The following is a 233,400-nucleotide window of genomic DNA, read 5'->3' as shown; positions in this document are numbered from 1 at the left end:
AGAGTGAACTGATCCCCACAAGAAGCTTCAGTGGGAGCCAGCAGAGATGACCAGTGTTCCCTGCCTGGTTTGCCCCAGTTGTAGGGCTGCCCCACTCCCCAGGTAGGCAGTGCAGCCTGCTGAACTGCTTCAGTGTCCAGCTGCTTGTCTGAACTGTCTGTCTGACAGGCAGGCTGCCCACACCCCTACGTGCCCTTGACAGACCCAACTCAGCTGTGTGAGAAATGCAACTCTGTAATTCAGTACCTCTGTGTAATTCAGGATTGAAAATACACTGAAAAGCATGCCTGGAGCACGAGGTGTATGACTGAGAATCCAAGAGATGTCACAGGTGTCAAACGAATGGAAAGGTCAATGATAGCTGCCTGCTGCCAGGATGCAGAGAGAGGAAGACCAGGCACTTCGGCAGCATTTGGCTGAGCCATCATCACAATTGTTGTATCCAAACTCAGGGGTGCAGGGAATAATTTACCATATGGAAGGAGATTTTACTTGGAATGGAATCAGATTTTCTGATGATAGAATTGCCTTCTGAAAACAAGGTCACTGACTCCTTGCTTGTCATGGGGGTATGGACACAGCGCTGGGGAAAGTATCTGACCAAGGCACATACACAATGTGATACAAGACACAATCCAGTCACTAAGGTAAAATTCAGTGGATTTCACTATAAAGATCCTACCATCAAATTCCTTTATTTTTGTCAAAAAACACCCCAAAGAAGCTGATTCCTCACTTCAAGGTCAGATATACATTTAGGCCATTAGTGAATTTTTCTCTCCCTCGGCAGTTTGCAATGTGTTGCAACATTCATTCCCGCACAACATTACTGCTATAAACCCTTTTACTCACTTGTTTTCTACTGCCTCGGGATTTGACAACTTGCCAATTTAACACACTGCCTTCCAGGCTGCAAACAATATCTCTACTCCATTCACCTGGAGGACCCGTCTTTCTCTAGATTTGATCTTTGCATAAACTTATACTTCCTACTTAATTACTTCTCATATTTAATATTTTAACCCATATGTAAAAAGGCAGAGATACTGCTGAATAGACTCATTCAATTCTAAATGACTTGCCCAGGATCTATTCTTGTCCTAAGTATACTTTCTATGTCACATTTCAATCAGGGACAAAGCCTGATTTAATGTCATAGCTTTCTCTTTATCCTCAGCTTAATCTTCACAAATTAGCAGGTTTTCCATTCAATTTCTTGGGTTTTTTTTAATTTTTAAACAGTCTCTGTAAACTATGCTCTATGATAACTCAATATTGCAGGCATTTCAGAAGCGTTTATGGGGTGCAATAACTTGTCAGACCCTTAGAGCAATATAGACCATTTCAGACAAAATAGAGCTTCCAGATTCCTTACTTGAATTTTTTTCCCCACAAATGATTCTGAAACTTGATGCAGTTAACATTAAGAAACAGACTTTTAAAAAATGAAAGTAAAAATAAAAATTTAGGCCCTCAACTATGCAAATTACCTACGTGCTAGTTTAGTAACACTTGGCTCAGCTCACATCTCAACGAGCTGAGACAAAATTTATGGCATTGCTCATTAAAAAGCCAGAGAGCTAATGCAAATTTAAAGATTGAATGCCCTGTGCTCATTTTAGCCTAAGAACTGCTTTTATGAGGCACACAGTCTCTCCTTTAGCAATTCACCAGCAGGGCTAGTCATACACAGAACATTATTCACTAATGGCTTCTGTATTCAGATTATTTTATACCCCAAGCGGTTTCAAAACATTATCATTCTTACAGTTCAGAAAATAAAAGAAAGCATATGTGGGAGTCGAAAAGAGGAATCAGACTTTGAACAAAAGCAAACACCTCCCACAACAAAGCCATCCCCTGTTATTTCCACTGTCTTTATCTCTTCTGTTTCTGAGAAAGGACCAAGATATCTAAAAGAGAGACCCAAACAGCTGAACAAAAAAACCCCTGCTTCAGCATGCATGGTTTCATGCATGTGTTTTCAGTATCCAGTTGTGTCTAGAGAAAAGCAGTTTCAAAGACTGAACAGGCACACACACCCACAGGTACTAAAAACAGCTGTCTGCCAAATTTGAAGCAAATAAGCCCAATACTCAGTAGATTTGTGCTGTGTGTTGAACAATAACCGTGCTGCCATAAAACTTTCTACCTTCCACCTTAACTCCACAGCGCTTCCTCCAAGAAGACTAACCTTACCACAGGCACTAAGAATTCCCACAGATGAACCCACTTACAGTTACAAGAGTTCCAATTTACTACAGCAGCTGCAGCAAATTGATTTCTGAGCTGAGAGTGGCCTATTGGAGAATTTCCAAAAAGAGCACAATCAGCACAGAGGAAACCCCAGAGAGAATCAAGCCCTCTTCAGGAAGGCTGGTTCCTATACTGGGTTGTCTGTGAAGCTCAATACATGGATAGAAAAAATAATGCACACCAACTCAGGATCTGTGTGTTTTCAGAAAATGACATAGCAAGTCATGCTGCTATGAATTAACCTCTTCTCTCTCAGCCTAAAAATTGCCTGCCAACTGGTTACAATAATGCATTGAAAATATAATTGTGTGCAGGATTTTTGTTGCTGGGTTGCCTTGATAGAATGTAATATATCAGAGGAGAGAGTGTCCAGCATTTTTTCCACAACCAGATGATTACAATAGGTGTGGTGTGGAAAAAGAATCATTAACAATATGTAATTTGTAACTGGATATTCTGTCTCTCAGATTTAGTGCCTCATGATCAGCATTTAGCCATATCAGGATCATTGCAAAAAGTTTCCAGTTCCAAAGATTAACCAATTAGCCAATTAACCAAGATTATCTTCCATTATTAGAAAATCCTGCCAAGCAATTCTGTTAGGAAGAGGGTTGCCTGTCAGGATGCACTACCACCACTGACCAGACTGGCTGCTCCCAAGGAAAGCTCACTTAGAAAAAGCTGCAAAAGGAAGAAATCAAGAGGGATAGAGGGATCTGGTCAAAAGCTGCTTACCTAAAGAACACGTTCATTCAAACTCCACCTCAGCTCAAACTTGAACTACAGATCTCAACAGAAATCTGCATGAATGTGTTTTCGTTTGGAGAGGAGAGGAGGGGACAATGCTCCCACAAATCCCAAATCTAGCAAGTTAAATTTTTTACAGATTGGGATTCATGGACTTAAAGATACGTATTACATGAAGAATTTTACTTTTCTTTACCATTGTTCTGTTGTCCTCCTTTCAGACAATGGACTATAAGTGGGCACAGGTCTATTAAACTTGACTTATAACTCTGAGTCTGCGGTGCCATCAGGTTGCTGAGAAATAAATTGAGCCATGGCACATGTCATGTTCCTACCTATGAATCCAGGTACCTGAAGAAGGGTGTAGCGGTATCTTCAGTCCAAACCAATAGCATGGGAAATAAGAGTTGGAACAGAGAAAGCCTTTCAACATAAGCAGGATCTTGCCAACACAAGAGTCTTTCCTGCATCCAGCAATGCATTCCCCCAGAATACAAATAACCAGGTTCACAAATAAACAGGTTATGGACATGCAGGTAAGGCCCCAGGAGAACTGTCAAAACACAAAAATTTGTATGCTTCTTCATCTACGAAGTAAAGTTAATTAAGGCAATAAACTAAAAAACTAAAAAGAAAAACTAAAAATAAAAAAGTAGATAATTCTGAAGGCACTTTTCTAAAAGGAAGCCGTATAGGAAGAAGTGTTGTTAAATCAAAAAGTATAGTCCACTTAAAATACTAGGTGTTAAAAACTTTTAAAATTTATCTCATGCAATGAAGTGATGATACACTATCTTACACCTGTCACTTGTTACAGCAGGTAACTGCTACTCTAATTTTTGAAATCTAGATGCATCTTCTAACCACTAAAACTACATGAGAAAACAGTTGACAGAGGCATTGCATTTGTTGTGCTGGATGGCTGTCTGATGGCTGGCTAGATCCCTCATAAATTTTTATTTCATAGTGAATTACTCATAGTGGAGCATAATCACATAGAATAGATCCTTGGCGTGTAATCAGCAGTCTGATCTACTTCAAAATATCTCTGAACTAATCAGTGGGACTTGGGTAGGGAAGTTTGTGGCAGACCTTCCTGATCTTTCAGGGATGGATAGCAGAGAGTCACAGCGTCCACACAGGTTCTGCTATTATGGTTATTAATTCACCATTCACACACCGAAATATTAAAAATTAAAGGAGTAACTTCTGCCTTATCCTGAGATATTTGTAGTATATTGCAATTTACAACTCACATTGCTTCTTTCTTTTTCAAATCCTGATGTGACCAGCTAATTCTACTCATAGCAAACTCAAAAATGTCTCTTTCAATCCCCTTTTTTTGTTATAGATCTTGAGTTCTGTAATAGGTGCATTGGAAGAAAAAAAATTAGGCTGGAAGATGAAAACATTACCCTGCTAAAACAACAAGCCCTGTGAGATCCTTTTCATGGACCAGGTCTGTGCTTTACTGAAGGGGAGTGGTAGCTGTAATTTTCCCAAATTGTGCCTGTTGAACTGCCAGAACCAATCAGGACTCTGTTTTCAGCAACTTTACAGGCCAAAACCAAATAAAGTGAGAACATAGTTGCATATTTATTGATGCTTTTGGGATGAGACTAATGAAGCAAAGGAAGAGAAAGGCTGAGAATTTCCTCAACAGAATCCTCCAATACATTTGGAATAGCAATTTGGGAGAGCAGTTGTACTGAAAGCCAGTAAAAAAGTTCAATCGATTACATAGTTTTAAAAGCTAATCCTTTTTTACTGGAGAAAAGGTAGTTTCTCTAAAATCACTTGTGAAATATAGCAATTGCCAGGGCAATTATAAGTGGGCATAATCTGCAGAACTCTTGCTTGCTTACAGGTTGCTGCTGTCCAGTTTATAAGAGCAAATTCCTGCAGTTATTGCATGTTACTGCAAGTGTCAGTTTCCCCAGTAAAAGGTAGTATTCAACTGCAGTTATACCATTGTTGTACATCTTTTTAGAAGTGCTGGTATGATACTGATGTATCAGCTTGGTGTGGTATGTTAAGTTTCACTGACTACATAGGAGTTTTTATTGCTATTTGAGCTGATTACTATTGGAATAAAAATTTTAAAATTATGCCAAGATTTGTTAATGTTCTAATGCAAACTTGACTTCTTTCTTATCTTTAAACAACTTTTTAAAGTCTTATTGAAGTTTTCTGCAGGGCTGCAGGATAGGGACCTGGGGGTCCTTGTTGAGGCCAAGCTGGACACAAGCCAGCAACGCCCTGGCACCCAGGAGGGCCGATCCTGTTCTGGGGTTCAACAGGCACAGCATCACCAGTCAAGCAAGGGAGGGGATTGTCCCCTCTGCCCTGAGCTGGGGCTGCCTCACCTCCAGTGCTGGGGGCAGTTTTGAGTGCCACAATAAAAAAAAGACATTAAGCTATTAGAGAGAATCTATAGGAGGACTGTAAGGACGGTGAAGGATCTGGAGGGAAAGACTTATGAGGAGTGACTGAGGTGTCACTTGGTCTGTTCAGCCTGGAGGAGCCTGTGGGGAGACCTCACTGAGGTCTTCAACATTCTCACAGAGTCAAAGAGGAACAGGCACCAATCTCTTCATTTTTGTGACCGGTGACAGGACTTGAAGAAACAGAATGAAGCAGATTGAGGGGAGGTTTAGTTTGGATATCAGCAAAAGGTTCTTCACCCAGAGGGTGTCTGGGTGCTGGAACAGGCTCCCCAGGGAACTGGTCACAGCACCAGGCCTGGCAGAGCTCATAAAGCTTTTGGACAATGCTCTCAGGCAGATGGTAAAATTCTTGGGATGTCCTGTGCAGAGCCAGGAGTGGGACAAAATGATCCTGATGGGCAAATTCAGCATATTCTATTATTCTGTGAAAATATGAAATTTTATGTGTGAGTGTGCTCTCAGTGTAGGAAGAGACCAATGAATGTAGGTCCCAAAGATTACCTTCTGGAAACTTACCTAGTGGAGTTGTTTCATTCATGGAATCATATAATGATTAAGGCTGGAAAACACCTCTAAGATAATCACTGCCAACTCTTAAACCAGCACCACTGTAATGGACACTAAACCGTGCCCAATACAAACCATGTTCATACTTTTCTGGAACACTCCCATAGGTGGCAACTCCATCACTTCCCTGGGCAACCTGCTCCAGTGCATGACAACCATTTCAGTGAAGAATTTTTGATAACATCCGTTCCAAACCTTTCCTGGCACAACTTGAGGCCATTTCCTCTTGCTCTGTCACTTGGTCCCTGGGAAAAGGGGCTGACACCCACATGTCTACAACCTCTTTTCAGTAGTTGTAGAGAGCAACAAGGTCCCCCTGAGCCTCCTTTTCTTATCGTTTTTTTAAGCACTTTTGGAATACACTAAATATTCTGTTCTCCAACAACCAATACTGATGCTAGCTTATTATCAATGTTGTGTGATGACTTGTCTTCTTCCATCTCTGTCATTAATGAATTAAAACTACCCCAAACTACCCAAACCAGCAAAAGCAAAAAATCTGACATGACAAAAGAAACAGCACAGAGTAATGTCTATCAATCAGAAAAATTTAATTGCTTTTCCACAAGATACGTAAAGTAATACTGCACCAAATGGTTAAAGAAGAGGTGTCTAATTTATTGTTTTTAGAGTTAGCACATGGTATAAAGGATCCCGAGGCTCCCCCCTGAAGAAAAGTCTTTGTCTCTCAGTCTGAGCTGGTTGGCTCTCCTCGAAGTGTTCTGTTTATTTTCCCACTACCAAGAGTCCGGTTTACACAGACAGTGGGCTCAACCCACGCGAGTGCTGTCCGAGGGGAGCGGCAGCAAGCCCCATCCTTCACGGGCGGGCAGGGAAGAGGCTCCTCTTCCCTGCCGGCTCTCCGCCCGCTGCGCATCTTCCCGGGAGCGCGCTGGGGCCGCTCCGCCGCGAGGGGTCACCAAAGGAGCCCGCATCCCGAGCAGCGGCTCCTGGGCAGCGCCCAGCGCCCAACAGCCCTTCCCCACGCCCAACAGAACCGTGACATTATTTAAAAAAAAAATAATAAATTCTTTAAAAAAAAAAATAAAAAATTAAAAAATTTAGTCCGAACAGGCATCTTCGCGCCTGGCACGTTTTTTCTCTTTACTGGCTCTCCGCTAGGTGACAGCAGTGAAATCGGACTGAAACAGCCCGGAGTGAACTTGGGGCGAAAACGGCTTCATCCTTTCAGCTAAGCCCTCGCGGAGTAACGCAGTTGAGAAACTCGCATTATTGGCTGTTTTCCTGGAAATTACAGAGCTCTTTGCTTTTAGGCTTCCAGCCTGCAGGCCTCAATAATTTACAAGAGTACGTCTCTGCATTATATGCAATGCACTTAAAGCAAATGTATTCGGGCTGGAAAAAAGTAAAGTATTGTTGTTTTAATGTGAGTAGTTACTTCATAATGTCAGCTATTAGTCTTGTAAAATACTCCCAATCTCTTGCTTTTGCAAACGGAATGGGCCTGACCTTTCAGACAAGAACCCCTCCCCCCCCCCCCCCCCCCCCGCCCCGGCCCCGTCTGCACTGAAATTGCAGCAAGGCAGGAGACTGGGTTCCCTTGTATATTTGCAGCAACGTCCAATTTGTAACAGGGATACTAATTTTATGCAAGTGCATTTAAATGCTGCTACTCTTTTGCACACCAGATTAAAGCTCTAAGCTTTTCTAGCTTGAATTTTTTTTGGGTTGATTCTTCAAACTAGTTACAGTACAAGCCTAGAGTAGGGTCCAAGAAGTTACAGCACACACAGTAATCAACTATGGACCAGATGAGAAGGAAGGAATGAGATACACTTGTCTGAAGATGAATTCACCTCGATATTAGTTAAAGCACTGTGTACCTGCTGTAAGTAGGGCACATTCTAGAATTCAGAGGGGACAGTATAAGTCTTCTGCCTTAGTTCTATTCCTGACTAATCCAAAGCACCTTTCTGTGGGACAAGAAGCAGACCAGGTATAACCTCAACTTTCCAGCTTCTGTGCATCTGTGAGATTCTCTTTCAAATGGGAAATCCTTATATCAGTAGTATTCATAGGTCATTAAATACCAAATACAGAGGTATAAAGGGCTTGTAGCACCCAGAGTAACTTTTCAGAAAGGAAATAATTACTTGAAGTTCTTGTCTCCCTGTTCATTCACTTTTTATTTTGTCATTTTACCTCATGTTTTGATTCTTCTGAATTATTCTGAGGTGTATTAACTTAACTCTCTGTGTGCTCTAAATATTTCATTTTGTTCCTTTAATTTACAAAGACATTTTTTCACAGCCTGGTTATATAACTTCAATATTTTTAAGTTGCATTAATTCCAGTCTATACTCTAGTAATCCACAGATTTTGTTAAAAAAAAATATTGTAACCCGTCTTTTGGGATGTCATGTTGATGACATATGTTGAAAGAAGATGACCTAGTGATGAAAGAACTTTGTCACAGGTCTCAGGGATTTATTTTTTTTTTATAGAAATTCAGTGACCTATTTTCTGTTTTTCTTCTTTTAAAAAGTAAGTAAGAAAATATTTATGCATTTAGGCTGGATTTTACTACATGCTGCATCATTGCAGCAATGCATTCAGTCAATGCAAGGAATGTGTTAGTTTTTGTTTTATAATTCTTTGTGACACCTTGAATGATGCTTTTTAATGCTTTACTATATTCTAAAAATAGCTATCATAAAAAAGACAAAGAGGATGGTAGATATTTATTAGAAAAAATAGTCAGCTGGTTCTCTATACACACTATATATAACATACCATACATACTGACTTAAATTACTAGTCCAAAGAAGGCACTAAAAAAGATACAGTACAGTTTTCTTTTTAAATTATACATGTGGGACATGCAGGTGTGCTCAGAATATTTCCCTCTTTTCATGGTCAATTTCTTGTGCTGTAAAGGAACATTTTAAAGAAGTAATGTCAAATAAATTGTGTTTGTGATAAAAAAAAAATGGAATTCAAATAAAACCAGAGAAGGGAACAGTTAAGTAAAAATATTTATTGAAAAAATTTTCTTCATCATTTGGCTATATTAAGTAAGTAAAACACTAAGTGTGATTACAGTAATTAGGATGCAAATGGCTAGTACCATGAGCAGAATGATTCGGCAATATTTTGAATGCTTTTTTTCTTTCTCCTTTTTTAACAAGGTATCATACCCAGGAGTATAAATATCCCCCAGCCAGAACTGTAGATCATTAGGATTTTCCTAGAAGAAAAATCAGAAAATGAAATCAGTTCCTCTCTTTTACACACAAAGTCATTAGAACATACCCAGAAGTATTTTGGCTATCATCAGATACTGATTAATGAATTTAAGACATCACAACACATATGCAAGACACTTTCACTTGAATGTAGGTTGTGCTACTTTCCAGATGCTGCAAATGTTCCACTGGGGAAAATTAAAACCACACTTTTCATCCAGGAACCAAAAGTAGGACACCAGCCATTGAAATGTGTTTGAAAACCCAGAACAAACCATGTTGCCTTCTCAAGATGAGATGTCATTGTATAAACACAGCTCTGACTCCCTTTTCAAAAAATGAAACAGTGGGAAAAAAACAAAAACAAAAACAAAAACAAAAGTAATCCTAAAAGTGATTTGTGCCAACCCAGAAGGGGGCAGGATCCTGTATAGTGTGGATGAGGCTAAGAAAAATATATGTTATTTGATAACAGAATTTTGCTATCAAAAGTTATTGAAGTGACTATATAGTATTTAGGTGCCACATTTGTAGTTCTTCCCTATGCAAACAGGGAAGCTGAGTTATAAAGTATTGTGGTTTAAGAATTTCTGTAATCAGAGAAAATGCTAGAAACCAGTCTATTTAAAATTAAAATTCTGGGAGTCTCACCAGATATCTAGATTTCTTTCCTGATCAAATTCATGTTAATGTCATGTCTGCACCAGAAAATACATCCATATTTACTTCTGTAATCCCACATGAAGACCTAAGAGGGCTGCACGGTGCTTTATGCATACACCACACAGCTCGCAGCAATGTACCTGCTCAAACACAGCACGACAGCTGATTACCTTTATGTGGCTGGCCAAGTTAGAGTGCAGTGACTGTCTGTCATAGTCTTGCACAGTCCAGGAAGGGGTCTTTTTCTTCTCCTCCCAGTCATCATCCACATGGCTATCACTATACAATGGGTTGCTCTTGATTGTGGATTTCAGGGTGATGGGAGTAATGTGTTTCCCCAGGGATTTATCTATTATTTCTTGACTATCCCTGTTCAAGTCTAAGCCTGGCAGCTCAGTGACAGTTGTCTTTTCTCTCTGTAAGACACAAGTTAGATCAGAACATGGCTTTCATTTGCATTACCTACAGTATAGGCCCCCTTCCTGAATTATCACTTGTAATGCAACAGAGTAATTTTAAAACTACACATGCAACCATTTTTCTCCTTCTGGCAAACTTCCACAGTGAGGGAGCCTGACTGCTCACCCTGGGTAGATTTCTTCCTTCTGGGGAAAGCAGGTGGGTACAATCTGAACATTAAGTTCTTTTGCAAATGTGAACTGACGTTATAATGCCTGCTGGAAGAAAGCCTCTGCTTCAGTGAAACAGTGCTATGGAGAACTGCAGTAGAACATTACAGTTCTGGTGAAAGCATGGATGTGTGACGCAAAAGCAAAGATGTAAGGACAGCAGAAAGATCACAGGGTCAAAGGTGTTGCAAATGACGACTTCAACTGGAAATGCATCTCTGATAGCACAGGTGTGACTCACAGCTCTGTTCACACTCTTGAATGCTAGAACCATGCCAGGATGTCGAAGAGGCTCCTCATTCAACTGAGGGCACTGTCAGAATTCACAGGTAATATCTGAGCAGTCTCCCAATAACAAAAGCTGTTAAATAGAACATGTGAGTGTCAGGGGAGGAGGGGAGGAGCAGCCCTGCTGGGATCATATTTTTTGAGAAATCATAAGCTGCTCCTTAAAACAGCAGTAAGAGCCTCTCTAGGGGTCTGTAAAGTCCTAGTTACAATACTTTTTAATCTGTATTTGCATGGAGGAATACAATCAGACTCTCTAGTCCAAGATACTCAATATTTGTGACAACCTTCTGTCCCCAAGAATTTCCATTAACCTATTGCTGATCTGTGGTACCACAGTGTGTCAGCTACCTGAGAGACCTGCTTTTTGCAGAGCCTTTGTCTTACACTAACACCTCTCCCATCTTTCTGGATTTTAGAACCAACACGGAGCCAATTCATCCCTCCTCATACTTTTGTATTTAGGATCTTTATGTTGAGTCAAGGGGAGCCTTGGCCTGATTCAGTGGTCCTGTGTTAGGTATGCTGGGAGGGGGAAATCCCCACCCCTCTCCTGCTCTCAGAAATCAAAAAGATGTGGGCAGCACCTGCTGCAAGATGCACTTAAGGTAAAGGGCACATAATAAACAGCCAGTGAAGAATCTGGGTCCTGAGAAACTTAATTCCATATAAGGATGACTTTCCCTGAATTTTTCACTTTTACTGAGATGTCTAGATGTTAAGGTACCACAGGCTGAATAGACTTTAGCTGCAAAAGGGCTAGGGGAATGTCCTGCTTCTCCTTCCACCTTTCTGGTGGGAGTTCAGGTCATCTGACCTGCTGCACAGTGGCTTTGGAAACTTCTTGGACACTTAATCCAGTCAGTGAACGTCCCTAAGATGATAGCAAACTGTTGGTTTCTTCTGCTTGAGTAATTTTCTGTCCACTTTATGGGCTGGTGAATCCTCTTTCAGTGGAAGTCAGCTGTTGTGTGCTACCACCTGCTTCATAACTGCAGAATCTGTGCACCTGTATAGGCTTGTATACATTGTTCTGAGGCAGGCAGGTGTAGAAGGAAGCATATGGACAGATTTCCTTCACAAAGTAAAGGTGGAGAAAACAACAGACTTTGTCTAAGAAACTCTAGGAGGAGGCATCACGCTGGTATTCCTACCACTAAATCCTGCATAAGTGACTAAGCATGTTTCCCATCAATAATTGCCATTAGTAGGTGGGTGGTTTCCCATCCTTCTGTTAGTTCATAATTTCCACATGTTGTTCCTTAGCCTTCACATGTCCCCTGATAATATTACTCTCTGCATTGCAGTTACAGCTGGCACTGAAGCCCTCTGGGCTGTACTGGCCAGATTTCAGCTGAGCTGGTGTTTTTAACTGCATTTTCTTTCTGACTGCATTTTATTTTATTTACTTTATTTCTTATTTAAGATTTGTTATTGACCTTAATGACTCTTCCCTCAGGCTTGCTAAATAGTTGAACTTGGAGAACATTTTGTTGAAGAACGCGAACTGTCTCACCAGGGGATGATTGGTCTCCCTAGGCTAAAATGTTGTGAAAAGAATGTGACTTGACAGTAATTTTTAAAGCTGTTTTAGATAAAATTCTCCAAAACTTGGAATAGATGGCATGATGCAATTTTTTTTTTGTAAAAACAGTGCTTTGTGACAAAACTTTTTTCTCTACTGTCTGAAGTACCTTTCTTTTCATGGGTATGAGGAAAGTGTGGTGGCTTGGAGCAGAAGCAGAGAGGAAATAGATTGGGAGGGGAAACTGGGTTTTATCATGAGAACTGGACTGGAATTTGGGTAGGATATAGTTTGCAGAAATTTTAGAGCACAGACATTGAAGTGACAAACTTCAGAGAGTACACTTGAGTACAGCAGATGCCTGATTATAAAATTTTTGTGGTAGATATGTCCTACAGACTAGTTAGGGAAAAAGAAGGACAGAAGCTGGAATCACATGCAAACCCCAAAAGTTTTAGGCCTAAGAAATCATAAAAAGAAATAGGAACACTATTGCATTAAACATATGCATTTCTAGAAGGAGAGAAACATAAGATTAGGTAACAAAAAAAAATATTCTTGCTAGTATTAATTCTTGCAAAAGCAACTTTTTAACATTTTCTTCTAAGATTCAAAGGGCATCCAAATCTTTGTCACAGACTGACTCATGCAGCAAATGTTCAAAGGAAAAGTACTGTAAATTTAGATATCAATATCCATTACAAAATTCATACAATACACACTGAATATAAGAAGACAGTGTGAATGAGGGTGGAACAGAGCAAATCAAAGGCAATTTATGTTATTATTCACTGAATGGAAGGAGCAAACAGTGAATATTCAAGGAAGCAGTAGTTAAAGAACACTGAAAACTGTAGATGAAATACATTTGTGAAATACTTATTTAACAAGATTAAAAATGCTCAACTCTAAAAACACATAACTGTGTTTGATATACATATAGCTCATCAGCAAGAACACTGTTACACCTGGTTAAAAGCTCATTTTTCACTGAGAAAAGTATGTCCCTCTTTGACAGACCTAGAGAGCTGTCATGTACAAGCTCTCTTGTGAAAAGCCCAAAGATCAATAGACAGTTGATGTTAGTTCCATTACTGAGTCAACATGTGCCTACTCCATGTTTTCTTCCAGCTTATTTGCATAATGCAAATTATGCATACCTTACAATACATATAACTAAAATTATAATTTAGTCTTTATTACTAGGAAACATTTTTATCTCATTTTTATCCTGACTTCATCCTTCTGTTCCTGCTGCTATTGCACCTGACAGCACTGAAACAACCCAAGAGCCTAACCATTCTTTTCTCAGCCTGTGATACGAGGTATCACCCATCAAACCCAGGACATCAGCAGTTAAACCTAGACCTTGGTTTCAAGCACATCTACCTGAAAGAAGAGAAGAGATTAAGTTAAACAATTAAGGAAATTTATTTCCTGGAACTCAAGCTTTTCTTTCCTTTCCCCCCAGATAGAACCAGTTTCTCTGCTCCCATGGCCAGCCCTGGTTTCCACCTGATGTTGGCAGTGATGCTCAGGGAAAGTAAGAAATGCTGTTGATGGGCAACTACGTCTAGAAGTTTTAACCAAGGCAGTCCTGCAGAAGACTACAGCCATTAGATACAACAGGATTTATTTCATAACAGCCTTCTCAATCCTAATGATAGTGACTAACAGGGTGGTCATTTTATTTGGTAGTAGTTTGTTTAATACTATAACCCTCTGTTGTTCAAAAACCTTGTAACAGATGGTGGAGGACCCTCCCTGCACTTGTAAGGACATTTCTCTGATGTGTGGAACTATTTTGAAGGCAGACAAAAGGTCTGACAGACAAAAAAACTGCTAGGGTGTGAATCCCTGTGGTAGGTGTATCAACTGTATAGTTATTGCTAGACATTTGGAAAATAAGAAAGCTCTTTTTTTATGAAGAATATTAGCACTTGAGAGCTTTGTTCAACAAATCATGTCTCATAGGAGGTGCTATGGAAAAGCAATTGGGAAGGCAAGGATTAACCAAAGGTTAAGGAGATAGGAAAGACAGTAGGGCAGACAGCTCACATCAAGAATTCCTGAGAAGCCTGAGCAGGTCCAGATGAAGCTGCAAAGACTAACAGAGGGTTGGAGAACCTCTGCTATGAAGACAGTTTTGGTGAGCTGGGTTTGTTCAGCCTGGGGAAGAGAAGGCTACAGGGAGACCATGTAGCCTTCTAGAACATACAGATGTCTGACAAGAAAGCTGAAGAGAGGATTTTTGCAAAAAATATGACAAGGGAAATGGCTTTAAACTGAAAGAGGGCAGGTTTAGATTAGCTATAAGGACGACATTCATCCCTGCGAGGATAGTGAGATGCTTGAACAGGTTGCCCAGAGAAGTTGTGGATGCCTCATCCCTGACAGTGTTCAAAGCCAGGCTGACTGGGGCTTTGAAGACACCTTTTCAAGTGGAAGACATCTCTGCCTATGGCTGGGGAGCTGGAACCACCTGTAAGGTCCCTTCCAAATCAAATCTCTCTGTGATTCTAGGCATGAAAATTCTCTTAAGAAAGGAAATGAAGAGGATCTGGATTACTTGTGAGAGACATTAAGGCAGCCTCAGGTACTGTAAAACTGAAAAGCCACCTGACATGGACAGGAAAGAGATCAGTAGATGCCAAAGTGATGGGAATATTTAGAGCAAAGTGAATATTCATACGGACAATTTTAATTGTGCACCATTGAGACTACTTGTTATAATGAATTCTTTAGTTAAAAAAGTGTTTTATCTGTCACTGGTAATGCAGTTCTGCAGGGCTGTGAGTGCATTATATAAGAACTTTTGTACAACCTCAAACCAAAGCTCCTGCCAACCTTGCAGCTGGGTCTTATTGTGGCCAGTTGCAGATGTCTAGGGAAGAATAAGGGAGAGAGTGGAAATACGTCATGCGCATATGAGCCAGGGGACAAAGAAGTGACTCTGGCACCTAACTTACAGTCTTTAAAAAATCTCTTGTCCTGATATACTGAGAAACAAGGAAAGACAGGACACAGGTGTTAATTCATATCTAAGGCTGAAAAAACACCATGCCAAGAAGTAGCATGCTGCTAAGACTGAATGCTCTCTGCTGTCTTCCAAAAATAGGGAGGGAAAAGGGAAAATAAACAAGACAGAGAAGTCTGAGAATTGCAGAAAACTACCAGGTTGACTACAGGGGAGACACGCATGAGAAGCAGATATAGAGGATTAATCATCTGGTATATGCTGGGCATTAAAACATATTGTGGGGCAGAGAGTCCAGTGGGACTGGAGATTGTCAGGATGAGCAGAATGCAGTCAGCAGTGATCCATTTGCAAGAGAAAGTCTGGGCTTTTTATGCTGCTTTTCACAAGGAAGGGCCAAAATTCCTGGACTGCTTTATGGTTTGTTTCAGTCAAAGTAGACGATGAAAGTACATGCTAAGCAGAGAAGCTGTTTAGTTTGCCTGATATCAAAGAGTAAAGTGAAGAGAAAGACCAGCAGCTTTTTGTCATTACATGAAGCTGCTTTTTATAATGGAAACAAATTTTAAAACTTATAGGTGGAGAAAACGCATAAGCACTTCAGTGCATTTGAATTTAAGTGATATCATGATAAGGGTCTGGGAGAGACCACAAACATACCAATGAGAAGTCACTTTGCATAGGGAGCCCTGAGTAGCATTAGTTTCTTAAAAAAATATTAACTTCTAAAGAGGGAATTTAGGCTACTCTCAAGGTTTAATGACTTTAGGAATCTTTAGATCATGCACACATGCTCTGGAATGGATTCTCTCTCCCCCTCCTGCCCCCCTTCCTCCATTTCTGAATTAACTAACCCTTAACCCCATTATCTCCCTCATATGAAAGTAAAATATGTTATTCCTACACCATTAGTTCTGCACTGTGCCATCGTGTTTCTTCTAATGTCTGGAACTCATCAGTACTTTTCACTTTATTTGATTGTCAGCAAAAGGGGAAAAAGAAGGCGAGCTCCTAAGGGAGAAAGAATGGGACAATGAATTTTATCTGGACAGCTTGAATTCACTAATGACTACACTTAAAAGTATAGATTGTGTCCTAGGCTTAACACTTATAAAATACACCACTTTGCAAACTCAATTTTTGGAGGCATGGTGAGTACAGACATTTCCTTTGAAACAGCCATCCCGGGGCTGGGACACAGAGTTCCAGGAAAACCTTCTCGCTGGTGGCAAAAAGCAGAGCACAAGTCAAAAAGCACAAGGCTCCCTACACATTTTTAATCCTCCCGCAGCTCTGCAGCCCTGGCTCGGTGACAGCGCGTCCTGATTGACAACAATGGGGAGAAGCATCCCCGCTGCGGAGGAGGCTCTGTGTGTGGCTGCCTCCCTCCTGCACAAAAAAGGGGAGGGGGTGAGGCCAGCATTGCACCATACCCTGCAGTTTGGGTTCCTTCAGGCTCCGTCCCTCGGTTAGGGCTGCTTGCATGGGACACTAGGGGCGAGCCCGTGCTCCCCGCCCCAGCTCCGCTTGGGGAGTCGCCAGCAAAGATTATACAACACGAAGAGAGTGGCTGGAGGCAGCGGAGCAGGCAGTCTGGGGTCGGGAAGAAGCTGGGGAAAGTATGGGGGGAGCATGGAAGCGGGTGTCACTGGGGGAGGACTTTTGCAGATGGAGGAGGGCTGGAATAGACTCTGGTAGGGAGCAAAGGGGTTTGGAGAGCTGATGGGGAGAAACGTCTGAAAGGGAGAAGTGCAACGGGAAGTAGCTGTGGGAGACTTTCAGCATCATTCTCCTCCCTTCCCCCAGGTTCAAGCTTTGGCTCTTACTCCTCATTCCCCGGGGGAATCAGACCCCCACCCTAAGGATCCTGAGAATGTAGGCCCTTCTCCATCACCCCCCTCACCCCAACCACTTACGTCTTCATCCCTTGACAAGAACCAGACCTTGGAGCTTTTGCTCATGCGAGGGGTGGGGAAAGGCGAGGGGCTCCCCGGGCAGCAGGGAAGGAGCACTGTGGAGCAGCAAGTGGGGCCCAGAGGGGTGTGAGCTGATGCAGCTGTACTGCTGCTGATCCAGACATGAACTTCTCCTCTGCCAGTTCCAGGGCCTCTGCTAGGCAGTGCATATTTACATTTTTACCAAGAAACTGCTGCTACCTCTATTTAATAACCTGGATTAATGCAGTCGGCATGTTTCACACTTTCAACAGTTGTATTTCTGTATAACAAGAAGGCCAAATTGAATGAGAAAAGAAAAAAAGGGAAAATAAAAAGGAAGTTATGGTGAGCTACGTAGATACATATGCTTGTAGCAAGAATCTCAAATGTCCCTCTAATGTGCCTTTTCACCAAATTTAAGGGATATTACTTCAATTTCAATTTTAATCTGGGGCTTACATCTTCAGAGAACACTTCCATGCACACCTTTAGTACAATTAAGAGGCATTTGACTTCAGTAGACTTTCTGGAAAATACAATGAAGATGTTACAGAGAGCAGTAGAAAGCCCAATACAATGAAATAAAGTCAGTGGACTCCCCTGAAGAGAGTAACTCTTCTCATGGAGCCTGATCCTTGCTGATGTCAGTGGGAAAATATACAGGAATAATAACAATGCTGATTAAGAGATGCAGGAAGCTGAGACTACATCTGATGTGTCACCGTCACGTAATTATTCTCCTGATCCTTAAAACAAGGTAGAAAAATCAGGAAAATGCTCTTTTAGACCTTACCTGTAAATAGATCCTGTTGTGCCACCGCTGCACTCCAGGTAAAGCTGCTTCTGGGAATTTTGCCCATTTGGCTGGCAGAAAGGCAGAGTTTTTCACTAAAGTTTTAACTTCCAGTTGCAGGAATTTATCGGGATGGTTGTTGTTTGGCAAAACGGAGAGGTCCATGTTTCTGTGCTGTAGTGTAATAATGAAAACAGCCCCAGCTCCTGCTTCCTGACTGTGCATGCTCTTTCTATTATTAATGACGTGAAGAAGGATACGACAGTTTCCTGAAACTGTATCTGACCCCTGTTTGGTATCAGGCTCACTTATATCATCTACCAATGATAAAAGATTGTTTAGAAGTGGCACAGCAGACAGGACAAGTTTTTGTAAGTGCCTGGCTTAAGTTTTCAGGTTCAAGGTCTATTTTGATAGATACATATGCACTCATTAAAACTAACTGAGTACCAGTGAGTAGATGTGTAAGACACTTAAATGCATACCAGCACTTCCTCAAGTTATCTGCCAAAATGTCAAGCCTACAATACTTCAAAGTAACATTTTTTTTCCCCCGAGAAAATTAGAAGCAGCTTCCAGTCAAAGCAAGTCCTCCTTTTCTGCAGCAGTACCAAGAGGCTCCATTGTGCTATGTGGGTTGGTACCATTTACCACAACAGCTATGATGCACTTTTCTAGGGTCAGGGATTTCTTTCACAGTAAATTCTTCTTGACCCTGGGAAATAGTAGATTGTTTCAAGTAATTGATAACAGAAGTTTTCAGGGAATTGATTCTGCTCCCATTCAAATGAGTGGAAAAATTCACTGTTACTGACTTGAATGGTATGGTCTCAGTTCCATCACTTTTATTATTTCATTTTGAGATTTGATATTTTCATCATTACTTTAGAGTCCTAAGTTGTTTTGACTTTCAGCTAATGAAATTCCCCTTTTCACTATGGACTCTATGTGTGACTAGCAAAAGTAGCCTCCTTATTCTTATTTTAACCTTTTCTTAAAATATATATGTTTTTCTAGGATATGTTTCATTTTCATGAAACTGCCACAGAGGATATGCTTTTGAAAGTTCTTTCCTTGAAGTCCAGGAAAAGCTTTTCTTGAATCAAATTTATGCTGAGAATTAGGGCATCAGAAAAAAATTAGCTCTGTACTTAGACCACAGAATCAAACCAATCTATTTACCACACAGAAAATAGCTGAAATATAGAAACTAAATAAAAATAGGAAAACATTTTTTAAATCCTAAAGTAAAAATGAACAGTTGGATATACATATAAATTAAACCCCTTATTTACTTAAAAGCTCATGATGTTCCTTGCATGTAATTATTAGAGGCTATTTTAGAGCATATTTGTTTAAAATTATTAACATGGCACCTTTCAAGTAGATGCTCAAATAAGTATCTGTGAACAGCCACAAAAGAGACAGTAGTGACTGTGTTTCTGAGTGGATGTGCATGCTTTTGGGGAATCTGGTGCAACATTTACAACTATGTCTCCCCAGTCTAATGAAGCCCTGAAACCCTAATACACCTTTCCAGTGTGCCCTAGGGATTACCATCAGGCTGCTGTTTTAGACTTAAAACCATGACACATAGTTCTCACTTTTTCCCTGTGCATTAATAACTAAGAGAGCAATAATTTGTGTTCTAAAATACATGGGTATATGCAACCATGACTTCTTAAATATAGACTTTCCAGCATCTCTTGAAACACACGGCTTTTCATTACTACTGTAGCATAAGATGTTGTGTGTGCCTGTATGAGTTTACATACCAAGACATCTACTCCATTAGACATAAGAACATAAAAGACATCTTACTAAGTCAGACCTCTCCCAGTCCCAGGATCTATCACTTTGTTTGAGAAGGGCAAGAACAAAATGCTGTTTAGGGAGACAGTGTATACCTGGATACTTTCTACAGTTCATTCTTTTACTCCCTCAGAAGCCACATAAATATTTTTTGTGCTGAAGTATCTCTTTCCCAGCCTTTTCATTATCTATTTATAAATTGTTTATAAAGTTAACTGCTTTTCAATTCTTCTGATAGTACCTCCTCCAGAAGTAAGCTTCAGAACCTCATGACCATCTGCCTAAATTGCTTACTTTTATGTCTTTTAAATTAATTTCCATATTAGCCATATCAAGGATGCCCTCTTTGAAGTAATGCAGGGTTTTAAGAAGAGCTCCCCATGCAGCTTATCCATCACCTTCAGGAGTTTTTATAGTTTTCCCAGTCTCTTTCCTCAATCTAATTATCAACCTTTTTAATCTCATCTTGTAAACCACCTAGTCTGTCACTCTGCTTATTTTTTTTTCCATTTTCAATGTGTTAAACTGTAATACCACTACACTGTTCATAAGAATACAACAACCATAAATGAATACAATGCTCATGTTGTGGTTACACCTATTCCAAAAATAGGAAAAATTATGTCTGCTCTTCTGACAACACCCATCAGTTTTTGGTGCTTTTTCCCCTGCTATTCTCATAGCAGCTAGTAATTCTCATAGGGTTAGAAACTTCACTTCTGTGACTGCCAGTTGCAAATTCAGTACCTCATAGGAATGGGTCAGGCTATTTGCATAGCTATAATACTTGACATTTACCTACATCAAAGTTTTTCAGTTAATGTCTTGTCTAATCAATCAGTTTTGTGTTTTTTGTCAACTGAGGCAGAAGTTAACCAGAAGAGCTTAATGTCACCTACATAGATGTAGAACTCAGTTTTCACTCTTCCTCATGCCATAGATGAAAATGCCAAAAAACTCAACCCCTTAGGGAACCATACTGCAGACTTCTCTCCATCCTGAAATATGAATATTTTTTTTCCAATCCTTTAATCACATTTCAAGCCATAAAGATTGTTCCTGTAGTCCTGTGTGAATGTAGCTTCTTGAATATCCTGTAATACTGAACTTCGTCAGAGATTTCTATGTCCAGCAGATCCTCTTTGCTCCGTTCACAACTGAAGCCACGCTCTCACCCAAGAGCACATGCTTATCCAGCTGCTTAGGAGTCTTTTCTCTCATTGGCTGTTATGGCAAGACTTCCTAATCTGTAGTGCAAGGGGTTGTCTTTTCCACATCAGGAGCTATACTGCAGTCTGCCAGTCCTCTTGCAACAACAGCTTGGGCACCATAAGTGGCTCTGATACCAATTTCCCAGTTGTGTTCTTCCAATATTCTCAGGTGACTGCAACCGTAGAGACTGGCTGCATCTAACATACTTACTTAGTCTTACTTTCCTGTATATTTTCTTCACCTTGATGCAACTTCTCTGACATCTCTGCTATAAGGAACCCTGCAACACATCATCTGGAAAAGCTAACACAAGTAATGCACTCAACTTGTCTTTCCTTGCTTTATCACTTCTGAATGTCCCTTTCATACTTGTGCTATCAGATGGTCTCACCATCTCCCCATTTGGCTTCCTGGTTTGAATATATTTCACATTCACTTTCTATTAATTTGCACATCTTTTTTACAGACATTTGTAAATTCTTTCTGAGTGCTTCTACATTTCTTTTTATAATTGATCTGTTGGGTTTTAGGGCCCCCATTGGTGTCATGATGCAGGCAAGCTTTCTATTTTTAGTGTATTTTTCAGATGGCTGCTTTTCTGTCACTGAAGATAATGAAAACTGAATGGAAAAAAACTGAAACAACCCAAAATGTAACCCACTTCCTCCAGAACAAAGCAGCAATTTCCCATCAGAATAAATGACAATGCAGTTAAAATTCAGGTATTTCTTTAAGAGAGTTATGAGAAGGGGTAACTGTTGTAACTTTAGGTAACTACTCTAGCTAGCCAGCACATATGTGGGAGGAGGAAGTAAACCTGCTGTGCCCCAGCCTAGCACAATCCCTGTGTACCACGTAAATCCCACTTAATCCAGCAAAATAGAGTCTAAGTGGTATGTAATTAGCAGAGAGGCCTACTCTAGCCCTTAGGAGCTAAGAGTGAATTTCACCTTTACATGCCAGCTGAATTTGCCTGATTTGACACTCATTTGTTGAAACATTACATATTCATCAGGCTGGAAGGAAACATATTAATGCAGAGGGATTGTTCTTGAAGAAGAAAGAACAAATTAAAAAAAAAAATTAAAAAAAAATCCCCAAACCAAACCAAACAAAAAAAAAGAACCAAAAAAAACCCCAAAACAACAAAAAAAACAAACCAAAAAAACCAAAAAAAAAAAAAAAAAAAAAGAAAGGAAACTCTGGACTGTCTATGCCTTCATAAGCCTATGACTGCCCTGAACACAGCTGGAAAGGGCTGCCTGCTGCACCCAGGTCTATGGAAAACTCTGCAGGGCTGGCACACGCCTGCCTTCCCCACAGTATGCTGCAGCTCAAGCCACAGCCTGGGCACATTTTCAGAACATTCCTATGATTTTCTGGCCAAAGGGCTATTTCAGTCTGTACTGCTCCTCTGAATGATGAGAGAATATACTGAAGTGGTAAAATTACCTTGCTTTCAAATTCAGAGGTATATCTGCTATTCAGACATAAAAGCATTTCAAAATGATTCACACACATTTAACTAGTAATTTCATACTACATATGCTAAATCAGAACTAGAACTAGTCTTATCAGCACTATAACACCCTCATATCACTCATAAAATTTAAAAAAAAAACTTTCCATCCTTGTCCCCTAATGAAAAGTACTTACTTTTTCTGATCTTCTTATAGAGATGATGGGAGGATGATTTCAGCAGCAGTCACTGATATGTTTTTGACAGATACAAGTAGAGTTAAAACACTCTTTTTAAATTTTGTGATTAAGATGACATTCTTGTTAGTGAAATATTTGAAATCAGCAGGGCATAAACATTTAGAACTGTGAGGATGATACCACTAGCTGATAAAAAGTTTTCCTCTGGCCCCTAGTCTGGAGACATCTTTTCTTTTGCTTGATTTTCAATTGTGATTCAAGTGAGTGCAGGAATATTACCAAGATCTGGTGCTAAGTATAAAGAAAATTCAAAACAATAATTGCTTCTTTTGCTTGCCAACTACAATAATTCTATTAGACTTTCAAATGTGCATCTGTGACATTAAGGAGTTATGCCCCAGAGCAACTGAATTTTCTGTGCATTGAAACTTTTTAATTATACAAAATATAACATTTCGTGATGTCAACATTATTTTCCTTTTTTTTACTTTTCAAAACTAGAAGGTATTTCTTTTTAAACCCTACACCAGCACCTCATTAAAGTTGCAGTTTTCAAATGCAGACCAGTAAGATGCCAAACCAAAGATTTTGATTCTACAGCTATTTGAAACACAGACGTTGATTTCAATTGGAGTTAAGACTCCATCTAAGTATTTTTCCTGGACAGAATCGTAGTCTGAGACTGGGGGACTCAGTTTATTGTCTGTGGATATCTGTGGTTATCCATCAGTGGACACTGTGTGGATACCTACGTCACATCTATACACTAGACTTTTTGCAGAACAGGAAAAGCAACAATCAGAAAAAGCCACATTCCCTTTTTTGCTTTGAGTAGAAAATATGCCTTTCTGGCATATTTCTCCAGCTGTCTTGCTTTCAGGTTTTGTTCTCCTACATGTTTTCAGAACATACTCAAAGGCTTGCATCACTAATGAGGGCAGAAGGCCTGCTGCTGTCCACTTGCCAAGCTGGGTGGTTACAGGACTCACCTGAGATAAATACCTGCCTCTTCACAGAATGTTTTTATTTGTTATTCTCAACTTTCCATATATGTCAAGGCTCACAGAGTGACATGTCTGTCTGCAGCTGCAGAGTGGTGCCTAAACAGAGAGGCAGAAGGCACTCTTATGGTAGCAGTACCTGCTGCAATGCAGGGCTTGATCGATTAATCTCCCAGGCACAGACGCACAAAAAAAGAAAAATTCAAATAACAAAATGAGATTTACTTTTTATTGAAAATGTAAAAATCATGTGACTCATGTACAATATTTTCTCATAAGGAAAATCTTAGCTGTTTCATAATGTTTCACAAAACTGTAAAACATTTAATTTTTATAAAGACTTTTTCATTAGACAAAGATAAAACTGAAGTAGTATTACAAAGCTATTTTCTAAATTATCAACAGAGAACTGAGAATGTTTAACAGATTAGTTAATAAAAGTGGCAGGAGAAAGGACTCTTTCATTTGTAAATCTGCAAAAGGACACACAAAGGTATAGAGGGGCATGGGTATTTTGTTTCAAAACTTTAAAAATTAAGTGACATGTTAAAAAACTACAGACGTAGATTCATAGGATGGTACAAGTTCTAGGACTGCATTTCTCTACACTACCTCAAACAGTGCAACAGTGATTCAGTGTAAATCTCTACAGTGTTTCATTGATTTAATACTTGTGTTCAAGTATGTGTCCATGAGAATGATCAAAATCTCTACTTAGCTATTTTAATTTTCTTGTTTATAATATGTTATAAGTTACAGTAGAATATCCCCTTCAGTATGTTTCTAAATCAAATGAACTAATTTCACAATACATTCTGTAATAACCTGTTTAATAATGTTAGCTTGTTCATAATGTTAGCTTGTTCACTTTGACATCTGTTGCAAAAAACCCAAGATCATTCTGACTCCAAATGCCAAAAATATAATAAAATTAAAAAGGACTTTATTTCCATATACAACAAAACTATTCAGCTAAATTAAAATAAATTCAAGGTAACATGACTTTTTTTTTGCAACAGATGACCTTACTGAAAATAAACATTTAAAATACTAGTTACTATTTTTTTTAAATTCTGATAAATGTATCCAAAAGTGTTCATATAAAAATTAATTATGAAAATGTCAGAAGATAAAACTTGTTGGCTGTCTAACCAAAACCATTAAGGATGTCTGGCAGGCAAAAATAAATTAATTTGATTAAATTATATGTCATCTGATAATATTTGGTCTGAAAAAAGCCTGTGTGGGTGTGGGTGTGTGTGTGTTCATAAATAAAAAGATTGCAAAGAGCTGAGAGCTAGCCAGCCTGACAGAGGTCAACTCTTTTGTTGCATTTTTTGCGCATAAAAGTCCCTGCACGTCTCACAGCATCGTTGATACCACCTCATGTCTTGACAGAGGTTCTTCTCTCTTATCACTCTGCAGTACACAGGCCACTGGTCTCCTAGGCACTTGAATGTTAAAGCAGCTGTGAAACAATAACAGCAAAATCAAATCTACATTACTGCCTTTATTAGTGAAGAATAATGAAGCAAGAGACAAGGACATATGAAGAGTATCTGGGGAAGGGAAAGGTTAGAGATGTAGATATTGAACAAAAGAAGGAATTCCCTCATCCTCCTGTTGTCAATGTATTCAACATCAAAAATTTTTCAGGCCAGCTTTATTTACAAATTGGATTAAGTTGCAATGAACTTAATTAGTTTAATGTTATGCAGCTGTATTCTCATGAGTGAGTGGAGATCATCTTTCTGCCTTGTTTCACTTATGAAAGCCTCTTTACACATCTTATCATAGAAGGACCACGGTACTAAAATTGGAACTTTTCACATTTAGTTATACATATCAAGTATAATTAAATACTTGTGTATGTAGTACTTAGTGCAGACATGGAATTGTCAAAAGCAGTGAAAAACAAGGCACAAGAACAAGACATTGTCCAAAACCCAGCACAAACTCTGAAAAAAAAAAAGTCAGTCTCAGATTTGAGTTAATCTCCTATGCTAACAGAAATTTGTAAAAGAGTCAGTGGCACAATTCCCATCAGCTTTCACTAGCCCTATCCCAAAATCAAAAGATTAAAAGGCCAAAATTGTCAATATATTGAAAAGAAGCATTTCATTATGTATTTTGGAGATGTTAACATTTCTACTGGATTTGATTCTTACTGTGACAACACTGATTTGTAGATTACTAATATCAGTGCTATATAATCCATGCTATGTGGACAACACAGCCCAATTTTTTTTTTTTTTTGCACTTCACATTGAGTCAAATTTTAATTGACACTGTGATTTTTGTGTGATTCTTTCTGATTCACTTGACTCTATGACGCAAAGCTGCTTATGTAACTTCCCTCACCAGAGAAAAATCATCAACAGTGGGGAGATGGCATCTTGCTTCCGAAAGACCAGCTGAACAAAGAAAGATAAAGTACAAAGCGAAGGAACCTTCAAACAGTGAAATAGCAAGGAGAGGACCACAAGCAGCAGAGCAAATTGAAACAACGACTACTACACAGAAATGTTCAAAGGTTAAAAACCTCAAAGAGAAATACCCTTCACTGTCTTAAAGGAATTGTTGCACGCAGTCTGAATTGCCAGTCTTGTTTTCCATGCAGGAGGAATCTACTGGGCAGGAAGGTATTTCTTAACAAGGGCTCTGGAAAATCAGCTGGACATGGTGTGCTGTCTTACAGTAAGCCTTTGAATATTCCCCTCATGCTCAAGATGCAGATGAATGATTAGGGGAATTAATGGTAATCATCTCCAACAATGAACTGGGAAACAAAAACTATCAGAATTAACTGTTCTGTAGTGACGTAATAACAGCATTTCTGTAAGAACAGAAGAGACCTGAATTCTGCCAGGTACAGCAAATCACTTCATTCAAAGTAATTTTCCTTCACACATCCTAATACATCAGTCATAGATGTAGATGTAAATGGAAAGATCTGTTTGTATTTAAAGAACAAAGAACAAATCAGGGCCTCCTTGATCTCACAAATAGCAAGAGAACAGAGTTTGCAGAATTTGTAAACAGAAATTAATGTCTTTTCTTACTTTAGAAAGGTTTGATAAAATTGACTGGGTGAATATATATGAAAACATATTTGTTTATAGTGTCTCTAATATAAATATATTTTCATATGGGATGTTTTGTTTCCTTAATACCATATAGTCTTATGATAATGTCCTTCCTTGGATAATAAAACCCTTCACCATTCTTAGTTACAGTCTCTGATGTACATACTCAAAACCTAATGCAGGAAGATCAGTCTCTGCCTAGAATTTAAATCTCCTGAATACCTCCTGAGTCCTAGACTTCTGTTTCTAAACTGGGATCATCATTAATGTATGGAGAGAAAGAACGGGAAAGATATTTGTCATTTTTGATTGCTTACCTAACCTGGGTGATGTTATTGTGTTAACATTGATTTTCTCATTGCAGGGATGGAGATGACAGGGTCTATAGGCTGCAGGTTTTTCTGAGGAAAAGCATTCATTGCCATGCCTTCCTGTAATCTTGTGCATGCACTGGATGACTCGAGATTGCATTCCTTTGCCACAGGTGACGGAGCACTGGAACACACAGAAGACACATTAATTGGAAAGGTATTTTTGCTGGTAATCATGAACACAAAATTGCCATGTGAAGTCAGTGGCTGCTTCTTCAGATGTCAGCATTTCAAGATTCCTGAATTTTATTCCATTAGCTAAATGAAAATCAATTTTAAAAGCACAAATTAATTAGCAGTATTGAAGGACTCACTCCAACATCCTATTGCTGTCCAAGTCCGTTTTGTTGAGCCTGTGATGAAACTCAAATACAGCAATATGCCTGAAGGAAGCAAAGGTTACTCTCTTGTATCAAATACTAATTTACTCTTATTAGAGGTTAAAGTGATGGAAAAAAAATATTCACAGGTACTAGCAGTTAATTAACAAAGCCGTTAATTAACCACAGCAAAAGAGCTCTTTCTGCTGAGCAGAGTGTATGCCTCCTGTTTCTGCATCACATCTTCATATTTTCACATGTCTCACAAATAAAACACATGCTGTGAGACATGATGCCTGGTCTTTAATTAATCTTACCATCTTGCCACAGAGAATGAGGTAAGAAAATAAAACAATTGAGCACTGTAACAAAGATAACATTCCCTTCCATCACAGTAACATATTACAGTGAAAACTTGGACAGTGCCGTACAGTTCCTCACAAAAGCTATTTCAAACAAAACACAGTTTTACCTTTTCTGGCATTTTGTGAACAAAATTTCATAGGACATGAATTACTTTTCTGTTCACTTGACACACATGCTATTGCTTTAACTACAAGTCTATAATAAATTGCATATTGGAATTTTCTCCTAGCCTCTAATAGTTTTGACTCAAGTACCCAGAAATTTCACCAAGTTTTATAGAAATGTTCCATACTTCAGTTCTAACTCTATACGTCAATTACTAATCAGTTTCTTGTAATGAATAATGTAAGAGCTCAGGATGCAAATTTTGCCACATAATCTTGAAAATGTTTTTCTAGATAATTTTTATTGCATAAACATTCAGAATATATTTCCTTGGGAGGCCTCAAGAAGCAGCTGAAAAAAAGAAAACCAAACTGTAATGAGAAAGACAAGGAGAAGGTGCTATAACAAAAAATGTTTCCCAGCCTTCCTGTCTCAAGATGGAGATGGAGAAGTACAGTTTTCTGCAAAGGCTGGATAAACTTTTGACTATAGGAAACACTAAAAAAGATTTTAACCTTTGGTTTGGTTATCTATGTGCATTTGAGTGACATTTTAAACACTTACCTGGAAGAAAGATTTACATGTGCTAAATGGGAAATTGAGGGCTTGCACCCCAGTATGTGCATCTAGAGAAGTCTCTTGACTCCTGTCTCTTGGATTCATAAGACTCAAAGAGAGGTACAAAACTAGGATATTCACTTGGATGTTTCCACAAGGGACTGAACTTGTAACCACATGAAGTCAAACACTGACATTTTACAAAGGCAGCAAGTGGACTTGATTTTACTCCTGTTCTCAGTGAGTCAATATAGAACTGTAACTTGCTGGGTTAATCAGACACAGCCTCCATGAGCCAGGGCATGTAAAGATACTAAATTACAACACACAGCTGTCTATTCAGTATCAACCACAGTTTAACCCAGGAACAAGTACATGGTTTACAGGAGGGAAATCAGTCAGTACTGAAGTATTTTCAAAGTATGCTACCAACTTTAAATCTGGTATGCTGCTGTAAAATTGCATGAAAAAAGCCCCTGAACAGAACTCCTTTTCTTGAATTCTCTGCCTTTTCTCTGTGCAGCTAAAAATAATCTGAGCTCCTACAACAGCCAACATTATGCACATAGTCAACATAAAATCACATATCATTTTTATACAAAAATACACAAATTTTATCCCCAATAGAAGATGGAACATAGATTTTAATTTTGCCAAATTCTGACCACTCCTTAAATTCCTCTCATCATAGTTTCAAAGATACTTATTTTTGGAATATTTTAATGAAATAAAAATTGAGACAATGGAATAGAAAAATTAAAAAAGGCAAAAAAAAAGAAGACAAAACTAAAACTACAGCACAAAGAGAAAGCAAATGTGAGAGTAAAGGGAAAATGAAGGTGATATGATGAACCTAATATGTTGAAGATGTCAGATAAGGAAAGATAATCTCTAAATGTTATCATGGTGATCTTAATTTAGAGTAATATTGCATGCAGTATTACATTTTTTTTCCTTCAAATATTTGCATGTTTATCAACTGAATTTAGAGTATATGTGAGCATGTGGTATTACTTTTGTCAGCTACAAAGAAGGAGGACATGAGCAGGTGGACCTGGTACACAGTATTTCCAAAAATAATTTATCTGCTCTTAGGTTAACCTAGAGTGAATAGGTGCAATCCAGACACCTGGAATACTGAATATTATTCTTGTTTGACCTGCTTATTGATATCACAACTTTAGAAACTGACATCAAGGGATGATAAAATGAAGTGTCTCAGTTCATATAGGAATTATGTGGCAAAGCAGGAAATAAAGTTTTGTGTTCTATGTTCTTTTATTTTCACAGAAATGTACTAAATTTTAACAGTGCATTTATTCTTATTTTCTAAAAAATGGGAACTTACTAAGTTTTGTAAGATGTTTGGGGAACACTAAGAAGAAGCAGGGTTACCTCATTGATTTGCAATTCAAAACTTTTAAACCCAACTTAGTATGCAAGTAAAGCAAGATTTTTCCAAATGCCTGGGGTTTTAAAATCAATGAGGGGTCTGATAGGCATGCTGTGCTCTTCTATGTCCACATAGCAGCAGCAGCAGTGGTGTCTGACTTCAAAATTAAGAATTCTACTGACTGGAAGCCAGAAAAAGAAAAATATTCTTACCATAAAAGCTCATATTAGTTATTAGCTATATTAGCTCATATTAAAAGTAATATGAAATAGTATGCAATAGTGAAAGTATTTAGCAGTGCACTTGCTAGCTACACAAACAGTGAGGCTTCTGTGTCCATGAAGTAGTCTTAAACATGAGTTTGTCCTGCAAACACATCAGCCAACTGCTGCTATAACTGAGAGCAGACACTGAATATTAGAGAATAAAAGTAATTTGTATTCGTCTTCTTTATCCTAAAAAGATACAGGCTTGTTCTGACTTCACTAGGAGACATCTGAACTTCTGCAGATCAGCTAGATGCAACTTCAGAGCCATAGCTCTGACCCTCATTTTGACACTCATTTTACTCTACATACATATGTACATTCAAGCTGAAGAAGAGCCTTCCAAAACTGCCCTCCAAACTTGCCTCACCTTTTGATTTCTCTCACTGAACATCTTCAATCTGAGGTAAATACCCTTTACTGGATGTGCAGCTGTCATGTTTTAGGTAGTGCTCGTTGCATGTAGTTGAAGATGTATAGGTTCTGCATATTTCTGGACTTTCCATGTTTAAAACCATAAAAAAGCTTTCAATTTCAAAGGAATAAAAAATACTTTCACTTTTATACACTAATCAGTGAATTTAATCAGAAATCAGATTTTTATCTGTCAAAACTGCTTGTATTTTTTGTGTTTATATGCATATATATAAGAATTACAGAAAATTCCCACTCCCAACCAATATGTAATATTTTCATTAATTCAGCAGGTTTCATGTTAATTTAAACCCACAGCTTTTATTATTAGTGAATGAAGAATACATTTCTATAGTTCTTCTTCCCACCCACTCTATGTCAGTCACTTGCAATACTTTATTTTTGTGGAGGTTAATTGTATTTTACTTCTCACTATTCAGATGACCTACACTTTAAGGCCATGTAGCTGATTAGCAAAAATTCCTGTAGGACAACTGTATTTCTAGGTTTAGACTAAATGTTCTAGTACACAGCCAGAGGGGGTTTTTTATGTGGCTGTTAATCTGTGCATCTTGGACACAGTCCTAAAGGTACTGTTAAACCATTCAAGCAGCAAGACATGTAAAACATTCCCATTAAAGATTACAAAAAGTTCCTGTGTAAAGATAGTTAACAGGTTTTTTTTTATTTTTTATTTTTTAAAAATCTTACCACCCTGTTTGAATTTTGTCCTACTTTTGAACTTCTTTTAGACATAATTTCAAGGACAGAAACATAGGCGTTAAATATAACAATCCTTACACTTGGCATGCACACCCACTACCCAAGATTCCTTTTTTCTGTTCCCCGCCAAAGATATATATTCTGGAGAGAATACGTATTCCCAAGGCCAACAGCTGAGGAAGTTGCTGTAATGTGTTAGCTGCTTCCAGCTGGCCTTCTTGAGAAGTAGAAATTCCTAAATTAAGGGAAAAATTGTCACTGGCAGACAGTAATGGTCAAAATCCATCTTTCTGCCAACACAACAGGCAATCACTGAAGAGACTGATACAATCCACAATAAAAAAGCCAATCTGTGACAGTATTGACAGAATTGACTTGGACAATTTATTTTTGAGAATAAGTGGCTCAATAAAAGGTTTTACAAGTCTAAGTAAGCATTCAAAGCAGAGGCTGATGTGCTCCTAAGGAAACTCAGTGATGAGTTTTACTGGAAATTATTAGCAGAGCATTCCTAATCATTTATGTATAGGTTCATCAGTTCCAGCTTTAAAGCAGTTTCAACCTTTTCATGAAGTGAGTGTCAAACAAGAATAGCAAGCAGACTATAGGAGCAGGATTCATATTTGCTAACATGCTTGCGAAATCTTTTTCTGTTTTATCTTCTTATGAAGTTTGCATTTGAAGGCAGGTAGTAGATAATGTCGTGCAATTTTTTTCAGCAAAGGCTTTTTAATGAGTTTGGCAAAGTTCTTAAAAATTACCTAAATCAAGCAAATAATCTGCAGTTTATTTAAGGTTTTTTTGGTTTTGGGGTTATTTTTCTATAAAAGCATTTCTAAACAGGGTAGCAAAAAGAGGGACTGATGGATACAAGCATAAGATGTAGTCTGAGTTCTCACATGCATCATTTCCAGGAAGGTCTTTCTGCCTCTCTCATTTCTGACACACCCAACACCTCAGTATGCCAAATTTAAAATTCAGAACTTGTGCTAAGTTTAGCTAAAAAAAATAAAAATCTGCTGTTGGTCTCTTCTAAGTTCAGCAAGTTTGAGTTGTGCCTATTTATTTTATTTCTTTTTTCCTTCTTCTGCCCCCTGCCCCTCCATTTTTTCTTTCTAGCTCTTCTTTCTAGGGTAAGAAGAGGTAAGATTCAAAAAGAGATGAGATTTAAAATTAAGATAGACAGAGCCCCAGTTCCCTTGACAAACTAGAGATAGGGTTTCCATGGAGGAAACCCTCATAACCTCATCTCAATAATTTGAACTTGTTTTGTTTTTTCCTTCCCTTCCCTTCCCTTCCCTTCCCTTCCCTTCCCTTCCCTTCCCTTCCCTTCCCTTCCCTTCCCTTCCCTTCCCTTCCCTTCCCTTCCCTTCCCTTCCCCTTCCCCTCCCTTCCCTTCCCTTCCCTTTCCCTTCCCTTCCCTTCCCTTCCCTCCCTTCCCTTCCCTTCCCTTCCCTTCCCTTCCCTTCCCTTCCCTTCCCGCACCTTCCCGCACCTTCCCTTCCCGCACCTTCCCGCACCTTCCCGCACCTTCCCTTCCCTTCCCTTCCCTTCCCTTCCCGCACCTTCCCTTCCCTTCCCGCCCCTTCCCTTCCCCCACCTTCCCTTCCCTTCCCTTCCCTTCCCTTTCCCTTCCCTTCCCTTCCCTTCCCTTCCCTTCCCTTCCCTTCCCTTCCCTTCCCTTCCCTTCCCTTCCCTTCCCTTCCCTTCCCGCACCTTCCCGCACCTTCCCGCACCTTCCCGCACCTTCCCTTCCCTTCCCTTCCCTTCCCGCACCTTCCCGCACCTTCCCGCACCTTCCCTTCCCTTCCCTTCCCTTCCCTTCCCTTCCCGCACCTTCCCTTCCCTTCCCTTCCCGCACCTTCCCTTCCCTTCCCTTCCCTTCCCTTCCCTTCCCTTCCCTTCCCTTCCCTTCCCTTCCCTTCCCTTCCCTTCCCTTCCCTTCCCGCACCTTCCCGCACCTTCCCGCACCTTCCCTTCCCTTCCCTTCCCGCACCTTCCCTTCCCTTCCCTTCCCGCACCTTCCCTTCCCTTCCCTTCCCTTCCCTTCCCTTCCCTTCCCTTCCCTTCCCTTCCCTTCCCTTCCCTTCCCTTCCCTTCCCTTCCCTTCCCTTCCCTTCCCTTCCCTTCCCTTCCCTTCCCTTCCCTTCCCTTCCCTTCCCTTCCCTTCCCTTCCCTTCCCTTCCCTTTCCCTTCCCTTCCCTTCCCTTCCCTTCCCTTCCCTTCCCTTCCCTTCCCTTCCCTTCCCTTCCCTCCCCTCCCCTCCCCGCACCTCCCCTCCCCGCACCTCCCCTCCCCTCCCCGCACCTTCCCGCACCTTCCCGCACCTCCCCTCCCCTCCCCTCCCCTCCCCTTCCCCTTCCCCTTCCCCTTCCCCTTCCCCTTCCCCTTCCCCTTCCCATTCCCATTCCCATTCCCATTCCCATTCCCATTCCCATTCCCATTCCTTTTTTTCCTGAATCCTTTTTAAGGGCCCATGCACAACCATTTGGGTGTTTGGCAGAGGAGGCAAAACTGCCTTTGGTATCAAGACAAGAAGCAACTGAAAGTTTATCAGCTGATTACAAAAGAAAAGTTTTTTTTTCTAGGTGACTATATATGCATCTATTCTTCAGAATATCATTGGCTAGCTACTCTGGACCAATAGTGGGGTTAGATAGGCTTGAATCTGAATGGGATCTCTCGACTCAGCTTGGAAGTGGAAAACTCCGTCTTCATGTGAAACCCAGGTTCCATTACCCAATTTTTTTCTTGGATGAATTAATGAAACAAAATCATCCACTTCACAGTTTTAAAACTGAGATTATTCCAATTACACTTGTTTACTCTGTTACAGTCAAGCTAGAGTCCAAATCCATAAAAAACCTGAGGCTCTATTATAGCCTCCCATTTTCCCCGATATCATGGAAGGTATCAGCATTTTTCTCTCATCATTAATGACTTATATCAAAGCATGGACAAAAAAAAAAAAAAATCCTGTAATACCATAACAGATCTAGAAATCCAAGTTTCTCTATGTGCTCCAGATGTATGTACACATCATTTTAAATTTTGTATTTATACTTTCTATAGATCTATATTTAATACAGAAACACATTCAAGTTTTAACGAAATTAAAGTATACCTCCACCTGCAATAGTTATTTATTCTTATTTAGTACTTTAGACATGCTGCTAAATAGTATCTGACATCATAACACTGGTGGATTTTACGAATTTTATCTGTGTTTGTGCACCTCTGCCTAGGCACTGCTGCAGGGATCCCCTGTTATTGAGGAAACAGAAATAAATTTTAGCCATGGATTTGTGGTTGCCAGATGACTGCCTGTGCTGACTCACTTATGGACTTATTATTGCCACTGGTGCTTAGCAATGAACAAGAAATTATTACATTTCCAACTTTCATATCTGAAATATCATTGCATGGTGTTTTGGCAGGAGATGACCATCCATCCATTCATTGCAACTATCACACATCCAAACAAGAATCTGGAAACAGATTTCATTACATAATTACCTTTATCTTCCTGACTAATTTAGTTGAGTATGCTATTCTGAACTGATGAAAACGAATTCTTAAAACTAATTTGAAATATATAGCCCTTGAGTGACAATGCTAGCCTGATGCTCAGTAGAAAACTTTGCACGGAAAAGCATAGCTCAACAGTACAAAGAAGTAATTAAAGGATTGTGGTATTTCTAATGAAAATGCGGGTCACAGAACCCACTAAGGACACAAAGGAAATTTCAAAGGAGGGAAAATGAAACCTCCAAGAAAATGCTTTCTTTTAAAAAATTGTATTTTATCTATTTACTTTGCAGAAATCAAAGAAACATATGTCAAAAGGCTATTCTGCACAACATAGAATTAAGCACCAGCCTTTAAATATCATCACACTACGTAGCACTTTCAAGTTTTTCCAGTAGGTTGAATAAATGGAAGAGTCTTTTTCTGATAATGACTTTACTTCCAGTCAGTGTATCTACCAGATTTTAAATAATGAACATCTGAAGTAGCAGGTGACTTAATTAAATGGCTATGAAAGATAATAACACCCAAAACATAAAAAATCTGAGCTTACAAGGAAACTGAACTCATAGGACTTTAATTTAGCTGAAATAAAGTAATAAAACCATAGAATCAGTTAAGCTGGAAAAGACCTCTAAGACCACTGAGGCAAACCATTACCTCAGCACTTCCAAGTCCATACTAAACCACGTCCCTAAGTAATGCAATTACATTGTATGTCTTTAATTATCTCTAGGGATGGCAACTCCATTATTTGCCTGGGCAGTCTGTTCTAATGCTTGATAACCCTTTTGCTGAGGAACTTTTCCCTAATATTCAATCTAAGCCTCTGCTGGCTCAACTTAAGGCCATTTTCCTCCCATTCCATCACTTGTTACCTGGGAGAGGAGACCGATTCCCACCTCCCTACAAACCCCTTTGAGGGAGTTGTAGAGAGAAAGAGAAGGTCTACCCTCTGTCTCCTTTTCTCCAGGCCAAACAGCCCCAGCTTCCTCAGTCACCCTTCACAGGATTTGTACTCCAGGCCAATCACCTCTGTTCTCCTTCTCTAGACATGCTCCAACACTTAAATATCTTTCTTACAGTAAGAGGTTCAAAACTGAACAGCCTCACCAGTGCCAAGTACGGGGGGACAATCCCTGCCCTGGTCCTGCTGGCCACACTATTGCTGCCATAGACCAGGATGCCATTGGCCTTCTTGGCCACCTGGGCACAGATGTTCTGTTGCTGTTGACCAGGACCTTTGCCAGTCAGCTTTCCAAACAGTCTGCCCCCAGCCTGTAGCACTGCCTGAGGCAGCTGTGATACAAGTACATGATCCACCATTTGGCCTTGTGGAACCTCTTACCACTGGCCTCAGCCCACGAATTCAGCATGGCCTGATCTATCTTCACAGCTTTTCTACCTTCATTCTACATTCTCATGCAAGTTGTCTGTGAACTTACTAAGGGTGCACTTGATCCCCCTGTCCAGATTGCCAATAAAGATGTCAAACATGACTGGCCCTCCACTAAGACCTAGGGAACACCTCTTAGTGGCCAATTGCGAACTGGATGTAACTCCATTCACCACTCTTCTCTGGGTCTAGCCATACAGATAGTTCTTAACTCAGCAAAGACAGCATCTGTCCAAGCCATGGGCTGTCAGCTTTTCCAGGAGAATGCTGTGGGAAACAGTGTCAAATGCTTTCATAAGGACCAGGTAAACAACAACCACAGTCTTTTCATCATCCAGTAGGAGAATAACACTGTATTAGAAGGAGATCAGGTTTGTCAAGAACTGCTTTTAATAAACCCATATGCTGACTGGGCCTGATCATGCAGGTTCAGCACGTGCTACATGATGTCACTCAGGATGAACAACTCTTGACCTTCCTGACAGCACTGACCTTCCTGACCAGCACTGAGGTCAAGCTAACAGGCTGTAGTTCCCTGGATCCTCCTTCCAGCTTCCTCAATATCCTCATGTGGATCCCATCCACTCTCACAGAGTTGTCTGTATCTAAATGATGGAGTAGGTCACTGACCATTTTTCATTTCCATTATGAGGGTTTGGCTCTATTTCCTGTCCCTGTCTTTCAGCTCAGAGGGCTGGGCACCTTCAGAACAACTGGTCTTAATATTAAAGACTGATGTAAAGAACATAAAAAGCACCTCATCTTTTTCTTCACCCTTTGTCACTATGTTTCCCTTTGCATCCAATAAAGGACTGATATTCTCCTCAGCCCTCCTTTTTTGTTGGCCATGTATTTATAGACACATTTTCTGTTGTTTTATGGCAGTACGAAGATTAAATTCTAGCTGGGCCTTGGCCCTTCTAATTTTCTTCCTGCATAACCTCACAACATCCTTGTGTTGCTCCTAAATTGCCTGCCCCTTTTTCCAAAGGTCCTAAATTCTTTTTTTCCCCCCAAATTGCAGCCAAAGCTCTCCATTCAAACAAGACAGTCAGCTCATCTTTCAGCACAAGGGGACAGGCAACTCTTGCCTTTAAGATTTCTTTCTTGAAGAATGTCTATCCTTCCTGGACTCCTTTGCCATTCAGGACAGCCTCTCAAGGGACTCAGTCTATCAGTCTTCTGAAGAGGCCAAAGTCTGCCCTCTGGAAGTACAAGGCGGCAGTTCTGTTGCCCCCTCTCGTAACTGCTTTGAAAACTGAAAGCTCTACCATTTCATGGTTGCTGTGCTCAAGATAGTGCCTGAAACAATTATTTCAAAATAATTTTACAAGATTCAGTTATTTCTTACATTTTTAAAGTATTTTTATTGTGTCCCTAGTTATAAACTGTCAGAAAACAGGAAAAAAAATGACAATCCCATAGATTAAAACAAAATAATGAAGACCAAACAATAAATATTTTTGAGACAAAATAAGAATTTCATAGAAGTTTATCACAAGAATGAATGCCTAAGGAAGTATTTTCTTTAGCTGCATGAAATACAGGATAATAGAAACATGAAAGAAAAAAAATTCCAACAAAAATCAGCTCCATCCCACAAGAAAAATGGATTATATAAATTTTAACAGAATCCAAGTGAATCAGCTCTAAGAGTTATGTGTTGGCAGATGGCAGAGTCAGAGACACTGAGGAAAAATTTGGAAAGCAAGAGATGACCATAGAGATGGAGATACACCGGGTGAAAGAATGTCTAATGCACAAAGTCTCACCACCAGACCACTTATCTACTTGCTGAAAATACATGTCAGCCTTCCAGAACATTCACTCTTCAAAGATCCCAGCATCCTCAACAAAAATTTCTGGGAAAGCACACAGCAGATACAGGATGTTACTTCTCTTCAGCAATTCCCAAGAATGCCTTCCTTCACTTATTATCTATGTTATATGCATATGTGTGCATATGCAAATCCCCTGCAGTAATGCATGGCCTAGCACTCTAGAACTCACAAGCAGAAAAGTTTGGAAATTTGTATCTGCTTGGATATAGACTGCACTTGAATGGCTTGGAAGATATTAGCAGTGGCAAAGGAGGTGATTAAAAGCTGCTAATGCTACTCTCTGTAACTTCTTCATTTATAGCTGCATGACATAGCTTTTCTCCTTCGTCTGGCCTTCTGAGGGATCACTAGACCCAGCCAATCATATTTCTTAATTTCAAAGACTGCCAACAGCTAGTACAAGAAATAGCAGCCCCACTGCTTTGCTTACAGCAAATGTTTCAGTCTGTAGTTAGAACCACAGAATATTTGGTGGGAAGGAGCATGCAGAAAATTTACAGAGCTGCCTAAAGGTTCAAAGTCAATGACTGTATACATTGTGCAGCAAGACTGTGGTTGTACAGACACATTTAAGCATGGGCTGCAATTGCCTCCACAAAATTCTGCTATCTTCCAGGTATCCTCTTCTAGCTATGAGGGTTGGTTTTCTGCACATGCACCCTTCCTTCTGCACTATACCATCTCTTGTACTCCATGTTAAAGTCATTTTGGGCACAAACTTGTCCACTTCTTGATGGAAATGTAAAAGATAATGTATAAAGGTAGTAACTTCTGCTGAAGACCTACTCCTAGGACATACAAGGAAAAATAGAGTAGGCATTATGAGGTGGATTTAAATTTTTTTCCTTCTTTCTTTTCCTTTTCATTATTTATTTGATTATATAGTTCTCCCATTACCATGTCACTTGCCAAGTAAGACAGCAAGCATCTTTCAGCAGGAGCTGTTTGTTTCTTTTGTTCTTGTTTATTCGTGCTTTGTTTTTCTCCAAGGTTAGGAAGGTTCAGTTGTGATGGGAACTATTGAGATATACTACAACTTACTTATTTTCTAATACAACCACACTTGCAGATAATGCAACTTGAGAGGCAACACAGCGCTCATAATTACCTTTTCATTCCAGCTTGGTATTCCCCCAAACCTACTTACCCTAAAGATGCTTGAAGTAGAAAATCCTCCAAGATATCTTAGTAGATCTAAGTGTGATACAGATACTAGAATTTCCCATTTATGTGTGATTTTCTGTGTGTGCAAAATAGGTGATATCTACTTTTAAAATCCTTTAGTGGTTTCTTCTGTTATGAAGGGTGATCTCATTCTGTTTCTCTAGAAGCTAACATGACACTAGATTTATTCCAGCTGAAATTCTACAGTATATTGATCTAAAAAAAACCTTTATATGAAACAAAAGATGTTAATATTGTTAATATTACAGGACTGGTTAGTAATGTATAAAATCTCCCAATGTCATTTCATTACATTGATATCTTCCATATTATTTGCTCATGCTTTATTTCTGAAACAAAGACATACCTCATTTGCTGCAAATTAACTATATTTAAGTCAGTATGAAAGTTATTGACTTGGATTACAGTATTATTTTAACTTCTATTATTTCACATCACATAATTTCTTTGTCCATAACTCTACTAATAGTGTTATATTTTGACTCATGGCCAGCAGTATTCCATTCCAAGAATCTAAAAGAACTTAATAATTTTGGATGGGGATGCAAGGAAAAAAAACAAGGATAATTCCCTTGTCAGTAAAATCATAACATTAAAATCATCCTTTTTTTATTTTAAATCGGAGGAGATCAGTTGAGTTTGTTTGCTGTGGAAATTTAGAGGCTGTTTAAATATTTAAGCACACAATTTAAAGGTTGAACGTCTCATGCTCTTGAATAGTTAGTAAAAAAAGTTTGTGGGCATTCATCTTCTCTACCTTTACACATGTTCTTTGACTGGGGCAGAAGGCAAGCAATCCTTATCACTGACATCTGCTTTCTGTACCCCTCTTTGCAATTCTCTCCCCCTAACAGATGGAGACTTGATTTCCTCCATCTACACACACACACACACAAAAAAAAAAAAACCCAAACTTTCTAGGGAGCACTGCATGTACTGTCTGAAAAAAGTAATTTCAAATAGACCACAAATTCTGTGATTCATTGCTGTAAAAACTAAGCAGTTGCCTCAGATGCCCTTTCAGACTCAGTGGAAAAATAAGTAGGAGATTAACCTTCGCTTCAGTTTTTGCTTCTGCTTCTTCAGGCTATAGACAAAGTGAACTGCATCCCAACCATTGGGACCACTACCCCAGATGTCATATTTGACTCCTCAGAACCTCTGGTCTGACACACAGATACCATTTAGAAATTCTGCTGGTGTTCCAACTTTAGCTTCTAGAGAATACATCCTTTTTCCAATCTTCTTTACAATTTATGCCACATTATCTTATCTGGTCTCTTATACACATATACTGTATATCTCTTCATCTGAAAAATTGCTGCTCCTGAATTCTAGCTTGTTGTCTGGACTTTTGATCCTATTTTAACTTGCTGAATGATATAATATACTATTAAAGTTTTTGATTACCATTTTCACTACCAACTTTCCAAATTATTCTCTGTTCCAAAATTCATCCTGCTTCTCATGTTTCATTTATTCTGACAATGGTCCGAAGAGCCTGATAGTATCAGAAAAAATATACACAGTTTCCTACATCAAGTAAAGTACCTTAGATATGCCCTTTGAGCACCCTGTGCTGCTGAAATGTGTTTTTTGGAGAATGACTTCTACAGTGATGTGTTCTTTAGTAAGCTGTGCAGACGTGTAAACATGCAGTTCACATGCATTTCGTTTCACCTCTTCTCTGCCTATTTGTTTATACTTAGCTGATGAATGCCTCTGAGCATGATCCTGTCCTTGTATGGCTTTGAAATGGGTAGCCAGTGGGCAGCTTAGCAAGGGACGCTGTTGCTAACAACACCTCACCCTAACTGGTGCTAGAATAGCTATGATCTGTAAGCATTCCTCATTTGAAGGTAACACACACATTGTCAGGTAGGATATTCAATGGGTGGCATTTTCTGGGAAAATACAATGTCATTGGTCGTGTTGCTAGGTACTGGCTCTAGAAGCTCAGTTCGAGCTTTAATTCTTTCCTTTCTCATATTCCTCACAAAGGTGGGCACAGAGCCTGAGTGATCGCTGAAGAACAGCAATGTTTAGCATATTGACCCACTATACTGACTTAAACACCATTACAGAGTTAAATGTTGCAGACAGGCCAGTTTGTACAGACTTCTTTTAGATTAAGTTTGAGTTTTAGGACTACTGTGTTTATTGATCTACTGGAGCTTGGAATTTTGGTCATATTTTCTCTGATCTTGGTATTGTTAAAACATAAAGCTCAAAAACGATTTGATCTTTATACCAATAAAATGAATTAACTCCATTACAGCACTCTATAATTATTAATCATGTTATCTTTTCAGTAATAGTGCAATTTAAGCTTGATTTAAAATTATGTCTTAGGAGTTCAAGGGAAACAACAAAGCAAGTAAAGATACTAGGCCTTTTGTTTCAATGTGTAAGAACCATCATTTAAATTTTTCAAGTGAAGTCTTGGCATTAGCTAGAGAGAACTTGGCTCTGCTCAAAGGAACAGACTTCTGTCAAGGACAAGAACAATCCTAAAGAGTAAAAACAATGAACACAGAAGGCTGCACTGCACCTCTGGGTTCAAAACAGACAGAGCAAAGATTAACATTTATCTGAGCTTTTAATTTGTTCTCACCATTGCAGACATATTAACATGTATACCATGACTTCATGTTGCTATGTACTCCTTCAGTGAAACAAAAGAATAACAAAGAAAATAAATGGGCAATCAAATTGAACTCATGTCTGTAGAGAAATCAAGGTATCTATTTTTTAGTATAAATATTGGAAAAACTTTGCTGCACAAGTCACAGTCAGACTGCATGTTAAGCGTTCAAAAGATTTTGCCAATTCCATAATTCCCCATGTCCTAATTTTGAAGTTCAAAGTACACTTTAGTTAGTGTACTTACTTTAGTGAGTGTTACAGCTTTGACACTAGGAGGAGAGAGGAAAATATGAAATTGTCAATACATTTTAAACAGGAAGATGTAAGTTTTTGCACACTCATCTGTGACATGGCTGTTTGTGAGGAGTACTGAGAGGATAAAGTTCTTCTCTCCAGAGGGCACTGGGAACACTGTATAACTGTCTCAGCATAGCCACATAGCCTCAGCAAACCCAATTTGAATGACTGCTTCAATTAACAAAGCAGATGGTCATTTCTCCATGGCATACTTTCTACTGGTGCTAGTGCTAAATGAGGCCAGTTTTAACTGCACTTATGTAGTAGGGAAATGGAAATATTAAACGTTATTGCCAAACATATCTTCTTGTAAAAGTAATACTGCTACTGAAAGTTAGTTGCTTCTGTTGTTTAAAAATAATGGTTATACTATGTGCTTTTGAAGTAGCTAGTTACTCACAGAGTACTTGCAGCTAATTCTTGGAAGGGTGGCTAGTCATACACTGCTGGCTTTAGTCCTTGTTTCCAGCTCCTACATCACATGAAAGACAACTAAAAATACATTAAATACTTCTCCATACAAGCAAGTGAAAATGCTGCAATAATGTTAGGTGCTGAAAGTAGAAGTGTTATGCGCAAAGTTACGAAGAGAAGCAAAGGAAATAAAAAAGATTAAAATCTTTCTACGGAAGTGTGGTCTGTGATACAGCAAGAAAAAACCTTGACAAGGTTCAATTCCAGCATGTTTTGGATATTCCAAAACTGTATCAGATATTCAAGGTCTATCACAGATTTAACCAATGTTGTTTGTTACTGTTTAGCCTAAACTTATCCACCTCTCAAAACTCATATGCCAAAGAAAGAACGTAATGCCAATTATGTTGAGTTTTCATAATAATAAAAAAAAAATAATAGAATAACAATAATAGATGCTTCCCATATGCTAAATGGTCTATGTGGAAGTTAATAGGCTAAAGGTGCTACTTTGAAAGGCCGGAGGGTGTACTTTACTGGAAGCACAAATAAAATGTGCAAACACAAATTAAGGATATATGTAAATGGTAAGGTTGGAGCTGGCTACAGTTTCTGAGGTTGCCTTCCTGCCTAACAACACAGTAAGTTTGTACAGATTTGCATTATATTGAAGATTTAACTCATACTTCATATTCCTTGTTTTTATTTATACTGTAGGCTCACTGTGACTACCAGCTTAGGGTTGTTTTTCTCTGTTTATAGCCTTATTGCTCCCTCAGCTGGGACATCTGTACACTTTTGATAAGAGTGATTCTTATTAAGAACTCAACTTGCAAAATGTATAATGCTGGGAGGCACTAGAATCAAGGATTACTCACCTTAGACCAGTCTCCCATTCTCCAGACGTAGCATTTGGAATAGTCCTCACAGTCCTCTGCCTCTTTAGGTCTTGTGGACAAAACACATTTCTTGCGTGGATTGGTGCACCTCACAGTCCGATGCCGTACTCCCTTGCCACACTTTACAGAGCACTGTTGAAGAAATTGTTTTTCAGATTTCTACAAAATTCACCTACCCCATTTCATCCCCTTCTATATGACTTCTGCCAAGCCAGCATAAATATTTCACAGCTCCAGTGATCTCCTAACTTCCAACCTTCAATTGCATCAACACTAGATTTATTAAAAGCAAAACTAAACAAAAATTCTTTATGGGATAGAATGAAAATTTATTAATTTTTAGCTAAAATTAGATAAAAACTTGCTTAAGGAAAAATAGGCTTTTAAGTAAGAAAGTAGCTGAAAAGTTATGATTAAATGAATGCAAAATGTTATACTAAAGATATTAGGCAGTCTTTCTTCTTTGAATGAAAGGAAATACAATGAAAGAAAATCAAAATAACGTTCATAGGAGTAAGATATGAATCAGCTTCAGAAAAGCTCTGTTAGTGTCCAACAGCCTTTTTGGGAGGAGTAAAAAAATTTAGAATGGAAAAGTAGGTATTCCAAAACCATGCAAGAATCCAGACTGAACCTGAAAATTCAAAGTCACTATATAGACAGAATGTGAAAGCTCTTTTCAAGTTGCTCAGAAGGCCCTAATCTATGGTTTTTTTCCACCATTCCCACTTACACAGCCAAAAATGATGCCATTTCCTTCTCAAAACATTATCACTGCTTTTGATCATCCCACTACTTGCAGTTCAAAACTCTCCTCTGCCAAGCTGATTATAACCGCAGGAAGCACTAATGGCTAGCTTCCTACATAATGGTGATAGTCGGAATGGCCACGGGAAATATCTCGCTCTCCAAAACATATTTATCACTTCCAACAAAAACATGCTCTCTCATTTCTCATCTCTGAAGTAAAACAAACTGACTGAACAATCTGTATATTTCTTTTTCTCACCTCTGTAAATGGATGCCTTTCTTCTCACAACCAGCCCTCGCATCATAAAACCATGTATCACATCAGAAACTGCTGGTATTTGCATCTCCTTATCTCCATCTTGGCATCTGCTTTTCATCTTTGAAAACATTCCCTATTTGTTAGCTCTTTCTTGCTTGGGGATCAAGGTGTTCTGCTGGGTAGAGCAATTCAAAGAAGGGACTGCACCCACATTCTGAAACTGCTATTTGTATTTTGATCATGGAGGGATCTCTAGCACAGCTTCTAGTATGGAAGGCAATCAGAATTGCCTTTACTCTTTCACTTAAGGGAGGAGTTCCAAATAACCCTTTCATCTTGTCCAGACGGCAATGAGATCAATGCTCTTCTTTCTCCAGTCAGTTAGTTTTAGAAGAAATTAAAGATGAAGAAAGCCAAATGGACAAGCACATTTAAAGATCTTAAATCAGTAAAGCTTTTTGAACAAAAATTATATTTTACAGCAATCCTTCAGGATGAAACCTATGTGAAATGGTGTTACTTACAAGCCCATTTGCCTCTTGCTGCTGCTTTTGGAAAAAGAGCAGAGAAGAAAGAGGAAGGGAAGAAAACATCTTTCTTTGCCAGAGGTTCCCCTCAAAGCCTCTCTGAAGCAGGATAGCATCACCAATCTGCTGCTCAACATCCCTTGGTACAAAAGTACATCCCAGATGTTCCCACTCTGAACCCAAGGTCTTGTAGCTGATAATTGTTATCAGCTTAATTCTATTTGCCCCTGGTTACCCATTACTACAGACAAGACATAGTTGATTATACGTGCCTGAGAACTGGCCAGAAGAGACTGTTGCACAACATCAACTAGGTAAAATGCAGTAGTTCTACACAGATGGTTTTCCTAGACCCCAAAGCCCGAACCTTTGCCAAAACATTGCATGAGGACCATGAAAATCATTACGCTGAGCTGTGCTACTTGATGCTGAAAAAAACCTTATTTCCAAAAAATACTAAGGTACAAATAACAACTATGGAGTATTTGTATAAATAAATGCAATACCTCAGACCAGACGCCTGCCTCCCACACCGTCATGCAGTCCTGGCCTTCACAGCGCTGTGCAGAAGCAGGCTTTGGCCCCAGGCAATCCCTCTCCCTAGCTCTGATCAGGGTCCCATTTCTGAGCTGCTGTGTACAGGCTACTTGTCTGTTCTGGGTTCCTTTTCCACATGTCCTTGAACATGGCGTCCATTCTGTCATCATCCATCTGCAAAGAAACACAGGCAGTGTAGTAATATGAAATCAGGAAGGGAAAAATACCATCACAACTTATTCTCTTGCTCACCGGTGTATACACCCAAGACACACTTGCATATTTTCAGTCTTATTTTACTGTCATTTTGCTAACGGAGTATTTATTAATCTAACATATATTACATTACATATGGTATTAATGTAGCTATAAATTCCTTCCCCAGTCCACTACCCCTATGTTTTCAAAGTACTTTCCTCTAATTATAATCCCAAATTTCCAAAATATATGTACATTTTTAAAGAAGACAGATCCCTGATCAGCCTGCCCATTGTTCTCTGTATGCCTGTCTGTGTCAAGTATATGCCAAGCATGTAAAGTCCAGCATTCCTTCAAAATACTCTGTTGCAATAAAAAATCACTCAATTGTGAAAGAGTCATTGCCCTGGAAAAAGCATAAAAGCCTACAATTCTTCATGTTCTTCAGAGTAAGGCCTAACAGGGTGCATGATTTAAATCACAACATCAAGGAAGGCTGATGCAGTTTGGCAGAGCCCACATACCTGGACAGCAATTGTTCTAGAACATTATTTTCCTCAGATGTTGTGTAGATCCACATTACGGCCATGTGCCCTTAAAAATCAAACAGTTCTGCCCCTGATGCAGTACACAAGTGTTTTCAAGGAGACTTAGTTTGCTAGGAGAGTTTTTAGGAAACTGAGATTTAATGAATTTGTGTCAGCCTTCTATCATGCATTTGTAGCAAGAAAATAAAACATTCAGCTATGGGGTTTTTTGTTATCTGTCCAGACACATAATTTACAAATCATGACCTGTCAAGATAATGAAATAGACTTTAAGGTATTTCTTCATATGCCAATAGCAAATAAGTACTTATGCAAGTGTATGCTTTAGTAACATTTCTGTTGAAAGCTAATATTTTATAATGGTAACTTAGTTTATCAAAATTGGATCATTAAATCTTTCTATATTTCTCAGTACAGCATCTCTGAATTGTCATCAATTAGCAAAGTTTTAAAATTTTCCCTTAATAAGCTGGAAAAAATACAGAATGTTGTGGTATGTTATGGTAGATAATGCCTCAAAAAAACATCAGATTATTCCATTTATATCTATAAAATGAACAGTGATGTTAATAAAATAAAATAAAGGTCTACTCAAATATGCATATAATTAAGTATAAATAATCCCTCCAAAGGATAATGGCCTAGTTTGGGGAAAACCAAATGTCAGTGGTTTTGTCTTAAAATGTATCTTATTTTGCATTTTATCAATTTCAGTACTTTACCCTTTCCACAAAAGCTATGTTTTCTAGTTCACTTTACATACTTCTTTCAGCAGTATTTGCATTTCATTTATTTTGCATTATTTTGTTTAAAAATGCCATCTACCTGTCCTCCAGATGACTGCAGCAGACTGATCCCAGTGCTTACTCCTGGGGATTCTAGCCAGTTCTTGCTAGCTGCTCTCCCCTTCCTTGAAAGGTGTGGACTTGCTCTAACTTGCTTTAAACAAGTACAGGGAATTATTGAGGACCTCCTCAAGTCATAATTCTTAGCTGCCAAGTGGCATCACTCTGAAATGTGCCAGCCTGGTCAGCCAGTGCAAGGAGCAGGCTCAGCTGCAGAGACACCAATAGGTGGTGAGTGGGCTTTGCTTGGCACAGGCTGCTCATGGAGCTGCCTCCTGCCTCTTGCAGTGTTCAGTCATCAGAGTCTAGCTCAGCCTATTTACTGATAAGGACTTTCCTCTCATAGGGGAGAGGAAAGAGAGGAGCAAGGGACAGACTCACTATACTTCAAGCTGCATAAACATAGAATGAGTGATTAACAGGGGTTTATTTAATTATTTACTATTTAGGGTGCCCAGAGTTTATTGAGAATTTGAGAGATGTAAAGCCTTATTTGGAAAAAAGACATTAAAACATACCATGAATTAAGACTATGAGACTAAATCCCACATATGTCTTTATATAAACATCATTTACATTTCAGTTTTGTAGCATAGATCAGTCTGTGAAAATACTTCCTGAGGAAAGGAATTAAATGCTTTATTGAATAAGAATTGATTTAGTCCTGGTGCTTAAGGACTCTCTTTCATTAAAATTCAAGTGAAACAATTTCCAACTTTTCTATTTTCCCTACATTTTACATTATAACATTTTGGATTAATGTATTAACTGCCTATTCATTGACAGAAGCAGTCCACTGTAGGGTTTTTACATCTAGATATTACTGTTTAATTAATCAAATCACTATTACCTTGTCTGGCATGGCTGTTCGTTGCACTTGCGGATCTGTGGTTCAGGTTTTGTTAAATATTTGCACTTCTTGTTGTCCACAAGACTGATATTCTTGTTCATAATCTTTGTGCAAGAGACTGTTGTCTTTCTTTCACCTAGTAAAAAAAGAAGCGTGTTTGTGAGGAAACCAAAAATATGCAAATTGTTAAGGACACAGATACAGCTATCTCATATATAGGTTGGCTAAAAGAATTGAAAAACCAGTGTAAGATATTCAAAGCTAGCAGGGATCTTGAAAGAAATCCTACAGTTTGCAGGGAAGACTGTGAATTTTAACATAGCCTTTGTATACCACCTTCAAGAGTTTTTCTGCTTTACTCCTGCAACTAGTTAGAGACCAAACCCTTACTCTTACTGGAATAATTTTCTTTCCCAGCTACTAAAACCCCAGCACTGAACAAAACTTGCATAAAATTACAGAGAAGTATGGTTGTTTATTACTATATAAAATGAGGAAAGAAATGACAAATTGTTGCTGGCACTCTGACAAAGGGAATCGGCACATGCATCCTTCGGCAGGGAGCCTGCACCATTTCCATGAACTAAAGAGGCCAGATGACCTGATCTGCAGCGTCAGAATACCATTTAGGAAGCTGGGTACTGCTGCAGAGATCCAGTGCATGCTCTGTACAGAATCCTTGTCCTGATGGGTGGCCTGGAGCCTGCTGTCTCTTGAACATGGAAGCATTAGAAATTACCGACCACAAGCATTAACTTGCAATTAGAGTGGAGCCTAAATACTAGAAAACTAGCAATCCTTGAATTCAGAATTTGAGATAGAAGAAAACAGGCTCATAACCCTTTGTTCTTATAGTTACTTTTACTCTGCCTGGAATTTTACTGGCGAACAGGCTCTGTGCATAAGCAGGGCAGGCTTAAGAATGAACATTCACCAGAGGTCAAAAACGAGCCTGTGGACGGAGCAGTTAAGTTATAAATGAACGTTATGTGCATGCCCACTGCTGACTTTTTACACAGCGCTTGTGTGCATGAGAGCACATGCAACTAATCTATCATATCACAGTGTTTGAAATGTTTGACAATTCTCTCTGCACTTACATATACATCTATGTGGTCATATTCTCTCCCACAAAAAGAAAGCTTTTCTGCAACACAGGAGGTTGCAGACCAGTTACATATATATACATACACAAAACCACATGGCTTCATCAATAGTTTTATCCTGACACATGCTTTGGGCATTTAAGCAGAACTATTGATAATTGTTGCATTATTTTTTCAGATTAATCAAAATATTGATGTTAAATTTTAATCAAAATAGATACGGCAAAAGCTGCAGTATTTTAGTTTCATTATTGCTTGATATTTAAGCCAGAAAGTAAAAGAAAAGTGAAAATAGTTTTGTCTAAAGTAAGAAAAATCTTTCAGTACTATTTCAGGATATTTACTTTCTAGGGAACTTTGTAATAACTCGTCTAGTTTAGACAATAACATAAAATGAAGGCCAGTCACAACAGAAAAAAATTATAAACATTAGAGTAAAACATTTAAATATTTATTTAAGCATTAATGTAGAATAAATTACTGACATACTGCATTTTAAGATTTCTGTAGATAATAGAAATATTTAGAAATATCTGGGGCAATAACGACAGATTGTAGTAGCATTAAAATTATTCTAAAAATACATCAGGAAACTATAAAAACCGTGAATTCCCAAGTCAAGAGGGATGCACTACTAAGAATCAGAGGATGCTACTAGCACCATGAGCAAAATACCTTCTAGGGAAGACGCTTTCTTACCAAGCCACAAAAAGCATGTTTATGTAAATTACAGCAGTCTTTCATGACACCAGGATTGTTCACACAGTCAGAAGAGCTAGAACACTGTGTTCTTTATGCTGATGTTATGAGAAAGAAAAGCATTTCTTTCTCATAGCCTGGAGGCTTTTCTATTCAATCACAAGGTACATAGCAGTTTTCAGAACTGTTGATCAGAGCAACCATGACTGTCAAGGTCAGCATGAAAGACAGGTATTAAAAATCAATATGGTGTTCACAGGCTGACTAACTGCACAAGGTATGAAAAGATCACTGTACACTACAGTAATTAAAAAAACCAACCCTCTCTGAAGTGTTTTTTAAGTACAATTATAATTTTAAATAATATCTTAAAGAAAACAGCTTGGAAGTTTTTGTTATATCAATACTCTTCATATTCCAATATTTGTTTTCAGAATCATATTTTGTTCTTCCAAAATCACATTTTTTATGGTTAATAAACATAGGAAAAATATCACATCAGCATGCTAATATCTGCTGTTGTAATATTTGTTCCATATGTTTCTGGATCATCTTCAACTCATGTTACTAACTGTACTTATTTGATCTGAGACTGGGATTCAGCTTTTCTGTGGTTTGAAATGTCTCTTACAGATCATTTATCTTCAGTAGTTCCAAATACAGAGTGGAATGCATTTTCTATTCTTGTTCTAGTTCTTGCACTTCTATTTCTTCTTGGAAACTGTGTCCTGAATTTACTTGTTAGCCTAAATTTTGTTCCTTCATTACCATCTTTTACTACTTTTTATATTTAGTCTGAATATTTTCCTAGAGCTATCACAGTATTTTTAATGCAATCAGAAAGCATGAAACTGATGTATGTCTATGTTTTATGGAAACATACAAGAAACAATGAGGATATTAGTATTAAATATACAACCCTGACCATCAGAATCGTAATTACATATAAATGAAAAGTGTTAATACATGCATATAGGTGCACATTGTATACACACATTTGCACTGTGCAAATATATACATGCATTTAGTATGCACATATTCATTTTTTATATATGTGTGTGTGTTTGTACATTTTTCTTATATTTTACCTCCTCCACATACGGCATCACAGTCTTCCCAGGTGGAATGTGTCCACATGAAAAGGGGCTCTGGTACTTTAGAGCTCTGATTTTCAGGGAGAGGATCCAGCGGGATTGTGTATTCATAGTGTAAACCATAGCTCTGGTCATGGAAGAGCAGCACCTGCAAGATATAGAGGAAAACCTTCCTACATACATGGACACTACAGCAGACAAACTCCAAACTGCAAGTAGATTGTCTTGAAAAGGACAACAGAATGACTTGATGCTCTACTGCCTTTCAGCCCTCCTAATGGCTTTGCCAGAAGAGTATCAAAGTCAAGCCAATGGGAAAAGTATTTTTCTTAATTAAGAAAATTCCTTTAATTTAAAGGGTTTGAATTGTGAAGTACTTCCCCATCACCTCTCCCTCTTTCTTTACGGTGGCTATTAACTTTTCCTGTCCTACATTGAAATGCATCAAAACTCGACTTCTTCATGGAGAATTTGGTGATTCCAATTCTGAAATGGTGATGCTGTCCTATAGTCAGCCAGGATTAAAAACACCTGAAATTAATTTGAATCTCTCTCCTTACTTGGCACATCAGCTTTTTGTGACGTTGGCAGGAATGCTGAGACCTTCAATCCGGCCCAAACAACACAAAGATTGCTTTTGGATTTAAATGCATTTTTTCACAAGCAGGCTGACAGACTCACTCCTCTCTCCTCACTCCCTCCTTCCTACATTTGTAGATATATATGTAAACATAAAAGCAGGTGTATCTTACATCGATCTCATTCTCTTGAGGAGTCTGGAAAAAATATTTTTTACTATGCTATATCATAGGAATCAAGTAAAAAACCAAATTGTCATACCAGTAAATGTAAAGGTGATGTTGTGGGACCTTTGGCTGATATCTTCTCCCAGAGACCTCTCCGAACATAATGGACTGTGGTCCCAGCAATATTGAATGTTCCAGAATGCTCTATCTTCCAGTCACTATTGATTGACTGTTTTCCAGCATCCCTAAGAGCTGCAAAATACACGAAAAAAGCCCAATATAAAAGATGCCTGTGCCAGTAGTGATTTTTTTCCCCTCTCACTTCCTGTTTAGATAATTTAAAAAATGGTTGAAATTCACCTAACTCTGATTGCAAACATATTTATGGATCCTACTGTACATGAACATCAGTTGGTATGTACTTCAGAAACAACTTCCAGAGGGAATGCCTGGCAAAATCATGTGCATTTAACATTACTTGAAGTTAATAGCAGTGTTTTAATGCCTGAGAAGATTGTCAAGCTCTAGCATAATTCATAATTTGAACACTGAATTACTTTAAGGCAAAGGGAACTATTCTCTGTTTCCAGGTTGGCCATTTCTATAATCCATAAAAGGAAGGGAAACACAATTTTCACAAGACCCTTCAAGATTTGTGGAACTAGGCTAAAACTTAAAAAAAAAAATTCTAGTTCAGAATTCTTTCCTCTCTAATAACTACACTTGCCTTTTCTGCACCTTAGAATGTGGTAAGATTTTATACACTTTCACCATGTGACTGCATTCTTCTAACAAATAGGAAAAGCTTGTTCTTTTTGGCTGAATCATTTCTCATGCTGACTTAATTTATATCTAAAAATATGATCAAGCCAGGTAAGATATATTCCATACACTGAGAACAAAGGATTTGTATCTATAGTAAATTGAACAGATTCTTCTGTGAATGATTTGTAATTTAACTTTCTTTTAATTTATTTTATTTAGTTCCAATCAGTTTTGAATAATCATGTGAAGTAGATTTGAAGACACCTTCTGTACAAGAAGTTTTACACGTTTGACTTCATTGAAATTGCATGTTTGGCATCAGATTGTTGTAAGAGAACCTCTACATGTTCCAAAATTTCCCTTTTTAAAGTTGTAAGTTAATGTGAGTCACTCCTGTAATCATGTCCTCTCCTATTCATATTTATACCGTTATGTTTTGTTTCTATGGGAAACAATGGCAACAGGCCTATGGACTGGCAGGAATCCAATTGAATAAGACACCACTGATGTGTACCACTGCAGCACTGTGTAATAGATGTTAAGACCATAAAATCCATTAACACTGTATAACAGTCTTGTATTAAAAAGAACCAGTGATTCTACATGATTTAAAAACGTGTATTTTAAGTTTAAGCATTCAATTGTTAATGGTAATTAATTTCTATTTAGTGTTCAAACTGTTGGGGCTAATCCTCTTCTTGGTGGAAAAATTAAAAAAATACACTAGAACTTGCCAAGGTCCAGCCGGGTCACGCTGCTCAGATGGAGCAGCATCCTCTCCCCAGAGAGCAGCAGAAATCATTCTGTCTGGTCTTTAAAATGAACGTGTGTGCCACAGCATGCAGACATGTGCAGGAAACTGGAATCCCAGCTCAGAATACAGAAATATGCCGGATCCTGCATTTTCTGCTTTCAGATTCCTCATATGAGTCACTGGTCTTAGACAAAGTCAGAAAGTGTGTCCTCAAGCCTTAAATTTGGACTTGGACTCAGGCAGTGCAGCTTCTGTTCTTGACTCTGTCACACCCCATTTTGTAAGCCAGTTCACTGAGTTTTATTCTATACTGCACACATATTCCTATTCTTCTTAACTTTGGACAGAGGAGGTTGCTCTGTACAAAGTAACCCAAAATAGGAGAAACTTTGAGAATACAAGATATCCGCTCTCAGGTAGTTCAAGCAATACACCTACAACTGAAAAGACAACCAAAGAAAACTTGAACTGGGAAAGCTTACCACAACTGTAACCACAACCACAATTTCAGTGCTAAACCAAGGAAACTAATTAAAACTGTATCTCTGTAGAGCATAAATAAGCCATCATAACAATGGCATTTAAGTGATGGTGATGAGTGCAATGAATTTTTTAATTACTGTGTCAGGACTATACACCCTTCTAATTTTAATGAGGTGCAAGAGGCTACACAGCCAGAAAGATAAAGAAAATCACAATTCAGCTATTGTATCACCTATTTCTCAGTGGGGAATAACAGTGTTGTGGTTCTAGTCCTCCACTTGGTAAATCAGTACCTACTAATAATTTTTTTCATATGGAAATATCACTCTACTGTATTAACTCAGTGATTTTTTTTTCCTGCATTGTCCAAAATACAGTTATATTTCCATAAAAGTATCAAAGTAATGACATTTTGACTGATCCTTCCTTTTCTATAGAAAATATAAGATATCTGAAATTCAATTCTAAATGAAAGTACATTCACTGATATTTTTTGTCACGGAAATAATTGCTTCACTTTCATTCAGGTTATCAAGTGTCCCTTTAATCCATCTTAAGAACATTAAGACTTAATATTCAAATAATTTTTGAAAACAGCAGTGCTAAGGCTGACTGATTGCTAGTTTCCAGTGTTCTCTTTATTATCCTAGCCTCTTCAAAAATCGTGCAACCGTCCCTTTTCTTTGACCACCGGGGACTTCACTGGGCTGCCATGATTTTTCAAATATACTTGAGAGTATATATCTATATTTCATATCGATACAGGTATATAGATATGTAGATATATAAATATGTATCTTGAGAGTATATATATATAAAACACTACGTTAGCATGTTCCCTCAGGACATCTCATTAGGTCCCATATATTTTTGTACATTCACGTTGCTTGCGTTGTCTTAAACCTGATCTATGATGGGAGGAACTTCATTCCACTGTTCCCTGCCCTGATGTTGAGGGACTTGAAAGATGTGGAAAAACTGTTCACCACTTAAGTTGAGACAAAACCTGCAAAGCATTGCAGCCTTCTGCAGGATCATCATAACTTTTTCCTGTCTTATTTTTCAGTGTGTATTGTGGGTGTGCATATATTCTTTACTATTCCCTTTCTGACTAAAAACCTGTAGAAACCCTTATTAACCTCCCCATTCCTTGCCAAAAACCAGCACTACTTGTGGTTTTCCTGACCATATCCCATATCCCATATCATATAGGAACATATCCTGAACATATCTCATATCATATACGAGCAGCATCCCTATAATAATTCCCAGGACATATGTCCCTGGTTCCACTGCCTGTGCATACCTTACAATTAAGGATTTAGTGCAATTTCTTACACTTTAGTTTGACCAGGAGGTCCTTACTCACCCACGCTATTCTCCTGCTTTCTTTGCCTGATTTCTTATATGTTGGAATGATCAAGAGCTTTTGCAATCAAGGAAAAATTATTATCCTTAAGTGTTATTAAAAACTATTATCCTAAATCTTTAAAGAACTGTCAGCCCTTTTGCTCCTGTATACACAAGGGCAGTTTCCCATGTGGTACCATTTATCAATTCCTTAGACAACTGAAAGTTTGCTCTCATAAAGTCCTGGCTTTAGTCTTCACCTGGCCCATATTCCTAAAAATCCTGAATTTCAGCAGGGCATGATCATTGCAGTCTAGGCGGCCACTAAACTCTCTAAATAGTTCATCTGTGTTGGGAAGCAACCAACAAGGTCCAGGAGCACTATTATTCTGGTCTATAATTTCAATTAAGAAATTATCCTCAATACACTCCAAGAGTCTCCTGTTTACAGCTTGGTGCGCTGTTTTTCCAGTAGATATCAGGTTACTCAAATTCCCAAGTCAGATCAGAGACTGTAAGCATGATGATTCCTGTAGCTGAAGTAAGAGCACTTACTCCACTTGGTTAGGCAGCCTGTTGTAACACCCAACAAAGAAGTTTCCTTTGTTAGCCTGTCCCTTAATTTTCACCTATAGGCTCTCAACCATTTCCTATGGTCCTTTATACATGAAAGGAAAACATGTTAAGTCTCAGTGGACTCTGGTTTCTGCTTTGCTCTGGAGGGTGAGGGGGGAGATGGGACAAGGTTCTCAACTGGCTTCCCTTGAGATCTGAAATTACACTCTGCAAAGATTGCACAGATTTGGTTCTAGGTATTTTTAAACTATTAACATTGTCAGAAATGAGGGATTCAAAACTTCTCAGACACTGTCTGCTTTCCAACACACTCCTGTCCCAAAATGTGGCCCAACATGCTTTTTTTTTTAACTGGGAAGCATTTCATGAAAGAAATCACATGGAACACAACACACCTATAGGCTGGATGCCAATAAGTCTGTTGGCAATTGCAATGTCATGCTGTGCTACACTGCAGATCTGAATGGTCTGAAGTACTGATCACATATCTGAGAATAGTGACACAGCTAATCCACTTTAGTTCAGCTGAAAATGAACAGTTTCTCTCATTTCTAATCAGCACAAAAGAATTTCAGGTTTAGGACTGTAAGTAATTTCCATAGTTATATTCCACTAACCCATCACATTAATTAATTATAAAGCCCGGACCTGTCAAGGCCGTTTATTCAAGTATCCCATGAATGAGCTCTCTAATTTTAATGCCCAGGTCTTCTAAGAAAGATATTTTAATTTTCCTTTTTGTATTCTGTATTTAAAATGTTTTTTGAAAACTTGCAACACTTGCCAAATATGAATGAAAATTTAGTAACAGAGAAGGTATTATCTCATACCATAGGAATCTAGATAATGCTTGAAACAACTTTTAATAGCTGTTCTTACAATATTTTTTTAAGTAACGGATAGTATCAAAACTGGTTATCAACAGTGTTACCACTGCTAGTTCAGTCTTTAAAAATACATAACAAAGTTCTATCTAAAAATAGTAATTTTCAGTTCCAAAATTAGTAAGTGTATGCTTTAGGAAATACTCTTTACTTAAATAAATACTCCCCAATCACTATACTGCTACATGTAATTCCCACTCCTGAATACTGTACTGATAAAAGAAGGATCACAAACTCTTGTGCTATTTCCAATGTAGTTTCAGCAGGGAGGCATACCTAGTTTGGCTGTATCAGTCCTCCTGCTTCTCCACAGGTGAGGAGAGACAGACAGTTATCAATGGGTCAATTGGTTCAGTAAACACAGTTTCAAGTTTTACCTTGTCTTTTGTTCTGCGATGCCAGAGCTCCTGTTTCTGTGGTGTATGTTGATATACTTCACACGAAGAAGACAACTGTTCTGAATACTTGCTTCAACACCACAATTATCCAATGATGCTGCGAGTGTCGGCTGTAGTTCTACTAATCAATTTAGCAAACTCACTGCCATTTCCAGATAATAATGACTCTGTTTCCTGACTATCAAGTAAATCCAAAGAAGGGCACTATATTTTGACTCCTTTTGTATTTGACCTCTCCAATGACTACTTCCTTCAGTTAAAATTCCTTTCTGAGCAACAGCTACTAATGTGTGCTGGAATACGCTGTGTTTACACTTTATTTCCATTTGCACAATTATTAGCAGTACAGTGAGCTATATTATCTCCAAATTACTTTTCAGATTTTTAATCACAGTGAAGAATCTTATTCCTAAAATTAAAGACTTAAGCTCTCACCCCAAAACTTTCATTATGCTACGCCTATTCAAAAACTATTCCTTTGCAATTCAGATTCTGATGTTTTCAAAATAACCTATAAATGAAGAAAGTTTAAATAACCTGTGCTATTAAAAAAAGGGTGCAACAACACAGTTTTAATTTAAGATATGGCAATGGGCCTATTACTGGGTCCCCACAAAAGATTTATAAAAAAATAATAAAAAAAGAAAAGGTGTAGTACTCAATGAAATATATTGCACAGAAATACTGGCTGATCCTCCTTCAAACATAAACCAGTAAAATTAATTAAAATAAAATTAAGGTATTAAGGTAACAAGCAACTAGGAGCTAATCGGCAGCTTTCCCAAATGAGCATCATGACCGACATTATTTCATGGGCATAAAAACCATTTCATTCTTTTAGCCTTTTGTGGAGTAAAGGTTAAATCAGTTTGCTACTCATGAGGAAGGAATAAATTTCCCTAAACACAATGCCAGCATTTATTTATTTATTTTTGCCTTAGTCAAAAAATAGAAAATAGTAATGTCAATAAAAAGACAAACTTCAGTTATTGTTTTAACACTCTTATATTTCCATGTCTGTGGTTCATTGGGGAACAATTAAATATTCCAGATCTCTAAACCTCCTGGAAAGGTGCAGGCCTCAAGGCAAACCAGCAGTCACCCACTGACAACCTAAACTGTCATAATTAAGATTCACCATCTTCACCATTCTCTCAACTGAAGTACTGAGAATACTCAAACTTCTTAAAATGTAAATATTACTTATGAACATAACTCAGAACCAGGGCATTTTTCATATCATTGTCCTATTTCTCATACTACGTCTCTCTCAATTTAAATTTAAGCACTGCACAAAACAATAGCAATTGTGATATTTCATATATTTGCTTAAACTCTGTAACAATAATGGTAATAAAGTTTACTCTCCCACATAACTTCTTTAGACCTCATTAAAAGATAAACACTTTTTTTTTAATCAATGAAAGACAATTTCACTTAAATGGAAAAAAGAAAATAATTGCTGTGATTATCTATTGGAAGTTCTAAGTTTATCTATTGGAAGATTCAGACAACTCAAAATAGTGCAAAGAAATACTTTTCTGCTTTTTCAGTCTATTTTTAGCATTTCTGTTTGACTTTGTTAGTGAACAGTGTGTCTTCTTGTTGTCTGAGCACAAATGATTTTATGTTTGAACATAAAATTCTTTTCAGTAGTTTCAATGTGCTTTCCATATAAAAAATTGAAAATGTGCAAGTATGCATAGACATTTTTTTACATAATTTAAATGCAGTGTTTGAAATATTCTCTAAAAAAGATGAGACAAAGTCCAAAGGAAGAGTAATATTAAAAATTATTCTCTAATAATTTTTTCTGTTCCTTAGACAAGTTTTTCACAAATCTTTTGTTCTACTCAGAGCTTTGTTCAATGTCAAAATTTAGCTGGCACTCTTCAGTGCTGAGCAAAACAGGACATTAACACTAAAACATGTATAATATTTACCTAAGTAACTGTGAGCTGGTTTTTCTTCCACAACTTTGATTCTCCTTGCTCCTGCAGGTATCACCAAAGCTTCCACATAACCTAAACATGAGACCAGATGTCCAAAGTTAAACGTAAAAACAGAAAAGCATAGAAAAGTACATCTTGTATGTTTTCTCATTTCTTCTCCCTATTTTGCTTTATAAATGTAGCAAGTTATAACTTATTTAGCAATATTTTGAAGATTCTTGCAAAATTGAAGAAAAGCTATGGAACTATGCATTATATGTAATATATATACAATGCTACATAATTAAAAGAGTACACAGTAAAACACAGCAAGAACTAGTGAGGCTTGGAGATTGGAGCTGGAGCAGGTAATGTTATTTCTGGCTAAGTAATTTAGTGTCATCATGACCACCAGATGACTATAAAAGAATTCCAGCTTCACTCAGCATGAAAAGATAAATGGTATGGCACTAAAATCTAAGCATCCACCCACTGCTTGGTTTTTAGGTTTTTTTTAATGTATTTTTTGCTCCATCTCCTTCTTAGTTTAATATATTCAAACCCTGCTATAATAGGCTTTGGTTTTGCAATTTACTTATTCATTACTTGCTTCAAATTGAGATTGTCTCTTGATAGTGTGGGATTAAGAGAGGATGCTGAACAATTTGCTGTAAGCAAAACACGGTGAAAAGGCAATGCAGGTGGAAATCACTGTGCAGGCAGGAATGTCATTAATTCATAAACACATATTTTTGTTTATGCAGGTAAACTTCACACATGGAAAAAAACCACACATTTTATTATGTGTAGCTATGTGATATTCTACAACAAAAGACTTAGTATTTACAACACTTTTTCAATAATCCTCAAACGTGAAAATTAAAGCAGCATTTTTCATTTCTGTAAGAGTTAATCACACTTTCTAAATATTGCTTACAGCTTCCTGAGAAGGAAAATAACTTACACAGGTGTTTAGATGGCAATACCACAATGTTGAGGATTGACACAGTACCCTGAAAAAACTTGAAAGTGTGTGAATATTCACATTAGCAACAGAAGAGGGCTGACATAATGTGATTTTATAATCAAGAACCTTCCTTGCTGTTTTTTATATCTTGTGGTTCTCCAGAATCATCTGGGGTTTGGGATCTTTGCTTTGCCTTACATTCCACTCAAGAGGGCCAGACATAAACATTCCTAGACCATGCCTAACTTTCCCCTCTTGCCTTAAGTACTATACTTCAGTCTAAAATCCACTGAAGTCCTTTATTTTTCAAAGATTTGCTGTCTGCTTCTCATTGCAGTATTTTTGATGTGATTTACTTACCACCTCTAAATTCTGCATATTTTCTACTCATGAAACTGAAAGTATAATGGCCAACAAATGCGGACAGTTGGTCAAATGCTGCTTCAATGGGAAGACTTATATACATGGTGCAAGATGCAATTACTAGGATTTCAATTCTCTACTCTGTCAACATTATTGTGCTGGAACCAGTAAGTTATTCCCATTCACATGACAGATCACAGCAGCATTTGTATATTTCTTGTTCATTTTGCATTAGAAAATCTATTGGCTTGTTATGGTATGCTTTAATTAGTATAAAATAATGAATAATGAAGAGGTATTATACTTCTTCATGCATTTGGCTTTATGACTTTTCACTGCCTGTCTTAGTTTAGTAGACAAAAAAATCATAATTTGGATATTTATTTTGAGGAACGCTACATTAATCTAGACACTAGAAGAATTTACAACACTATATTCTAAAAATATAAGAAACCTGATTTCTCATATTCCTTAAAAATCAGTCTCTTCTATGAAACAGAGTGTATCTTAATGATAAAGATATTGATGATAAAGATATTTCCTTCATTTTGCAATTGAAATAATGTGCAGTAATTTTTCAACAAACTTTAAATTACTTATGTATTCTTATCCTCAATGTCTTAACATCTTTAAAAAGCTAGATCTGAAGTTCTTTTGAGGATCTGCATAATTTTAAGAAATATAACTTTTTTAATTTCCCACTTCTCCAAGTAATCAGAAAGCCACTGGTTTCCTTAGTATTTGAAATAAACAAAATAAACAGACATTACCTGCTCCTCTGGTATGGTTAAAATCACCTTTAATAACTTTGCATGACTTTCCATTACCATTGCATATACCGCAATGATCTTCACGAGCTAGAGATCCTAATATACCATCACAGCCAAATTTCTGTGGGAGAAGAAAATAAAGGCTTTTGAGACACAGGCCACATTTTTCATAAAGTTGCTGTTAGTATCAGGTACCTCACCCTTCTGCAAGATGCCTAGGCAGCATGACCCAGCCCTGCTGAGAATGAGGATTGCACTAGCTCATGGCAGAGATCTATCCCATAGAGAAGTCCCCTGTGACTTTACATAGTTTGCTGCATTCACTCTTCCTATGTAGCTGGCTAACTGTACCAGCTGCTGTCCCAGAGAACCACAACATTCCCATCTCCTGGTGGGATCTGTGGCACATCAGGTCCACTGTGCAACACACACCCCACAGGCTTTCCCACTAAGAGAATGCAATGTGCCTCTCCTGCTTTCTACTCTAAGTATGGATGGTCCTTTACTATGCCCACAATGGTAATGTGTTAATATCAGCCCAAGGACTTATTCTGAATAGGGCATAAACAGGTCTAAAATATGTAAATATAAATTATATCTGTGTTTTGCTGAGAAGCATTCAGTTTAAAACAAATGAAGTTTACTCAAGCATCTCCACATTGCTGTTAGACACATTTCTATGAATTAATATCAGGAGTAGCTTTACAACAGCAATAAGGTTACTATATGCTAGCCTGATATGAAATAAACATCTTTTAAAGCCTTAACATATATGTGTGCTTGGCACGTGCCTGTATATCCAGGTTCAAAACAAGTAATTCATACCTGGCATCTACCATCTGCACAGACATCTAGCCCATGCTGGCCACAGGAAGTCCCATCCATCACCTTTTCTGTTAGAAGAACAGGTTGATCCTTCCCAGAAGGTGAACAGAATAAAGCACACGGCTTTTCTGTAGCAGCAATGGATGGAAAAACACACATTATTGGAAAAAGAGAACTTTCAAAACATGGAATTATCATCAGCACTATTGCAAAAACTGATACTTGCTTATGTGTGGCATGTATCTACACTAGCATAAGAAGTTATCACACAGGGAAAACAAAAAATATTTTGATCCATTTCTTAGCTGTTTGTTAACTTTCAGGTTTTTTTCTTCCTACAGCATGCTGTTGCTATAAACTTGGCCTACACAGTACTCATGTCATGCTCATTGTTGCAATTAAGAGTATACACATTACAGCTGTTGGAATATTTTGGTAGTAATCTATACTTTCATCCTCCTGTATTTTTGGCAGATCATAAATATTGGTTAAAAAAGAAACTTAACACTTTCCATATTCCTAACTGTGCAGGTCAAGGAGAAAAAAATGAAGTAATTGGTACACCCTGGGAAGAAAAATATATGAATTTATAAAGTTCACATTAAAAAAAAAAAAACCACCACGAAACACTTTTCCACAAAAAGTGTTCCTAACATTTTTACAAAGTTTAAGCAATTTTCTACTAATTTGTAAAACATTCTGTAAATCATTTCTAATCATGAAAGAGCATAAAAATGTAGTAATATCCTATGTATCCATGTATTCCCAATGGCCAAATGTATAAAAAAAGAAGTCTGTTTCACCAGTGTGAAAGTAACAGCAAATAAAAGAAACTAAGTCTCTTCTCAGTGGTCAGCTAAATACAAAATGACAGGACGTTTTCATATCTTTGTTCGCAAATGTACTGACTCAGAACTTCTTCCTAAATCTGTTGCAGATTTTTAAAAGGATAAAAGTCAATCCTGAACCTGAAACTGATTTCACTTGGACACAATCTATGCCACTCTGACTTCATACTGACTTCTAGATTCCTGGAGTGCATTTTTATTAGTAAATTAAACAGTTCCAGGAAACATTCAGGGGCACTGGAATTCTACTGTCTATACAGCTGAACTGTAAAGCAGTCTATGTCACATTTTTTTGCATGTGCTAACTAGCACCAGCTCAGTCTAGACTGGAAATTGCCATCTGTAAAGGACTGTTTTCAAAAAAGTAGTTTTAGCATGCAAAGGAGTAGAAAAGTACAGACAGAGGAGTTTTGTGCCAGCTGACTTACACAACAGAGGTCTGGGCACATTTATATTATTGAAATTGACAGAGCCTCAGGGTATCACTAGAGGACCGGTAGAAACAGATGTGATGTCTTCTGGCAACATGTGAAGCTAGTCAGACACAAGCCATCTCCAGCTAAAAAGCTGCCTGAGTTTGTGCCCTCTGCATTCCAGTTATACTCTTTAAATAGTAACCTCAAAGTTCCCTGGGGGCTTTAAGTATGTATCAGCATTTTTTAAAGGAATACACAACTGATGACCTAAACATCATTTTAAAGACACTGAACTCAAAGAGGCAGCAACTAAACAACACCAGACAACTTCAGTAGAGAACAGATCTCATACAGCAACTGTTTTGGACATGGTGCAGAGTTAGTGTTCACTAAGAAAGCAAACAATTCAGGATTTGAGAATAATGTATACTGGGATAGTGGCATTCTCTGGCTGGTCCACTTTTATTTCTCCTGAGGGACACCTCAAGACAACAGGGTCACTCAGAAAAAAGTCAGATGAAAGCAACCATCTGTACTCATTAACATGGCACAGGAGAGCATCAAGTTTTTTTCATCTGAATTAAATCATATTATTCAAAGCCAGACTTAAACATTTAGATCCTTTAAGATATAAATCATGTCTTCCTGTGCTAAAATGAAATTTAGTAAAACAAAACAAAACAAAACCAATTTACTTGATAAGAACATGTGTAATAGTTGGAGAGAGTTCTCTTTACAATGAAATGAGCTAACACACAAGCCTAATGAAAATAGTTTTCCATGAAACAAGTTTTCACTTTAGTACCTTGAGAAAAGGCTTAGAAGAAAAGAAATCCACCTTCTTGACTTAGGCACATATTAGGCAGAATATGTGGATAGAAAAACAGTCTTCTATGCTTTCTAATGTTTTCTGATAAATTAATTCATGGGTAAAACCTATTCACATAATGAGCATCTTAAAATTTGGTAACATGCACTTACAGTATTCCTGTGTCATTCTAGGGTTTTCTTTATTATGGCTTGCTAGGATTTTGTGAAATTCTCAAGTTAATTGTTTTCATAACTGATGTGTTTTTGTTGTGCTTTTCCTTTGTTTGTTTTTAATTTAAGTAAATTAAAAGACAAAAATTTACAGAAAATTGAGTGGGGTGGAAATTACTGTTCACTTTTCTAGCAAGAAGGAATTTATTTTCTAGTCACTGATGTTTCACACCAACATTACTGTTGCAGATAATATAAGTCTGATCTTACTGTACTCTCACTTGAGCGTTTTCCTAATGATATGGTACGTAAGCAAGTTTGTTGCATGGAAGCATGCAGACAGTATGCCAGGACTTTGCATGCAAGTTATTAGGATTTATAGAAATTTTACTGAAGTTTACAGCATACATTATCTACACATTGTTGCCAAATCCGTGATATGTGAAATACTCACAATGTTGAGCTAGAAGTTATCTCCTCCCTCAAAAAACAAAGGCTCATAACATCTGCATTGTCTTTTTGGCTTTGTAGGTAAAAAATATAACTGATACATGTTTAATGATGGAGTATTACGCTAGAAAGCTGTATTTCTGAGTCACTGCATACTACAATTCTGATTATAAAAGTAAAAGCTGACTGGATTTTCATTCAAATGTAGTTAAATCCTATTAAGAAGGACAAATAGGACAAATTCATTAGGAATAAAGGAAAAAATATTCTAGAGCATACAAAAGTACCACTAGCTCTTGTCTATGAAATTAAAATAACTTACCAAAAATACTGGGCTTGAGGTTTGTTTGTTCGCTTTAGTTTTAACTATATCTTTCTTGATTAACAACATCAACAAGCTATAAGCCATATAAGCAGATTATAAGAACAAGGGAAATAGTTTATACTTACCATCATCAATGACAGCTTGCCATTGGTGCACATGCTTCTGATATGAAGATCTGGCACTGAAAGCTTGGCACTGCCAGTCCCTAAAGGCAGGCACACCAGCAGGACAAGAAGGATTTTCACATACCCTATACTGCATGGTGGGCCCATGACACTCTCCTTCAAGGCCTGAACTAGAAAAGATGGCACAAATACAACCCTTTACTGTTGGCAACATTTTGTCAAACTTATAGTTTGCTTTTGCTAGACACAAATTAACAATTGCAGGATTTTTGTTGATACTTAGATTCAGTCCAAGAAAAATTGAAGTCACAGAATGAAACATTCTTGCCTTCCCTTTGTACTGGTTACATTACATATAAGGAATGAGAATTGCTAAGCTGTAATTTATGCTTAGCCCCAAGAAAGCACTAGGACTAGTAGGAGTTCAGTCAGGAAAACCTCAGGTGTAGTTTTGATATGATGAGATGATTTTTCTCTATCTGGGCTGAACCAAAGGGGCTATTGAAAGGAAGTAACACCTGCAGATTTTATACCTCTCCTTTTTCTATACATGTGGTATTACAAGATTCAGAAAAATGCTTTGTTTCTTTTCAGTCACACCAGCTCTGCTTGCAGGTTCTCATGAACAAATGCAAAAGAAGAGAGAACTGCAGAAACTGTAGCCAGTTTGGAACCTTGCCTGGAAAGATGAATTAATGAGTGTGAAATTAAGACACCCATAAATTCTATCTAGAAATAAATAATTTCACCCACAGCTGAAAGTGGTGTTTAGATGGCATGAACTATGAAAGAATTCTGCATATCAAAATTCATGTTAAACCCCCATGCTTTTGTATAGCCATATCCAACTTTTCCTCAAAATACCTTATACAAATTTATCTGTTTTAAACCCCCTGTCTATTTTACCCCAAAGTCTGCTATACAGTCTTCCATAATTATTCATCTCCCCTTTCTATTATTATTTTTTAAAATCATTGACTCAACTCTTACACACCATGGTTTAGTTTTCTCTATACTTGCCTTTATTATTCTACTCTGTTCCCACTCATATGACTATATTTTCTTTTATTTTTCACTTGGTGTATAAACAGCCCACAAAAATCAAATTGGCACTGAGTAATCAAAAGGAAAACACCTTTTACCTGGTCACTGAGATACAGTGAAACAAACTTCATTCAAGTCAAAAGTAAAAATCCCTTTATCCCCAAAGGCAAAAGGTTTTAATTTTCACAAGATAGGGAATCTAAATTCTGTTTCCAGATAGTCTATTTAACTGTCTGAGAAACTGGTAGACAGATCTCTTCGTAAAACTTTCAGTTCCTTGGCTCTCCAGATGAGACACAAAAGTCAATATCCTCAAGTTAAAAAATCTAAAGACTAGAATTACGCACTGACAATCTGCATATCAGAAATTGTGAATTTAAGTTTCTGTTGCTTCTTCATGTGAATCTTAAGAAGGAAATTTTATTCTTCTATTAATTTTATCCAGGGTCTTGACAGAAGTAGAAAAGATGAAAAATAGTGTTACCATGCAGTAAAATACCTGAAATACCTATTCTTCTAAGTGTTTTTCAGTATTCATAAAGTATTAATTGCTCAGGTAAAGACCTGTATCTTCATGGTTTCCTGTACTTATACATATTTTGTTCAGAAATTATGATGAGTAGCAATGAAAATCTGAACTTGTTTTTACCCAGGACATTTGCGCTGTCGACTGCTGATTCCAGTGTTGCAAGTACGGCTACAAGTGCTCCATGCGCTCCACTCCCCCTCCATGTGCTCCGCGAAAGAGGTCCGATTGATACAATCTCCAGCCTTACACCACTAGATGAAAATTCAGCTCTTAGGTAAATAAATTAAGGCATATGCAAAACAATTCACTTCACCACTAGCACACAGGAAGCACAAGATAAACATTTGGTTCAATACACAGTTTTTATGTCAGTCAGGTATATTTTTGCCTAGTGCTCTCTGAAGCTTTTTCATCTGTCCTAGTAAATGCAACAGCCAGAGGCCTTTTTCTGTTTCAGTGGCCAAGGAGGAGGTTCAATTCTTGTCCAGAACCTCAAAAGTAAATTCCTTTCCAATGAAGGATACCTCCTAGAAATGGTATGCATACTATGCTGTCTCCCTTAATTTTAGACTGGGCACTGCCTAAGAAAGCATTTTAGGGTCTAGCCCAAACCTGGCTGGTTTGGATCCTACTGCAGGGATCATTGTCCAGCTTAACTGTACCGATGATCACAGGATAGTGTCCAGGGCTGTTCTCAGGACTTGCTTGCTTCAGAATGACAGTTCCCACCAGCAGGAACTTCATTGTCCCTCATTATCAGTGACAATTTCAATAGAAAGATATATTACAAGTAATAGAGAAAATTTTATTCACCATTTGTATTCAAAGATAAAATGGAAGCTTCAAACAACTGGTGTTGAGAAAGTCCAGAGAATTTCTGGCATTTATTAAAATAGTAATAACAAATTCAATGATCTTGCATGCATGTATCATTTCCCAGGAAAACTGCAATTTCTCATTCAAAAACTATCCGACCACTATTGTTATGCTCTATAAGCTATGTCCATATCTTGTTCAAGTCACCATAAACTCTGCAGAAATTAGTGCTTTATTGAATTATACTAACTTAATATCTGTCCCATGTATCAGGAAGCAGAGGTATTTTCTAGCCTTAACAATTTCATGATTCAATGATTCAGAATTACGAAGCAGACAATGATCACTTAATGCCATTAACATCAGTACCTTAACTAATTTCTTTTTACATTTTTAACTGTTGGTAAATCACTGTTATCAATGGATAACAGACTTCACAAACAGGTCTTGTATTTATAGCAGAACAAAAGGTGTCACTAATGCAGTCAGTAAAGACTTCTGTTCCTTTTAGAACACACTTCTGTAGCTTTCAGTGTCTGTGCTAAATCCTTATCTGGTAACCTTTTCACCTACAGTCTGAAACTAGTCCTTACTGATCAACTGATCTTCATTTTCTCTCTCAAAAAATCACATTACAATGAAAGCATAATTATTCCACCTTTAAAAAGCCTTCATGTAGGGTGGTTCTATCTTTATATTAGATTTACAACCAGAAACTATAAATTTTGTAATGCTCTTGGATGTTTCAAACCAGAAATTCTCATATACATTTAAAGTTATTGCTTCAGATAAAATACGGATTTTTCTATTGAGATAGCATCTGCCCTCTGTGCAGTCTAAGGGATGTTTATAAATCATTCGCTTAAACCTCAACCAAGTAGTACAAGCTACGCAAATGACATTTCCACCACTTCCTAAGATCCTAGGAGGAGCACAAGGCAACAATACTTCATCTCCACAATACCAATAAAAAACCCCAAAGCCAGTGATTTGTATAACCTAAACATCATCTTGGACAGATAATAAAGCAAACAAGAATAATTTTTTCTTAACCCCTGCAATGTTTTGGTGATGTCTGCTTAGTTTTTTACTGCTATACATAAATAAGTTATCTATGCAGCCTGACTCAATAAGCCATTTTAATTACAATTAGCAAGTCTGGGTAATTGTAAGAGGCTCTGCTTTTGTATTCCATAGCATGGGTAGGCCAGCCTCAATGTGAAAAATGTGATATCCAACAAAACACATGTCCCTCACTTTCCAGATATTGACTTCAGATAGTATCAACTACAAGCTTTATCAGAATTAAAATTTTGAAGCAATTGTAATTATTTTAGAGATATTAACAGAAATACAACCTGGTTTTCCTTTAGCATGTAAAATTACATTATCTGAACATTTTATGTTAATGGATTGATTTGATTTTAGGAGCATGATGACAGTCTTGGTGAATGTAATATGACTCAAAGAGAAAATCACTCCTGTGGGAAATGGCTGTCTGCACAACATCTTAATATCTTAAAAATTCCAAGACACACATTTGCTCTTTTTCTGTTTTCTGTTTGAGGTTATTTATATTAATTCACAAATATATACAAAGGTTACAAATCATTTTAACTGGAAAGCTCTTGAAGGACAATTTATGTAAGTCTGACTTGGGTGATCATTTAATTTGTCTGTGACGGCATGCTTTTAATGGGATTTGTCACTCTTTTACATATAGTGACACTATAGGCATTTCTTGATAAAACTTATCCTGAAAAATTTTAATATACAATTGGTACAATTCCTTCAAAGAGACTATTTCTAAATCTTAAATGATAGGTGAGAACTCTGTATCTTTGAAAGCTTAATTTTCTATTTACATTTGGAAGAGCAACAATTGCATTCTATTCATAAATATGATACAGAGTGAGAAAGAATTTAAAATAAAACAGTGTAAATATTAAAACATCTGTCTCTTTGGCTAACCTTTTAACTCATTGGTCTTAGGGAAACATTCTCTTTTTTGTATCTATATTATAAAATGTATTATATATAGATATAAATATAGCTATAGATATAGATATTATATATATGTTCATAATTTATTTTACTTATAATTGAGGTAAGCAGGAACTTTGAAGAAGTACAAGGACCTATTAAGTTTGTTTCCTTAAATGTTAGATGTTCAGTATAATTTATATTGCTTTTCCACCAGAGGCTTACCTTTCCAGTGTCACAGTCTGTTCCATCCATTGGTGGATCCAGTTTAGTTTTGCATTCCTTCTCACTTTCCACCTTACACCACAACCCAGTGCAAATGACATGCTGAAAACCAAGCAAAGAGTAAACACACAACCTATCTTGTGCAAAACTGCTTTCTGCATTCAGTCCACTAATGTCTAAATTCACCAGTTTGATGGTACTATGACAATGATACTTTTAAAGACACATAAAACATGCAAAAAACCCCAAGTGGGCAGAATCTGCTTAGATTTCTTCTAATAGTGCTTCTCTAGGACTTCCAGATCCCTCTTGTTTGTGCTACCCCAATGATTGCTGCTGTCATGCTCTTCAACGATTCATAATTGCTCTATAATTCATTTATTACTCTAGAAAAAAAATTCCAAAACCATCGAACCTGAACTTCACAAAGAAGACACAAAGTTACCTGACAAATGAAATATTTTTGCTGGAAAGAAGAGAAGAGAGATGACAGGGGTGCAAGGCAGTAAAGAATTCTAGAGATGGAAAGAAAAGGCGTCTGAAGTATCAGAAAAAAAGAGTTTTTACTTTACTCAAAAGAAAGCCCAGCCTTGCAGAATGCTGGCTCACATTTCCCATATTTCCCTGGCAGCTTTCCCTATTTTTCCCTAAAAAGTCCTCCTTCTCCCATGCTTTTCTGTCAGGACTGCATTCTCCTTGCTCTCTGCTCCCCTTAACAATAAACAATAAAGTAAAGGGAGGTCACGTGGTGGTGAATTGTGGCCTGAGTATTACTGCATATGCAGAGTGATACTCCACAAAGTATATTGACCAGAGAGGGGCAAGAAGGATCAGGAGAGGGGGAGGCGTTGCAAGCAGGATAAAAGATAAAGAACAGCTGGGTTTTTTAAACCAGGGCTGCCAGAAGACCTGCTTTTTCTGAGTGAAATGATTTGTTATACTGGTACACCAAGTAAGAGTCTCTGTGCCTTTTATACTATGCATGAAAAACGTGTCATAAATCTTATGCGACCTTGAAAAAAGACTAAAAGCAGACGAAACATAACTCAACAAAATATTGTGTCTGAACCAAGGAATAGGGCAGTTCCATTGTGAGTCTAACATGTAAAAATGTCTGTAACATCAGCTGTGAAAAGAAGAAATAGTCAAAGATTGCAGAAGGCTGAAGCATTGTACAGAAACAAGAGAGAGGATGGCAGCAGTCAGACTCCTGATTCATCCTTTTTTTTGCTGAAGCTGAGGTAACGACACAACAACCAAAAAACACCTACAAAAGTTCTTTCCTGCTCCCTGGATAATTTTAGCAATCATTTTTCAAGTAACAAACTCTAATTTCTGTTCCTGTTCATTGTTTTTAAACAATGTAGATGATGACAATAGTAGATGAGACAGAGTATGAGGTGTTCATGAAAAAGTGCTTCCATACCAAGTAGGAAATGAGAGACATACTGTTGGAGACATACTCCACAAAAATATGTTAATTTAATTATCTTAATTAATTATTTTTCATATATTTAAATCCTCATTTGTGAGTGAATACAATGGTGGAAAAGCCATCCAGACTTACCTAAGTTTTCAAAAGATACAGGCAGATTTTCTCTTGCATTATCAGATTTGTAAGTATATGATCCTTATTTTTCTTTTCCGTAAACATTTGGATTGTACACTTAATTTCACTTTATATGATTGCAGAATGGCTTAAAACAAACAGTTTTTTACAAATCTAGAAACAATTCTTCAAAATATAGAGAGGCATTAAGTCAGATTTTTGGGTATTTTGGGTACCTAATCACAGAGACGTACTTGAACCATGTATGATAACTAAAGAAAATCAAATCAAGGCCCTTTGTTTGCTAATGTGCATTTTATACATCTGCATGTTTCTACAAATGCTTGTATACCATCTCCCTACGAACCATGACCTAACCTCCCCAGCTAGAAACTACTTTAGGCTTTAAGTGAACTGTATTCTAAAAACACTTATTTAACCAACTACTAAAATAAGCACTCGATATTAGCAGACTTTAATATTCCCCAAACCCAGGAAAAAGGAGGTCTGGAATTACTAAAATTGATGATTGGTTTATTTATATGGGTTTTTTTCTGGGCTTTTAATTTCAGTCAAATCACAAATAGAATCTTCAGTTTAGACTATTTATGTTGGAGAGGTATGAGATATGAAGATTACTGTCAGCACCTAAGTTTTGACATTTAAGGATTTCTGTGTAAGGCCAGGGAAAGACCATAATACACATTATGGGTTTTTCATTAGCAGCCACCAGTGAAGCAGATCCAGACTGATTTGAAAGCAAACAGAAATCTAGAGGCCAGTGCCAATTTTACAATCACTCCAAAATCAGGGCACAAATTTCTACACCAGGATTTTACTCCTCTGAAGAGAAACTTTCTTCAGTCAAAATAAGGATAGCTGAGTCAACATTCACAAAGGTTATCTATGATAAGTATAGCTCAGCAGGCATCACAGCTTTCTAGATGAGACAAGGGAAGGAACAGACATTGGAGATTAATAATTTTTAATTGTAACATTAGACTATTCACAGTCTGTAAAGCATTTTTTGCATGTACACTGAAAAACAAAATATTGCCAAGCACACACAAAGGACTTTTTTTTTTTTTGAAAGAATGTGTTAGTCATGAGTTTTTAACAGCAAAAGCTTGTAAAACAAAACATGGAAGTCACAATGTATTACAGAGATCACTCCAGCTTTGGAGTTTGTGGGGGTTTTGTGTCTATTTCTGTCTATTTCATTAAAATAATGAGACAGGTCTGTGGGAATCAGAAGGATACATTTTCAATCATGTAAGTATATGGAAAGAAAGTTCACTTGAGAAGAATGACCCGAGACTAAAAGGCAATTTTAGAACAGTATTTGTGCAAAGTCAAGATGGTTTAAAACGTGGTGGTTGAGATGAGGACAGATATTTCACTAGGAATATAATATTTCCATTACTTTTGCTGTTTTGTGATATTTCCCTGAAATGCCTTAAAAATCACCATGAAATATAACCAGTCTCCCACTTTTTTGCAAAGATCACAGCTGTGTTATGACAAGGAACAGTTTTAGTGGAACTGACCAGATAACATTCACATCCTGGACTTTAATCTTAAAAACCAATATTTAATAGTTCAACAATTGCATTAAATTGTCAAGTTTTACAATCCTGTTTAATCATCAAGAACTACTTCTGGGTCATGATCTCACTATCTGTTATGTGAAACAATGTTAGGACCTAATTGATTCTTGCATGAGACATCATGGGCATAAAAGCAAACTTGGCTCTCTTACAAGGTAAGCATGGAGACACAGTATAAATCTTGAACCTGGAGATCCACTCATGCTTTTCTATGGTCTAAAAATTTTGCCTAGGATATGAAAAAAGTCTTTGAAATAAAGATGAAAAGGAAAAAAATAAAGTCACCATTTATGAAAGGGGAGTGGGAGAACCTCACTTTGGAAAATACAGGAGTAGGATGTCAGTGGTTCCTTCAGTTCTTTGCTTCATTCATTAAAAAATGAAGAGGAATTCTTGATAGCAAGGCAATATAATTTTTATCAGTAGTATTTTTCAGAGGTTGCTATGTAATGTGACTGTAAAAGTGCAGTCCTAAAGTACTCCTCAGTAATAAGAACTGTAGAAAATTACATCTCTAGAAATGCATTATTGATTGTACCACTGATATTTGTACAATTAAGACTATTTTTCATCATTACTCAATTGTTTTCTTAGTTAAATAGCTGTTATATATGAAACACAACTGCTTAACGTAGAAGACTGTATAGAACTCTGTTCATTAAATAATCTTCCAGTCTCAAAAGATGTAAGATTGTGACATAGTTCATAATTTATCTTTTACACAGTTTTACTGAAGTGCATGAGCTGTTCAGCAAGTAGAACGTGTCCAAAACGTCCTGGGCTATAAATTGTTGGATTTACTGACATTTAAATGAACCTTCGAGGAGTGTGTTTCTCTCATTTCCTGGCTTGTGGACAACAACTATAACCATAATAAACTTCCAGTTACTGGCAGAATAGGACAGACTATACAGAGATTAAAGGAAGCAGTCTGGATATCATGGAATATTCAGTGGTTACCTGTATTGTAATTGTAATTATTGTAATAAATTAATACCATAACTAATGAAATACTGCAATCACTTTAGAAAGATCTTCTCAATGTTGATTTCTCCAATGGCAGCCACAATAATTTGCACAATCAACACAGAGAAATTTGAGTCATCTTCACAGTAAGTGAAATGCAATTATTTGCAAAGTTAGATTCAACATATTTGTTACCTGTATTTAGTATATTTTTATTTCTGAAGAAGATGATAAAATTATCTACTGAGTATCAGTGCTGCACAGTTAGATGATGTTGGTGTTGCACAGTGCATGTGCTAGAAGTCATGAAAGATTTCTGGAAAGTTTGAATGGTTTGATTCTAACCAATTTCCAATGGTAACTTTTTTTTTCCCCCTTTCTTTTCATACATAGGAAAAAAACACATAAAAGAAGGACAACTTTCTTATCATCTGGACTTTGCTCTATCCATTGCTCTGAGTTTCCCCTTCACCATAGAAATGTTATTTCTGTTATTTAGAAATTCCATATCTAATTGGACTATCAGTAAACTTCCCTAACAGAAGAGATAAATTTAAGACCCACAGCAGGGAACAAAATAAGGAGATCTGAATGTAGTGCCTAAGCTTGCTGTAAGTAGCTCTTCACGTCTAGAAACTGAGGATCAAGTTTTTTGTTTTGTTTTGTTGTTTTGGTTTGTTTTTTTTTTTTTTTGTTTTTTGGTTTTTTTTGTTGGGAGGAAGTTAAGAGTGTAAATTTTGCTTCCAGATAGAACACGGAAGAAAACCAACAAGGTGACTTTACCAAGGTTGGGAAGGAAGCATTGGAAAAATCTTTGGAAAAACTTTTTCTTCCACCTCACTACTGTCACCGTGTTTTCTCAATTTTGTCCTCAGTGTCTTTTATTAATTTCTAATACATCCAAAGTTCTTAAAATTCACTACAATAATGTCTTGGTTCAATATTTCACTATACAATTTCCAGTTTAAGGTTACCAGTTTTGCAGAGGATTTTGGAAAAACTGCAGAAGGTTCTTCCCATTTCTCTCTTCTCAGAAACTGCTATTGGGCTCTCTTTTTCTAACTGCTAAAACCATAAGGTCATCAAGTAACACATTTTGCTTTATGACGAGAACTAAAATTAAATTGCAGTTTGTCAGGAAAAAAGAATAGTTGAAACAAACACAGGCCTTTTGCCTTGCATCATTGCTATATTCTTTCTTCACAGCATACCCACATTATACCTGGACTTAAATTACAATAGTATCTTAATACTAATATTTAATAATATTAAATGGTATATTAATCCTAATATTTAATATTACAGTAAAATTGTCAGAAATGTCTGTCAATTTTACTGTAAATATAAATATTTAATATAAATATAAAGCAATGATCCCATAGGTAGGAAAAACCAGACATATTTATTTAGCTGAAAATAAGTGATTTAAGTGAAATGTGTCCTCTTACATGCAGAATCTCAGAAGAGGGGAACAGAACTGAATATTCTAGAAATGGACAATCAGTTATATGCACCTAGATTGTAAGTGCACCTCTATACAAATAGTTGAACACTACCTCGGTAATATTCACTGAATTTTATTTCCTAATATTTCTAAAATAATAATGTAAACCAAAGAAACTTCAGAGTTAGGATTTTGAAAGAATATTCACTGCATCTATGAAAAAAGCAACATGCATAGGATGACTTAACTATCTGAATTTAAATATATGAATAAGAACAAAACACAAAAGTAATATGAAGGAGATTTTTTCAAACGAAAAGCATATAAAGGTATTATGCAACAGAAAATATTGATGTTTGTCTCTTCAATTAGTTTTGAGAATCTGTAATCGTTAAAGAAAGCCTATAAGAAATATTAAACACACTACCATTTTCTTGTTCAAAATAGGCTTCTAGAGAATGAAAACCAGAAATTTATGTCCTTCAATTGAAAGCAATGTACCAAAAAGCAAGAAACAGGCTGAAATTCATAAAAAAATCACTTGGAAGTAATAAAGAATATTAGTAGAATTGTGACATTGAGATTTACTGTTCATATCCAGAGTAAAAATGTTTTCAATAAGGCAACTAATACAAAATCCATTAAACTGTGGCTTTTTTTCCTTTTCTCTTCAACTATACCACTCTCAGCATGCCTTAGTCATACATGTACTGCAATGTTTCCTTTGAGAATTTTAACTAAAGACTAGTTTAACTGGAAGTCTCTGAAGAAACAGTACCATCTCCAAACTGAAAACAGGAAGAGAGCTGAAGAACTAATTGAGAAAGGTATTATATTTTCCTATTTAGTACTCCTAACTTTTTCAGGCTATCTTCCCACTGATTGTGATGAGATTTTATTTCACAGTTCCTCTAGTCCCAGCTCTATCAATCCATACTCCATGCTTTTTATATATCTGTATATTGTCTTCCCATTTTGTCTTGGTTAGTGTCCTAAGGGCAACCAATATGTTTAGTCTCTCCTCTTGATGTTAAAAAAGGTCGACTTCTCTCAGTAAAAATCATTCTTAAACTGCTTCCTCAATCAGATATCTACTAGTATTAGTTCATAAAATTATGAAGACATGTTCAATTTTGCTAACCTGTCTTTTTAAGCCTAATTAATATACAGTGACACAGCTTTGCACTGGCATGAAGCAAGGTCAACAAACTGAGGTACTGGAACTCTTTATGTCATGGCACTGTACAGCTCTGCCTGGGCTCAGGGGTGTCTCCTGGGAGATGCAGAGAGCCCAGTTAACACCACTATTACTCCTCACAGTGTGTGCAGGCACAGCATAATCTTCTGAAGGTCAGAAATGGACATTCAGTACCCAAATCATAATAAAATGGAATCTAAATAATAAATTGTAAACATTCTACTTGCTGTAACAAGGTGTCAAGATACTATAACAAGGATACAAGATACTATGACATATTCTGTTTATAAAGTACAAGGGATTTTCAGTGTTTCAGGATATGCAAAGACCTAAAGCAAGACTTACAAGATAAACCAATGACTATGTGCATATTAATTTTTGGAAAGCAAGTGTAAAATTCTTACTTCAAAATAAGATATTCTCTTTCTATCTCTCTATTTCCTTCTATATTCTCTTTCTAACAAATGCATGTATAAAAGCTACTCTCACACAAAAAATTAGGTGGTAGAAGCATTTTGTGAAGTACAGACACAGCCTTACCTGCATTTCTTGGCAAAATGAAGCAGTTGGTCCAAAAAGAATCTGACACTGCTCATCTGCAGTGTATGTCATTCCTGGGAGTTTAGAGGGAATAATCACAGAATTGAGGCTCTGAGGATTTGTCTGTACCAGACAGTTACTGGCCTTCGACCTGGTAATATGCAGAGATTCATATGCTGAGCAATCCGAGGGTCTGATTGCCATGCCAACTTGCATACAACATTCAAAAGATGTGGACAATTACAATTTTTTTATTCATCAGCACTGGGCTGCTGCTCATGTTTAAACTGATATGGCCTGCTTGTTATAAGCTAATATGTTCTGCTATTGTACAGTTGCAGAAAGACAATGTAATTGTCCAGTCTTTCAGAAAAGTGCTGGACAATATTTTAGCATAAAACTTACTTAATGGATTAAGGTTTTAATTAATTAAGGTGGCCAAACATTTCAGTACACAGCATATTAATATATAGTAAACATAGTGACATATATAAAATGTCTATATAAATATATAAAAGTATAATCATACACGTTAAGACATGAAAATATAAAAAATCCATGCAATTGCTGAAACCAGATTTTAATAAATCTAATATTAGATTATGGTGATTTATAATATTTTGATGGATTTTGCAAAACAAATCTCCCACATTTTTTATTATTTCAGTACATTAATTGCATCTATATCTAAATGACATACAGTAGGAGTTCTTTCCTTGAATTACATACCTGAGAAATCTTTCCAGGTCTTCCCTGCTGCACTGAGACCAGGAAACATCCCCAAGATTCTGTCCTTTAATCCATTCCCCAGACATGATATGGACACCATCCGCACAGGATGGGTGGTCATTGTCGTGGTTTATCCCCATGCTGAATTTTGAAGTTATTAAAAATATAACAAAGTAAAACAAAATAACAGGTTGTTTTCAGAATTTTTGTAAGTTAAAACTCTTGCAAAGGGCTGTAAATAGCTCATACATAATGCATGTAGGAAATTATGATTTTGATTATTTTTTCCATGGTATTTTCATAGCAGTGCATGAAAAAAAACGTGTAGAGGACAATTCTATAATTAAAGATGGAAGTGGAGCTGCATTTATTTAATGAGAAATACTGCATTCTAATCAGTCCAATACACATTTTGGACAACGTTTTGAATTTTCAGAACTGCACAATTACTGCAAGTTTAATGAATGCAATTTCTCTTGTAAATGGGCAACATACTCCTATTTTTTTAAGATTAGTGAATATTTTGGCAGTGATTCTATCTTCATTTTTTATGGAACAGATTGGTTGAAATTTTATAAAATAGTAAAATGAACACTACTTTAATATGTAATTATTGTCTCTAAAGAAAATAACACCTAAATGTGTTTTCAGTCTCTTTTTAAAAATAACACTGATAAATAAATACACTCAACTCTTTTTGGAGATCTACAAATGGGTATGAGACTACTCTTTACAGTATTGGATTTATAGTGCTGGAATTTTGCAGCATTACTCTGCCTGCAGAAAAGCAAAACTTCATATTTAGTAAAACTCTATGCCTTGTATTGGTTTTTTCACTTACAAACTGCAAAGACGGAGGAAGTTTGTCTACAAAAACTGGAGTACATCATGCTTCTTCTTATTTCACCACCACATAGTGGCAAATGGCAAAACAGGCCTATCTCCCAACACTTTTGTTCTCCACTCTATCCCAAAACCCATTCACAACTAGACCAAACTATACATAAATTTGCAACTAGCTTTACCTTGTGTTTACTAATGAAACTAATGGAAATATCATGTTGGGCTTTATCTTGCCTATGGAAGTGCTCCATCTCTTATGCTGATGTGTACACCCCACAGTCTGGAGCACTGAACAGTGGCTTCTACATAAATTGGACAATTTTTCTATCTATAACTGCAGCAAGCAAATGTGTGTGACTCTCATCTTAGCCTCTGTCTTTTCCTCACCTGCCTGAATGGCACAAAACAACCACACAGAAGTGCCTCTACACTTGCCTTACATTCTTCTTGCATGTCCCACATGAAGAATTTGAGATATCTCTATCTCCAGTTATTTACACCCACAGGAGCTGCAGAGGAAGACCTGGGAAACCTAATGGTATTTTACCTAGTAGACTACATTTAGAAAACATTTTGCTCATAGCTCTTTGAGTTATATGCTTCCTTAGTGTATCCCATGTATGCAGAGTGGAATTAACACATTGATATGTTATTTAATTTTTTTTTAAATGAAAATTTAAGATACAAAACCCCTGTAATTTCTAATTACAATTATTTCCCTTCACTCTGAAAAGCAATTCTTGAAGCCAGACTATATTCTGTAAAGTCAGCCAGAAAAATGTGTGCTGAGCTGAACCATGATCTTGACTGTTTCAAAAAATAATCACACTAGCCACCATTGCATATATATATATATATATATATTTATTAGTGTATCCCTCCTTTTTCCAATCTACTACCACAGAAGCATTTTGTGAAGTTTACTAGCAAAAGAATTCTGTGGAAATATTGTAGTTGAAAGACTGAAGTGCTTAAAACTGTTGTACTTAACTAACAGCTGTGTATATCTACATATCTATATAGCTACATTAAGCGCTAATAAAAATCTAATTCTAATAATCTTTCAATACTTTAGCTGCCCATACTTTTGTAACACTTCTCATATCCTGCTTTGACATTAACTGTAGTTCAAAATATCTGTACTAATCCAATGGAATTCATTCCTCAATTCTCTTCCACCTCCAAATTAAGTACCTATAAAAAAATCCAGGAAACAGTAAACACAAGTATTGAATCCTTTGCCTACCTGAATGAATAGGTATTCAAAAATGCCAGTTCAAAAGGCAAAGGATTCAAAAGGATGTATGTTAACATCAATTAATTAAATTACAAGACAATATCTGAGAAGTAAGCTAAAGAAGCAACAGAACCTCTCTTAAAGATTCTCAGCAATATTTTATTCAGTGAGTGCTTTTGATCTCTTCTGTAGAATGGTAATGGCTGCATATTTTTATCTGACCTAGTATCAATTACAAGACCACATAAAAGTCAATGTGCAGCAGAACTGACTTCTGATTTAATTCCTCACATCCCATTATGTGTGTGGTGAAAGAAAGAGGCTGAACAGTCATTGCTACCTTCTTATTCAATACAAGAGTAAATACTGTAAGCATATATGCCTAATTCTCCAATACCATTCAAAGAAATAACATTTTTCAGTGCTTGCAGTGGTGGTCATATTTTCTAGCCTCCCTTGCACATGAAAGACATAACTACATCCTTTCAGTGGTACAAAGGTACCATAGAAACTGTGTCTGTGCAAGGTGCTGTTCTGTCTCTTCCTATGGAATGACTGTATTATGATAGCACGCAGCACAGTGCCCCCTCTCCTCCCTCCCACAGCTGTGATCATTCAACTTCAGTCAAGAGTAAAGCAACACCATGTGCATCTGGGAGGAAGACAAAGGAGATGGGAATTATAGGATAATTTTGTAATAGCCTGAAAAAACACAATTAACAAAGACATCAGTGCTGTACTTTAACAAGTACAACTTCCTGTCTATATATAGAAATAAATTATATTTTTAAGAAGTGTTATTAATTCAGGGTTACATAAAAATGCTAGAATGCTCTACCTATTACGGTTAAAGCCTATATAGAACAGATAAAATGTGCAAGTAGTAAGAATTCTATAGAATGCCTTTCCTAAATAAAATATTAGCAACATTTAAATTCACACTACGCAATTAAACTATATTTTAATAATCTCAGTCTTAAAGTATTTTGACAAAAAGACTTGAGCCAATAAACTCCTCTAACAGTGTACACCAAGTTCATTGAAATAATTATTTTTATCTAGAAAACCCTCTAAGACTTGTTTAAAAGAATTTTTTTAATGTTTTTAGTGATACCATGCATAAAGTTGGAATCATTTTTGCTAAATCTTTAATATGCAAGTCGAAATAGTACAAAGAAACATAAGAAACACCATTAAATTCTCTGTATTTGAAGGTAATAACTCAGCCACTGAAAGCAGAAGAAAAATATTAGCTCAATATTTCAGTTAAAAAACATTTATTTAACAACTAACTACTGCTGCAATTATATGTATATAGCTGGAATCAAACAGACAACATCATCTCTCCTATCATCTTAGGGAATGGCTTATATTCTTGCATTCAAAATGCATTCCCAGTGTCAACATACTGAATACCAAGAACTAAAATTTAGCTTGACCTTCTTACTATAGTGGAATATTACAGAATCAAAGCTCTTTTAAGCCTTAAAGGATGATTCTCAGTCACTATTCTATATTTAAATGAGCTAAATAAGGTTATGCACACACCTTATTGAAATAATTAGGTCTTAATTGATTTTATATTTCTTCTCACCACAGGACATTGAAATTCTTTGATATGTGCTACTTTCATGAAAATATGCAATTGCTCAGTGACCCCACATACTTCCAGGTAAAAGCTTTTTATTATTTATTCATTATTTTGTTTGTGCTTTGCAAATAGTAGATGATGGTAGTCACCATCCTATCACACTTAAAATGTAAGTAGTGCATGAACAAGAATGATGTTATTAAACCAGAAACACGAAAAGAAGGGACAAAGATTAAACAGTATCAAAAACTTAATGAAGGAGCAATTCATTAGGTTAGTTCAGATAGATGTGGAAAATTACTTTAGGCTTATCTATAAACAAAAACCAAGAGAATAAAAAAATTAAACGAGAACAACTACCAATCAGATTGTCACAGTCACTAACAGTGAGACAGATTAGGAAATAAGAAACAGATTAAGAAAAGCACAAGAGCAAGTTCTGGGTCAAAGAACAAGCACTAGAATGCTCAGTATAATAAACAGATTGCCAAATACTAAAGGATCCATTTATTCCAAGTCATATCTAGAACAACGGAATGATGAGTGTGAATTGCAGATCAAGTATCATACTACTCATATGAGCTCAGGACAGACTGAAAATTACTAGAAAACTTTCCCCTTGTCAAGGAGAAAGTAAACCTCTGAATGCAGTTGCCAGTTTATATCTGTGATGTGTGATGGGATCAGGTTCCATTTGACTTGTTAAAAATTCATATTAATAAAAGTGATTACAACACAGTATTCGTAAATTCACTGCAACTATTGTCCTATATATTTTTCCATTTTGTCAAATAAATCACTAACATAATAAATTCTATTGCCTTAAAAATAAAATTACTTTAAAAAGTATTATTAATAACAAAGTATTATCTTCCTTATTATTTCCACTGGTTTTTTTCATCATTTTGTGCAATAGTAAGCTAGAATGATCAAAACTTTTTAAACTGTGGACCCAGAAATTACAAGGTTGAAAGGCTTATATGGTGTTTCATAGTACAATGACTTTCACAACAACTTGTCTTATCTAAAATTTTGCAGTATCATGAGGATGTATTTGATAAGTGAAAATAACACCCCTTTTGTGACTATCACAGAGAGACAGAAGCTATACTACTTTCTTAGTACTTTCATTGCACTTTTCCAGTAAAATGTTTTATCACACTGCTATCTTTATAGAGAAAAATACATAAAAAGACCAGACTAGTAGAAGGATTTTATAAGCTGTTACATGTTGGCTTTTTGTTTTCTTTTACAATCCCAGTTAGTGAAACATTAATTGTTGTATGATTTTTTATATGTCCTTTAAAATATAAGAGGGCTTCACAGATCATTGAATAAATGGGATAAGACAAAATTCAACTTGTAAATGAATTATTTAGCTGAAAGTAAAAGGCAATTGAGCAGCTACAGAAAAATTAAGAAGTTAAAACAAGATTTCTTTTGGAAAGAATTTATCTTCAAAGGAAAATCTACCGAACAAGGAAATCTCAATCTCCTTGTTAAAAATTAGATGATCAGAAAAAGGAAAAATAAATAACTTTATGCACTTATTATTTCCCTACTGTGAATCATTACTCATTGTCCACAATGAATTTAGATTACATTTTCAGTCTTAAAACAACTAGGTAAAAGTACAACATGCATATTAGTATAGGGATATTAGCATACACTGGACGCTGCTGTCCATCTGACTGCAGCTTTTGCTGAACATCTGCTTTCTTCTCTGTAACTCCAATACTTCTACCACCATGCTTCATGGTGCTGGATCTAGACAAACTACTGAGCCACGGTCCTTTGACTGAAGTATATAAATAATTTAAAGTTTTGCTGTGACAGATGTATTTAGCATCATAACATGAAAATATACATTGCCCCTTCCCGAAGGTTTTTTACAGAGATTAGATGATACAGGAAAAGTATTGGCTTGTGGTAAATATGTCACGCATGCCACATCCTTGACCTATCATAAACTCAGCAAAGAGCTACCAAAATATAGTTTGCATTAACAAAAAGCATTGACATTGTTATGATCTTTTGCCATTTTTTTTCAGATATTTTAAATGTATCAGACTCTCAGTTAAGCCTTTGCATCCTGTAGGGTGTTTTTCAGCTACTAACTTGTACACACAATTTCTGAACCTGAGAGAATTTCAAGCTCTCAGGAGCTGATTGTTCCCAAGGGAAAGTCTTTGAGAACTGTCTTTCTCAAGGACTATTTGTGTAAATGAAGTTTTACTTTCCCAAAACAAGACACAGATGTTCTGGGAGTATTTTCTCTCTTGTACCACCAATGGGATGAGAGAGGTGTTCCTTCTACCAATCAGGGTGACCTGACAGAACAACTTATAAAAAAGTTAACAAACCCCAAAATAAAACCTTCTTTGCCTCATGAAAAAACCTCTGTGGCTGTGCATAATTTCTTGGAATGCTTGCTATACTTAGTGTCCTCTAACAACACTGTTCAGTTTACAAATGTTATCTTAAGGAAAATCTAACATAAATCCATCCTGGAAAAGTATAGCCTGGCAGAAACACAACTCTTAATACCTTGCCAGAGAAAGAGTTGACAAATCTAAATTTCTTTTAAAAATTCATATCTTTTTAAGTTACTAAAATGCTGATGCAGTGCTTCTTCCCTGCCTCAGTGCTTCATTTCTTCCTGAGCTGTTTCTTCAGTTGTCCTCCTATCAGCAAAAGGTTGGTGATGCTTTATCTCTGCCTGGCATCGCAGTGATGTGTTGTGAAAGAAAAAGATCTTTCCGTGATTAGAACTGGATCAGAAGAACTATTTTTTTTATCCATGGTTTTTAACACTAGAAACATTTTGAGTGCAAGTAAACAGAAATGCGAAGTACGTAACAGACTTCATTATTTTCCATCATCTTTAATCTTAAATGTATTTTGTTGTACAATTTTCAGGCCACTGAAGTCTGGAATGATACACTCACGTGCCCAGTAAGATCCTATGCTGATTCAAGTCAGCGTAAGTATACGACTGTGGAACAAAGATGTCTACTTTGATATGGATGCAGGCAAGAAAGAGACTATAAATTTTTAAAGAACTTACCCACTAAAGCATGAAAAATGAATGTAAGATATCTCAAGGACTTGCATGGTTGAGCATCTAATATCTATACTTTGAACTTCATTAAAGCAGTAAAAAAAAAAATAAATAGAAAGACTACTCAGTGCACTGCCAGTTTAACTACAACAGTTTAGAACAGTTACCTTATGAATATTTTTCCTGACATATGAGGAACACAAAAAGACAGCAATGAAAATACTAGGGTGATTTTGTATAAAGCATGTTTGAAATAGAGAATATGTAATGCTGAAATGCAAGACAAAGCAAAAGCCTCCTACTAATTTTCATGAAATAAATAAGTATCAAGGAAAAAGAAAAGCATATTACTTTCTTTCTTAAGAACAAATATTAAAAAGCAGTTTCTTATTAAACAAATACTATGCTTTAGAGATAAATTTCCCTGTAAAGTTTCCATTTTGTTTTAAAAATAGGATAGGAAATGTCATATATAGTAAAACAATACAAAAATAATATAAAAATAAGATAACCACAGAATCATAGAATGGCTTGAGTTGGAAAAGACATTAAAGATCACCTAGTTCCAAACCCACTGCCATGGACAGGGAACCATCCACTAGACCACGCTGTGCTCAGAATTCCACCCAACCTGGTCTTGACCAGCTCAACATGGGGAGTACACAACCTCTCTGGATAACCTGTTCAGTGCTTCACTACACTAACAGTAAAAAATTTCTTCCTAATATCTAATCTAAACCTACTCTTGTTCAGTTTAAAGCTATTTCCCCTTGTCCTGTCACTACATGCCCTTGTAAAAGGCCCCTCCCCAGCTCTACTGCAGGTCTCCTTTAGGTACTGAAAGGTGTCATAGGCTCCCCCCAGAGCCTCCTCTTCTCCAGGCATATCTATGTTTTATGTAGCTATGCACAAAAAGCAGGGAATTATAATAATTTTTGTGTAAATCTGTAATGACACAAATACGTGTATGGGAAAGATGATTGCCTGTATCTGTTGTGCATGTATTTTTAAAATCACTACAAAGCTCAGTTTTTCAAAGAGCAGCTGTACTTTTCAAACTGTTTTACTCAAAGTTAGGCTCCCGTCTCTACATTTCAGTCCACTTTGATTTGAACAGAAGAACTCAGTAATGACAAAAACCAACCAAAACAGTCAAAGCTCAACATATCTGATAGTAACTACAGATAGATTAATATCCATATCCATGTATCTTGGACTGAGAAATGCAGCTTTAGACCATTAGTCAAAAAGGACAGAAAAAATTAAGAAAGAAACAACTGGAGGGAAATTACAAACTCTGCAGCTGGAATAAAGCCACAATGATAAGAATTTCCCCTGCACCTTCTACCCAATACCCTAATAGCCTATGGAGCTATATGGGAGAGAGAAGGAAGCAAGGTTATTTGGGGAAAGCTTACCAGCACAGCCTTCACTGACACTGTGGGACCCTTGATAACCTAAGTGGGGATGCTTGGAAGCAGAAGCTCCAGGAGAATGGGACCCCAGAGCAATATTATGGCCACTACTGGATAAAGCTTAATTATCAGTGGAATAATTATCCTAACATGTCATCCCAATACATGTCAATTTTTTGCTTTCTGATTTATTCTTAAAAAAAAACAAACAACAAAATAATCTTGATTTCCAGGATGTAAAATAAATATCATCAAATAATTATTCAAGAGCAGTATAATGTGCTGCAAGGCTAGAAGGTAACTAATGCACATAAGAAGAGAAAGCTCCTATGGAAGCAGGAAATTTCAGCAGTAGGATTTAAATGACTTGTTCATCCAAATTCTGTTTTCAGGAATGAAAAGTCTATTCTGTTAATACAGATACCACCAGTTACATTCCTAATATTGATACTTTTCAAAAGCAAGCTAGTCTTGTCATGAGTTAGTAGGGATTACAAACTCTGTCTTTGTGATCTGTCCCAGAAAAGGGGAAGGCATATGGAAGGGGAGGAACTCTCATTGTTCGTAAGAAATGATTCATAAGCTGCTGTCACTGACCAAATACACAAAGAGTTTTCTTCCTCTATTTTTTTCCAAATGAATCCCCCAGTCCCTCTCCTGGTGAAGGTAACATTTGAGAAGTTCCTGGTAACAAGTAAGAAACTCAAAATTCTAACTTAGTTTACTCCACAGATAAGTATTCAGGAAAGAGAAAAACAATGCACTAACCTGTTAAACCTCACTACCCTTCTTTCTTAAGATAGAAAAGTTACTAAAGTGTGAACAGAGGGTGGTTTATCTTATTCATTCAGTTATGAAGTAAGGTTTCATCCTTTGGTAAGGCAGTTGAACAATGAGGGAACAAAATAAATGCTAAATAAATACTTTGAACATCCAAGACCAAAAGTCACACATCAAAAGCTTTAATTTACTGATCCTCATAAAAATTAAACTTACTGTCCACAGTTTCATCAGAAGCATCATGCTTCTTAAATTTTCATTATATTAAGTGATTTTCAAGTTATAAGGAGCTATTCTACCAAATCTAATTCATATCTTTTCTTTCCATGTGCTAATCTTGTTCCTCCTTGAAAACAAGTTCAGTTGTATTATTCTACTTTAACCTTATAAAGATCCAAACAGCTCTTTTTTTCCCAGTTACTTTAATGATATTTCTTATTTCACATTACTAACCCATTTGCAAAAACTGGTAGACCCTTGCTTTTATAACTCTTATGCATTTTATTGTGTTCTGTGATCATACTTAGGACAGAAATATGAAAAATGTGGGGAGTAACTCACTCTCCATTAGCATTTCCTTATCTTCCATTTAAAGCTCTTATCAAGTTCCACAGGATTTCATAAAACTTCTTAATATATTCACGAAGAGTAAATGCTTTTTGCTTATAAACTACTAAATAGGTAATTTACAAATTCTACAGACTCCCTATTCAGCTCTACAAAATATGTGGTAGAATATCCTGAATTTTAGCAACATATTTCACAAAATGCTTGTCAGAAAAAAAATGCAGATGCATATAAAATTAATTCTGAAAAATTCCACCAGTCTCTCTTTTAAGTGTCTAAGACAACTTCTAAACTACATTTAGAGCAGTCAATAATTGTTAATTAATGTATTTTGAGATGCAAAAAATTTATTTCCATTCTTTATTTCTCCATCTTTTAAAAGAAATCATAACCCACAGAGAGCCATCATTTAAGTAAAATCACATGTAGCTTTTTAACCTCAGTATCAGCAATTCTCACCCTTCTCTCTGTTCTTCACACAGAGATAATGCACTAACTCTTGTTAGTTTTTACTTCGTAATGTGACCTCATTCTGCAATTACCTGCTTAGTAAATGTATTTTAATAAATAGGACATGTTTAAGAAAACCAAATGTATTAATGTGATTCAGTTTTTAATGACTGATTAAACAGTGCTCAAAAATCAACCATTGACATACATTAATTCTCAATGTCATTAAATATTACCTGCATTCAGATACACATGGCTAAAAGACATTTCATATTGCAAAGTAAGGTTTAGTCTGACATGGTATTTCATAGAGAATATTTCTCTTTTAATTGGGAAAACAAAAAAAAAACCCAACAACACAACACTAAATAAATATCCATGTATCAGAATGTATTCAGTATAAGGGTCTCTTCTCCCATGCAACATGGCCTCAAGCTGTGCCAGGGGAAGTTCAAGCTGGATATCAGGAAAAATTTCTTCAATGAAAGGAACATATCAGAATGTTATACTCATCAGTACAATGACAATTGGTAATGTCTTTGTTTCCATATGCTTTCAGAAAAAAAAAATCAACAGCATCTACACTGCATAAGTTTTGAATCTATTTGTACAGTAATTTAGGCAAGAATAATATTTGCTGTACAGAAGGGAAAAAAATGTTTTTTCTTTATCCTTCAAGAAGCAAAGTCTTTGAGAAAGCTTTTGGTTCTATGCTGCTGAACAAGACTCTTCACAAGAGCAACTAGAATGGTTACAGATATCACACACAAAAAAACCTAAGGTAGTAGTTAAATAACCTCAAGATTCAAAAAGATTTAGTGAATTTTTTTAGAAAAGATGATGTGTTGAAAGAACTATTTATGACTGATCTGATCTGACCATTTAATCTCTGCTTCTGAGGCAGGTAAGAATGAGCAAGACAAATCTATGTAAGAGATACTTAGACAGATTTGAGATACTCTCAGTTGCCTCTGCTCAAGTCCTTTCCAATAGGATCTACATTCAAATGTTTGTCTTCAAACATTTTTATATTGTCTCTTCACAAAGGTTCAACTACTTCTAAGGTCTTCTATGCAATTGCCAGGGCCTAGCTGGCAAACTGAGACATGCAGAAAAAACAAATGTCTCTAAAATGTCACCTTACGCTCCTTGGAGCAAGACCACTCCATTTCAGATTGTGGAAGCTAAGGACTCTGAATCCATCATGAAGCAGGGATCTTTGCCTCTATGCCTCTGCATCTTTTGCATTGGGGGATGGTTGTTTTTGTTTTTTGATTGTTTGGTTGTTTTGGATTGGTTTTGGATTTTTGTGGGGTTTTTGTTTGTTTTGGGGGTTTTTTTTGGAGTTTGGTTGGGTTTTTTTTTGGTTTTTTTTTGTTTGTTTGTTTGTGTGGGTTTTCTTTTTGACAGCTGCTCATATATCTCTGGCTACCTATTCCTTCATTTTTGTGGTAGTCCTATATACTATGTGGTTTGTTACAAGCCTTCATTAGTTTGGATTTCTTGAAGAAATGTCTGGTTCAATCAATCAATCTTTTTACATTGACACAATATTTGATTTATTCTTTATTTCCACTTTCAAAAAAAATCTATCACATTACCCACAGAGAATTATGAGAATGTCTCTCAGGACATCCAAATGCCATTACTACTGTGAGAATATGATGGTTAGGATACCATCATGATTTGTTTTTCCAAGTTTATCTGAGCTAATATGAAAGGATTTGAAACCTCGGAAATTTCATATGTAGCCTTGTAACTTCTTTTCCCCCAAGATTTATATATAAGCAATATAAGTTTCATATTCCTGTAGGAAGATCATGCAAATTCCTTTCTCTTCCAAAGTCCAACAGCAATGCAAAGCCATGAAGATATTCCAAGTTCACAAAAAAACGTAACACAGTTATAGAGCCTGACCTGTGCTGCAGTCTTGGAAGAACTGCTAGCAGCAACAGTGAGCTTCTCTGTCTACCTTGTTTCGTGTACTGCTTGGCATCTAGAATACCTTAGGAAGTCAAAAATAGGTTTGATAGTCTGCTGCAAGGCCAAAAACTTACCACTATAACCCAGCCACATAAACCTTTTAAGATCAGTATCCCACATTTGCAAATTTGCTATTGCACAACCAACACACCACCCATAACTTTGCAAGAATTTTATATATCGCCGTTTTTCAGGGAGCATAAGATGTTATATTTCTTGTTGATCGAGATGTCTCTTTTTTCAAATACAGTAATTTTGCAGCAGAGGCTTCTATTCTCTAAAAATACTTTTATTGTGTTGGGCATAAAGTAGTACTTATATCTGTTACTATCACATCTGTCTCAAACAATTTTGTAATTTACCAGTGAATTTATCTGCAGATCACATTCAGTGATTGTTTCTTTCCCCTTATACTTGGTTTACTGTCATAGGAATAAGTTTACAGAAAATAATTTATCCTCTATCCATTCCCTCTTCCAATACCAGAAAAAACTACAGCAAAAAATAGAAATAGAATGATATGTAGCTACAAAACAGGAATTCCTTCTTACATCTTTCCTTTATCACAACCGTCATGCAAGCAGGCTGGCTTATATTAACCTGGAGTTTTTTTCTGCAGTTACGAAATGGCAAAAAAAAAACAAAACAGAAAAGATCAATTTCATGCAGCAACTTATACTTGCGTCAATCTGTATATAATTGCTCTGTATTTGCTTATTTTGCATCCAGAAAAAAAAATCAATACAAGTCTTTTAATTTCCTGCTTTTTCTTGCAAATTACTTCATGTTTCAATACTATATGCTGGGATCTCCATTCTCAGAAAGCTCTGACCAAATTTAAATCAAGCCACTTTTACTTAAAAGTGCTTCTTCTAAGATAGCTAACCACACATTTAGCAAAACACCCCTCTCTGTTGTCACTCTGAAACTAACATTATAATACAAATACACAAATACCTGGCACAGACACTGCAGAAAAAAATGACACAGTAATACATACCTCTCTTTTATTTCAGTTAAAAATAAGACTTCTTTATTTCTTTTTCTTTATAAGTATTTTCTTTATAAGTGGTAAAGCCAAGAATGAAGTTCAACTCTTATTAACAGATTTTATTATTGCAAAATAAGAATTTTTCACTTTGGGTTAAAATATTTGACACTGAGTAAGTAAAAACATCCAGCCCTATTGTGAAGGACAGTTACCTTCATCTTCATTTCATTACCCTTTTCTTCTTCTAAGATGAAAACCAGTATTAATGTGGCAATGACCAATGACTATTCTATACTTTCATGGAATCTATCCTGAGAAAGCCAAATGAAATAAGGGCTCTTCCAACTTATGATCTCATTAAAATGTTTGTTGGCAACAAATATTAGAGTTGGATCTGTTACACAATACCACAGTCAGCAAAGAAAAAACATCTTGGGGCACCTGTTTTTCCCTAGACAATGGCAGTCTTTCCAGTTAATCCATTTATTTTGTAGCTATAAAGACTTCTTGTATTATTTCAAGTCATAAACATTTCCTTAAGCTACATACCATATATCAATACATGTTGTTACTATTATTATTATTGTTATTATTGTTATTATGAGAAACAGTATTTTCTGAATTTTTCATTTAATTTAAATCCCCACCTTATAAAAAGAAAGGAAAAACTGAAATACACAATCAGATTAGTCAAATCATAGTAGTATTACATGCAAATGAATACTAGGTTTTAATATCCACATACTTACTTGTGACCCATTTCATGAGCAATTGTAAAAGCCAGATTCAGACCATTGTCCTCTGCAATTATACATTTTCGTTTCTCACTGCACATTCCACTCAGGTATGCTATACCTAGGAAACACAACCGTCACATTCAATTATTTTTTGCTATTACTAATTTTATATATGATGGCATAATTAGACCCAAACAAGACAGAAACCTTGTTGTGGTCAGAGCCATCCAAGTATATAAACAGATATCTGACAAATGTTTACTTACTCAATTTGCAACCAGTGGTAGTATTACCTCACAGTAGTGATTACACGGACTACAATGCACAGGAAATGCATTCTTTAAAAGCATTGCTTGGTACCTTAATGAGATGTGATAGAACACATATATGACTGTCAGTACTGCTGTAAAGGAAAATAAATGTCTACAACAACAGGGCACAAGTTTCAACAGGTATTTCCTCTGACAGACTTAGAATAGAGTGCAAAGCACAGAGTAGTGCCCCTACATTTATCACTACTAAGTACTCATAAAGCATTCAGCATGTTAAAGGTTTTAAAAATGTTTAGAGGCGTCAGATGTCCTGGAATAGTTCATAGGAGACTGCAGCCTGTCAAACATATTTATTGTAGAGGCTATAATGCTTTTAATACATAATACCTTAGTTTTCAAAAAACCTGATGAAGCCTTAATGGTAGGGTTTTGAGTTCAAATTCAGCTTTTTAAAAGTAGAGTGTCTGTAACTGTAAAAACTTAAGGAATGTGAAGCTTAATTTGGGTAATGGTAAATTTTTCAGACCACAAACACATTTAGCAGGGACAACTGTCGTCGTTCGTCATTTGAAAATTTGGAGTAAGCAATCAAAACACCGTTTCAAGTCTTTGGCCTTCTTCCCAGGAACTTCCTTTCAATGGAATGGTGCCCTCCGGTTCAGCATGTTTCCTGGATATTTGCATGTAAAGGTCAAGTTTGAAATGTTTGACTGTATTTGAAATTTAGTCATAATTATCATTCCAAGTTAATAAGATAAGTCATTTTTCTTACAGTCCAAGTATCTGTCAGTCTGTGAGCAGAATGCTTCATCCACAAGTAGTAGTAACCCCATCACTATTCTGCCAACTTTTGAGTGTTTCCCTCAAAAGAACTGGCTGAATGCTTTTGGACACTGAACTCTTGACAAAAAATGTTGTCCAGAACTGAACAAAATAACAACAAATTAAATTTGAATAAGGCAGAGTATTTCAACTTTTACTATTTGTTTCCAAAACAGGGAATAGCCATCTGGGAAACAAAAGAAAAAGCAAAATCAGGTCTAGGCAAAATCCAAAGGTCTCTTTGAATGAGACCTAATGCTAAATGTAGGTATCACTTATATTTATGTGAATAAAAATCATAGAAGAAATGCTCTGTAATGTAACGTTTGATTTCAAAAATGTTATGCTACAATGGCTGAAATAAAATCAGGAACATTTCTAAAATCATTTTGTGCCTTGTAGTTCCACAATTATATGCATCTTCTTTTAAGATTTGAGAATGAAACTGAGAAAGATAGAAAGGTTTTCAATGCTGGAGCTTGAAGAAATACAGCTGGTAACAATACCAGAAGAAGCAAATATCAGGGTCCTGACTTCAGCTATCATCAGTGAACTTAATAATTGGTTCAACAAAACAGAAAAATCACTCTTGCCACAGATAAAACCCATTACTATATTTTGAAGTGCTGAGAGTGATAATTTGTTATAATGCAAAACATTCAGAAATGCTTTTCTTGCTGTGCTGCCTCTGGCTGTGATAGAGTTAATTGCCCTCACAGTAGCTGGTAAGAAACTATGTTTGGGGTATGTGTGTATGGTATTTAGGGAAAAAAAGTACAAAACACCCACAGAAGTGATTTCTCTGAGAGAGGCTGCTGGGAGTTTCTTCTCTGCTTGAGATCAGGCCAATAGCTGGCCAGTTCTGAGAACTGACAGCATTTGACACCACTGAAAAATAATATCACCTTTGTGAGCACCACCTTTTAAAAACCCAAACCCGTGAACTTTGTTCTTTTTCTTTCCAGCCTTGAAAGGTATCAGAGCTCTGGTGTGGCTGGCCATGCTCCCCCGCGGCCTGTAGGGGTGGATGGGCCAGCCGCTGGTAGCGGCTCCCTGGTGGGGGCTGTGCTGCAGCACTGCCTTCTCCTGGGAAACCCTCGGGGTCCCATCCCAGCAGGGTGGCCAAAGCCCTTCCCAGGGGGGCCCCCAGCCCTAGGCTGGGCCAGGCCACAGCTGCTGACCTCTCGCCAATATCGTCTGGCTCCCATGGCCTGCACAGACGGCTCCAGGCCAAGGACCATCTACTCTCTCCCAGTGGCTGCCAAGCTGAAATCCGAGACCATGAATACCTGCTGTGGCTCGGGCCAGATTTAACCCTTTCACTACACAGATGAGACCTGCAGACTTTAATCTTCTCTCTAAGGACACAAAAGGATGTGAATGATCAACACGTAAGGAAGCAACACGAAACATCCAGGTCAGTAAAAGAAATATGCCTCAGATAGAAGGAGAATGAGGAGATGCTCTAATAAGCCAAAATATTATTTTGGCAGGGCCATAGAGATGGACAATAATGCTCCGAAAAATAGCTCCTTTAATTCATGAAAAAAGTACTGGGGGAATGAAGTATTCAAGCTGTAGATCTTAGCAAAGGTATCCATTCATGAAGCCAAGCAGATGTTGGAATAGCGATGATCCCATGAGATGCTTGAACAGAGAGATGAGAGCTGATGATGACCCTTTGCCCCCAGGGAGAAAAGAAAACCTCTGTTCTCAGAGATGATCACAGAGACAGATGGAGAGAACCTTTGCCTTTGAATAATTTATCCTTAAGATAATACCCCATGAGTTCATGGCCCATGAACACACCTCTGAGTGGTGTAAAAATGGGAGGAAAACATGATGGCAGAGTTTGTGCCCGGGCTACTGCCATTCATAGAAATTAAAAACCACGAGAGAACTGTTTCTTTTGGAGAAGTATCCATACCATGACAAGAGAAAACTCCTCTCCCTACACAGACTGTTGAAAAAGCTATTTTATAGTTGGTACTGCTTTACCATCCCAGCTTTTGTTTCTACATTGTCAGTTGAGAAAGGAAAAAGTTTGGGTGGGGGGAGAAAAGGTTTCTGGAGGTTTTATTCTAGTTTCTTAGTCTTGTAGTCCTGTTAATAAAATTTCTTTATTTCTTTTAAGTTTTAAGCCTGTGTCGCCCCTCTCGTAATCCATATCTCGCCTCAAAAAATAAGTAAGTACCCTGGTGATTTTAGCTAGTCCTAAAAACCATCACAGTGTGAAACAGCGAGGGTAACATGGGGAGGTGCCACTTGTTGGTGAGCAGTGGTTGCACAGATTCAAGGCCTCTACTCCTCCTGGCACCACCTCACCATCAAGAAAGCTGGGGCTGGGCTTAACCCTGGCAGAGGAACAGCCAGTACAAATGACCACAGCTGAACAGGACACCCCGCACCCTGTAGCCTGTGCTCTCCCTAGCAAGAAGACTAGAGAGGATGCTGCCAGGTGGCTGATGCTCAGGAACTGGCCAGGCTTTGGTTGGTTGGTGGTGAACAATTGTTTTCAGCAGCATCATTTCTCTTACTTGGCTTTTATTTCTCTCTGTTTTTTTTCCTTTTCATTATTAATATTATTGCTATTTCTGGTTTTTTTTTATTTCAGTTAGGAAACTACTTTATCTGAATCCATTGCTTTTCTCACTCTAATCCTTGCAATTCTCTCCTCCCATTTCACTGTGTGAGGAGAGAGCAAGCAGCTGTGTGATGTTTAGTTGCCATCTGGAGCTCAGTCATGACACTGTTGATGGCTGTTCTCAGTTGGATAAAACTTACTTGCTGGGATCATCAGTTTCCAAATCTCTCTCTTCCTGACGATGCTCGGTACTTTAAACTCTATGATAATCTCTAATTTATGTATGATAATCTCAAGGGATGATCTGTATGATAATCTCAAGGGAAAAGGAGATCCCTAACCTTCTTCTGACCTATAAAATGGCAGGTTTTCCACACAACGTGAGCACTACTTGTTGCTGGTAAGAATTATGAATGTTTCAATTTTCATACCTGTTCTGCAAAAAAAGTGGTCAAGATTATTAGGAATTTTCAATAATACTCATATATTGATCATAAAATGCTCATATAATACTCAAGTAATGCTCATATAAATCCTCACATATCACCAAAACTGTTTTCATATTTGAAATTCTTTGAAGAAAATAGATTATGTTTGAACTTTTTAAGTTTGGCAGACAAAACATAAGATTTAAATTTCATTGAGATTAAATTAGGTTGCTGATTCTAGAAATGTGCAAAAGCATCAAAAGCAATTAATGCTTTATGACTTCTCCCCTATTAGACAAATTCAACCTCATATGTGCAAGCCACATTGAACAGCAACTGCTGGCTGTAAATCAGCCAACTACTAGCTGTGAACTAGTCTCATGTCTTTGATTATGAATTTCACATGTAGTGGAAAAGAAACTGACTTCAGTAACCAGCTGCTTTTGCTTAGTTGTCTGTGCGTTAGGTAGAGACAGAATTTCTTCTTTAAATATATTTATGTTCACTACAGCTTCCTGTGGTTTACTAACACAGCTGGAACTGCTCCAAGGTTAAATCGACATTAAGGAAAAAAAAAACCCAAAAAACCAACAAACAACAACAAAAAAAAACTACCAAGAAAAAAATAAGCCCAAAACAAAAAAAGTCAATGAACAATTGCTCACTTGTTTTGATTAACATACTCCCAGTGAACCCCATAGCCTCAACACACTGTTTCAAATTAAAACACTTAGTATCTAGTAAGTATTGACTAGAAATCAGTAACCTCATCTCACTGACAATGTAAGGAAGGATCTGATTATTTATCTATAAAAAGCTATGTTTTAAAACAAAACAAAACAAAGAAAAAAAAAAGAAAGCTTGATTGAATACATGTCAAATGTAATATATTCAAATTATTTCTCCCTGTGGATAACTTTTTTTCAAGTTAATTCAGAAGAAAATACATGCCACATCAACTAAAAGAGTAAAGCTGTAGGTTTGTGCCTGAGAAGAACCACATATGTGACTACTTATCATTTTCTTATCAAACATGTAAATATCCAAATTAAATAAATGCTGCTTCAAAAAAAGTGGAACTTTTCCCCAAGTCATAGCAGTAGTTTATTACTCCTGCTATTAGTAATTCCCATAGACACAGGTGTTTCATTCTACAAACTATGACAAAGTTCCTTGTTTGTTAATGAACATCTTCATCAAATCACCAAACTACTTATTCTTTCAAATTAGGTGCACATCTACACCCTTTCTGTTGAAAAGTGCTAGTTCGGCTGACAGAGATGTTACACTTAACACCTCACCAGCTAAAGCATCTGAACAAGTCTGCTAGCTTTACCTACTCATTCATGACCAGCTGCCTGTAACATAAATCCACTACCTATGTTAAAAAGGCTATTGTCAGCATTGTCCCCAGGAACAAAAACTCCACAGTAAAAAATCCCCCGAAGAGAATCACATTAAGAGACATGCATTCAAACTTATAAACACCGGTCTTCCTCACAGTGCCCATAAAATATGTAGGTAGGACTGTAATACTGCATTTCTAAAAGAAAATGTTTCTTTTATATTTACAATGAGAACTGTAAAAATAGAATTAATATTCTGGAAATCTAATCACCCAAATTACTTACTTATCCCACTTAAATTTCTTTTCCTCTGAACTTCCTTGGTTTCAAAACACAGCAAAGATTTTTGTCATGGTATTAGCTATGTGTTTATTCAGATCTTCTAATAGCATGATCTTCCTTCACATTATCAGTGGTGCACAAAGCTCACAAGCCACTACAACAGAAATATAATTTAAAGCCCAAGTACATCTAGCTTTTGATTCACAAATAAAAATTTTACAGTAAAAAGTACTTTTAAAAATATTTAAAATTAACTGGTAAAGCAATGGACTTCTCAGCATAAAAAACATTACTTAACTGCACTTGATTACTAATCTAACAAATGAATTCTTTAGCAGACCAGATGCTTTTCTTAAAAAGCAGGAGAAAAAAGTTTTCCACCAAGCTGACACTTCAAAGTCTAATTAGCACAAGTTGTTCTGAAGAGAGTCACAGATGACTTCCAGGAAAACCAAGTTCTGTCAGTTGTCTGTGAATCAGCAGCTCCTTAACCATGGCAGTAATCAAAACAAGACAGTTAACAATCAGAAATCTCAAATACAAAATGCAATGCCCAGGAATATTTGTTTTTTCTCGTTTAAAGTGAGAGATAAAACAGTGAGGACAAATATACCTATTTGTGTGTGTTGTATCTTCACAAACACACATCACTGCAAGACATTAGAGAAAATAACAGGGTACAACCAAATCATCTTCCGTTACATTATTCCCAAATGTAACTTACATTTTATTCATGTCTCTTGTTGTTTTATGATTTATGTACATCTTAGAAAAACCATGCTTTCAGGAGAACATAAAAAACTGCATTAATTTATATGTAGTAATAAGTATGTGATTTTATGTTTCAGAATAGACTACTAAGCTTACTCTTATGTCTTGAAATAAACTGCTGCACTTTAATCCTTAGAGCAGGAAAAAAGACTAAAAATGGAGAGTATGTATGCATGCCATAATTGCAAAAATGTATTTTGATTGTGTGTTTATACAGTTTTAGGTTCTTAGTTTTGTAATGTCTGAAGAGTCCACAGGCCTCTAAGACGCTATGATAAGGATGGGATGGCAAAAGTACTGTAAGATCCTAGTTTTCTTCTAAAATGCAGACCACATGGAAAACATTTCTTCCAAGATGGAATAAACGGAGGAGACAATAAGTAGATTTTCCCAGCTGCCCATTCCTGGCCTTTGCTGACAAGGGATGTAAGGGTGACCTGAGCTAAAGGCTGTCTGCATCAGTACTGTCAACTTTGTCAACAAAGTAGTTATTCTCTGAATTTGGGTATTCCTTCTTACCTGCATCTACCTGGGCCTATAACCTGTCATGGCAAATAACTCCAGAGTGTAGTTGCCTGCAACAGTACATATTTTGCTTCTTATGAAGATTGCAGAGGGGGTATTCTAACATAAATACAAAATTCTATTCAACTATTCAAAGTCATTTATGCCTTCCTACACCTCTGTCAGCAACTGCAATGATCAACTGAGAAGATCTAGTGAATTTATCACTAGATAACTCCAGCAGAGGCTGTTTACATGTATTTGAAATCTTATGTCCCACTGCATACCTTACCTATTCTTGTTCTGCTACAGTCTTTCAGACAGAAGTGGTTATAGTCAGAAGGACTATTGTACCATGGGTTAATAGCAGACCAACGTAATGACTTTTCTGTGGATTTCTGTTCTTTCCTAGTCGGTCTTAATGTTCAGTTTACTCAGCTGATCACGAGGACCAATGGTATCATGGGTACATTGAATAGCATTGCCAGCAGTCTGAGTGAAGCGATCCTGCCCATCTGCTCGGCTCTAGTGAGGCCATGTTTAAAGAGCCATGTGCAGTTCTGGGCCCCAGAGAAGACAAGGAGCTACTGCAGAGGGTTCAGTGGAGGACAAAGATGTGACTTGTGATCTGGAGCATCCCTCTTATGAGGAGAGACTGAAGGAGTTGGGCCTGTTTAGTCTGGAGAAGAGAAGACTGAGAGGGGATATCATTAGTGAATATAAATATCTCAAAGGCAGGTGCCAAGAGGACGGTGCCAGACTCTTTCCAAGGTGCCCAGTGACAGGATAAGGAGCAAAACATAAGAAATTCCACCTCAACGTGAGGAAAATCTTCTTTACATTGAGGATGAGTGGTAGTTTGACATTAATTGACATTAAGAGGAAGAAGTAAGACTACTCACAGAAGTGATTTCTTTGAGATAAGTTGCTGGGATCTTCCCCTGTGCCTGAGACAGGCCAATAGCTGTCTCATTCTGAGAACTGACAACATTTTGCACCATTGAAAAGCAGATCTGCCCCTGTGAATACCACCTTTTAAAAACCCAAGCCCAGGAACCTCTTTCTCTTTTGCTTCTGGCCTCAAACGGTATCGGAGCTCTGATGTGACTGGCCCCACTCCCCCATAGCCTGTGCATGCTGTGGTGGGGCACCAGGCTGAACCCCAGTGGCTCCCGGGCAGGGGATGGAGGCTGTGGGGCCCTGGCCCCAGGCTGGGCCAGGCCATGGCTGCTGACACTTGCTGACACCAAAAAAAAAACCACCCCATCTCCCCGCTGGTCTGCACCGATGGCTCCAGGCTGAGGACTGACTGCTCCTCCCAGTGGCTGCCAGGCTGAGGGAGGCACCACTGTGACTGCCACAGATTGGGCAAGATTTAAGCCTTTCACTACACAGGCGAGACCTGCAGACCTTGCTTCTCTCTTCAGGGCAAGAAAAGGACAGAGTGACATGTAAAAGACAACATGAAAACATCAAGGTCAGAAAAAGACGGAGCCAAGCCTGAGATAGAAGGAGAATGAGGAGATGCTGAACAGTATTCTTTCAGCAGGGCCATGGAGATGTAAAATGATATACTGAAATATGTCCTTTAATTCATGAAACAGTATTGGGGGAATGAAGTATTCAAGCTGTAGATCTTAGCAAAGGTATCCATTCATGAAGCCAAGCAGATGTTGGAATAGCGATGATCCCATGAGATGCTTGAACAGAGATGGGAGCTGATGAAGACCCTCTGCCCCCAGGGAGAGAAGAAGAAAACCTCTGTTCTCAGAGATAATCACAGAGACAGATGGAGAGAACTTTTGCCTTTGAATAACTCATCCTTAAGATAATACCCCATGAGTTCATGGCCCATGAACACACCTCTGAGTGGTGTGAAAATGGGAGAAAATGTCAAAATGGCAGAATTTTTTCCTGGACAGCTCCTATTCGTAGAAATTAAAAGCCATGAGAGAACTGTTTCTTTTGGAGAAGTCTCCATGGCACGACAAGAGAAAACTCCTCTCCCTACAAGGACTGATGAAAAGTCTATTGCATAGTTGGTCCTGCTTTACCATCCCAGGTTATGTCTCTACGTGGTCTGTTGGGAAAGGAAAAAGTTGGGGAGGAGAGGAAAGGTTTCTGGAGGTTTTATTCTGATATTTCTTATTCTTATTCGTAGTCCTGTTAATAAAGTTTCTTTATTCTTTTTAAGTTTTAAGCCTGCTTTGCCCATCTCCTAATCCATATCTCACAGTAAAGAATGAGTACCTGCACTGGTAATTTTAGCTAGCGCTAAAACCCTCCACATTATTTAGTGTGTTGGCTGGGAAACCCAAATTAGTGGATCTAAATCATTACAGGATGTCAGAGTACTGGAACAGGCTGCCCAGGAAGGTTGTGGAGTCTTCCTCTCTGGACATTCAAACCCACCTGGACACGTTTATTTTTCACCTACTCTAAGTGAACTTGCTTCTGAAGGGGGATTGGACTGGATGATCTGCAGAAGTCCCTTCCAACCCTAACAATTCTGGGATTTTTGGAGAACTGTCCCTTACCATTCTCCGACCTCTTCCTTCAGTGTCAGCAAAGTCCATAACTTCACACATATAGGCTAAAGACTATTAGTATTTTCCTTAATATGCATTATTTTGTTTATACTTCCATCTTCTCTTTCACTTCCTTTTCGGTACCTTGATATCTGAAAAATTCTTATTGTCAGTTTTATATTAAACTATCCAGAATGCTTCCAACCACATGAAAGCATATGCAGGCTACCACTATTTGAGAGTTTAGGAAGCAAGGCAGCTCTGAACTCAAGGATACTTTCTTCTAGTGTAAAAGTTGACAAATAATTCCCATGTCCTCTTTCTTAAATTTTAAGCCACATATAAAAAAATCTTTCAAATGTAAAGGAAAATATTTAACGCCATAACACACTATAACATGGTCACAAAGTACAGTCAGCATACTTTTAAAAACTTTTAATTGCTTCCTTTTTTTTTTAAGGCATCACCAAGTGGAAAACTTGTCCGTAAAAATATGCATGAATAGGAAAAGACACAGATGGAAAAGAAAACTGCATAGAGTTAAATGAAAAGCAGAAAGTAATAAATTTGAGAAAGCCACAACTTCCTTTTCTCCTCATTTAACCTTCTTTCTGCAATCTAGAAAGAGAAAAAAACATCCAACCTGAATAGCTTTATATAATTACTGTTGATGAGGTCTTTAATGATTCTATTCAGAAGAAAATATGAAAAATTGGGTATGAAGTTCTATGCAATGAAAATTTTCTTTGCTTCATATTTTCTCATGCTATTAATATGAAAGAAAAACCAAATGTAACCTTTCTAAGAAGTAACTCAATCTTCTAAGAAATTTAAATAGTTTACTTTAACTTCCTCAAGGCATAATTTTCATGATAAGCAACTTTTCTGAGGTTTGTTTTATGGTATAGAAAATTAATAAGAACCTTGAGCTAAATTTATAAAATAAACATTTGGACAGAAGTAGAAATGTCTATTTTTAGGACTTACACAATAAAGACTTTCAGTCCTTAAATTACCTGGGTATATTATAAGAGTGCCTTATGAAGGCTTCATGGAACTGTTCTATACAATCAAAAAAGATGTGACTTTGAAGACACCTCATTTATTTGGCAACAAAACCGAATGATGCTCACCTAGTAAAGGGAAAATATGGATGCTACCTGTGAAGCAGGGAGCACGGTGCCTGTGGAAATTGCAGGCCACATAACTTTCTCAGTCTTGCCTGGGAAAGTGGCCTGGGAATTCATAAGGAGGAATTAAAACAATCTTCAGAGATAGAAAACAGCCTTGCAGGTGCTATTTGTCTGTTCCTTGTTTTCTTGCAAGAGAAAGAGTCAAGGGGTGGTGAACCCCACTGACCAATGATGGTGATGTGTTAGTTTACTAACCAATAAGAGTTTTCTTTTTTGTACTTTTCAGGTATCAGTCTATAAAACAGACCTGAGGTAATAAAACGAGAGAAAATTCTCCAGTTCAACTCCACGAGAGAGTCTGTGTCGTTCTTTACGCCGTTCCCAATAGAGCAACATCTGGTGACCCCGACATGATGTGCACCTGGTGACCCCCGAGGTTCCGTGCAGCCGGCGGTCGACGAGCCAGCCGCTTCCCCCACAGAGGGGTAAGTAAGAATCTCCCGCGCTCTCCTGGAGGGAGCTGGTTTTTAGACCAACAGGATAGTAGAGCCCTGGCAGTGAGCGGGCTTGGAACAGCTTATCTTGGCGAAGCTAGAGCTTAAAGTCCCAGGTTAAGCCACTGTGTCCGCGTAATTTGCATTCATGGGCCGTCAAGATAGATGGTTCTCACAATGAAGAACCGCAATTCAACTAATGATCAGCTTGTCTTCTCTGTGTGGCAGAACATCTTGCCACACATGGGACTCGATAGTTCTGAAGATGCTATGCGCCCTTTGTTCCAGTGGGTGAAAGTGCAAAGTTTTACTGTGATGGTCGATAATGCCTTGGATCTGGAGATTTGGTTGTCAGTGGGAGACTGCTTATGGTCTGAGTTAGCTGTAGGAGATAGCAGCGTGTGCAACCTGGCAGCCACCTAGGGTGTGCTCTTTAAAGCGTTGGAATGGTGCCAGTCTGGGGACAGTGATGCCGAGATAGAAAATTCAGATGCCGGGGGTGCCTCTTTTGTACACCATGAGAGACAGGAGGATGGGACCGAGGACCTGTCACCCGAGGAGCTAGGAGCACAAGTTTCGTCAACAGAGAGGCTGTGGGGGAACAGAGACCGCCCATCCCCGCCTGCGCCCTCCGTGGCACCGGTGAAGGCGCTGCAAGCACCATCGCAAGGGGCCCTTCGCTGTTGATGGTGTTCTTCAGCCCCCCCGTGCCCTCTGCGTTCCTTTCTTCTGTGCCACAAGTGACAGCACAGATGCCCCCGCTGCGACCCGCCTGCGCATAGATGCAGGCATGGTTCCTCCCCTCCGTGCCCAGCCCAGTGAGGTGGGGCAGACAGGGCCACAAGAGAAACTGCTGCCCGGGCCGACTACTGCAATGCTATTGCCAGGGCAACCACCGCTGGAAACAACAGCTGAGCAAAAGTTTCAGCGAGCAGCAAGTACAACTTTACAACAGAATCAGCTTTACTCCAAACCTGCAAACTTCAAACCACCCAGCAACACAGCTGTAGAACCCTACAACAACAACAGCAACCTCAGCTTGATGAAGCAACCATCTCTACACCACAAATAGCTGCCCTGGTTACTTCACTAATTGCAAAGAGTCAAAAAGCTTTTGACCACAGCCATGTGAACTCTACAAGTCCCTCAATCATATTTGAGGTGAAAATCCAATGGTCAAAAAAAAAAAAGGGGGGGGGGTGGATTTTACTTAAACAATGAAAGATTTAAAGCATTGTGAATTGCATTGTTGACTGATCTGTAAAAAGTTCATAGATGTTACATGGTGGAATTGAGTAGAGATTCACTGGGTCTGGATCTGGGTGTTCTTGAGTTTTGTCACTTTGGTATTCTTTTAAACTTCCCTGTTGACAAGTTAGACTGTCAGTTTTGAGCAGACTAACGATGTTTTATGTGCTGTGTGTGTTAGTTTATATAAGTCAACCATCAAGTCCTTGCAAAGAAAACAATCCTTAGATATCAAAAACATAGGCCAGAAAATCATTCTAAATCAGTGTCCATTCAAAATTCTGTTGAAGATCTCTTGTGCTGTGCTTGTTCTCTTTCCTGCAAGGGCCCAGCAGGAGATTACAAACACTGCTTTTTTATTTTAAAACAAAAAGGGGGGAATTATGGATACTACCTGTAAAGCAGGGAGCACAGTGCCTGTGGAAATTGCAGGCCACATAGCTTTCTCAGTCTTGCCTGAGAAAGTGGCCTGGGAATTCATGAGGAAGAATTAAAACAATCCTCAGAGATAGAAAACAACCTTGCAGGTGCTGTTTGTCTGTTCCTTGTTTTCTTGCAAGAGAAAGTCGAGGGGTGGTGAACCCCACTGACCAATGATGGTGATGTGTTAGTTTACTAACCAATAAGAGTCTTCTTTTATGTACTTTTCATGTATGGGTCTATAAAAAAGACCTGAAGTAATAAACCAAGAGAAAATTCTCCAGTTCAACTCCACAAAAGGGACTGTGTCGTTCTTTACACCGTTCCCAATAAAGTGACAGGAAAGTTTGTTACTTAAAGAACTAGCAACAGGTTTCAAGCTTAGCATGAGAACAGCTCTTACCAAATACATGCATAAGTAAATTAATCTTGAGGATATGCTTTTCACTGATGCATTGGACAGACATGACAGATAGGCAGCTTCCTCTGAATGATTATCATATGCCACAGATCATGTGTTTGGGCCTACTTCCTACCATAAAACTGTTTATATACACCAACAAAAGCCTTTGTTACTCCACAAAATGGTGAAATGATGACAGTGAACACTGCAGTACACCATAGGAAGTAATTTTAACAATTCAAACTTGCTTTCTGTTTTATAACTTGTTCTACAATTACATTTTCTTTAAAGGTGGGCAATGTGACAATGTTTCTTGGCTGTCAGGCTTTCCCACACAGCACCTAAGGAAAGACTGCTATGAATGGATCATCATAATGTCTGGGAAATACATAAGCCAAAGCATACACTTTCCATTTCTTCTTTGCCCTTGAGACCACATGCATCACTACTCCAGACTGACAAGTGCTACAAGGTGTACATGGTATGAAGGCTGTATCTTATTCATTTGACTGTCTCTACACTTCTGCACACTCACATATATTCACTTTTCTTTTTCTTCTCTTTTGATCTTTATTTAGTCCATCTTCCATTTTTCTTTTCCAAACCTCTTAAATTATTATCTTAAATATACCTGTTTATTAAAAAAAAAACCCAAACCTTTTGATTTCTGATCAGTAGACCCCTAAAAGGGGAGTGGTGGGCAAGGGTGATGTACTTATGAAGCTGAGCAAAGATTGTATGGAATGACTGACCACAGCTGTTGCAAAGAAAACTGAACCCAAGAAAGGTCAGGAGTGCCAGTTTTAGATAAATGCCTTTATCAGTTCAATGGATTAACTGCTTATGGAAATATTTATCCCTGAGTTAATCAAGAGTGTGAACAGCTTCCTGAGTTAGCCAGCCCAGCAAGGGGTAAGTGCATTTGTAGGTCTGCCCAAAACAGAGAATAAAAACTGAATAACTGACAAAATGAACTTTGAACAGAGCAACGGGCTTGAGCAGGCTTTAACATGCATATTCCTTCCCAGCACCGGGGGATGCTCAGCATCATGACAATGACCATATGAGGACCAATAGTAAGAATGAAATTTGTACTGTGATCCCACAGTACACTGCAACAGGTACAGAATGGCTTACACTGATTTCAGTATACTGCCACATCATTCTGCTAAAATCAAAATCCTACATATCATCAAATGTCTTCAGGTAAGTACATTTTGTCCCCACCTGGAGTACCTGGTTATAGAATTCTCACCCTCATGCATTTTCATTGTTCCCCACAAAGGATATTTTTTCAAATATAGAAGAAAAAGTAATACTGTTCTATACAGCATCCACACAGAACTAGCCTTTTCTAAAACACATTCTCTTCCTTGTTGTTTTTAGTTTGAGTCAAGTTCCGTTCAGTTGCTAATCAGAAACTAATCTCATATCAGAGCATGTAGTAGCTCTTGAAACTATCAGGAAGCAAGTGGGACCACTGTGAACAAAACATGGGAATATGCAGGTGGCTATCTGCATCTAATATCTAATATCTAATAGCACCACACAAAAGCTTGTTAGGAGTTCTTGAAAGTCAAAATTCTCCATGAAGTTCTTAAATTAGAAGAATTAAAGAATTCTTCTTTTAAGACACAAATTATTCCTCAGATAATTTAAAAATATGATGTCCCATTGCAAAAACAGATAACAGGAAAAAAAAGTATTATGAGACCTGCATTTTTCCTTCTAGAACACTTTTTTAGAAATATAACACCTGATACATGGGAACAAATCTTCCATGCTTAAACAGCCTGATTAGTGTTGGATGATTTATATCTGGTATTTGTCCATTCAGAAGTCTGTAAGAAATAGAAGGCATAGATTTATTAGGACTAGTATTTTAAAAGAGTTAACTTTAACAAAAAGAGAGAACAAGTTCATATTCTAGCCCAGTATAATTGTGCAAAATGTTTTAGAAGCTTGTAAACTGAAGTTTCTCCTACAGTATGACTTTCAAAGGGAAAGTAGGAACAACAGCTTCTAGTGTGAGTTCAAAGGGAGGCACCTTTGCCAAAAAGGCAAGTGAAATTTTAGTTTGCCAAGAATACCAGAGTACAAGAAAACACAGTATAAATACCTGCTACCAAGAAGAAAGACAAACTACCATATTTGATGAAGATAACCCTTTCTAATAATTTCTTACAGCTTTGCTTTCAGGTGCTTTCTTGCTGCAGCCAGTCATTTAAATTACCTTTTTATTTTTTAATTTAATCACTATTTAAATATATTTTTATAAAAATAACGTACATAAAGGTTTGGTCAATTAAAAAATACATTAAATGTCTGGAAGACATTAAAACACCCCAACATTTTCTTTTAAAGTATTTTTTAAATAAGTCTTATAATTTGATGTCATGGGCCCTAGCATATGGCAGTAGGGAAGCACAGTGCACAGAAACAGCATGTTGATGAAAATGCTGACGTAAGTGTAGGTTTTAGACTTCCAGGGGGACTATTCAGGGGCTTTAAAACCCTAGTTTTCAAGATCAATTCTGAGGCAGTCTCTATTTTCCAAATGGAAATTTGACATCACTTCTGTGAAACGAAAGATTGCACTGGCCTTAAAACTTGAGTGCATATATAATTTCAAGATTTAACATCCTCTGTTATTTGTAAATAGAAAGAACAAAAAAGTAGAAAATATTTATTGCACTCCTATTTTAATGCAAATGCTGTATGTTTACAGCTCTCTCTTGTCTCTGATTCTGCCTCTGAAAAAATTTGACTCTCCCCATAAAAAATGTAGTCCTGGAACACAACATGGTACAATTAGCTTTCAGAACTGCTTCCACTGCTGCGCAGTGTGAGTTCACTTTAACATATTTTAGAATACTTCAAGCCTACAACTCTATACACTTGGATCAAAATATATTAGCATCACAGAGTAAAATATACACTGGAAATAATTAAGTATTATGTCACTCCATCCAACTAGTGAAAATATTCACCCAGGTGCTCATCTCTCTTCTTGCCTTCCTGACATCTGGGTTTCAGTTCTCACATTTACAAAATGTGCAGCTGCCAAAGCTGCCCCCATGTTCTGTATATCTACACACATTGCAATGCCTTTGAATTCACCTCCTGTCTCATTCCATCAAATCATTTTTTTCCTGAATATGTTTCCCAGGCTTGTGTAACATCAATTCCCCTTACCAATTTGATCTACTGATAATATATCACCAATGCTTTTCCTGGTCTTAAAAGATTTACAGCCTTGATACCCTATTAAGCTGATTCTCCTGTAGTTCAGGTAGCTTAGTTCAGGTGCCTTCTTCCTGGAAGATGGCTGGTACCATCCCCTGTGCAAAAAACCAGTATGAAATTGCTCACGTCATTTTCACACTACAATACATTATTCAGACCTATTTTGCTTCTTGCAACAAACTATGAAGAAAACAAGACTGTCTTGCTTTCTTTTGCAACTTATTTTATTATACCAATCTTGTGGAAATGACACACTGTTACAGAAACATAAAATTGTTCCTTGACACACAGGGCTTCAGCACAGTAAAACATTCCCTCATTTTCTGCAACCTGAGTGACTCCTGTAAAACATTTCTCATGTTTTTATGATACACTCAACAGTGATATGGAAGTGATTATTTTACTGTTGCAGAGATCACACTTAAAGAAAATATTCAGGATTTTTTTTTCTAATATTTAATGTGGTGCTCTCTCTTTTATGTGAGACAAGGGGGACCTAGTAGGATTGAAAGGGAATAGTAGTCTGGTTTTCCTTTGATTTTTAGCATAATGTACTACTCTATGGCCAATGCTTGTGAAGTTTGAACCATTTAAGATTTTTGTGTGAAACTGTACTTTGTTTCACTAAGAGAGAGATGCACTATAAGAAAGTGACTGATCTTGGGGCTACTTATAGCAGAAAGTACTAGCACATCTTACAATAAAGGTGAATTGAATAGCCAATTGTTCCTTTATACAGAAAACAAGGACCAGATATCGATGCATAGCTTAACTAGTATCTTTTGATAAATGAGAATAAGGGAAAAATTATCTTGAGAAGAGTGTTCCACCATGCCTCTTTTCAACTAAAATAATTTGATTTCAAATTACTACTGTTATCTGCAGATATGAATCCTGTATTTTGTCTACATTGGTATAACTAAGACTATTTTGTTCCATACTGTATTATCATCCATGATAAAAGTGTTTGTGCTGCCCCAGTAAGAGTCAGTGTTAACTGATCAATGGAGCAATCTGATGAGTTTCTTCAAGTCCATGTCTCAATGCTCTTGCAAACTTCACAAATTCCTGGAGTTTGTTGGTATGATGAGTTCAATGAAAGTAAGCTGAATAGACTGAGAGCATCAGGTCTTTCTTCTTCCGGGGTATCCATTATTTAAATGACCTTTGCAAAGTCTGCAAGATGCAAGGTAATTGAGAACTAGACTGCAGCATTAATCTCTGCTTGAGCAATCAGAGTAAAGGAAGACTCGATGGTTTATTCAGTGTAGGGGGTACTATCATCCTGAGAACATAAAAACTTCAGTATAGACTCAAAACAACCTACAAAATTTGGTTTTGTTGCCACTTGAATGTCACAAAAAGGAGCTATGAAACAGATTCAAACTGAAAGTCTTCCCAAAGATATTTAAACGAAGAGTGAGACTTGGGCCTATCCCTCTGTTCTATTCTGCTACCATTTGTGGAGCACTTTTCCTTGTGTTTTGACAAGTTAGATGCAGTTGAATACATCATCCGCAGTTCTCTCCATAAATATGGAGCTCTTTTTGTCTCCTCCTCAGTTAAAGGATTCATGTATCACTGACTTCCAATCCCACTCTTAAAAAAAAATGCTATCTAATTCCATTACACTGCTTTTCCACCTGCCATTATACAGTTACAGGACAAAGAAACCGATGCATTAATTTCAAGGAGCTGCCTGATCTCCGAAAATATTGTTCTGAAAACATTTCAACTAGAAAACACCAGGATTTTCTAGTGCACGACACTGTATAAAGTTGACTATTCATGCATAACTTTGCAAAATTTTCTTTTGAAGGGATAAAGATACTCCACACAAGCATATCTATGAAGACCTGAACACAAGACTAATTTTAGCATTCCATTTTAGCAAAATGGATGGCTAGGCAGAAAACAGGTATTTTACAGCCATATATCTTAATGCCTTTAATTTTAATGTGTGACAGCATATTTTACTTTTTTATTTTTAAAACTTAGTTGTATGGATGATACATTGAGTGAAGAACAACTCTTTATACAAACTAATCCAGAGCTTTATGGCATATAGAGAAACTTATTATTGATGCATGATTATTTACAGCTCCAACCTACATTTTATATCTTTCATATCGAAAAAAACATAAAAGATGAGTACTGAAGTTGTGAAATCTAGGAGACAATGAAAAGTATTTTTAAGTGCTCACAGCTGCTTGGATCTAATTCCATTTTTCAAAAATTTCAATGAACAGAGTGACACAAAACTTAATTCACTGTTTAATCCACTGAGAGGGTCATTAAATTGCTCCTGCTTTTTTTATATTTTGCAATCTGGTTAGCAAAAATAGTAAATTCTCTCCTAGAGAAACCATTTTACCTAATCTTAAGTAAGCCATGCCCACTTCTGTCTTCTGCTTTGTGTCTCACCGCCCTGCCCCATCCTTGGCATGAGCACCTCTAAGAAATCTGCCATGTGCACCATGGCAGTATTGCTTTGAGGCCTCACTGATTTTTCACTTCTGCATCTGGCATGCTTAAGTGAAGGATTCCCACGTGAGTTTACACTATTCACAAGACAAATACAAATTACTGTCATAATTAGTTTGTAATTTCCTTCTTTTTTCTTTAACACATAGTAAACATGCACTAATAGATGAGATTAATTTTTTTCCTTGCTTTGGAGTGCTTTTTTCTGATAGACATGGCAGTTTTGTCTATGGACAAAATTCTGAACTGAAGTTCCAGACTGAAACATAAATATTTTAAATATTCAGTGTAATGTTAAATTCTTATAGTACATGTCTCTATATTGCAAATTCCTTTGAAAAAGGATTTTAAATAGTTCCGATAAGTGGAAAATAAACACAGAAAACAAGAGATATAAATAAAAGATGTACCTAAAGATGAACCAGCATAACCTGAAGAAAAATGACAAAGTTTTACTGCATTTTCACAGAAAGAATATGAAATTATGAGGTCCTGTGATTTGTACTGAGGCATCTTACACCACCCCTTACTCAAGTCAAGAATCAAATTCAGAGCTTGATCTTGTAGCTGAATCCACTGGGGCTTAAACATATGTGAAGAACAAGGATCACATATTAACTAAATGAGAAAGAGCACAACTACATCTGAACTGGAATGCGCAACAGGAATTAGATACAGGTCTAATCCAATAGTTATTATTTCAATATAAGAAAAAATCACATCTAACCTCAGAGATATTTCAAGACAGACTCTATCTGAAAAAGTTTATTTCTTTAGCAACTGAGGAATGATTGAACCTTTAATACTATCTTAACAATAGTGCATATATTTTTTTATTTAGAACTACTACACAGATAAATAGCTATTGTACAAATAAATAGCATCAAAGGCAACCATGCACACCAACAAATACACAAAATTATCCCACACATCAAATGAGCAACATGTTTCAGCCTCAAAATTTCCTTGAACTAGAACATCCAGAGGTTAATGGAAATTCAATACAGAATGTCATAGATTTTCTCAGCTCTATCTAGCATTTACATAGATTTGATTATAAACATCTGAAACTATACGTAGACATGAAAATTAACCTTTCCATCCTCCTAAACACGCTCAAAGGCCCTACTGCTTCCTTAGACAGACTTTTTACACACACTTAGCAAGAAATCAGCAAGTGACTTCTGTAGTACTATCTGAAAAACAAAACAGAAAATACCTTTTATCCTTTACTTTCAGCTCTCTAGATACATTGGCTAAAGACTTCAAAGTAAAATAACATAAAATAAGAAAACAAAGGAGTTGCCTGCATCAAGTCCTTGATCAATTGTTTAATGAAGAGAAGACTTATTTTTTAAGTATGGTAAAGGTCACTAATTAAAACCTCAGTGATTATGAAATTGACATCAAGAGTCCATTCAGACAAATTCATTCTCTGTCACCCTACTACTGTCGAGATTAATTAAGCTTTAAACACTTTAAATAAAGCACTGGAAAATGAAACAATCTGATGTGTTGTAACCCAGCTATTTTCTGTCTGAGTTACAACATCGCTTGAAAACAAAGGTTTGCATATCTTCATGTGAAAACTTCTGTCTCTGGTCTCACTGGAGTCTTGTCATTTATTGTAACTCAGTAAAATAGCAGCCAAGGTATCTGCATCTTAAGAGTTTTGCTGGAAACATGAAGCTAAATAATTTTTAGAGCTGAATTTAATATGAGAAGAATAAAGTTGAGGTTTGTAATAGCAACGTCTGGATTTGATGACTGAATACACGTAGTCAGCATTCTGCGCTTCTGAGAAACTGCACCAAGCATGCATAATTCATTTGATGTTTTACGACATATGAGGAAAACTAAATTCTATTTTACTTATTTTGATTTGTTTTTTCATATTTATTGAATTTACAATTAATTAGGATCTGTTTTGCTGTACTTATATAACTCACTGACAAGACCAAATTTTATTCTGTAGGCTGTAGAAGTCAAAATATTCCAATTATTTTTAAAAAGCTTGTGTATTAAGGGTATTTGTATACTAGATACACTGGACTATCATATGGCTATCACTTCCCAGGCAACTTTTCCATTTCTACAGAAAAAAGTCAATGTTCATAAGTCACATGTGAATAATGGAGCTACTCAGGCATTTCCAGCTACACATTTGAGCTAGAGTGCTTTTCTTTTAGAAGAAACAAATGTCCAGGAATTAAAATTGAGTGAGATTTCTTCAGCTAGCTTTCTATAAAAGCACTTAAAAGATGGTCCTGTTCTCATTGTATGAGGTGTTTACTCTCTATGTAAGTCTGTGAATTATTACTATCATGATTTTGCTGTAAAAGAATGTTGTATGAATGCAAAATTGCATGTATTGTAAAGGTTATGTGAATAACTTAGATTAAGTTAGACATTGGAAATCTCCACAGGAAATCTTCTGCAGATTAACTAGTGAGCGCAATTGTGTGAATGTCAGAATATCCTTTACATAGGATAAATTTTTAGAGTGTCTCTTGTTCAGTGGGACAAATAATTCACAGAAAAGAATGCAGAGCTTAAAATGCTTTTGCTGTTTTTGAAAATTTTGTCTAGCATGTGTATGTCAGGGAACATTTAAGACCTAGGAAAATTAACAGACTGTAGTTATGCCTTTGCTGGGAGAAACTTGCTGTAATTGTTTCTCATCATCCAATCTGTCATTCAACTGCCCTCCTCCCACTCTGAATTCCCCATGGCACCAAGAGCAGTAACATTCACAACAAAACCAAGCAAATTAATTACACTAGTGATGAATATGTAAAAAAATGATGCATCTCTATGTATAGGTAAACTCATTCAACAGAATTTTAAAATGGTATATACTAAAAGCGTATTCAATTACTTGAAACGTAACACTTTTCACCAATATCAAACTAGACTGTGGGCAGTCCTGAACTGTTAAAAATCCTAGATGTTGCAAAAATGTTATGAGAGTCATTTAAGCATGCTTCCTGCACTTCTATCTGCAAGACTGACTGTACTTGGCTATGTACAGAGCAGAACCTATACACAGGTTCTATATTCCGTCCTATGTGGCAGTCATCCTGGCCCACACCCTAGTTTCAGCTTTACCTGTCTTTACCTGTTTACAAAAATGCATGTCAACTTTAGGACATACCATAAATGACAGGCTCTGGTATTTTTTGGGTTCCTGTTTGTCTTGACTGATGAGAAACCTTCCTATATCCCACAAGTTGCAACACCTGAATAACTCACAGTGCTTATTTGGAACTGCTGGAAGTGCATTTCTTTGATAATTTTGACTCAACAAAAGAGAAGAAAAAAAGCAGGACTTCTAAAGTTTACTTCTGCTATACTGCTGCCTGTGCTCAGTTCAACTTCTTTGCCTGCTTGTTCATTGGTAACTGGCCCTAAGCATCCAGCTTTAGTATTTCCATCATTTACCCTCACTGGTCATGGATAGTCTGCCCAATTCCCTATTTCTATCATATCTGTTAATGCATACAGCTGGTCTAAAACTTCGTCCCCAGAATATAAGGACAAACTCCAAGTTCTTTGTATTAGAGATTGATAGCTTTCATATTAGGAAAGAGAAGTAAGTAAATCTATATTTGATACTTTTCTAAGTTGGATGAAAAATATGTTCTTTAATTTCATTTTGGTTTGTGGTATTTATTGTGTAGATGTTTGTCTGATCCCTTATTGATTATGATTTGTATCCACACCATGGAGTTCCTTTGCGACATTACGAAGATCTGATGTCGCCTTAATTTTCTGCTGGTCTTTTTTGTATCTACAACACTAGGTGTTACCAAATTTACAAATTTTTAATATACTGTATTTATGTCCAAAACCAATCTGACAAGTTTTTAGAGGAACTCTATTTAGAGATTGCATTTCATTGGAAAATGCTCTTTAGCAAACAGTTCAGATAGAATCACATGTTCTTATAGCTGTTGTTTTAATTGAAAACGTTATCTAAAAATATGCAAACAAAAACAGAAGTCACTGTCTGAGTTTCAGCAGGTTAACAGGGCTCCAAACTGATGCAAACACAAGACAAGCATCATTTTAGAATCCTTCCATGCCTGTAACATTGCACTCTGAGAACTCTCTAGTATAGTGTTTCCACAGAAGACATTAGCTAGCAACAAGTCTAATCCAAAAGAAGTTGCCTCAGAGAGTCATAATCTTCATTGCCGTGTTTCTTGAAGTGGAAACGTAAACAAGAGGAAGGGAAATTAGAATGTGCATAAACTTGCTTCAAGAAATAGTTTTTCTGTGTTTACTCATAGGCCTACTTGTTGAGAAAATATCTGTTGATTTCAGTGAAAAAAAAAATATTTATTTCCATGTCTTAAAGGTTTGTGCAATATCCTAATAACAATTTTCCCTATGAATTGTCTCAGTTACTTCAATATGATAATACCAGAAAAGTCATACACAACAACAGTACAGCATGTGCAATCCCCAGTTTACATTTTGTGATGATTCTATTGCAATGGACTTCACCCTCTGAAAATCAACTATTTAATTACTTCTTAAATTTTTCTGAAATTCATTAGGATGTCTACACTCATAATTTTACCTGTCATCAGCCCAAGAAAAAGAACATTCCAAATCAACACAAATTGAAAAAGTAGCTTCCTCTAAGCTTAAAAAAGCTTGTTTGGAGGAAAAACATGCTATGATCTTAAAACAGTTATCTTCTGGGGGAAAAAAAAACCTGGGCAATTACACATCTAAAACAGTCTTCTCATTAGCTAAATTAAATTTAATTTGTATAAAAACACCTTCATATTTTTCCACCCCCAGAGAGATCCTCTGTTGTCCCTCACAACCATACTGAAAAATAAAGGTCTGAAACCTCTCTTTAAGCCATAGATGAACTGTGAGAATCAAGGGAGCAGCATCATATCACTTCTGTGCATGAAAAAAGGACAGAAGGCATACACGTGAGCAAAACAGGAGAGGGCAAAAATAATAAAGAATGCTGCAGCTAACCAACCAAGCAACCAATCAATCCACCAGAGGAAGCTCAAGAACACTCAGATCTGGCCGCTTTTCAGGCTAATTGCTTTGTGCTTCTGCACCCAGAATGAATTTCACAGCAGCTGCAACAACTGGCAATGCTGAAATCAGAATAGCTTTGCAGAAATCCATTGATCTAGGCTGACTGATACCACATGAGAGTCTTGCTTAACATTTTACAGAAACAAGGGATTAGATACGGAAGACATTTATCTGAGTTACTCTGGATTTAAGTTATGAAGTAAGAAAGCAGACCCTCAACTCCCTGCCTACAGCAGAGATTTCCAAACACTTCTAGCAATAGGGAAATACTTAATATTGAAAGGCATAAAAGAACTACATTCTACTTCCTAAATTTCAAGAAACTTTGGGGAAATCAAAGAAATCCCTGAAATAATTCTTCTCTTTCTGTTTACTTTGCAAAGTGATAAAATATGAAGTACTAATGAGTTTTGGAATCACAGAATGATTTGATGGGACCTTAAACATCATCTAGTTCCAAACCCTCCTGCCATGAGCTGGGACACCTTTCAGTAGATCAAGTTGTTCAGTGGCCCATCCAACCTCGCCTTGAACTCCCATAACTTCTCTGGGCAACCAGTTCCAGCACTTCACCACTCTCTGAGTAAAGAATTTCTTACCTATATCTAATCTACACAGTCCCTCTTTTGGTTTATCAGTTTAAAACCATTTCCCCTTGTCCTGCCTCTACCTGCCTGCATAAAAAACTTTTCCTTCTTTTTCAAAGTTCCCTCCAGGTACTGGAGGGCCACAATGAGGTTTCCCCAAAGCCTTCTCTTCTCTACAATGCTTGGTCTCCCAGATAGAGGGATCTTTTTTTCCTGACTAAGAAAGTAATATTTGACAATCAATGCAAATCATACTTTTTATCATTACAGAAAAAAAAAAAAACCTTGCATTTTTCCACCTTAAATGCTTTTCTGAAAGGATTTTTAGAAGATTATCACCACATACATTGTTCAAAATCATTAACGAAATATAATCCAGTATATATCCAGGGAAGTTTGCCATATGGTTTTAATTTTGAGCAAACTTTTTTTTTTTGGTCAATAGAGTTCTTGGTTAATTATATATTAAACCATCAAATCTTCATATAAATCACTGTTATTTTAAGAGACAATGAAAAAATACTTTTTGAAGACTGCACAAGTTCTGTATTTTTTGTAGAACAAGACTGGAAGTACAGAAAAGTGTGTTATTTGCCACCTAAATACATGAAAACTTTGTCTACATAACAGAATACTGGCACTTTCTCTCTTTGGCTTAAAAGGATACTCATGTCCAGTCTGAAAACTGTGAGTCTTGGCATGTAATGAGTAAACAATAAATCCAGTATTTGTCTGTGCATTCATCTCTGCAAAGAACTATTCCAACATCCAACATGACAACCCTTTCCAATAATGAGGTCTGTCCTGTACATGTTCCCTTTTTATAACTTTCATTTCTAAATGCCTAAAGTGCTACAAAGATCACCTTGACTGCCTCACATTCCTGTACAGTTATATTAATATTTCAGAGAGAATTGCTTTATTCCTTTTTTTATGGTAGAGAAGAGTCTGTATTGTGCATTCTTCTGGATTTTTGGAGAGGGGGGGAAGGTGAGGCAAGATCTGGACATTGGGGAATCATATAGTACATTAGCATTTCTCATTTACTGTCTTTGGCAAATTCTGCAATTTACAGCATGTGATACATCTCTGGAATGTACTGTCACTTTTTGCCTATAAACTTTTTGTATTAATATAGGAAGATCAAACTATCCTTCATTTCCTTTCACCGAACTTTTACTCATCAACTAATATAAAATTTTCCTTTTGGTTTTCCTAGGGGAAAAAGAATTCAGAGTAAAGATACCAAAATGAAACCACCTTCTACATGTACTATCAACAATTTGTCATTATATACCTGTTAGCCTCAAAATAATTGACAGAATATGTCTGTGACAGTAAGATAACTTAAAAATTCTCTTCAAGAGAAATGTGCAAAGTTTTTCAACACTCCTCTTTAGATGAGCTCCAGAATGATGGTGGACAAGACTCTCAAGAAATTATCTTCTAAACAGTGAGCATGGACCCACAGTACTATAAGTATTCATGGAAAAAATTATACACTACATTTACAGAAAGGCGCTATATTCATCTGGGAAAATAATGATTGAAATTCATAAAATAAATGATGAAACATCAATGACCTTTGTTTATGCTGCACAATTGTACCTATATGGAAAGAATTATACATACAAACTGCGGTTCAGTTCCTAAAGAAACCTCCAAACACAGAGAATGGGGAAGTCCACAGAAGTCAATCCACAATAAGCCAGGTCATTCAGCCAAGGTATCTACTTAATTTTGCTTATCAAAATATTAGGACTGCAAATCCTTTACTCCCTGTGCTCTTAACAATTAATAGACTGCCACATTTTCAAGTTTCATCCCAGCTTGTTTACCACAGAACTGCTCATTACTGATACTTGTGTCAGTTTAATCTTACTCAATTTAAAATTCTATGGACAAATTCAGAAATAAATAATTCTCCTACTACCTCCAAGCTTCAGCCAAAGAGAAAACATTGTTCAGAGAAAACTCTTGAATATATTCACTTCAATTCTGAAATTCAGGAAGCAGCCTATCCTAATTTAGACAAACTGGAAGTACTCCAAATTTAAGTTTGATGAAGACTTCTTGTCACATTGCTTCCTCTTTCCACTGGAAGGATTTTTTGCACTAGTAAGTCAAAAATAAATGCCTCCAAACAAGAAACACTCATACAAAATTCACCTAAGACCAATACACCAATTAGTGAAAGAACACCAGGAACTCATAATAATTTACTTCTGTGAAACACATAGCATTCTTATTTATAAGGCTTTTTTATTGATACCCATCCCACAATCACATATACACTTGGGATACAGCAGTACAAGAAAAAAGACTAGCAAGTGGTGAGGTAATATAGTTTACATAAGAATTCTCCTCAAAACTTTGCAACTGAAATGAAACGGGAAAAAAAGCTACTCTTTCTCCACCTAGGAGGGAGCACAAGTATGACAATAGTACATTATTGTCATTCTAATCTTACTGGAAAAAAATTATATTCTGAAAACTTGTATTCACATACAGAACTCTTTAAGACTTCTATTAGCAAACTGAAATTCTTGGTTAAGAACACGCCATGACATCCTTCAATTAAGGTCATGGCATGTTTTTACCCAGAATTACAATTACAATTAAACAAAACAACTGCTACTTTTTGCTACCTTTTCCACCAGACTGAACACTGTCTTCCAAAAAGTGTGTGAACTAAATAAATGTTTATAGAAAAACTCAGTACAGTCTGCATTTACTTTCAATGAAGATGTCAGAAGATGCCTTTCACACTAGCTCACATCCTGTATTCTTTTGAAGGAGTTCATAAACTTCTTACATAAATAGCTCATAAACACTGTACCATGCATTAGATTCTTATGGAAATTTCTTTTATATATCATAAACATATTCACACCAAAGATAAATCCATTGCATAAAAAATAATCAGAAACACATTTTCTTAGCTTCATATTCAAAATTAGAAAGAGTAAAACAATTTTTAGTCAGTGAGACTAAAAATAAAAAAGGTTTAAAGTTTGCTCTATGAAAGAGATGGAAATATTGTACTAAAACATAGTACTTTGCTAGAAGCATACACACATACATACCGATCTAACAGTATTATTAGCATTTAAGATGTATTTTGAATTTTAGCTAGGTACAGCTTTCCATCACTGATTTTGCTTTCATCTTTTAGTTTCTCATTTCTATTTACATAAAACTGATTTTATTACGTAGTTTATGCAGTGTCTTACGTTTATTTACTTACCAACAGTATCACATGGTTCATCCTTATGTACACAGAAATCCTTCCTAGAATTGGGGGTGAAAGAAAAAATGTTAAGCAAGTCAAGCTGTTAGACGTTAACAACTGTGTAACCTATTTAAAAACATTTTTTACGGCTCAATGAATAAATACAGAACACCATTATCTCAACAAAGAACAAGTGGAAGCAAAGGCTGGGATTGCACAGAGCACTTAAACTCCATCTTATTCTCAGAGCAGATTTAAGAATAGTCAGGTGACAAAACATGTACTGTATATTCAAATTGCATTGCACCTAATTTCTATGTTCTTCTGGGCTTTATGAGGTTTGTTTTTCCATTTTCTGTAATTATCTTGAAAAGTAAAAAGTCTAAAGCTAGTCTTCCTAACATGTAAAATGAAAATATTTCCAGTGCTTTACATGATTATTGATATAAATGCAGCATTTGTATCAGTAATACAGCCAGGCAGTTTTTATTCTAGCAAGTCAGTGGTTAAAATCACTAACAGGAATATTTCAAGAAGCATTTCTTCATCCCCTTAGAGTAGTGGAAGACTTATAAAAATTAACTACCCTATCTCCAACACGTACTTTAGTCCAGTCCAGTCATAGGTCTATAAATAAGACTTCTCGATTGCATAAAGGAGAATAAATTCAACATTTCAACTGTGTCTTAAACATCTGCTTGGGATTCATTTTGATTTCACATGTATTTTTGCTTGGGATTCATTTTGATTTCACATGTATTTTACTTCTCAGAGACACACAAGTTACTAAAAGAGCAAAGGGAAAACTGCTTTTTACTGGAGTATTTATAAGTAATGTTAATTTGTTATTTTAAGTTTAAAGGGCAGCTGAGGTATGCATGAATTGTGGGAGGAAACCAATAGGGAAAGAAACAACTACCTCAGGTACAGCAACCCCATAAACAAAGAATTCTGTTTTTCTGCTGTGCCACAAAGTAAGGGTCTCTGTTTTTAGGGAGAGACTATATGAGTCAGAGAAATTTAGTCCTTATATTGTGTCTATGAAGGCAGATATATAGATTGATATATAGACATATAGATATATAGACATATAGATGGATAATGATAAAGATATACATATAGAGAAACACCCATTTTCCAGGAACAAAATGCAAGAACTGTTTGGTGCCTGAAATGAAAGATACTGACACTTTTTTTTTTTTTTTTTGCAAAGTGTGAAAACTCCAAGAGACGTTTGTTTGTTTCCCACAGACTCTTTCTACATAGGGATTTAGACCCAAATGCAATTTCTAAAGGTTGACAAATTTCTAACAGTTGTTAAGGGACACACAGATAGATGCATGGGGTTATATAGCTTTTAATTAACCATTCACCACTGCCAGATGATTTCATAGAGTGGAAGAAGAATCGTAGTGCTATAAATTGACAAAGTTGTGAGTAAACTGATAAGGACAGTCTGGGAATACACTCAAAAGGGCCCTGGAAATTGAGAAAAAGGTGGTGAACAAGAAACTACAAACAGACACAGAGAAAAGTTATTTTATTTTTTCAAACCTGCAAGAAATTGCATTAATGCACTTGGTTGTAACACAATTCTTTGTTTTGTGCTATGTGACACAAGGGACTTATTGTCTTGTTAAGCAATATGACAGAATGATTAGAAATATGGGACTTGAAGTGAAGCAAGAGAACATGTGTAAAGACAGTCTAAGGACACTGATTTCTTTCCACACACACCCACTCAATCACCATAAAAATCAACTGATGCAATACTAAGTAAAAAAAAAAAGAAAAAAGGAAAAGAGAAAAGAAATAGATCATACCTTCAATTGTAAAAGAATACTACATTACATTTTAAAACTGTCAATATCCAAGAGGTTTCTGCTCATGTAATAGCTTTCCTCTCATATACTTACTGAGCTGTTTTTTGGGTTTTTTTTTATTTTCACTTCTTGGCTGGATCTGACTATGATTATGTTGTGCATTCAGGGTTTCATTATGGGACGTGGGGGAAATGGTACTGCTATGATTTGGCAAGAGGGAAATACAGTAAACCATTTTTAGTTCCCGACTTACATTGAAAGAATGTAATACCGCCTTTAATTTCCAGGAATATGAATGCATTACATACAATTGAGACTAGGCTCCTTAGTAAAGATTTACAGTTCTAGCTAAACCTACCAGTGACTCTCATAAAAATAAAGCACACTACTAAGTCCTCAGACAGATTATTTGCCTTCGTTCTTCTCATCCTTTCTCTCAGCAAAACAGAGTAAAGATATTAAAATCACTGTTACAGCACATAGAAGCTTTAGCGGCACCAGTTGGTAACTGAGTCTGTCAATGAAAGCAAGAAATGGTTAAAGCCCACCCACTCCAACCATTACCCAGCACATAATGTCCATTACTCTAAATGGTTACTTTGCATACACACAGAAGAGAAAGCATTTCCTTATTCAAGTGAAGGAAAGGAGGAGCTTTCACACTACTTACACCTGAATTCTGCACTTGAATGAATTGGCTAACCCCAGGAAAGGATTCTAAGCAAGGATAGGTAACCACTAATGAATTGTTTCATGAAATTATGTTTAGATAGTAGATTTTAGTTGACTGCATATATCATTATGAAAGACCTTCACAGCACACAAAGGCTACTTAATTTCTAAATACAAAATTATACAAAATACATTGTCTTTGTCAAAATAAATCCTGATGTGTAGGTGGGATGTACAACAGAAGACAAAAAGAACAGCAAAGGAAAGCTAAATTAAAATCCAGACTTAATTTTTTTTGTGAATAATTTTCAGCAATTTGTCGTTTTAGATAAATTTAATACTTGTTTTGGCAAGGCAAAATAATCAAAATATCTATTTTTTTACTCAGGCTGGTTTATCATTTCCTTCTTTATGCTAGATTGGAGAAAAGAAGAAAAAGGACAGATATTAGATTTCACCTGTCTACCAGATCTTCATTCTAGCTTCACTCTACTCCAATTTCTCTAACGTTTGCAATTTTGAATCATGTTACTTGAATAACAGCAGAAGTTAGACTGCTTGAAACTGCAGTCTAACTTCTGCTGCTACTGATTCCAGGGCTTACAACATTGCTGAGGCTTATTGCTCAAGTAGTAAGTTTCATCAAATCATAACATTTTTATAAGGAATAGTTGCAATTAATGGCACTTGTGGCAAGTGACATTATCATCAAATTGTAAATGCCTTCACTTGCATTGTGCAAAGTGAATAACTACAACGCTGAAGATGTTCTTTTCTCTTCACATAACAGGACATTCTGAAATAATTTTCACATAATAAACCAAGCACGTAAGTACTGATTAATAAATGCACTTTTAATGACAATAATTAAATTTAATATTATTTTGGTGCTAATGAACCACAAGAAAAATTACTTATTTACTATTTATTTGGGAATTTAAGTAAATGGACAATTATATAATAGTGTAAATTGTATTTCGGAAACTGTTTATTATTTTTATCTCAAATGCAACAGTATATACTGTATTTTAGGGAAAACAGGAAATAATATATTTAATTACTTCAAATGGTTAACACATCACTTAGGCTCTCTAAAGCTGAACTGAGATTTAAAAGGATGATATAAATAGTCCATATAAAGCTCACATTTCAGTCAGACTGAAAAACAACAGTTTGGAAGTATGGTGAATTAACTAATAGCTGAATTGAACACATTGTTAACATATCAAAACAGATACAGAGTAATTAGGAATTCAAGGAAGCCTTTTGAGTGGAGTCAAATAGAACCTAGACTCAGCATGAGGAATAAACAGTGATGCAGAAGAAGATATGAAGGCATTCCTGGTAAAGTTTAAAAATTAAATGAGTCCTGATAAATGTACATTGGAATCAAGACAGATCAAATTTTAAAGATAACTCATCTGAGTAAATTTTCTTCTAAAGCAGCCAAAAGTGGCCTCCCAACTTGATTACACAAAACAACAACAGAAAAAAATGAGCATTTGGAAACAGACAGTAGGAGAGAAACAGCATCCTTGGATAAAGATACAGGAAAATATAAAAATGATACTACTACCTCTGTTCACACAATACTGTGTTCAGTTTTTGTGCTTATGCTTGAAAAAATAATTTTGTAAAGTGGAAAAGGTCTGGAAAGAAGTGAGAGAACAATCACATAGAGTAACCTCTGTAAATTACTCTGAGACAGAGAAAAGTTGTGACTTGAGTACAGCCTACAAGTATTTTCATAGGGAAGTTTCCCAACAGATTTTAGCAGTGAAGGGTACAAAGAGATCCATGGTTGAAAGCTGAAGTAAGAAAAACTAGAAATAAATCTAACTGTCCATTCAGAAAGGAAACTAACTGTGCCAATAATCTACTGCTGAACAGTTAATCTTCCTTTCCTTCAAATTTTTGTCCAAGACTTGACTACCTTTCTTAATCACCAGGAAAATTAAAATGTAAAAATTACTGTCTAAATTTTATGTTTGGGTCTCACACTAGATACTCAAGAGATTTTAAATTCAGTTTATGTCCATGTATTCCTATGGAACAGATCTATACTAATGAAAGGAACATATGCAGCCTAATTATTAGAGCTTGAAAAAGTAAGCTGACAGCAACAGGTAAATTCATGCAAATTTTCCCCACACACATTATTACAAGCATTACCACTTCACACACTCAAATACCTTAAACTTAAAAATTAAAAAAAATAACAAAACAGCATATGATAACCTAAAGTTAGTGTGATTTTTTAAAATACACAAGGTAAAAATACAGGACTTCAATTTTACAGAAGATTCTGGCTTAAAAAAAACAAACAACAAAGTGTTGGGGTTCAAGCAAGGCTGGTACCCTGGCTGGAGCCAGCACGGCAGCTATTCTCAGCTGCTCGGTCTATATCCCACTGCATCAATGTGATGGATGGCGAAAATGGCGATTTATTGCAGGGAAACTTAACATTTTATAGCTTGGGGTCACTGTGTTACTCCCATCTACATATGTCACACCTGGGTGCTATTGGCTAATTACAAAAGGCCTAGCTATCCTAACAGAGGGGGGGTCTAGTAGCTTCCCGTTACATCCCGGTGTCTTCCACTCCGCTATGCCCTAAACTACAACAACAAAGGACAAAACTTTTCATTTAAATATGCTCTTTTCAGATTTCCCTGCTTTCTTCTGCATCTACAATCCTATTACTAAATAATTAACAGACAGTCCATGTGCAATTCTCATAAACTTCCTTGAAGCCTGCCGGTATTGTCAAATAAATCAAATTATAAAGAGAGTTGATAAATTGAGTATAAAACAATTAAGACAGTTGGCAGTATTATGAAGTTGAAGTATTATGAAGTTACAGTGATGAAGACAAAATGAAGAATAATCTCATTTCTCATTTGTGCACATGCATTTGTGAGAATTCACTTTTCCAAAGCTGAAATTCACTAGGAGTTTAAGGACAGCAATAGCAGCTTAATAATCCAATCTCTATCTCAATACATTTCAGCAATTTTGACTGCCAAACACTTCAGGCTTTTGTGGTGACCCTGTAATATTAGTTTCATTCATGCAGGGATCTTTCACAGCCTTCCTCCTCTGACTTTCTTGAGGATTTGTTTTTGGTTCAGAAAGGTAATAAAAAGCAAAGTCAGAAAAATAACTGTATTTCTTCTGTGCATTGGAAGGTAATAGCAACACTTGAAAAAATCTTGTCCAAGCTCTGGGGAGAGCTCTGGACGGTTGAAACTATTGGAAGTAAAACAGTATTTATGAAATCTAAGTGCTATTTGTGCCACTAGGTACACTTTTATAGAACAAGGCTCTTTCTTGCAGTGAAAATGCCTAACAGCACTGTATCAATTATGTGCAGCCTGGCGCAAGGAGATCTCAGACACTGAAGATCAATATGAATAAATGGCTGATGCACACCATCAACATGGAATACCTGATGAATATCAGGAGAATCAGAGGTCTACTTTCTGTCATAAGAACACGTGAAGGTATCAGTTCTGAGAAGAAGAATAAATAGCTTGGTCTTTTTCTGTATTACTCTTTTCGCACTTGTTCTACAAACCACTGTGGAACAACAGGTTGACTGATGCACTGAAAAGGCAGCAAAATGCACAATTTTTAACTGAAGGTAGATTCTGCCTCATACTTGTAACCACTCGTTTATACATTTCAAAGCTTTCATTACCTAATTTGCAATAGAGGCTATAAAAGAACTTAAGCACCATCACAAAAAAAGTGGAAATTCCACAGGCCTTCTCCTGCCTTATTTTCAGCTACCTCATTCAGGTCAAGCAAACTGTGCAGATAGAAACCAGTAATGTCATCTCAGGGGCTACCAAAATCAGGGCTTGCCTCTGCAAGCTCAGACCCTGTAACTTGAAAGGCAAGGAGGATTTTGTTGCAACATGCTGCAATTTTTTCTTCAGAGAAAAGTCGTAATACTGTCTATCTCTAAAGTAACTGTACTAATTTATATCTGTATACACAATAAAACAGGTAGTTTTATCAAGACAGTCCTTAAAACAATTTTTGTCTAATTATCACATTATCTTTATATCCAACCTCCCTAGTAATCTCTTCTAAATACATTACAAACTCTTTCTGCCTTTCTTCTACTTCATGGCACCATATTTTAAACAGGATATTTTTTCACCAAAATAAGCCAATTTAAAGGGAAACTAAACAAACTGACATAATGAAACAGGACCAAGTAAATTGAAATGAATTGGTAGCAGATATGCATCATTACAGCCTATCTGGGCAGCAGAGAAAGCCATGGGGAGAAGCTGGCTTTGCTTTCATCTTTACAGAAAATATGCAAAAATAAGTTTGGAAAAGTACCTTTTTCCTGAAAAGGCTATGATGGCCTTTTGGCTGCTGAATAAGAGTCTCCATAACATCCACATTACACTCTGTATTTTGGCATTAAAAATTAGCTCTGCAGAACACCCAATACTTCACGTCTAACTCTTTTTGTTACTACACAAAACTGGCATGTGAAAGCACAGGAAAGCTTTTACAAAGAACTCTTGCTGTTCTATTATCATGTGAGACAAAAGAGGAGATGTGGCAACTTTTAGGAGGGCTGCCACACAATGTGGTGGATACCCAAAACTTTACACATTTACTCGAAAAACACCAAGCAGTTGGTGTTCATCTGTACAAACAAAATAATTTCTCTAAATAAAGCAGACCTGCTGTCCAAAGCTCTTCGGAAACTGTGACAAAGGAGCTTGCTCCATGCTCACAAAACAGAATGAGACTCTGAATTAGGAAAATACATGTGTAGAGCCACACATGGTGTCAACTATACCATAAACCTGATGATGTGTAGAGGTAGCCTGAATAAGCAAAACATTTGCAGTAAGAAAATTGCTCTGGTATGATTAATTAGCAGCTAAAGCAGCTCTCAGATGGGAGGCAGTACAGTCTAGAGACTAATACCACTATTAAAAATGTCAGAAGAACAGATATTTAATTTCTGGCTCCAGTACGAACCTACTGTCTGATATCTAACCAATCACTTCCCTTCTCTCTACTTCAAATTCCTTAAAACTGATCAGAGATTTAAACAAAAAAATTTTATTTAAACTGACAGATAAAAAGCTCTAGACAACCCTGGAGCAAGTCCAAACAAGAGGCATGAAAACAATCTGAGGGCTGGAGCCCCTCTCCTACAAAAACGGGCTAAGACAGTTTGGGTTGGTCTGTCTGGAGAAGAGAGGAGCCCTTATTACAACTTTTAAGTACCTAAAGTGGGCCTACAAGAGGACTGGAGAGGAACATGTAACTGGAGAGGAACATTTTTACAGGGACATGTAGCGGCAGGACAAAGAGGAATGGAATTAAACTGAAATTGGCTTGGTTTATATTACATATAGGTAAAAAGTTCTTTACTGTACAGGTGTGAGACATTGGCCCAGGTTATCCAGAGAAGCTGTGAATTCCTGGAAATTCTAAAGGTCAGACTGGATGGGGCTTTGAACAATCTGCCCTAATACAAAATATCCCTGCCCATGTGGTAGGGGGTTTGGAACTAGATGATCTTTAAGGTCCATCCCAATCCAAACAATTCTATGATTCTGTGAAATCATAATATCATTATTACAAAGCAGGAAAGCATCTTAACAAATGATCAGACTTTTGCAAAGCTTTTTTACCACTTAGAATCACAGAATCCCAAAATTGTTAGGGTTAGAAGATCATCCAACTCCTTCTGTCCAATCCTCCTATCGAGGCAGAGCCACCTGGAGCAGGTGACACAGGAACGTGTCCTGGTGGGGTGTAAATGTCCAGAGAGGGAGATTCCATGACCTCCCTGTGCAGCCTGTTCCAGTGCTCTGAAAAAATCTCAATGTAAAGAAGTTATTCTTCATGTTAAGGTGGAATTTCTTGTATTTTGGCTTATGGCCATTGGCCCTTGTCTGGTTGTTGGGCACCACTGAAAAGAGTCTGGCATCATCCTCTTGGCACCTGCCTTTGAGGTATTTATATTTACTAATGAGATCCCTTCTCAGTCTTTGGACAAAACAGGCCCAGCTCCTTCAGTCTCTCCTCCTAGGAGAGATGGTCCAGATCCAAAATAATCTCTGTGGCCTCTGCTGGACCCTCTGCAGTAGCTGCTTGTCTTTCTTACACTGAGGAGCCCAGAACTGAACACAATAGCACCGATGGGGGGAAAATAGAGGGGCAGGATCACCTGCCTCAACCTGTTGGCCACATCCTTCCCAATGCACCCCAGTATCCCATGGTCCTCCTGGCCACAAGAATACACTATCAGCTCACGGTCAACTTGTCATCCACCAAGACTTCCAGAAATGCTGCATTAAATCGAAAGAGCTGTGTGGCAAAAAGCACTGACAGTTCAAGACATTTCCAGACCACTGGAAATGTCTTGACCTGTCAACTAATGTCTCACTTGCATTTGTTCAGAATGCCTCTGCCTCTCCCCATAAAGGCTCATTAAGCTGAAGATGAAGCAATGACAGGAAAAAGGTGTCATATGTTTAATTTATTTTATAGCATCTTGCTACTCATGAGATACACCTTACAAGCTAAAAATGCAGCCCTAGGTTCACTCTCCTGGCCTATAGAGTGCTTGAAGCATTTGATACTTGCTCAGACTGCTGCTGCTATTGTAGATACTACTGGCTACCTCAGCTGTATCAAATAAGAGAGCCCAGGGATAAGGTTTCTAGCAAACAAGCAGAATGCTCTTGCTCATTATCCTTGAACAGTCACAAGGAACACCTACATGCAAGGAAGTCTATTCCCCTTTAGCCACCCTGATTAACCCACTGCCATGTATGATACTCAGGCATCCTTTATGCCTTGGCCCAAGTTTACTCTTTATTACTGCTTGCTTCTCTTCTTCCCCATTCTTTCTTTCCAGACCTTCCCCTGCCACCCGGCCTAGCCCCACAGTGCATCCACCACGCTTAAAATCAGTTTTGGGTCTTAATCTACAAAGCTTACTTCTAGTCTGTCACTCTGAGTATGTTTCTTGATGAGCTAATGAAAAGTTGCTGAAGAGAACATTATTTCTTTTGTCTTCCATCAGACTTGAAAGGAGCTTGTGATAAGAACTACAGCTTAGCTAATGTATAAATGTGTACCAAAGAATAATCTGTCCCCTCAAAGCCCCAACCATCCATAAAACCAATATACACATCAAATATAGGAGGATGACACAGAGCAAGAAGTGTGAGCTGTTCTAAGAAAAGATAATGGGTTGAACAGCAAAAGTAGCAAAGAAGCTCTCGCCACAGACAGTCTGGACTTCTAAATTTCCTGCTTCAGGTAAGTGACTCGCTCTCCAAGGCAGGAAAATTTAGTGAAGCATTTCCCTGCTTCAAAAGATTGAAATACACTATATCGGAGTAATCAGAATGAAACTAATTTAAAGAAAAATGCATTATTTTTATTTTATATATGTTCCCAGTGAGAGTGCTCTGAATAAATGGCAAAAGACTGGATGTGTAAAGATTACACGATTTTAGGATACCGTATCACTGATCAGCATGGGACTGGCACAGCGCTATTCTGCTACAACCAATCACGGGAATATTCTTTGGAAGAGAGCTCTGAAGATTATCCAGCCCAAGCTCCATCTCAAAAGGGGAGCCAAGTCCAACCCTAGGCTGCCTGAATCATCATTCTCTCCTTTCCTCCGGATCATGCCTGTATGCTGGCTGAATACCAACACGCTTCCCCCCCATGCACCACTTACAGACAAAACCATAACAGTTACCTGCATGGAAGGAAAGAGGTGAACTGGAGGGCTGTTTCCTTCTCAGTGTGTGAAATGCCTGACACTTAAGAGTTACAAGGAACTGCAGATCTGGAATCATACCCTGGTGGCCACAGGGCACATACTGAAGATGTACATGATGTACCTTCAGCACACAGTGAATTGTACCGATTCTAGGCCAGTAAGAGGGAAGCATAACTCAGTAACATGACTAATGCTGATCTAGCTCTGAATGGCTTAAATATGCTTTTCATGTTTTGACTGAAAGTATTTACAGGTCTGGGGTGCTGCCTCTTTGAAGGCACATGGATGAAGGATTCCAGCCTTTGCTATATAGATAGGGCCTCAGCTATATAGCCAAAGAAGAAACAAGAGAGTAACCTGTTCATCATTCCAAATGTTTACCATTTGGGAAACACCGCTTTCTGCACCACCTTTTCCAACACTTTACTATCACCTTTTGAAATCCAGATGCCTCAAAATGCTCCCTTCTTCACTGCAAACTGAGTTCTTACTGTGTTGGCCATCTACTCTGACCCATGTTCACACTGGCCTTCTGCCTATTTTTTAATGCTCATCTTTCACTACTTTACCTTGTGATCAGTATGGCTGCATCAACTGAAGTCATGTCTTCTCCCCAGCTTGTCGACATTTCTAAGTGTATATCATTCTTCTTGCCAAATTCTTCATGTTGCCATTTACAAAAGCTTTCCAGCATTTTTTCACCATGATGTCCAATATACATATCTGCCTGGAAATAATAATGTTATTAAAATAAGAATTCTATAAATAGAATTTTTAACCTTTTTTACTGAGCTAGTAAAAATATTCTGCTTTTTATGGCATAATATGTTCATGGCAAAACAACTCAAACTTCAGGTGCAAAGACCATCTTCCTCACATGTTAAAGATACAAATGAAGACAGTACATTTAGAGCGTACATGCATATATTCACCAAAACTCTAGTCTTATTTATCTGCTGATTTCTCATTATCCATGGTGAGAAAAACTATAATGATGTTAAGATTCAGAATTTGAACATGAAATGAGGTTACTTCAACTGCTGAGAGGAGCTCGAGAAATAAATACTTACTGACTGGAAAATCATAATATTTTAGATTAGAACTGCTGGTAAGGGAATCCCATCTCCTTATGAACTAAGTGCTATATCACCTTTTGTTTGTCTAGGGATTAAACAACAAAGAACATCAGTTGTCCTTCTACAATCCAGCAGACTTAAAGGAGATTATTTTTCTGTTGAGATATCTGAATGCACAAAAAGCAGAGCAGAAGCAGATTTTGCTAAGATCTACCTGATTTCCACATGGAAACTTTAATTGACTTTTAATTGCAAGCACAGAAAAGTCTCAATACATGCAGCACATAAATTAGGAGAAGGTCAATCTTTATTGAGGTTGCTCATCAAAATATAAATAATATACAAAAGCTAACCAAGGGAATTTTTTGGTCAATAAAGTTCATGAGTATTGCAAGCTTTTGAAGAGGAAAAAGCTAAGTAGCATTACCCTCTATGGGCTAAGACAAATGTCATAAATACCTACTGGAGTCTCATGAAGAAGAACAAGTTTAGTCACCCGAAGATTTACTTGTAATCCTAGACTCTTGTGCTGGAAAAGATTAAAAACCTAAAAGACAAAAAAGAAAAATTACAAATAAAAATATGAACTTCTATTGCACCTATGCTAAAACTAAGAGAACCCCAAAGAACCTCAGTAGTTCTCATAATCAACTGTGACTGCTTTTATTTTCTATAATCTGAACAGAACATTAAGATAATGTACTGTGCTGGTCTTCTGAAGTGAAAACAAAGCTTAGGCGATATTCATTCTGGGAACATGAAAAAAGACCTTTTCCTCTCAATGGTCATGATTACTTTATAAGCTGTGTCCTGTTTCTCCAAAAATTTATACACACATTTAATACTCTTCACATGAAAATTTCTGTTCAGTTAAATCCATGATCTTGGACCAAGTGGTCTGAATAAACATCTAACTCTCTAATTATGCTCCTTCTTTAGAACAACCTTTCCCGTTGTTGTTCCTAATCTGTATATTACAAATGCTATTTTTCACTGCTTTAGGTGCTAAATGAGTGCACTACAGCTCCAGATAGAACTAGAGGGGAATGTAATTGTCCAAGTTCTTTCTTTTTTTTCCACCACCACTGATAATCCCTTTCCATAACAATATCATGTCTTCATAACAAGCACAGGTCACCAGAAACCATTCAATATCCCAACCTTTCCAACACTATGAGCTCCTAGCCAAAAAGTTATTTTGTTCTCTCACTTCCAGACTTCCCTGAGATGTATGATCAGACAGAACAAACTGCAGCACCGGGTTTTCTGCTACAAAACATATGGATTAAGTCTTGATAGTGTGCTGATGGCCCTGCTCTGACTGTGCCTTATAGGTGTGTTCAGTCAGAATCAACAGAATGAGCAATGAAGTCAGCCCACAGTGCATGCATTTTTGGCAAAACATCAAAATTACCTTAAAATTTCTTACCATGTTTAAGATGGTCAGAATAAATCTTCTGGCAGCATCTGTTCCATGATACGAAACCATAGCTGGATCTGCCACCACAACAGTTTCAATGTTGTATTCCTGAGGTAACTTGTAAGAGTATCGTTTTCCTCTTCCACTTTCTGACATTTTTTGAGTCTTGGATTTTCTTTTATCTGTAAACCAAAACAGTACTTGAGAAACTCATCCTTCAAACTACCCCTGCAGTACTTTTTAGGATATTTTACCCTTGGTTATGTTATAATTCTCATTATGTGGAAGGCTGTGGACTTTAATATACTATGCTTATTTGCCACTGCCAAAACTATGGGTCACACTGAAGGTCTCTACTATGTATAAGTATTAGCTTATACCTAGAAAACAGAAATTTTATCCATCTTTTCAAATAAAGTCAGAAAGATTATTTGCATCCTTTCAACTAACATTTATAAAAAGTGTCTTACTTTATAAAATGTGTCTTACTTTGGTTTGTGGGAGAAAACTCAACTCATGTTGGCTCTGAAGGAAAAATAGTCTCACTGATATTGCAGAATTTTTGTCTATCTTCATAAATCACAGAGAAAATATCTTGATGTAATTATATCTTGGCATAAAAAACAACAAATAGAGATTTGCCACAAAAATCATCTATTTGGTAAATGCATGCAACAATTCTGTGATTTGCAAAGAGGAAAGAATATTTCAGATGAATGTCAGAGAATGACATAGGTTTACTAGAAACAAAAAAGTGAATTTTTACTGACATGACTTCAAAATCAGTGCTCCTGTCATTACAAGCAGCTGAAGCAAAGTAACTAAACCAAACCTGGGAAACAGGCCTCCAAATCTACAGAAAGCTAGAAACTGAAAATATGTTTATGGTAAGGTTGAGGTTATTAATGTCATTAATTTTCAGTTTCCCCTCCAAAAACCCAACAAAATCCCCATTACTATTACGAGACATATGAAACCCCACCACCCAATTACACAGAAACAGTTCAAGCCAGAAGGTGATCTACATACAGCAGTTAGTAATGGCATTTTAAATAATCTAATTTAAAACAAAATGCAAAATTAAACTCCTTGTTGTAATAGCCATATTTTGTTAGGTCCTCTTGGGAGGATGTAAAACTTGTGGGACTGATTTCATTGAAACCAAGTGAAGTTTTTTCCAACATCCACAGTGGAATATCAGGCTCTCTGTTTACCAAAATAAGTGATGTTTGAGATGACAATTATGTTCTGGAAACAATCAAATAATCAGAAAATTTGAGGAAATGTTTTGCAATTAACCAATCTATTTTAATAGGAAAGTTCCTGCAGTGTATTTTATAACACATGACCACTCTCCAAAAAAATAAGTCACTCTTCAGAACAGTACTAAAAATGAACTGACAAAATCAATTAACTCAAAAATTAAATTTTAAATACAAAATACCAGTGGAAGAGGGGTCTGTGATTTAAATATATGTGTAATATAGATTTTATGTAAATATAATGTAGATACATATTTTTCAATGCAGCATGTATAAATTAAGCACACTTTAAAAATGTTGTCTTTCTCTGTATCATTCATAAAAGATTATATATATGTGAATGATTCAGTCCATCCCGATTTAGTCTTACTGATCCCTCTACAACAGGTGACAGTGTAAGACTTACTAACACATTTAGTAAAAGAAAAAAGTATGTATTCTCCAGAAATAAATCTTTGGTGTTTGATGACCTAGAAGTAGAAACAGCTTATAAATTCAGGCCATCTAAAATGAAAGCCTCTTATTTAATCCTTCAAACACGTGCTTAGCCTTACAGCCTCTGCTACACTCTAGCCTTACTCATGTTTTCTAACTGTGGATCTACAGCCTAGTTTATAAAACATTATGTGTGTTCTCATCTTGCTCTTTTGAGGATAAATTCTAATGAAACTTCACTTAGTATTTGTGCCAAAGAAAACCACATCCTATAAGCTATACAACTATGGCTTACCATACAAACATCTAATGCTGCAAGGGTAAGCTATAGGTGTAAGTTTAAAAAGTGAACTCATGTGGATTAAAAAACATCTCTTACAACCCATCTGGCAAATCTGCCTTCCTCATAGACACAGTGCACTTTCCAGCAACAGTTTATTCACTGTTCATGTCTTTCTAAAAGACAGCAGCTACTGATTGAAAACTTTAAATTTAATCTTAGCATGTAGAGAAAATTCTCTTAACACATCCCTCTATAGCTAGCAGTGCATCTCTATTCAGAACTGACAGTCCACAATGAAATACATCATTGTGCTAAACACTAAGAACACTGTCGTCCTACAAGCTGTTGTCCCTCTGTCTTTTGGGACTGTAGCGGATGACAAAACTACACAGCTCTGTAGACAAGCTGTCTGCCCATCATTTGCCTTAGATATTTCTCCCATTAACAAACCAATGGACAATCTGTTCTTGGCCAGCCAACCTTTCAATTTGCTGGCAGAAATCCCCATCACGAGATCTCATTTATCTGAAAATTGTAGCTCTTTCCTAAGAACTTTAAATGAATGGAATTAGTAATTTTGGTACTAGTGGTATTCAAATAACTGCCACAACTGCTGCCAGATAACAAGTGAAACAGGCTTTAGGCAAAAACTCTTGTTTTTTTAAATACTCATAAATAAGTAAAAATTATAAAGTACTGGTTGTTATTGAAGGCAAAGTATGTAAGAGATAACAAGTGTTGCAGAAAGCCCAGCTACATCAATAATGGATGTGCTAACAAGATAAAAGACAGATTAATCTCAAATCAAATCAAATTCATCTCAAAAATTTAATTACATTGCCAAAACAAAAAGTAAATTCTATAGGAGGGTTCTGTGCAATAAGGCTTCTGTTTGTGCAACCATGGAAAATAAGAAGATTCCATATCCATGTATTACTTAAACTCAATTGACTGAAAGGAAAGCTAGGAATACGGCATTACTTCAGCAAGAAGGCTAAAGATACTGCAGCAAGTACATTTGACAAAAAACAGGCAATTAAGAATAAACAAGCAGAAATATTAACAAACAGTAACCCCACCCTAAAAAAATTTAGAGAAATTAAAATCCAGCTACTATAATTACAGGTTGCATAAAGTATCTGAGCCAACATTAAGAAGAGGTTGTGACTGCAGGACTCCTGGGCACCTTCAAGTCCTCAGGCACAAAAGCATTTCCTGAGTATATGCACATGCAGCCAAGACTGCAGAGGAATCACCATCGCTCCCCAGGGGGTAACCTAGTCATACGGAAATTGCGGTATTCTGCCTGCATAGGGAATATTCAGCAGCTTAAGAAGTCTTGAGCTATACCTCCACTACAATTTGAATAGGGATTTAAGTACTTTCCTACAGAGTGACAACTATTTTCTGACCCAAGGAGTAGAAACAAACCTCAAGTAGCACCACTCTCCATCTTATACAATCTAATAGATCCATGACCGAGATTGTTTGCACATTTTATTGCCCGACTATCACATAGAAACAGGCTGTAGAGCAAGAATCAACACAGCTCTCCCAGCTGACTGCCCAGCCTATATTCCTTAAAGTAAAACTTCTGCTTTTGATTCAGTGAAACTTAGCAGGCTTTTTCCTGCAATATTACATCATTCTAAGAGGAAAAGCACACTTGTATCTCAGGACAGTATATTGTTTATTGACAGAACTAAGAAGTAGAAGAGGACTCTTCCAATGTCACAAATTCAGAGGGGATTCAAATTTCACATTTACTGTATCCTGGGTAAGAGATTTCTTTTTTCCCAACATGCCCCATGCCTTCCTTGACCATGAGTTCAATTCACTGCACAAACAACTTCAGTTTGGAACAAGTGCTTCAGAGCAGGTAGAAGAAAAAACCTTAGCTTTCCAAGGTGGCCCTTTGATCTAATTACAACTGCTTCTCTCACATTTTTTTCTGTAACACATTTCTGCACTGGTTTCTTCTAAAGGCTTCATGAGCCATGTGGTAAAGAAAGGTGTGGAGTGTAAGGTCTGTGTATGTGCAACGGGCTCACATACTTTAATAGACCATGCACATTCTCAACAAAAGGATACACATGCACACTGTCAACAACCAAGAAAGCATCTGCTTCTGTCAGTATGATTCTCTCCCTCGCCTAATTAATAAGAAAACCACCCCATTCACAAAAACAAGTTCTTTGTTCTCTCCAAACAAGTTTGGCTGCGTAGCAACTTTCAATCCAGTCCTCAATGGTAACAGACAACAAACAATACCTTCTTTGATTGCCTCTGCTAGCTCTCCATGGAAAGCTATTATTCCCAATAGTGATCCTTCAACACCTCCAGCACAAACTTCTGATTGAAGGAATGAAACTTCATTCCATTCATCACTGGCAATATACATTTGCTTGATAGGTAGCCAGCCTTTGAGATCAATCTGGATCAAAACCAGCAACAGAAATACCTGTCTCTATTCTGACACACAAGCACTGTAGAAGCAAAAGATATGGTTGTAAGATAGGACCATGTTGCTGAGAAGTTGCTGTGTTACCAAGGTTGTAGTTGCTTTATGTCACAAGGTTACATCTCTGCCAAATGCAGCTGAGACTATCTCAGTGCCCCACTTACTCATTTGCTTTATTTTTGTTTAATTGATCTACTTAGCTTATTATTTGACGTAGAATTCTCAAATACTTATGTAAAGGGTAATTTTTTATGCTTCTATTCACCTTTAAGGCTGTGCGATGTGTGTAAGCATGCATGTGTATAGCATGTGTCTGTAGCATGAATATTTTGGTGATATTAACCAAATTCATGTCACACCCACAAATTTCTCTCAGCACAGACAGAGCTTTTAAGCATATAACTTACTGCAGTCCCTCTTAGTAAAATGACCTGTAGCAGTGGAGTGAAGGACTGGTCTTGCTAGAACAATAGGATTGGTTAGAAAGTGCTGTTATTTTCACTCCCTGGCAATAATGTCGTGTCAGAAGATGCTACTCAGTTATGCACAGCTTGAACCATTTTGAAATTTTAAAGCTGGTGGATATAACGAAACTTTCTTCAAGCAGATATTTAATTGTCTGTTGACAGATTATTTGTAACAAATCAGAGCTTTGAGTGTAAGATTATTATAAAAGAATAAACTGACTTTTCCATTTTACAGCATAAGAGAAGGGGTATTTGATAATGAGCATCAGAGAAGAATAATATCCTTCATGGACAAGTTTGCATCTTTAATCATTTTCATATCCATCACGGTTTGCTACTTTGTCAGATACTCCTCCCCAGTTTTGCAGAGCATACATCATGCATACTTTTCATTTTTTCTTTCTCATTCCCATATACATGCATGCATGCATACTGTGACTCACCTTTCTCTAATAGGGAGGAAAAAACAGCTTTACTTAATGTGAAGAAGTTGTGAAAATTTAACTTTCAGAAAAGCAGTGTCAATGTAACACAATGCCTAGAAGAGTAATATAGAGCTAGCTGGAGGAAGTTACATGTAATTTATATCATCCCACTGCAAAAAGAGCCTTTATTTGCTAATTTATCTTAGATTTCAAACTCTGGATGGATGGCTAACTACAAAAATAATACTTCCAAAATGGAAAAAAAAACCCACCACAAAACCTGTCACATTTGTTCTGTAACTATATAAAGAGGACAGAGCAGCATAAATGTTCAGGAAGGATCAGACAGCCATGAAAATGTTTAGGCTGAAAATGATGTCCAGAAGGCAGCTCTCTGCTCAAGTCAGGCCAAGTGTCAAGAGTGTGATCAGCTCTCTTAGAGCCATTTGTAGACATGCTTTACAAATACCTGAGGATGTGGACTCGACAGCCTCTCTACGTAACCTCTTCCAGTGCTAAGCATTATTGTAGAGATTTTATTTTCCTCATGGAAACTGAAATTTCCTTGAACACAAGTTACAACTGTTATCTGTCACAGCATACCTCTAAGGAATGTCTGGTTTCATCTTCTCTCTGCAGACCCTTAGGCACCAGACAACTGCAGCTGCATCCTTCCTTTATCTTTCCTTACCTGCTTGAAATAACTTAGCTCCTTCAGCCTCATCCCAAATGTCATATAATCCAGCCTCCTAACCATTTCAGTGCACTTCTGCCATTTTCTTTGCATTTTGCCAGGATCTCACACATGAAAAACAAGCCTAAAAATATGCACTTGTTCTGGTTTATTTTCTAGGAGAAAAATAATTTCTCACAACAACAGGACCGTCCTCTGTCCTTTGAAGAATGACAGCTGACGATGAAGCAAAAAAAAACAAAACACCATCCTTCATAAAAGCCATTTTTCCTTTCTCCATTGAAAACTATGAAGTCATCATTGTGCGCCAAACTTCTGTTGAAACCCCTCTACTTCAACAACTTGTTCTACCTGCCATTGAGGAAGATGCATTAGGATTGTTTCATAAACATTTTCTAAGTATCACTCATAGAACAAGAACACTTATAAATATCACTTCAATTCAGACAAATTTGGAAATTCAAGACTAAAAAAGCCAGGAAGAACGCTTTAACTTTGTTTTAAAACAGAAAATTAAGTACAAGCATTGCACATAGTGAGTGATTAAGCAGCTCTGATGACTGAGAGAGACAATAAATAGATTTTAATTATTAACTTGGAAAAAAAAAATTTCCCAAAGATTTCTACTTCCAAATACAAATGCATATTAAGAAGCAGTGCTATTCCTAATGGACAATTCCTTCTCCCAACAAGTGAGACTGCAGCCTTAGCATCCCACCTCAGAGTCTACTGTAGGGTACTGCTACAGGAATAATCACTTATATTTCTGTCAAGGTTCATTTGTAACAACTATCTACTTTTCTAAAAAATCTATTTGCTACATTACAACTTTTCAGTGCAATTTTTATATTACCTGTAACAACACCACAGTAGGGATTCTGAGAAGGTGGCTTTTCAGAAATTCTCTCCTCTACGGACCTTTTTCGTCTGTACACTCTGTGTGCATGTCCTGTCACAGCCAAAGTGCGATTGAGTGGCTCAATAAATATGAAGTCGTCATTAATCTGTATAAACCCCATCTGCAAAGGAAAACAAAAGGAAAATGTAAGGTAAGAATTTATTACACTGAGCACAGTACTGCAGGAATAAAAAACAAACAACCCACAACACTCCATTTAAGAAAACACTTTGTTTTAGTAACTTTATGAGCAAAGTGAGTACCTTTGTATTTTACAAGTTTTCTACTTAAATGAACTAGAATAAATTTCATTTACTTCAGCTAAATCTGGGTGGGTGGGTGGCTACATGCCAGTAGTATATGCACAGTAAAAGATATGGAATGTTAAAAGTTTACTTTGGAAGACCCAGGGGGTCATTTATGTATGTACAGCATGTACAGAAAAGTCTATACACTGGTTTTAGTATTTATTATTGTCACATTTTTAGATAATGAAATAACAGGAACAATGTAAGGCATATGAATACATCCTGAACAAATGTGAAGATGGAAAAGAAATCTTGTGGCACTCTTTTTACTCTTTTTCTAATTAAAAGAACCTGAAACTATTCTAAAAAGGCAGAAATTCCTCCCTGCTTTCCAGCAGTTATACCAGAAAAATATTTGAATGCCATTTAGTTGGTTAACTCTTCCCCTGTCCCAGCATACTTATACACACAAACACACATGAAAAGTGCACATCAGATGCACATCTAGTATTACAAGAGTGTAGTCAAAACTAAAAAAAAAATACTATAAAACATACTTATATAAATACCACATAAAAAAAGCCCAGCTCAAACTGTTAAGCTGCCAATACACACAAGTTCCTATCAAGAGTAAAGCTGAAGACAGCAAGGTTTTGTGGGTTTTTTTCCCCCACATCAGCAAGACTGACAGTTAATTTCTTCATTCTATAAACTTAAAAAATCTATTATACTGTTTTGCTACAGAAACAAAAAAATGTGATAGATCTGGCTAAGAGAAGCAGAGAGCTCTTCTGTAAGCTTCTATGTAGCATCAATGGACAGAAATAGAAAATAATTTTGTTTCTTCTGGAATCATGTAGGTGCCAATATCACATTGGATATCCTGTCTGACAGATGAATAAACCATCCAAAAATATCCTGACCCAAGGAAGAAAACAAAATCAAAATCTTTGCATGGCACAAAAGACAATTGAATTTAAACATAATACTTTTAAAAGAAAAAAATTCCAATGATCTTTTGGCACAATCACATGAAATAAATATGAATACACATATTTAATTTTTCAATCAGTTACAATAGCTAAGGAATGCTGAACAGATATCAAAAGATCATCATTAAGATTGCACACAAACACGAAAGTATCTGGGGGTTTGGCTGTTTCTTTTCCTTTCTGCACTTACTTTTTAGGTTCAGTTCAGCAGGAGCTTTAAATGTCACACACTAGAAGATTATCTTCTTATATATTGCTAAGTACTTTCTGTATACCTACAAGGTACCACTTCTTGAAAAGTGTATCTTTAAAAATGCTACTTTTACATAACAATTAACTTGTCTTACATAAACAACAAATGGTGTGAAAGGAATTTTTATTTAAAAGCATAGTTCTCAAATACTAGCAAAATGTATTAATTAATTTTAATTTGATTTTTATGTCTAATGCTGAATTACACTCAGGCATAGATTATTTTCCTTTTAAAGAATTATTTAGCATATGAAAGATGTTGATAAATTGAATATAGAACAGGAATAGCAGCCATTAGGTGGTGCTGCAAGTATCCCCTGTCCACCAACAGGCCTTAGTCCCCCCATGAATAGACTCAACCATAGACCATTAGTCACATTTCCTCCATCTCCATTCTCCTTGTTGCAAAATGAAACCAGGGTCTTAAGATGATGCTCTTCAGACTGCCACCATTCACCAGACTTTCTGAAAAGTTACGCTAGGACAAACATTTAATGTTTTCTTTCAACTCCTAGCATAAACTGAAGTCTAATTAATTGGTAGAGAAATTCCAGATCTATTGCCTGTTTCCTGAGTCAGAAGTTAAAGAACTGAACAGTGATGTGAAGTTATATATATCCAGATGGGTAATTCTCAGACAAATCTGGATAACAAAATAATCTCTGCTGCCATTTTCACTGCTTGGGGGGGGGGGGCAGGGTCTCCTGCCCATTGTCTCTCCAATTTTTGGATAATTTCACAGGTAGAAAGTGGTAGATGAAACATTAGCTTTTTCAACCATGCCCTTGTATTTTCATAATCATTACAAATGGAGTTATGAAGATATGAAGATCCTTTAGTAAATACTGAAAGCAGAGAAATCAAAGCATGCATTAAAGCTTTTCAGTTTCTACAAATTTTCAGATATTGAATGTCAGGGCCAATTACAGCCTTTAGACAGCTCAAATGGCAAAACTTACGTTACAAAAATGCACAGCAAAAACAAAGATTAAAAAGATGGAAAAGCAAACATCTGCTTAATATCCATCTGGGATAGAACTGTGAGTTCTGGCTAACTGATGCATCTTTCACCAGTTTCATATGAAGAAATGCTACTGCTCACAACTACAATTGAAAAGCCTACCAGGATGCTGGACTTATCTCATGCAAAGGTAACATAGCATGCCATTCTTTCCTCAGCTTTTTCAGGTTTCTTACATTAAAAAAAATAAACAAACTTAAATGTAGCACACATATCTCAGTAGATTTCAAGCCCAGCCCAATCTCATTTGGCAAAAAAATCCTCAGATTTTGTAACTACTGATGAACTCACTTGCTCTGTATTTTATTTACTTTTATGCAGCAAAGAGAGACGTTAAGTATAAGGGCAAACTTCAGCAGATGGGCTGCAGAACTTACTTGCAGAAAACTAACTTTTTGCCAAATTTGGATAGTGGTAAATCAGACAAATGGAAACAACACCTTTTCCCAGCACCCTGAGTGGCACAAGGCAGGTGGGGCACAGAGGGTTTGGTCAGCATGTTACAGTTTCTCCCTGCTGCAGCCAACTCTCCACCATCTTCTGAAGCCAAAGCACACAGTGAGCAAAGACAGGCTATACTCTACTTCTTCCTGCTCCCAACATACCTCCCAAGGCAAGTATCAACAGTAAAAATGCATTCCCATAAGACGCTGATAATGTACATGTTACTTAGTACCCATCAGAGACAAAATATGGTCACATTTGCAGTATAAAAACCAAATCATCTTTACAAATCAATATTTACTTGTTTTGAAACATAATTTGGTAATAGGCTTAGTGCTATTTGTCAAATGTAACAAAACGGTGCATCAATTCTTGAGTAAACAGGAAAAAATCTTTAATTTGTATATCAGTATCCCCCTCTGAAGGTTTTTCTCCATGATTTTAACAATCCAGATTTAATTTAGTATCTTGATTCTAACAATTCTATCAGAATCTGATCTGAGCTGACATACAACAAAAAGTCTCCAGCTCTTACTAATGCAAATAATAAAGCAAGCGCAAATAATTTTTCACACTGTGTAAACAACAGTGTAAGAACTTTGTAAGCTGTTGTTATTCAAATGCATTACCACTTTCCATCTGTAAGAACCTTCATTGCTGAAGGCTGAAGAAACGTAAGTGACAGCAACTTCTGTCTTCGATTAACTGTGTTTCACAGCCATGCACATCATATACACCACGCTTCTCTAGGCGGTTTTCTCTACCTGTCTGCTCACTTCACTCTGCTGCATGGACTTAGGAGATATCACAGAGGGGAGAGTCAGTATTATGACTGTTGACTGGCTTTCAGCTGCTGACATAGTGATCAATCTTTTCTGAGATATTTTACATAGGGCTGTGCCTTACTGAAGTACATACACATGCACAATGCTATACCTTAAAGCCCCCATAAAGGAAAAAACATTTATATTGTTGTGCAGAGATCACTGGGTTCAAAGCATGCATTCAGGTACTACCTCCAAATCTGAGGTCTGTAGAAACAATTTTTGCATGGCTTTTAAATCCTTCCATACTCCTGTAATGCCAGTCTGGTTTAAGATACCTAGTGCTCTGGATTCTTAAGAAAATCATTCTCTATAGGAGGCTGCTCTCATGTTTAAGACAATGGCTACTTTTTTCAAAACAACCTGATGTTGCACAAGGATGCAGGAAAATATTTATGTAGTTACTCTGCAGTACTCGCTATGCTACCCATAATTAAAGAGGTATTCACAACACTAAGCCATAGGATGGACTTGATAATCTCAAAAGTCTTTTCCAACTAAACTGATTCTATGATACACACAAAATGTAACCACAAACAAAATATAGAAAATTTATCAATTTTAAATGCTCTAATTTTTTTAAGCATCTTTTTTAGTAAAAGCCAAATGTGCTTCCTAAATGCATGGTAGTGTCTTAAGGTCAGATAGCTGGTCACTGCTATCAGCAGTGAAACTCATGAGCCAGACAGGAGTCCCTCCAAATGCCAGAGCTCTCTGTGCAATGCTGGTCATCAGGTGCAAGTGACCACTTTTCTTGGCCAACTACTCTCTGTTCTTATTATAAGTTCCAGCCAGCTGTAGACTCTTGGAACTTACACTGTCACAAAGCTCTCTGGTTCAGCGTGTACCACTATTTTCAGAAAAGTCAGTGCAGTCTCAACTACTGTATGCTTGACCTTTGACCATCAGAAGACTTTAGTAGAACAGACAAACCAAATGAAAAATGCTGAAATTATGTGCTTGTGGTGGTTTTTAGCACTAGCTAAAAATCACCAAGGTACTTACTCATTTCCTGCTGTGAGATATGGATTAGGAAAAGGACAAAATAGGCTTAAAAGGAATAAAGAAAGTTTATTAACAGGTCTACAAGAAACCAGAATAAAACCTCCAGAAACCTTTTCTTCCCCTTCCCAACCACTCTTTTCCCAACTTTACACGTACAGAAAAAAACTGGGATGTTAATGTAGTACCAACTGTACAATAGTTTTTTCATAAGTCTGTGTAGGGAGAGGAGTTTTCTCTTGTCATTCCATGCAGAGCTCTCCACAACAGTTTTCTAGTGGCTTTTCATTTCTATGAATGGCAGCTGCCTGGGCACAAACTCTGCCATCATGCCTTCCTCCCATTTTTACACTACTCAGAGGTGTGTTCATGGGCCATGAACTCAAGGGGCACTGTTTTAAGGATGAGTTATTCAAGGGCAAAGGTTCTCTCCATCTGTCTCTGTGATCATCTCTGGAAACAGAGGTTTTCTTCTTCTCTCCCTGGGGGCAAAGGGTCATCATCAGCTTTCACTTCTCCCTCTCCATTCAAGCATCTCATGGGATCACAGCTACTGCAACATTTGCTTAGCTTCACCAATGGATGCCTTTGCTCAGATTTGCAGTTTGAGTACTCATTCCCCCCAATATTCTTTCATGAATTAAAGGAGTTATTTTCCAGAACATTATTGTCCATCTCTATGGCCCTACCAAAAGAATATTTCAGCTTATTAGAGCATCTCCTCATACTCCTTCCATCTGAGGCATGACTCTTTCTCTTACTGACTTTGATGTTTTATGCTGTCCTTTACATGTCAATCGCTCCCACTTTTGTCAATCCTCCCCTCTCTGGGGAGGGGATTTAGCCTGCAGGTCTCACCTGTGTAGTGAAAGGGTTAAATTTGGCCAAAGCCACAGCAGTTATTCATGGTATCGGATTTCAGCAGGCCGGGGGCAGGGTGGAGAGGTGTTGGCAAGTGTCAGTAGGTGGCCTGGCGCAGCCTAGGGCTGGGGGCCCCCCTGGGAAGGGCTTTGGTCCCCCCGCTGGGATGGGACCCGGAGGGTTTCCCAGGACGGGCCACAGCAGAGCCCGGCCCAGCCTGGGGGAGGCCCCGCAGTCTCCATCCCCTGCCCGGGAGCCGCTGAGATCCGAGCCCAGGCCGCACAGGCCACGGGGGAGCAGGGCCAGCCGCACCAGAGCTCTGATACCTTTCAAGGCCAGAAAGAAAGGGACAAGAAGTTCCCAGACTTGGATTTTTAAAAGGTGGTATTCACAAAGGTGATCTTACTATTCAGTGATGCAAAATGCTGTCAGTTCTCAGAACTGGCCAGCTGTTGGCCTGATCTCAAGTAGAGAGGAAACTCCCAGCAGCCTCTCTCAGAGAAATCACTTTCATGGGTGTTTTCCACTTTTCTTCCTAAATGCCAAACTACCACAGTGTTCCATCCCCCTTTCTCTTCCCTTGGCCAGGAATCTCTTGCCCACTTTCTGGTTGACTAATCTGTGGCTTAAAAGATCAAAAGCCTGAACTTAACACCTGTGACAAAGGAAAGCACACCCCAACACATGAAAAGACTGAAAGACCATGTATTCTATGAAAAAAATAAAAAACCATCAGAAAAGACCACTTGCTATCATCTGGACTTCTCCAACATTGATTCCATCACCCAGTACTAACACAGCCCATGCACATTATTCAGAATAAAGGACACTGTCTTGAGGGAAAGACCAGCTCAGAGAACAATTGGCTGATTCCTCTAGCAACTTACCTAGAACAATGAAAGCTCAGCTTTCTCTCAAAGTCATAAAAAGCCATTTACTCTTCTTATTCTAGCCAGAAAATCAAACATTTTAAAATATATTATACGTCTTTTATGAGCTGTAGCTTTGCTTATAAATTTCACTTGACTACTGAAACAAACTCAGCTAAACTCAAACCAAATTTTCTCTTAACATCATATGCAGCATGCATTATTTTATTATTTTCATTATACAACTTTAATTGTCACTGCTTAGGTCCCTTAATATAGGAAAAATAAAGACACAATGTAGATTATACAGTGCAAATTACCTCTGTATTTTAATGTCTTAGATCCATCCACTCATGAAGTCCAGCTCCCTATGCATTTGAGGTTTTCTAAAATAGAGATTTTCTTACACTTACTCTTATAACAGAAATCCTTTGTCACACAACATTTCTTTTCACATTTCCTTGCTGCTACTGTTAAATAAAATCGTTTCAATAGAACTGCTGCTCTATTATCTTACTATACTTATTTGAAATGTCATCTTTTAACATTTAGAAATCTTTTCAATATTACAACTTTATTGATTTATGGCCATTATTTTAGATCCATCTGATCCAGTGTCTTCACTGTTTTCCTCCTGGGCCAGCTCTCCAGGCCAGCTTTCCAAAGTCCCTTGATACTCCAGTTTTATAAAAGGTAATCATACTGTATTGCAGTTTCTACTGTATGATGACAAATACACCAGCCTTTGACTGTTGCTTGATGAAAGAGGCTTTACTATAACTCTGAGATTAGCTCAGCTCTTTAGAGCCAGGTGCTAAGAGCATCAAGGTTTGTGGGTTCAATCCCTGTATGGGCCACTCACTTAAGAGTTGGACTTGACCCTTGTGGGTCCTTTCCGACTTGGAATATTCTGATTATGTAATTATTCCTGTAACCACAAATTAATTCCTCTCTCTGAACATCAGCAAACAGAACTGCAAGCCACATTTCATTTCACATTTTCATTTCATTGTAAATTTGTGAAATTAAAATAAAGTTTCTATAACTTCACTTAACGTCCTTCACATTGATGGCTCATAATGATCCTGTGATCAGCAAATACACAATTTTTTTTTCCTCCTGTCACTGTTAGCTAATTCACTAGTCTATAAAGCAAATCTACAAATGTACAAAACTAGTAAGTCACAAAAAGAAGAAACTTACCTTTGGCCTGGCCACAGCCTTTTGTCTGTTTAATTTTTCTGTGCCTCCCAGTTCAGAATGTGCTACTACAGGAGGATCAAGTCTCCATGGATTGTTACTGATCTTACCTTTGGCTCATATAAAGCATCTGAACTAGTTTTTTCATGACTACATCTCACAGGGACTGGCCCTTCCAGCAACAGAGGGGTTTACCTTCCTTTGAAAATACTTCATCTAAAACACTGCCCTCTCTCCACATTAATATGAACAACAGACACACTGAAAACCAAGCAAAATTTACTGGAAGTCTTTCTCTCACTCAGCAAGTTATATTTGTGAGAGTTGAACTTCACAGCAATCATAGGAAGTTACACCAAAGGTACTTCTTCCAGTGAAAGTCTGACAGCATCACATGGAGACTGAACTCTTTAAAAAATGGGAAAGCACAGAACAGACAAAAATATAATAGGATGACTATAGGTAACACAATTCCTACAATTTGCTATTTCCAATTTATTATTTATGGTTATGGTTACAACTGACATTCAGTTTTTATAAAAATACCTTTTTGCATCTCAATTTTCTAGCTCTACCTGGTTTTATTTGTCTGTCTTTGGAGCTACTTACTTTTCCTAAGGCATAAAGCAAGTAACATGATAGGGTTATGAAAATTGTCTCACCTAAGTAATGTGCCCACAAGTTCATTACAATATCATGTATGTTTTCACAGGTTTTTCCTTAAAAAAAAAAAGGCAAATTTAAAGAAGTTTACTGAAATCAAATACATGTTGCTGTTTTCACAGATTTATTGATTCAATAGCACATTGTAAATGGAGTCCACTGTACACTTCTATTTTGGCAACAGTTATCCTGAATTATAGTTTAGCTGTAGTTTGTTTCGGTCAAATCAGTTGTGTAAAAACTGGAATGACCTCAATGTTTTAAAACACAGAATTCATCTCAAACCCTTTAGAATCTTGCAATGAGAAGGCACAGAATAGTTTAAGCATATATAAAAATTTTCAAAATCACTAAGGCACCATAACTCAAATTTCACAAAACTAAATGAAGATAAATAGACACTGATGTTAAGTGAAACCTGATAGTTCTTATGATGACTCATTCTGGAACAACTATAGAAACCTTATAAATAATTACTACCCTACACAGAGTGTCCCATGAACTGTATTTGTGTGTGCTGCTCTTTCTCACCGTAGATACATGATTAATCTTGTCCAGTTTGAGGTAACTGAAGTATCTTCAATAACACGTTATTGAAAACTACTTCCACAAGGCAATTCTAAGTTCTATTTTAAAATGCTTATAACAAAAAAGTAACAAATATGAGACACAAACTCCTGAAGCTAAAAGTACCATTTCTGTTGTATAGCCTTTTTTTCTAAAAAAACAGATGGCAACCAAACCAGCTGCATCTAGCTACAGATAACTTTATCACAAGGTGTCACAGGAAGACAATACTGTTACGCATGATATGTGCATATATGATATGCAACGGTAACCTCCAGAGAATTTAGAATTTTGGGACTTGAACAGGTATGACCAGACAAAGAATGTTATCTATGAGCCAGATAAAAGCACAGAGTACAGCAAAAGACAACAAGAACACCATTGTTGATTCCATAATGGACAAAAACAATTTGAACAAAAGCCAACAAAAATCCCATAATGAATTTAAACTCATTAAAGCAACAGAATGACAGAAACATGAGAAACGTGGGTCTCATGGAGATACCAATTCATGTGACCTCATTTTAGCACCATCAAAAAAAAAATAAATACATATATACATATATGTGTGTGTGTGTGTGTAATACATGTATAAGAATGTATGTATGAAAAGTTATCAGAAGAAACATCATGAAATTCATCTAGGATGAACCCCAAGCCAACCTCCAGCCCCTGGGATAGATCCACACGTAGCACTACCACAGACTTCACATTACATGGATAGATGGAAGGCGAGAAGATCTCCTAAAATGGTCCTGGTGGTCCTTGAGGGCAGTGGGTATACAACATAGAATCACAGAATCATACTTGTCTGTAATGTTTTACCAAGTTTTTTATCAGTTGTCCTGATCTCTAAACCCTAGTCCAAGTCCATTATTTACCTTTATTCTGTCCTTGCTTTAAGTTTTGAATTCTCATCCTTTTCTGTCATTGACTTGCAATATAAATATTGCCAAGATACTTATGTATTCTTAACTAGCATTCAATTTGGAGATTATATATATAAACTGAATACTTAAAATTTGAGACATTCACAACTAGTGGCTACATTTTTAAAAATTGATATAAATTACACTTTAAAGCCTACTTTTCAATTGCAACATCTACAAAACAACTGCAATTGCATGGTAACATGCAAAAATATTTGAAAGCAATTTGACAGAAGCACAAATACCCTAAATGCCTTTTTCCTGTTACCATGTTGCACAGCTGAAATTAGGGTGTAAATAAATACATTTTTTTACTAAGTTGCAGGTATCAAAATTCTAGATAAACAGCTATACATCTTTACATCTAGCAATCTTATCAAGGGTATAGGTTCTACAACCTTTCAAAGAGGAGGAAAAAGAAAGGGGAGATAGACTACAGAATATAGAGATGGTCTGGAAATTTGTGTTTGCAGTACATGAACTTCCACTTTCCTTCACCTAAACAGTTTCATGTTCACTCAAGAAAAGCATTCCACAATTATATCTTTAAAATCATAAATCCAAAATTATTAATACCTGAAGATTTGCACTTAGCAACTACAAACTAAGAAGTACAGACTTAGCACATGCATGTTCTTATTTCTTTTCTGTATGCAGCATTCTGGAAGTTTATCAGGTACAGAAAGCCTATGACTTCCAGCACAGGTAACTTAATTTATAAAATTTTAAAACCAAATTTGCATTTCAGATCCAACTGCTACAAGGTTATCATTGAAATGAAACTCAATATATGTCAATTAAAAACCTGTTTTCAAGACACATAGTATTAATGACACACTAAAAATACCCTTAATTTTTAAACTAACTTAAATTGAAAAACAATGTCATTCATTTCCCACAGGCAACTACGCAATGATTGACTAATATTATTAAGAAAGGAGACAGCTATTGGTAAATCCGACCTCCTCATCAGCACTGTAGCTATTTAATGTTCAGAATATCCACAATTGCACACAAGGCACACTCTGTAATCCTTAAGAAAAAAATACAATTCTTTCATCCTTAGATGCCTAAAACAATGCAGATTTTATGGCAACTATGACTATGTCACAAAAGACACCAATATGTAATGTGCCAATCCATCATGTTACATGTTTATGGTCTCTTTCTCATCATTTCTTCCTTCACTCAGTAGCTTCTATCCTTTACGTAAGAATGTTGAACTGATCTGTAACACTAACTAGAACTTGGAATTATTCCTCTCTCTCATGTACTTTTGGCTTCTATTACAGAAGAAACAGAAGCTCCACGGAAGGGCTAGAAAGCCTTAAAGGCTGACTGTTTAGGTCAGTAACGTAAGATGAATAATTAAAATCATAGAATGATTTGGGTTGGGAAGGACCTTAAAGATCATCTCATTCCAACCCTCCTGTCATGGGCAGCGACACCTTGCACTGTGCATACCCCTTGCATATGGGGCATCCACAGCTTCCCTGGGCCATCTGTTTCAGCACCTCACCACTTTATGAGTAAAGAATTTAGTCCTAATTTCTGATCTAAGCTTTTATTCAGTTTTTAAGGTATATCCCTTACCCTGTCACTCCAAGACCTTGCGAAAAATCCCACTCCAGCTTTTTTCTACGCCTACAGTCAGATGAGAAGAGACTTTCTCAATTATAGAATGTTAAAAGGGAAGACAAATGAGGGTGTTGTTCTGGCCACAATGATGACTCTCAGTCAGTTCTGGGAAATATATGCTTAATAAAGAATAGAGATAAGATACGGTACTCCATCCTAGCTGTCTAAACACTAAGATTTAGATCTGATTTCATACTGATTTAGATCAATGGCAGTGTTTTGATAGTAAATATAAAGTTTACATAATTAAGATTCTGAATTTATGCTATGTCGCAAAATCCATTGCCTATAGTCTTGTTACAAAATTATTTCTTTTTAAAGTAATAAAGAATGCATGGAGTTAGAGCCACTAAAGAGAAGACAACTAGAAGACAATGTCTGCATAAAAATAAAAAATTGTCCACCTAACTTATTCCACTTCCCTTGCATTAAAAAATCACTATAATAATTACAATTATATTAAAAGAACAGAGAAAATTTCCTTTACAGCTCTAAATGATCATCTACAGATAGAAGCTTTTTTTTTAAAAAAAAAAAATTCTTTCAGTGGTCTCACAGCATCTTGGTTTTCAGGTTTCATTTTTTTCATTTGTCCTTATGAGAGCTGCAGAATTAGTTTTTCATTTTTCTCAGTTCTCATTTTCATGTAGGCATATGTTCCAAGAAGCTGGAATTAATAAAAGGGCCATGTCTTCAGTTTGGTTCATTAAAAACACAATGATCAGAGCTGACTGTGTTTCCAGCACAGCTTCCACATGAATAAAAAAAAACTAACCACCATTACAAAAGGAAGCATTAACCAACTACCAAGGCTGCTAAACGTAAGCAAAAAACTAAAAAGTATCAAATGCTTGCATACTATGGACAAAGGTCTTCATTTTGCCCCCTGTACAATCCTGTATTAAATATACATTTTAGGCGGTTGCATGACTGCAACTCCATTGCTGGTGCATATAGCAACTGACAAATGAATAAAAATGCTTCCTGTCTCTTGCCTGAAATGTTCTGAAAAGCCTTACTTTATTTTCCTTCAAGAAATATGCTGGGGCAGTATGTTCAAGCAACCACAGATGACTAATATAGGCCAATAAAATAAACTACAATCAAAATGAAAAGCAAAGTACAATTATATTTGAGCAAGCCTGACACAGCCTTTACTTGCAGAATTCAAAGAACTGAAATAAAAATCCATTTATAAAACAGTCACCTAACCTGTAAATTTTGTCTATCATGTTGTCCTAACTAAGGCATGATGTTAACAACCATTTGCTTTTATTCATCAAGTACATGCTATATAAAATGGAACACAACCACTGACTTACTGTTAAAAAAAATAAAACTCACAAACCCAGCCATAACTCCTTTCCAGAATAAATACAAGAGCTTCTATATAGTGAGCCAGGATTTAAAAAACTTTATTCCATAAAACTTAAGCTAAAAATTCTTTACAATGAGCTGGTTTAGTGATATTTCAGATTACTTATTTCACAGCAATATTTGAGTAGTTATTAACACTGTCCAAGAAAGATTGTTTGTGGAGCTAAACATGACTAGTTATAGAAAAAGCAACACCTATGAAAACATATCACCTAAGGAAAAAATCCTTGCAATTAAAGACTCAGTGCTCATAAAGATGTTCCTTTAGAACATTTTGGTGTAATAGGAGTAACTTCAGCAATTCTTGTGGTAAGACTGAAAACCACTCTCTTGGAGTATGAATCAGAGAGCTGTACCTTTAGTTAGTGAAGCAGCTATTAAATCCATTTCTTTAGAGCAAGCCCGGATTTTATCCCATCAAAATATGAAATGGTATTTTATGGATGAGCACTAAGTATTCTACACCTAGTTGCATGCAGGAGGTTAAACAGGAAATAACAACTGTAATCTGCATTAGACAAAACACCTAGACTAGTACCAAGAAGACCAATACAAAGATCCAAGTTTAAATTGATTCATCCTTGCAAAAGACTTAAATAGTGCATACCAATGAGTTATCATCATTCAAACCCATGTGCTTTCATGGTAGCCACAGAAGGATATGGCACACTTCCAAAACACACCATGATTGTCCATAGAAAAATTTAATCTCTGCTAATCCTTACTGAAATATCTATCCACGACTCCATTATCTTGTTTTGTTTTTTTCTGACAGAGAGGCTGAACTGCTTCTATTATTCCTACTATTAAACATTATTTAATTCAAGGCAACACTCCATGAAACTCAGTTTCGCTCAAATCTGCAATTTGCCAAAATTACTAAATGTGGAAAGCAGTAATTCAAGAAAGGAAAATAAAATATATTTATAGGTATAGAACTACAGTTCAACAAATAAAGTTAGTCCTTCTATAAAATAAAGTTATGCTTAGGGTTTTTATATCTCTGTCTAGAATTGCATTAATCCAAACCAGACAGATTTAAGAGAAATAAGCAAGACTGCCACAACATTGTTTTAAAAAGTTGAAAATATATAAAAGTCATATTCTTCTATGACTCCTAACTGATTTTTTTTCTAAACTATGCAGTTTTTTGCTTTTAACTTCTAAACCTAAACCCTTTTTCCCTTTTCGAGGGGAAAAAATATCAATTTACCTTTTCATGCACAAAGAATCTAAAGCTCTGCTATCCTTAGGAAAGAAGGTACAGTAGCTGATTATTTTTCAAGAATTATTATTAAACTAAAAGAAGAAATATAAATTTGGATCACGGTTTTTTTTCCTTTTAAGTCAGACAGCTTGATTTTATGTGCTTAAGAACACAAATTATGATCAGAATGGAGCTTTGACATTAGCATCTTGAACAAAGTACCATCAGTCTGACTGGCCACTTTTAAACAAAGTCAGTTATATGAAATAAGCAAAGGATTTATTACCCAACATAAAGCAAAAAGGAAAGGAATTATTTCCTCCCATCATTTCCAATGCAAATGATTTCATATGGGAAGCAAAAAAAACCAAAAAAAACCTAAAGAGGCATCCAAGGAATGTGTTGTTATTATGCCTTCTTAGACAGGTTACTACAGAAAAAACAGGTAATCAGACAGAAAAAGGGAAACATGCTATAACTATGAGCCAGAAGCTGGAAAACTAAGCTTTTTATATGCCTAATTGCATCCATTTTACTCTATAAACCCTCTTCCACTTAAAACTCACTCACTACCCTCATGTGTTTCTAAAATATTTGAGGTGAGGTCCACTGATGTCACAAAGGAACAAAAAAGACTGGCAATCTCTTATTTAGACACAAAATTACCTACGCAATTTCCTGTCTCCTAACTTACAAGATTGTCAATTCTCAGAAAGTTTCAAAAGTTGTGCAAATTAGAAGAGTTTCACACAAAGCTTGCAACAGAAACATATACAGACAGCTTCATGTTTAAGAGTATTTTTCAAAAGAAAATTGAGTAAGAACATAAATATTAAGAGAATATGAGTCCCTTATGATGTCCCTTTTATCTCCTGTCTCTCACTTCCAGAGGAAAACCAAAGTACTTCATACATACCTTGAAGCACAGTTACATCTGAGTTTTCAAGGCTATAATCCAATTTCCAGGCTAATCAGACAAAAACAAATAAATCCAACCAACTAGCCAACCAACCAAAACCAACAAAAATCCAAACAAGCCAAAAAAAAAAAAAAAAAAAAAAGAAAAAAAAAAAAGAAAAAAAAAAGAGTACTCCAAATTGTAGGCACATCTGCTGAAGCACAGTTTAATGTTTTATATAAAAGATGGCATTACTGCAATGGCTGTAGCCATCACCTGGGCACTTCTACCACCCAGCATCCCCTGAATCCCAGAGGGACATAGAAGGACATTTACTTTGTACTGAAGCATAAAAAGTTGTCCCCAGATGAATTAAATCATAGGCAGAAATATCTGTCTTTTCCTTAACTTGCTGCTATCTAAATAAGCTTGCCCTGACTTGACCCAGTTAAACTTCTGACATCCAATGAGAACTTAAGGTAGCACAGCTGAGATCATAAAACAAGCATATGCAATTGTTGGAAGATAATCACACAGAAACTAAATCACTTCACAAGTCAGTTTTGGGCACATTTCTACATTTTTGGATGCAAAACTCATTCAGAAAATAATTCTGAGTGAAGTACTGGTAGACCCAAGAAAAACATTCAACAGCACAGGCTTCCAAAAAAATTTTATTTCTATTCACTTACGTGCAGATGTATGTATTATTAGCAGCTAATGTTAGGAGATTGATTTCTCATTCTAAATCAACTGTTCTAAAATTAACACTAGAAATATTTTTCATTCTTTTACTACCAAATAATACTTATTGCTTATTTATGATGGCATATGAGAAGCAATAAAAATAAACAAGAAGAACAGATTGTCCAGGCAATGACATGTTAACAACAAAAGTTTAACTGAATAATGCACTGCAGATGCACATCTGATCTTAAAACTAATATAGATGTTTTGGGCTGTTGGTTTATAAAAATTTGACCAACTACCGTCTGGATCTGCAATATAACACAGATGCTTATGCACATGCTCAGTGTACTTCACACTATTTCCACCACACTGTTGATTCTGCAAGGAGAAACCAACCAGCCCTCCTGCTGTATCCCAAAATCACCTGAGAGATCTGAATAAACCAAGGAAAGACACACATAACCCGCAGAAAAACTCTGCAAACACCTCATTCTGCCACAAATCCAAACTGCTTTGTCTCACTTCTTTCTACTGAGGTAGCTCTCCTCATCACATAGCAAAGAAGCATGTATGTTCACCATTTGAGTACTACTTCTAGATGACCATTGGTTTTCACAGATTCCCCTTGAATATGCCCACCTTCCATCAATCCCCCAGCTCGCACACCTAATGCTTTCTCTTGTTTTTTCCCCCACATCTCCCAGCTCCTCCTATTTTTATCTTATTTAGCATGGAGATCATGGATGCTAGTCATTTTTCCCCTGTCACAATCCATCATTAGCAACCAAAATAATCTCCACTCCTGCAAGAAAACATTTTACAAAGACAAAGAACAGTCCTTTTAACATAATATTACAAGGGTTGCAACATGGAGAACATTTGGTTCTTTTAAAAATCCTGGTTCATTTGCTAGTGAAGAAACAATTGGCAGATACATGCGGTATAGGAGCCAGGGATACATGTTCTGAAGAAAATGTTGGTTTCACTAATGTTAGCAGTAGTAGCTGGAAGACACTCAGTGCTCTGCCTTTTCTTTTGAAAGCTACTAAATGTTTTTTAAAGACCAAAATGCTACTAATTTACTAATTTAATTAATGGATTTACCCAGATTTTCTGATTTACCATCTCACTTCTCTATCTTGAAAAATATCCTTGATATTTCTATATGTTAATTACAATAGGCAAAGATCCCAAGTGATGCACAGCAATCTCTTTTTTTTTTAATAATAAAGCCACTCTAGAGATAGTGTATTTCTCATTTCTAATTATCACTCAGAAATATGTTTCAAAGGAAGTATTTCTACTGAAACCCAGCACTTTAGGAAGAAAGCAGGCGATTACAAGCAGGATTGGAATAACAAATCAAACTTGTCTCAGGATACAGCACCTGCATGAGTGTAGGATAGCTCTTAGAAGAAAGGAATCATTACCATATGGTCTGAGGCATGGTGTCCCGAAATCTCACATACTATGCAACAGCGTTTAATATTAAAGGAAACAGAGATCATTACAGTTCAAAGGTAGTCTTGGCCTAAGTCAAACCTGATTTTCTAAACCTTTCAGTTTTATATTAACAATACTGTTCCTATGTTTAGAAGACTTATCCTTCTTATGAATTAGGAAGACTTCTCAGATACACAAAACAAAAATCTAACCAGAAAACGTTTCATCCAGAAAGATAAAGAAGGATAGAAACAGACTGCAGCACCAGAACCCAGGAGGGAAAACAGAAACAAAGAGGGTTTATTCCTTTATCGTTAAGCAGATCTTTGTTGGTTTATGGCACTTAATGACAGTAATAAAACTTTTATAGGGATGTCATCTCCAGTACTCCTTTTCTTTATTAAAAGGAAAGAAAACAAAACAAACCCCACCCCACAACCTAGATTTAATAGTTCTGTTTGTAATTAACTCCCTGTTCAGCAAGTTTGTTACTAGCGTTACTAGTGTTTTGCTTGTACATATATGCTAGTTATTTCAGCTGGCCACAGTCACTTCTTCCATTTTAATTTTCTTGGGTTTCTCTACTGTGTGCTTCATTAGATTGCCAACATGATATTTTAATAAAGAGATTAAAATATAACAGAGAGAATACAAACACAGCAGCTAAGCTTTCGCTGGAGGCAAAAATGTGGCAGACGCGCCTCTGCCTAAGCATGCCACAGTAACTTCACGTAAACAGCTTGTTTTGTCCTGTTGGAAACCAGACTTCCTACAGGACTGGCTGCCCTCCTCTTTCTCACCTTCTGTTTTCATGTAAATGAAGGAGGAACAACCTAGGTGTGTTTCAATGCAGACTTGTTCATCAAGGAGCACTACCACATCTCAGTGATTCTTATGAGGAGATAGCACTAATTTTTTGTCCAATGCTTTATTTTCCCAGGGACATTTGTTTTTTGGTTGGGTTTTGGTTTTTTTTCTCCCAAGGAAAAAAGTCTCAAAACACTTTTATAACAGAGCAAAGCTGCTTTCAGTTCTAACATTTCCACCTCGCCCACCAGTTTATACTGATTACAAATTTTATATTGCCCATTTAAACATGTTTAAAACACAAATAAAGCACACTTTAAAGACAACATAGCAAATCTTGTTGAACCTGGGAATTCTCAGTATGGGATACTCATGGAGTACCCTCATTCTCACATTTATTTCTGTCCCTTTCCATAAAGTTTCCTTTCTCTAACAAACTCATAATGAAACAGTTGGCAGACTGCTTCTACGTATTCTCCCTTCATTTAAGGATCCCAGGAAGGAGGGTGAATAGGAAAGAGTGTGTACATAATTTTATCCTGGCAGCCTGTAAGGATAATCCTTATCAATTTTATAATCCTCCTGCAATATCAAGCTTTAGCATGTACGTATCATACAGACCATAAAGACTGTTAGCATTCTCTTTTCTTTACCTTTTTATAAAAAATTGTCGGTGATCTCTGTTTTCTAATGCTTACCACCAGCATAAAAGAAGCTGTAATTGTCTCAAATTTCTTTTGGAAACATCTGGTGTGTAAGTTACTCAATATGGATGTGTAACTACAAGGGTCACCGAGGTGGGGAGGAAGGGGCACTATATTTGGTTGACAAAAGGCTGGGTATTTAACCCGTTTCAGCTTGCATGTTGGAGCTGTATGATTCAGGATGTGTAGTGGGGTAGTTGCATTTGAGCCTGATAGAAGCAAGAAGTCCATTTAAGCCTCAGAGCCTTACAGCAGGAGCTTACATCCTGTAATAGTACAGCCTCCCAGGGTGATGTATGAAGCCCAAATGTATGAGTTGCTCTGACCACCTGTTCCCAGAAGCTGACAAAAGCAGGGATACTCACAAAAGCAAGATTTTAGCTTGCATGTTCACTGCACAGCAAAGAGACTCATTGCTCACACCACATGCAAATAGCCTATTTACCCTCAATCTATCGGAGCCTATGCCAGGAAATGAGTTCCAGCAGGTTAGTATTTTGGTTGCACACTGAAAGCTGTGCAACCAAAAGGAAGAAGTTCAGTACAGCTCTACAAAACTGTTTGAGTTGCCCAAAAATTCAAGTATACTTGCCATATCAGGCACTACTCTCATTGCAGGAATCACAAGGAAATGTAACTAAAAACTATATTCACTGGGATTTTCCCACATAAAAATGTTGGAACACTGCGGTGAAAAACCCCATGTAGGAAGGAAGATGTCAAAACACAGATTCTGCCTTTTCTTAGGCTGAATCCTACCCGCAAAAGTGATTGTGTGCAGAGTTTTAGGAAGATATAAACTTCTCAATGGATTTTACTACTATTGCTCATTCCAATTTTATTGTGCTTGCTCTGAGACAAGCTACCAAGTTAGGTCTTCAATGGAGGGGTACCAAATAATAATTCCAGTGTTCTAGACGTTCTAGTGTCCTGAATGTAAGGGACACGGGAAATTAGAATAACTTAAGAAACCTAAAATATTTTTAATTGATCATGTGTCATTCAATTACTAGTAGTTAATAATAATAATCTTCAAAACTAATCTTCACAAACTTTGTGTCAGAAGTAAAAAAAGCCTGCATTTCCTGTAGAGTTGCTTCAGGGTTTTTTTTAAATCTTACTGAAGTGTTATACAACACTTCCATGAGCCAGTAAAGGCACATACATTTTTCACATCCTTATTTACTAGTCTTATTGTAAAAGTAGGACATTACAATCAGAAATGCTCATTGAAATGTTGTTCTCCAACATTTCTGCATGGCACAAAACAACTCATCCATTCTTTTGCTGATGCTGGCAGCATTGCTTTGGATAGTGCTATTTAGGTGAAGTACTGGTCTATAAACAATTGATCAGACATTTAAATATCTGCTTGTTACTGGCAATGAGGCCTAATAAAAGCACCACAAGCTTCCACAGAGAGAGCTCTTCCCTGGACTGGAGATATGCTAAGACTTGCTCCAATTCAAGCCACTGTGAAAATGCACATTACTTATAAATGCAAATAATATTTTTTACACAGATTCATCAGAACTATAAATATGCTATTTCTAGATTCACTTCCTTAAGATCCAGTGAAAATCAGATGAATTTTAAAACTTCTCTCCAGAAAAGTAATGCAAATGTCAATGTTGTCTTCTTAGGTAGAGCTCCAGAGATGTTCTGTTAGACAACCTGCAAGAAGCTGAGATGAACAGCATAGCAGCAAGCAGCTGCATTACTGTCCATTCTCTCCATATACATTTGCTCCTGTTTGCACTTCCTGAAAGTCTAAACATACTCCATTGCTTTAGAAATAAAAAGCCATTCAGATACTTTGTCAGCCTAAACAGAAATAGCTGCTCCGTATTTACTGCAGACTGCTTCAGTCAAAAGAAGAAACATTGAGGCAATCCCTGCCTGTCAGTACACAGCCACAGAGTACTACCTAAGGAATTCATTACTAAGAAATAATTGTAGTAACACCTCTCTTTTTGAAATGAAATGAGTATGGGATAAAGCACATATTTGTTATGTTTACAGCACACTGTGGAAAAAGCAGTGAGACTACTTCAACTTTCATTCTAGCAGTAGATAAAGAACCAGCAGTCCTATTTCTTCATATTAAGTCCACAGTAAATTTCTCCTACAGCATTCTATAAAAAATTACCGTGTATATATATACATATATATATTACCAGCCACAAATAAAACTGTTCAATAACTTTTGACATGATTTCTTTCTTATTTCAAATATTATGTGGGAACACAAGCAAACAGAAGAAACAATCGTTTAAATAATTAATGGCCCAGCTCTGCAATTCATCACTTTCAGATGAACAATCTCACTGGCATCAGCAGGACTGTTTACATCCTGGTATTTGGCTAACCATGAACAAGAAGTAGGGAGTCAGCATACAGATGGGAGAATCCTTGGAAACCTCTCCTCATTCATCTTCCCAGAGCACCAATGCAGAATCCCAAAACGTACTCGGAGTAAATCCCACTGAGATCCAAAGAGATGTAAGCATCCACAAGTGTTTTCACCAAGGAGTTGGAGAGGACTGTCACCACTGATCATGTGAGCTATGAGATTGCACCAAGGTCACCACGATGAAGTTGCTAGATAGTCCATGCATATCTTCAATCTTTAGATACATTAGAATATAACCATTGAATTATATTTAATGTGTCAAGATTAAGTGGCTGAATGAAGACACTTCTGAATGCTTGCAGTCAGAATTTGGTTAATAATTTTCTAGCAGTACAGCTTTCATTTCTCACTTGTATTTTGGCATGATATGTTAGAAGCCCCTTTATTATTACCCCTCCATACTGGTTCTTGATAAGCACCTTGAGAAAAAACATACTACTGAAGCTCTCAAGACCTGTGAAATGATATGGGGAAGCTTTAGCATTGTCCTGTATGTTAGGTGTTTTACACAAATGCAACCAGTGAAATATTCAAAATCTAAATTTCAGCTTCAGAGGGATAAGATCCCTAACATCTTCAGCAATTGTTCTTTCAGTGTACAGAACTTGATAACTACACAGACTTTTTTTTTTTTCCCTATTTCCTGAATATCACTGGCACATGAGGTCTCTGTGTGCTTTGAGAAACTGAAACCGATACCAGCATCCTATGAGGATGATACAACAATTTCACTTAAGGCCTCTCTTTAATTTATTGAAGATGCAGTACCTTTTGACAAAACTAGTCCCACAGCAACAGCCATACCGCACTGCCAGGTATAACCTTTCCCTGTAGGTGATGGCCAAACTACTCTCCTTCACCCCTTCTCCTGTGTGGCATAATCACTGCTACCTGTCAGACTATACCTTATTTCCTTGGTCAGTAAAAAGACTCACTAAAAGGCTATTTCTGAAGAGCATGTAATGAATGGTATAATCTAATCTGCATGTTGGCCCACATTTGACTTTCCAAAGCGTATGCAGCTTACTAAACCTAACCCAGCGTCTGCAAAGCTTGGAAATGAGAGCATATCTAAGACATTTGTATTTTCTCTGAAATGTCTTTATATTTAAAATGAAAAAATAAACTCTAATTCCGGCAACTACCATAAAATATTTGTGGGGACAAGTTTCAATGTTAGTTTACATATTAAAAAAGAGAATGTAGTTTGAAATACGGCTTGGCTCTATTTGCAGGCTCAGGCCTAGATGAAACAGGATGGAATATCCAATGCATGTTAGGATTTTTTTTTTTTTCCAATACTCTTGGAAACTCAGCAACTTACGTAATATGAGCAATGACTGAATAAAGCATGAAAAATAGTTTAGGATTTGTTATGACAACTTTGACATAATAGCACTGTGCCATTTTTTTTAACTATGCCTAACACAGCAACACTCTCGGGAAGAACAGCTGCTTAACTATTTCACCACAAACAAGACAGTGCAGTTGAGGATCATGACAACATCAGTTGCCAATTTTATTAGAGATACACAGAATACTTTATGTGTCAGCTGCAGTTTTCTAGATGGGGAACATGATCTCAGCACATGCATGCTTAGATGGCCAAAGGCTTTGGAGTAAGGAGGTCTTCCTAGTAAAGTCTAACAGAATCAAAAATTGCTAATGGGGTTCTTATGAAACTGGGATCTATCCAATAACTGAATTTCAATTTATATCATAAATCAAAGGTGTTACAGACGTGTAATGATGTATGTGCATGGGAGTAGACATAATAAAAAGGTGATCATTATTTCCACCAATTTCTTTAAAAATATTTTCTAACCTAATTTTACCCAAACACAATGTAGAAGGAAGTAAAACCCTCAAATTAAGAAGGAGTGCAGAAGTCAAATGCTTTTCCTTAGCACAAAACTCTTCTACCCAATTGTGTTCAAACCACCATCAATTGACTTTCAATATCTTTCTCCACAATTCTACTACCATGCTTCGGAAAATATTACAAACTATCAATACTTAGATGCCAGCCACTTAGAGCTGTGTGAAACTTGGCATTTTCACTTTGCAGGAGTGCAGGCAAATATTTTATTTGGTGTCAATCCACCATTTTCAGTCTGTGCTGATTTTTAAATAAGTTTAAATAGGCAAATGAATAAGCAGTCAAAATTTCCACATTTTACCTGGTTTCACTTCATGGCCACACAAATAAAAAGGCTTATCTTCATGAACCAACAATGGAACAAGTTAGATGTTCAAATTCAGAAATACAAGAAAATATCTATCATGTGGTTATGGTGATTTACACCCAAATGTCAGGATCATGGAGGATGTTAACCCTCTCTAGCACCATTACTCTGTGTATTTTAATTCTGTAAAGTGCTGCAAGCATGTGCATTTATGATGCTATAGAAAGGCCCCAAATGAGAATAATAGTAGCAATAATTGGGGTTTTTATAGATCCTGCCAGCACTCTATACCATCACAGGTAAACTTTTTTTCTTTCTACACTTTCCATCCACCTGCAAGTACCTTAGGATTGCAGCTCCTTGGATCATCACTGCTCCTGTCAGTGTATCAAATTCTGCTCTTTATCTGGCAAAAATCATGAGTGATTTGCAACAGAAATAATAGCAGGGGGAGCTTGTTTTAAAAAACAGAAGCCTACCAAAGAAGTAGTAATAATTGAAAAGGTCTGACTGTATTAAGATTTCTGCTGAGAACATGCTCATTGCATTCATCTATGGAGGAGTTAAAAGGAAAGAAGCCCCAAATTCAAATAACAATAGGTACCACATGTGGAAAGCTGTGAGGTAGAGAAAAAAGGCCAAAGAGATGAAAGCAAAGAAATAATGAAAAGGAGAAATGAGACACTGGTAAAATACTGGTAGAAACAGAAAAGACAGAACAGTTTGAAAACTGAGATGTAGAAGGAAGATAATACAAATAATGGAAATAACTTTAGAATACAGGATGAGAATGAAGAACAAATGGATTACAGGTGGACTGAAGGAGAGATGATGAGACAGAGAAAAGAAAGGAGAGGGAGCATGGAGGTATCTAATTACAGAATTCATTGGAGGCAAGATAAAATTACAGATGGAGATGAGAAAAGTTTAAGAAAGGATGGTATGAGAAGACGGAAATCCACAGAGATGTATGTATCTGGAAATGGGATAAATAAAATCACTATTGTACAGGCTAAAGGCAGAATTAGGATTTGAGAAATTTTATGAGAAGAGTATGAATATGAAAATAGATAAAAAACAAGGTTATGTACAGAGGTAGGACACAAGCTGCTATGAAAGAAAGAAGACCTTAGGAAAGGAATGGGAATGAAAAGCAATAGGTGAAGCAGGGACTTGGATGGAGAGCTAGGTGCTAGCCCAGGTGCATGCAAGGTCATCTTACCAGTCCACCACAGGTACTGAAGGAGGCGAAGGAGCCCGGGTAGCGGAGGACAGCACCACTGTAGTAACAAGCTCTCTCAGGTTGCGACTGTGCGGCACTGGGTGGACTTTTGCCCTCACCCCCGAGCCGCTCTTCCACAGCAAAGCCAGGAGCCAGGAAGCGGCTGTCCCTCTTGAGCAACAGGTAGAGTTCCCGAGCAAAAGCTGGGATCCTCAACAGCACTTCATCTGCATCCTCCACTGGAGGTGGTGGTGGGGGGGATGGTGGTGTTGGCAACTGAGAGGCAGCACCAGACCCCTGGGGCAGGGGGGACCAGTGGTAAAACTCCTGAGACTCATACTCATCCTCAGTGTCCTCTTCCTCTGCTGCCTCCCCTACAGCCTGTGCCTGGCCATCCACCGAGGAGGAGACTGAGCGCACCTCTCGGGAACTGCCAGCCACTGGGCTAGGTGTGACTGGGGCACTGAAAGTGCTGCTTCGGTTCCCACTACTGGGGTCGACGCTGCAACCCCCACCACCACCACTGCCACCTGTCGGCTCCTGCTGGCCCGGGCTCCATAGGGCAGGGAAGACGATCTCCCATTCTTCAGTTTCTTCTGAAGCATGGAGACCTGCGGGAAATCCGGCAGATGCTTTAAATGAGTGGAGCACTGAGAGGCATCCAGTGCATGCCAAAAACCTACCCTTTACCCAACACAAGACGGTCCTTCTTAGTCCTAGACCAACAAGCATGCCACAAAAAAATACTGTGGGGTTCATCTGTCCCTTTCATCTTGTCCTTACACACAATAGGGAGGCCAGCTGCTAGATGAGTCTGTGCTTGTTGATGTGTCTGGAACACACCAAGGTCCTGCATAACACTAAGAAAAAGTACTCCAAGCTGGCAGAAGTTGTGCTCGTACCAGTAGCTGGAGATGTTCTTCCTTTTGATCACCAGCTCCAAGCAAGGGAAGTTGCAAAAACCCTTAATCATTTAGACAAAGTAACAACTTTTCATATTAAAAAAAAAAAAAAAAAAAAAAAAAAAAATTGCTGAAAAACCTAAAAAAATTTTAAAATTGCAACCTTCTCAGAATGCTGTGCTAGACCCATTATGCCTCCCAAAGTTCAGCCAAACATACACACACACCATGGCTGCACATACAAGTGGGAGCTGCATGCACATGCTGTCTCATGATTATTCTTATAATGAAACTGAATTAGAATCACTAACTACTTATGTCCGCATATCCCACACACTCTACATCACAATACAACCAAAGTCCGGTATGCCAGCATTATGTTTACAAAGATCTGAGTACACACAACCTCCACTAGCCTGACACAGGAAACAGTTTTATTTACACATTCATCTCACACTCTAGGAACAGCTCAGCCGGGAGAGATGACAGGGCTGCTTATGGAAATCAGGTCTCGTACAGAGGAGCGCTGCACAGTGCACCCTCACAGCCGAGGCGCGCATTATCTGATCACCCATCAGTTACGGGGGGCGGCGCGGTTAACAATGGCCAGGTACCGCCACCGGCAGCCGCGGGGCGCGGAGGCCGCCCTGGGCTCGGCCCGTCCCGCGAAAGGCGCGCACTTACCTGCGCCGAGCCCGCTTGACAGCACGCACAGCTGGTAGAACACGCAGCACACGCGGCTCAGGCGCATCCTCCCTCCCAGCGCCATCGGCTCCGCGCCCGCGGGACGCCGGCCGGCAAGACACGCAGGGTTGTGCCGAGTCGTGCCGGGTCGAGCGGGGAGTGCCACGGGGCGCAGCCACCTGGCCGCCCGCGGAGAAACTGCGGGTGAGCGCGAGTAGCGCGTCCCGCCGGGGAGGGAGGGAGGGAGGGAGGGAGGGAGGGCGGGCGGGCAGCACCGGCGGCGCGGGATGCGCGGCGCACGGCGGCCGGGCGTGCGCGTGTGTGTGTGTGTGTGTGTGCGCGTGTGTGTGTGTGTGTGTGTGTGTGTGTGTGTGTGCGTGTCTCTGTCTGTCTGTCCGTGTGCGTCCGTGTCCGTGTGCGCGCGTCTCTGCGTGTGTGGGGGCGCGGGCAGGCGGGAGCGCGGCCCGTGCGCGCACACAGCGCCCGGCGGCGGGCGGGCAGCTGCGCCCCGGCGGCAGCGACCGCGCTGCCCCCGCCCCCCGCCCGCCCCCACGGGGCGGGACGCGCCGGGCCCCGTCCCGTCCGGCCCCGCCCCGCCCCGCCCGGGCGGGCACCCGCCGCGGCCCCCCATACCTCCCCCCGCCGCAACCCCGCCGCCGGGCGGCGGGCAGGCGCCCGGGCGGGTCCAGGAGCGGCCGAGCCGCGGCCGCGGCCCCGGGAGACAGCGCTTCGCACCCCGCCCGTGAGGGGCGCGCACCGCGTGCGGCCCGGCGTCAGGAAGGGTTCCCCTCATCCCCGTCTCCAGCAAGGCGCTCAGCGGAGCCTTTGCCTAAATTCAGGGGGCAGCAGACACTGACCGCTTTTGCCTAGTCTCGTGTAATTTGATTCTAAGCTCCTTTTGCCCCCACCATGCAGCTCCATGGAAACCCATCACTTTCCACGCCGGCCCTTGTCAGCAGAGGAATGAGTAAATGAGGAGTGAGCAAAAAGCTTTAGCTGCACATCTAGCATCAGCATGAACTGCAAAAGCAACAGGTAAAGAAGTCCCTCTAAAACTCGGATTTTGTCATAACTTCTGCTGCTTTACCTACTGTTGTTGGTGTCAAAGGTGATTGCTGTGCCTTAGGGGGAGGCAGAACAATCCAGTGGGGTGAGGAAAGCCATCTGTGCCGTTAATGGGAAGTTAAGAAGTTGCAAGAATTCTTTCTAGAAGTTAGCTGTAAAATTAGAAGTTAGCTGTAAAATGAAAAGCAAAACATACAAACAAACAAAAATCACGTGTTACAGCTCCAAATAAAAAAACACGTTTGGACTCCGCAGAAGCCAAATGCAGCTGGCTTTTGGTCTCTGCTCTGTTCAGCAGCTGCTTGAAAAGTATGCTGCATGGGTAGGTACTCTCAGCTGACTCCAAAATAGTATTTTTGATTACTTGTTTCATTTATAGGGGGAAAAAGTTATCATACACTGGTCTTTTTCTCTTTTTTTTTTTTTTTCTTCTTTTTTTGGCATTTGAACTGACTTACAGTAAGCAAAATTGAAGGGACTCGGTTAAAACAAGATGAATTGATTAAGAAGAGGAGAGTTTTTCAGGGCTCCAAATTGGTATTTGCCTGATAATTAGGTGATCTTAAAATGCGTTTTAAGGGGAGCTTTGTTTTCCAAATAAATAACAACATATGCACTAATTTACAGAGGAATTAGTTAATAGGCCAAATCCTGCAGCCTTTTCACAACCACAAGTCTCCTTACAACTGATCAGCTGCAAAATGTAGTTTATAAGCTCCTGTGAAAATATTAGACACAAATTCTGATTTTATTTTTGTTATGACAAATCAGAATGGACAGGCAAGATGCGAAAATACACAGAACCTTTACTCTGAATACAGTTACATCACAAAACACCTAAATGAATAGCAAGCAGGAATAAGGTAAAAAGATATGGCATGTGAATGTGCTAACTTTAAAACTATGAATTGCTGTAACTGTTTCCAATCTGCTGTAGCTGTTGGTCCCTTTGGACAAAATTCTGCTTCTCTCATTCACATATATAATCTTAATAAAAAGACAAAAACAGTGGTTTTGACAGTAAAGTAGGGAGAATTTGGCCATTTCAACACAAACTGCAAAGGATAAAGACACTTTTTAAAATGCCAATTGAGAAAGACTTGAATATGTTTGACTTTATCACCAGCCAAAGAAAAAAGAACATTTCTAATAATTCTCCACATATGAATACAGAGCAAGCTAAAATCAACATGGAGCTTCAACAAATTTCTTTAATTCATTTTATTTTTTCTTTTTATCTTTTCAGTAGTTAAAGTAAAAATATAGGAGGAAGTTCTCTATGTTTAAGTCTGGGGAAAGTGCACTATAAAATAGAGCCCCTACTGGTGTTCATTAGTTTTAACAAAGAGTCTGGTCATAGGTTAATGCTGGTAGATGATATTGTAGCCCACCATATGCTAACTGTTGTCTCTGTGAGACTAGTGCAGGGAAGCACTATGTCTAAGAATAAGAGAATAAGAATTAAAGGAACAAAACAAAGTTCTTTCATACTGCAGTTAGTTTGCAGAGACAATAATATTATATCTATGTGTACTCTACAAAAGACTATTTTCTTAATCACAAAGCCATTCAAACTCTGCAAATTGTTTTTACTTTACTGAAGATATGGTTCAGGAGGTGTTATTAACTATGTATTTGTAAAATTGGAAGAAATAGTATCTTCAAACAAAATTAAAAGAAACGTTTGTTTGCTCCAGTAAATTCTTAAAACTCCTTTATCTATCTGAAAGGTCGAAGCCTTTTGGCAATTCAAGAGATTTGTGCAGAATCACAAATGTAAAGTATGTGTTAATTTGTAAAATAGAACAGTGATTCAGACCATCTTACTGACATAAGGAAAACATAACAGAAGGTGAAGTAAAGAATATATCTTTATCAGTCTTTCCTGACTGGGATAAATCAGCCTAATTTTGTTGAAATCAATAGAAATTCAGCAATTTCCTTTTGTTTAGTCCTCCCTGATGTTAAATTTTCACAACTGTGCCATCACTCCTTTGAGGACTGTCAGGGAAAGGGTTCTCCCAGGCCCAACCGCAGGCTGACTTTCCATTTCTTCAGTATGCCAAGATCACTCATGATCACTGGTAACAAAACACAGACATCTCAAGCCATCTTCTGAAGGCATCAGATGATTCCCCAACTTCTGCACTCCTCACCCCATGGTTTTATTTAAATCTGTGCTGCAGTTGCTGTCTTACCTTATGTAAGCAAAGACCGAATCCCTGCTTCTCCCAGACCCTCATTGCATTCACTATCTGTTCAGAGTGATTTATTTCTGAGGATTAAGGTAAGTATGGACAGATCATTCTATTGAATTCAAAAATATCAGCTTCTAGCAATATAAACACCACCATCAGTCAGAGACTTTCCTTGGTTTGTTTTTTCTCCTACCTAATAATTTAACTGTAAAAGCTTATACCAGTTTATACATAGAAAGTGTTTAAGATTACCTCCGCTTTGCATTCTATACAATATTTCCTCCAGAAGTTGTTACCAAAAAACCACAAACCTTTAATCCTCTTCACAAGGATATAGCTCTTAATTATTTTTTCCATATGCTTTAAATATAACTATTGATGATACCATTGATTTAAAAAAAAAAATCCTTAAGTATATTTGTTTCATATTTTTGCAATTTAAGAAAATATTCTGGATGATTATAAAAAATCTATTCTCTTTTGAATGGTGCTTACTACATTAAGGCCACATATCATATGTCCCTGAGATTAGAAACAGAAACTCACATCTTCCTGTTTCTGGGGTGCTTTGCAAATGTTATCTCAGTCTAAATAAACTTGTTTCAAAGAAGATTGAACAAAATATCTTCTGATGCATAAGATACATGTGAAACAATGCTGCAAATTTTCTCCACCTTAGCGTGAATGAAAGGAAGCATTTTCTCTTTTAGAAAATGTTGTATTTGCTATCTCTTCAACTGAACAGTGAATTTCCACTGTCTGTTAGCTCACAAACTCTGAACATTTAGTCTGTAATTCTATACTGTTATTTACATACTCAGCATGAGGAGTTTATTTAAAAGGTATGTATTTAAGAGCACTTCAAACAACTTCTCTTTTGCAGCTCTTACTACAGAGCAAATCTTACAGTTACATCTGAACTCAGTAGTACAATCAGATGACCTCCTGAGTAAGATATGTGTCAAACTGTTGTGAGCTTAATACCTCTACTGGTTTAAAGTGCATCAACTTTAAAAGGGCAAAGCTAAGCCCATAGCAGCTCAATGTCACTATGCCACACCACTACTTATGATTCAGTAGAATTTAGCAAGTTCAATTAAATTTACTAAATTCAGCAAAATTTACTCCCAAGTTGTTGCCTTGTGAGTTACTTCTCAAAGTCATATTGATCAATTTGTGGACAGTATTAGCTAAAAATATGCTGTCAATACACAATTTACCCTATTTATTTGGAATGCTTGGCCAAGTTACCACTTTTTGCAGCTCTTTTATTATACCCTTTACATTTATTGATTCCTTTTTCAGAAAAAAAAAAAAAAAGAAAAAAGCTTGGCAGTTGTTTACATTTTGACAGAAAGCTCAACCTGTACAATGGAAGGTACTAAAGTGCTCTACTAAAGCTGCTTTAAAAACAGCAAAGATAAAAACAGCAAAGCATTCTGTGTGAACGTGAGTTGCACACAACTTCCCAAGCTAAAGTTTCCCTCAAATTGGAGCTTCCTCAGATTTCTTAATTGAATCATCTCACAAGCAAATATGTCACCTGATCAATTATGGGGGCAGGCTACCACAGAACAATCAACAAATAGGTCCCATTTTTGGAACATCTTAAAAGGGAAAGGCTTCAAATTTGAAACCTTTAAGTCATCTCTTGGAGAGAAAAAAAAAAAAAAAAAAGGTAAATTTCCAAGAATCACAGAGTCATTCAGGTTGAAAAAGACCTCAGATCATCAAGTCAAAGATTTGCCCTTGGAGAGTATAGAAAAGCAGGAGCTACTTATGGAGAATAATTCACATTGCTGATTAAAATTGTGTGGTTCTTCTTGACAATTACATCTTAAAGTAATACAATAATCCTCTTTTAGAATGCACCTTCAAAATAAAAATAGTTTAGAACTGTAGTATAACTTAAAAATGTATATGAGCACATGGGAACATTAACTACTGAAAAAAAGTAATGAGAGAATACCCTTAAAAAGGGCTTAATGGACACAAAATTTCAAAATAGAGGGAAGTCTTTCCCCAAAATAAAGATAATGAAACTTAATTCCTCCTCCAAACTGTAAGAATAGGTTAGAAGAGCAAAGAAATTTTTCATCACTGAAAATAGTAGAAATGCTTCCTATAGGAGAATTATTTCATTTGTAGCACTGGTATTATTAAAAAACCAAAATAAAACACAAAACGTCTTCTAATTCATATAAAAAACAAAATCATGGAATCTGACTAGGTGACTTTATGCTCTCTCTGCCCACATATCCGCCTACACTTACAGGAGGTGGGGGCAGCAGGCAGAAATACAAACCTTATAAGAAAAGAAAAATTTTGGTAGCAGCTGCAAGCATCTGGGACTGAGTACAAAACTCAGCATCTATGATAAAACCAGAATTATTGGCAACTACATTAGTTTATTTGTGAATGTTAGGTAGATGTCCTCTATGTTCAAATTAGTAAGTTTAAAATATTCAATAAGCCAGTTATCCCAGCCCTACTAGTCAGCCAGTCTGTTTCAGAATTTATTCAGGTTTTATGCAGGAAAATGGACCAATTATGTCAAGTGAGTTAAAAATACATTTGATTTCTTCCCTACACAGTTTAGATGCTAAGTTGTATTACCATCACAATCTATTTATAGCATTCTTGCTTCTGAAAAAAATCAAACCCCCTACTTTTAAAGTCAAGGAATCAATATAACACAGAAGCCTATAAATGTGAAAAAAGAATGAAGAATATAGGACTGAGAATGATAATATGAAAGGCAATGCAGGAAAATATGGTATGACATGAAATGCAGCTCCAAGAGATGTTTAAGAAACTGATTCAGTTCTACAGTTTCAAACAGTTAAACTGCAGTTTATCAGTATAGATACATTATAATTTTTATTATAATATATAATATAATATAATTATAATATATAATTTCATTATAACAATATCTTTATTATTCTACTAATTCACACTGGAAAAAAAAGAAGACACCGGGGGGGGGAAATGGATCCAGGATCAGGAGAAGCAAGTGTAGAAGTGATTGAAAAGTGATCAAGGAAATGAAGTCAAGTAAAACAAGTGAGGGTACAGAGAAGATAATGGGATTTTACTTCCAAAGCTGTAAGTAAATCAAAGGAAGCAGTCCATGCAAGGTAATTTCCATTCTGTTTTGTGAGGTGAGGCATACAAATAACCTTGCTTTCTGAAATACCTTTATATTCCCATGTGGGTTTAAAGAAAGCATTCAATAACAGAGCTAAACAAAGACAATCACTGATTCCTAGATATCGTCCTTCAGCTTCTTACCTCTCTGCAACCACTGAAGATGTCATGAAATCTTAGAAATGAAGTTAACTAGTCTCCCAGTCATTATTCATTTAGATGACAGTGTGAATATCCTATTTGCACTTCCCTTTGCCACAGGAGAGAAAGACTTCATTATAGCTACCAGATAAAAAGCAAACATTGTAGAAATGATTTATTTTCTCCTATCTAAAGGATTTATTCATAAGAACTGCTGTGTGGTAGCCTGCAGAACAGGCTGCCTTGCTCTTTTAGCCTCTGTAACTGGGAAACCCATTAAGACCACATGAGTTGTCAAAGCATATGGTATGTTACATACTGTATGAGTACTGTCCACAGGCAGTTGCTTTGAAGGCAGGCCAATGGCAAACAGTGGCACCAGGAGACCAGCTAAAATATAGAGGAATCAAGGTGACAGCACATAAAACACAAGTTGTGCAAGACCTCTGTTAAACAGGCAAAAAGCCAAGAACACATGGCTAAAGGGTTTCCAAACTACTCTCTAGAAGTCTTTTGCTTGAACAGAGGTGGAAAAAAAAATACTGGCATCATATGAGATGTTCTAAGTTTTGCTTAATAATTTTCAACCTCTGCTTCACTCTCTGTCCCATTATACTGAGACAGATAATAATAAAAGTGCAAAAATTGGTGTATTTAAACAAGGTTGGGCAGTAGAAATAAACAAATTGACAAGCCACACAGTGGTGATCATATCCCTGGCCAAAACCAGGAAGTGTCAGTCAACAGAGAGTTCAAAGATCTCCACTGTGGAAGAGACATCAGTCTCTGTTTCCAGAGCTCCCTGAAGATTAAATGTGCTATACATCATCACTGTCTAAAATGTTCAATTATCCAGAATAGCTATGTATTGTCAGAAAACTTTGGGATTACTTATAAATACATTTTCTGAACCAGCTGATGTAAATCTGGTCCATGATTGCTCCTGAATTTTCTCCCAGTGTAAAACCTTGTAGACCAAGGGTTTTACCTCCATGATTAAATAGCCATGTAAGCCTAATTCATGTCCAATAAGAAGGAAACAGGTTTCCATGTATTCAAAGTGTATATTACAGTATGACACCTGAGGCTGGATACTGTATCACTGGAAACACCAGAAGGAATGGTTATCCTGCTAAAAAAGACTAGCAGTTGTTCTGATAATACATGAAATACTTTTCCTATGAGTAGAAATATTTCTGATAGAACATCAAAGTGTTTATTACTAATCCACTTACGTTGTACATAACCCTACTTTTAAAGATCCTAGTATCATAGCCTTTTTACAGTTTTAATTTTCTTGCATGACTATAAGATACAGAAGCATATTTTCAGGTTAATTTTTGGTGAAAAAGCACATAGACACAAACTAGTGATCTGTTGAAAGCTACACAAGTTGAGTTTAAAGTTACATCCATGATTCTATGATCTCTCACTTCCAAGGTGGCGTTCTAGGTAGCAGAACCAGTTATTTTAATATTTATAATAGGTGTGATAATATCAACCCAAGATATTATAAATTCAGTCATTTCATAAACAAGTAAGATCATGTGTGCTTTTCCCCTCCCATCTCTTACCTTAATTTTGATGTAAAGGAAAGGAGAGGAGCAGGCTCTGGAAGCATATTATTAAGGATGGCTGATTTAACAAGATCAGTGTCAATGTGACAGTTGTTCACAGAAAATGAAACTGGCTTAATATTTTGCACAAACCTTTTGTATAAATTTTTCATAAATACACTCAGAAGATGGGCTTAAAGGGAAAACAGCACGTTTTAAACAAAACCTATCTGGCCTGTGCTGCCACCAAAAAAAAAAAAAAAAAAAGAAAAAAAAAGAAAAAAAAGAATATATTTTAGCACATAGCAGCTACCCAGAAAAGGTAAATAGTTGCAGAATACAGATCAGAGAATGTTGGTGGGTTTGTTTTTTGCTTCAGGAAACCTGTGTTTGGTATTTGCACATTAGTGCCAAAGCAGCACCTCCTGTTTCATTCTAAATGTAGCAGGGTTTCTTTGTACTTTACTTATCCCCTCATTCATCAGTCTGCACATATTAGAAGAAAGTCTTCCTTTGATCTTTGGAAATAAAGACATCTCTTCTGGAAAACTATTTCAAATGCAAAAAGGAGCCAAAGAAATAATTTTTGTGAAGCAGTGAAGAAAGCTGGATGTGGGTGGAGAGATGGAGGCTTTAAAATACCATCTGCGAGGTGCCAAATTCAAAGAGTGGGGTCCTTTCCCTGGTTAAATAGCTACCTGCTTTGTAACCAGGTGTTCTAGCACAGAAAGCCTCTTACTTATTTACGCTGGGGGCTGTGAAGGCAAAAACTTACACAGGTGGGACTCTTCCTATTTAATCAAAATCCTAAATTCAGCTTTAAACCACTAGATGTTCAGAGAAAAAGCTGAGCATTTAGATTTAACTTAGTTCTGACAAGGAAGATAAATACAGTTATACTGCATTTACCCCATGATAGCTATTGCTTATATTTCACAATCTATATGAAGCATCATTGTTATTGCCTATTTTCCACTTGATATTTTTAAGAAGGTGGATCAGTTCTGATTCCTTCATGACTTGAGGTGATGGAGGTTAGAGTGCCTTAAGGGATATATGTACTTTCACAAGCTAGGATCACAATATAGTTTATATTCTCTTTTAATATGACTTCTAGAGAACAAGAGATGAAGGCACAGTAAAAGCAAACAAGGAAATATTTTGATTGTAAAAAATTACATGAAAACTAGCCAAATAATAAGCTCCATCTTCAGCTGTCCCTCCTGACCTATGAAAGGGCTATCTCAGCAGTGGAAATGTCCCAAATGAGCAAGTGGCTCCTCCTCTTCTCCAGTTTGGCCAATGAAAGAGCTAGTGAGAGTGACCGCTGCTTCATTCAAAAAATGGAATTACTTGGAGGGCAAAATCTTCCCCTGCTTTTAGGCACTACAAAACATACTGCACTAAACTGTTTAGTACTTAGTCCACAGAGGGTCGGCTGCACTTGTTGGACAAGCAAAGCACAAATGTGCAGTTCAGATGTGACTGGCAGTGGAATGTCATCTTGCCCATCTTAACACATCATAATTTTTCCCCACTTACTCTTCTTCTCTTTTAAAATAGTTTCCACTATACAAAATTAAGTGGCTATTCTGAGAAGAAGCATGATTCGCAAATACAAGCAAAAGTGATAAATGAATAAGGAGACAACTAAAAATATAAAGAAAACAAAAAAAGGAAGGAGAAAAAAAAAGCGAGACACATCCTTTTCCCTTTAATAGTTATGAGTACTGCAAGGTTTCTGTGGTGACTCTCTAGCATACCAGCTTTCAGCTTGAGGACTGCTGAAGTTTTGCTCCTGCTGTAGTGAACTGCAGAGCTTTGCAAAAGGCATACTATTTTATGGCATTTAGAACATTATGTCAAACTTCTGCATGTTCTTTTCTAAAGAAAAGTTTCTCTTCAGAGAAATTATTTTCACTTCCAACTTTCAAATTATTAATTGAATATTCCTAACATAAATAAGTAGGTTGCATTGTTTATATTCCTAATATCCATCACTAGTTTGTCTAATTTAAGGATAATAATTGCTGTCATTGTTTCTAGACAAATAGATATGCCCATCATAGAAGAGCAGCAGGAGATAATAAAGTTCTAGGTGTCTTTGGGCTTGACCTTGAAAACAAGTACCTCTTTTTGTTTTGCTGAGTATTCAGATATAAATTGTGTGTTTATCAGTGGAGACAGTCATACATTAAAGAGATTGCTCATTTTCTGTTTCTCAGAGCTCCAGGATGACATTGGTTGAAAGTCATTTTGATATCTTTTATTATCCTGTTAATTTTTGCTTGATTTTTCCTATGCCTTCATGAAAAGATTTTGTTAGAAATGTATTTATTTTATTTAAGAAAAATGAGTAAAATAAGTAAAGCAGAAAAAAATGGTGATTGTAAGAAAATATGCTACATCATATAAAATATATTTTTATCAATACAAATCATGAAGGGCATATGTATAATGAAGATAAGTAAAAGCGCCTTTAAGAAAGTAAATGCCATAAGTTAAGGAGTGTTGCAGTCACGTTTCCCAGTGAAATAAATGTATGTTCAATTTAGTAAAAAGTGAAAGTGCAATTAAATCTATTTTGTACAAAGTTTCATAGAAATACTAAACTCAGTTGTCTTTAGTTGAGACACCTCAATTTATCAAATACAAAATTCTTAAGAAACATTTCCAATTTTATATACAGTGAAAAAGAATTATTTGTCTTTTCTAGTGATTACACAGTTGTCTCTTTTAAGCACATTTGACATGTTCACAGGAGAGTACAAGTGACTGCATATTTCAAAGTTCTTTTCAGGTATCTTTTCAAGGTAAGAGTTTTTTCTTTACCATTACGTCTGGAATGAAAATAATGTTTTTGCATTGTATAAATGTCTTATCTCTGACCTCCAGAGTATCTCGCCTTAACTTTGAAAAACCATCTATGTGAAGCAATGTATTTTAAGAAAACAGGGAGAAAAGCAGTCATAGAGCCACTTCAGAGGACAAGCTGGATAAAAAAACCTGAGAATAACTGAACTCTGCTAGAGGGAGCTCTGCAGCTATATATCTACTCAAGTGAACTTTTAAAGAATCTGCAGCCTACCTACTGTTGAAGACAAAATTAGTCAAAACTTGGAGCTAGCAGCCTAAGCAGTAGTAATAGCTAGGGCAGACAGAGCCTGAAGATCATGGTATATGATCCACAGCAGCCAGATTTCAACATGCCAAAAAGCCAACCATAGGATCAGCTGAAGCCGATTTCACAGGATATGGTATCATATAAGATGACCACTTAACAACCTCTTAGTAATAAAAACAAAAAACAAACAAAACAACAACAACAAAAAAAAAAACCAAAAAACAACAACAACAAAAAAAAAACAGTAAATCACACCAGTAGAAAACCAAGGAGATCCTGGATCCTAATATTAATATGGGTTCAAGCTGTCCCTTGGGGATGGGATGGGGAACTTAGATACTAAGAGCATAATTGCCCAGCAATTTCTTTGTTTGAAGTCTGTCATCAGAAGCACACAGCTTGTGCTTCAACAACTCCTTAACAACTTTCAGCTTATTGATTCAGTGGAAACCTGGTGTTTAACCCTGTTACGATGGCTGGCATGTGTAATTCCCATATCACTACACTATGATGTAAGTTACTATGGTAAGTTACCTTGAATTTGAAATACCATCATATGCTGCATGTTGTCCTGAGCACAATATCTAGGTTGCTAATGATCTGTAAAATCATTAGGTTTTGCTTTGAAAATTATCTTTCCAAGCAAATTACAGTCTACTCTTTTAAGATACTCAGTTGTATCTTAAAATGGTAGTTCTTCATGGATTCAAGAATGCAGATAATGTTTTAGAAAAAGATATCAACTTTATTTTTTATTTTTAAGCCTAATGTAAATAGAGATTGCTTTCGCACAACAAATGCAGTGAAAAGGCTGATACTGTGTTAGGCAAAACATTCATTGTTTTTGGGGTAGGACCAGACAAAGCATACGAGCTCTGATAAAGTTGTAATTTGTACTTGAGTGGTTTAAGCTAGTCAATAATTCAACTCCTTTTCTTGTTTAGGCCCATAAATTGGAGTCCAATTGTCTTGGTACATTTCTTCTGTTCATTCCTTGGAAACTTTACTTCTTATCGTTCGATTCGCTGCCTCCATACAGCTGCACTGCTGCAACTTCTCAGCGTCTGCTTTGCATTAGCAGGCCCTGGCTTTGCTAACAGTCAAGGCAGCACTAAATGCTCTTGTGTGAAGCAGCCTCACTGCAAAACCTGTGTGAGGCAAGAAAATGTTCTGACATTTTACCATGTTAAATGTTCTAGCCACTAAAATGTGCTGCTAGCAGAGCTTGTTTCAGAGGGCTGCATGCTACACTGCAGTGCTATACACGAGGTGACCCCTAAATGAAAGTACAAACTAAAAAAGTGCCTAAAGACTTCTTTTTTCTCACAAATGGAGAGAAAAAAGAAGTTGCTTAGTCAGTTCTTTTGCTTTTAATTTATCTCATTACTCACTACTGTCTCTGAATCTCCCTCCTATATTACAGAGCAGAAGATAGAGCTAAGTGTTAAAAATCAGAGGAAAAAAACTTTGAATATATTAGTGACAGGATTCAGCTTCCTATGCTGTACTTACAAGTAAACTTTACTGTAAAGATTCACTGAATACAATATATCAAATGGTTCCAGAAAGAGCTTACTCTGATGAACAAGAGAACATATAAGCAGTTAAAGGTAAATGAAAGGATGGCATGATCAAATTTCCCCCCCCCTTAAAAATGGGAAAATACAGACATTCTAATTTAGAAATTATTTAAATAGAGTATTTTTGTTGTTAAAAATATCACAGAAAAAGATCAAAATAACCAGCTGAAACAATGGCCTCTTGAGTCTAAGCATCTTAACAGATGGTTTCCATTAAACTTCTATTGCTTCTTCAAGAAGAACGGCTTTAATGTCTACTAAAGTTTTATTATTATTATTATTATTATTTTGAGAACATACCTACAGTATTTTAGACATATAATATAAGGGCAAAACTATGCCAAAAATCTGACAGAAGCATTTCTTACAGCCTCAACATCTATGCTTTTTTTTTCTGCTGCTGATTTAGGTCACGTTTTCATTTGCTTTCTACTACTGTTGGACTTGATGAACGATTTTGTTCAACAGGAGGCTCTTTCACCACAGTTCAGTTTCTTTTCAGTGTTTTCTCATGCTTTTCTTCAACAGCACATTTGAAGGAAAATTGTTTTAAAATATTTTGTTTCCTTGGATTTTAAAAAGCACAAGTATTTAGGATGTACAAGAAGGCATCCAGCAACCCTTATGGAAACTTGTTGACGTAGAGTTTGGTCCTGATCCCAGACAAGAAAACTCTCATGACTTTAAATCCTTTGTAAGCATAAGAAAAAAAATATGTAATGTACTTATCTTGTATTATTTCATAGGAAATGTGTTCCAAAATGACTAAGTGATGTAAGTCAGTATCGGTACATTGTATTCCAGGACAATATACCATTTCTTCTTCTAGAATAAATACTATACAAAGGCAAAGATACATAGAAATATGATAGATTTTAATATATTCAAAAGACTGGTGGAAACAAGACAGTGAGAAGAGGAGGAGAAAGAATGTAGCACACAAAGCACTCTTTGATTTCCCCTATTTTGTTGCTACAGTCAAAATAAGAACCATAATTAGGGCTTCCTAATAGAAGCTGGAATTAATTGTATATAAACTTCCACAATTTCTATTTCAGAGTCTTCTCTGCTTCTGTATGGTTTCCCATAGTTTTCAGATTCATTAGGAAACATAGTGAATCTCCTCAGCAGATTCTGTAGTCATAAGTGAGTGATGGCAATCTACATGGGCCTTTTATTGCCCTCTTGAAATCCTGATTCTTTCAAATGGCCTTCAATTTCAATGGGTCACAGAAATGGTAGATACTATATTTTTAGTAAATCTCTCTGTTAATAGGGAACAAATAAACAGAATGAGTTTCTAAAAAGATGAGACAATAGACTAAAATATTTAAATGAAGAGAGTGTAATAGTTCCACAGAGACCACAAAATTTAGTCACAAAAAAATTATTTACCTAATAATCTTTTTCTCTAATGATCTTACCTTATCTAGTCTAACTGCAAGCAAGTATAATGATCTCACCTGCAAAAATATCATGGTTACTACTAGCATTACCTTTTTTGGGAATAGTTGATGACACTCATGTGAGAGGAGCTCAAATGGAATTTCATTGGCATCTATTATTCTGGTTCTCTTAGCCTCAGGATTATGCAGTCGAGAATAGAAAATAAATGTGCCAACAGCATGCAGGCATATTTTCATGAGCCACAGTCTGGAGGGAAGTGTTTGCTGGAGGGGTCAGGTTCGCGGGATCTCTAGAGGTGGTTATAAAACTTATCATCATCACCACCCTTTTGTTTTCTTACGCATTTACGTTTTCCTCTGTGTCCTTCTAACTTTCTGTCTCTTCCCCTCACAGTGAAAGGAAATGGGACTGGTCTCAGCCATGGCTTAGTTAAGTTACTGAGCAGTTTTATTTCTCCTTTGTGTTTCTCCACAGAAACTACTCAGAAGAGCCTTCCTGCTCTCCATTGCAGTGTCTATCACCAGAGGGATTAAGATAAGAATTCGATATTGCTGTCCTTCAAACTCTTTGGTTTATGGGTAGAGGAGGCTACGTTTGGAAACTACAGCCTCCAAAACACATGGATATATCATGGGTGTGTATTGAATAGCAAAAATAAATTGTGTAGCTTTAGTGTGAAAAACCTAGGAACAGATGCAAACTTACAGCTCTATGTGAAAGTAAAAGCGCTGGAGCAGGTGACAGAAGCAATTCATTGTTTTTATGGTAGATATGTATCTGAATTAACTGAATGGGAACATGGCACTAAATGATGACAGAGTAATTTCACATTAATTCTCTCTTACTCTCCAAAATATGGACAAGTACAACAATCTGGAGAAAAGAAAAATACAAAAGAAAACAATAAATCTAGCCTGGTACCGATAGGCTACTTACAAGAGAGATAAAGGCCCCACAATACAACATCAAAACTACTAATTAGAGTCATTCAGCTCCACATGGGAGTTTCTAAAAAATTTGGGGTGAGAATGCGTAATGTTCAGCATAAAGACAAAGTAGCCAAAGGGTATCTTAGAAAACTACAGAAAATCAATGCATTAGAAAAAACAAGAGTGTTTGTTCTTTTGGGGACAATGCAACTTATGGAGCTTGTGGAAGCTGTCAAGTCTAATGGAATTTTTAAAGATTAAACCATAGCAATAACACAAAGGCAAACCCAAAATCAAAACTAATTTAAGAGTCTGGAAGCCATAGAACTAAAATAGAAAATTAGATTCTTAGTAATAGCTAGAAATAAAATAGTAGGTAGCTTGAAAACTGTCACTAGCCCTGTAACAGTAAAGATTACTTTATTTAGCCATGCAGATGGTAGACTTTTTCATTAGCTTCAGTATCTGTGGAGCTGTGGGATCAAGCACTGATTTTCATTATCCAAAAGCCCAGACAATTAATGGGACAAAAATTAGGAAAGTGGTACTGAGTGGAAGAGGGGAAAAAAAGTTTGATTAAACAAACAAAAAAACAAAGAGGTCTGGGACTGAGACTCTGACAAGATTGGTTTTATGCCTACATTGTGTTTCCAAACTTTAATGTACTTGGACATCTAGGAAGACTACTAGTATCTTCTGAGTTATTTATTTGTTTGTTTATTTGCTTTTTTTATATACAGTGGGTCAACTGTAGTCAAACCTGGTCTAGTCCCTTTCCATGGCAGAGGGTTGAGAATGGGTAATTGGAATGGCCCTTCCAATCCATACCATTCTGTGGTTCTATGCCTATGATTCTGTGACACTATGATTTTATGAAACAGACTATATATGTTATCTCAGTGACCAAGTAATTATATTTCTGTCCTGGAAAACCTTCTGTATCCCATCATATGCAGGTATCATTCTTTTCATTCTCTGCTATCACCTGGAAGCTAATATTGCATCATATTTCTCTACAATTTTCTGAAATTAAAAGCTTGGTTTTACAAACAGCAAATGACAAGAATGACTTGCACATAGATCAACCATTTTCATATACCAATGTATACCTGAATTCTGGCATTTTCTGATTTCTTTATAAAACTGATTAATGTAGGAGAAGGTCGGATTTGAAGTTACTTTATCTTGGAGATTTATAATCTTGATTTTCTATACCAAAGTTGTTTTTCTTCATGCAGTGGTTTTGCTTTCTGTTTGGTGATAATGAAAGCTCATGTTTTTCAACTTCAGGTGACAAGAAGTAGTGTTTAGAAAGTTTTCAGTTTTCATTTAATCAGCAACACCAAATATGTAGAATGCATAATATGTTTGTTCATAGTCTGAGAAGAGACATGCAAAAAATTCAGTTTTTTTCTCAGTACAAATGGAGGTTTCCAGCTCTGAGGTCCCAGGAACAATCTAGAGGCATGGTTTAATTGCTCAGAAAGATATTTGCCTGACTTACCATTTTTTCCCTTCAATAAAAACAACTTTTTGAATTTGTGCCATGAAAGTTAGAGTGAACTCAATGTCCAGTTTTGTTCTAGATATATATTTGAAGCTTGTGTTAGATCATGTTCAGCAAAAACAAGGACACCAGGAATAGCTTAAAATCCACTGAGAACATGAACATTTTCCCCCAGGCACATCCCCAAATACAATACTTCTGGTAGGTCTTAGTAAGTGATTGCGAAAGGCATCTGGACCAGACAGACATATGAAGGAAAACTGGATCTAACTATTCAATCCAGAGGAAGAAATAGGATCTTTACCTTTGAGTTTGTAGGGAAATTTGCCTACCTGGACATTATGGGAAGAGAATATGGGAACAGGAAATAAAACAAAGAAATAGTCATTAAATAAAAAAAGAGAAATTGTAGTAATGGCTGGGGCAAGAAGATGTAATACTACAAGTGTCAAATAACTGCAAGTTGAGTAAACCACACTGGAACGACAGAATTTGCTCCAAAACCAGGTATGTACAGTGGCAAAATATACTTAGTGAGAAACCTGCTCATGCAGCATTAGGTTTGCATGCAGGTAGTCCTGTATATTCCCTAGGGAAAGGACTGGAAAGTCCTTCAGTATTATACCTGAAAATTTTGTCAGAAGACTAGGCCCTTTGGTTTCATTATAGCACAGCAAAAACAGGATAGTGCTCATTTGTAATCTGAATACAAGGCATGTCAGGGATCAGAGGGAAGGAAGTATGTCAGTCTTCATTAGTTCTGCCAGGATTATCCTAGTAATGATTACAGTTTAGCACAATTGAATTGGAGACCTTATTGTGAAAAAGATACATTTCTTAAGGATATACTGATAAGCATCCTCACAAAAGACTACTATAGCCCCATCTGTAGGGAACCTTTCATTAAAAAGGACTTTGGTTCCCATTTCTCATGAATAAATAGTCAGTTCTAAGTGCAATGCTGAAGATATTCTTACCTACCGTGGTAGCTGTCTTCAGAGGGTAGCTCTCTTTGAGTCACATGGGACCCAATGAAATTAAGGAGATAAATGTTCAAAACCAAAATAACAAAATTTAAATGAAAACAGAATCTTTGCAGTACATAGGGAAATTAATTGGAAACTAAGCATTACAGGTCTTCCTTTCTGAGAGACTTCTCCTAAAAGTCCATGTAATCCTCTCAGTTGAAAGCTCTGGGTCAGAATCCCCAGTTACAACTCCCTAATAGAGTAGAAGGTAGGACAAAGCCATTAGCTCTTTTGATGAGTTTTGCAAGGCTAATTCTGCTTATTTTTATTCCCCACAAACTTGTTTGCAAACATGCCCTTCCCATGTTGACCATTTTTGTCAAGCTGACCATTTTACAAGGTGACTATTTTCATCATACCTACTAAATTACAATACAAAGCTGAGTAGTAGATACAGATACTTTATTGCCATCACAAACTGTCTTGAAAACAGAAGTATAAGACCCAGGAGATTGTTCTTAATCTATAAATAATTTAAATAAATTAATCCAAGATAAATTTATCTTTGCATGTTAGACAATGATTAAAATCCTTTTTGTTTGATTAGAATCAATGACTACAGTCTGCATTCCCGTTTTTTGTGAGGTAGCAAGCAATCATTGGCATAGAAACAGTATTTTCCCATAAAACATGAGAAAAAAAGTTTGTATATTTTTTTTGTTGTTCTGATTATGTGTTTTCATAAAATGAATGTTTGATAGCAAGTTGGTAAACAAAAAAATTGTCAGTGCACAAAGAATTGAGAACAAATGAAGTGATATCTTGCTTTCTCCTTGTAATCTCATTGATCAAAAACAACTTGTGTGTTTGGCTTATTTATCAGTTTGGAACCCCCCTAGCACTTCTAGAGTCTCACCAAGGGATACTGTTGACCAAAACTCAAGCCAAAAAAACATTTCTCCTTTCTGAAGCCAGATTTTAGTTTGCAAGCCAAAAGTCAATTCTGAGTTTTAGTGTGTTTATCCAAGTATAACAAAAACCCCTCATCATGAAACACTCAACCAGCCCCAAGAGCAGACAATTACTTGGAACTAGTCACTGACTGACATGTTACAGATGTCATGGAAAAGAACACTAATACAATTTTTCTTGAGCAGTCATGGCATTGGACAATTTTTGCTAGCATCTTTGTCACTGACACTCTAGTTTTCTCCTGTGATACTTCAGGACATCGCTATGCTAAGTCTTGGAAAGGACTGCTAGGTAGTGTTAGTATTAGTAGCACCTACCACTGTGATAACAGTGGTTTACCAGTCTCGTATAGGCAGGAAAATTTTTCTTTTCCTGAGCTATTTATAGGCAGTCTGGATCAGGAAGTGGTCAAGAGAATAATGAAATCCTCAATCATTATGTATTTTAGTGATTTCTAGTTGGAGTTTATAGATAATAGGGATTCTGTATACTACACTGTTGTTATCACCAGTGCTGTATGAAAAGCAAGATCCAGAGAAAGGCATGATAAAAAGCACAGTCCATAATAACCTTGATTATTACCTTCATTGCTAGTTACAGAAAGTATGAATTTTTTAAGCTGTACAGAGGATTAGGTGTTCATATAGACGCAACAATTTCCCAGAGCGGTAAGTTTATTCACATTTTATCTGTTCAAGTATTTTACTCAGCTGAATAAATTATTTAGGTATTTAATTTAAAATAAAATTTGGATATTTAGTTAAGTAGGAAATGGAAAAGTTCTAAAATAAATATGTCTAGTAACCTTCTGGAGTGAGGAAGTCCATCTGTCACTTAATTTCACTGGGATTTCACCCATGGTATATGTCATACATGGAGGTAAATTGCACTAAAGATCAACAGCATTATGCTGTAAACATCCTCAGAAAGGCTGAGGATATCTCATGGTTTATAATTTAGGTAAAGTCTATAATTCACTAGTGAGGTTAGTGCACCTATAATGTACCACTAGTTAACAAGTGGTGTCTGTGTCTAAAATTAAAGTGAATATTAATGGTTGTAACTGTACCTGAAAATATGTTACATTAACTTCCAGCTTATCCAACCCCTATTATTCAATAAGATACAGTACGTGCAGAGAGGAACCAGATTTAATAGACATTGTTGGGCCTAGCAGTTCGGGCTTGGCATCAGAAATGCTAGAAAAGCCCAGCAGAAAAAGAAGCCACAGCAGCAGCAACTGCTTAAAAGGTATCAGATTAATAGATTAATAGATTAATGCAATCTATGTTTATTGAATCCTGATGCAGCCTGATAAGCAGGAAAAGGTGACCCAGCTGGACATTAACAAGGGCAAATTTTAATTTTGTTTTTGTTAGAGTACAACCAAGGTACACTACTGCTGCCATGTCTATGCAAAAAATATGTCTGTGCTAGTGTAGGCTGGGGTAGAGTTAATTTTCTTCATGGTATCTGGTATGGAGATTGTGTTGGTTTTGTACTGAACACAGGGCTGATGATGGAGAGATGTTTTTGTTATTGCTGAGCAAGGCTCACACAGAGCCAAGGCCTTTCCTGCTTTTCCATCTTTTTAGTACTGCCATTCTGGCAAGGACATTGGGGATGCACAGGAGGTTATGAGGAACTAGGACAGGTCACCCCAGCTGAATATATCAAAGGGATATTCCAGACCACATGGCATCATGCTCTGTTTATAAAATGGGGGGAAGAAGGGGAAAGAAGGGGGACGTTTGGAGTGATGGTGTTTGTCTTCCCAAATGACTTGCATGTGATGTAGCCCTGCTCTCCTGGGGAAGGCTGAACACCTGTCTGCCCATGGGAAGTGGTGATTAATTCCTTGTTTTGCTTTGCTTGTGTGCATGGCTTTTGCTTTCCCCATCAAACTTCCTTTATCTCAAAATCTTCCTTTTACCCTTCCAATTCTCCCCCTGGTCCAGCTTACGGGGGAGTGAGTAAGTGGCTGTGAGGGGCTTGCTTGCTGGATGGGGATAAACCACAACAATGTTAATTTTCTTCATACAGTTTTTTTGGTGCTGTTTTGGATTTGTGATGAAAACAGTGTTGGTAACAGTCAAATGCTTTAGTTATTGATGAACAGTGCTTATTCAGTATAAAGGCCTTTTTTTCTCCTCATACTGCCCTGCCAGAAAGTAGGCTGGGGTGCACAAGAGTTTGCAGGGGTACTCAGCTGGGAAAACTAACTCCAACTGACCAGCAGGTTAAACCATGAAACAGGACCAGGAAAGATGCAAGCGCCTGCAGGTATCTCTAAATATACAGTTTTTAGGGATATGCTAGTAAGAGAGCCCTGTTCAAGATTGCTGTACCTCCAGGAAAAATATTAGCACTAGAAAAAAAATGTACCATGTTTAACATGGTAGGTAATTTCTCCATGTTTTTTCTCCACAGTTGATGAAAGTGTTCCTTTAGTGTTCCTTTTCTGCTCACTACTGACATCCCTTGAATAACATTCAATGGCATTACATTAAAAAAAAAAAAAAGCTGATAACATAATTCCAGTTACAAGCGATTTTTACAGTGAGACTGAGACTTTTTGGAAGAAACATCCAATGCTTGTGCTAGGAGAATGGCTGGACATGAAATTCACACAAACTCATTAATAGCATCAGTAGAAGTGAAAGAAAGACCCTACTATCTTCAGTAACTGAATTTTAATAACAGTTATTTTTAAGCAGGCACTCAAGTGTAAGACAGCCACAAAACAAAAGACATCGTGATATAAAAGATCACAGTGATAGAAATCTGAAAGCCAAGTTTTCTGTGGCTTTGTTTTTGGGGCAGTAATAGTCATGTTACCTATGGACATTTCATATCTCAAGAAAACCTGATGTTATATCCACTGATTCTAACAATATACAAAAATATCCTGCAAAAAATTGAAGAGCTTACACTACTTATTATTAATATATTGGTACTGTTCTCTTACATCAAATAAATGCTTTGTATGAGCTGTGAACAGCTACAGCTTTATAATTACTGCTTAGCCTACATTTTAATAGTTGAAATTACATTGAAATACATTTTCAATCACATCTGATATATTTTAAAAGCTATTTGAAATATTATATATAAATTTAGCAGAACAAATACATTTATTTATTCAATTTTACAAATTTATTCAGGAATTCATCCCTAGAGGTCTGAAAATTGTAACTAATTTGCTAACATTTCCAAGCATTTTTCAAGCTCTCATGCGTATATTTTGGATGAGAATAATTTAATTGAAGTTTAACAGCTTGATTCTTTCTATATAGTATTGTTCATTATAAACCAATTAATTTCAGATGGTACAGAACAAGTAAAATTGATCCCAAATAAAAATAATTCTAATACCCTTTTCAATCCACTCTTTAGCCACAGACTCTTTTATTACTCTTTTATTTTTTTTTTAATTTTTTTTTTTTTTCATTTTTATTTCTTTTTTTTTTGTAGAGTACCTATGACTGACAGTGGTTCTTTAGAATTTCCTCTAGAGATTCAGCCAGGAGACAAGACCACCAGAAGGATGACAATGCCTTTTGGGAAAACTAAACCAGTAGACATTGGTATTTTCTTGAACAGTCATCCTCTTAATGTTGATAGCAATTTAAATCAAGTAAGTATCATAGCATTTGGGCCCGTATATCTTACTAGTTTCCTTTATTTTTTTAATAGAAACAGAGACAGAGACTGAGACTGGTAGCTGGGGATTCACATCTTGCATACACTGCACTTCTATAAAGGTATAGGATTTTCAGGGAATATTGATGGGTTCTTTACACTGTCCAGGAAAGATAATATTCCCTTGGCCAACCATGAGGAAAAGGTAAGTAATCCAAAAAGATTCCAAAAGGGAGAATCTGGCAATAGGAATGATCTAATAGAAGAGTACATTGTGGTGGCTCAGGCAGTTGTTTTCTAAACCAACACCCTTTTTCAGCTTGGACACTAGCAGTAATGGATATCTTCAAAGTTGACTGTTAGCATCTAAAGCTGTGTGGGCTAAAGTACAGCTTACGAGGTTTGTCAAAGCCAGGGTCAGCAGACGCTCCCAAAAAAACTAAATGAAGTTTTGAGTTTGGTTCCCAGTAGATTTACAAGGTTAGAAAGGGAGTTTTGTATTGCCTTTTTTTTTTTTTTCCCCTTAGAAGCTAGTGAACTCTTCAAAGACAAAAATCTGTTTATTCCCATTGGCAACCAATAACCCAAATGAAATAGATATAGTGTGTTCCACTGGGATTTATACCATTTGCTCTAGCATTTGTATTACTGGCTTGTACAAAGGAAAGAAATGGTAGTTTGAGCTCATAATATGTTGGGCAAAATATCAAGAAGATTAGGCCACATGGTAAAGCAAGGTCTGATGAAAAACATACACTTACTGCAGAGAAATTTTTATGCCAAAATCTAAGAAATCCTACTGCAAAACAGTGTCTGCCTTGTATCATGGTCTTTTACCCCCTCTCCCTCCGTAAGATTTTCTTAGGAGAAAACTGGGCCTTAGCAAAAAGGATCTCAATAGCAGATTATTTCAAAAAGATTAGGAGAATTAATGTAGCCATGGAGAAAAGAAAAGATAGAAACTGAGAAAATTGAAACCATTTTTTATTAGCAAAAATATTAATCTTTTCCTGTTCCACAAAGTGATGGCTGCCACAAATACTACAGATGTTGAAACTACAGATGTCATAGGAGACCATCAAGTGCACTTTAAGATGTTTATGATACTTATTATTATGACCTCATTTGAGATTCAGTCTAATATTAATTATGTACTGCAGCTGGTAGTCCACCATTTCCATAGGGAATAAGGAAAATGCTTCCAATACATCACATCCATAAAAAACAAGGTACATTTTAGACAAACTGTTCCTTCACACATTTCAAGGCTGCAACCTTTCTCTCCGCTGCTCAGCAAGGAGTTATAACCCAAAACACAGCTGCTCTCTACAAGGATGAACAGCCCCACATCTGACTCCTTCTGACTAGCCAGAACAATACTGATGGCACCCCTTTTTTCACAGTTGTCGCCCCATGAAGCACGTTGCCAAGAAGACTGAATAGATGTCAGAACACAGCCTTTACTTTCAACCTTTGCTAAGCTGAGCTCAGTACTTCTGTGCTGCTGAACTCACCTTCACAAGTGCTGCTTCATCCAATGCACTCTTTTCTTCTCGAATACATTTTGGCACATTGGGTAATAGTCTGTTTCCTACTGACACAGAAGCAGCATACTGGGGACAGTTAAGTCTGTCAAATCTATATGGTTTGAACATGTACTTTGATTCTTATTAGTTCAGATCCTTCAGCTCTGAAAGAAGCATTTGGTTATGATTCTTTCACTGGCTTGTTTTCCATTTTTGTTGTACCAAGATATAGATAGAAGTGCCAGAACTATGTTGATGGCAGCCCTTTTTTCACAGTTGGTTGCATCTCATAAAAGAGCCACACAGAAGGGAAAAAACTGAGAAGACAACTGTTAAGAGGGAAGTAAAATAATATTTCTTAATAAAGAAGTTCCCATTCTGGGAATAGTCATGTCTCAGGAGGAAAAAACATGAGGGCATTTCCCCAGCTGTCACGGAAGATGAACACAAAACAAGAAAAAACTATTTTAGTTTCTTATATTACAAGAAAGAGCATATCAAAGCCCTATAGTAGCACAATGGGATTTTAAAAAGCATATTTTTATGAGGCACAACACTGCTGTTAGTTGCAGGAAAGCTACAAGGTGAGAAACCACATTTACCAGCAGTTTATGGGGATTATTATGGACACAGCTCTATTAGTGATTCTGTGCTGATTTAGTAGAGTTTCAAGCTCTGCTAAGTACAAATAGTATGACATATTACATGCAGTTAAGGCAAGCTCTTTTTGAAAGCAAAGCGCTCCATAAAATGTATCAGATACTTTTAATGTATCAGATATATGATGTCTCAGTGACTTGGATCTATAGATTCCCCCTCAGGCACAGACATCACTTTTGCTAAAGGTGTTTATGGGATCTCTTTGATTTAGTAGGGGTGCTAGTTCTAGTGTTAACACTTTAGGTATTCTTACACAAATTAGCAGGTTCATAGCACTGCTTCTCTTAATTTTTGCAGGATGCTGGGATGAATGTTGCCTCAGTTTGTGTCCACCAAATTTTCAGGCCTGCATTATAGGCTATTACTGTTGTTTTTCCCTTCTAGATAAAAAGTACATTTTTTCTGAATGGGAAAATACTTCAGATACTGTACCATATTGATTATTCTGTTTGTCATAGTTTATGCAATTCCCTTTTTTCTCTAGCATCAGTTTTAAATATTACAGGCTCACTACATCCAGGTTTCTATTATATGTGACAGCTTAGTTCTTGGCTGATGCTAAAATATAATTTGATTAAGTATAAATGACACCACATAATTTCTCTAATGATGTTATGCTACTGAGGTAGTTTTCCTTTTGGACTAGAATGAATGTTTTTATATCTCACCCCAGACTTCAGTACCTGAAGTCACTGTTGTTGCTCTGTGCATTATACACTGCTGCTATGTTAGATATATAACATCTTGAAAAATAGAGTTTCAAATCATCTGTTTTCTAGAAGACTTACATTTGGAAAAACAGGTTTTGGGGCTCTTGGGGAAGTTCTGAAGTCTGTAGCTTTATTGTAGGTGTTGACTGTCATTATACCAGTTTTTGCCTGCTTAGCTTTGGGGATTGAAAACTTTTTTTCAGATTACAAAACATTATTATTTTGGGGGGCCAAGGAGAATGTCCCTTTATTTTTGGCACATGCAGGAAAATATGACAGCGTCTACTAAATGTTTTGCCAAATAGTATTGGTTATTCTAAAACTCTCTCTCTCTCTGCTCCTCTTTTCGGTGGCCTTACAAAGGTACAGGACAGGCCAAAATTACAGTCTGTAACTGAATTGCAGATGAAGAATCAGATTCTTCCAAAATTTTACTTGCCTTGTTTTTTCAAACACATTATTTTCCTTTACTTTAGAAGTCAATCCTAGCTCATAATGTGAGCTGGGACTGCCTTACTATTATACTATTACTTTCTGTTTCACTTACTAAACGCAATAAATGTTTTAGTCCAAGACACTCTTTAAAAATAAAATCACTGTCTGAACATCTTAGTTTGTACTGGTACCCATTTATTTGTAAGTACAGAGTGAGAGACTCCCCATAGAACCTGATTTTTCAGTTCTGCATCCTCCAGCATCTCAGTTCCTTGCACCTACATATGAGATGGCTCCACATCAATGATGTTATCCTCCAAAGAAACCTTTTAACTGTCATGATAATGTCTCTGAGAATAGGATGTATATGGAGTGCTGTGTCCAGTTCTGGGCTCCTCAGTACAAGAGAGACATGGAGCTCCTGAAGCAGGCCCAGCAGAAGATAATATGGACGATTTAAGAACTGGAGCATCCCTCATATGAGGAAAGGCTGAGGAAGCTGGGCCTTTTCAGACTTCAGAAGAGACAAGTGAGAGCAGACCTCAGCAATGTGTATAAATATCTAAAGGGACAGTGTCAGAGGATGGAGCCAGGCTCTTCTTGGTATAAGCAATAAGACAAGAGGCAATGGGCAGAAACTAGGAAGTTCCATCTGAATATTGTCCAGAGCGGTGGTATAGTCTTCCTCACTGGAGATATTCAAAAACCATCTGGACACAATCCTGTGCCATGTGCTCTAGGATGATCCTGCTTGAGCAGGGAGGTTGGACCAGATAATGCACTGTGGTGTCTTCCAACCTGACCTGTTCGGTGATTCTTTGATTCTTTATTATCCATTAATGGCAAATCCGTCTTAAAACATACAATTCTAGCAAAGTAGCATTTTTTTGTAATTTTGTGGGGATCTCAATTATTTCCAAAGAGGGAGAAAGAGCAGTTAAACCTATTTGCAATCTCACTTTTCCCCAGTTTCCAGCATTATGTTTAATGATAGCTAAAAAGCAATGAAACTCAGATTTCTTGAGTTTAATTACAAATTATTACAGAGCAGATACCATAATGTCTGTATGAAAACACAGTAATTCATCTTGTTCTTGCCTGGGGATCTGGCTTTTCATGTATAAAATATTCAATTTAGAAATACACAACTGAACTACCTGAGCAACCTAAACTCTGCCAAAATTGTGGCAATGTTTTCATAGGTTTTAGCTAGCAAATAATTTTGGTCTTTTGCACTCTCAACCAATACAATCCATGCCACTTTAGTGTGGCATCATTCCTAAAATAATATACCATGATTCAGGACAAGGCTTATTAGCCAATATTCTAGTTGCAGTTAAATGGCTCTTGTTGGCTTAGGCTCTCAGAAGAGCATGTTCATGCCTGTTGTAGCGTATAATTTGGTAAGACCTCAGCAAGTAAACATTTTAATTAATAATCCCAGTATAATTACTGTGTGTAGTGTATCTTTGAAATTGCAATTGTTGTCTCTGGAGCTCCTGTTACTGCCTCTGAGATTGGCTTCCTGGGGGATCCAAGCTGAAGTGGTCCAATCAGTTTAATCCTGCACTGAAGGAATGTGTATAACATCGGTTATATTACGGTAGGTGGAAAGCCTACAGACAAAGCTCAGCAACTGCTTAAACAGTAATCAATACATCCTCATTAAGCTAGTGGTTCTTAAGCCTTCCCAAGCTGTATTGTCATCACATTCATAAGTTTCTTTCAAACTGTTTTTTCAGGTCTATCAGAAAATCTTATGCTTCTGTTCATCAATTTTCAATTTTATCTCTTTTTTCTGTCTTCAGTGTTATAAAAAATAAATCTTTGTTTTGGTCTGTATGGCTTTGCCTTTTCACATGACACAATTTTATCTAGAAATTGTGATAGTCTATACCAAAAAGGAGTGAAAAAAGAGCATTTTTCCATATCAGATTTTTATATAGAAAAAGACTGCCCTGTTTCCCCATTAGTAATTCTAAAATTATGAAATGGTAATTATAGATTGAATTCACCTGCATCCATAGAACCTTATACTTTTTTACTCTAACAGATGAGCTTAAATGATGCAAAGTATGGTTACCCAGGTCTCTGCATTGGCATTTGGTGGAAATGTATACAGAAATTATGTAACAACCTCCAGAAAAATTATGAATATATAATACTTTATTTTTTCCTTTTTTAAAGATACATCAAGCCCAGTTTTCTGACTTCTAGTTGGAATAAAAAAAGAAGTAGTAATTATGCAGCTACTGACATTATGCCAAATGTTGATTTGAATACAAGAAGTTGTGGTGACCTAGCCATTATATTGAAAGAAAACACAAAGTTGTTTATCTGTCAACCTAACTAGAGTTGAAGATTGTCCACCAGATAGGTACTCAGTACTCATATTCTAATTATAAAGTATGTTTCCAGGAATCTATTCCTTGATACCTTTATCACACTCATCTGTCATTTGTTCCATCTCTGAAATATTCCAGACTTGACCTTGTCCCTGTTTTCTGTTTCTGTTTCTCTCTATTACTCTTCTACTGGCAGCTTTCATGTACCATGTGATGTTTTGTACCTCATTGAAATGTCAGGGTGTTTCATAAGTACAGTTTTCTGGACTGTAGCATCCTTATTACTTTAAATTAGATCTTACAGATCTGTTCTTCAAGTTTAAACAAAAAAAAAAAAATAAAATAATTCTTTCAATTATCCCAGTAAAAGGAAGGATTCTCTTGCAGTACAATTACTTCCTACTTCAGTTTGAAAGTCAACACATCAGAAAAAGAAAGAAAACAGAGCTCATATGCTATAGATTAGCCAGGACACGACAGGGATGAGAATTTATTTGAAAAAAAATCTATACTTGAATTTTTGTATTTTTTTAATACAGTATCAAAGGAAACTCCCCATTATACATTTGCCTAAAAGTGGGTGCTAGGATAAATTTAAGGCTTCCCTTATGAGGAGCAGTATGAGGTAGTTTTGACTGTCATATATCTGTTTTTTTGGTCCAAAAATGCAACATCCCCATAGCCTTCCAAATGTTTGATGCACTTATGAACAGAGAAATTGTCTTACTCAGCTTGTAAGGGACTTAGGCACGAAGTCCACGGTACTAGAAAAATCTAATGTGGGTTTTCTTTGATTTCTTTATTTAATTTTTTTTTGCCTTCTATAAAGAATTTTTCACAATTTAAAAATGCTTCATGCCAGAGACTTTTCATCAATTTTGTTTCATATCTTGATTTAAAGATTTTTAAAAATCATTTAAAAAATCAAATATTATTTTTCCTTAAATTTTGGTTAAGAAGAATGGTTTATAAAATTAAAACCTTTCAAATTCTTCATGTAGCTATAGATTTTATTTTTTTACATATGTGTATTTAATGTACACACCCTTTTTAATTTAGGAGATTAAAAAGAACAGATATTCTGGACTGTTCTGAGGACTCATGTAAACAAAAGCTGGACTGAAATTGCATGTCAGTTTAAGTCATCCAGTATAAACTGAAAAAGGCTTTTAAGTCATCTAGTGCTAAACGAAAAAAACTAGAGAGTTACATGACATTATCTTCTTGTTTTATTCTGCAGTCCTGTATGGCAAATTCTGAGATACAGTTCTGTATAAAGCATTATCATACATGGATTTACACAAAATCCAATAACTTATCTTTAATAAAGAGAGAGATTTAAATGTGAGATTTAAATTTGCTTTGTCACAGAGATACCACAAAGACCGAGAATTTAATTTGGCTCAAATGAGACATTAGTAATTTGCTCAAATGATAGTGCAGACATGGAGAAGGTATCAAGAGGAAAGTTAGGTGAAGCTAGACAATAATATAGTGAATTCAAATAATTTATGAACATTTTGAAAAACACTATTTTGAAGTTGATTAGGAAATTAAGTAGAATTTAAGTAGAATTTAAGTAGAAAGCTAGGGTAGAATCTGATGTAGCAATATTTACTGGATAGGAGGGACTCTATGGCTATGATACTTCAGTCTTGCTGAAGCTGAGATAAGGACTGTGAAGACAGAATAGCAATAGTTCAGGTAAGAAGCGATTAATGACTGATTGAGGATTTCAGCAAAATAAAGGTCATCATAAGACAAGGCAGACAATATTCCAGAGGAGAAAAACTTGGAGTTAAAAGAGAGGATTAAAGAAAAATGGAAACAAGTTTCTTGAGACCAAAATTAGGCACAAGGCTTTCTTAATATGAAAACTAAGAAGACTAAACAGTCAGGTATCTTTGGACTATGTTGTTTAAGCAGGACAGTTTGAAATAAGGTCTTTATGGAATGCTAAAGTTTCTCCTGTGACAGAAGAACTTGCTTTTACAGTCCTACCTCATGGCAAATGCTCATTAAGTTTTCCTTAACAAGCAGCATCATGTCAGATTGTTCATGCATAAAAGTTGCAACACGAGAAAATTGGTGCTTTCAAACCGGTATATTTATGAAGAGTTTGTGTTTAAAGGACATAACATGTAGCACTCTCATATTGTGACAGACAAGATTACATGATTTGCAGAAACCCTTACCGTTAACCTGAAAATCAATATTCAAAAATTTAAGGTTTGACTGCTCTACCAATTTTAGATTTTCTTTTGAAAATGCAAGCAAACATTCTAACAGCCTGATACACACCTGGGAAACAGAGTGCCAAAGAAGAAATTGCCTTAGTTAGATCGAATTCCATTTACAGAATTACCTGGACTTCTTCAAAATTGTACAAAAATGAGAGGAGTGATTTTAAAATGCTGGAAGGCTATATTTTCTCTGATGAACAAATATATTTTATGCAGGCCTAGTTAGCCCACAGAGCAAAAACAAGACAGACAAACAAAAACCCTGTTCCCAAGTAAATAACAATCAAAACTGTGCAATCTTCATGGTTTTGTATAATGAGGTAAAGATTAATAGCTAACAACTGACTTGGTGTTCAGCTGATCCCTTGTTTTAGTAGGGCTTTAGAGGGAAAATTATCCAGTGGCAGACAGGTGACATTAGAAAAAAGGTAGAAAACATGTGACAAGATCTAAATACAGAATGAATGTTAACAAATCAACAAAACCAAGTGATTCAGGGGAAAAGAAAACAAAATCAACATTATCTGAATAGTTGAAATAAGTAGTTGTTGTAGAACTACTTTAAAATTTTAATTTTATTTTATTAGACAGATGTCCAAACCTACAATTTGATGTAGGTCAATATTCTTGCCAGTCAGTTCACATGGATTTTTTAAACAGATACTAGTACTATTAAATACTCACAGGCAGCATACCTTAATTATTCAGTCAGAATTGCATTTGATATGGATGGAAGTTTTCCTTGAATAAACTGCAATTTTCAGCATCTTAGTCAACAAACAGAAAATATATTCGATGTTGGTACATATATGGCTGTGTACAGTCACATACAGCAGCAAGCAAGAACAGGTCTGTAAGACTGTAAGTCATTTGGGCATATAACTTATTTTCCTGTTCATATTGGCAGCATATAACCAGTAAGACCCTTAACAATAAAAGGAATGGAGAGGATAGATTATAGCTTCCCCATGTAGTTTCATTATTTTTCTCTTTAATCTACCGTGTTGCATTTCATTCCAATTATCATATTATAGTCAGAGAATAATAAGATTTCTGGACTAGTGTATCTTTCTGAAAATGAAGATAGAGAATCTAAAGTTCTGTTGGTGGGACCCCATGCAAGTCACACTGCCTTGGCTCAGGGTGAGCTGCTGCTGTAGGGAAGCTGGACAGAGTTTTCTAAATGTGACACTTAACAGAAGACCCTAGAGCACTCAGAGTTGTAGAGCAATGTTTCAAATCCTAACTAAAAAAAATTATTTTATTTTCTCTCTCCCTTTTCTTTTTATTTAATGAAATAATTATGTGGTGAAAAAGAAACAAAATACAAAATGTAACTTGGTGGTGCATAGTAACTACTGCTGCTGTAATTCCATCCAGCCATTTTTTGCATCATTTTTCAAAAACCAATATTAACCCTGCATATCAGTTCTTGTATAAACCACCATGTGGACTCTGACAACATGTGGTTTGTCTTTCCTTGGTATCTCAATTGGCGGTATCATTCAGCTATCATGTTCAATGAGGTAAAATTTGTCTTTGACACTAAATCCTAAACACATACAGTACTATATATAATACTATATATACATACTATATATTTCATATTTGAAAACAAGAGAAAAAAATCCTGAAGTTATCATATTACATTAAACCCTTTGTTTGCTGTCACATGATTGTCCTTTAATCAGATGAATTAACCGACACTGTTCAGGGAAAGATATATCCCAGAAACTTCAGTTCAAGGCATGATATCCTACCACAGTATGGTGAAAGATAGAATGACTGCAGCATTTAGTAGCCTTTATGTAAGGATTATGCTAATGGTAGGAAAAAATCAGATTAAGACATTCTTATCATTGTACATAAACCAGGCAGACCTTAAAACAAATACTCATTCATCATTTGATTCAGCATTCAGCTCTCACTGGGCTGTGAGTAAAGACTGCTGCAGGAGGTGTTTTCAGCATTCTCAGCAGTCCCACACCAATCATGGAGCCAGTTCCTCTGACACTGGCTGCATGTTGTAGAAATAACTGCACTCTCCCTGATTGATACCAACCAGTACGATTTCACCTGTGAGTGAATTCAGCAAGGCTGTTCAGCACTGAGGTTCTTGCAGAATATGATCCCATGTCTGTTTAAAACAACATGGTTTCAATCAAAACACTTGATGACAACTCTTCAGGGAGTTTTTGCTTCAACAGGCTGACTGGCTACTTAAAGCAGAAGTTTTCAGTACAAAACATACTATATTTTATTAATGAATAAAAACTAGGGGAACAGCCAATTTTCAAAAAAGTGTGGGTGAAGCTCCCTCTCCCCTCTCCTCTCCTTTCTGCCATCCTTTCTGTGTCACTGTCATAAGTCTAGCATATGCCCAGCTGTTTTTAACGTCATGTGATAAACATGAAAACAAGTTTGGGCTCTGCCCAGTCCTTCTTGGCTCATGATCACACAAAACCTCCATGAAAGGGGAAAAAATTACTTCCAAAGATTACTGTTACCATTTTACTGAGCAAAACCATGAGCCAGGACCACAGGCCATTGAAAGGCATTGCAAAGTGAAAATTTGGGTAATTGTCTTCTGAGTGATTTTAAGTAAAACACTCATTTCCTCTGACATGGTTGCTGAGCTGAGTTTTGTTTACATAAGATTCTTTGAAATGCTCCCTGCTACCCTCTTTATTTTTTTAATCTTAGTCTGGTTTCAGCTTTGTTCATTAAAAACCCATCAGTGAACTATTATGTTTGAATTCTGACTTAAACAGGCCACTTGGGGGTACTGTGCTGTAAAGCCAAGAGAGCAAGCAACATAAAAAGGCAGACATAATCTCATTCACAGCTTAAATTTGCAGAAGAACACCTGGAATATAAATGTGTCTGGATAAGACCACATGTTTTGTGATAAATTGCCAGCTGTTGTCCACAGAAGATAGAACGACGCTGTGAAACAAAGCGTGTTCCCTGCAGCTTCTACTTCTTTCCTTCAAATGTATGGACTGGGAAGGAGCACAGTGAAACTCACAAGAAGAAATAGATCTTTCCAGAGTTAAAAAGAGCCAAATATTGATACACTATTTATTTATGGCCTTATTAAGGCTACACCACTTTAAGTGTTTATGGAAGGCTGCAACCTGGCTCAATTACCTGTATTTTTCCATGGTTTCCTGGTAGAAGGCATACCTTGCTTAACCATTAATTCAATTAAGAATCAAGAGTTGTGCTATTTAAGCATATAAATGTGACAAATGTCTTCTGAGCTGCAACTTGTGGAATATTGTCAGGAAAAAAAAAATAGGTCAAAATTTCACTTCAAAACTTGCCTAAAAAATAACAGATAGCAACCAGCAATGTTAGAACAGTAATAAATTTTGATATGTTGCTTTGATTAATTGAAGAAATACAGAACTAGCAAAATTTCCCATTATTTCACAGATTTATTCTGGTCTTCATTCAAATGTAGCAATTTTATACCATAAATAGATTTATAGCAGAATAGATTACTGATATTTCAGAATTACCCAATTTAATTAGACTTATTAAGGTAAGCTGAAATATTGTATCAAGTCATATGCTGAATCATAAACCCCACAAAGTCTTTATAGTTTCCTGCTAGCCTTCAATATTTTATTTTTTTTAAATTTGTTTCTCTGATCATGCTATAGAGCAGCTAATGAGTACAGATTTCTAAAGCAACCAGATGATTTAAGAAAATAAGTTTCAATTCTAGTAGCATTTTACTTATCTGAGAGAGTGGAATGTAATGAGTTCTTTAAAATGGGCATTTAACTTTGATACTTCTATGTATTTTAGATACTAGCTCCAACTATATAATGTGCTGAGTACTATTCCTCTCAGAATCAAGCTCAGACTCCCTTGGGTTAAGGATTTAAAACTTGTTCATGTGTGGACCTTCAGCAACTGCCTAATAAAAATCATGCACTCCTTGCAGTTTTCTCTAATGTAAGAACATAAAACTGGAAGGACCCTTTTGGAATATTAAGTCTAGACCCTTTTTATTGCAAATAATCTTCTTCTGTCTTATCCTCTGTAAGTATGTAAACTTACACTTAAAAATAACTTGTTCCTTTTTATCTCTGTAGGAAATCTCCTTCAAAATCCTATTCCTTGAATTCTTAGAAGTACAATTTCCAGTCTGTATTTACTAATAAAAACTTTGCACTCATTTGTTTTTCCTGCTTGTATAAATTATCCTCATCAGTTTTTCTGATGTTTAAAGTCTTAATGTTCTTAAAAGGTCAAAAGCTGGGGTTTTTAAAATCATGTTAGACGTGTGAAAAATATTCTAGGAACACCTTCAGAATTAAGTTCACTTTCAAGAAGATTTTTAAAGGTCAGCTATTGCAGATACTGAAGCTCTGAAAACTAGTTTAGTTTCAGCTGTGTGAACCTTACCTAATTAGAATCAACATTAGTGTGCAAGTGCAGGCAAAAAAAGATGAGACTTTGCTGCTCAGTCACTGAATAGATCATTCATTAATCCCTGTGATCTAATAAACTCAAAAGGGCAAGGTTTTTTCAATGATTTTCAATGAGTAGTGTTCTGTTTAGTTTAACAGTTATTGGTAGATTTGGAGCAAATTTTTCTTCAATGAATTACTTCTTCTTAAAGAAGAGCTACTACTACTTTATTGCCTACAAATATATGTGTACTCTGGATTCTACTCTATTTTCTCTACACACAGCCAGAATTTCTCACACAGCTCCTTTACTGTGTTCATTTCATCATGAATTTTTACTTTTACTCTCAGATTATGAATACATTAAAATCTTACTTTTCTCTTTTTGCAAAAGGAGAGTTTTAGCCCATATCACCCTAAAAATATATTTTTTTTTTTGTTTCACTCCTTGATTGCTTAGACAAATGGCTTCCAGTAGTCATGAGGGAAAAATCCCAGGTCTGCAGAACATCTCAGAATGGATTGTTCTTACTTTCTAAATCCAGGGAACACATAGATGTTTAATTGGTTTTGTTGTTGTTGTTGTTTTGGGTTCTTTGTTTGGGGTTTATTTTTGTCCTTTTCACATGAAAGCCTCTTTTTTTTTTTTTTTCTTCCTTCCAAATAAAATGAACCCATCCATTCTGTCAATAATAAAGGTTATGGCTATGCCATTCAATGTCATTCAATAACCCTCTCTATCTGAATTAGAAGTGTTTCAAGAATCATTACAGTAACTTCTTCATCTAGTCTCACATAACCTGGGGTAAAAGAAACAGAGTTTTTCAGGGCAAATTCATCACCAAACTTTTAAAAACTATTTGCAAAAAGAAGACTCAAAAAGAACTCAACAATTTCATTGATTACTATGAATATTTACAGACAGTAGATGCTGGAAAAAAAAAAACTCACAAAAGTACTGCTTATTCAGGTCATGAATCTGAGTGAGTACATGACTTTGTTATGCTTCCTTGGAAATCAATTAATGCCCTTTAAAAGGAAATACAAGCAACCAATCATTCTCTTCTCCATCTGCAAAATTTTGCATATGGTACAGTATTGTTTAATATTTGTTTGACTGAAATACTTTGTAAGAAGAGAACAAGAAATGTGTGGAACACCAGGCAACCTATACTGAAATTATTTTCTAGGTATTTCACAGGGATGGCTGAAGAAAGGAGAGTTTTCAACAGAAGCTGGTAAATCTGACTAAGGATATGTAAAATTTATGGGCCAGAGGACTGGGCAGGGTTGACATATTGGCAATTTTACAAATTATTGTACTGAGCAGTTAATGATTATGAAAATACACAAATATTTTAGAGCTTTTTCCAAGCAGAAATAAACCATGCTGTGAGTCACGCTTGTTCTGAAGTCATAGTTAGCAGAGTGGCCTTGTGCTGTACAGGAGGAACAGATATAAAAGTACTGGACATAAGAACAGTGTTTCAAGGGGAGTTTGTTGATGGCCTCTCTTGTTTCCACAGTCAGAAAAACTGTCTTTAACAGGAAAGCAAGAAATTCTTTTGAAAGGAGACTGAGATTTGTTATTTAGAAATTGTGTCCCATTAAAAAAGGCTGGTGTAGAAAGGGGAAGAGCAGAAGGAATTAAAAGTAGAGAAAGACTGAATTGTGTGACTTCTTGGGCATTTTTGGCAGGAAAGACAGATATTTTTAAAAGTTAGAGATGGGTAAAACATATGCAAGAAATGGACAAATGCACATGCTTTAATTTTCTTTAAACTATCATTCTGTGAACATTTTATACATATATTTATATTTATCAATATTTTATATATATATAATCATTATTTTTCCAAAAAGCAAGTTGCTATATACATACACTATATGCAAATGGTGTGAAAAAAGAAAGAAAAATATTTTGATGATTTGACATATGCTTTGTAAATAAGCAAATCTAACGTGCAGGGCCAGAGCTCTGCAATAAAGTCTCCATTTGTAGCTAACATAAAGTCTTGCTCTTACTTCATACCTCACATTGCCCACTATTCAACCAAGCAGGATGTTTGCAGGGTTGTGCTTAACTAGTATTAGAGATGGTGGAGACCTTCTGAGGTTCAAAAGATCCATCTTACAGTCCAAATGCCAACTCTTCTGAAGACTGGAAGGATTATTAGGAGCCTAAGACCGTGGTCTGTCCTGCGCTTCACAATTTATTTCCCATTCCAGAGCCACACACAGTGTAAGACAGAGTTTGTCCCTCAAACTCATTTTTAGGGTGCAGGAAGGGAAGGTATTTGAGTAAATTGTGCCACATAAGTTTGCTGTCTTTCAGATACTGTGTTTTGCAGTTGTCCATATCAGAAACAGTGCATTTCCATAAAGTTTCTGGTGGCCTATACAGAATATAATGTTGATTTGTTTGCATTTGGTGTCAACATGATGTTCTGAATAGTAAATATACTTTTTCCATAACTTTACAGTAAACTTGTGACACCTTGTCAAAAGGCATTTCCCTAGGAATTATTAGTTTATACATATATTTCATGGTACTTTTTTGACTGTATTGCACCAGGAATACAAATAGCAGTGACCAGGGATGTAAAACAAACTTTGAAAAATGCTGAGCAGCAACAGCTACATTTGCATCTTTATTACATATAGACACTTCTCTAATTAACATCATATGTCCTGGATTGAACCCCAACACAACTGAAGTGTTCTTAGCTGTAATGGAGAGAACGTGTTAATTCATCTTTCCTTTCTCAGTTTATAGTTCTCTTTGCTCCTTCAGGTTTTTTTTGTCAGTTCTCAGGCAGTTTGAAGACTTACATCTACTTACATCTATTGTTTTCCTATTCCTATCTCCATATATAGTATTTGATTCAAAACAAAGAAATGTCCAACTTCCATACCACAGAACCACCAAAAATAGATTCTTCAGAGTGTTTGGAGTAATACAGAGACTTCTACAATGCTCAAGTTCCCACAGTTTAGCAGGCCATTTAAGATAATTTTCTTCACTTATGTTCCTCAAAATTTTTCAAAGGTTTGCTAAAAATTGATTTAAACATTGAAACTAAGATATGGAAAATGCATTACAGCCTTCTCCCTCCCACCCCTAAAAAGGTCTTGTGATCTCTGATGTCAGATATTGCACTGCTTGATCATTAGCTAATGTAAACTGAATCTGGAGTAGGTGTGTTTTGAATTAATTTGCTGGAGCGTGTAACTAGGCATTTATGTAGCATTTGCCACAAAATTTTCACCTATGGCCGTAGTTGCTCATGTTCTTTCTCTCCTGGCATGGTGGTGGTGGTCTGTGATGCTGTGTTTATCATATTTGTCCGTGATGCTGAGTCTATCACCATCAGTATGGTCACCCTCCTGACTTGTCGATTTGTCTTGTTTTTCACTGGCTGATCTGGGAACAGACTTTGTTTTTAACAACAGTCACTGGTGTCAGTAAAACTTAAAGAAAATTACAAATCTGTATACCAAGATGGGTAGCAGAGGACTGCGCCACAAATACCAGAGTTTGAGGAAAATGTCACGTTAAAGAAACTTTTTTTCCCTGAACATCACTGTTTAAGTTCTACTTTGGCAGATCAACTAGTCAACAGAATATTTCAGCTAGGAAAATAAATGCCAGGATTATTTGAATGCATTCAGTCACAGACATTTTGTGCTGTTTCTAGTGTCTCACTGTGATTCAGAGGGCAATTTCTGTCATTCAGAAGGCCTTGTTGTCCTGCTAATTGTAGACAGTGCACCAACAGAAGAGTGCAGCAAGGTTTTATGGACATGGCTTTCCTTATCCATATCAGAACAACCAGTTTAATGTATCATTATGTATACTTATGTCTTCTTCTTGCCAATCCTGTTTCCTGTGTAAACACAGGAAAATGTACTTCTCCATTGCATTTTGGCTGAGTCATTGTGTGATAGTGAACGCTTTACTACCATGTCTGTACATTCCAATGTCAGTAGGTACAAGTTCCAGGCAGAGGGCTTCCCCTAGTGCAAACAGCAGCAAGATGACAGAATGTCCCTGATGCTGAATCTCTCACCACCACCATAGTTATGCTTGCTAATTGACAACTCTTTCAGGTTTACCTATTGCACTTCTGACAGAGATAAGTTAATTTAATTTATTTGATATGCTATCCCACAGAGAACTGGAGAGGTACAAAGACTTGGAATACTGGGGCAGAGAATCAGAAGTACCATTTGGAGATTACGGAAAGAGAAGGGTACACCGTGTTCAGCTTAGTTCCCTGAAGAAAGTAGCAATGGATTTGTTTGCCAAATGCTTCCAGAAAATTGCAAACAAAATAAATTTTGATTAAAAAAAGTTAACTCTCCATCTAAATAGTGAAGTTTGAGCATAAGGAATGTAATGATCTAATTTGCAGAGTAAAGCTACATGTAATTTAAATTTCTGATCCCAAGGACGGAAGTTTAGTCTGAATATCAGATTAATGCTACTACTGCACAGTCAAGCCTGTAGTGTAGTGCAAATTATTTCCTTAACTCATATTAATAATTAAATATTAGTGAAAATTATTTTTATTTACACAGTGTAGAAGCCATGCTAAGGAACATGAAGGACAGGGATGAGAGACAGCCAGCACGGCTTTGCCAAGATCAAGTCCTGCCTGACCAACCCAGTGGCCTTGAATAACTGCACCAGTGGACAAGGGAAGGACTACAGATTGTGTCCCTCTGCTCTGCTGTGGTGAGACCTCACCTGCAGTGCTGCATCCAGCCCTAGCGTCCTCAGCACAGGAAGGACATGGACCTCCTGGGGTGAATTCAGAGGAGGGACACAGAGCTAATCAGAGAGAACTAGTCCTATGAGGAAAGGCAGAGAGAAGTTTGTCTAGCCTGGAAAATTAAAGACTTCAGGTTGTTTTTTAAACTCCAGTTTGAAAAGATGAGAACCGTGAGAAGTAATTTTGAATCTGATTGTACTAACAGCAACCACTAGTTTTCCCCATTCTTTTAATCTTTTTTGTTTATGATTAAGATAGTTTAAGATTCATGTATGACATCTGTTTTCTTTCCTTTACACTTGAAACAACATGATTGAATCTCCATGGACTTGATGTTTATATAGCCTTTTACAATTTTGAAATCTATGTAACATATATGTTATTTGTTTTAGGCATACTATTTTAGTAAAGATTATACAACAGCTATGCTGAGTGGGGACAAAGATCCTAGGAAAGTGGCAAAGCTATTAGAGATAATTCTAAATGTCAAACAGTAGGATTTAACTAGATGACAAATAAGACATTAAACAGAGCACAGTCTTTGCAGAGATCTTGACATTACTTTGTAATGGAAGGAGGATTGCAGACATGAATTGAGTTCAAAGTCTTCTAATGGATGCAGGGAAGCATGGGGGAGACTCCATAGTCAATGTCTGTGTGGTTTCTGATTTAACCCTTGAATGGCAAAAATCTGCATAAATCAAATCAAATAATTTTGAAATAATTAACTAAACACCAATAACTAAAATATTTTCAAAAAACAGCAACCAAAAATCAAAAAAACAAAAACAGATACACATATAGAACTGTCTGCTCGGCTTTTTTATGATAGCTCATCCAGCTCCATTGTCTAAAATATTTATACAGTTATCTTTTCACAGTGTGATGCTCTTCATAAGCTAAATACAAACACGCAGACCTCCAAACTCACAGCTTGAAATAATAATCTTTAGAAGAGGAGACTGCATGCCATTTGGATCAGAACAACCAAGAAAAAAACAAATGTTAGGAACAATACACCAACTACCTAGTGCAATTGAGTGTGAAGTTCAATTTTATTTATTGTATGGTCTCTGTACTGAATTTTTCATCCCCAGTACTTTAATTACTGTGAAACAGGCTGCACTGAGCTCAAAGTGAGATAATTATTAAAAATCCAGAATTACATCCACAATGTTTTTCACCCAGAGAAAACACAGCTGTAAAATTTCATGTCTCGGGAGCTTTTTGTGTTGAGATTTTAATACTGACTCTTCAAGGATTAAAAAGAGTTATCATTTTTCATCTCCTATTTCTAGACTGACAAGTGGCTAAAGGGCAAGTGTTTCTTACTATGAAAAACGAATAATCTAATTCTGCTACTGAGCTCTGTATGGAGAAGCATGGCAATATAGAGAAGCTATTTGAATTATAAATAATGACATTATCATTCTACTGACAGGAAATAAATAACACAAAAATGGTAAAAAGGAAAAAAAATAAAGCATTTGAACTTCTCTGGGAGAAAAGCAATTTCTAATTTGCTTTCTTCTCAACTCAGAACTATAAAAAGTGGATAAAAGATGGAGTTGAACCAGTTTTGATTTGCTTACCCTTGAAAGCATCCTAAATGAGATTAATTAGCAGTTGCAATATGGCTGAGGAAGGAAAGGCACCCAACTTAACTGGGCTGCACTGAGCTCAAAGTGAGATAATTAGCTGGGCTTTACACATTATCATATAGATGTTATTATGGAGGATCACAGAGTGGTTGAGGCTGGAAGGGGCATGTGAAGATCAACTAGTCCAACACCCCTGCTCAAAACACAGGTAGCTGGAACAAATTTTTCAAGGCTGTGTCCAGACAGGCTTTAGATATCTCTAAAGGTGGAGATATTAATAAATTCTTAAATAGGTGCACATTTATATAACAGACCCCCTCCTTGCAGCATACAAGCAGAAGGCATTTGGTCTTACATGTATCTCATCTGATTCGAGAGCATGTTAAGCTGATTATGAATTGTCTTTCGCCTGTTTCCTTTTATGCACAGTAAGCCACATCACAGGGACTGCTGCTATTGAATACCTGTTTTGCAGCTGAGCAGACAGCTGCTGTCCTTTGACATCTGTAATAGCTTTGTAATCTTCACTTAAAAGAAGTCATGTCCTTATGAATATAGTATAAAACCCTTCTGATTTTGACAGATGCAAGCACCAAACAAATTTCTGAATCCAGCACCTATGGATGGCAAGAAACACACATACCTTTGAGGGTGTTTCTATTAATGGCAGTAAGCTTCCAAAATAAATAGTTACTCCAAAGAAATCCTACTACATAGCAAGTGTACTGACAGCTCATGCAGTCCTGCCTTGCCACAGAGTGCAGCAGGTAAAGTAGTATTGCTAAATTCTCTGTAGGCATTAGCTGAAGTTCCATTTGGCAGCTTCAAGACTGAAATAATCGAATGAGACAAATAAGTGTTGGAGGGAGCTCCCAGTGAGTGTCCTCTTACGAGATTTTTGCTAAAGTCTTGCAAAGCAACCTCTCCCTGCAGATGCACTCATATAATCCATGCCAGAGATAATGAATCCACTGACACTTCAGAGAAAATGTTGCACTTCTGGAAAAGTAAAGACAATAGGAGGTATGAAATATTTTCTTATAGTCTTCACAGTGAGTATTTGGGTATACCACAGGAAACCCAAGACCTTTAACTCAACCACCTCTTTCTTGCTTGGTCAGGAGAATTATAACATATACATAGCTCTGGACTGCTGGGCTGCAAGAGCAAAATGGAAATGTGACATCCATTGAAATGAAGTACAAATCACTCACACAAGGAATTGCTCTTCTGAGTCATATGAAGAAGAAAACAATGTTATGATCTTTATTCCCGTCTGTTTCTTACTCCTATTTTGTATAGGTTGGTGCACTGCTGTCAGCAGCTTTCCACTCCAAGAAGTGTAAGAGTGATGACTTCTTCCATCTTCTTCCCTGAGTACTTTCAGGTTAAAACCTGTACGCATACTTTTAAATTCAGGCCAGAATAGGGAAAGAAAAACAAAAAGCCAGGAAAACAAGATTTCCTCCATAAAAATAAAAAGTGGCAGGAAACATTCACTATGTTTACTTTATGCAGGAAAAAAGTAAAGAAGGAAGGAACTCTTCATCTTCTTTCTAAATTTTACACCTGAATAGCTTGTGGTAGTAATAAATATTTTTTTTTTCTTGACATTATAAACAATAATTCAAAATAGGAAAAGAAAGTTTGGAAAAATCTGCGACTTCAAATTAGAGTCTCTGTACCCTATTAAACAGAAAACTGGACTTCACATCTTTAGAACTCTTTATTACCCATGGTATTATCTACATCTCTTTGCAAAAGAAAAATCTCTTATAAGACAAGTGACAGACAATTACTACATGGGTAACAGGTGGTGTCAAAGGTCAAGTCATCACAGTGACTTCTGAGTTGGCCATTAAATTTAACAAAACTTAAAAAGAGGGAGTGGATGGGGGGACCTTAAAGCTCTTAATATTATGACACTGAGTGTTGTAGTATGGACCTCCGTGGAAGAAATTTCGAAGGTGTTAAATAATCATGATAATCATCACCACCATTATCATTTTGTGTGCTAAGTATTTATTAAACAGCATTATGTTTCTGGTTTGAGATTTTATTGAATACTTGTTAGAGTTTATGCTTGCTATCCTAAACATTCTTTAATGATAATTTAAGCGCTGTTATTAATTTCATTGGACATTGTCATAATTGTGAGGTGGTAATTTTATTTAGTTGAACAATAAATATAATTATGAATGAAAAGAAAATTCCTTACATCTGAGAAAGAAAGAAGTGTCTAAACTCCATAATATCTTCAGAGGTAAAAGGTCTTCTTAGCAAAAACCTTTAAACTTGACCTAGCTGGTTTGCATTGTGCCAAAGAAAACCAAATCACCTCATGCTGAGTTAGACCAGAACATTTCAGATGTTCAAGCTTCACAGAATGTGTAATGATACCGTATTACTATTACTCATTGTGACCACTTATTAAATTCCTCCCTCTTCACCAAACTTTGTCAGTTTGTCAGACACCTACTTAATTCAGGTAGGTGTCTGGTAGTCAAATACATGCATATAAAGCCCAAAACACTGAAATCTGGAGAAAACTAATTAAGAAAAATAAATCATTTTCATGGTGGGAAATCTTCAAATTATACAGATATATTACTGATGTTTAATACACAGATAACAGGCTTACATAGAAGTGTCCAGTTTATCCATCTCCTGAACTAGACAAAAAAAATCTCCACCTCCATTTCTATAATTTAAAAGAGGTCAGAGTTTGTCACACCTAAAGTTTTAAATATCCCTGTCAAAAGCCAGACAGAAACCAATGACACTTGAGAAATCTAGAGTTATTCATGTACTGTCATCACTTGGAAAGATTTTCTCTGATCATGAAGTTTTGATTAAAACATTTTATACTTTTATACTAAAAATATTTATATTTATAGCCCAAAGGTTCATTTTACCTGTTGAAATGAAATACCTAATGAAATATTTAGAAAATAAACCATAATTGTAATCTTATTACAAGGAACACACTGGGAGTTAAAAGTCTTCTATTGTTTGACTATAGAATCAGGCTCTCAGAGGTCAACTGGGTTTACACCTGTAACTAGACAAATCCTGAAACAAAAATTCTTGTGTGTACAAAGTAGTAAGGATTTGAAGAATAGATAGTGGAAAGAATGAATAATAATATAGAAGCTAAAAAAGTGAGAGACAGTGAAATTCACAGATCTTTTCCTCTCAAGTTCACAAAATACAAATATGATTCAAATATTCATTCCAAAATCAATTTTGTCCTGAAAAATATATATAAAAATGATCCAAATGGCTTTTGTATGAGGAAACACTTCCAGTAATTAACATTGGTACTGTTGGCCTGATGTTTTGTGTACCAGTTTTAATTAAAAATCCATTTTCCATGGACAGGAGCCCTGAAAACAATGATTTGCCATGGAAATATTGACACAATGCAAAAGACAAATAGACCAGTTCTGCCTCTAGACACAAGTGATTCATTCTGCAGTGAATCACTGTTCCACACAAGCAACTTGATTTCCTGGCTCTATCACTCCTCTCTTTATATCCTTAAACATTATGCTGGAATGTTTGCCATGATATTAACTTACACAACTACTTTATTAATAAAGACTACCAAATTATCTACAGAGCTACACAAATTGTTCTTCTGTGTCACAGAATTAGATAGCAATGCCATGCTTCATCTAAAGCCTCCCATTCTTGTACCTTTGAAGATTAGGTCAGTATGCCATATGGTTAACCTCAAGTTCCCTCAAGGAAAACACTTCTTTATAGCCAACATGTCTAAGAAGCTGTAATTACTTGGCCTTAATTCTTTGGGATTATTTCAACTGTACTCTCTTGTGCTTATTTGTTATTTCTTATGGTTTATTGAGAGCTAGTTGTTTGCTTGATGCTGTGCAGGCATAAAGAAATAGATTGAATAATGCACTTTATTATTTCTAATGTTCTTTTTTAATTTTTTTTCTTTTTTTTGTTTTTTTGTGCAATAGACTATAGTTGTTTTGAGGTTTCACATAACACTTCTAACTCAAATCTGAACTGGAAATTTACATACAATTTTCCAGGATGACTGCATCATATACATGCAGATGTACAAAAGACATTTACTTCAAGTAGAAAAATAGTTTGTACTCTTACAAGCTAAAAACCATATAATGAAAATACAAAGCATTTAAATTCCATAATGCCATGTTTTCCTGTTGTTACAAAGAAAGACAGCTTGTAACGAAACTTCACTTCCAGCTTAGGGGCTTCTGAAAATTTTGATTCACATTTTGAGACTATGATCCTTTCCTAGCCTGTTATCCAAATTCTTCCTGATTTTAAGCCAAAATTCAACAGAATTAAATGAAGGTTGAGATCTGGCCAGAAAATTTTTGGTGTAAAATGAATCTTGTAAAAACATTTTGGAGTAGCACGATGCTAACCAGGTGGTGCTTTATATAATCAGACTGAATACCTATTTGTTTGCTGATATATTGCTGTCTTTGGTTCAGGGCTTTCCAGGTGCAACAGCAAGAAGTTAGCATTTCTTCAAGCTCATGACTGGGCATCTTTCTGAAAAAGGAAAACCACAAGCATGTGATGGAAATACAGCCATACCTTGCTAAATAATGTGAAGCAAGGCAGTCATAGCTGTTCAGTTCTTCCTGCTCAGCATTGCAACAGTAGGAAAAACCTGATGAGGAGAGAAGCTGCCACGTGGTGAATTATCTGTTCCGTGAAATTCTGAAATAAATGAATTACACTTTTCCTAGCAGTTAGACCATTCCTTAAGAAAATAAAAAAAACAAAGTATCAGACACAGCCAAATGCGTCAGGCAGATGTGGCTGGAGAAGCTACCTGAGGTGCCAGCTGGATTTATACTAGCATTCTTGGAGAGACTGAAGACACGAATGGCTGCTTTGAGTTTAATCTGTGTTATTTCCTGCCTGCTGGCGTTGCTTACAGGACATTTGCTGTCCACTCTGTTAGCCCTTCAAATGTTTTTTGAGTTTTTTCCTTCAATTTTCCTTCAATTTTATTAATTTTTAATACACTTTTTTTTATTAAACTATACAAAAATATTAAATTTTTGCCTTGTTCATTTGGCTCCAATCACTTTGTTCTTAACCAAAGACAGACAGCAATTCATGGTAAAGAGCAAAGGCAAATGGTTAACACATTTTGAAATAGATTTTTGGCAATAAAATAAATTTGTGAAATAGTTTCTGACTTTTTTCTGAAACAAAGCTGCTTTCTAGAACTACTACAAAGTTTCTGTGATACCATTGCACTTGTGAAGCTTATTTGCAGCTCATATGCAATTATGTAATATTGTAATTATGTAATTATGAAATATGAGCCCTGCTAGTGACAAATGACTTCATTTTCCCAGAACTTTTATTTGAAAAGCTGAATCAGTAAACTTGATTAAAATTGGTAGAGTTGACCCTAATCTTACTGGCCAAATACTGTGCTCCACCATTTAGTAGTGCAGCAAGTAGGTGTCATGAGGCCAAAATGCACTGGAAATACCAAGGGCACAGAATGTAAAGGTTTTTTATATGGACTATGTTCATCAGCTTATGAAGATGCAAGGATTAGTGCATTCATGTAGAAGTGTGCATATGTAAGTCTACATCCACATACATGCTGACGTGTTCTGGATGTGCATGTCTTTTCTGTAGCTTTCAGATACTGGATGCTTCCTAACAGATGTGTTACACACATATTTGGATGGTGGCAAGTCTTGAACCCTGTGTTTTGTTTCATCACTTAAGCAGTTACGTGACAAAATTCTAGAGGTTTTTTTATTGGGTTTTTTGGGGTTTGGGGCTTTCTACTTAGTATTTATTTTATAGAATGGTTAAGTGTTTTGCATTTCTGTGCAGCTATGTCCATACTCCTGCAAGAGTCTGCCAATGTCAGGTCCCTATCAATTTTTTCTTGACCTATCAGCTCAGCAAGAAGTATCACACAGTGTGGCGCTGTGAAAATGCAGCCATGCCAACTGACCAGCAACTCTCTGTGAGCTTATTGCCTGTCTAGTTACTATTTCTTGGCTGCTGGGTGAGGCTAAACAGAACAACTCAACTCTGATGGATCAAACAAACAGCTCTGGAGCCTGAATGATGCTCCAGGGCAGTATTTTGTGCAGGCTGGTTGAAAGAGCTAAATATCTTTGAAAACTCCATGTCTGTCAAATTTTGTTGAAACTGTCCAAGGGACTCCAGGGTACCAGTGAGAGAAACACAGACAAACAGACAGCATGACTGCCTAAGCCTTGTTTCCTCAGGAAATCAGGCTAAAAATGTGCCTAGAGATAGTTATAATGTCGCAAACTGTTAAGCAGTCCTTAAGATGAGGAAAATAAATACTTACACTACATATTATTTGGAGGAAGATTTCAGTGCGCAAAATGAGAAGAATAAAAATCCATTCAGAGTTTTATAAACCAATGATTTTGGAATGAAAAGAAGTGCCTTTGCTTTCCACAAGTTACACTTAAATCAGCACCAATTACTACAACACTAATAAATTTTTTCTTTGTATCTGCTTACAAACCAGTTCATTGCAATAGCATGTCTCTTGCTGAAGGAAGGTAAATTTTATTAGATCTGCTCAGAATGTTGTCACATATAAATTCTCTGTTGCATGTTGTGGTTTTGTTCTCTTCGAGAAATATTTACAGATGCCTTCCACTTTTGCAAAAATATCTGTACAGCACTCACTGCTTATCTGGTCTGATATTTTGTGAGTTTTGCTCATGGCTTTCACATCACATCCTATTTCCTAATTGAAGTCTCATGTATCTTGAACATGGAATACAAATTAACAAGCCTGGATGAAAAAAATATTCTTTTTCTTTTTATGAGTTTGGCTATGTGGACATACAGTGTCAAGATCCTGTAATGCAAATATGGACCTGTCCTGAGTACAGAGACAGGGGGGTGCAGCTTTTGATGCTGTGTATTTGGTACCACACATGTCACTTCTGGGGAAGCAAACTTTCCATGGGAAAAAAAAAAACCAGGCCTGGAAATTAAAAGCTGGCCATTTTTGCCTGGTTTTCTATAGGAAAAGGCACTGGGTCACTCCTGCAGGCCTAGCCCCTCTCTGCCACTAGTGGTTCCTTTTCCTGTTCCTCCGAACTACAGCTTTTGTGGTTTCGTGCTGAAAGACAATGATGGCAAGCCTGAGATGCCACTCTGAGAAAGAAAAGAGAGTAGCAGTGGCACTGTGTGGAGCTGTGTGGAGCCCAAGCCCCAGCAGAGCCAAGTGGAGTGGTGCCGGTGCTGGAGGCAGCTGCACAGAGTCAAACCGATGGAGTGGATTCATCCAAGGAGAGCACGTGGAGCAACAGGGATGATCTCACTTCCAAGGGGTTTGTTTGATGCAGCTCATTGTTTCCCTGGCCTGAAGGGGTGTGAAGGGAGATGGATGCAGGCATTAAGCCACGAAAACTCTTGTTTGTTCAGTGATAAATACCCTTTGGTGGTTAAAACACCCTCTTTCTTTTGTACACTCTTTTTTATTACAACTGTTGTGATTATTGTGATTTCCAGTAAATTGTGATTCCAATTTATAATCTCTTCTAGTGCTCCTCCCTTATTGAAAGGAGCAGGGGGAAAATGGGGGCATTTTGAGTGTGTTTAATTTTACAGCTCAGTTTTAAATAACACAGCACCTGCTACCAAGTACAGCTGACAATGTCAAAAGACGGTGAGAGCAGAGGTATGTACAGAAGATACTGAGTAGTATCATATCAGTAGTGTTCATAACTTTGAAAATATGAATAGTCTCAGTAATGGTAATGGAATTTTCTACAAATTTGAAGTTACGGACCTGCTAAAGAAATAGAATTGAGGCCTATTTCATGAAATTTACCCAGGAAAATATCCCTAACATCAGCTGGTGACTAGATAACTCCTAGAATTGACACGTAAGGTATAGAAACTTATTCAAATCTGCTTTACCACTGGAAAATATTTTATTGTCTTTCATTATATATCTACATTTCAGTAGGTACAAATTACTTTTCTTTATAAGAAGATCATCATTCAAATTGAGGTCCAAATTGCTCTTAATCAACTTATTGCAAACTAACAGATCCTGCCCTTTCCACAATGGCCAGCCTTAAGGGAGTCTTGTACCAGGACCTCACAAGCTTTCAAAGATCCCAAAGGCAAAAAGAAGGGTGCGAGTTTTCTCCATTGCTTGCCTGCCTGGACTGCTTTGTCATTGGGACATTCCCTGGCACTGTTTTATCTGAGACCAGCCTGTACTTTCCCAAACGTAATTTGGGGGATACCAAACTCCAGAAACTACTCCTGTTGGGAGGACTCTAGAGTAACTGTCCTCTTTCAGGGGACCTACCTGCAGACAGGAAAAGTCAAGATGTGTGTACTCAACCCAGACTTTGCTACTTGGCTTTGGAGCCAGGATGTGGGCCTGGTCTCTCTTATTCAGCAATCCAGATTGGGCCTCAGTGTCGACACTTGGGTACGTAATGGTGCTTGATAGCACTGAAGCCTGCTGTGGACAAACTGGTGTAGCAAAAAGCAGTATTTCTTCAGAGAGAGACAATTTCAAATATTGCAGGATTTACAGGAGCAGATGAGAGTTGCAGAACAACCCAGTAATTCACCTGGGCCCCAAAAGTGCTTCACCCTTGTCCACAGACCCCATGGACTGATAAAAACAGTGTGCCACAGGCGCTGAATCTGTAAATGCAGGATATCAACACCTTATTTTGGAGCTGGTAGCTATCCTTTTGGAAGTTTCACAACTCTGTTTGGCAAAAGAGGTGGGAGTTCACTCAAATTTGCAAGGTAACTGTATTACCTTATATGACTAGGAAAGGTGGTAGAAATGGAAATTTTGTCCCATCCCAAGTTTCTTGTAAGGAAATTCATGAATTTTTTTCTTTCCTTTAATATGTTAGAGTACTGACATTTGATGAGAAGGCTCACTTTTACAAATTATTTCATTTTACTTCAAAATACATTTACTTGCATATAAATTCTGCTGTATTTCTCATGTGCCTTCATGAGAATGCATAAGCAAAGAGGTGAACATATTAAATTATTTAGTCAGCTGGTCTGTTGGGATATAGAATCACACATTTCTCTGACACTCCATTGTGCCTTTTTTGGGTACACTTTAGCTACATTTAAGCTTTCTCCTGTGTATTTTTTATCTACTGCTTTATGTTAAATACCCATAGTCCTATTCCCTTGTGATTTTAACATACACATTGCCTCTGGATTACTGGATAAAATAACATCATTTTATTATGTATGTAGTGAATTTTAACAATTCTTTTAAATTGATTCTATACCTAAAAAAGAACAGGTTTTGTTTTTTTTTTATTTTACCACAAGTGTGCCTATCTTCATAAAGTTGAAATCCCTGTGTATTTGAAAATACACAGGTGCAGAAATATGCAGTTCTAAGGAATTCAGAAAACATTGGTCATCAGTGCTTCCCTACCATGTCCAACTGAACTTAATTTGTATCTGTGGGTTTTGAAAACTGTGAGTAAAAACAAAGAATAAAAAATAATAACTGTTTTTCAAACAGAAGTTATCTATAAACCTTTTACTGTGATTTTTGTCTTGTATAAAGCACTGCTGAAACTGAATTTGACAACATACATAGACCACAATTAGTGTGCAAGTTCCTAAGTTTAAAAATGTTTAAACTATATGTTAATATCCACAGAATCACAAAAACAACTGCATTTTAAAAGACCTTTGAGATCATCAAGTCCAGCCTATGAGCCAACACCATTGTCAACCAGAACATGGCACTGAGTGCTGTATCCAGTCTTTTCTTAAACACCTCCAGGGACAGTGATTCCACCACCTCCCTGGGGAGCCCATTCCAATGTCCAGTCACTCTTCCTGTGAAGAACTTCTTCTTAAAGTCCAACCTAAACTTTCCCTGGCACAGAAGGCTAGTGAGAAAGGCTGTGTCCTCTTGTCCTGCCACTGGTTACCTGGGAGAAGAGATTGACCTCACCCAGCTACAGCCTCTTCTCAGGCCATTGAGGAGAGTGATAAGGTCACCCCTGAGCCTCCTCTTCTTCAGTCTAAACAACCCCAGATCCCTCAGCCACTCCCCACAGGAGTTGTGCTCTAAACCCTTCACCAGCCTTGTTGTCCTTCTCTGGACCTGCTCCAGCATCTCAGCATCCTTCCGAAAATGGGGGGCCCAGAACTGGACACAGAGCTTGAGGTGCAGCCTCACCAGTGCCAAGCACAGGAGGACAATCCCTGCCCTGCTCCTGCTAGCCACACTATTGCTGATACAGGCCAGGATGCCATTGGCCTTCTTGGCCACCTGGGCACAGCTGGCTCGTGTTCAGCTGTTGTCAATCAGTAGCCCCAGATCCCTTCCTGCCTGGCTGCTGTCCAGCACCAATGCCCAAAGCCTAATGTTCTTATGCCCTGTATATTTGTTATTTCAGTTTGAATAATTTAAACTAAAAAGAAATATGTAAATTTCTTGGGTACTCAGTAATTACACCTTCAGAGGATATGCTTGTAAGTACCAGTCCTTTCAAGTAGCACTCTATCTATTGAATCAATAATTCCCACACTGAATACTTCCCAGCTACTTCCCATTCAGACCTCTCTTGTACATAAAATGGGTATAAGTAGCCCTGTAGCACTGTTTTCCAATGGTTCTTTAACTTAAATAAGCAAATAAGAAAATAAGCAGCGTTTTATAGCTGCTTATGGGTGTCTGTCACTTCTTTGTTTTCCTCTCCTTCTTGCTGTGGCTGGCATCTGTTCTCATCCTGATCTGTTTATTTAGTGATATGGTGCAGCTGCAGCAGAGAGTGCATTAATAGATTGAACTGGGCCCATGTGCCTCTGGCCCAAGTTCCTGGGGTTGTTTCTGCACTGAGCTCCTGCTGTAGGGAATGTACAACAAGGACACTGAAGTCAGTCAAAGGGAGGGCATACTTGCTTGAACTCCCCAACCTACCTCAGTATTGCCAGGGTTAACCTTACCTATCTGGAAAGGTGCATACATTTTTATTTCTATGCTTTCAAAGTATTTTTTTTTCTGTTTTATCTTCAGGCATTAAACTTTCTATTAAATATAATGTCAAAGCAAATTAAGTAATTTTGTTCTAAAGTGTACAATATCTACAACTTTTAGTCAAATACAGAATCACTAATGAATGTTTTAAAATACATTCATAAGCCAAACTGTTTAAAATAATTTCCTTCTTCATTTAAATATCAAAATCTAAAAGCCTGTTTGCTGTTTTCTGTTCTGCTGGTTCTTGCTTGATTTTTTTGTGGTTTGGTTTTGATGGCATCTCCAACATGCAAAGCAAATACAAAGAGCAAACTTGTGCTGGTGCTTTCGTTGTTTGTGGTGTCTTCTGTAATAAAAGAAGATAATTGCTCTGAATTCATTTTGGCAGATAAAAGAGTTGTTTACAATGTTTTGTCTCTTGCTTTAATTGTGCTGAGAAGACATGGCTATTAGAAACATATTTTTATTTCCATTTGTTTGTTATGAATACCAGTGTAGGATTTGCCTAGTTATTTACAAAATAATTTTTCCTTGACCAATAACAATTTCTGAAGACAGTAAAGTTCACCTAAGTTTTGTATGTATAAATGGTACTGCAATTAGCAGTTCCTTTCATAACAAAAGGGGATTTTTTCTCAATTAAATTGTGAGATACTAGCAGTAGGAGCCAGGTAACAAGCAGCTGCATTTACATTTAAGATTCTTAATTCATATAAATGATTTGATAATAATAGTTCAGACTGGTAGCATAAAAATATTATTAATAGTAATTTCCTGAGGACATTTTCTAAGAGCACTACTGAATATTTACTGATACTTTTTGCTGTATTTCAGTGATACTGGAAGATAGCCAAGTTACAATGAATCTAGTTAAAAGATCTAAGAACTGTTAGTTATAAATCAGCAGTACTATATAATATGCTTTACTGAGCCAGAGATGGAAGACACAGATTTCCTTTGAAATTCCCTTTTATGGGTACAGTGCCATTGATAGTGAGATTTCTTTTTTTAACATTAACCTACTAAATTCAAGGAGGGCAGTATAAAACTGATGAAGTTTTTTTTCAGACCTGTTAAAAGACTGATTTAAAAATTACAGTTTACATAGGTGAATAATTTGAGATTGATTAGTTGCATCACGAAAGAAACAATGAAAATGGCTTATTGGCTTTTTTTGTCTGTTCAGTTCATGTGAGACTATCAACAAGCAAATAGAATAATAGCATTGTTTTTTTCAGCATTATATTTCAGTATCACAAAATTTTTATATGTGCACGTATACTATTATGTCACTAAGAACATTGTTATGGACACAGAGTCAAGCATGTAAAGAACTTGGACTTCCAAGAGCACAAAGACATCTGACAATATCAGGGAAGATTTCTTGACTTTAAAGCCAGTATATAATATGGAAATACATAAACAGTGCGAGATGCCTCATTTCAAAATAGTGTTTCATAAAGAGAAGAATAAGTTGCTAAGTCCCTTCTTTTTCAGAAAGAAAGGTAATCTCAGAACTGATGAAGTTTTTCAGGAGAAAAGTTTTATCAAGAAAAACTAAAACTCAGTAGTTACTAAGGAAAAAAAAAAAATCACAAAAAGGGGGACAGAACTTGAGTGTATTTTATGCAGGTTCATTGCTAATTATTCACTCATGAGTATAAAACCATATGAGTGAGAAGTTTACCAGAATAAAGACTTAAGACAGGGACATAAAAGAGCTGGAATACTAAGGAATGCTATTAGCATGAGATTGATAAACATGACTGATCTTCTACCCTAAAACTCTTATGTAAACTTGATTAATCATTGTCATGAATGTTAGTATGCACATACTTTTAAAATAGCAAATTAATCTGTCCAAAAAATATAACATTTGTGTATTGTTTGAAGAACAGTTTTACTCCAAGTACATGTTTTTCAATTGGCTTTAGAGCCATCTGTTACAAAACAATTTAACACAATGTTAAAAAAATGTATGCTCAGAATTCCACATGAAATGGTGTTCAACAAAAAATACGTTTGTTCCCTCCATTGCTTTATTGAAGGAATAATGAATGATGCATATAAAAATCTGAAAAATGTGGATAATGGAAATATAAGATATGTTTATTGTTAAGAATGATCCGTAAATGTTAATCCAGGTTATGTATTGCTATGTGTTTTACATCATTATAGTCACATACTTGGAATAAATGTGGACCTGGAACAAAAATTATGATTGTCCTCATGCAAACTTTCTGTCTCAAGTAGAGAAATAGATCATTTCTTTAAAAATAAGAATAACAATCAGGAAAATATAAGCTAGTTTTCTCACACTGTTCAAGCTAGAAGACAAATAAACTTGAATTGTTTAATGATGTTTTTTAAATATTAATTAAGTTTAACAAATCAATTTTTTTTACTCTCTGCTCTTGGAAGCTAAAGAACATTAATATTTTAGGCCTATTTTCATTCTACTTTATAGGACAGCATATCTATTATCTTATTGTCTAGATTTGCATTAACAGGAATTATTAGAGAGAGAATAATTAGAAAGAGGTATGTCTTGGAAAACCAGCTGCTTTTGATACATAAACTTTATCTCAAGAAATCTTTTTATTGGCTATAAGCCTGTCTTGATGGTTTATGTCATTGTATCCAAATGTTTATTAAAAAGCTAAGTCATTAGGTCACCAAGTTAATTCACTCTCTAGAAGTTAAAATGGGGGCAAAGAAAGATTTTAGAAGATGATGAAGAGTGTCTCAGTCAAGTGTTAGACTGAAATGTATGTGCTTAATTCCTTGAGGACATATTCCTCATAACAGTTTAAATATAAAGATCATCTTTAAAGCTCTTGCCAGGACTTACAACTGAGCTCAACAGAATCAAACAACTCAAAATAGAAGAGATGGAAAATGCTGAAAACTGTTACAGTATGTAAGAGTTTGGCCCCAGTGGGCTGAATAAACAAAGTTCAAGAAGAGAGAGAAGTTGATAGATGTTTACGCAGGAGAAAAGCCTCTTCTTTCCCCTGTGTTGGCATAGCTGTGTGAAAATTCTATCAAGTCTATACCAAAATCCATCTGAAAACAGTTCATACTGTTCATACAGTTCATACAGGCTTTGAAAACCTCACATGGAGTATTTTTAATAAGTATAAATTTTAATTTTATGCTAACAAGTGATCCTATCAGCTTCTAAATCACCCTGCAGTAAAACAACCCTTTCTTAATAACTGAATGGGAAATTCACTCATTTCTCCACTGAAATTATAGGTTATATTCAAATGATCCCCTTCAGCCTACATGTTTTCCTTCATCTGGACAAAAGGAAATTATGATATGCCTCACTCCAGTTCTTCCTGCCCTTAAGGCAAAATAAAAAGGAAAAATGTAAAACCCTGAAATTCCTAAATGTGAAAAGTAAAAAAAAAATTATAGAAGTTACATCTGTTTCCTAAACAAAACCCAAAGTCTCTCTCATTTGCAACTTATCTCTAAAAATGATAGCATTAACTTTGTGTATACTCACAAGCATTCACAGACTCTTATCAAAGATATCTGGATAACAAAATTGACTCATTTTCACCTCCTATTTTAGCTAGATAAATCCTTTATCATGTTCCTTTGAAAGGAACTGACATCACACATAGTCATTCCTCCAGACTGGATCTCTCCTGAAAGAAATAGACACATTTTAAGTTTTTGTGAGTTTCAGTCAGTTTCAAATGAGTTTCATATCTGAAAGGAAAAATAACAAGCATGAAAAATACAAATGAAGTTGCTTAGTCATGTAATTAGTTAATCCTACTGCTTCATTTTACCACTCTAATAAATCATTAAAATAAACCCCAAACTCTAAAATGTGTTTGACAAGAGGGACAGATTTTTTAAGGGTCCACAAGAAAATCAGAACAGAAGATGGAAAGGAATCTCCATCTTTAGCATTATGTACAAAGATTCATAGATATAGATAAAATACCTCATCAACAAACATATCTGAAATGTCTATGTAGAATAGTCTTGTAATAGCAAAGTAGACCATGTTCTGAAAGATGTCAAGCTTGTTTTAAGGCATACAGCCTTTCAAATTACAAGAAAGACTTCTTGTGACCTCTGCAAGCCCATGGACAGCAAACCTCCAGCTGCCACATAATGAACAAAACAAGATCACAATGATAAACTGACATTAGCAGCTGCATAGTGTGTATGAATAAACAACTCCTTAATAAAACAAATCCCTTTATTGTTATAAATGACAGAACACGTATTTCATGCTGATATGGCCTGGTGAAAAAAGGGTATTTTTACCATTTGTTTCAGCCAAATGTTCACATTCACAGTATTGCTTACAGAACTAAAAAATATTTATCTTACAGATCAGAATGCTGGTTTCTAGAAGATTCCACAGCTTTACATGATGCTAATGAGGGGACTTCATAACACCAAATATCAGAGCCTCTTTACTAAAAACTTTGATCAAACCTAGAACTAAAATATTTCTGAAGTACTATTTACCTGAAGTTTTCTGATTACAGTAATATATTTCTCACTTTAGAAAAGGGGTCAGAGAGAGGGAGTAAAAGGACAACACAAAAAGAAAGAAAATAATAAAAAGAAAAAGAATTGGGTATATTCTTTGTCTCTCACATAACATTTTACTGTTTTCATTTTCCCTATTCTCACAATTACCCAGTGTTTTGTCAATAACAGAACTCTGTTCTGAAGCCTAAAGGGTCATGTAAGAAGTGGCAGCTGATTTCTATCCTTTTCTAAGAACTGATCATTCACTTCACAGGGATTTTAAGGTTATTACTAAATTACAGTCAGCTGAAGAGCTGAAAGAAAATAGCAAACTTGTTAGCAACTTTGAAAGACTTTGGACAGGTGAAGAGGTTCATTGTTCTCTTCCAAAATATTTTTATTATTAGATATAAGAAGAGAAAGAAATTTATCAAGATCTGCTGGAAAGATTTATCAATTCTGCTGGAAAGAAAAAAAAAAGAAAAAAAAAAGTAGCCAACAAATGCAAAAAACTTTGAACTAAGAACCCATAAGACTGAAAATTTTCATTCTACTGAACATTCAAGAATCATTCTAGGATGTGACAAGTAAGACAAGTCCTACAGTAATTTAGCATTCAACATTCAATTCAACCAATTATTCTAAACTTGGCAAAACACCTTCATCCCTTTCTTCCTTCTCCCTAAAGAAAGTCTACAGAAACAAAATTAAGCCTTACGTTTCCCACTTTATTACCACTTCGAGAGCTTCATTGGCAAACACCAGGTGCATAGTCTGTAAATCCTAGAGATCAAAGAGCTTCTCTGATCTGATAGAGATTCAAGAAACTGTGTACAAATTAAGAGAATAAGAAGAAAGAAAATAAAACCAACTACGTCTATTAGAAATAATTCCTTTGAAATCTGAAGTCCAGACTCATACCAAGGCATTTCTAAATTTTCCAAGATGACCTTGATTTTCTAAAGTGTACTCTACACTTTTCTGCAGATTATTATGAATATACCCTAAGAAATTCTGAAGTTCTGCACCTACAGCTGCAATAGTGAAGGAATTAGGAGTTTGATAGGAAAAAATCTTTCTCTAAAGCCTATGATTTTAGTGAAAGTAGCTAATGTAGGGATGAAAGTAGGGATTAAGCACTGTATGAAGTACAGCTATTGTGCAAACTCTTCGTCTGAAGGAACTCCAGTTGTTTTCCCAGTCTATATCAAATCTGTGCTTATGACGATATTAAAAGGATTTATTAAACATTATAAATTAAATTGAATAAAATTATCAGCTTTCTCAGTTCATTATATAAAATGCCATAACGATGACTTGTTGCTTGCCTAATCTTCTACCAGTTTTAAAATGCTGAACTGAAAATATTGATGCAAACAATATCACTTACACCCCTCTGATTTGAGTCCCTCATCTTTTCATGGAATAGCCGTTAACTAGATAAAACACCCATGGGCAATGTGAACATATTTTTTCAGTCTATAATATATTTAAAAATCTAAGATTATAAAAACATTCATGAAAAAGGTCTAAAAATATGTACTAACGTAAGTAATATTTTGCTATCAGCTAATGCACGGTTTTGAAAAATTGCTCTTGAAATACTATTTTCTTATTACACCCCACAGAGTTTCCAACCTTGGAGTGAGTTCTAGGAGGCTGGGGAGAAGACTTGGATAAGTAGTGGTAAAACGGAGGTTATAAATTTATATTCTGAGTTGAAATTTTCATTCAGTCACAGGTATTCAGTAGTTAGGATTTTAAGAAACATGAACAAACAAGTGCTGCAATGTAAGGATCATGTGAGTTGGTAGCTCTGCTGGGTCATCAAGTTTTGGTTTATAAGCTGTTACAGATACAGAGATTTCACTACATGTCAAATCTTATCCTGAAGGCTGTGGCCAACATGTGAAGTGTCAGGAGCAGCTATCACCTCTTTCTGCTACATCAAGCCCTCTCCTTAGTGCCCTACTCAGAAATAAGCCAGCTGAGAAAGTGCTCAGCAGTACTGAAGAATGAAATAAAAATAAAAAGTATATATCAAAAAAGACCAGTGGAAAACCAATAAAAATCATGAACAAACTCAACACCTACAAAGCTGAGCTGTGACACTAGTGCTATCTTACACTGGATTAAATTTTAATTACTTTTTAACAATACTATTTGGAGTGAATTTCCAGATGTAGTAGAAATACAGAAATCTAGAAGTATATCCTACACCATTTTAGTGATTTAATACTTAATGCCAGTATGTAGAAGAATGGGTAGTATGAGGGGTGTATTTTATTACTTAAAGAATCAGCTGCCAGCTAAAGTGTCAAAAAGCCCTCAGAACAGTGCCATACACCATATACTGTATATGCACCTTATGTGTCCATCCATTACACAGGAAATATCAAAGTCATGCAAAAGTTATAAAATAAATGCATGTCATTAAAAAATTAGATCCTTATGTACATTATATGTACTTCCTTGCAATGACTGTACCAAACCTTAAAAGTAAGCAAGTTTTCAGCAATTATGTCATAATCTATATTTTTCTTCAAATGTGAATGTTGTAAACATAAAGATGGACTAGCAGGAAGGAAAGAAGGGAAGAACACAGAAAGGAATTTGACCAAAATACCCAAATGCAAAGTATCACCCATTAGGAGCTTTTACATGCTAAGAGCTTTGTCCTGCAAAAACAGTACTAACTCTACATCAATAAAACTGTCTGCATGAATACTCACAGCTGGGTGATAAAAAGGAAAAACCAGAGGAGCTGGAGAGCAGCTCAGACTTTCTTCGGTTGTTTATGAACATCATGCAGCAGCTGGGGGCTGTTGTACTCTACGGGTGCGGGATGTCAGGCTGCGCTCTGTGCAGGAGCGCTGCACCCCAAACAGCTGGCTTTGCTATCAAGCTTGTGTGCTTCACTGACTCCATTTCTGTGTCTCCCTCCCACAGAGCTCAATATATGGGGGGGCAGAAGATGTGATCACAGTGCTTTTACAGGGTAGTTAATAAATGAATGTGTAGTTGTTAAACCACAACTAGTTTTTCACATGTGATATTCTGAGTCATTCACAGCGTGGCAGGTATCACAATATCACTGCTTTTCTCCAGGTTTTTCCAGAAAAGCAAAACGACTACTCAATTAATTCTTGAAGAATCTCAGCAAGGACAGCACTAAGTAGAGTGAAGCTAAAAGCTTCACCTAAGAATCCTTGCAAGTATTGAATGTATTTAAGCAATATTAATTCAAGATTGTTTTCTTTACTAAATAAAAAATATGACTTAGTACCAGAGAACTTTCTGATATTAAAGATATGATTTGTCCTCTTACACATGATTTGTCCTCTAACAGAGTGCATAGGTGACCCCCCATGTGAAAGCACTCAGTATATTTCTTCACTCAGTACACAACATGTGTACACCTTTACAGATACTTAGGTGTATCCTGCCTAACCAGGAGACAGAAAACTGGTTGCACTACACCATCACAAGACAAGCCTTTTGGGGTCAGCCATGAGGCTATATGAGGCATACTATAAAAAAGGAACCAGGAACAGCTAAACAGAGAGAAAATAGTGTACCACTTACAGAAGCAGAGGAATATGATTAATTGGAAAGACTGTGCATTCATGAACAACTATGCATATTGGACAGGAGGATCAAATCTAGACACAGCAAGTCAAGAACCAAAACTCACAAGAGGTCCTCTTCTGACAAGGGTATCTGAAATTTTCTGGACTCCCAGTCTGTATTTGTATTGGCCTGGGAAGCCTGCTTTCAGGCATCTGGTGTCCTTTTTGAAATCAAGCAATGTCTCTGTCAGCGCAGAAAACTAGAGTCTTCCACTGCAGACTCCTCAGGTAGCGCACCCTTTTTTAACCAATGGCAAAGATGTTCACTGGTATGCCTTATTCTTTTTTTCAATTAAAATAAATTGATTTAAGCATATGCAGTACTTAGTAAGTTTACAGTTGCAGAGCAGATTTTTGTCTTGAGTGGGTTAAATAGTTGCCATGCAAGGAACTTGGATGGCAGCTTTAAGCAAATGGTACCCTCTAATCTGAATGCAGTGATGAACATACTTTTCCACAATAAGAAAACAAGAGAAGGGGGATGCAGACATACTGTTTTGAAATTCCCCCAGGAATAAGAGTGATTTAAAATCTTTACAGTAAAATGGTTTAAATGACAGCAGAACAAATTAAAAGTAAATATTGAAATCCAAATTAAAACAAACAACACATACAAAAAAAGAAGAAAACTACAAGAAACCATAATCTTCTTGAGATGTTTCCAGAATTTAAGTGGGCACAAGTTGCAAAAGCAGGCTTCATGATTCTACAGTGACATAAGAAGTAAAGGTTGGAAAGAGAACAGTCTTAATCTAATCATAAGCAGCTACAGAAACGCTGTGTCCCAGCTGTGATCTCTGGAGAACCATATTAACATAGGGGTGTTGCTAAATGTATGTGTCCCAAATAGTTGGGACCCATGGAGACCAGCTTTAGATAATGAACGAAAAGGAGGTTAGCAATTGCTGAATACAAGCAGAAAGTAGCAGAACTCTACATGTATCTATCCCCATACCACCTATAAAACTTGAAGTGCATTGAGCATAACATTTAACTTTGGCTGAACTTGATAAACAACTCGAACAGGGTAAGAAATGCTTTAGTAACCCCTCCTGCTTTCTGTGCTAACCCACTAATAATTCAAACATATTTAGGCAGCTTCAACTGCAAGACATTCCTAGTATATCCTTAACCATTCCTGTGCTAAATACTACATCTTCACTCCACAACAGTGTTTATGCACACAAATCCTGCTGGAGTCAGTACTGTACTTCTCTGAGTGTCTAGCTGTCTAGATGCTTGTATCAATTCTTGGAAAATAATTTCTTTTTAGAATAGGTTTTTGCAAAAAGAGGAATAGAGTGATTTTACAGTGGTAAAATCACAAAAAAGTCACTGTAGTTTGCTTTTTGGTTAATGACACATGAATATTTTATATATATGTATTTAAGCTGTTTCATTATAGACTCTAGGTCTTCATTCATCCATCTACCATTTTGTCTGATCATTCACATCTGTGTATTTTACCATGGGGAAGCTCATTATCTTCTTCAAGAAGAAGAAAGAATGTAATGCAATAGCTGTGATCTATACAGTGAATGAGAACATGGAAGGTAGCAGAACCCTATGCAGAGCTGTGTCTCAGATCTAAGGAGGTTTGTGCACTGCTGAAGTGCTTTCCCAGGATATAGTGCAACAGAGGTATGCCTCTAAATTTTCAATTCAGATTTGTTAATAAATTTCCTGTTCACACTATTCTGATTTGCTAACATATGCTTAAGCCCATTCACAAAAGTACTGTTAGTGTCTGGGATGAAAAAAAGGACAGTGAATGAAAAGCATAGGATAGTTGCTCCTAACCCACTTTTTCAAGTATTTCTAACTTTCAGTACTTCTGGTTCTTTTTCATCAGGCAGATAAAATTAAGCAGCTTTAAGATACTTTGCTTGGATTTGTTCTAGAAAGTTGGGAAGGAGATAAGAGCAGATAGAAGGTCATTTCACTTGGTACCAGGCAGCCTCTGCACTAGCTGCAAGCAGGCAACATGCAGCTAAAATTCATGCCCAAACTCTATTTGTCACAGCAGATGAAAGTGAGTAATCTTGATTTTTTCCCCCCCAAATGAAAACTGCAAAGGCAGTCTTATCTGTCTTCCCATTCACTAAAGTGGCACTTTTTGTCTCCCTAGAACTGAGCTTTCAATGAGGATGTGAAAAACTACTGTAACTTGCAGACACTTAAAAAAATATCAAACAGATCTATCTTGGCCAGAAGCCCAAGAAGCATTTTTAGTAAACTGAAAAAAATGTGAAATTATTTTTAAAACTAGTTACCTTAGTTGCATCATTATTTAAAATATTAAGGAATTTTGGTTTCACAAAGTAGGAGTGGCTTCTTTCATAGCTCCCACAGGTCCAGGTGTACATAAATTCAGTGACACAGTGGCACAATGTTTCAGGTTGGTAGTAGATTTTGTTTCATGGCATCACTGAGAAGACGGGAAGAGAGTTTAGAAAAAAAATAATAAGGAACCCATTTTCACCACATGACTTGAACCTTTATGCCAGATCTCTCATGCCAGATCAAACTCTCTTGCAGCATTAGAAATGTTTGTCTAAGTGTTTTCTTGCCATTATTTCTCATATTGTTGCATATTTCTGCACTTGTGTAAGGAGACCTTAGTGACAGTTGAAACACAAGAAACTGTGAACTGCAATAAATAAGTATTTCAAAGTTTTCCAGTGGGAAGAAAAGTGCCAACAAGTGAGGTAAGCTTTAGTGATAAGCAAAAATCCCTTAAAATATAGCAATTCTAAGATACAAAAAAAAAAAAAAAAAAAAAAAAAAATTAAGAAAATTGTCCTTTTAAGAAAACCATGTTAGATGTTTAAAATACAGGACAAGAATGCTTCTGTTCACTGCAGAAGCTCCTAAGTAATGACTATTAAAGAGATTTCTTCAGCATAAACTGAATTTAATGGTTTCATTTGTTTTGATCTAGCTAAAGGAGAAGAAAGAAGTTAAATCCTTGAGAAGTGCAAATTAGTTTTATGGAATTATTTATTAAACATTGTCATTTTGGTTTTTGCTCAGAATTCCTTAAAGAGCATCACAATATTTTAAAATTTCCTAATATCTTAAATAATTTATCATTTTTTACCCATGAAAAATGGGTGAAATTATCTACTCACAGGATGCCTTTCCCCAATATCAGCAATTTGTTTTCTCCACTTATTTTATGTGTTATTCTAGATGGGGAATTTTTATTTTCTTCTGAGACCAGTTTTCCATAACAGAGTACACACTGCAGGATGTAGTACGTTATAGAAAAGTTGTATGTATTAAAAATGTCCGACACTTGGCTTTCTTTCTCAGAAGGTTCAGTTGCATAATTAGCAATAATTAATGAATACAAGTGGTGTTCACAGTTTATCAAAGCCACTTTTTTGCAAGTTTATTTCAATACTTCAAGATTTTCTTTCACAAAGAAAACTTAGCCGGCTCTAATTACTAAAACATTCAAGCTTGACTGCAGATTGGACAACTTGTGAGTCGTGGTGATGACAGTAGCAGTGAAACAGAAGGCTGAGCTGGTGGTTGAAGGACTGGGCAAGGTTGTAGGAAATGCACATTCTGTTCTTTTTCTGCCCCAAACCCCCTCTGTAGTCTTTGGCAAGTCATTCTAGCACTGTATACAAGTGAGCGCACTTATAAAATATAATTTAGCCTTTGGAGCGCCTGCATGCTTTGTGATAAAAATGTGACTTTCACAAGTAACCAAAATAAAAGAAGGAGTACCTGGACCAAGAGGAGTTGCTTTTCAGACCATCTGTAAGGACGAAACCCACATAATTTTTGGATTCCAATCCCATTATTAGACTCATGTGAATAAAACTCTGAGCTTTCATAGAGTTCTATTGTCATCTTCTTTTGTTATTTATCTTCAAAGTAGCCACCTACAAGCTTGGGACGCCATTTGTGCTTTTCCAGACTGAGAATCAGGATCATCAATGTACTTTTCTTTTTATTGCAATACAATGTGAATAAACAGTTAAGACAAGGACTAAATTACATTAACTGAGAAAATAACTTTTGGCAGTGTAACAAGCCTATTGCAGAAAGCCCACCAAGTAAACTATTAACTGCAAGACAGAACCAAAAAATACAGTGCTAGTGATAAAAAGAAGATAGTAGTGGTGAAAGACTTCACCTCAGATAGGAGGATGAGGTCGAGTGTAGTGCTGTAAGTTGAATGCAGAAATACCAGTGAATAGGACAGAATAACAAAAGCCCAGACCGTTATTGTCTATGCTCTGGCTCACTGGTTAAACCCAAACTCCGAAGTGGCCATTCTCCCAAAACGAACATTTTTTTCTGAAATGACAGTAATTTTTTTTGTCTACATGAAATCTGGATGAAAAGATGGAAAAAATCATGATGTAATAATAAGTTCATTTCACTGAATAAAAGGGCATATACACACACACACACAGGGCCCTGTATTTTATACAGGCATAATTACTGTGTTTGCATCTTGTTCCAACATACAGGCCATTTGCTGAAATGAAACACCTAGGGGAAAGACTTCAATTGTTTTCATTGCTTAGTTTTGGTTATATCTTTCTGCATTCATATCTCAAGCTGAAGCCCACAGATCAGACTGAAGAGATACTTAAACTCTTAAATAATGTCTCTTATTTTCTGTTATCTTATAATTCTTAAATTTCTTGGCAATTATCAGGACGTTAGCAAGAGAAGTCCTTGTTTGTGCATTGTACTTGTGTTTATGGCAGAAATAGCAGCCTTTATATGCAATTAAATAGGACAAGAAATAGGATTCCCATCTGCCGAAGTTTATCAGGTCCTGTACAGTCAATTCTTTCAACACATTGCATGATTTGTACATTTCACGTTCAAATCTCAGTGCTGCTCACTAAATGCTGGGTCTTACAGGAATTACTGAGTTCAGAATGTCCTTTTACTTGATTTTAAAGTATATATACATATAGGTACTTTAAACTTTTAAAGTATATACACTTTAACTTTTAAAGTTATATATAAACACTTTAGTGTCTCATTAACCAAAATATTATATCCAGTGGGATGTGATAATGCCAGAACAGGGTTTCCTTCCACCCAAGTATTAGAACCAAATGTAATGTTGTATTTACCTCCATCTTCAGTTTCTGTTCTTTTTCTGCACCTTTACAGATCTTCCTAGATATAAACATGGATTTAGGTTATGTTGTAAAGAGTTTAAACACAAGTACAAGAAACACGCCAAGAAGTAGGAATACTTTCCTACTAAAAATGTGATCCCTCAAAAGTATTGCAAAAATTATAAAGCCACCTTAGAGAACTTCCATCAAATGCATTTTAAGAACAACTGACATTTAAAAAAGCAAACAAAACAAAACACAAACAAATAAACTAACAAACACACAACAAGAACAACAACCAAAAAAACCAAAACAACCCTACAACAAATCTGAAGGACAGAAATTGGAAAAATACAGACATCTTTCTGATGAGAATTGAGACTAGAGAACTCTGAAATATTATTAACTGTACTACTTATTTGAAATTGTGTTTACTTCTGGAAAGCTAAAAATTTTTAAAAAGCATGTTTGTATCTAGGAAAAAATAGTGGATTTTCTTGAACTAACTACTAGGTTTACCCTCAAAATTTTGTCATTCTAGTTTTTTAGGATTTACCTGAGAGAAGTTATGTTACCTCAAAATTAATAGTGAAAGAAAACTATTCTTTCATCTTCAAAAAGAGTAACTCATGGACTCCAAAATGTTTTCCTTTATTATTGAAAAATTTATTTATTTCAGAGGGCACATAATAACTGTGAAGCCAAGCAGCTGGAAGCCAGACCAAGTGTATATGTTACACTCCCTACACTATTATGACCACCTCTGTTAACAATGCACACTCTTTAACTAAATCCTTCTTGTCAAAGTGGTATTTCTTTAGTCTTTGACACAATGTGATTAATGTTCTGCCACCAAAAGAAAAACAAATGCTGAGGGTTTGGGAGATAGTGGCTAGAGAATAAATTTTTTTAAAGCATTGATCCAAGTTATCTACTGTATAGTTGATCTTTGCTATCATTTTATTTAATGCTAGAAAAGCCTCACAGTAATTGGCACTAATGATACAGTAACACAATATATGCCTAAAATAGACCTGAAGTGTATCCCAGGAAATAAATTGTATACAATGTTTCCCTTTAATTTTTTAATTACATCATTGTAGGCAGGATGAGGATGAGCATACACATTTTTTCAACTAGTTATATAGAAAGCAACTCCTGCTACTTTCAGGCAGAGCAAACAGTACCAAATTCCTATAAAAAACTCAGAGGTTTACATTGAATATGGATGCCTACCTAGAAAGCAAAAACTTGTAGAAAGTCAGCTAATAGATGTACCTCTAGAGTCTGTAAGGACTTCTCACTTCTGGATGGGGCACAAGCTACTGGTCTGGTTTTTTGGGAACTTTAGATGAGCCAAGAGTGCAGGGCAATGAAAAGAGATGTCCGAGACAACCCCCTCACCTCTTATTTTGAATGCTAAGCTCACTTACTGACAGCATTAAGACAATAACATTTCAGTGAGCAATTCTTACTGGATTACATATTTTGAGGGTCTTTTTCTATTTGTCAATTATATTAATATTTATTTATATATTATATATTTATATGTTTTATATATGCCTTTAAAATAAATATACAATTGTGAAATGATGATTCCTTTCATCCTACTGACTTGTCTGCCTCAATGTTCTTAAAAATGCAGCAATAAAAAGGAAGAGGACTGGAGATGTTTCCAGTTCCTTGATCTTTTTATTTCATTTCAGCTTGCACTATTTGCATGTTTTATATATAAAATAAATATTTTTTTATAATATATATATTTGTGGGCTTCAACATGTGCTACTAAATTTTACAGCCTTGTCAGTCAGTGTCAGGTTTTTTTTTCTTTGAAAGAGTAATTCCTGACCTACTGACCTAAATCTCCAGCCACAGCATGTTTGCTTGAAATCTGCTAGTCTGGTATTAACACAGCTCATTAGAAGACTACCATATTCATGCTTTCTTCCTCACTTCATCAGTAACAGAATAACACAGCACAGCTCATTAAATAAATGTGAAGAAAAAGATGAACTGCTTGCATTATGATCTAAGGCTTACACTATTTTAAATGGTTCATGTCCAGGTAAATTACAAGCTAAATTTTGAATACAGAAAATGCAAAAATTGCAGCTGTTTTCATGCTGTCTGGCTACAGCTATCTGGCAGAGGAACCCAAAAAATGGCCATGAAGAGAAATTTGAGCTAGAGAGTGCACATAGTTTCTAATTCTGGATACCAAGATCAAAGTAGGAGTCCACTTTCAACAACTGTCCTTGCAGAAGTAGTTTATATTATAATCCGGTATGGTTTTTATCTTTTAAAAAAAGGAAAAAAAATTTTTTTATTATTTTCAGTCCCATAGGATGCTGCTAATATTATTTACAGATTCAGTGACAACAGATTTTATATCTCTTTTGAATTTTAGTCTTGCTGTGTTTACAATTCCTTATCTTTGGACAGGGGATTTTGTCTCCACTTAAGGATTTCTGCATAAAAAATAGGAGCTGAACAGTGTTCATATGTTGAGGCATAATTTATTTAACAAGTTTAATTTTGTTTGTTAGCTCACACATTCTCAGTGCAGTTCAGTTACAGCATTTTCCTCTGTATTTTCACATTACCACACGATCAAGAGTGTAATAGGGAAGATCTGTGTATGGGATTGATATGGTTATATTAAAAAAATGCTTAATTCAACATTGACAACTTCACCACATGAGGTCAAGAAGTGCTGACATAATATCCCCACAGGGTTTTTGGAAATAATAACGGCGAAGACAAGAGAATGGAAACAGTATGTAAGACAGATAGACTGAACAAAAAGAACAAGAGAATATTTTGTAGAAATTATTTCCAGGGTTCAAAAAATTACTGCACATCTAACTAAAATCCAATTGTTCTCCTCCATGGTCTTTAGAGCATTTCTGCTTCTCACCAAAAGTTACACAGAATATTTTTGTTTTCTGTTTCATAATATTTTAAATCAAAAACATATGAATGAGGTTTATGCAATAACATATGGAAGTCATTAATGTTGCTTTCGTTCTCAACTAAGTACTCAGTTCTGTACTCCTTAAGTAAGAAAAACTCTTATTGAAGTCACTGTGAGTTTTTCTTGCATAAAAGGAAAAAAAAAAAAAAAAGAGTAATAAATGTAATGATCTGTAGGCTACTAAAATTGCTCAGTGACCCCTATGTCAGTCCCTTTTAATAATGTATACTTTTTTGCAGGATATAAATTCTCACTATACAGTGAGTGATTGTTTTCTATTCAACTGGGGACCAATTTGGTTTCCACAAAATCAAATGCAAAACTCCAACCGACCTCTACAGGAAGAAGGATTAAGACTTTTACATAGTTTCTTTATAAGAAATCTTCTGTCTCAACAGGCTGCCACCTTCTCAGT

The 233,400-nt window shown here is 36.8% G+C and overlaps 2 protein-coding genes and 1 long non-coding RNA gene across 3 annotated transcripts; 1 reads left to right on the top strand and 2 right to left on the bottom strand.

Moving 5' to 3' along the window:
* Nucleotides 1–9,048: 9,048 nt before the first annotated feature.
* MINAR2 (membrane integral NOTCH2 associated receptor 2) lies at nt 9,049–18,200 on the bottom strand. Its single transcript, XM_014258805.2, has 3 exons — nt 18,036–18,200; nt 10,057–10,302; nt 9,049–9,225 (listed from the first exon to the last, which is right to left on the bottom strand). Exons 1-3 carry the CDS (start codon nt 18,198–18,200, stop codon nt 9,049–9,051), a joined length of 588 nt encoding a protein of 195 aa, XP_014114280.2.
* Nucleotides 18,201–24,167: 5,967 nt separating this feature from the next.
* On the bottom strand, nt 24,168–164,869 carry ADAMTS19 (ADAM metallopeptidase with thrombospondin type 1 motif 19). Its single transcript, XM_005530041.3, has 23 exons — nt 164,785–164,869; nt 163,199–163,809; nt 138,697–138,862; nt 131,826–131,998; nt 130,860–130,943; nt 129,890–130,047; nt 119,052–119,095; nt 91,195–91,300; nt 77,528–77,668; nt 76,799–76,949; nt 69,495–69,596; nt 66,591–66,721; nt 64,898–65,067; nt 61,753–61,880; nt 60,928–61,048; nt 58,840–58,920; nt 51,781–51,938; nt 50,935–51,088; nt 48,042–48,177; nt 45,570–45,774; nt 43,507–43,659; nt 27,123–27,300; nt 24,168–25,187 (listed from the first exon to the last, which is right to left on the bottom strand). The coding sequence occupies exons 1-23, from the start codon at nt 164,867–164,869 to the stop codon at nt 25,036–25,038; spliced, it is 3,588 nt and encodes a 1,195-aa protein (XP_005530098.1). The 3' UTR covers nt 24,168–25,035.
* Nucleotides 164,870–165,635: 766 nt separating this feature from the next.
* LOC106628547 (uncharacterized) lies at nt 165,636–187,012 on the top strand. Its single transcript, XR_001331963.2, has 3 exons — nt 165,636–165,819; nt 179,480–179,639; nt 186,856–187,012. It is a non-coding gene; the product is annotated as an uncharacterized LOC106628547 (long non-coding RNA).
* The last annotated feature ends 46,388 nt before the right edge of the window (nt 187,013–233,400 follow it).

This window comes from Pseudopodoces humilis, chromosome 4, assembly GCF_049639895.1.
Source record: "Pseudopodoces humilis isolate 2021_Gansu_Grassland_sample_001 chromosome 4, ASM4963989v1, whole genome shotgun sequence".
Taxonomy (NCBI): domain Eukaryota; kingdom Metazoa; phylum Chordata; class Aves; order Passeriformes; family Paridae; genus Pseudopodoces; species Pseudopodoces humilis.
Note: the sequence above shows the minus strand (reverse complement) of the source record. Positions and strands in the feature narration are given on the sequence as shown.

Coding starts and splice junctions, on each gene's coding strand:
- MINAR2 (XM_014258805.2), bottom strand. CDS start 18,200: ATGGACCTCTCCGTTTTGCCAAACAACAACCATCCCGATAAATTCCTG. Junction 10,303..18,035: donor ACAACAGGATCTATTTACAG/GTAAGGTCTAAA, acceptor TGTGTCTTACAG/AGAGAAAAGACAACTGTCAC. Junction 9,226..10,056: donor ACTTGGCCAGCCACATAAAG/GTAATCAGCTGT, acceptor TTTTTCTTCTAG/GAAAATCCTAATGATCTACA.
- ADAMTS19 (XM_005530041.3), bottom strand. CDS start 164,869: ATGGCGCTGGGAGGGAGGATGCGCCTGAGCCGCGTGTGCTGCGTGTTC. Junction 130,048..130,859: donor TTCTTCTTCATGAGACTCCA/GTAGGTATTTAT, acceptor TATTATTTCCAG/GCAGATATGTATATTGGACA. Junction 77,669..91,194: donor GCTCATGAAATGGGTCACAA/GTAAGTATGTGG, acceptor TTCAAAATTCAG/CATGGGGATAAACCACGACA.